We start from the raw sequence: 214288 nt of genomic DNA on the forward strand, positions 1-214288 counted from the left end.
TTCAAAATTTAATTTCAGGAAAATGAAATGCCCATCTTTCTAGATTCTTACTAAATATTCTAATGTTTGGTTTGGGACAGGACCAACTGATTTGTATAATAGTATTGATGTACATACCTCTAGCTTAAATGTTTGGGGTTGTTTTTCCATACATTTTCAGGTCATTGTTCGTTTTTTATCTATGGCAGATATATAAAGATCCTACATTTCCTGTGTGTGGTTCTTGGGAAGGGCAGCCCTGGATATCGATCAAGAACAGGTACAACCATCAAAACCCCCAACCAAACCAAGGAGGGGGGATAGTTTTGACTTAAATGTGTCCAAGAGGCTCACTGACTTCAGTGCAACTACAAAGCAAACCCATATTTTCAGAAAATACATTTCTGGTACTAGTAAAGCTAGAAAGTAAATCCCTATGTAATATGAGGAGTGGGTTGAGGAGGACTCTGGAGCTAACATGATTTCCTGGTGACTCACTGTAAATTCTGAAGTTAACTGTACAATTAGCTTGCACTGTTGTCATGTGCCCAGGTAATTGATGAAGTATATTCTCTCAGCTTTGTTGCTGGCTAGAATACAGTGACTTATTATTTGTGTATTTTTATGGCATATGTTTTTCCTTACTTGATTGTTTTGGTTTCACGTAAACCAGATTTGGTCAGACATAAAATCTTTGCACAATGTCTCATCAGAAGTTCTTTCATGCGTGTTGCTTTCTGTAACTGCAGTAACACTCAGCAGCTCACAGTGACAATGAGGCCAGGTAGAAGGGTGTACATATGACTGCACACTGAAATAGTTCAGTTCAGACTAAATATAAACCAGGATAATTCTCCAGAAAACACTTCCTTCTGTTTTTACTTCTGTTTGAAATAAGAAACATGGATTGGCCATTCAGCACTCACTCCCTTCTAAAAACAAATTACAGAAAGGTTAGAAATTTCTACAAGATAACTTCAAATGAAGAATAGTTAAGGAATTTTATTCTAAACACACAAAAAAAATGTAATTTTTGGAACTAATTTATAAGCTACCCAGTTGTGATTGAGAAATGCCACTTCTTGAAGATTAAAATTAAAACTAACACTCATGTGACTCCATAAATTAATGTTTATACTGACCTCTGTATTCTGAGGATTGCTCTCAAGCTGAATTGTAGTAGTGGGATGGAGCAGTAGGATTGAAAAGTTCCTAAACTTTTGCTACAGTTTGGGAAAAGATGACCTGTGAATATGTTTGATGATCAGTCCCAAAACACAGAAAGCCCAAAAGACTACTGTTACCATGTTCCTTAAAATAAGTATGTAACTCTACCAGTTGACCAATATCCAGATTATTGAACCATGGGTTTTTTCCTTCTTTATAGTCAGCCGGCTACTCTTATAATCAGGTGAATTCTGACATAAGTTATATATTATGCAACCAGTTGATAGTATGTTTAGATGTCATCATGTATGTATTTTAAAACTTAACAGATCATGCAGGAGACAGTTTTGCATTCAGAGGCTTATTATCACTTTATTCCTGGTATTAATATAATTTTATATTGCTCATACATGTTCATTAAAGTTTTGGATATATAATTCTAAATGGAGTAAAAATAAACACAGGTAAAATGGTATGAAAACCTAAACCTGAAGAGTTACATTTTGAGCACACAGATGAAAAAGCATGCATCATGTGCTATTATGGCACATGGTGTTCTGAGCCAGTGATGTCACCTCCCCAAGAATCTACTCCCATCACATGCTAGAGATGTTGACAATGAAAAGAGATTAACATTTCAATATCCTAATCTCATCATTTTTAATCCATGCTATTTTTTTAAGAACCGTGTTGGAGCATTTAGTTGTTACTGGGTCTGTTTTTAAGCTCTGGCAATGTAGAAATTACCATAGTAGGTCTGTCTAACAATCCACTACCTAATATTGTGACTCCAGCAAGGGTCAATGCTTTCTGTCCTGGAATATGGAATACGGAATGCTAGAGGATCTGTTCATGATAAATTACATTTGGCCAAGTCTTTTTTTTTTGGTCAGTTAATTTTAGGATACAACCTCTAAATATGCCTACATCTTCCTATAGTCATTCACTTTATTTTAATCTAGCTCATCTTCCTTTTTTATCCATATTTTGCAATCAAATTGATAAATGCTGAAACAGTCATTATTAGTGAGGAGGAAGCCAGTGCATTTTAAAAATAACAAAGAAAAAGTCAGGCACTCTGTTAAGTTTAGCTTGTTGCAGTAACTGAACAGTACTTACTGTGGATTTTAGATTTTAGTTTGGGGTTTTTTAATTATTAAAAAAAGGGGGAGGGGAGCAGGCTCTATTCAGGAATGTTCTTTTTTGTCTCATTTGACTCTTGAGACCTTAACCAAACCCATCAGTGATAATGAACCTTTATCATTGATGATAGCTTTTTTAGCTGTACCTATAAACTCTTGCAAGCATCTGGCTTTCTCTTAATTTTTTTTGGTTTTGTCTACTTAAGTAGAACAAATCCTTGGGGGGGGTGGGAAACCCAAAACAACAAAAATGAAATTAGTAACTTCTGCAAACTACCTGCTGCTCTGAGAATCATGATGTTCTGAGTAGATGGGTTGAGAAGCCATGAGGATTCCAAGTGATTTAAAATGCTGCTCTCCTCAATCTGGCACGAGTTTTCTTGTAAACCTAACTGAAATTGTTTAGTTTGCCAGATGTTCCCTGAGATATTTCTTTCCATGTTCCTGAATGTCTTTCTGCCTGTACCACTTGGCGAAGCAGTTTTCAACCAGTTTTCCTGCCATGCTCATTTACCCAGGTAACAAATGTTAAAAATCTATTACTTGATCCCTTCATATTCTTACAGTTTATGCTTAATGCGTTCCTTTTCCCAGCAAGCATGCAGGAAACAATTCACCTAGGCACAGATGCAACTTCACGATAACGGGAGTGGTTTCATCATAAATCCTCCAGCAGTCTATTTTTACCTTCCTTTAAGGGTGCAGGATGACATGGTAAAGTCTGATAAGACGATTACTTTAAAGAGTCTTAGGCTGGTTTGGCACTTAGATGTGAGGTCTCCAGGGAAACTACAACTCCATAAGTTATTTTGCTGGCACAGTTCCTGTGACATAGTGTTGGGAGAGCTGTCATCATTTTTAGCTTGCCTATGACTTTCAGAGCTCTGTAAATTGCTTCTGGATAGCCTGTAGAAGTAACCTCCCTTTCAAAGTGTGTTATTTATGGTATCCATACTCCTTCCTTACAGACTGAAGTATATTAGTCACAGTGAGCTAGGTAGAAATTCTGGTACAGACAGTTAACAGTTTTCCTCACTCAGGTCGAAGTTTGCTGTCTAGCTGGAGGATGCTCTGGTAGCCAAACGGAGGAGGCTGCAGCTCTGTGATTCACTTCTGGTGTGAAGCCAGCCAGGTGCAGATACACCTGCTGCTGTGCGGTCTGATGAGGGGCACCAGAGCAGTTTTGAGCTCCTCTGTTACCTCCTAATCGACCGAACAGAAGGAGCCCGCATTTGGGTTTGCTCGTGTGAAAGCCGGGAGGTTTCCTCAGCGCTCCCTCTCTCAGGACATGGTTTATACCTCGTAAGACTTCACGTCTTGGTCTGTCGGTTTTCTGGCCTGTCTTCACAGAAATAAAGCTCCAGCACCACACTGCTTTCTGGTCTCTGAAAGCTAATTTCTAAGCAAGCTGAAACACCCCTTTGAGAGCTGTGTTTTGTGCGGGGCTGCTGAGGCGCCCGGTCCTCGGTGCTCCACAGGGGTAACCGCGCTTTCTCATACTCTTTGCAACGCCGTCCGTCCGCCCGCAACTACTAAAGCACCCTCCGTGCCCGCCGGCACCGCTCCCTCCTCCCGCCGAGCCCGGCCCAGGCCCGCCCCGCCCCGCCTCCTGTCAGCGCCGGGCGGCTGCGGGGCAGCGGCTCCCCCTGGCGGGCGGCGGGGCTGAGGCGGCGCCGCGCTTCCTGGCGGCTGGGCTTCCGGTGCGGCGGAGGCGATGGCGGCGGGCGGCAGCGACCCGCGAGCGGCGGACGTGGAGGAGGACGCCTCGCAGCTCGTCTTCCCCAAAGGTGCGCGCCGCGGGGCGGCCGAGCAGGACCGGCGAGGGGCGGCGGGCGCCAGGGCGGGCGGTGGCCGCTGCTGGGCAGCGTGCGGAGCCCGCGCTTCGCCTCTCTGAGGGGAGGAGCGCTCCCCTCCCCTCTGCGCCGGCCTTAGAGCAGCGTCCAGCGCCTAAAGGGGCTACAAGAAACCTGGAGAGGGGCTTTGGACAGGGCATGTACTGACAGGACAAGGGGGAATGGCTTTAAGCTAAAAGAGGGAAGATTTAGATGAGACATTAGGAAGAAGTTCCTCCCTGTGAGGGTGCTGAGGCGCTGGCACAGGGTGCCCAGAGAAGCTGTGGCTGCCCCATCCCTGGCAGTGTTCAAGGCCAGGTTGGACAGAGGGGCTTGGAGCAACCTGCTCTAGTGGAAGGTGTCCCTGCCCGTGGCAGGGGGTTGGAACTGAGTGAGCTTTAAGGTCCCCTCCAACCCAAAACATTCTAGGATTAAGAAGTACCCCATGATCTAAGATACAGCTGTTCTTATGTGGACTGCTGTGTGCACATACAGGAATTAAAAATAAAATAAAAAAAAAAAAATAGTGTCAGGCTGTAGCAAAAAGATTTTTGGGGCTTTTTATATAACCATTGCTTTTGTTGATGTTTCTTGACATCAAAATAGTGCATTTTGGGAAACCAGCTGTCCAGATCCTGAGTTTTAACTAGGGGCACTAATAGTCTGTGTATGCTTTTCAAAAAACTATGTAGTGTAAATTCCAGAGCTGTATTTACACCTCAGAGTGGTCTTGGAGGAGGAGGAGGAAAAAGAAAGTGGCATCGTGCTGTAATTTTTTAGTTATGAACAAAAGCATAGTCCTGAAACGCAGGTTTTCTGGATGTTTTACATTAAAATCTATAGCTTATCCATGTTCAGCCCAAGTTACTTTACCACTCCATGCAAAATAAAGTTGTCAGTCCCTTTCTAGCCCTGCCATGTATCTGGCTGCTTTTATAAAACAGTGCTGAAGGGCTCCCCGGGATGCAGCCTGTCATCCCGATGCTTTGAGCAGCTCATACTGCTGGTGTTGAAATTGTTATTGGAATAAGTACAGCAATAATGAACAAAACCAAAGAGAGTTGGCTAAAAAGAGGGGATAGAGGGAATCTATTAGGATTGGTTACAACTTTTTTTCTGATAATAAAATTTCAGCAGGTCAATTAACCTTTGATGTAAATTAAGCCTTTTTTATAAACATTCAGCAGCATCCACATTTACTTTAAGAATTCAGAGGCTTCTGTAGGCCACAGGCATCACTTCTGAATTTTTTGAGTCTTACAGTTATAAATATTTTTCTCTAAAACAAGTAATACATTGTTTAAGTTCTGCCAAAAGTAGGTGAAAAAAAAAACATTGCAAAAACGTGACAAATCAGAAGGTTAGGGCTGCAAATGTAAAATGTGTGGTCAAGAAGACAAACACATCGGATTGTCACTCAAAGTGGTGTCATTTTTACCATCATTTTCTGTATGAAATGCTGCCCAATCACTAGTGAAAGGACTCGCACAATTGCTGTGAAACACACTGTTCATTTCCTTATTGTCCAAAGCTAAACTTACACATAAAACCTCTGTAAATGCACTTTTTCACCCATGCTTTGCCCTTTTTTTCCTGCTGGTGTTCACTCATTTGAATGTAGAATTTGAAACTGCGGAAACTCTTCTAAATTCAGAAGTACATATGCTGCTTGAGCATCGTAAGCAACAGAATGAGAGTGCAGAAGACGAGCAGGAGCTTTCAGAGGTCTTCATGAAGACCTTGAACTACACAGCGCGCTTCAGCCGCTTCAAAAACCGGGAAACCATTGCCAGTGTCCGAAGGTGAGTGGAAAAGTCAGGGTGTAAGAGTATACTGGAGAATTTGCTGTATATTATTGATGCAGCTTTATGAAAGAACAGTTCAATGGTGTTTCCTGATTTGAGCTACAATTCTGAATCTTGTCTTTCTGAAGAGGGCAGAAATTTGATCATAGTTCTTCATGGAGGGCTGTACTTTGTTTAGGCCAAGCCTCCTGAACGGCTTTTGTTTCCAGTGTTTATATGACAGCTGGTTGCATTAAACAGGAGGATTTTCTGGGCTTTGTAGAGTGATACAGGAGAAGTGAACAGATGTGCCTGTTTTTTTTCTCTACGCAATTATATAATGAGTCTTTCCTCCTGAAAAAATCATTGGCTTCAGTGCCAAAAGCAGAATGAAAAAAATAGATCTATTTGGTTTAGTTTATGCCCTTTTATATTTCTTTCTTTCTTTTAATTTCACCAAGGTGTTGTCTTTCCTTACAGTTTGCTGCTCCAGAAAAAGCTCCATAAATTTGAATTGGCATGTTTGGCTAACTTGTGTCCAGAGACAGCTGAGGAGGCAAAAGCATTGATTCCTAGGTGAGCATTTATGTGTCATAAAAAGACTGATTTGTACTTTTTCCATGATCTAAAGCCAGCTATGGGCAGATGCCCTCTCTTCAGTCCAGCTCTGTTGGAGCAAACATTTCTGGTCTTGGTCTTTCTTCACTTACCCATTGATATGACAGTGAAGCACTGTTTGTAAGTGTCCCTAGTGCACCTCAGACAATATTTACTGGATTAAGTGTAAAGAGCTTAAATTGGGGGTCTTAGCCGACCCATTTGTGGTTGTGTTTGTTGATTGTTTTGTTTTGTGTTTTGGTTTTTTTATTTCCATTGGAGCAAATGACAGTGCTCCTATGAACTTTGTGGATAATGTACAAGCAGTAACTTCTTCCTATTTTGATTTGTTGCTTCATGGCCTGAGATAGAGGAGGGAACAGAACATTCATCTGAATTGCAGTTTCTTCCTTGTATGCTAAAGATTTCATAGCGAGACTGGACTGGCTTATGAGCATGTGGCTACATGGGCTTCATTTAGAGTCTGTTTAAACCTGCACCTTGCCTTTTTGATAAAACGTTTTGAAATTACTCAGCAGAAGGTTCTGGGCAGGATGGAGTTCTGTCACTTAGAGAGGAGGCATTGCATAGGGGTTAGCGTGGTATTTGTACAGTAACGTTGTAGGTGGTTCCTGGTGGTAGCATACATGTGGATGATGATGGTGTTGAGACTGATGGGAGAGAATGGAATTAATCTAGGGGACGAGATTACTTCTAAAAGCTTTAATGTATCCTCACTGTTCTTATCTTGCAGCCTGGAGGGCCGGTTTGAAGATGAGGAGTTACAGCAGATTCTTGATGACATTCAGACTAAACGCAGCTTCCAGTATTAAGGTTAACACTCAACTCTTTTATCTGAATAGAAAAACCTGGGAACTTGGACTGTGCCTTAGCCCTCTGGACCAGTCCAGCTCCAGGCTGAGTAAGGGAAGTTGTGGATACAGGGTATTCCAGTACTGTGTCATCCATAGGTGCATTCAGTCTGGAGATCGATGTCATCCTTTTGGTTTGTTTCACATGTGTGTTGGCAAGGGTGCCTGTATCGTGAAAGCCAAAGAACCTGAAAAGCCTTTTCCCAGTGGCTCAAGTATTTGTTTCTTCCAAATCCCTCTTCCTGATTTGGAAATTTTCAGTGTGTTTCTGTTTTTTTTAGCAGAAATGTAGATGTCAATGCTTTTTTTGGTGAACTTCTAAAGGAAACGGAGAAACTTGTCCTCGATCTCAGGAGGCTTGTTGATGGGTGGCATCAATTTCTGTGGTGTTTTCTTTTTTTATTGTTTGATCAGTGCAGTGGATTTTTACAGCTTCAATAATTTCCTGTTATTGTTTAGTGTAAATTAAAAGATATTTCTAATTAAGGCCATGTGGTTCATAAACACTGGGTGCATATTATGATTTTATTAATGAGGACCTTTTCATTAAACAGATCCTGTGATTATTAATCTGTGTTGGAGATCTGGGGACTCCAAGTGCGTAAGAGGCATTATTAACTGTGAACATAGTGAGAGAACATTTGGGCAGCATCTCCCTCTTTGCTTCCCTGTTCTCTATACACAAGGTATATTGTTTCAGAAAAGGTGAGGAAAACCAGTAATTTTGATGTTAGGAAAGCCAGGTATCCATCCTGGGAGGGCTGGGCTCCTTCAGTAGCTTGCTGATGGCCACAGTCCTAAGAATCAAACAGTGAATGACATGACACTGTGGAGTGATGGTTTCTGGTGGTGGAGCCTGTGGGAGTGGCACTTAGCTCAGAAGTGGGAGTTGGCAACCATCACAGACTGTTAGCTTTTAGTTGGGGTAAACTTCTTAGTCAGCCCTCTCAAATCTTTAATACTAATAATTGTACCACCACACCTGGAAGAAGGACAATTTTGCAGGAGAGCTGGGACAGAAAGGAAGACAGGTGTGTTAAGGCACTACTTATGATATTAAGCAAGAGTTTCCCTGTTATTGCAAAAGGGAGAGAAATAAGGTATTATTTCAGCTCTTGCTGGAAACTTTATGTTGCTGCTATGTTGGAAGGCCAAGCTAGTTCATTCATTTCATGACAGCTGGATGGGTTACTTCAGCTGAAGCACTTTACCTCAAAATAGCATTTATTTCTGTGCTTTAGTGACATTACATCTCCTGCAAGCCAATAAACCAGGCATGCTTTTCTAATTAACCACAGTAACTTTAAGTGGATCAGAATAATTATAACTAAAGAACAAAGATTTAATTAAATACAAAAGCAAGGTGGCATGGTGAATCTTTATTTTATGAACTTCAGTGGCCCCTTTTGATACACCTTCCAGTAGCTGCTCCCATTGTAACTCAGTTTGTCCTGTAAAATGTTTCTGTTCAAGAAGCCTTGAGACATTTTCATCTTTTAAATACACAGGCTATCTTAATGACAAGTCATTTTTATTCAGCACAACACGCCCCTACTAGTAGAACTAGTAGGAAGTTCCTCCCTGTGAGGGTGCTGAGGCACTGGCACAGGGTGCCCAGAGAAGCTGTGGCTGCCCCATCCCTGGCAGTGTTCAAGGCCAGGTTGGACAGAGGGGCTTGGAGCAACCTGCTCTAGTGGAAGGTGTCCCTGCCCGTGGCAGGGGGTTGGAACTGGATGAGCTTTAAGGTCCCTTCCAACACAAACCAGTCTGTGATTCTGTGATTCTGCACCTCTAGCTACAATTCTGGGTAAAGGGATGTAAGAGATGCAATTGGCAGGTATTACTACTCATTGGTACCTCTGTAAGCTAACACGAATCTCCCAAGGATGAGCATAACAGACTTAGTGATCCAAAAGTGAACTCAGGAGATTTGCACCATCCTCTTCAAGTAGGTAATTATGAGCCTTGAGATTAGTTGTTCTTGATCGTTGTGCTTTGAAACCCGGTAATCGGGAGGGGTTAGAAGAAGGTAATTCATCCAAGGGAGCTGCAGCTCTGCGTAGCGCCTGGTGAACCTGCGGACTACGAACATGAAGCAGTACCGGAACACAGACCTATGTGGTTAAACGCGCGACCCGATGCACTCTGGAGGCCGTTTGCCCGGCTGCCGGTGCTACCGCTTTTGGAGCGGCTGAAGCCCGCAGGCAGGCAGGCCGGGCGGCAGTGGCCCCGCTGCTCACCGCTGCGGGAGGACGCCTCCCGTGCGGCGGCGCCTCACGGCTTCAGCCTCGGCCACAGACCGCGGGAGCGCACCCCCAACCGGCGCCCCTGTGCGCATGCGCGCACCCTTTCGCGCCTCCACCTGCCGGGGGGGGGGGGGCGGTACAAGGGCCGGGCTTCCGGCGGCGGGAGGCGCGCGGATAGACAGCGGAGCCTTGAGGGGCCGCCTCTCGCGGCCGCCGAGCGTGGTGACGTAAGGGCGCGTGCGCCGCCCGGCCGCTGGTGGGGGAAGGAAGATGGCGGCGGGCCGCGGTGGGGGCTCGTGAGGCGGCGGCTTCCGGGGCCCGGAGGGACGAGGCGAGTGGCGAGGCGGCGGGGCGCGGAGTCGGGGAACGAGAGACCGGCTGGACGGTGAGTGCGGCTCGGTGCTGCGCCGCCGGCAGAGCGGCCGCGGCGGGGAGCGGTATGGGAAGCGCGGCTGCCTCCGCCATTTTTAGGCCGCGGCCCAGAAGCGGGGCGGCCAGGCCCGGGAAGAGGCCGAGCCCCGATGCGGCCCGCCAGCGGCGGGGCATTGGTACAGTAGGGAGGGCCCGGGGGCTGCCCGCGTTGGGGCACCCCTGGGAGTGCGGGGCCAAGGCCTTGTCTGCGCAGGGCCCAGCTCCGCGGCGCCAGGCCCATGGGGTGGGGTGTGCGGGAGGGCTGAGGTGGCGGCGAACGCTGGGGCTGGGAGCAGGTCTCCTGCCTGCCTGCTGTGTGGCTGTCTGGTTGTGACCTCGCCCGAGTCTCTCAATCCTGCCTTTTTCTGTTTTTTAAATTATTATTTTATATATGTATTGCTTTTCTTCTCTCCGCCTTGGATTTGAGTGGAGATCGGGTTAGGACTGCTTGAAGATCTGGTTTGGGAAGTCCTGGCCATGTGCAGCAAGCACTTGCTTATTCTGGAAGGGTGGATGGTTTTAATGATGGTATGGTGGCACATTCCACTGGCTGAGACTCACCAGTCTGTAATTATCATATGGGTAGAAAACCTGGGTGATTTGTTAAATTAAGAAAAAAAAACATGGCAAAACCAGAAAACCAAAACAAACCAGCATTTTTCTGTGAGGAGAGCTCATTAAACCTTGTGCTTTCTTGAAGATGGATGTTACTTCTCTCTTGCTGTTAGCTTCTTTGTTATGAGTAGATAGGTGTATAGCTTCAAGTATAGTATTTTGAAATATTGGTACTCATTTGAGCACATCTGTTTGTCTTACAGAAGTTGTCATAGGTAAGTCGTTCTGTTCTTCATTATATCCTTAATTGCAATTTGTGAGTAGTGTTTGGGACTCTGTTTTCCTATGTAGACGTTTGTCCCTCAACTTCCTCCTTGCAACAGATGTTTGGTTTTTTTTTTTCTTAACTCAAAAGTGTTCTTCCTTTAGGAAAGGCAGCACTACGTACATATTTGTTGGAGAGTTTATAGCACACAAACAATATTGTGTCAAAGTAGTTTGGCGATCCCTCCTGCTGAATTCTTTATCAGCTAGATTGACTTTTACTTCTCAACAGTTTGCTGCCGTGTTCTGCCATAATCTTTAATGTAAGAATATGTAGTCATAAAACATATCTCAGAGTCTGGTTCATCACATCTCGTTCAGTTCTGCCATGATATTTCTAATAGGAAGATCTGAAAATGTAGTTAAATTCGCATTGGTTTTGAATTCTCTGCCCAACTGCTCTACAGTTTAGAAGGTAACCTTTACAAAGCTTTCCTGCACTTCACTGTTTCAGAAGTGGATGGAACTACCAGATTTTATTAAGAGTGTCAATTCTGAGAAATAAATGTTGAGAGATGAGTTAAAAACCAAATCCCTGAGCTGCTAAGTGCTAGTAACTAGTATATGTTTAACTTAGTACTCTGCTCCTACAGCTGCTAAAACATTTTAACTTGAAAGTCAGTCACTAAAAAGAGTTAAAACCTTTCTCAGTTTCCCTGAAGTGTTGGTCATCCATTGAATCCTTGCAGCAGCAAACATTAGACTGTGTGGACCATTGGCATTGAAAATTCCTAATCTGTTTCATATTCCTGCTATCAGCAGGGGTTAGCACAATTAATAACATAGTGTTCCTAGATAGCTCTTGAGATAGAGATACTAGAAATGCCTTCTTTTGCTGCAGCAAATAGAGGACTTGGTCTGAGGAGGGTATGAGATATCTTCTATTTTGTTCCCATCCCTAGCAGATGTACTAATCTTCTTACTCACCAGAACAAAAATATTGCAGGGAAGACTTCTGGTTGAGTAGGAATATAGGAGGAATACAGTTTAGGAGGAATACAGTTTAACTTTTGATTGACAAGATTCCACGCAAAATATTTCGCTTTTTGCATCTGCTCGCCACAGGGTTAATATCCAGGGAATTTCTGTGGTTGTCTCACTAACACTGTAAAGGAAAATAATTTCAGCTTTGCCCAGATGTTGCTCTAGCTTACAATTCAGAAAACTGCTCATATCTATGCAGGGAAGTTGTAAGAAGAATCCCAAAACTTTTATTTGTAGCGTGTTTGTGAATTTTACAAGATTTGTTCTTTCCTGATATATAATTTTTGTTACTGAAAGTTCTGTACAAAGTAAAAATACAGAAATGCAGGTTTGGCTCGTATAGTTAACAAATAAATGTCATTAATAAGTATACCTCAGTCAAACTGAACACTATTAGAGCTTAGTGGTGGGGAGGGGATGTAGTAAAGATCTTTCAAAAGATTAAAACCTTAAAAGAACCTTAGTTTTTGTCTCTTATCACAGAGAATCTCTGAAAGTAAGAGCAGAGAAGTAGACTTTCTGATAGCTAAATAGTTCTTTGTTTGTATTTTGTTGTTACTAATATCGTTTCAGTTTAGAGCATCCATGATCCCATATTTTTTAAATGGTGCTAAACTTAACTAGTATTTATAAAAACTACTTAGCACGTAATAGAATGTCATTTATGGTTCAACCAGCTTTCCACATTTGGGCTGGGTGTACTGATCATTCTGTTGTGAAACTTGAAATGTGATAGGAAGTATATATTTACCAGGAAAGCAAGTAAGCTATTTTCTCTTTTGTTGTGCAGTATTACTTTTGATCAATCTTTAGTATAAAGACAGTTCATGCACAGCAATACGAAATACTGGTTAAAATTGTTCTTCAGTTTCTGATAATGCAGATTAAAGTTGGTGGTAGGAAAAGGGGTAAGGCCTGAATGTGTTACAGCACATTAGAAGCCTGCATTTTTGTGAAGGTTGTAATTAGAAAGTGGCTAAGTATTCCAGCCCTTCATTGTTTGCTTGTTTTAAAGGATTTTATTTCAAGTTTCTTTCCCTGTTCTAAAGGGGACTTGATAAAAAAATAAAAATAAATCCAAACCAACAAAGCTAAAACCAAACAAAAAACTAACACAGAAACTGTAGTACTTCTTAAATAACTTAAGTACAAGTCAGAACATAAGTGTTTAAATCTATTAGTGACTTGATACTGTCCTTTGAGCCTTTATACTTTTTTGGCACAGTTCTTTATTTGCTTTGAGTGATCACCGTTATGATTTGTAAGGCATTCTGTGGCTGTGGAGGGATACTGGAGACCGAAATATTTTATCCTTTGAAACTAAGCTAACTGATATTGTTCCTGTTTTACCTCTGCACGAAATTATAAAATGGAAGTATGGTTCTGTGTAGTAAGAATGGCCATGGAAAGCAAATCCCTGTTTATCTAGGCAGCTATGTACCTGTTTTTCACTTGAGAGAAAACAAACAAACCCTGGTCATTAAGATACCTTGTTGAACAAGAAGAATAAGTGCCAACTTCCATATTATGGGATAATCTTTAATGCTGAAAATCCATGTAAATAAAAAGGACTAATGATTTTCAATCCTTAAAGGAAATCCATTTACTTTAAGGACTGAAAAATGTATCAAGTCTAATAACAATGGATTGTGCTGAGTAAGTTGCTATAAAGTCTTATCAGGAATTGGAGGTTCTGTTCTATGCAATTTCACTGGTCATTGCTGTTATCACAATTTCTCTCAGTTGTAAGGAGGAAAGACTTGCTCTACAGTATTAAACTTTGCATTGACTAACCCTGATAAAACTTCTGTGTTGTACCTGAGTGGTGTTTCAAACAATTACATGGAAGTGTTCTTGCATATATATAGAATGTAAAAAGTATGAGCAATTTTCATCTTCAGACACAAATGAAAACATCTCTTTGTCATCTTACATCATCTTTCTCTGAGCAGAGGTGGGATGTTTGGTTGGTTTTAATCTGGCTCAGTTTTTTGTATTAGCCTGTGTTTTACTGGTTCCAGGACTGGTGAGGTGATAAGAGAAAGAGGAGGTGATGGAACTATCCATTTCTGCCATAGCCTTGTCTTATGCTGCAGTCATGAGTGACTGTAACCATATGTTGAGAGGCCATACGCACTGTTCTTAGTTAATATGGCAGCTATATCAGCTCTTTATAAAATACATCTCTGAATGTTTAACATCATGTCTGCTTAGTACTGAGTTGTAATGAAATGTAGTTGGTCATGAAGCTTGGAATTAGTTGCTCACTTGTAACTGTACCCAAAGTGAGTACCCTGAGTTGAACAGGGCAGGATAGGCCAAGAGCAGTTTTGCAACTAAAAGTACAGATACATTGACACTGATCAGTTCTCTGTATTAGTGTTTTATACACTTCAAGGTGAGCACACAGATCCTTGAAATAATCTGTGTTTAAACATTGGAGGGTTCCTTTAAATAATTTTCCCAAATCCAAAAGAAACATGATATAAAAGAATAGGTTAATGTGTCCTTTAAGGGGAGGCCAGAAGCTGGATAACAAGGAGTCTGTAGTGTTTTATGGGTCTGATGTAGTTTTTGTGTTCACTCTGAAGTTTTGGCAATACAGTGGTTTGTATTTTACTGTGGATGTATGTAAATCTGCGAATTTGAGTCTAGTAGGAGCTGCACTTTGAATTGGATAAGTAGTGCCACAACTCCAGCTGAAGCAAGTGCTTGACTTGCAGCCTGAGGACTGCATAATGGTGCAGCTCTGCTGTGTCCAATGTACAATTTGCAGTAGTGCCATTGCAACCCAAAGGGGTAACTTCATCTGCTTCTGGTCAGTTGGCTGAGAAGGGGCTCTAGGTTTTGTCTAACATTAGAAAAAATGGTCTCAACACAGAACTGTTTCTTAGGGGCATGGTCAGTACGGTCACCAGATGTTCATGCCAGCTCTAAAGAGGGGTCATGTAGGACAGGAACACACAATTTGGGTCAAGGCAGGACTTTTTTTGGTGTCAGCAGTTTTAGGTTGGGTTCAGGTCATTACGGAACTTGACTTCAGCAATCCTCTATGCTCTAAGCACAATGCTGAAGCTCATTCAGTAACTATTGCCACAGTTACATTGTGTGATCACAGTGAGCAGTCATACTTCCTACCATTGTCCTCCTTACCCCTACCCCAGTAAAAATTGCCACTTTGAAAATGTCATTCTTCCTAAGGGGGTATGCTTGTAAAGAAATCATGACACTTTGCGGAGACTAGTGAAATTTGATGATTATATCACTCACAAGAAAAATTGTAGATTGCCCAAACTTGCAAGTAGGAGGACTGCAGACTGAGCAAGTATTAATATAGTATGTTCATTCTGCAGTATTTGCTCTGTTCCTAAATTACAGAGTTTGGACTTAAATTCATTCTTGAGTCAGTCATCAAACCATGTTTTGCAATAATCTACTGCTGGGTGCAAATATTGGTCTTCTCAGCAAATTTAAGCCTAAGAAACAAACTATTGCTAATAATATCTTTTGTAGACTCTTGACTAATGTAATAAGCCACAGCTGCCAAGCTTTCTGTACAGTAAGATGAAATATTGACCTATAAGTGTTGACTGAAGTGCTGCTTTTGCCAGAAGAGCGTGCTGATATTCTCAAGGCAGGCAATACAAAGTAGGAAAGAAATGCAAAGGGATTTTAGGCCTTTGGGGAACTCTGGCTTTCAAAACGGAAGCTCTCTTGTGACATGCATTTCTACTGACTTGTCATTCTCATGGGGAGCTTGACTCTTCCTGTAATTGCAGAAAATTTTACACTGAACCCTGCTCTTTGAAAGGCTTTTTGTGGGATTGGGGTATGTGTACTTGAATTTCCTTCACTGAGAAATGTACTGATAGAGAAGATGAACGCATGCTTTTATTGAGCAGCACTAAATGGTAAATGCAAAGGCAATTTACTAAGGAAGTTTAAATGTGGTCATTGAGTGGTGTATGCATATATAGGTATATCTTCATAATTGTACACAGGCATTTGCATGGCTTGTAAATTGGCAAAGACCATAAAACATATTTTTTGAGGAGCTGGCTGTGTGATTCCAGTTAAAAGCAAGTGTATTTCTTACGTTCAGTTATGTGAGCAAGTGGTATATATATCAGCCATAATTTTAGAAAGTATTCTAGTATTAGAAGTTCCTTAATATAGAAGAATCTCTACGTTGACTATTTTAAAATAGGCGTGTTTCTGACAAAACTTTTAGAACTGCTTAAATTATATTATGTAGATGCTGAGAGCTGAAAATTACAATAGCTATTTTTTCCTATTGTAAATTTGTTCCTCATTGGATTAACCCATTTCTAGCCTAACCACTAGCAAACAGGGATTATATATTGATCTTCCACACCAAACAGTCTCAAAAGAGTAGTTTACATATACACTAGACTTTCAAATCTTAACTGAATACTGTGGAGTTACACTTTTGAAACTGTCTTTAGCCACATGAATAATCTACAGTCAGAACTTTACTTGACAAAGTAATTTAGAAGTGCTGTTTTCTTTCACTATCTCAAGAATTTAGAGGGGTGTGTGTTTGATGGGATTTGTTGGGTTTTTTTAAACTTCTCTGATCAGTAAGTCTATAATGGGGAGCATTGTTAATTTCAGTATGGTTTGCATTTCCCTAGCAGGGTTCATAAGGCTTGTTTAGCAGCATTGTGTGATTTGATAAAGTTTGAATTGTTCTCTCCAATTCTACTTCTCTTGCTTAGGGGTGTCTGTATGAGCTATGTCTGCACATAGCAGCTGTAGGTATTAATTTGCATATTTTGCTGTAAACATAGCTGCTAATTTAACTGCTTGAAAACCTTAAGTTTTGGTTCGAGGGGAGATAACAAATCTGTCTTGGGTAAATCTTGCAGTGTGAATCTGCTACATCTTTTTATTGAAAAAATCAAAAACCCTTAGCAGAGGGAAACCATCGCCTTGGATATTGCTAGGAAAATACTGCGGGGTAGTATGTTATAAGGCATTTATTTTGTAGTGTGTCTGTAAAAGTGTTTAGTATCTTCTTATATTGACTACATAAAGTATGTAAATGACCCAGAAGATGGAGGGGCTTTGTCACACAAAGCCTCCATTTCTGCATGTGAGTTAGGCTGTAGACATGGGTGGTGAATGGCTTTTACCATTAAAATATGCAATTAAATAAATATGTCCTTTTTGAAATGTTCTACTGAAGTATAAAATCTCTTTTTAGAGTGAGAAGTAGAAAACGAATCTTCAAAACATGGTTAGTAACTACTGAAAAACATTGCTTTTAGTTGTGGGGTTTGTGTTTTACCTTCTTAACGCTTCTCACCATATAAAGGCACGTTTTTTCACATGATCACACATGATAGCACTTTCCCTTCCTCCTCCTCCCCTTTCTGGTCTGCAGTTTCTTAGTTATGGAAACTTAAGACACTATTCTTCTACCTTTATTTAACCCCAAACTTGGTATGGCAAAGCATTGCTTTGTCAGAAACCTGTCCTAAGTGACACTTAAGGGGCTGGGAGGCAAACAACCAACTGAAACAAAATACATTCCCCCCCCCATTCTTTGGGTCTCAAAGTAGAAATTTTCTTAATTCTTCTGATGCTTTCAACATTTGCTTTTATATAAAAGTTGTAAGAGTTCTGGATATGTTTGCTAAGCATTCAGTAAATAAAGGTTATGAAAGGTGAGTTCTTTATAAAAAATTACAACTCTTAATAATTCCTGAGTCTTACTGAAAAGGGCTTTGATATCTTCTTGGCAGCATTGAATTTGCAACTCTTAGGGACTCAGATACTCAATATATTAAATTTATGTATTAAAGTGTATGTTTCTGTTCTATAGTGTGAACAGAATCATACTGTCCTTAGATTCTGTGGACTTTGTTCTCTTTATCATCCTAATTTCAGTAGGTTGTTTCTGAAACAGAGGTACTTCTTGCATTTCCCTGCTTAAGTTGTCCTGCTGGCTCCTGTAGTCCTTCTAGTCCTTTTTCCTTCCACTGATAATAAAATTCTCTAAGCATGTTTGGGATTGGTTTTTTTGTTGGTTTTTTTTTTTGTATGATTTCTTGCCACTCTTTTTCCTCCTCTCCCCTTTGTCCCTTCTCTGCTGTTGGTGTGTTTTATACAAATGAGAACTTGGGTCTTATAAGGTGTTATCTCCTGTGAGGAGCCAAGTATAGACAAATGAAAACAACATGTCTGTATTTCATCCATGTGGTACCTAAATAATTGTCTCTAGAATCCAGTAAAGTTCAAGTTCAATCTTATGTAAGATCAGGAGGAAAGATGATAGTCTGTACTTAAACAGTAGCACTTGAGTCAAGAGGGACCTAGATACACTTGAGGAATGGCTCAGCAGAAATATTCTGAGGATTGGCAAGGAGACGTGCAGTTTTCCATGTGCAGGCATAGCCTTACGGATTTGTGCAAGCTGCAGAGTGACTGGTTGAATAGCAATTAAGAGGACCTGACAGTTCCAGTGAATGCAAAGTTGAATATGAACCAACAATATGTTCTCCTTTTAAATCAGGAGGAGCATTGCAAGCAGATTCAGCTGTGGGTTTGGTGTCCCCCCCCAAGATTAGTGCTAGTTCATCAGGTCTTGATACAATAACCAGCTGAAGAATATCTTGATATTCGGATCAGGAAAGATGGGAGGCCTTTTTTGCCTTTAATCTGCTTTTCTTTTGTTGTTTTCTAGTATTTGTCATGCTACGTTATGTGATTTAAAGTTAGCCTTAAAGTTTTGTTTCCAAACAGGTAGCTCCAAGGCAAGGCAGCATAATTAATCACTTCAGCATGAAAACCAAGCTGGATATATTTCAGGCAGTTAAGGTGAATTGCTATCATCATAGATATTAACAGTAATAAAAGACAGTCTGGATTATAATCTAAATGCAGGTTTTAACAAATCCTAACAGGAGTCAAGATAAATATATTGGCAGTTTACGCAGAGGAAGAATATTATTATTAAAATATTGTGAGTAAATTTTAACTTGAAGCAAAACTATCAAATTTGTAATACTGAAATCATGACAGCAGACTAAATCCGGTGCATCTAATATAACAACTAAGGTTTAGTTGTTGTCTGCCAAACATCCTCATAATGCAATTGATTGCTTCTGTGCATGTTTTGAAGTACGCCTCAAGTAACTTGCTGTACAGGTTGCGTTTGTGAGGTGCAGAAAGGGAATCATTCTAGACTATACTGTAGCCATAGTGGTAAAGCCGGGTGTGTTTTGAGTCCTGTGGACTAAAGTATTTTGACTTTTTTATGATGTACATAAGCACCTTGTATCCATAAATTTCTACTTTGAAATGAGTCAAGGGTTTAGTTTGGGCATAAAATGGGGAATGTTTGAGATTTGATTATTAGCTATTTGTTTAGCACTAGAAATTCAAAATCGGAAACTGTAAAATGTGTGTGTAGCCTATGTGCCTGCAGCTAAGCAGACTGAGCTGTTCAGGATTATTCTGTAACCTGAGACTCTCAGACTGGCTGTTAGAAGTTTCCCCCAATAGCCCATTCTTCCTTGGGCTTTTAGATGTCTTCACTTGTCTGTATGCTTTCTCCAGTATTTCAGAGGTTCTTGGGCATAGTGTGTTTGTATGTGAAACTTCAAAGTTTCTTCCTGCGGATAATAAACCATTTGAATCAAAGACTGCATCAAAATAATGACATTTTGTCAGGTCTTGCTCACTGAAAGATTGTTTTCTTGATAGATATGTTAGATCTGTTATACGTTCTATCCTTTCAGACTCTGTATTCCGCGTATATGAAATTAAAGGAGGGAAAAATACTACTGCATTTTTAGGTCCTTGATCATGCTTGTGTAGTAGGTTCTGGGCTGGCTGTGAAACAAAAATCTTTGTAGTGTCTCCAAATAAGAAGAGGTCACTGAACATTTTGGGCAGAGTAGTTTACTTTGGCTTAGCCAACGATTAACTTAAGTATCTTTCAGTGTTTTTGATGAAGACATAGGAGATGTTAAGTTTATTTTTTACATTTCCTATTGGAATAGAACAACTGGAATGGAGAAAGCTGCCAAATCCTTTCCTCCCCTCTTTACATGGTCAGAATGTAAACCCTATTTCTAGGAAAATTTTATTCACAACTAAAACACAATGGAGAATGGATACTAATGTATATTTGGACTACAGGGTAGAACTCTGGGGAAATCTGCTTGCTGCAGAGACCAGTAATATTGCTTAATGGCAGTCTTGTGTAATATAGTTCTGTATTTTTGTCCTGAGTTTTGTGGTTCAGTGTGTTATGGACCTCCAGCACTTGTGGATAATTAAAGAGTATTCTCAGATTGTAAGAATGGTCTTATGTTTCTTAGGCTTAAACTTACTATACTCATGTCTGCATGTTTTCTAGAAAATCTTGAGATCTACATATAAAAAAGCAGAAAAGTACATGCTGTTGCCATGCCTTCTGTAATTCAAAAGTGGGAATGGTATTTTTAAACACTTAAAAGGACGAGAACCTTATCCAGTCTTCTTCTACTGTTATAAATTGGGGTGATTTTTTTTCCTGCTTTTGACAAAAGTAGATCATTTCATCACTACAGGGCAGCTTGGCACTTCATTGTTGCATCTCATTGTCTGATGCAAATGGTCCTTCCTGCTGGAGTGTATGCTGTTTTTACAGAAAGTGATGTTCTTTTAGTGAGTGAAGATAGGTCACAGAGTACCTTTGAAGATGAGAATGTATGGGTTTTGGTTTGGGTCTTTTTTTGGGTTTTTTTTTTTTAAACGCTTTTATTTTCCTGCTTAATACAGCCATTATCTTTCATAACTAAGATACCGTGCAGTTACAGAACTGTAAATCAGTAAAGGTCCATAGCATTCTCTCTGGACTCTCTGGACTTTGTTCTATGTTACAAAAGAAGACTTTATAAAAAGTACTCCTGAAATTGAGACTTTTGAGTGCCTCACAGATATACAATTTTCATACATTAGGTGATCTGATTAAATGTTTCTCAAATACCATAGGAAACTGAAATAAAGCAATTCAAGGAATTGGTCAAATTAATATATTCTTCACAAGATCTGCAAATTGGCATAATTTTTCCTTTTCCATAATACTGCTGTTTTTTCAGAGTGGAATTATCTAATGTGCTGTGAAGGAAACTTATGATTAATGTTTTCTTCAGAAAAATGATGACATCTGGACACAACAGAAGCAAAGTCACCTCTGTTGTGAGAGACTAATTCATTGGCATACACACAAATTAGTTTCAGCAGATTTCAAGTGTACCTTCAGAAAAACGTGGAAGCTTGCTGCTGCTACTGCTGTTGTTACAATGTTGTTAGTAATGTGAGTTTCTGATCATTCTAGATTGTAAGGGCATCTGTTTCAGTGAATAAAGCAAAGGAGATGCAGAAACACTGTTTCAAAGCCAATCTTTTGCTCAGGTTCATTTCCTAAGAGAGGAATTATTTTGGAAATACCTAATTTAGGCAGTTTAAAATACTTGGAAGACCATTTCCGTAAGATTACATGGTTTGCAAAAATGAAGAATCCTTTCTCTATGTAACCTCCTACTTGATGATTTTATACTTTCAAGAAGTGCCTGAGTCTTAACAGCCGGTCACTCTCTTCAGCCCTTAACCAGGATGGCTGGCTCTATTCCTGTGTAATCGAGAAATGATGCATGTACATGCATGTGGTTTGTTGTTGTTCAGTTGTTTTTCCAAAGATGGCAAAAATAGAACATTTATGTCTGGAATACATCCTTCCATGTAATTCTCTTGCACTGGGAAGAGATATGAGTCTCAGGTAAGCAAAAAGACTGGGTGATGAGACCAAAGAAGAGCTTTCCTGAAAGTACTGAGAATGTTTCAGGATGGAGAAGCCATGGAAGGATCCACTGCTGGTCTCAAGAGCAGAGATGCACATTCTTCCCAAGGGTGAAACAAAGGAGAATTTTTTGGAACTCGGTGTTGATACTCTGTAAAAGAGGGAAGGGAATATATTTAATTTGTGTTTGATCTGATGGTTGGGTTTTTTTCAGATGTGCTTATAGATTCCTTAATTACAAATTAAAAAATGCAGAGGTGCAGTTTTCCAGATATTACTATTTACAGTAAGATTTTTGAATTTAGAGAAATATTATTAAAGTAAGTGGTATCTATACCTTGTAGTAGATGTAAAGGTGCTCGTCCAATCAAAGAAAGATAGTGTTTTCTACTGACGTATTGAACAATAAACATGTTATACTAACTTTGCATTGTGGTGTTCTTATCTTATGCTTCCGCCTCAGAAAGCTGAGGCGGTGGTTTTCTCTTAATTGTGTTGTAGTTTTTTACTGAATGTCTGAACCATGTTTTGGACTTCTCTGTGCTATTCAATGTAAATAATTGCTATTAATTTTATACTGTAAAAGTGCTTGCTTTAAAGCCTACATGTACTTTAACTGTCTGATAATATTTACAAAAGTTGTATACAGATTCAGGAAACTTTTAGCACTTGGTTGGTTGTTTTTTTGTGTTTTTGGGTTTTTTTGGTGTTTTTGGTTTTTCCCCTTACTGCTTTAACCACTCCAGGGAAATGTCTTCTAAGCTGCAGCATGTTCTGTTTAGAGGGCAGCATAGGGTTTGCAAAGTAGCGGGATGCCTGCACTCCCCAGGAGAACAGCCTTCTGCTCTACCATTTGGAAACATAGTTTTCTTTTGATGTATTCAGGTTGTTACAGAGTTGCAGCCAAGTCACTTCACCTCAGTGAAAAGTACCTGTTAAATAGGCAAGCATGTTTTGGTTATCTGTTAGTGCACATTGTTAATGGTTATCGTTACTTTTTGGATAAACCATATAAAATTTGTCCGTATTATACATAAATCAGAATTGGTTTATTTTTCTTTTAGTATTGAACTGTCTGTAAGAAGTGACACATTTACTATCAGTCATGACACTCTCTTTCTCCAAGCTTTACCTGATTAAACCAGTGTAGAAAGATACTTTGGTGGTTTTATTTTGGTTTGAGTAGCCTAATTTGTTTTATTTTGGTTTAGTGAAGTTATGTGTGAATTGCTTTGGTTGCATGGTTTTGGGCAACAAAGCCCAAATCTGTCAATTTTCAAAACTTACTGAGAGGTTCATTTTGATATTAAAGAAACAGCTATACCCAAATAAGGTGATAAAATAATAATGTTACTAAATGCATTATCCCATTCATTTTCTCCCCACAAATCCACCTGTTTTGTGATACTGTGCTGCCCTTGGGTATAAGGTCATCCTCAGTTGTTTTTAACTTCAGTTGCCAATGTTCCTCTGATTACCTGATAGCATTAGTAAACCTGCCATCCTTATGGCACTGTTAGAAATGAATAAAAGGCTCTGTTGCAAGTGTGTGTGTGTTTGATTGTTAAGGAACAGCAGTGGACGTCTTGGGTACTATCACAAGCTCCTTGACTTCTGTTGTGTAGTTTCTTCTGTCCTATTCTCTCTCAACTAAATTCTTCTTAATTTGTCTTGTTTTTTAACTGTCTATTTTTCAGATTTCTCATTCACTCTCTTTCTTGACTGACCTTGCTTCTCAGTGGTTTTGCTTCTGTCATTACTCCCACTCTCACTGCATTTTTTCTAACTTGTCTTTGGGATTTTTTTGTCCATCTGGTCCTAATCCTGCCTTCAGTTTCCCATCAGCTGTGCCTTCATTTACTCCCCAATTGGATTGCATTTCTCAGTCTGTCTTTTGTGATCTGAGTTGAAAACTAGGCCCAGTTACTTATATTCTAGTGTTACTGGATGGCTCTGTCTTTGCTCTGTGAATTAATTATATATTCTCTGTATATCCCAAATACATTTATTCACTCCCCAAATGTATGAAAGCTAGTCAGTTTTGAAGGGGTATTTGTGGAGACAGAAAGGGGGAAACTGGCAGATCTGACCTGTACCTGATGTTGGAAAAGTCTTGCTGTTGCTTCTCATTGTGTGTTAAGGAAAAAATAGTCTTCCATTTGAACCCTTGCTGATGGACTCCAAAATAAATTCCAAGTTTGGTACTTTGCTTAAAAAAAGAAATTGGATGTTAGTACTCTGGATTATACATTGTCCTCTAATTCTTATTTGCATGTTTTTACTCATGCTCCCAATACAATGAGAACTTTAGCTGTAGCCGCACTGAATCAGGTACTTTTTTAAGTCGGTACAAAGTGTATCAGGAGAGCCTGTTGAGGCACTGGTTTGTCCCAACAAAACATGAAGTAGGATACTAGTAACTGAAACGTTAAATTGGTATATTTGTCTGACTGGAGTAGAGGCCTTTGGAAATAAATGTTCCAGTTTCATCTGATAAATGAATCTGTACAAAAAAAAAAACAACCCCAAACCTTCTATTTCTAAAGCTTCTTTGTTTGAAAACTTCATTCTCTGTGTATATATTCTTTTTATGTATTTGTTCATATATGTGTGTAGGATGTATGCAAATTGACTTGGGCATTTATAACTGCAGGTAGGAGACGACTTGTGATAGAGGCAGTGATCTAAAAAGTTGGAGAAACAGTTTAGCACATAAACCCTTCATTTTCCTAATCTGGTGTCATCTCCCTTGTCATGTTGTCGAAGCTGTGATGTTACATATTGTCCTATCGTAATCATGAGCTTGGAAGGGTCTGGAGGCACGAAGAGATGTAATTAATATGTTTATGCCTTTGGTCACCTTTTAAACAACAGATTTAGCTGATGTTGATTGCATGTAAAGTGAATGTTGTTTATGGGATTCAAAGATAGACACTGCTTGTGATAGTTTTAGGTATGCCCAATCTAAATTTGTCCATATCATAGCTAATGCTTTATTCGCCAAAGTTAGTAATTGAAAAATGTTCTTCAGGAGACTTCATTTTCTGAAAAAATGAGAATAAATTAACTTGTTGCTTTGAAGTATTTCTCTAAAAAGGCATTTTTATGTTTGTTTTTGGTTTGGTTTGGTTTTTTTCTTACAAATATAGCTGATCAAAGTGGTTTTGGAGCCTCCAGCATGTATCTTTGTCTGCATTCTTGGTGTTGGTTCTTGAAATTTATTTGCATTGCCTGTAAGAGAGTACAGATGTGTGGCTTTGAAAATACATCTTTTTCTCTCTGGTTTAAAGTGCGGGTTGGTACAGGAGTGTGTATCTTTAGACTTGAGAGAGAGTAGGAATGGAAATTCCACCACCACCCCCTCACCCCACCACCACGCCACCCCGTTTTTTTTTAACCCTGAGTAATGAATAAGCTTTTAAACTACATTAAAAAGGCCATTAATGGGCTTGCGTGTTTGATGCCAGCTTGCTTTGCTCGTTTGAAGAAGCTGCTTTATCTTTTGATATAAAAGCACTACTATTCTTTTAATTTTACCTTTTGAGATTTAACACCTGAAACTTCCTGTACAAGTTAGCTACCTTCTGACAAGTTATAAGAGAGTCTGATAATAGTGTTAGGGGTACTTGACATACATCCGTATGAAAGTTTTGATGCCTTTTTCTTGTTTCAGATAGCTTAATGTTGTAGTAATTGTGTTGTTACTGTGGTATAATGGATGTGGTGGTATTGGGAGGAAGACATGGTGTCTTAATAGACCACCTGGTATTGGGCAGCTTTCAGGCAAGCGAGCCTTTCAGCCCCAAGGTGCAGGTTTGTTTATTTGAAAGCTGGTCTCTTTCCAGTTACCAAGAATTTGTCTAATAAAAGATGAAACTCCTGCCAAAGGTCTTAAATTTCCTTACCTTGTTTAAGGAAGCATGCTATTTTAGTTTGGAATTGTTTTTCTTGAATGGAGAATAGTTGTAATGGCTTTAGCTTGGTTTTTCCGTTGTACATTAGAGTTGTTTGTGTAACTAACAGCTAGGTGTCATAGCTTGTTTTTGTAGCTGGCCTGCCACACTTTCAGTTGCCAGTGGAAAGGAGTGTGTGACTTCCAAACTTGAAAAACCTACGAAGGTTAATCCTTTCCCTGTGCCAGAAATCTGACTGATATTTAAAGGGCAACCTACTCCTTGTAGTTACAAAGAACCTCTTAGTAAAAATCAAACTATGCATTACTTTCAAAACCTCTTTTATGTCTAGCACTTCTATCTTAGCTTTATTTTGCTGTTTAAAACATAGAAATGTTTTTCAGTTATTTGGATCAAAAAAATGAGATAAAATTTAAGATTGGCAGTTGAACCAACTTCCCAACTCTTTCAAATTGAGGCTAGGAGTATTTTACCTAAATAGCAAAGTGCATTAATGAATTTACAAACAGATTATTTCAACTTTAAAAACAATTTCTACCAGTTCTAGTTCTACCCTTTTTATTAAATGCACTTTGACTCTGTATGAACACTTTAGCCTTCATGCAAAGGAGGGTTTCTCAGATTTTGTGTTCCCTTAATGACAGGTTTTAGTTGAAAATTGTTTCCAAAATAGGAGGCTGGGAGGAGGATAGGGGGTACAAGTTGAAAATAAAGTTTGAGCTTTTCATTGGTTCAGAGTGTACCACTGCTTAGTATGAAGTTAGTATGTACTTCAAAGTGTATATTGTAGTTTTCAGTTGTGAAGAGGTGGTTATGGTCTCGTTTAAGGATTTTATAGGCTGAAAAATTAATGTAGCCTGATTTCCTTCTGTCAGAAAAAAACCATATCTGATTATTAAATCCCCCCCCGCATATTTGCTTCACGTTCTCAGTGGGTTTTGTTGAGAGAAAGTGGCTTTTGATTATGTTTACCAAACCTTGATAAATATGTAATCCATTTATTTTGCAGTAATGGAATTGAAAGTATACCTAGAGGTAGAATGTGATCTGTGGTATACTTACTATAAATTATGTGAAGGGAATGTAATTTTATTTTCAGGTCCTAGAATAAGGTTTTGAGGCAGCCATTTACAACTTTTTTCCTTGTTAATATTTAAATTAATTTGTAAATAATGTGGTGTTTCCTGTTGTATACTGAATGTGAAATATCATCTTCTGTTGAATGATCTTACAATTTCTTGCATTTACTTGTGCTTGGTTTTATTGAGAACGGTTCTCTTCCTGCACAGTGGTGATACAAACTTTATAGTGATCTGTTTCAATACAAAATTCTTCTTGCTAGAGAATAAAGTACTTAACCACTTCAGTGTCAGTGTTATATGGCACAGGGGAAGAATAATAATTGTTTAGAGGAACCTGCAGATATTTCTTCCCAATAAACAGTTCTTTATGAAGTTGTTAGTCATTCGTGTAAACGTAGTGGAGATACTAATGTGGGATTTTTGTCACTGTCATTTAGTAACCTAGTGTGTTACTTTTTGCAGACTTCCAGAAATAAGACAGCCATGGCCACAGAAATTGGCTCCCCGCCACGATTTTTCCACATGCCGAGGTTCCAGCACCAGGCGCCTCGGCAGTTGTTCTACAAAAGACCTGATTTTGCACAGCAGCAAGCAATGCAACAGCTTACTTTTGATGGAAAGCGGATGAGAAAAGCTGTGAACCGAAAAACCATAGACTACAATCCCTCTGTAATTAAATATTTGGAGGTTAGTTAATCTTCTGGTTTTGTTTGAAAAGCTTTTCTTGCCTGAAATTAGTAATTGTGCTTTTCAGTGTCCAAAGAGCAGTCTAGAATCCTGGAAGATTTCCTGCTGCATTTTCAAACTAAATGACAAATGCTTGTAAATTTGCTATAGTATGAATAAAAAGGGGTTTGGTCCTTGGTAATAAAACTGCACATGTACACAACTGAATTTGTTGTTTGTATATCCACCAATTTTTGTGTTCTGTCTTAGAATTTCAACTTGGAGTGCGGTTGAGTGTTTTGTGTGATGTTCCGAGTTTTCAGTGAACACAAAAACTCCTTCTGTAATGTAATTGTTCTTATTTTTATTTTGAAATAGAAGTTTCCTAAAATGGGAAATAAACCATTACCCCCTTCCCCTCCAAAACCAGGGCACCATAAAAATGTTTTCTCATCCTTTTACTAAATAGCATTGCAACTTGCACTGTGGTCTCTGGAAGTCCCTTTCTGTAGAGTTACTAGATAAAGAACAACTACAAATGAAGTTTCGTTGAATAAACATTTCTGTAAAAATGCTTATTTAATGTTCTTGATGGGGTAGTATTAATTTTTTTAAATGTAATTATATGATCAATATTTGCTGTTCAGTTACACGATCAAGATTTTCTGGATGTTAGCTTAGAAGAAATAGAATCAACTCTGTACATACAAGGATTGTTGGAATCTCAACAGCAACATTGCAAGAACATGATGAAATCAATTTGCTTTTATGTGGCCTATGCATGATTATAGCTTGTAGGTGTTAACAATTGGAAGGTTTTCTTAATAATAAATTTAAATTATCTTCTAAGATCTGTTTAGGCACTAAACATTTAAAACATACTCTTATATTTTAGAAATGTTCCCAAAAAGATCTGCTGGTAGTGGAATAAATAACTGAAATTTAGTAGTTCAGGACCTTTTTTCTATTGTGGCAGAAATAAGCACCCTCAAACTTCTATTTATTGAAAACAAACAAAAATGAGATCTGTATGTTTTGACTTGGACAAAATTAGGATACACCAGAATGCCGTTTTGGTCCCAACTTCAGTTTGGCTGATTTAATTTGATGTGGTACTATTAAAAATGTAATTTGCTTTTGGTTTAAGAAATTCTATCAAACTGTACTAGTGTATGCTGGAAGTATTTTACCTAGAATTTTAGCTTACGTTTCTAATAGGTACACAAATCCAAATTGGTAAAATGTACAGCACAAAGCTGAAATAATTTCATGCTTAATTCATATAAAGTGGTTTTGAAGATGTTTGACAGCTTTTTAGAGTACCTATTAGCCTGGGCAGCAAAGAACCAGTCATCTTTGTTACAATTATGTGCCTTATTACATAGGACTGCTCTTTTCAAATTGTTAAGCTGCAATTTTAAAAGAGCTGCTTTAGTCTGATAAAGTGAAGACTTTGAACATTCTTGAATCTTTTGTTTATGCTGTACAAATTCTACAGGTTTCCTGAGACCAAAGTCTTTTAGCCAAATTTATTCTAAAATCCTTGGAGGGCTTTGGAATTTCCAAAATAAGCAGGCAGTATGTTCCCTTATTTTCTGTTGTTTAACAATGACGTGTAGTGGTGGTATGAACTAGGAATTTTTTTTCCTCTTCCAGAATAGAGTATGGCAGAGAGACCAGCGAGATATGCGAGCAATCCAGCCTGATGCAGGGTATTATAATGATGTAAGTAAAATGTTTCTATTTCATGATGGTCTGTGCATAAAATTTTTCCAGGAAATTGGAAGGATTCTGTCTGTCAGCTGCGGTTATCTTTTTTGTTCACAAGAGGCCCTAAAGATTTGAAGGCTATCTTGATTCTATGTTATCTCGTTCTGTTGTTATTCATGTCCATAAAGATGTTGCCTGGCTGGGAACTAAGTGCCATTGAGCTGTTTGCTCAGTTCTCCCACCCTGCCCTCGTGGTATGGGGAGGAGAATCAGAAAAAGGTAGAACAATGGGTTGAGGTAAAAACAGCTTAATTACTGGAGAAAAAAGTAAAATATAATAATAACCGTAATAATAATAGTAGTTTTAGTGAAAAGGAGAAGGAGGTATATAACACAAGGAAAAAAAAGAAGTGATGCATGATACAATCACTCACCACCTGCTGACTGATGCCCAGCTCATTCCCAAGCAGCGATTGGTGCCTCCTGGCTAATTCCCCCCCCCCGGTTTCTACACCAAGCATGATGTGCTGTGGTATGGAATATCCCTTTGGCTAGTTTGGGTCAGGTGTCCTTCTCTGCTTCCTCCTGGCTTCTTGTGCCCCTCCTCACTGGCATAGCATGAGACACTGATAAGTCCTTGATATCAGGCTAAGTGCTGCTGAGCAACAACTAAAACGTTGGTGTGTTATCAACATTGTCCTCAGACTAAAGCCAAAACACAGCACTGCACCAGCTACTAGGAAGAAAACTAACTGTATCCCAGCTGAATCCAGTACAGAAGAGAACCTGAAATTGGATAGGCTTTTAATTTTTGGAGAAAAGATCTCTCATCATGCACTAAGCTTGCAAAGCTGCTCTTGAAGATGCTAGTTCTGGATGTTTGAGATGGTAAATCATGAAGACTTTTGAACACTTCTGTTAATATCCTTGCAAATGAAAAACTTGCTTTTCCAGAAATGGGTGTTCAGAATGTATGCTTTTCTTGCAGTTTCTGTTTAGAAATGTCATTACTAAATCTTTTGTTGGTTCTCTCACAGTTGGTCCCTCCTATAGGAATGCTGAACAACCCTATGAATGCTGTCACAACAAAATTTGTTCGGACATCTACTAATAAAGTAAAATGCCCAGTGTTTGTTGTTAGGGTGAGTATAGTGTTGGATTCACTTAGTTGTATTGTCTTAATTTACATTACAGTGATATTTGTAACTGAAGCAAGGAAGAAGATAACAGATAAGGCATTTCCAAATAAAACTAGCATGTGGAATGTATTAACTACTTCTGTGTCTAGTCTTTCTGTGGATGATTTTAGGAAATTGGAAGGTCTGAGTACAAGATAATTATTTTGCTTGAGTTTGAGGTGCACTTCCTACTTAGTTTTGTGTCTCCCCATTTTGGGGGGCTAATATATCTTGATTCTCAGAAAAAAAGGCAGTTCGGTCTCTGCTGTTTGACTCTTATGGCATCTTTTAACAACTTTTCCATGATGTCAGCAATATTGTTTAGTATGGATATTGTACTGGAAATGTATTGGTGCCCATAAGCTGTTACTTCTCTACAACTACATTTTTTTTCATTGCTTTTACAGTGGGCTTTGTCCTGTTGTTATAAAAGTCAAAAGCCCTCTGGCACAGTTCTGCATTTTTGTCTGTCTTACATCCTCTAGAAAGTCATTTAGTAAATTCCAGTTCTGCAGTTTCCCTGAAAGAAGCTTATGATTGATTTGGAGGATTGTGAAGAAATCTTTGAATGTTATATTTGCACAGTTTAGTTATATTTTTCTTTTACAGTGGACTCCTGAGGGGAGACGTTTGGTCACTGGTGCATCTAGTGGAGAGTTCACTTTATGGAATGGACTGACTTTCAATTTTGAAACGATATTGCAGGTAAATTCATCTGTCAAGATTTCTGTGTATTTCCCTGAGGTGTCGGGAGCATGTTTTAGGAAAACATCTTCACCCTGCTCATCACGAGTCTCTGGTCTAAGTGTGGTAATTGGAGCCTTATAGGTCTTTTATGTTTTTATTCTGCTCTGATTCCATGTTAGACCGTGGCTAAAGGCAATTCATTTAATGCTTCTCATTCCGTCTTCATATGCTATGCTAACTGTTCTCAAAAGCGTACTCTGAGTATTTGTAATAAAAAAAAACCATTTTGGAAACACAATGCAAATACTCTTAATTTATTATTTAAGAGACCATTGTATACAGAGTAAGGGTTTTTTTTTTTTGCTGCAATAACATCATGAATCTAATTAGATCATCATTGTGTTCATTTCTTTGTTGCAGCTTTTAAGTAGGAACTTTACTAACTTTTGTGTTTGTGTGGGTCAGATAGTATTTGAACATGTTTGCTAGAAGTTTTGTTTCTGAATTTACAGGCTCACGACAGCCCTGTAAGGGCTATGACTTGGTCACACAATGATATGTGGATGCTGACAGCAGACCACGGGGGATATGTGAAATACTGGCAGTCCAACATGAACAACGTCAAGATGTTCCAGGCACATAAGGAGGCGATTAGAGAGGCCAGGTTTATACACAATATACCATTTTCTGTAGTACCTATTGCCATGATTAGACTGTTCTCTAAGTGTATTCTGGGTGCAGAAATGCATGGGTTCTGTCAGATTCTGGGAAGCTTCCTGCACCACATAAACACAATATTTTCTTTTGTTTCCACATTCTCACCGTTTTGCTGGCACCTTTCTGACTTAGTATTGTCCCAGTATCCGCCTCTGCAATATGTTAGAGATGTATTTGTCTGCCGCATTTTACACTGGTATTCTTTTCATTTTAATATGGTGACGATGTGTATCAGTTATTCCTTTTTATACGCACTGTGTAAGACAACAATTTCATTCCAAATAAAGAATTCAGTCTTTAATAATCTAACTGAATAAAATATAAAGCCTTCAGAAATAAAACACCTGCATAGTTCTCACAAAATAATAAAACACTAAATAAAGTGAAGAACTGCTTGGCTTGGTGAAGCCAAGACTTCCAGTAATACTAAATACCCACGCAGACTGCCACATACAGAAGTCTAATGTTAATACTGAATGGGTTCTTCAAGCTTGAAACTGTAAGCAAGCCATTGAAAAGAAGACTATAGGGTATTCTCTTGGTTCAGTGTTGATGCCTCAGTTGTGCAAATGTCTATTTATATAAAAAAATGGAATCTAAAGTGATACTATCAGTAAGGTGTCAAAGAAGGATGTTTCTAAAGCAAACCTGCACATAATCTTTAGTAAAATATGGAAATGTTTCTAAAGTAAGCCAGAAGAGAAGCTGCAGATCCAAAATGAAGTTAAAGCAGTGTTTCTTCGGGTTCAGGTGCTGGCCCTTGGTCGTAAAGGTTCACTGCCACAAACCCACTTCCATTAAAGTCACCATTTTTCTTTAGGGTGCAGCATTTTCTGCCAGAGTTTGGTTTTGAGAAGTGCTTACACTGGATTCAGTTACTGTCTGACTATCATGGCCCATACACTGAATTTCTGTACTATTTTAAGCCCTTTCCTGATTATAAAGATATAGGATTTTGCAAGGGCTCCATCATGGTCTTTCACACACCAGAAAGGAAGTGAGTGCCTCAGTTGCTGGAGATGTTCTGGCCCTAATCACATGGCTAAATAACCTCTTGCTTTTCCAGTGACTTTCATCAAGCAATATTGACTGTTCAATCTGGAAGCTGCTTCTATGTCTGTAGGATTCTTTTCATGGTGTTGATGGGGTGTAATGAGAGGGATTTTTTCCAAATTACTTTTACAATAAGTGGTACACTTGTTTTATATACATTTTTTCCCAACAGTTAATCCAACTAGCATTTTCCTGCAACCAGCTTTCCCTTATTTTTGCTTCTCTGCTGCAAAGCACCTGTGGATGAAGAGGAGTTTTTTCCTAAGAACTGTTCTCTTGTGCTTCTACGCAGTGTCACTTTCTTATGGTATTACCAAACATGAAAATCTAGGGTGGCAGTTACCAAATCATACTGATGTTGCTTCTCATCCTGCAGAGAAGGTGCTACTGTGTGCAGTCGTAGATAGGAAGGTGCTAAGAATAAATTGTGGAATTTTTTTTCCTCTTTTGACGGGACTGCAATGCAATAGTAATCCTATGCTAAATTCATGTCTTGCGATGAAGTGTCATTTGGCAGGCACTGTATTCACTTTAAAGCCCCTATGTTCAAATGCATCCTTCGGTGTGTAACACATTAAGTATAATTTTGCCCTGTCTGAGAAGCATAGATAATCTGTTAAATGCTGACTTCTTTCCCCTGCTGTGTGTCTTCATGTAACAGTTTCTCACCCACGGATAATAAATTTGCTACATGCTCTGACGACGGCACTGTTAGAATCTGGGACTTTCTACGTTGCCATGAGGAGAGAATTCTTCGAGGTATGTGTACCAAAAGTACTGATTGGGGTATTTCAAGAGGGGTAAAACCTTTTTTTAACTAGGTGTTCACAATACAGAAGTACCAGCTTGTCTACAATTTTTGTATTACATCCTTGTCTTAAATCCTCCAAACAAGTTTTTGTTTGGCTGCTGCTATAGGTGCCTTATAATATTTTATAGGCTACAGTTCACAATGGCTTTACTCTGTTTACTGTCCGCTTAGGCTCTAAAGGTGGATATAAAGACATTTTTCTACTGCTAATGTTAGTAGAAACAGCTGTTTCTGCATCAGGTATACATTTATCTTTCTCCAAAGCTTAATCTTTCTGAGCACTTCTACTTCAGAATACACATCTTCATGCAGGGGATTCCATTCTTTTCATGGGAGTGCCTTCCATTTTAATTTCTTCAGAGGCAAGATAGTTACTTCTTCTCAGTCCTTAAGAGGAGGAGAGCAGTTAGATAGAGAAAACAAGTGACTTTAGTCACATCATGCATAGCACATGCAAATGATCCTAGCTTCAGTTCAGTAGTTCTTTGTCCAGTATCTGTGTATGCTAGCTTCTGGTGCCTTTTCACTGGCCTTGAGTTTTCTCCTTCTCTTGTCGCAGTCTTGCTGAGTGATAACAACAGGTTCTGACCACTATTCCTTTCTTGCAGAAGATGTCAAAGGTACATAATAGGAGAAGGGCTGTAGACGTGCAGGTAAACTGCAAAGAAGGTATTCAGTAAAACTGTGGATTTTCAGTTTTAGGTGGGAGCGTCTTAAGTGCTTTCCTAAACTAAGGTGGATTTATTTATTTACTTATTTATTTTCTTAAATTGTGCTTCCAACTTGGACCTGCATTATGTATTTTCTGAACTAGAGCTCACCCTATTTCTCTTGACTCTTAAGCTCTCTTGTGTTACTAATGCATTACTTTTAAACACCACTACTTTGCAAAGACACTGGGTTCCAGTGATCTTGCAGTGATGATATTCTAACAATCTGTGCATAGGCATGATGGTAGAAGTGTTCTTTGCAGGAGCTGGCAAGCAAGTTTCTAGGCTATATCATTTACACCTGTTATTCTGGAAGGACCCAAACAGATTTGGGACTGTTTTGCTTGATGCTTTACAAGAGAAATCACTCTGCACTAAACACATTCTATACCCTCCTCCAGGTTTGTACAAACTATTCATTTAAACCGTGTAGAGGAAACGGAGATTTCCTCCATGCAGAGCCTTCAAGATTATAAAAATCCCTCCAATTCTTCTATATTCTTTTCACCTTCTGCAGAAAGTAGGAGTAAAACGTTTAACTTGGGCCGTAGAGAACAGAACTTGTCATACATTTCCTTCTGTTACCTTGCTTACTTAAATGTTACTATTATGACTAGATGTTGAATTATGCTTTATTTTCTTAGTTTATACATCTCAGTATGTAATTTTTAGTTTACAAAATAGCTCTATAAAGAATATATTTGCTTCTGTTTTTTTACCCACAATACATTTCAAAATATTTCAAACTTATATAGAAGATAAAAAGTTTGTCTCTAGATAAAAGTGGGCAGGACAGATTATTCCTTGTTTCTGCTGTCAGATAAGGAAAAAAATCAAAAAAGCAAACCAACCCAAACACCACCACCAAAAAAATCCCCACAAGAGAACAAAAATAATACCCAAACCCCTGAGTATTGGGAGCGGGAGGATGTCCTTGCAAAACATGCAAGTTTGATTTAATTTTGGTCCCTAAGCACTACTATGTAATAGGATCAGAAGACTTATTTGAAAGAACTGTAAGGGTAACACTTCGGTAGCTTTCTTGGTGGAAAAATACAAGTTTTCGGTTTCTTGTTTGGAATTTTAGGAAGCTCACCTTCAGCTTTTTGCTTCTCCACATCCATCCTGCTTTTACATGTTTAGGAGTATGACCTGTAATGCTTTTGCTTAGTACAGCCTTCAGATTATGTAAATACACATGCCATTGCTGTTCCAATGCTGGTGATCTCCAAATTAAAATGCTGGTGGCGTTTCATTAAAAATACATTTCATTATGTACAAAAAATGTTTACATCAAATACCATGTTAAGGAATGTTCTTATTTCCTGCTTTCACAATTCGTGCTCTTCAGCTGTTCTGATTATTATTGGTGCTGTGAAGTTGAAGACGTTTTACAGTGTAGTTTAGATCCAAAGGTTCACTTGATATGTTAAGGGATTCTTCAGGTTATCACACAATTATAAAAATAAAATGAAATTATCAATTTATGGCACATGTATTCATAACAAAGATAATAATTCAGGGATGCAGTATCAGTATATAGTTATTCTTAGAGATATTTTCAGTAACAAGTTAAGGAACACATTTAAAAACAAAACAGATTTGAAGACTTTAATGCTAAGGAATGCTTTTAAAGTAAATTATAAAGAGCATTAAAGATACTGGGATAAATTGCTGATATATGGAAATGACAGAATTCTGTAGACTTGTTACAGGTGCTTATGTTTACACTGAATTGAACTAATGTAATTTATTTGATTAAATATTTCCCTTAAAACTGGTCAGAAACAACAATTCTAGTCTTACCTTCCAAAGAGAATTAGAAAAACAAATTGGAACCCGTAACTTACATAGGGCTCACTAAGGTTTTGGTGGAGTTCTTCCAGCTGTCTATATTAGGCGACACCTTTTTTTGGGTAGTTGAACCCATGAATACATGGTGAATACATGAGCTTCTTGGGGAACCATCTTTGAGTAATTCATCTTAAAGTGAATTATCTTGGAAGAACTTGAAGATGGGGGAAATGGCATTGAGTGTCCTAGTTACTTACCTGCTTGCTTACCCTCAACCCAATTACTGTCTGGTTTTTCTCTTGAAGTAAAGGTGCTTTACTCTTAATTCTGCACCAGTATTTTTTGCCTGTGTTTATTTCTGGCATGTTATCATCTTGATGGTCGAAGCAAGTACAGTTTGCACTTGCTAAAGCACACTGGTAGAAAACTAACTGATGTTAAAATAAAAATGGTTTTGTTAAAAGAACAAGACATAGAAAACAGGCTATAGTATAACAATATGTTGTTTTCATGTCGATAATCTGTTACTCTACAAGGCATTTCCAGTAATGGCACTTAGAACAAAACACTATCAGGTCTTTAGTCTACAGTTGCACTAAAGTTAATGCCAAGACTCATGTAAACAGTCCCCATTTCTGTAAGAACATACACACTGATGGCTTTTAATAATGCTAAAAACCTCTGTGGAAAAAAACGTATGCAGTAAAAGCTTGATGTCCCTTTATTTCTATTCAGAAATTAATGTTATTGCTGATTTGACTGGTGGCTGTGAATCTCTGGCTATTTGGTCTGTGCTCATGTATCCCTGAGAACATTTTGGGCAGATCACTAGTAAACACATGAGTTCTTAATTACTCTCAGCATGACATGATGGGTTAGGAGGCTACAAACACATTTCAACGTTGTTGGTTCCCTGGTCTGTCCGTCCTTCCTTCTTCCTTTCACAGTGACATGCGCAAAATCCAGTAGAAAAATGTGCTTGGGAGGACTGTAAGGTTTTCAATCTGAAGTCTAGATGAGCATTGTGTGCCCAGGATTTCAAAAGTTGTCTGCCCTAAATAGGTCTTTTGGTGAGGATGACTCTACCCAGCTCTCTGAAGGATGCTAACCCAAGATTTGATACTTTGTAGATAAGTTTTTCCTATTTTTTGGATGTAAAATACAGTAATAGACTAAATGATCCTCCAGCCAACACGGTAGATTTGGCAAAAGGTTTTTCTTATCCTAGCTTGAAAAATGAAAAGCAGTCATGATTCCTTTACATTCTATCTGGATTTAGTATTTGCCGTTTGTAACAACATGTAATTTCTAACTAGTATGTGATTTACTCTAAGGAAAGTCTTTTGTCTGTCTTTAATTACATTGTTCTGCCTGAAACTTTCCATTTGGGCATACCACCAGTGCAAAACTGCATCATCTACAAAATGACATGTATGTGTATATATGCATGCAGAAGTCAAAGCAGTTACGATAAACTTAGTTTTCATCTGCTCACAAGTTCTGAAAAAGCATCTCCACAGCTAGTCATACTGAAATAACTACAGTATTTTTTATTTATTCCTTTCTTCCTTCATCCCTTATGTTTCTGGATCTTCATTAGCAAATAAAATACCATAAAATGTCTTGTGGTTTAAATCTATTGCATGGTTTCAATACTCTGCACTTCCTGCCTGAAAGTGGAGGGTCTCTTCAGAGTTTTCAGAGTTTTTGGCATCCACTTCCTCAGTCAAATAGCAAATCCTCTACTTAAAATTTAGAGATGATGTGTTCAGTAGTTAAAAAGAATCTGAGAGCCAGAACTAACCAAAATTACATCTTTAGTTTGGTCTTTCACTTTTAAGCACAAATTAGTAGCTAGCTCTTAGCCTTTGAAGCAGGTAGCTTTTAAAACTTACCTTTTCCTGGAATGTAATTGAACTCTACATTGGATAATTCAAAATGAAAAAAAAAATTAATCCTGACGTTGGTGTTTCCATCTTTCTTATCTTTTCGTGAGGTTTTTCTTTTGTTTTCCTAGTCTCAGTAGGGAGGGTAAACTGAGCAAATTCAAGATATATGTGTGTGTGTATTGACACTGTTACTTATAAGGAGACTTAGTGTTTAAACCTTCAGGTTTGTTTGGGGGGGCTTGTTGGTTTGTACTGTTAGGATTTCAAATCTGTCTGATATGCTTTTAGTCTACTAAAACATCCCTACATGTATAAATATTAGAAGGATTTCTTTCCTCAGAACAAAAGCCCAAGGTGAGATGAGGCCTGGCTGATATTGGCACCAACCATATCAATCTAGAGAAGGAAAGTCCTTGAATTTTTGAATTTAAAAAACATGAGCTGTCTTGAGATGCTAGTATTGAATCAGTTCAATCTCCTCTTTGTTGGTAGGCTTTAGTATGCCAGCTTATCTTGCAGGTCTCTGATCTCCATGAATCTTCATTGCCACAGCTAAGTTTGGGGTGGGAGAAAGTGATAAGTTGCAGCTAAGTCTTTTGAGGTACAGTTGCACTCTTAAGTTGCTGTGCATTAAGATTTTCATGTGTTTTAGGTGGAAGAAATGGTAGGGAACTCACTCAATGAGATGTTTATAGTGACTGTGAGGATTTTTTTTTTTTTTCTGTACAAACAGTTCAGATCACCTACACAATCAGTGATACAGGAGCCTTTTTCTGCTGTATGTGTTGTGCCAGCTCTGACTTGCTGCTTTTGGGTTGCATAGAGGGCTCTCTACACATTCATTCACTTTTTCATCTCGTTAGGAAACCTCTCCATTGCGTTTAGGAGACAGAGAAATATTGTATACAACTTACAGCTTCATAAATGGAAGTTATCATGCAAAATACATTTTCCTAGCATCTTTTGCTACACTTTTCTACACTTTGCTACACTACAAAGTTAAGTAACACCAAGGACTTAGGGTGTGAATACACGTACACCTTCCTGAGCTCATAAAATAAACTCACTGCTGCTTGTTAGAGTGGTGGGTGTAACCTACATTAGATTAGAAGAATCCAGTATCTTCTTGCTTGAGGCTACAAAAAATGTTCAGGTGTCATCTTGCAGCTCAGTTTTATCTCTGAATATGACTTTGAAGGCTACAGCATCTTAATTTTCTCTGTATAGGAAACTTTATTAGAGGTAGACTTTGTTAAAATATCTAATTTGTGTGGAATGTAAAATCCATCTGAAAGTTGAGATACTTCCTGCTATCTTGACTTATCTCGGGTTCCTATTTGTGGAATGTGCTGGATTGGACGAATTTTATTTTGATCAACTAGAATTGAGGTCCTTGATTTCTGTCATTGAAAGTGGTGATTCGGAGGTAGTTTCATGATACCTTTGCTCTGCTCCCTAAAATAATGCCACAAGAATTAGAGGGGTATTGATGACTGCTTCTGTAGGTGATTACATCTGATATGCATTAAGGTTTATATTAAAGTTCAGTTCTGAGCAACATTAAAATACAGCATAATAAGTGTGAGTTCTGTTTTTCAACTAGAATCTAGTGTTTTAAAACTCCTGAAGAGTTAATAAGTAATATATAGAATTCTGAAAGAAGGAGTAAAAGAAATTGAGATGAGCCACAACACCATGCTGTAAGAAAGTTATACCAGACTCTTCTTTCAACACTTTTCATGAGACAAGAATGAAGAGACACTGTGCAAGAGTGAGATTATTTTAGATTCAGTTCTGAAATCTTCTCTGAAAATTGTCCTGATGCTTAATTATATAATCTCTCATGTTGACTCCAAGGGCAAATTTTACACTAAAAAAAATCTTCATGCAAGTTACATTTGTAATTCATCATCTTTGATAAAATCTTATGTGGACAGAATCAGACACTTTAATTATTTGTTTTTTATGGAATCTTTCATCTGACATACTCTTTCCTAACAGAGTGCAACTACAGAAATAAGCTATTTCAGAATAAATGGTAGGAGTCCTCAAAAAATAAAACTCTCAATTCCCTGGTGAAAATAATCCATGTCAGTCCTTAGAAACTTACCTTGCGAGCTGTTGACTCCATTTTTGTTTTGTGTGTGGATTAAATGGACCACTTCTCTCCCTGGCCCCCTGCTCCCTTTTTTTTTTATATCCTCTATTTACCATGCTAAAAGTTTTTGTGCATCTAAGTAAGCATAGAGTTTGTGAAGCATTTGATATTTTCTTTTGCATCATTTCAACTTCACATACTCAAATTATTTCCTATTACAGTACATTTAGCTCATGAGTGGTATTCTCGTTTTAGTAGTGAGAAACTACTTTGCATCATTTTATCATATGAATAACAGTGCAGTTCTCATACTTAAAATAACCCGGAATAGGGAGATGGGGAGATAGCTTGCAAATGTCTTCCCTAAAATAGTGGGGCTTTTTTTCTGTGCTTCTGTACCTGCCTGGCCTTACATTCTCATGAGAAATCTAGTCCTGCTCATCACATGTGTTTGTAGGAAGACACAGAGTCAAAATTGAAACTGGGGAATGTGCTGAAATAGGATTATATAGCAAACCAGGTGAAAGGGATAAATAAGAATCCTGGTAAAAAAAACCAACTGGGTGAATAGTGGCTGAAAGAAGGATAGCAAATGGATGGAAAATGTGCAGGCTGTGTCAGTATGAAAAAACCCCCAACTTAATAAACAGCTTGTACAAGGATTGAGAAAAGATAGTGGCAGCGTGAACAAGATGAGAATGAGTGGTAGAAACCAGCAAAAGTTACGCCCTGGCATTGTGGGGATTAATCAAGGCAAACTCAGTTGCTGGAGCGATACGTGATAGTTGCTTTTCACACCTAATCCTAGCTCTGAGCTGCTTCAGTTGAGAATATAATCAAGGCATATAACATGCTGTATGCCTCTGGAAAAAGTGGTTGATCATGTTAAGCGTGCAAACATGTTCTCAAAGTACAGCACCAGAACTTTCCAAGTGACTGATACTCATTTCACAGTGAAAATACAAACTGACATTTAATTTTGCTACTTACAGATAAAGGCTTTTTGTTGAAAACAAAACACTTTTCAAGGGAAGACATTTTGATTTTTACTGCCAAAAGTACGTGTGCATTGTAGGTAAAGGAACTGTCTTGGAAGTTTTATAAATTAAAAAGCCTGTAAAATGACTGGGCTGTTAAGTGTCTTAGCATCAAAGAAGTACAGCTGTAAGCATCAGAAGTACAGGTAGATAGGCGAAAACTATGATGACTTTTCAAAATACTTTTATCTTAAAAAATTTTCACAGACTCAGTTTAACATTTCTTCCATTGCAGACAGTTTGGATTACTATTTGTCATTATCAGTGGAAGCATCTGATATCTCTAGTTACACAAAACATTCGTTTGAGACATTGCTCTGTCCATTAAGTTCTGGCTTTTACTGAACAATTTAAAACACGGGTTAGTTATGTATCTTTTCTTAATTTCCAATATTTGCATATTGTATATAAATTGATTTTGCTCCAGCTAAGATATGTAGGTAGGTAGCACTATTCCAGATATAACTACAGCCACAAAAAGAAGTGCTTGTGACACTTCAGTATCATTTTCTGGTATAGACAAGGCAAGGATTGCAAGTATCTTGCATATATTGTCTTTGAAGACAAAGTTAGTTATAACTGATTTTGACCATTAATAGAAATTGTGTGTAGACCTTTTAGCTCATCAGAATAAGCTTTTAAAGGAACTTATAATGGCTATTTAGATACGAGCCTTACCTGAGAAACTGAAAGTTCATTGTAACAGGACTGGAATAGGTGCTTCTACCAAGTCCCCAAGATCTCAGAGGGTAAACTTAAAATTTCCATTCAAAAAAGCTGAGGAATGTGTTCCATTGGCTGCTTAAAACTTTGAGGAATAAGATCTTTTAGTAAAAAGCAAACCCAGCTTCCTAGTGTGTGCTGGGAGATGCATATTCTACCGTATGTGTAACAGCTTTTTTTTTCTTTGCCTTTTTATTTAGAATGATGGAGCATGAAAATATTTTAAATGTTATCTTAAAATCTTACTTTTTAAAATTCCATCACTTTAAAAATACTTTCAAAGAGTCATAACACCTGATAAATTAGTAGCTTATCTGTAGCTATTCTAACTCTTAAACAACAGGTAGAATTACTTGATGAAAATATGTAGCTCAAAGTCCACCCTATTATTACTATTATTATATATACGTTAGAGAAAATAAAGTCTAACTATTTATACATACTTCTACATTTTAACTTCTCTATTGCTGAGTTCTTTCTCTCTTCTCCAAGATCATCCTATGCTGCTTTATTTTTCTCTGTGTGTTAAGATTTAAGGAAGGAGTAGCTCTGATAAATGTTTACTATCTCGACACTGAGAATTTGCATAGGAAGACTAACATCCTTCCTTGCTTAAAACAAGGCCTAATGCTCCCTGAGAACTATTCTTCATCAGTGGTTGAGGTTCTTCCTGGCTTTATAAATAATCAGTATACTTGAGGTTTTAAAAAAAATCTGAGTATCTTCTTTCAGTTCAGTGAAGAACTGATTCCCCCTCACCCACCCTCAACTTTCCATGGGAGAAACTTGTCCTGGGATGGAGCAGAGAGTTTCAGATGGAAGTAAAACCTTTGACAAGAGAATTTTCATTATTTTATTTTTTTTTTTTTTACATTTGGAGATACATAGCACAAATCGATCTAAATGGTACTCACAGGTAAGTAATTTCACACTTAAGTACAAGTCTAATGGGAATCCCCAGAAGTTTGAGTTCAAACTCAGTTAATGTTCCAGGTATGTTGCCAGTAGAACTCTAAGTATTATAGTAAATATAATACTTATAGTAAATAAAATATTAACAGTTCTAAAATGGAAAATATCTTTGTTTAGGAACAAAACACATTTGTAGGAAACACATTTAAAATGCCATTTTTAGTGGGGAAGGTGTTTGGGGTTTGGTTTGGTTTTCATTTGGGTTTTGGTGTTCGTTTAGCTTTTTTTTTTTTTGCTTGGTTTTGGGTTTTGTTTCTAAGCTGTTCTCTTACTAGTGCAGTAGAAGAACGTGAGTTTTGCTTAATTTTAGATATTGTGCAGTCTCTGGCCTTGGAGGCTTTCAAAATAAAACTGGTTAAACTCATGAGAAACCTGCTTTGACCCAAGAACTTTGAGCAGGAGGTTAAACTTCCGTTTGAGAGGGCTTCTGAGGTTCTTTCCAACCTCACTCGTCCTGTGTTCTTATGATACTGAATTTCCCTGTTTTGCCAAAGGGGAAACAAAGGAACAAAAAATCCTAGTAATTTAATGTTTAGTTACCTTTAGTTTTACACCAGCAAGTATGACATAAGGAATTGACTCTTCAAAAGACTATAGAAAATGGGTTTTTTAGTTTGTATTTCTTCCAGCTTTTAACATGCTGGAGGTAATGCACACTATCTATTTGGATTAGAAAGTATCTATTTGGATTAGAAAGATTTCTTAATGTTTAGTAGAACTTTTTCTAGACATAAATGTTTGGCCATTCCATAGTGACTAATAGTTTGTTCAATTTAATCATCACTGAAGTTTAAATACTTGCTTGGAATCCTCCTACAAGCAGTGAAAATTTGTTATAAATAAGATGGAAGATGATAGCATGCTGTCAGTGTCTTCGAACCTCCTGATTGTGTGGTGAGGTAAAAAGGTATCTCTATATATAGAGATATATGCATTTGTTACATATGCATATATAATTTCAGTCAATGTCTGTAAGTATACAGCATTTATAGCGTTACCCAGTGGCACATTTTATGGACTTCATATTAGCTTGCTGCTTTCTTATTTGTTTCAAAATTAATGCAGTCCTGAAATAGATTGTGCAGGTAGTGTTGCAAAGCTTTAAAGCACGTACGCAATTAAAGTAGATTGAAAGTGTTTGCTTTAAGAGAAAAAAGTAATTTAGGTAACTGCTAATTAGGAAACTGCTGCTTCCTTAAACTGAAGCAGCCTAGTTTTGTCCATCTGCTTTCTCATTACTGTTCTTGAAGGTGCATTTCCCTAGATCATGTCTCTTAAATTCTCCAAAAGAGCCGTAACTAGGCTTGATGTGTTTGCAAACATCAGCCTTTATGTCTAAATGAAATGGCTGTTAGAGAATACTTTTTCTATTTCAAGCAAAAGCTGGTCTACATAGTCTATTTCATTGTTCATGCCTGCACCTATCCCAAGTCTTGACTGACCATTATGTCAAAACCCTAATTATTTACATAATTTTTAAGTTAAAGCATATTAACAGAAGACTGCACAATATTAAATATAATTTTGAGACTAAAATTATTATTAAAAAAGAGAGTTGCTTTGTCTTGAAACATGCTATCTTTCAAGCACTTTCAAGCACCAAGCCAGATTTGTTGTGGTGTTTCTACTGCAGATAAATTTAGGGAAGAATTACATTACGTTTCTAAATCTGTAGATAAAAGTCCCCCTTCTGAATTGTAACTAATCAGTAGCAAGGAACTATTGCACATGGAAAATGCTATGGACAGAGTCAAGCACACTTGTATGTAGCATAGTTACAAGATCTAAAAATTGTTAGCAAGGTGTCCCTTTTTCTACAGGTTGGCCAGGAGTGCAGCTTGATATGGTGCAGTGTGTTACTGCTTGCTGTTTGTGCCTGGTCAGGAAAAATCTTGCCTTTTCTTTACGTCTGCCTTCTGCTTTTTCTTGGCTATGCATAGTTTGTAGGCAGAAATGAAGTTTTAAATTGGACCAGCTGATATAGTTAGACAAAAAGGTTAGGTTTGTTTTGTTTGCTTTGGGTGGGTTGGTTTGTTTGTTTGGGGGGTTTTTGTGTGTGTGTTTGTTTCGTTATTTATTTTATTGGGTTTTTCTTTGTTTTTTAAAGGCCACACAAACCTGCCTTAAGGACACACAAGCTTGCTTATTTTAGGTCAGCTAATATAGTTGGATAATGTCTTTTCCCTAGACATCTCGCTTTATGCTCTTACATCCTCAAACAGCAGTGACTCTTTGTTGCTTCCCTAGTAGGAACACCACCTACTTAATGAATATATATGGTGTTCTCTCTTTGGCAATACATATATTCTCAAAATAATTATTCTCTTGGCTAGTTTGCCAAATCCAGTGATTAGGAATATTGATAATGTTGATGAATGTGGATTTCTGTGGATTGCCATTCTCCTTTTGGAAGTCCCTGTTCTCCAGAGACTTACAAGTAAGCATATGGTGTTAAGACTAGGAACATAAAAAGCTAAATTCACTCAAGACAATTCTTTTATTAAATTGGTTTATACTCTGCAGTTGTATTCTGGAGATCTTTGGGCAAAGGTAGGTTCTGTCTCACATTATTCCCAGCCTACCAGGAATATCCTTTGCTTCCAAAGGAAGGGAGAAAAAACCTCATCCTTCTAATCACCTACACAAGCGTGTTAGATTTGTCGTTTCTCTAGTATGTGTTGCATTTGCAATTTCAAACAGGGCTCTTATGCAATGAGGAATTGTACTGCTAGGATTAAACTTCAGAATTTCAGTGTTCATGTTATAAAACTGGAACGGTGGAGGCTTTAAATAGCAGGTGCAATCCTGCCAGCCTTTTTTTATAGAGATGCAACTGCTGCTTCCTGTCTGAAAAAAACCATCTTGCTTGCTCAGAGGGTTCTTCACATGCTGCCTGCTTCTCTCCCTCTTTGCCATTTTCTTTTCCCTGTGTCACGGAATTCTTCAAGAAATATAGTCTTTCTGCCTCAGAGTACTTACTATGTATGTTTCAGTCTACAATTTCACCATGAGGATGTCTGTTCCTATAAAGTCTGGATGGAAATAACTGGCAATTAAGTCTGTCTGTGTTTTGCACAATGATTGAGGCTGCATTTGTTTCTGCAGAAGTCTGTCCTATCAGGTACAATCTCTGCAACATCTGTATCAAGCCATAGCACTTTACTGAAATTCAGAGAAGGTTATAAATGGTGGTTTATTTACTAGAAACACCAGAAGTTATTTTTAACCCATTGCACAATATTTTATTGACCAAATTAATAACTTTTGTTCCGATACAATGTTGGTAGTTGAGTAAGGTTTTTTGCAAGATGTCAAAATGCAAGTAAGGAATAGGTATGAGACAAGCTTTCCTGAAAAATACTTAGAAGCAGCAATTATCACAAATTATCTAACAAACAGTTTAGCAGCGGTATTTGAAAATGAACAATATGGGTAACTTTAATTAGCATTTAACTTGACTTAATTTGAAGCGTCATATTAAAAATCTTAGAAAGTAATGTTGCATTTACTAGACCTGAAGAGTATCAGAATATTTTTCCTGAAGGGTCTACTCTGCAATCCTTGCACAGAAAGGAGCACTTGAGCTCAGGAGTGAAAAGTGAATTAATTTTTCAGTTTCTTACCGTCCATAGCTCTTATGCCATAACTGGTTGATGCCAGTTACTGTGAATCGAACATCTGCATGGTAGCAACTGGTAACCCTGCTAATTTAGGTAACGTGTTCTACTAACCAGATGTTGTGTGATAATTCTAATTCCCATCAGTCTAAATAAATTATCTGCTAGTGAAAGGTGGAAAATGGCACCAATCTTCTAGAAAATCTATCCCTTGCAAAAATAAAGTTGTTCTTCATTCACGTAGTTTCAGAAAAGATTTCATAAAACTGTATGATAGATAAATCAGGCTTGTATTTAAAAACTGCTATAACTTTTGTAAAAGTCCACTTGTTTGTACTTGATAGCAGGAATAATGGGTTTTGCTGCTTATTTTGCCATAGAATGTATGTCATGCATACTGCATTCACTGTAGACATCATGTAAAAGAACTTAAAACCCCTAGTGTTCTCTGTGAAACATGCATTGATACGAAGGCACAACCAGCCTCATTGATGAGCAGTCTTGAAGAGATTAGGATATTGCTGGTGGAGTACAAATGACTAATTAATGCCCAGTGTCTAGATAAAGAATCTGTTATTCTTAAAGCCAGGTGGTTCTCAGCCTGCTGTACCTTTTTCTCCAATGTAGTGCTTGTGTTGCAGTTGATAACATTCATGACACGTTGATGCTTGTAAAACTGCATCTTGTAGCAACAGAAAATTCACAAGGGGATATGTATTCCAAAAATAGACTAGTCTAATGAAGGTGTATTCTTTGTACTAAATCAATAACTGTATTTTAACTTGCACTGAAAATAAACTGTTGACATGGGATTATACCTGTTAAAGCTTCCTTTTTTTTTTTTTTTTTTTTTTTGTTAAATTTTAAGGTTAAAAATGAACTTTGTTCCCTGATATAAGGTTGTGGTATTAACGAAAATCTTAAAAATCAGAATGTAAGTTTGGCAGAACTGGTATCTTGCACCATTTTGCCAACAAATATGTTTTTGTTTTTTCAGTTTCTTCAGCCAATTACTTCAGTAGCAGTGGCATGCTCTTATATAGCCTTTTCTGAAACAGAAATGTTGCCACCTCCTTTCATGAAAGTCATCTTTTTTTGGTCTCTGCTCCTGCTAGTATTTGAATGAGACTATGTATGGAGGTTTATCTGTGCAAGTGAAGAGGAGACTTCACTACCCCTTTTCTCCCCAATCACTGATTCAATTTATCAGTTATTTTATTTTACAGATTTCTAAGGTCCAACCAACTTCCTAGAAGAGAAATACTGCAGTTTTCCATTCCTCAGCTTAGCTATTTCTGCACAACGCAAACAGCACTGTAACAGGTGTTTTATTTGAAGAGCACTGAACAGTTCCACTCAGGGATCAGGATATTAATCTCTTACTGGTGATGACTTCTATTTGTGCATAACCTACTTACTTTGTTCTTCCTGTTACTTTGTGAACATACGCCATTTTCCCAAAAGCACTGCTTTAGCTTCTGTCTCCTGTCTCTGTAGTTTCATATATGGACCAAGTTCATTGTTCTTATATGAACTGGCTTGTAGATTTCTGAGACTGGAAAGATATTTTATATTTCCTTTTCTTTTTTGGTGTAAGATTTAAAGCTTTAAAAGCTGCTACAGAAAGCACCAAGAGAAATGTAAAGATTCCTGAGAAAAGAGCTGCTGTCTGAACCACATCTGCCCAGTAAACACTTGTTTTCTTTTGCCTTTTATTTTAAATTGATTACCTAGTGGGATTTTTTTCTTAGTGGTTTGAGGCCAATATTTTTACGCAGCTGTAGATGTTTGAAATGCATGATTGAGATTTAGCAGGTATCTTTTGTGGTGGTGTTTTCATACAACAAATGCTCCAAAACCCATAAAAAAAAAAAGTCCCATAGATAATTTGTTTATATTTTCAACTTTTATTTCCGGAATGCTAATAATGAAAATCTGTAGGCATTCTCTGTCTTGGATTCTTTGTCCATGTTATTTTGCTTTTTATGCATTTTCTAGATTTTTTTTTTGTATAAACTTTTGAAAAAGCTTTTTTAAAAGTTTATTGTAGAGTTCATAAAGTATTTTAAACTCCCCTCTCTCCCTCCCCCCCCCCGAGTGTCCTGTAATTGGAAAATTGAAAAAGTTTCATTTTGAAATATTAGCCAGTGTTTCTGATACTAACATGGAGGGGTATGTAATAACATCTGGGAGTTATTACTCCAGGGGTAGATGTGGCATGTGAATTGAATATTTTTCTGCTTCAGGAAGAAAAATTTCCTGTTCTAATCAACGTTTTTTCCATGAAAGGTCCAGTTAATTAATGAGAACATACACTGCTGTTAGATTTGCAGTGTGCTCTTAGGATACTTTCCTGCAAACCTCCACATGGTTACTTTATGCTGCTTTTGGAAATTTGTAACATGCTACTGAGTGCAATTACCTATAGATTCAAATACAAATTCCGTCATAGACTGCATTACAGAGGTAAACACCACATTTAAATGCCAGGACAGTATTCATATCTTGTCTGATTTTTTTATTCCTTTCAAGTCAGCAGTGAAAATATGTAACTGGTAGTCATTTCAAGGAGCACAGGGGTCAAAGAAGTGTTCAGTCTACCCGAAGTATGATGTGGTCTGTTTAATTCTTGTACCGTCTATTATCATCTCGAAAGAACAGTCCCATAATACATTGTCAAAGGAAACCCCTCTGCCTTTCTTCTTCTCATAACAATGTATGTCATCTTTTATGTGTTCTCCATATTTTCCCCCCCTGGTTTTGATATATCTGAGTTATTTAAGTGTTCTTTGGATTGTTTTATCCCATTTCTCCTTGTTGACATCTCTCCCTTTCTTTGTTAGGTTTTATCGCACAAAATCCCTGGTAAGTTTTCAACACCATCTTTTTACCTGTCTCTCTGTTGGATCAGATGTGAAGAGCTTTACTATTTCTTCCATTCATATACTTGTGGAATTTAAAATGATACGTGGGGATGCCTAGTATTTTAGAGAGCTGCATAGATATTTATACAGCCACGCTCTACAAAACTTAATAGGGACCTATTTTTAGAATTGAAACAGAAATAAAAAGTATTTGGGTTCCCCTACTTAAATAGGGACTTCAGTATTAGCTTTAAATCTGAAAGAAGAAAAAAATTTCTTAGTAGGTAGCAGTAAAGTGAACTGAGTTCACAGATGTGGTGGTGCTGATATAGGAAAGCACAGGAAAATAAGAGGAAATAAGAGCACCGATGATGCAGAAATTTGAAATAAGGCTGTCATAAAACATTCCTCGTTTCTGTCTCTCACCTGAGCTCATCTTTTCTTTGCTGCTTGATGGAAATGTCAATGGAACATGTTATCTCTATTGTATTTCTTTAACACTATTCAAATCATTGTTTTGCTCCTGCATTTTAATTACATTTTTGCACTGTTTTTTGTTTGGTTTTTGGTTGGTTGGTTTGTTTTTAATTCTGGTGTGTTTCTTCTCATTAGCCCAGAGATCACCACTAGATTAGACACATTTGTAAGTCACCATATGATAATTACATGCTGAGTTTTGGGGTTTCTTTGTTCTGTTTTAGTTCATGGTACTCTGCTCATTGTGTGTGTTTCTGTCCTCATAATTTACAGACCTTTCATGTTTCAGTGGCTTAAAAATTGATTCTTTGTGCTTGAGATGAAAGTTCTCCTGTCTGTTTCACTTCACCTCTGTATAGAAACAGTAGTGCTTTGTAGTTTAGGTCAATATTATGTACTCTGCTTTCTGCCAGCAGTTTACTTCAGTAGACCTTCTGCTTCCTAGTGTGCTCAAACTTGGTGGTATTGTAAAATGCAGAGTACATTTTAAATGGCCTCTGCATTTAAAATGCAGACTATTTTGTAAAATGGCAATTGTAAAATGCAGAGTACATTTAAAAAGGCAAGTTAAATGGCTTCAATCTGCATATCCCTTCTTGTATCTCTTATACTTGCTAATTGTCTGGATTATTGGCTGACACAAATATTTTCCTAGAGTCTATACAAAGTTTGATAATCTCTCTGTTGTTCCCTCGCCCCACCCCTGCACCCAACTGCTGTTCAGTTATTTCTGAGAGCAGGTGCTTATGCAGTATTTGCCCTAGAACCAAAGAAAATAGTTTTGCTAACTTCAGTGTACCTAAACTCATTATTTCCTCGCTTAAAATGATGGTGGGCTCATACTATGGGGTGTTCTGTATTGGTAAACTGGCCATCAAAAGTTGCTTAAATGGCTTTTTTGGTTGGCAAGAAGGAAAACAGTTTTCCTGCAACCTTGCTGCCCTTTGAAGCGAGAAGCTGGCAGGACAAGTGTTCTGCGACTGGCCGGATGAACAGATGTCTGTCTTTAAAAGTAATTTACTTGTCCGGTAGAGAAGAGAGTTGATAGTACTTCAACCTCTCAATGGGATGTAAAAAAATGTAAAGATGGGATGTAAAAATGTAGGATCCTGCTCTGTAGCCTCAACTATAAGAACATACTGAAACCAGTTCTTTCAGTAAAGGAAGATTAGATTGACAGAAAGATCTTGGTAGTCCTTCTGTGTTAGGTATCTTTATTAAAAGATTCTGGGTTCACCTGGGAGCAAGGGTATATCAAATTATATAAAAGCAAAAGACTTCTTGTAACTTTTTTTGCTGGAATCCACACTTTTTTTTTTCCTCGGGTTTTAGTAGCTTGCTAAGAGTGATGTCTGCTCATGTGGCCAGAAAGTGTTTTGAAACTTGGGTTAACCTCTAAACTAGGTATTTGGACTGTGCTTTCCTCTTGCAACAGCCATAATCGCCAGCAGAACTTTAATGAACATCCAGTAGGATGTTAAAGGAAATAAGTGCTGAAAATTATTAATGATGGTTACTCTTACCTTTTTTAGAAGTATTTGTTCTCTTTCTGAGTTGGGAACTAAGTATTCCACTTACAACCTTGACTGAAATTATGATCAGAACACAGAGCTGGTAGTAAGTTCTGTCCACTGGTTTCCTTCCTTTTCCGTTCTTTCACTAAATTGTCATGCTGAAGTTTAGGATGCACCACAGTTTTTTTATTAGCTTGAAGTTAATTTAAAAATATGTCTAAATAAATACTGTAGTTTTGACAGTTTTGATGGTACAGGCTGTGAGCAGACTCAAAACATTTGTAAAGGTTCTGTTCGGAGGACTTGACTGGGAACACTATGATGTGAAAGCTCACACTTTTCCGGGGTACTTTCTGTTTGTTTTCACAAAATAACATGCTGCCCAGCAAACTCATTCTGTACCCAGATATAAAGCTACAAATCTGTGGGAACTGCAGACTAATGATTGAGAAAACCATTCAATTTCTCATCTTTAAAGTTCATGCCTTTTCTTCCCTTGAAGGACCACCAGTTGTTCTATTCCTGGACACAGCTATACTGTCCCCTTTTCTGTATGGCATTATGTAGTACTTGCCATGCACGTTAGACTAGAGGTCAGTCTTGTCTGGTGGCTTAAGACAGTAAACACTCATTAGAGGCACTGCAGGCTCTTTCAGATCCAGTGACTAGTGTTAAATACTTGAAAGGAAGGTGCCAGAAAACAAACAATAGTAAATTGTGTGATATTTTCTCTCCGAGAGTGGGGTTTTGGCTCTTTTTCAGCTGTTTGTTATAAAGAATGAGAATTTTTCTTACAATTCCTGTTCATTTTTAATGTTTCTTGTACAACATTTATTTTTAATACAATTAAATGTAAATACCATTGTAAATAAATATTTTCTATCAATGAAAAGCAAGTGTGTTGCTGCTTTCAAAGTAGGTTGGCTAATTTTTGAACAGAAAAGAACATCTAGTCCCAGCTACTTGACAAATAATGTAACCAGCAAAAAAAAAAAAAAAAAAAAAGATGATGTTCTATCGTTTGCAATTTAAAAAAGCCCTCTTAATTCTCTGATGAATACCTGTAAAGGAGTTTTAAGTAATAGGGCATGAGAATTTTAATAGATAACCAAGTCTAAGGGCAAAGTAGAATCCCTTCTCCTTTTCATAAATAATTTAACTCCAACTGTGATGGAAACCTGCCTTTGTTCTTCAATTCAGCTGCCATTATTGCTAAGCACTAACATATATATATTGAATAAGATGTTAGACAGTTTTTAATGTGGTGTGTCTTCTCCTTTTACACTTCCTGCCCTATTTTTTCCTGTTGTTTCTCTTCAGCTAGCTCTGAGCTTCCTGATGGCTTTCTGTTTTAGATGAATAATGACTTCTTAATTAGTAATGATGCACTAAGCATTATGCTGCATTTTAAAGCATTGCCACTGCATAGGTGGAATGGGTGACAGATGCACTTAATGTTATCCATAGGGGGGTTTCTTTTAAGTGCATGAAAATGCACTTAAAATTAGTAAATCTGGATGCTGGTTAATGTAATATTTTTACAGACTAAAATAACTTCCATAATTATCTGTGATCAATCGAGGTAATGATTTAACTGTGTCTTATGATTAGAAATTGTGAAACATGCATACCTAATTGATTTTCCTATAGTTCTCACTTCTAAGAGAATGCTAAACAGCTCCTTGCTTGCTACAGATGCTGGTCCCATTACTGTGCTGTTGCACAACCTGCTGTCAAACTCGTTTTGTCTCTAGATGTTTTAAGCATATACAGGAAATAACCTGATTGGGTGTAGGTGGTGATAATGCTCAAAAATACATTCAGGAGTTAGGGACGAGCAAATCTGTCTAAAAGGAAATGTATCTCTATAGCATTTGTAGACTCTAGCATGAGCATATGCGTAATGATTTAAAACAAAAAAGACCTGGCACCACAAACCTAAAGCAGTAGCCATTTTCAGGTGTGTAATTTTTCTTTCTGTTCAAAGCATTTCAGCTTTGGAAGTTGCTCAGCATTCTACCTTCAATTCATTGGAGAATTTAAACATTCACTTTAACATATGAGTAGTCCCATTAGTTACAAACTGAACCCTGCATGACCCAGGTACCACATACACTTGGGATCCAGCTGGATTTCTTCCCCTTGCTATAAACCCGTATAGAAGATATTGTCATTGAATTTCAACAGATATAAAGAATTCAGACCACTATATGCCATTGCTGGTAATTACATGTAATATAACAACATTTTTGTCATAATTCTTTGCACTGCATTTGCTGTTACGCAAGCTGTGCAAGCCCACAACTAGCATTAAGTTTAAACTTGAGTTTTTTCTAGTGTTATAGGATTTTGTAGAATTCAGACTATTCACTGAGTGGTGTAAGCTCAGTTAGGACTAGCACATACAAATTCTAAACTGATTTATGGGAACATTTTGGGGGTTGATTACCTGTTACAGGTAATGTTGAGAAAACTCATTTCCCCACAGCTGTAATTTTGAAACTATTTTCATTAGTGTTTACTGGTTATTATGGTTTTTTTAACCTTCTGATTTCAAAGATGGTAAAAAAAATCCCTGTCCTGATAGAAGAGCTTTTGTCTGGGAAGAAAACTTCTTATAGAACTGTAATAAAAAAAAAAAATCCCTGTACATAGATTAAAACTCTAGCAGACTCTCTAGATACCGTGTTTAATAAACTAGCAAAGAGCTATAGAAAGACTGTGGGCAAATAAAGGAAAATAAAACATGAGTTTACAGGACAGAGGTCTGAAAGCATGGTAGGAGGCATTGTTCTTAATCCACTGAAGACTGAAGGGGCCTTTTCCCTTAATTTCTTATTCGACAATCTCCCACATTATGCTCAAAAGAAAAAGCATACTGTGTATCTGTAGGTGGAGGATTTTTGTGGTATTCATTCTTGGAGTAGAGAATAGGAAGTGAATAGGACAGCTTTCAAGAGGAGTACAGTTCACATACTATACTGCATAGGGCAAAGAACACTAAATTAATGGAATTAAAATATATTCTTATCCTTATTGCTAGCCTGATTGGTATTATCAAAATGGTACCTCGTTTCTTGTAGGTATGAGGTATTCAGTTCCTAAGTGAGCTTTACGTAGAAGCAAAGAATTGCTAGGAGAATGGTAACTGTCAGATGACATTTTGAAAGCTTTCCATAAAAACAGAATAGGCAGATTAATCCAATTTGCCCAGTAGGCTGGAAGCAACTAACAAAGTCTAAGAGAATTATGTAGAAGACTTGAGTATCTTTCTGCTAACATGGTTGTTTTCCATTATCTTTGACTTGCAGATGTCTGTGTCCCCCCACTCCACCTTCTTTTTGGGGGCGGAAAGCCTTAGCTTGAACAGTAGTAGGACCTGATGTCTCTTTGCAGCTCCCTTGGAAATAGTCCGCTACAAAGGGCCTGCTCTTCTGAGAGGTGTTCTGTAATTTTGGAGATACAGATTATAGGAAGGTGAACATTACTGTGTGCTGATGAACAGGCTTCAAGTCTGACCAATTCAAGTAGAGGATATGCTGTTCTATTTACTCCCACTTAAAATAGAATAAGAGAACCATGTGTCTTTAAAAACAGACCAAAATCAAACCAAGCAAGTAGAATAGCCTTCAGGGCTCATTCCTAGGGGAAAGGATATAATAGGAAAAAGCTATAGCAGTAAACCTGATGTATCTATAATTGATAGTTTAGACACAGTTGCATTATAAAATATAAATATATATAGATGGAAAATATATAGATATACAGTCTAGATATATTCTAGACTGTAATAAAAAGACAATGATCCAAAACAACTTTTTTACACCATCTTCTACATTCACCAAGTCATATGTGCAGAAATTGGAGGAGAGAAGGGGGGGAAATCAAGTCCTTAATTTATGTGTACTTTTCCAGACTTGTGACATGCTGGATTTGATCTAATACTATTACACATAATCTTATTATAGCTTGTTATGCTTTTCACCAGGCAGTATTTCTGTTCAGTGTCTTTTAAAGCACAACCCTTCAAGTAAGTCAGCTAGAAGTATTAACGATCAGTGTTTTAATTAATGGGGTTGTGACTACAGTCACAAAATGTATTATGACATTTTGACTACAGTTCAAAAATGTATTATGCATATGAAAAGTATTATTAGACAACTACTTTTGTGTCTGAACTTTTAAAAGAACCTACATATGCTTGCTTTTATTTTCTGTGTTTTTTTTAAAGATTATAAAAAGTTGTAGTAAGTAAAACTGTGAAGTGTTAGTATATTGTTTTGTGCTCAGACGTTAACTCATGATTTTAAACAAGTTCAGTTTGTCAAAAATCTTTACCTTCAGTCTTTCATTTCAATTTATTTATAGGCCTTTCTTTGCCATGAATTCTAAACAATTCCCTCATTTCAATTTATCCATAAAACCAGGAGATGATACAGTGTCTATTCTTTTTTACAGACAGGGGCTCAGGGGCAGAAAGGGGGGAAGCATTGTTCAGAGAGGAATCCCCATTCTGGCTGTCCTAGGTCAGAGAGACATATGTGTAACTGTTGAAGTTACTGAGCAAAACCTGTTTAGAATCAGCAAATAAAGAAAAAGGAGGGAAAAAGAAATTTGAAAAGGTCTGATGAGATGATGCTGTTCAGTTATCTTCTGAGTTAGTTTGTCCCTTGGGAATAGTTTATTTGAAGCATATATGTTGTAGGAAATAATTTGTTTTCTCTTGAGAAAGCTTCATTGCATTAAGAACCTATAGGTAAGTATATATGATGATCCCATTTAGTGCAGAACTTTGAGATGCCTATCTTGAGGGCAAGATAGATCCATTGTGATTAGATTACAAAGGAGGGTCCCAGTTTTCCCCCACTATTGCCATAGTCTAAAGCATACTGGTTGAAAGATTGGTCTCTGCAGGCAATGCCACTTATCTATCTTTATAATGGTTATGATTTTAAATATGTTAAGCTGCTTCTGATTCCTCTGGTCAATTTTAATGTGCTTATGATGGTCAGAAGTCTGCTGACAGGTACTTAATGATTTATCTGCTCTGGTTACAAGTTCTGAGTGTCCTGGCATCATTTATGACCTTTCAGCTTTGTGTTCTGGGGCTAGTGGGTAGTGACTAACAAACCTGGCTTCTGACAAGCCAATCAGTCCAGTGCTGTCCCATCACTGTCGCTCCCTTCTGAAGACTTTTACAGGGTAGGTGCTTTGGTTGCTCTGTTTAAGAGTATGGCTCTGAACTTGAACTGGATTGCCCACTCTGAGCCTTTTTTCCCTCAGGGTACATATTTAGGCTGGTTTAACTCAGCTCTTGAAAGAAAAGCCTAAATCAGGCCTTGCTTAGGTTGAACTGTGATTCAGATATAGCCTTTCGCCAGCATAACTCATTTTCCAGATGCAATCTTACTGAGTAGGCCTTTATCTCTCAGGCTCTTCCATTACTAGTTGTCTTTATTTTGGGAGCAGCAAGGCCAATGTAATTCCAGTCCATGTGGGTAAGGGTTTTTTGTGGTTTTGCTGAGGTTTGGTTTTTTTGTGTTAATGATAGTACTCAAGTATTCCATTCTGAACACATTTTCACAGGGTTCAACTGGTTATTAACTGTAACGGAATGTTTCTTTGTAAGGGCCTATTGTTGCCCTTGAATTAAAATCCCCTGTCTTTCCCTCGGGACTGCAGGATAGCAAGTACCTACAGAATATCATCAGCTGAAAATCTGCAACTGTGAATTGCCTTTGACTATGGAGGAAAAGCACTCTTACTGCAGGCTGAATTGTTCTTCCCAAATTAACACTTGGAAGCAAGGTTTGCTTAGCTGTCAGCTTCATGTTTTAGTTCAGCAAGAGGGATTAATCAGAGCAAATCCAGACAGACAGTACCTTTCATTTCTTTCCACATCAGAAGAGCCAGAGAGAAGGGAAACGGTGCATCTCCAAGTGCCCCTCTGTTGGTAGGACAGACCGCCAGAGTGGTCACTTGTGAGCAGATTTGTAGTCTCTGCAACTTGAGGATCCTGCTCTTCCCTGAGACCCCATATATTCCAAGGGCAATTCTGCCTGCTATGGCTGGGGGAAGAGAGTTGTGTTCCTTCATCCGTATTGTCAATCAGTCTTTAAAGTCATTCCTCATATACTTATCAAAGCTGTATTCATTTCTTCTTGGGTCAAGAATCTCTTCCCTGCCTGTCCTTTCTCCAGAGAGAGGAAAGTTGCACTCCCTTGATGGGGAGCGTGCTCTCTGTGTTAACATTTTGCTTTTATTTTAAGATAAAATATTGCTTATTACAAGTTAATGTTTCTGTGGCCTCAGGGAAGTTTCAACTGATATTAATTTTTAATATCTTGTTGGATTGAGGCCTATATTAAGGCAGCTTGTGCTGCTCGAAGTTGTGTTTCACAATGTAGCAAAGCAGTACTTGTGGGAGTTGTCTTACTTTGATGGGAAATGTTTGTCTTTCATGGAACATTCTACCATTCTTCCATACCGTTTTATAACTTCAGTGCCTTTACGCTGCAGACAGCCCTTCCTTTTCCATCTTGCTTTTTTGTTTAGTTACTGCATGCTGCCTCATTTTCTGGTATTGACTATTACTGTTGTCTTTCCCTTGAAGTGGGCTGGCATGTGGAGAGATCAGAGAGAAATTATTGCTTGTTATTTCTTCTCTAAATTCCTATAGTTCAGCTCAGAAACCTTGTTTGGTTGTGTAGCGGGAACAGGCATTTCTTCTTGGCAGATTTAACGTCATCTGAGCAGCAGTGATTCTCTGTCAAGGTCAGTCAGTCTGTTTAAAATGAAGTGATATCACAAGGGTGTTTCCTAACTATTGAGCATTAGAAAAACCTGAATCCCTCTGTCCTGAAAAGAGGTTATATTTCTTATCTTTTCATCATATGCTAATTTAGTTTTCAGATCCATAATTTAATTTCTTTATTTTCTGACAGGACAGCAGAAGGGTACTGATGGGACAGGAATAAATATGTGTTTGCTTTTCATTTCTACAGCATTTCACAGAAAGTGTCACAGTGTTACTTTCCTTTACCACTTCCATACAAACTCTTTGTCAGGGCTATGTTTAAAATACTGTTTAGGGCCAAAGCCTAAAGAAAAGTACCAGTTTGAGCAGAAACTTCTTAGAGAACTACTATGTTGGTGAAGTGAGCTTGGTTTGAGGGTGTAATCCGAGGAGTAGGTGGTCCCAGTGATTAGTGGGAAGAAAGGCACCTAAATCACTCAGTTTTTATTTAGTTTGATTTTGTTTTGTGACCTGTGCTCTGTGATGTTCTTCATTCAGTTTTACATTACAGTTATAAAGTGTGTACCCTTTAATTTTTCAGCATCTGAAATCTCAAAATGAACAATTTTTATCTCCTTAATAGGACATGGAGCAGATGTGAAATGTGTTGACTGGCATCCTACAAAGGGATTAGTTGTATCAGGAAGTAAAGATAGCCAACAGCCCATTAAGTTCTGGGACCCAAAGACTGGCCAGAGCCTTGCCACACTGTAAGTTCTTGCCCACAGACTTTGATTGCTCAAATACAAGCTAATTTCATAAAACTTTTTAATTCCTTTTTTAGCTTTTTGTCTTGCGTCTTTTCAGCCATACCCAATTGTTTCAAATATAAAGCTTGTGCTTTAGCTCTGCCAGAAAATCTAGAGGTTAGGTGAAGACAAGTCTATTCTTGGAAAATTGTGACTTTAATATTGAATATGAATTTCATTTTACTTTGTCCTTCTCTATAGACCTCCTACTCACACAGTTCTCATTTGGAAAGCAGAATCGAGATATGGAAACACAAATGAGATGTTTCATCTGGCTGATAAAAATTTCTTAGGCTGCATGAGAAACACGCACAGTAACTGAACGCTGTTTCAATGAGCACTACCAGTTGCTCTGAAGTATGCAAGAACAGGATTAAAGCATAGGGCCTTTGCACAGAAAGCCACAGTTTTCTGGTTTAGTAGCCTGAACTACTTAGTTATTGACCTTAGTATTTGGGACTGGTAAGTTATCGAGGTTTTAGTGTATCTGAGAAATCAGTATTTGGACAAACAGCCTATCTCTGCTTGCAGACATGCTCATAAAAACACAGTGATGGAGGTGAAACTGAATCTGAATGGCAACTGGCTGCTAACAGCTTCTCGTGATCATCTCTGTAAGCTCTTTGATATTCGTAATCTGAAAGAAGAACTTCAGGTCTTCAGGGGTCATAAAAAGGAGGCCACAGGTCAGAATTTGTTACATTATGTGGATTTTTATTAATAAGCTTGGGTTAAAAATTAAAGTTTTTGAGATCCTGATTTCCATTCATTAGAAATCCTGTGTTACGCTTTCTGATTGTGGCTTATTTGTATTTCAGCTGTGGCCTGGCATCCTGTTCATGAAGGGCTGTTTGCCAGTGGAGGGTCTGATGGCTCTTTGTTATTCTGGCATGTTGGGTATGTGGCATTTTCATCAGCATGTTGGATAGGTATTGGTCAGATGTGCTTCATTTATGAAGACGTTTTCCTGTGCAGATGTGTTTTTAAAGGATGCAATTACTTGTGCAGAAAATAGCTTTTTGCCGAGAGGGTGACGAATGGTTGAAAATCCTGGTTTCTTAGAGCTTGTTCCGAGATGTTGTAATTATTTTGTTTCTAAAGGTACAGTTGAAAATCTTTACGTTACTGAATTCCTTATTGAGAACAACTGAGAACATTCAATTCACCAAGTAGAAAAATAACAGAGGCTTAAGTTTAGCAAAATATGGGATAGAGGAACAACTGAATGGCAGAAAGTTTGTATTGTAGCAGATATTCCCCAGTGTCATGACTGATTTTTACATTAATATGCTTCAGGGTTGAGAAGGAGGTTGGTGGAATGGAAATGGCCCATGAGGGAATGATCTGGAGTCTGGCGTGGCATCCCCTTGGACACATTCTCTGTTCGGGCTCAAATGATCATACCAGGTATTCTCAAGTATTTAAAGAAAGTATCTAAGGAATGTATGGACACTAGAAAGGTGCAGGGCATCAGTGAACAAAGAATAGATTGGGATGATTCTGATACACAACCAGTGTGCAAAGCAGAAGCACAGACTTATCTAAATGGGAAGGCATTGACTCTTTACATTAAAAGGAGTGTCTAACCTCTTGTCTTACATCTAAAGGAGTTTTAAAAATACTAGGAGTTGGGTTTATGAGAGCTTTGAAATCTCCCGAAGAATTTCTTGAGAAAGAATTGTTGTAGTTTCTTGCTAAAGAAATATTGTTATCTCCACAGCATTATTTTCCTGCAGATCATCTGCTGGTCATGTCTGTCTTTGCACATTGCAAGCATGTTTGGAGACACAAACTATGTGCATTTATGTTGAACATGCTGTAAACATGGAGTATTCTATAAATGGAGTAAATTTTTCTGTGTGGATGTGTGTATTGACAAGTTTAGTTGTGTATAAGGATACATTTGAATTGAGTGAGAAGTTTTTTCAATAGACTAGAAATATATCTGTCTCTTCAGAATCCGATGTTGATGCGTTGTACTTACGCCCATTACTCTTTGAAGTATCTTCTGAATTGTAACTAGATAAATGAATATGATAATTGCTGGGGTTTTATTTTTGGTTTGAACCTCACACCTAATGTTCAGATCTAGCACTGAACTTGATCCAGTAAGAGCTGAATCCTTATATAATCAAGAGAGCACGCTACAAAGATTAAAGAACTAATTAGATGAATCAGACCCTTTTTTGAGATCATGTAACATCCTTTTGACAGCAAGTTCTGGACTAGAAATCGGCCTGGAGATAAAATGCGAGATCGTTACAACTTGAATCTGCTGCCCGGGATGTCAGAGGATGGCGTGGAATATGGTAAGGCCATTTCCCTCAGTATGGAAGAAGGAGGATTGGGATCAGGAACAAGCCTAGGTTGTTAGCTGACACTAGAGTGAAGGCTCTGGGTGAGAGGGTGAAACAGTGTTACAGCATTGGTGACTACCTAGACAAAGATACTTTTTATTAAGATGACCATGATTTTACTGTCCTTGTTATCAGTGATCACCGTTCCAACAGTGAGTTTTCTTTCATTTCTGCAGCTCCAGGAGGTAAGACCTGCTCTGTCAATCACAGGAACGAGGTTTGGCTCTCCCTCTGGCAGTATCTCCACTATACTTCCTGAAAACTTCATGTGACTTCAAGACTTCCCACAGTCCTGAACTACAGCAGGAAAATCTTTCAAATTACTGAACTTGACTAAAATCTTCAAACTTACTTAAGGATTTATCTTGGTAATTTTAGGCTGTTCTGGGCCTAAAATTACTAAGATAATGGTACTTTGCTCTATGGCATGCCTCAGCAACCTTTTCATCTCTGGGGTTGCATCCGTTACTTCAGATTTTTGATTATTTGCTTTTTGTGTTTGGGAATGTTAATTGAAATGCAGCACTTTAATACAATTTAAGTTTTAAAATATGTAGATTTGTTATAACAAGAATGGATATGGGTTATTATTTACTTTTCTGAGCTTCTACCATACATGTAACTTTCCTGAAAGGATATACTTTCTGATCTTTTGGGGCATATTTATCAATCTGAATTTGCAGTTCTTTTAATATGCTTTAGTTCATGTATGGAATTAAAGTGACCCACCAGTTGTGCGAAATGTAATGACACCAATAGTAAAATCATGTGAGAATCTAAAGGGATAAAATGATAATGTAAAGAAAGATGTTCCAAGGATAAATATTTATTGTTTTTCTGTAGATGATCTAGAACCAAACAGCCTAGCAGTTATTCCTGGGATGGGAATACCTGAACAGTTGAAAATAGCCATGGAGCAAGAGCAGATGGGTAAGTAGGAGCTATGGGGAAGCATTTTCTTGAGCCATCCAAATACTGTGACTTCTTTGATTCTTTTCATATAATTTTGTAACACAGATGTTTTTTTCTGAAGTTCTCATTGTGCATATTTCCCATGTAAAGGAGGAAGAGTTGAAAACCTCTCGGTCTCTTGCTACATAAGCTGTAAAGGGAGTAACAGTATTTCTCTGTAAACCTGCATTGCTCTGACTGTTTGTCTCTCTTGTGGTAAAGGGAAAGATGAGTCCAATGACATTGAAATGACAATCCCAGGACTGGATTGGGGAATGGAGGAAGTAATGCAAAAGGACCAAAAGAAGGTGCCACAGAAAAAAGTGCCCTATGCAAAACCAATACCAGCACAGTTTCAGCAGGTAAGCACCTGATACATAGCGAACAGGAGAACAACTTGTTATTCTCCCAACTTCAGAAAGTGTGTGGCTGTTGAATTGTTTTGGATTTCCAGTATCAGCTCTTTTATATAAAAACCCAGTGCAAAATAATTTACCACACTAGTTAGTTTAATTACTACTTAAGCACAAAATATTTGTTTAAATCCTTTATATATTGTATCTGTCCTTGGAAAATAGTATGTTATAAGATATGGAAGTTTTATTCAGTATTGTTTTTAGCTTCTGGATATCCACCCTACAGAGCATTCCAGCATATCCTGGAATATGCTGGAATATACATGATATACAATATCATGTATATTGCATACACATGGATCCACAGAAATCATCTTGTGTTTACTATTCTTTATAGGCATGGATGCAGAATAAAGTTCCTCTGCCTCCCCCACCTGAGCCATTGAATGATAGAAAGGAAGATATTAAGCTGGAGGAGAAAAAGAAGACACAGGCAGAGATTGAACAGGAAATGGCAGCACTTCAGTACACAAACCCACAACTTTTGGAGGTATGAATGTAAAGACAGTTATTAGCAGATTTGAGTGCTCTGTGTGATATATTTGGACCTCAACACTAAAATTAGTAACTTGTTTTTGCAGTACTGTTTTCACCTTAAAAAAAAAAAAAAAACCAAAATCCAAAAAAAAAAAAAAAACCAAAACCAAAAGCCCACAAACCAACCAACCAAGCATCTAATTGAACAAGATCTCAGACTTAATGCATGATGCTATGACACCTTCAGTGAGGCTCCCACATGCCAGTTAACTAGTGTTGATGTGCGAATCTCTGCAGTTATACTGCTGTTAATTAAGAGAAAAGCACTAAACCTTTTTAAACTCCTGAGAAATCAGTTTGCTTCTGATTTTTACTTGTTATGTATACTTGTGTGCTTGGCTGATTTTCTGAGTCTCTCTTTTTCGAACAGCAATTGAAGATTGAGAGACTCGCACAGAAGCAAGCTGAGCAAGTGCAGCCACCACCTCCAGGAGGCTCTCTTCACGGACCCCAGCCTTTTCCAGGACAAGGCCCAATGTCACAGATGCCTCAAGGATTTCAGCAGCCTCTTCCTCAGCAGATGCCAATGAATATGCCTCAGATGGGACCTCCTGGTCCACAAGGACAGTTCAGACCTCCGGGACCCCAAGGGCAAATGGGACCTCAGGGTCCTCCATTACACCAAGGAGCTGCAGGTCCACAAGGGTTCATGGGACCACAAGGACCTCCAGGGCCCCAAGGGCCTCCGCAAGGAATGCCACGGCCTCAGGATTTACATGGACATCAAGGAATGCAGAGACATCCAGGCCCTCATGGACCAATGGGGCCTCCAGGCCCACAGGGTAATTCTGGCCCACAAGGCCACTTAGGACCACAGGGTCTACCTGGGTCTCAGACTCATTTAGGACCACAGGGTCCACCTGGCCCACAAGGTCACATGGGTCCTCAAGGTCCCCCTGGTGGTCAAGGAATGCAAGGGCCACCTGGTCCCCGTGGAATGCAAGGACCTCTTCCTCATGGCATGCAAGGAGCTCCGGGATCTCAAGGGATGCAAGGCCCTATATCTCAAGGGCCTTTGATGGGACTTAATCCAAGAGGGATGCAGGGTCCACCAGGACCCAGAGATAACCAGGGACCTACTCCACAAGGGATGATGATGGGTCATCCGCAAGAAATGAGAGGTCCTCATATGCAAAGTGGTTTACTAGGACATGGTCCCCAGGAGATGAGAGGTCTCCAGGGACCCCCGCCTCAAGGTACAATGTTAGGACCACCACAAGAATTGCGTGGGCCACAGGGCCAGCAGGGACCTCCACAAGGCTCTTTAGTAGGGCCTCAAGGAAACATGCAAGGACCTCAGGGACAACCAAACCCTTCAAGGGGGCCGCATCCTTCCCAGGGCCCTCTGCCTTTCCAGCAGCAGAAAACACCTCTGTTGGGTGACGGGCCTCGTCCCCCATTTAATCAGGTATGTATAACAAGGTCTGTATAACAAGAGTGTTAAGAATGTAGGAATGATAATGTCACACAGTCGAAATGCAAAGCAAGAGCTGAGAGGCTGAAGCTTTGGTATACTTGCAAGACTGAGGCCTCAGGAAAACCTAAATGATATTGGAAAGAGTTATGTAGTTTGGAAGCAGCAGAGGTAACTGTAGAAAAGGGATTATAGGAAATACTGGTATCAAAATCAGTCTGCTATGAAAATATGTAACCTTACGAGTAACTCTAGTTGTTTTAATTTGAAGACACTGAACTATCTTAAATGGGGAATTTCCTGGGGACTAGGTAAGCACTCATAAAAGTTGAATATAAGCAAACTGAAACTTGTATGTATTAGTTAAAGTGAGTTACTGTCAACTCACAGTTGTACCAGAGTAGATAATCCAAACCATGGGATGAATTTACCATAGATGCTGACACATCTGGAATCAGCTTATGTCTGCTTGAATTTATGAGTTCAAACTAAGTGCACAGGAACACAGCTACCCTGCTTCCTACCTTGGTATAGAAATAATTCACCCACCTTTGTACTTTCTGGAGCACAAGTTAAGAGGTTGGTTTTGTACACTGTGAACTCATTACTGCACCAGTTGCCAAGAAGCATGAGAGGGAGGACAGGTATTAGACAGGTTTGTCTGATGTCCCTGTACTGTGCTGCCTTGGCATTCAGCTCCAGGAGGATTCACTGGCTCAGGTAAGCAATATACTTGTGCTCAGCTGACCTGGAATACTGGAGACTGATGCTTACAGACTTGCCAATTAATTCTGCAGGAATCAAGTCATGTTTTGATTAAGTCTGGTTCAGTACCAGGTGAACCTGCTCTGCTGCCTTCAGCGTCTTTCATAACGGGCTTTTCCATCTTTTGATCTACCACAGATAACGCAGAGCTTTATGTATTTATTAGCTCTTACAAGTTCTTGTTTGTATGGCACTGATCCTGTACTTAAAATTTCTCTTGTCTTCAGCTTTAAGGTTAATTTTGAATGGAATGTTTGGGAAAAAAAACGTCTACTTACTCAATTTTTAAAAATGTGGATTTTTTTTAAACCAAATGAACTCTCTTAGACTTGCAGTCAGTAGTTTGTAGTTAAAGCTTTAGACAGGTATGCACGTAGTCCTCAGTGTGTCCTCTGGTACCAGTCACAGTGAGTGATGACATACTGAAGTGAGCTTTAACTCAGTGATACCATTTCAGATTGAAGTGGACTAGCCTGCATATTGTGATTTTATTTGACTGGTTTTTTCCATATGAAAATGAGCAGTAATTCCCTCCAGAAATCTGTTAATGTGATGCTGTTGCTGAGATTTCAAAAGCATCAAAGATAAGCAAATGAGAGTTGCTTCCCCAACTGTCTAACTTAAATCAGCATAATGTTATTCATTGCTATCCCAGGGAGACTAACTTTTCTGCACTGAGAATAATTACCAAGCTTGTGTGTATATAAATGTTTGGGTATGTTTACATGTATATGGGGCTGGCCTCATCTGACCCTGCTGTTAACGCTGGTCAGGATTCAGTAAGCTGCTTTTGACAGGTGGCTGCTTATTTTCAATGAATACTGCTATCTTGAGGTCTTTCACAGGTACTAAAAAAAGACAAAGCAAGGTATTTTTGACCATTTTTCCTTCCTTGTGCAGTGTTAGTATGATAATGTCTTTTACCAAGGAACAGATTTTAAAATTCGCAATGTCAACTTTTGCTCCGGCTTGCTTCTTTGTAATATGAATATAAGAGAAATTCTTATTTAAAAAGGCCCTGTGATTTTTTAAATAATAGGCTTCAGTTTGGGTTTTGTTCTGAATTTCACATTTATCTTCTGTAAACTTGTACAAACCACTTGCCTTCCTTTTCAGTAGCAGAAGCATATGAATATATATCTGCTTTATCAATGGCTTATACCTTTATATGGATTTGTAAAGGTTAATCTCCATGTAAGATACCAGTATTGCCTGCATCTGCTGTACTTGGGAAAGCAGAAATTTACTGCAGAGTGTGTGGGCAAGATGTACATCTCTTCCTGAACATGAGATATGCCTTCTGCAAATGCGAAATGGGGTAGAGAACTGTTTATGAGAAGGAAATTGACTGAGATATGATTGTCAAAGTCTTATTCTGGAGATAGGCATGTTGATACTAAAATGCAGGTAGATAAATAGAATATTCCCGAGTTAGCAGTAGTACTTTGGAGCACTTCTGCTATTGTTAATTTAGATTTCACATTCCTTTTAGATAGATGTGCAGAATTTCTTCTCATTTACCGCTTCAGTGAAGTACAGGTACTTCAGGCCAAGTCTCTTGTCCACATAGAGACAAACTTGAGAAGCTTGTGCAGTATTTCAGGAGAAATGCAATTTTTTCTTAAGGGTGTATACAAAGAATTCTTTCCCCTTTCACTGCATAGCTTGAATTAATACAGATGGCTGTCATAAACCAGATCTATAGGGCAGATATGCTGGCAATGTGGAGCAGGTGCATTCTGCAGCAGCTTATCTGACTTGTGCAGAACATGAAAGGCTTGTGGAAATGCAGTGGTACAGCTCTGTCTTCCTGTCTTGTCGAAGCATGATTTGTTGATTTGTTTGGAATAGAGGTTTTTGCTAAATGACTGAGGATACTCATTTAGCGAGTGCCAGAAACTGCTGCTTTGGTTAAACGCTAGTGGCATAAATTTAAGAAGTTCAATAAAGTTTATTGTAAGTAAGTGTGTGCTAAATATATGAGAAATCATGGAACTCCAGCAAGGCTTTGGTCAAGAATGGCAGAAGCATTGTGATCGCTGGATCTTACCTGGTCAGGGAATTTGTTTGTTCTGGACTCAAGTCAACATTCAGTCATTAGGAAAGTGGTTTTGGTGGTTGTGTTGGGTTGTTGGTTTTTTAATAGGCATTGGAACAGTCCTTTTATTTTGATGGGGTGTTTTTTCCCAAGTCCTTACAAAATGACTCAATGCAAATATACTACAAAACTCTGATGTTTGTAGTATATATTTATGTGCTTTTTTGTGTTTAGCACCTCTATTGCAGTTGAATATGTTTTATTTAAAACCCGTATTTCAAAATATGATGGGAAAAATACACAAATCAACTAATTACTTCTTTGTAACCAGAAAGAAAAAGGTAGTGTTTATCAAAAATAAATGTAGAGCATGAAAATGATTTAATTTTGGTTCATGGAGAGATTAAACAGTGTAATTACGAGTACAATGACAGTGATGGAGTATAGGGTTTTAAGTATTTACAAGCTACCTGAAGTCTGGAGGGGTTTTTAAAAGCCAATATGAAGGCCAAGTGTAAATCTTGCATGTTAAACATGCATTGGGAAAAAATATTACATGTTCAGGGTTTTCTGGTATGGGTTTGTGGGGATTTTACTGGTTTTGGTGATGCCAACATAAAAAGGTTTTTTATCGCCATCTTGCAAGTCTCAAGTCTGTCTTGTTCACAGTGATACATTTTTATTGTTGGATCTCATTGCTACAGTGTAAATTACAGAGTTCCAGTCAAGTACAAACCCCAAAAGATAACTTTTTGTCTGGCCTTTGCTATTTAAAGGCAGAATCAGACAGTTCAACCACATTATTTCCTGGCCAATGTTATAGTGGGCCCAGTATAAATGTGGTACCTGTAGAAATCTTTCATGAGTTCGTGACAGTGAATTTAAAAATTACAACTTTATTCTTTAAAATTCACAAAATAAGAGAGAAAATAACAAAATATTTATACATACTTTATTTTTCCTTTGGGATCATATTACTTGCACAAACCTCTGCTCGCTCCACTCTTTCTGCTTGAGAAAAGCTTTTACACTGTCTGCCTTTAGCCCTGTCATTGCTTACTAACCCATTAACAACGTGTCTTTTGGTGCTTAGCCAAGTATTAGTACTTTCTTTTGATCCTAGAATTAGAATTAAGAAAAACAAACTTTGCCAGCATGTTAAAAATGAAACTCGTGTTATTTCCATGTTAAAAGTTTAGAAAGGTTTACAGGAGAGATGCTGTTAAGCCCTGTTGTTTTCTCCCTTGTCCTGACATTCTTGGGTTTTTTTCTTTGGCATTGTTTTATTTTCTTCATTTCCAAAGGAAGTCTTTGGTCTGTGCAGCTCTTTAACTGCATATAAATCAGTACCTGATATTTCTCAAACAAAAACACACAGTTTCGTCATCTGCTCTAACAGACAGCTAGATTATGAGCTTTATTATCTTTGGTTGTTACGGGTGAAATTCTAGTCCCTGAAAAGCTGAGTTTGCTATAAAATGATGTGTTCCTCAGACAGTGACTGAAAAGCATTACTGATGTGAATGTCTGAAAAATTAGGCTGAAACCCTTGGAAAAGCAGCTGTTTCTTTCATAAGACCTGTGCAGGTGCAGTCTTTATGTAAAGAAAATTGTTTTGCCCCCTTAGAAAATGCTTAAAAGCAAAAATACTCACACATGGCAATCACATGGCTTTCTTATTATATGCTCATAGGATGGACAGAACCCAGGTCCTCCACCACTGATACCAGGACTGGGGCAGCAGGGAGGACAAGGTCGTCTTGGCCCTCACAACCAAGGACCTGGTCTTAATAAAGGTAATTAACTATGTTATCTGTTCTTCTGTGAGTAATTCTCCTAAAGAGGCTGTTCCAGTGCAGTGCCTCTAGACAGAAAAAGCTACAGCAGAGGACAGGGCCTTGGCTGAGAGGAAACTTCTGTAGACTTGGGCTGGAATATAGAGGAAACGTTGTGCCACAAAAAAAATGATTGAATGTGAAATGTATAGCATGTACTTTGTAGAACTGTACGAACTAGAGCATCCTAAAGCCTTTTTAGAAAACATTACAGAAATCTGCTATGATTTTTTCCCTCAAGGTGACTCCCGTGGTCCACCAAACCATCACATGGGCCCTCTCTCAGATAGAAGGCACGACCAGAACAGTGGTGGTCCTGATCATGGGCCTGAGAGAGGGTTGTTTCGAGGTGGCCAGGAGTGGGGTGATGGTAGAGACAGCAGGGGCATGCCAGATAGACGAGGACCTCACCCAGATTTCCATGATGACTTTGATCGACCAGATGACTTCCGTGACGACTTCCATCCAGATAAGAGATTTGGCCATCGATTACGGGAATTTGAGGGGAGAGGAGGCCCACCATTGCAAGATGAGAAATGGAGACGAGGTGGACCTGGGCCTCCCTTTCCTCCTGATCACAGGGAATTTGAAGGAGGGGGTTCAAACCGTGGGCCTCCTGGTGCTTGGGAAGGACGCAGACCTTCAGATGATAGATATCCACGGGATCCTGAGGATGCACGGTTCCGAGGAAGACGAGATGAGAGGTAAGAATTAATCTACTCATTTTGTGGGGGGGTTAAAGGGTAAATGGAGGGAACTCTTTCTTCCTGGTTTCCTTTTCATTAAGGAGTCTATCTGTTTCAGATTTATAAACTGGAAACCAATAAGGAAATGAAAACTCTAATATACCTGAGTATAGAGTCCATAAAAATCATTCAGTAATAGAAGAAAACTTGAAAAATGGTCATTGTACACAGCAGCTTCCGTGTCTTTAAACAGTAAGTAAAGAGAAGGGAGGAAATTTTTAGAGAAGATCCAGTGACACAGGATGAAGATTTGAGACCGTTTTGATGAAAATTGAGAGGAAACTTGAAGGTTAAAGTGACAAACTTTTTGAACACTAGAAGTGGATTTTGAGACTTTGTCTCCAGTCACAAACTACAGCATGACTGTAGAGACTGTAGAATGAGATGTAAGATACTTGTAAGGAGCAGAACAGTGATCCTCCTATCAAATATAAGGGACAGAGCTACAGCATCTGTTGGACTGTTGAGACTATTTTCTCATGGTTTTGCTTGTAGAGATTTTATTTCTCTTTCTGACTTTTATTTCTTAATGCCAAGCGAAGAACTCAAAAATAATCCAACTTACGGCAATGTCCACGTCATTGCTCACAATTTCCAAATAAATTAAAGGGATGAATTTGTGTCTAGATACAAATGTAAATATGGAGGAATTATGCTAAGTCAGCAAGATTAACTGTCACCAAAATTGCTCCACATTTATGCTAGTTTAACTGAGTTAAATTTGGCCTCCAAGGTCTAAGCCTCTCACTGACCACCAACTCTATATGTATAAGAACATGTACTTGTACAAATATATTGTGGTCTCCACATAATGTGAATTTTGTGTGTTTTAGTTGCCTTTTTAATCATTTTCTTACATTCCTTTTACTTTGCATCTATACAGCTCTTCTTTTAGCTATTTTCTACCTAGCTCTGTAAAGATGTACCTTCCTTTTGTGTGAAGAGTATGAAAAGAAATGAACAATAACTAAAAGAAGGTAACAAAGCCATTTTTAAAAAGTAAAAATAGAGAGAATCCAAGCTGAATGGTCTGCATTATAGAATTCTAGAAGATGCAGCAGACAACAGTTTTAGAAGCTCAGTAGAGATTTTCAGATCTTACATTGGAAATGCTATGGGACTGAAAGATATTTTATGATGATTCCGATTTTTAGAAAGGTTTCAGGAAGAGTCTAAGAACCTTGTGACCCGTAAATCTAACTTCTGAACTAAGAAGAGTCTATTTAGAGTACAAGTGTTTGTACAGCTTGGTTTAAAAGGAGTCAGCACAGAGCTATAGAAGGCTTATTGTGCTTGCAAACTTCATGAATTCCTTTGAATGAAGGTGAATTAGGTGCCATTTACTGCAGATGCTGAGGTGAACTCAAGAATCCCAACCACTCATTTAGCTGACTTGGTTTGGAATTTAGACTGTAACTGGTTTGATGAAGCATGAGAGGGAAGTGTGTGTATGTGTGTTTCTCTCTAATTTCCCGTCCTTTTCATCCCTGTCCTGTTCTTACTTACCTATGCATATCAACATGATGCTTCTACTGCAGAGGAGACCTGCCTCTTCCTGCCTGCTAATCTGCACAGTGTGTAGTTCTGTACATTAAGGTCCTAGGCCTCAAGGAAGAAGATCCAAGAGCAGTCAAACAGAAACTGAGCCCTATGCAAGGCAGGGTTTTACATGTGACTGATATGAAATAGAATATACATAACACAATATTAGGAGCTGTGGCTATGTCAGGCATAGGTATGATAGATTTCAGAACTAAACTGTGTCCATAACGTTGCCTGGAAACAAAAGGAAAGGCCCTATTCCTGCTAGCCATAAGACTTTGTGTTTCAAATCTTGGTAATTTACACGCTAAGCAGAATCACACCATGTCAGTATTAAAATGGGAGGCCCTCTAAAGAACGTCTAGAGGACTGTGCTGTTTCAAGGCTAAACAATATTGCTATGTGATCATCTGAACCATTTGTACCTGAAACTGTTCAGTTTGTTTTCCCAGATCATCCAGGTTAATGTAAAATGGTTCATTGTCCACACACAGCACTCCCTCCATCCACTGTTGTACCTATACAGGCACAGCAGCCTCCTCTCTGTATTGTGTTTGTTTTCTGGGAGGTGGAGACAGACCTATTGTTTTTAATGAAAAAGAAAAAAAGAAATGTAAAAGTTTAAAAATATTGTATTGTGTTATGACTACTGTTAAAATATTTAAATTTGTAATTAAAAGGTTAATGTTGTTAAAATTCTAAATAAAAGTATCTAAAGTTTTGCTTGTAATAGGATGCACTGTGTCGTTAATGAGCTGGGGAAGGGGATGTTGCACAAAGCCAACACCATCCGAGTATTATGGTGGTTACAATCTGGCCAGTGTGAAACTGGGAAGAGAGGGGAGGTGGGGGGACATCAGTGGGAATGGGCAAAGAATGCCCTGCATTATGTGTGCTGCTGCTGAGGGGTGGGCAGGAGCAGCGTGGGGTCACACTGACCGTGAGGACTCCTGAACCAGTGTGCCTGCACTGCCTAAAGCTCTCTGCTTGCACAGAAACTGGGCTGTAAACTAAAGCAATCCTAACAACCGGTGCTAGTTAGGATGCACTTCTGGAGTTGCAGTAATATACAGAACACATATGTGCTTTTACAGGCACTCCGAGTGTTTAAACTGGCAATGTGAAAACCAAAACTACTAGTATTCATGCAGCCACCTACAGGCTTACCTGAAATGGCACTGACAGTTCATTAAGAACCATTCGTCTCTCTGAACATCTATATTAAAACCCCAGCGTGATACTGGAGGAGCTATGCTCATTTCAGATGAGATGCAGAACCCAGCCATAGCAAATTACTGCCATGGGACTTACTAGAAGGAAATTTTAAGCTTCAGTGTCAAAACTATGTTTTGCAAAACAAAATCCTTCATTATTGCATTTGAATAAACCGCTCTTCAGGTCGTAGAATGCCACTGTGCATGCTGTTCAACAGTCAGCCTCATCCCTACAGAGCCAAGGGCAGTCCAGATTCATCTAGACTTAGAAGAATGGAACAGAAACGAGAATGTTCTAGCATAGCAAAAATCAATGGAATGAGATGCTGATACGTTTTGTTATAGCCATGACTCTCATTGCTTGTATTCTTCCAGTTTGTTTTTATCACTACAATGGAAGGGGCAAAAATGGAAGGGGAAAATAAGACCACCACATTAAGGGAAATTCACTTATACTTTACCTTCTATTTGTCAACACTCACTGATTTTTCTCTCCCCCTTTTCATTAAATGAACACAGTATATTTGAAAGTATTTCTTGTATGAGAAAACAACACAATCAACAGAAGGAAATGAGGGGAAATTACAAAAATTAATAAATGAAGTGCTCAAAGGCAGAAAATGAGCACTTTTCCACCTACAAATCCTATTCTAGTAACTGTATGTGCTATAGTATTAAGTAAAACAGTTCAGAAATGAGTTGATTATTAAGCTGAAGCTGACTGAAGTTTTCTCAATCTAAATTCTGCCTAAAAACCACATTTGTACCATGTTCTTTCTTGTAGCTTCAGAAGAGGAGGCCCCTCAAGACATGAGGGCCGGGGACCCAGGGGGAGAGATGGCTTTCCTGGCCCTGAAGATTTTGGGCCAGATGATGCTTTTGACTCTCCAGATGAAAACTCAAGAGGAAGGGACCATGGTGTTCGGGGGCGAGGTCGTGGTGCTGTTAGAGGTGAGGGGAACATTCTTCCACACTGAAATGCAAGGATAAGGAAGCAAAGACACTTCTTGGGCAAATTACAGTATTGTCACGAATCCAATGTCTCTTCTTACTCCTGTCCCCTGCATCTCTTACTGCGCAGGAGGCCGGAAGGGTTTACTTCCTACTCCAGATGAATTTCCACGCTTTGAAGGAGGGCGGAAACCAGAATCCTGGGATGGAAACAGAGAACCAGGTAAAAACTGGTGAGGTTTGTTTTAGATAACTGTAGTCTTCCACAATACAACTAATTACCAAAACATACATTTTAAAAAATCACCTCTTCTTCCTGTACCTCATATGCTCGTTATCAGTCTTTTACTATAAGAAAACCAAAATGTAGTTCTTTGGACTTCTAAATTTAGGAAAAAAATTAACTATACATAATTTAACTGGCTCCAAATGCAACTGTCTCGACAAACAAACTTATTGTGGCCTCAAAGCCTTGATTTTAAGTTGAATTCCTGTAAGGCCCAGAGCTACTTGTTGTCATGTGCAGATGACTGAAGCACATATCCTGGGGATTTTTTTGAAGTCTATATTAAAGCCAGTAGTGATCTTTCTCTTGGGTGGCATCTTCTCTATTGTTGCAAAAATAATGTTTTCAGCTGCGGTGTCTGACAGCGTATTCACATTTGCATTTGTGTTACCAATGGCAACCCCACATGGGGGAAAACTGAGTTTTCAAATGTCATGGAAAAAATGAACACAAATGACAAATCAATAATGAAGATATGATCATCTCTAAAATATATGAAAATACACTGAAAAGAACACTTTAGATTTGTCACTTTCTTTCCCATCATCTTTGAGAGACCAGTTTTACCTTTAGCTTTCTTAAAACTTAATCATCTAATGTTTGCTTGTTTTCCTGTTGGGATGGGGAGCGGGGGAAGCTTTATGTAATTTTAACTTGTATGCGAAGTACAATGGAAAGTGTGTAAATTCATGTGACTTTCTCCAAAAGTGAGGAATAATGATCAGATCCACATTACTATCCTGTTTTTTCTCTTTATGCTCAGGTCCTCGTCCAGATCACCCTCCTCATGACAGGCATTCTCCAGCTAACAGAGAACGCGCTTCTTCGCTCCAGGGCATGGATATGGCCTCACTGCCACCACGTAAACGTCCCTGGCATGATGGACCAGGGACCTCTGACCACAGAGAAATGGATGCTCCAGGTGGACCTCCAGAAGAGAGGGGCAAAGGTAAAAAGCCCCTTGTATTGAAAACCTTATCTAACACTGGCACATTTTTCAACAGTAAACTTATCCAGAATTCCTTATCTGTTCAGATCAGAGGGGATAAAGCTGAACTGGTAAATATCTGATATTACCAGCTGTGAGGCTGAACACCAGTCTTACAGGAACATAAGAATGGAGGGGTTTTCTGGGACATCAAATCCAAATCTTCTCTCCAGCTTCATGTAATCCTCTTTACTGCCCTGATCAAAACCAGTTAGGTTTTGGCTCCCTGTTATTCCAACTGGAAAACTGTTAAAAGCTTTCCCCCCGCCTCTAATTTTCAGTATAGTTGTTATTTAAGCTTGTGCTAGCATCCTTTATCTGAAATATCTTTCCTGTCTCAGCCTTCACTCTGTTGGGCTTAATGAACCCAAACATTTTAAGTCTTTGCTCATGAGCAACCTGTTGTAGTGGAAGGTCAGGGACGTTGGAACTAGATGATCTTTAAGGTCCCTTCCAACCCAAACCAGTCTGTGAATTGTCTGCTTGTAAGAGTGTAAGCATGGCCATCCATGATCAGACCAGAAGTCCATAAAGCTCAGTAGCTTGTCTTCAACAATCGCCAATAGCAGATACTGAGGGAAGCGTTACACTGTTCTTAACAGTGTAAGTCTGTAGTGGTATGTCCTGAAACGCTCTCTCAACCTATGAAGATCCGTAGTTCAGTGACTTACTACAGTATTTTTATATATAATGGCTTTTGACTTACCTTTTGTGTGTTTCTCTAATTGCTTTAAGAATCATATAAACTTTTGGCATCTGCAAGATCTGTGGAGAGCTCTAAAACTTAACTGCAGTAGACTATGCTTAAAAAAAAAGAGAATGTTTTCCTCTTGTTTTAAGCCTTTTGCTCACTAATTTCATTCAATGATGTCTTGTGTTTTAATTGCAAGTTGGAAGATGATGCCTCTTATTTCTGAATGCCATCTCTGATTGCATCAGTCTACCATTTCCAACCTGAACTAGTTCTTCTCCAAGCCAGAGCTCTGATCTGTATCTTTTACTACCCTTATTACTCTGTATATATTATTTTCATTTTTAATTTATCCTTTCGTAAATTAAATAGCGTAACTAGCAGTTGCACACACTATTTAAGATGTGGTTTAACCATGGATTTCTGTAGTTCACTTGGTTTTGTTCTCCTTTGTTTCCTAATAGCTCCTGATGTCCTATTTATTTCCCTTTTTAACTAATTACTGAACAGTCACATGGCACTGTCATGCAACTAGTTACTGTAACCCACAAAATACATTCTTTTGGAGTTAGTAGCTGGTTCAGAGCCTAATACTGTGTATACCATTTCCACAATCATCCCATTAGTCTTGTACCAGTTTTTGATCCTTTTTCTTATAAATCTTGGGATTGATGTTGTCTTTTGTTAATGTTGTCTTTGGGGTTTTTTTATGTCCTCATATTGACTACCCACTATTAGGTAGTGGTCAGTGACAAAGATTCTTCTCAGTTGCTTCCAAATGCTGAGCTGCCAGCCTATTGTTTTCTGTTGTTAGACCTCTAGTGCACAGCTTTGTCTTTTATGCCACCAAATTTCATTCCACTTCTCTTACTGTTGTCCTGAAGCTCATTTAGTTTTAAGCGTAGGCCAGTCCTCCTCTGCATGGATTGTATTTCCAGTGTTGTATTGACAGCAGGTTTTGTTATTCATTCACAGAGGTTTTTAATGAAACTTTGCTGGTGAACTCCCTCTGTATCAATGTTTTTCCTTTCAAAACTGTTGTGTTTCTCATTTAGCCAGCTTCTTATCAAATCCATGAGGATTCCTTCTCCAGCTTCAATAATAATTTGCGATAACTCTATCAGATTCTTTATTGAAGTCAAAACCACACTTCTGGTGCCTAGACAACTCATTAATGTACCAAAGAAAGTTCAGAACAATGCCAGAAAGCCTGGTAAACAAAGCACTGACAATACTTTTTCATGTATGGGCTGTGTCACTTTCAGTTGATTGGTAAAGTCATGTGAAGATTAAAACTTCATGAATTATAACCCCTGTGGAACAATTCGGTCTCTATTTTACACAGAACCAAGCAGTCAACAAAAAAATCCCCCTTGCTAAAGTGAGGAAAAATGTCCTAATTTAGCTGTAGCACTTTGTTGTGTCCACAAAGCACTGTTACCATTACTACTTTGGGGGTTTTTTTCCCCAAAATACTGCTTGTTATTTTGAACTATTGACTTTGGGGTTTTTAATGTTAATTTAAGTCTCGGTACTAAGAAGATCTGTGAGAAGTAGAAAATCCCATTTCTGGCAGTAAGAGCTGATGTAGTTTATGTTCTGATTAGTGATTAAAATAAGAGCATTTTTCCATTATTTCTAGAAAAAAATGGAACAAACCCAGTAAAGTTACTCATTGTCTTCACCACCAACCTCAACTGATCCATCAGTACAACGTCTTTGTTTAGGGGAAAAAAGTGTTTTGCAATAAGAATATATAGAGAACCACAGATGGTGTTAAAGCACAAGCATCAGGTACACCTGGGCAGTTCTGAGAACACCATGACTGTCACTGTTCTAATTTACTTAAGTGATTGCTGACTGTATCAGCTATAAACTCCTTTAATTCCAAAGGAATTGTCTGATTGCTGTCCATCTTCTGGACTGTAATGGAGACACTAAATCTATGTAAGAAAGATCTTACAGAGGGGGAGAAGGCATAAAATTACAGGTCTCAACTATGTTTGGTCTGCAAATGAGTACCCCATAGTTCCTTCCACAAAGGAACTAGCTAAATAAATGGTATGTCTGAGAAAGTCATGGCTTAGACTTCAACATCAGTAACTGACTGTGCTTCATTTTTAGGACGAGGAAATTCACAGAGAGCGTCAAAATCTGGGAGATCCAGTTCTTTAGATGGAGACCATCACGATGGATTCCACAGAGATGAAGCTTTTGGTGGAGGCCCTGCAGGAGGCAATAACCCTTCTCGAGGAGGAAGGAGTGGAAGTAACTGGGGAAGAGGAAATAACATGAACTCTGGTCAATCAAGAAGAGGATCATCTAGGGGTGGTGGAAGGGGCCGATAGAAGAGGCTTTGACTGGGTCACACCCAGTCCTTCCTGGACAATATTTAAATGGATTGCTACTCTGGACTCAAAGTAACCTGCAACACCACAAACCTGGATTCTTTAACTGGGATAACTGAATGTGCATTAGTTCCTAACAAGACAAGGGTCTTTTCCTAGATCAGTCAACTTCTGCTAGCTGCAGCGCTGTAGCTAGCTCTCTGTTTTGTCCTCTCCACCCATGTTTTCCCCACCTTCTTTTACCTGCTTTGTTTTGTGAAGAGCTGTAATTTTTTTTAAGTGATATGAGACATGGAGCACCTCCAGAGATTTCAGTTCACCTCCAGACAGAAACTTGTTTCTATATGTACAGTTTGTGAGAAGAGTTACGTTGTTTTTGTATGAATACAGAATGTAATTTGCGCAAAAATTAACATAAAATCAACACTGTGTGTGATTCTTTACTCACCTATTACTATAAAGAGGGTTGTCTTTGGGCAAACTTCTGTATCAGATGGAGCAACAGAATTACCTCCTGAAATCTCAACTGTTTAAAATACTCATAGCTGGATGATTCCTAGGTTTTTGGTTTATGATGCATAGAGAACTTTCATTTTCACCTTTAGCCACAGCTGTCTACAGATTACAAGTGGTGCTGTCGTTAACATTCCAAAACACGGGAAATCACCGCTGCTTGCTAGTCTACCATCCTGCAAGAGAAAAACGTGGAACACCATTTAGAAAAAGTCATCATACACATAGTGTGAGTTACAACCTGGACTACTACCAAGACAGACATCATGACAGATATTGCCATTCTACGCTTCACCTGGGCGAGTCAAGTATCTCTGTTCAAAACAGCATCTGGTTATAGAAAGTGAGGAAGAAAGTTTAGCAGATTGATTAATATGGATGCATATGCTTTACAATGGCTGTAGGATGCACTGCTTAAAGACAGCTGTTTTCAGTAGGGCCCGGTGCATTCAAATGCTGAAGTGCAAACCTCAACAGCTGATCACTTTCTAATCCCTTTTTAAGTATAGTTTTCTTTAGGATATAGTTTCCCAGTTTTACTAGGAGAGGGAAATGATGAGGAAGAGTTATTCCCATTTCCCACATTTCATAATAAAGCTGCTTACCACCCGTGGATTTGTTTTCCCCATAAATCATTCATATTAATCATCTCCAGTCACCAGGTTATCAAAAGGCTCCTTTAATACCTAAAGCCTCAATGAAAATTTTATCACAGAAGTACATATTCTAAAGCCAGCTGTCAGGAAGGTCCCACATTAAAAGTATAGGATATAATGTATAATGAAAAGTATTACCAGGCTTCCATCCCCCCTGCCCCGAATTTCATGTTTTAATATTCAGGATAATATGGTATTGTACTTCTATAGCTGTCAAGGGTACTGCAACAACATAGTGAAACACGGCAGCTATTTTATCTGACTTCTCATACAGTCAGATTTACTAGAGACTTGCTTAAGTCCTGATGACCTATCTTGTACAAAGAGATCAAAACATAGATACTTAACTGCTCTTCTCTTGGTTCAGTCAGTCACAAATAGCATTTTCTTTCTTAGTTTTTCATTTGTAGTGTATAAAATGGCATTTGAAAATTACAGTATTTAACTGATCATTAGCCTATAAAATCCTTCTCATGGGGCTCTAGAGACAGAATGATCTTAAAGGAATTAACTGGGAAGCAGCTGAGATGCATCTGATATAACACAGTTTCTCCTTTGAGGCCTAAAAAAAGAAATTGCTTTTTACCTGTACTTGAAGAATGGCTTTGGTCACTTTTGGTATACACCAGTGAGTTGGGATCTATTCTGAAGTTTTAGTGATGAGAGTGCACCCAATAGGAAACCCAGCTGTTTCTATCTAGACAAAACGGAGTATGCTTGGTTTTCCTCTGATGTTTCCTTAACTCCTTAAACCACTATGGTACTTGGTGTTAAGTATAATTCCTTATCAAGGGGCAGCTTTTTTAATTAAGTTTTGAAATACCCCACAATCACGGAATATACACAAAATGTTTAAGAAAAATGGAAAATGAGCTAGCTTTTGTGTAAAATCTTAAAAGGTGACAGCATAGCAGGAGAGACAGAAGATGTGTCCCAGTCTGTGGTACCATGACCCACCACTGCTGGGAAATGGGTAAGATTACTTAATGGGAATATACTGCTGTACTCTTTGGGTCAAGTTCTTTTACCAGAATGTGGAATCCTTATCCTCTACCTGCTAGTTTACAGCTCCACCTTGTCTAAGATTTGTTTAGTTTGTTACTGCTGTTAGGAATAAAATTGATTGTATATACAATAGCTTAGAAGTTGTAAAAATAAGAGAACTAATTTAATGCTATTCGGATAGCTCTGATCTACATTTTTATGGGAAAAGAGTGACCATTAGTGGAATGTCTGTATTGAAATATGGTATACACAAGTAGTTTTATTAAAGTAATCTCTGTACATTTGGGTACCCCCATTTAACAATTTCAGTTTAATTCAGAGTAGTAGGTGAATACACTAAACTTTAAGTACTGATATCAGATAAATATTGCAGTGTTTAGCTTTATTTTGTATATGAGGCACATATACTTAATGAGATACTCAGGCTCTCAGCCAGTTGGGCTTGGTACTCCCCTTTACCTGCAGGAGTGCAGTACACAGCCCAAACTGAAGCACCAAGCTCCCGGTAGGGACTGTCAGCCTGAATTCAGCACATTCCTAAGGCTGCTGAGCTTCTGCATTGAAACTGAGCTGTGCTGGCTGAAACAAGCTCTAATTACTAGCAAATCTTATATTTGAATGTCATGCTGTGACAAGTAAGCAATTCCTGCCTAACCTGAGAAAGCAAAATATATCTATATACAAAAAATAAGTTCTAAGAGCTGAAGCTACCCTTTTCAAGCCCAAGTATTTGCTACCTTACAGCAGCTGTAAGGCAGCACCACTACCTTCAAAGACTAAGGCTCTTACCTAAGATTAGCACCTTTCATCCTATCACTGTCATGCAACGAGACTACCCTTACAGTTATGGGTAGTCTTTGTGACCCTCAGCCCCAGGAACGTTTGTTTCACTTACTGGATGGTATTTTAAAGATGTTTTTTAGAGAGGAGTGCAGTTCAGTGGACACAGTATTCATATTCACCACTGGTCTGAGGTGGCCGATGACTGCACTACTCAGCAATTGAAGTGTGTTCAGAGTGTAGGGGTCAGCACAAAAATTAGTTAATAGCAGTTAACTATTTTTGAACGTTGACCCCGACACTTGACCAGATTTCACTGAGTTGTCCACACGTTTCAACATCAGCCAGCCCTGTGCACCTCAGCTGTACGACACTTGCTTTTCATGTCATGGGTAAGTCAATCATTACGTTTCATTGGCTCCGCAATCTCACTCACGTTTTGAAGTAGGCTGCAGCAGCCACATGGTCCTATACTGGAGGTAGGGAAGTGGGATGCTGCCAGCTCCCACCAGAGCCGGAGAGACTCCAGACCATGGCTATCGAGCTGACTTTGCAATAAGGCAAAATCCTGTGCTCAGTTGGCACCAACCCCGTCACACCTGAGCACAGCACAACGCGTTTAGAGTCACCGGTGCCGGTCGCGGGTGCCAGCCGCTGTTCTGGTTCAAGAACTGGCGAGGAAAGCCCAGCAGCAACGCCAAGGAGGTGAAGAGAAGCGGCGTAAGACGGCGCCATCCTCATCCCCGTCTCGGAGACGCGTCTTCGTGCTCTGCCGAGCGCGAGTCTTTCAGTCCCTCGGTCCGAGTCCCGCCGGGCTGCGGCCGGTCCTTCCCCCGCGGCGGCGGCGCGGGGCTCATACCGGCAGCGCTTTGCCGCCGCGGCGCACGGCAGCGCAGAGGAGGCCGCCGAGGCGGCGGAGGCCGGCGGCGCCCCCGGGCAGCGCGGCCAGGAGCGCGGCGGCGGCGGTGCCCAGCTGAACGGCGGCGCCCAGCGCCGTCAGGAGGGTGCTGCGCAGCCCCAGCGCCGCGTACAGGGTGCCGCCGAGGGCGCCGAAGTAGAGGAGGGAGCCGCGGCTGGGCTCCCGCAGGAGGCGGGCGGGCCCGCGCAGCAGGGCGGCGGCGCTCAGGGCGCACAGCGAGCCGAGCGACCAGAGCAGCGCGAACTTGCGGGCGCGGAGCAGCAGCAGCGGCACGTACAGCGCGGCCAGCCCGAAGCAGAGGGCGGCCAGCAGCAGGCACAGCCCGCTCCCCGCCAGCCGCTGCCAGCGCGACAGACCCGGCAGGCAGGGGTCCGCCTCGGCGGCCCATGGCCACCCCGAGCCTGAGCCTGAGCCTGAGCCCGGCCCGGCCGCCGCAGGGGGGGCGCCGCGGCCCGGTGGGAAGGGGTTCAGCGGGCCCAGCCAGGCCCCCAGGCCGCCACTCCCCGCCGCCTCCTCCTGCGAGCAGCCGGCGGGCGGCGGCGCGGGGGCCGCACTGGAGGCGGCGGCGGTAGTGGCCTTCGACTGCGCGAGGTACTCCTGCAGCTGCCGGCCCAGGTCCGCCATGGCGGGGCCGGACACCCCTCGCCGGCGTTACAGCGTGTCCCCCGCCCGCCCCGCCGCCATCTTGCGGAGTAGCTGCATCCGGGTTAGCGGCGCGGCGCGCGTGCGCGGGGGGCTGAGGCGGCGGCGGGGGCGCTGCTCTCGGGTCCCTCAGAGCGGGCGGTGAGGGGCCGGTGGCTGTTTCGTTGCCGCAGCTCATTGTGTTAAGGAAAAGGCAGATATGTCCGGCGAAAGGAGCCGCGAAGCCTGCCAGGCAGAGGGTGCTGGGCTGGGGGGACGGGGAGAGCCCTCAGCCGCTCCTCATGGAGCAACTGGAAGGGCTTGGCAGCTGCGAGCAGTGAGAGCTCACGGTTTCCTCAGCTGGGAGGAAGATGGTGTCACGTTCAAAATGTAGATTGGTAAGAGGAGGACGATGTTTGAGGTTTATGTAGCTCACAGTTAGCCCTATGGGATGTAGCAGCTCTGGTGGCTGGAGGCCGATCGCTGACTGGCGCCATGTTCCCCCAAGGTTGGCACCTGGAGTCTCCTCACACATCTAATGCAAGGTCTCTGCCTCTCTTTGGAGGAGAGCTTCAAGAGTAGAGACATTACTTATTGGCACCCAGGAACCATCACAGCAGGACTAGAGATGTAGAGAATGCCTAAGAGCTTGTCTTGGTACCTGTTATTGATAAGGTTAACTATTATTCTTTCCTCAACCAACCGTTACACCAAAATAAAAATGTTTAATTAAATTCTTCACCCTAGTTTAAAGAAGTAATAAAAATATCAAATGCTAATTTAACCCTTATGATTCTAAATGTTTACTGCAGGGCTGAAAAAATGAGATGTTTGGACAGCAGGAAACACAGCCAGCACAGTTTCCATCATCAATCTGCAGCAATATCCATAGCAATGGTGAGTCACAGTGTATTAGGTTACCTCACAAGATACAGATAAAGTTTGAAATTGCTTTTGGGCAGCAGCTGCCTGCCCCATTTGGTGGATCACTTTAGCATTGATACATCCTACATTGATAGAAGTCAGAGAATATAACACTCTGTAAGTGCTTAATTGTTGGCAAGAAGGGATTGGATCATAGAATGGTTTGGGTTGGAAGGGACTTTAAAGCTCACTCAGTTCCAACCCCCTGCCGCGGGCAGGGACACCTTCCACTAGAGCAGGTTGCTCCAAGCCCCGTCCAGCCTGGCCTTGAACACTGCCAGGGATGGAGCATCCACAGCTTCTCTGGGCAACCCGTGCCAGATGTTATCAAAAACATCGCACTTGGAGGGGTCTTTGCTTGGGAGCGGGATCCCTCTTTGCCGGCAAAGGATGCCGTCTAGCTGCTTTCTAGAATATAGCCTTCCAGGCATGTCTTCTGCTTCCCTGAGGGTAAAACACGCTGCAAAGATGTTTTCCCCTTGCATTGAGGATGTGCCATGAGTGTAACAGCCTGTACTGGCTGGCAGGAAGCGCGGCTTCTTTGTTCACAGGAAAAAATATGCCATGTCAATCAGATATAACTGTACACCAGGTAACGGCTCTGTGACAAAACCGTACCACCAGCGTTTACCTTCTCCCTCCCGGGCTCACAGTAGCAGCCGAGGGGGTTACTATGGGGTAGGGCAGCGCCGTGCCCCGGGGCCGCCGGCTCCCCGCCGCTCCCGAACTTTCCCTTTATAGGAAAAGTATGCGGTGGGCCGGGGGGGCTGCCCTGAGTCACCGGCGGCCGCGGCTCCCGCCCACACGCAGGGGCCCGGGCGGCCGCCGCCGGGCCGGGGCGGAGTTTGCGCTGCCCGCCGGGGCTCGCTGGGACTGGTGCCGCCGCGCAGAGCCGCGTGTCCCGCCGCGCACCCGCTCCGCCACGGCCCGGCGCCGGCCGGGGGCGCGCCGCCATGACGGGCAGGTAAGGGCGGGGAGCGGGGAGCCCGGCCGGCCGGCGGGGGTCGGTCGGTCCCGCGGTGGGGTGTCCCGGCCCTGTGGCAGGCGGTGAAGGGTCGGGAAGAGCCGCTGTGTGCCCGGGAGGAAGCGGTCGGGAGAAGAGGACGTTTTCCTCCTGTGAGGTTCAGGCGGAGCGGGTCAGCTCTCACACCGCTCCGTGGGATGGTAGAGTCGGAAACGACCTCTTGGAAGAGCAGAGCAAGGGCTGCTCCGATGCGCCTTCCCTTGCGTGGGGGCACGGCGAAGGGTGGTGGGAAGACCAGAAACAGCTGGGAAAGAGCAGCCGTGGATCTGAGCAGCGTTCGCCCAGCAGCCGGGCTCCCTGCAGCCTGTTCCCGCTGTGCCCCGCAGTTCGGGGTCTTTCCGACTGGTCTGCACGTTGCCCCTCTGCCCACACGTTCAGTCTGCTCCTCTTCTGGCTGTAGCCTTATTGTTACACGTTCCAAGAGCTGTTTAAATCTGGAGATTGATTCTCCTCCCACGCTGACACTGGAGAACTCAGTAAAGTCACCTAATAGATAGCTGTTAATGAGAAAAGCGGTGGGGAAAGGGATTTACTGGCATCTTCCAAGGGTCTGCACAAATGTTTAGTGTCTTTGATCACTTTGTTCTCTCATCTGTAAAATAAAACCCAGACGTTATAAAGCAGTTTGTGAAAATAAGCTTGCTTTTGAAAAATATCTTGAACATGAAAAGCGTGAGAAAGTGAAGTAATATTAGTATTAGCAGGGTGCCTTTTCTAGGATAGCCATCCTCCAGAATCCTGCTGTCATCGTTGTAATCCTGAAGCATTGCTCTTCATGACCAGGAATGCTGAAATAGATCTGGAGTAGTTTGTGTATAGTACTCATTTTCCCTTTATATAAAGGGTTGATGTTTGTATTACACAGCTTATGATTATTCGATGTAGATCATGTTTGGTGGGTTGTTAGGTATGAGAACATGCTGAATAATTGTTATATCCTTATCTATGATTTGGGTGAGTGTTATTTTTGCTCTCCATGATGACAGATTGATGTTCACTGGTGGCTAAAACACTTTTGGTTTTTGCCTCCTGTCTGTAGATTACTTTGTCTTTTTTGTCTTAATGGTCCCTTTTTTGTTCTTTGACATGTGGAATAGGTGTGTTTTTATAAGTTTACACTGATTTCCTTACAAATAGAGGAAGACTCAAGAGTCTTAAATATTCATAGGTCATGGGTACCCATGCAGCTCCTAAATGGGGACAAAGTGGGGAAGACCTGGGAAGACTTGTGGCTGTACGAACCCAGCTGGTTCTATTTTTATGGAACTGTGATGTAGTACTGTTCAGAATGACATGTTTATCTCATGTCAGCTGTAGAGTGCAGTGGGAAATGCCTGTGGACAGTAATCCTTGTTGTTTTCTCTTGGTGCTTCCTTAGAAACCTGCCTGTTAACACTGTATTCAGTGAAAAGCTCTAATGTTCCAAGGTAATTGAGACACTGCAGAGTGTGCAGTTCTTCAAAAGTAATGCAGGATTTCTGTCTCCTTTTCCTCAGATGTACTTTAGAGGGTTGTGAAAATAAGCAGGCCTTGCCTTTAACTTTTGGAGAAGGAATGCAGCTGTTATTTAATGTTTTCAGAAATGTTTGTCCTAGAAAGTTTGTCAGCTATGAAAATGTTTAAATTTCTGTCTGCTGTCATTTGTAGAACAGAATGATAAACTGTTCTAGCAGAGACGTTTATCGTAGCTGTAATTCAGCAGACCTTTTCCTCGGTAATTGTATAATCCACGTAGGATAGCAGTTTCCCACCAAAACAAAACCCGTACTTTTCAGTGTCTGTGAAACATTGCACTGCTCAGCACCTTGCATGACCAATGACAATAGAGCAGCACTGCGTTTAGTGTTGTTTTCAGGCTGTGACAGACCCCTAAGTCATTAGAAAGACTTCGTCATGGAGAATGTACTTCCTTAGATGCACCCGGAGGTCACTCGACTGAACTGTGTCCAGACGTTGGTCGATGTTAATTACATGGTAGTTCTTAAAATCCATCGACACTGTGTAACCAAATGTTCTCCAGCTTTTGAGAGTCAGCGTTTTTGGGGTGCTGGAAGGAGATGAACTGTTTCATAGCTGAAGCATCCTCACAATATCCATCAGGGGGGAACTTTCCAGAGCCAGGAAAATGATATAAATGTGCCTCTGGTCTTGAAACTGTCAACACAGGGAAGGGAATGATTTTCGTGTTCCAGTGTGTTAAAGCAAGGAAGACTGGAGAACGTGAAGTGCTGACACATTATTCTTTTTCACTTCACCTTTCTTGTCAAATAGAAACATAAAAGGTCTCTCTTCTAGTTACTGCTTCGTTCTTAGTCATTGAGATCAGTGGTAAATAACTCCATTTTCATTTTTTAAGGGTTCTGTCCCATCTAGCTGTGGAGAGTGTCTCCTGAATTTAAGTAGCTGCAGTCATTCAATTTACTGATTTTTATCATTAGGGAAGACTGTAATTCCAGAAAAATGCAAAGAAAGATGTGCACTTGTATGTATTCATAGTAGAAAATTATTAAAAATAGGTGACTGTTTAGCAAATGGAAACTGGAACATGACATGCATCACAAGTTACGTTGTAACAATGTGAGGAAAACTGATAAGCAGATCACTGGAATTTGCAAATAGTAATTCTGACTGCCACGTCTTGGCTGAGCTGTTTTATTTCTCTGTGTTTTGACTAAAGTGGCCGTCATAGCCCTTAATTTCAAGAGCAGTCAGTGGTTTAAAGGGATGCTGTTAACTTAAAAAAATAAGATAAAATCATACTTTATTTGAATAGGTCTGTTTGAACTAACATCCAAAGATGACAGAAAGAAATTAAAGAGATATATGTATTTTAGTTTGAGTTACATGTTGTTTAATTACGTTTGGAAATAAACTCTGTATGAGAGGTAATGTGTTAGATATAAAAATAGTATGGTTCTAAGCAGCCTTTCTATATTTTGCAGTGTTGAGAAGTAAAATTTATGTGGGTTTTGGTGCCTTTAGAAGTGTACTATGGTGCTTCCTTACCAAGGAATAAGCGAAGACTGTTTCTCTAATTTGTATTTGACGTGTTTCGTCCATCTGTCCAGTTTGATTTTGGCTTTTTGAGGATTGTTGGATAGGTAGGTTGTTTTAGGAGGTTTTTTGGGGGGGGGGACATGGTGTTTGGTTTGTTTGGGGTTTTTTTGTGGCTGTGCTTTACCTGCGCTCTTTGTTGTTTGTGATGGACTTACTCCTAAGAAAGAATGTCAGTTAATGACCAGTGAACCAAACATTGTCAAATGCCCAAAGTACAAAATAAACCAAAATTGAAGATAATGTCTTTTAAGACTTTGCTGCTGTGGTGTTGATTAGAAAACAAAAAGGTAAAAAAAGCCTGTGCTGGGTATTTGCTTTTAGAAATTAATCTAATACAAAGCCCAAGGAAAAATGTTTTCAAAGTACATGTTTCAGGGCATAATTATTTTTGTAAGAAATTTCTGTTATCACTATATTTGGTCTAATTGGGATCTGGATACGCCTATGTACTTCCTGCAGTCAACAAAAGAAGAACAGCTGCATTTACAGATACGCTTATTGATTGTTCCTAATCCACTTGAGGTAAGAAACAAGAGTATATTATTTTTGATTAGGCTGGCGTTTGACTAGGTGCTTTTTAATTCAGTAGAGAGCTGCTGCTGTGCAAATACACCATTTTATGAAGTAATTGCAAGGAAAATGGTTTGGAGGAGGAGGAGGGAGTGTAGAGGTCAATAATACTGAGAAAGGTTGTTAGCACTGACTAGAAAGTTATCAAACTAATAGATGTCTCATCTCAGAGTTATAAGCAGCCATTTCTACTCTTCTGGGTTGAAAATGTGTTTTTAATCTTGTTATCTTTCCATCCAAATCTGCTCTCTGAGGCTCTCTAGATAATTTTAACTTTTAAAGTCTTAAGTAGTCTGTTCTGGGGGACATAATGATGGTTCTCTGAGGAGATCTACTTGTTAATGCCTAAAAGAAGTCTAGCTGCTTTGTTCTCTGCTTTGGCCCAGAAAGTCACCAGCTGTAAGATTTTGGCATTGATTCTGTCTTTTAAAAGCTATCTGTCAAAAGAGAAAGAAAAACAAAATCATGTACTTTGACTCTTTATATGTGAAGAGTGAATAAGCAAGTGAGCTTGTGTTGAGGGATGGGAAGACAGGATGGTTATTGTTTTGATGTGGTTTTTTTTCTTCAATCCCCTCATCTTCTCTTTTGAAGAAGAAAATCATACTTTGCTGTGGAAGGGTGGGTATTTGAAAACCAATAAATCATGTTGTATGAGTCAGAAGGGTAAAAGCTTAGGTGTTTGAGAGAGGAGATGTTTAGCCAGATTGCTTAAGGTTAAAGGAGATTAATGATAGAATGTCTCAAGTTGGAAGGGACCCATGCAGATCATCAAGTCCAACTCCCTGCTCCTTGCAGGACTACTTAAAACTAAACCATATGACTTAAGAGTGTTGTCCAGATGCTCCTTGAGCTCTGGCAGGTTTGGTACCATTAATATTTTGCTTTGTGATTTAATATTACGATTTAAAGCAAGTGGTTTATTGCTCTAAAATGTAAGAGGTCAGTAAAAGCACCCAGTATGAAGGACATTTTTCTTCTTATGTTCCATTTACATCATAAAGTAGAAATGGGTAAAGCACACATGCAAACTGAAAGAATGATAGTGGCAGATGGCTGTCAGAGGTCAGGAGTCCAAAACTCCCAACAAAACATGGAGTGAATTGTAGATTTTGAGGTTACCAATTTCTGGCTTTGAATGTATGGTGTTCTTTATTTGTGCCTGTTCTGCTGGGTCCTAGTAAACCCTTCTGGTTTTCTTGAAAGGATAGACGAGTTCTCTGCTGGTTAGTACTCATTTAGTACTTAGGAAGTCATCACTTCTCTCTTTTTTTCCCCCTCTGTAGCTTGCCAGGCTGTAGTCATAGAATATATTTCATGCAACAAAATCCTCATTTTTATATAATTTACTAAAAAATAATTTGTTACTGATGACTCTTGAGATGTTTTTCGTGGTGTTGCTGATCAAATGACACTGACTCAGATGCTCCCATCCTCTAATCCTTTCCCTTTGTTCTCTTAGATCTGACTTCTATATTCTCAAAATCCTTCCCTTTCTACCCCCCTACACTGGGCTGAGCCATTTGCAGTGTGAGCCTCTTTATCTCTTGCAGGGGTGGGTGAAGAGGGGGAGTGGTGGTAGAAAGGGCAAACTCCTGCTCGAAGGCCCTGTTCAGTTCCCAGCAAAGCACTCTGGAGGCTGGAATGCCAAGTATGTTCCTTTTCCCTGCTTCCTGACCCTCTGCTGCATGCCACTTCTGCAGGCTGGAGTGCGTCTGGAAAGCAAAAATCCTTATGGTTTTGTTTCTTCGAATATCCTGTATCCCAGTGGAAGGAACAGTTCTGTTGTTTGCGGTATCCTTAAGACATTTTGTGATGCAGCAGCCTGCAGGGACCCACTTTAGAGATGCCAGGGTCAGATACTACTCTGCAGTAAACTAATCTGTTCATTCTCAAGAGATCTAATAATCCATTTTGGTTTTCTGTATTTCTGTGTTGCTGTGATCAAAAAGTCTTCTTAACTGAATTGATTTTGTGAAAGCTCGGGATTTCTTGTTTTAATCTCAGTCATGAAATTTATATAGATACGTTGTAGACGTCTAACACAGAATGAGTTCCTGATATAGACTTCTGGTGTGCTGGCTTAAATAGGTAATTACTAGTGGAATACAGGAAAGAGGTTGTCTGATCTTTAAGACTGCAGGAGAATGGCAGATGAATTGGAAGAAACAATGCTCGAGCAGGGGTCTATGCATCCTGCTTTAGCTCTTCTAAAATGTAAAGGCAACTCCCAAAAGGAAGGTGACTCATTGAATATCAGTGTTGCCAGTGTTCGCTCCAGTTGTCTCTCTGCCTTCCCCTTCACAGTGGCATTGGGTGCCATGGCTGGCCTGAGACTTCGGGGGCTGGCATCTTCCAAACTTTATCAACGCCGGCAGGATCGGCTAAGTGGCACAGGGTCACTCCTGAGCAACAGGACAGATACAGCAGCTGGGATACGTGGGTATGTCTCCGAGATGAAAGGAATGGCGTTGTTGAAGCATTTTCCAGGATTTGATAGATGTTTGGTTTTGGTGGTGTGTCTTTTTTGTTTAAAGCGGGAATTGTCTGCACACAGCCAGAGGGGATGAGGTCTGTTTATTTTCATTTCCAAGTAGATTACGAAGGAAAAGACTTTCCTGATGAGAAAGCTTTCTGTTTTTAACAATAACAGGAAAGCAACAATGGAGAACCTTTCCCGTGTTGAAGCACTGTACAAGATTGTTCAGAACCAACATTAGTGCTAGTGTCGTTAGTGGTGAAGTATTTGGGTACTATGGGAATAAAGAAATGGTGAAATGTAGTAATTTTTCAAAATGTTGATGAAATTCTACCGTTCCTTTGTTTGTAGGGTGCAGTAGTCCATTTCTTCACCTATACCCTTAATAGTAAGCTAGTTCATTTCAGTTTTTGTAAGCTCCAGTCCAGCAGAAGTTGAAGCTTTGTGTGTAGCTGCTGCTTGAGATTATTTAGAACACATCAAGCAAAGCTTCTTAAATCTTCCCAGGCAATTCCATTGCTTGATTTGATAATTACTGTTGCTGTGCTTCAGATTAAAATTTTACTTCTCAATTTTCATCGAAGTTAATTTTGGGCAGGAGAGAAATGAACAAGAATTAACTAAACCAAGTGTCTTACGTTTTGGGAGAACTGTGAGCTGCAGCAGCAATATGGGGTCTGAAATCTGTGTCACTGGGGAGAGTAGTGAGCATGTGGGAGAGGGGGTTTCTTACAGCAGTCAGAAGTTTTGAATTTCAGTCTTTTCATAGCAGGAGATAGACCTGATGCTTACTTGTAATTGAGCTGGTTTGTTTCTCGGTTTGGATTGTGGATCCCTGACTAGAACCCTGCTTTTCCCACTATTTTCCTTTTAGCCTAAAGCTGTTAGTTGGTTGGTAGATTTTCAACTTTCCCTACACAAAGTTATGGGTGTGAATGTGTGAGAATTTAGTGAGGATGGGAGTAAGAAGGTAGTGAAAGAAATGGTGATGCCAGTGAACGGAGAGGATGCTGTTCAGGAAAAGTGAGAAGCATAGAAGGGGCCCGTGGGAGAAAAGAAAGCGTTGAGGAAGCAACAGTGGAACACAAACAGCAGAGTGTGAGCTGGAGATAGGAAGGATGAGGAGATAAATGCTCATAGTCACCTTGCATTGTCAAAATGTAGTTTGCTTCCAGCTATTTAACTGTGTTTCACTGTAACCTGTAACAGCATTTTTATAATACTTTGCACTACATTAGTGTGGCTTTTGCAAAAGAAGGTTCATTCTCGTTTGCTTTCTGTGTCAGCTCCACTTTAGGAGCTGGAAGAAAAGTAAACACAGATTCACGTATTTTGGTTGTACTCAGCAGATGACAGTGCTGAAGATGATAATCTGGGAATTTTGTCTCCTGAATTATTTGTATTTTATCCACAGTTTTTGAGCCACTGATATTTTTTGCTTCTCCTTCCTTATAAGTCCTGATAATTTATGTCCTTTCTTTAGGCAAATGAGAGTAATCCAAAAGTAGAGTTGCTGCTAGTTGGATGATAATTGATGAATGCATTTCGGAATGATCTGTCTTATCAGTGCTGGTAAACAAACATCATATTTTAACTCCTTTGAGATAATAGAAGTGAAGAAGAGAAACATTGTGTGTGTAAGGAGTTATTTATCAAATAGATGTGGTAGGTGAAGTGGTATATGCTTAAGAATAAAAGCGTGTTTTTCCTGTGTAAGATGTATAATCTGTTTAAAACCTGTACCTTTCTTTACATTGGGCTGAGCGAACACTGCTAAATGTGTGTCTTTTTAAGTCATTGGTCATGGTTCACTGAAAATAAATATTGCATTGTATTGAGAGGGACTACAAAGTACGTGTGGCATAGGGCTTTTTTCTGTGTGAATACCCATAGACTTCAATTGCTGCTGCTGGTCTCAAAGGTCTCTCTGATTGTGGCTTCACCTGCAGGCCAACGATATGGACATTGTTTTCAGCTGAAATGTGTGGCAGTTGGCTCCTACTAACAGCAAATTGCTGTTGCTGGTGGGCCAAGGAGAGATGAGGAGCCATAAAGATTTTTTTTTCCCCACATATTGTGACCATAAGTTTCATTTGTATGTTTTTCTTGACTTTGGTTATCCCTCTGTAGAAAATAAGAACCAAAAGTGTTTATTTTGTTGAGAGATTGGGGGCTGTATGGTCAAGGAAGCTATGCTGAAACACTATACATTTCTTATTTAGCCAGCTGGAAAAATATTTAAATAGGGAATGAGCTGAAAATTCAATGCAAGCAGAAGGAGACATGCTGAAAATGTTAAGCTATGCGCATAGTTTTATCAAGTGCACAACAAATCATACATGGAACAAATGGGATTTTTTTTTTTCTCCAACATTTTTATGACAAGTTCAGGAATAACCTTAAAGAAGTTAAATCACTTTGTGAAAGTTGTCCAGATAAAAGTCAATTGCAGCAAAAAGATTTTGGAAGAACAATAAGGTAGTTGAGGGCTATTTTTCAGCAGAAGTTCATGAACTGATAACCTTCCTCTTTCTTTTTACTTTGTATTAGTCATTGTCTGTGAAATGAATCATAAAGTCTGGTATTGTCTGGCAATTTTTTTTGATGTTGTCGTTGTCAACATTAAGGACTTAAAGCCACAAATCCTCAACCATGCCATGGGGATAGAAAGAAGCCCCTCCCCTGGAGTGTTCTGATTTTTCTCTTAGCTACTGGCATCTATGATATACACAGGTGGTGATAGCTTTCTAGGTGTTTGACTTTATCCTAGGCATCTCTGTGGGTACACATACTAGAAATGACTATGTAAATGTTATAATATTGTGATACCTTCTGTGTCCACCAGCTTCTACTGGTAGACCAGAATGAGTGGAGAATACCTCTCTAGGATTCCCTAGAATAGGTGCAGTGCCTGTCTGCTGAGATTTGGACAATGCCCTGGGCATTCTTTTTGTAGTATCTTTAAGGTTGTTGGTCATCTCTGTATTAAAAGTAATTTTTCATTCAGCCTTGTGATGGAGAACTCTCTGAATCTAAAAATCAAAAGGTTTTGAGACAATTTAAAGCACTCTTTGCACCTTCAGTTCCTTTCTTGGACCTGATAGACTCTGAGACTGTTCATCTGTTCTCCTCTCTGTCTAGTTGTCTGGTTCATCCATATTTAAGATACTGAATTCTACTAATGCAAAGGCTGGAGCTTCTCTTCTACTCTCTTTGAAGTGCAAGTATTAGATTTGCCTTTTTTTCCCCAACCTGTCATTAGTGCTGGACCCCTGTGGACAAGTGTTTTTAAAAAAAGGGTGTAAAAGTACAGAAGCTGCATCATTTTAGCCAGCTTTCTTGGTATTTAAGTCCAACTCTTTTATTTGACATCCCTCCCCCCCATAGTAATACAGGCCCAATTTCCTGAACCTGTATGAGAGTATGATGTGAAGATATGACATTTGCCAGCCCAAATATATATGAAACCAATTTTTGGAAGATAGATCCATATTGACTTTAGTGAAATAAGGTGGCAAAATGCTTTCAAACCTGTAGCAGTGGCACAGAATGGGTCTCCCAATTAACTTTGACTTCTTATAAAAAAGGATTTTTTCTCTTTATATACCTTACATTAATACTTTATATTAAATACTTCTGAGAAGTCAAAGCATGAGAAACCCACACCTAATTGTAATGGTAGATAACTAATTTCTCTAAATTAGGTACTTTGGTAAAGATAATTTGTTAAAGATACGGCACGTAACGGCAGAAGGTTGGAAAAAGCATTGTTTGAGCACTGGTATTTTTGGGGTTTGCACAGGACAGGATAACTTCAGGATGTTGAGCTGGTCATGTTTTAATAGCCTTTCCTGTCTTTGTGTCACCAGCTTATTGTTAAAACAGAGGAAGATTCTGTATTTTACCTAATTGCAAAAAGATCAGCAAACAGAATACAAGCAGCACTCCGTACTGGGGAGTGTCTTTTGTGGGGAAGATTCAGATCTAAATATCTTATGGTGGACACAGCAAGTCAAACTTCTATGGTCACTCTTGACACCACCATCGAAAGAACGGCTTTGGTGTTGCTCTTCCTCTCCCAGTGCTGCTGGCAGAAGGGTTTTGCAGCAGTGTAGTAAACTGAATCATAAAACTCCTCTGAAATAGAACATCCTACCGCACACCCGCTTCCAGCCCTGGTTAATTTACCTTTGAGCTACTTGAATAAATGCTTGGTTTTGCCTTTAGGGAAATTTTGTCAGCATCAACCAACTTCTTCTAGTTCAAACGTTAATTTTATTGTTTAGGGTTTCCATTCCAAAGTCTTTGAAGTGCTTGTTCTATTGTGCTTAGCAAAATCATAAGTGGTTTTTCCCTGTGTATAATATTGTGTTGTTAAAAAAGTATTGGAATATCTTGAGCAAAATTCCATAGCGAGGAGTTGGACCTTTTGTGTCATCATGCATCAGCAGAACAGTAAATAAACCCTTGGGGCTCTTCATAGTCTCTTCCTTTTGCAAATGAATGAGGTAAATTAATTTTTTGAGAGTTAAAAAATTAATCCAAGATTGTCCTCCATGCCAAGGGAAGACAGAACAGCAAATAGTAGTGCCTTTGGCTTTCATTAGGAATTTCAATTTCCCAATAGATTTTATATTGCTTAGAAGTTAGGCTTTACTGTGAGGTTACTCTGTCTTGACACCTCTCAAATGCTGGTTTCGGAAAGGAGACTCCTGAAATCCTTATTCTCATGAGTGAGTCCCTACCTCTTCATTATCTTTCTTGCCACACAGCCATGGGACTTATGTGGGAATCTCTCCCAGGATAAGTATACTCAGTAGTGTTTGATGTGAACTATCACACTCATGAACTTGCCCTGTGTTTCATACAGGAACACAGCTGCAGTTGTTGCACACTGCCATTGAAATGGTAGCAGCTCTGTTCTGGCAGAGTTCAGCCAGCAGGTAGTTGGTAGTGGCAGTGATGGGTAGTGCTCCTTCCATAGAGTGCTGTTAAAGTCCACTTGGAGAAAGAAAAAAACCCATGGGAGTTAAAAAATGTTTGGTTTATGTTACTAAAGCACAAAAACCCCAACAAACACAACCTCAGATCATGCTTTGTTGTTAGTGTGTAGGGTGTAATACTTGGTGCTCTGTAGGAAACTATGAGACTGTCGGGAACATTGTTCTGCCTCGTTTTCTGCTATAACCCAAAGGAGCTTTTTCACTGATGTTGACATGAGGTTTTCATAATCACGGTGGTTGTCTAGCTCACATCTTGGGATTCAGGCACCAAATTTTTAAAGAGAGATAAAATGCTTGGTGGGGAGGGAGATTGTATTTTCAAGTCCTGGTACACATTTGCATGGTGTAACTGAAAGAGTAGTGATTGAAAACTAAGCCTATTAGGTCTGTTGGCTTTGCTGCAAACACTGATGGTTTTGTGTTTAACCTATGATCTCTAGTTTATGAAATTATAGGATTTCCTGCTTGTCCATAATTCCGGTCCATTTCTGTTTGTGGTTTTTTTCAAAGCTCCTTGGTACTACAATAAGGAAACAAGTTGTAACAAATTTTTGCTTAATCGGTACTCCCTTCTTGCAATTATTAGGAGCCCCCTCGGTCTTTGCCACTCTTGGAATTGCAGTGGCAGAAAGAAACTATATTTTTACTGAGCGGTCACTCCAGGTCACAGTGTGGGATGTTTGTACAGGCTGCAGATGCGATCCGTTTGGCTCAGCTGAGCCAGCTGAAGTACAGGGCTGGTTTTGTTGCCTCAGGGGCATGAGGCTGCTGCCTGCACTGTCGCCTGCTTCTTCTAGCTGTGCTCAGAGCACAAAGCCCTGGGGTACAAATAGTGATGTGTTTTTGCAAGGGTGTCTCTGAGCAGAGGAAAGAGAATCTTCTGCTACTGGAACATGCTTATTATATTAGTGTTCTCTATGAAGGGGTGTGGAAAGTAGCATGTCAGGTTGTAGAATAGCACGAACAATGGAAATTCAGTTCAAAGTAGCTTTTACATGAACAAAAAGCAAAACCGCTTTTAAACCAAGCCATCTTCCATTCTATGTATACGTTATATGATTCAGGAAAACTATTACACAAATATTTCTGAGATTTTTAACATGCTGGAAATTATACTCCCAGTTATAAAACTGCTGTCTTTCCAATCAGAGAATCCAGAAGGTGCCCAGAAGGCATAGTTTATTATTTTTTTCCTATGTCTTAAAGTGTAACAATAGTGAATTTTTATATTATTGGATAGTCTGGTGGTTAAAAGAAAGATAGCATTGCAACAAGAAACTGACTCCTTATAATTTTTCTCTCCCCGTTTGGACATGCTATATGTGATTTTAAAGCTGCATTCTGCTGGTATACAGAGAGCTTGGATTGCCATGATGACAAGCATGAAAATTTTGTGAAAGAGGTTAGGGTCATTCCACATTTTAGGGTAAATAGAGGAAATGATGTGATCTGCAAGTGTGGCTTGGGTATTCTCTAGCCTCACTTTGTGAGGAAATGAAGCTGATGCATTTGCCGAGCCAGCCAGAGTGACTTCTCTCTTTCCATACCTTTTTAATACTTTGACAGTTTCAACTAATTTGTCAGGAAGACAGAGGCACTGTAAGCAGTTAGTTTTGTAATGAATCTTGTGCACATAAACTGCTGGGTAGAGGGGGAAATGCCCTCTTAATTCCTTCAGTGAAAGGGAGACTGCAGTGGGGTATCAGTATTTATTACACATCGGAGAATCCTTGGAGGTGTACATCCTGAGACTAGAAATTCCAAGAAGTCAGGATCATTGTGTTTGCTGCTCTTGGAACTCCTGGTTTATTTAAAATGGTGGATATTTGCTAGGAGCTACTAGCAGGATGACATAATGGAGTGAAAGACTGGGGAAGCAGCCAAAAGCGTGCAATAGGTAGGTCTGCTACTTGAGCTCATCCTGCCACGTGTGAGTAGCAAGGACATTATTTAGAACTAATGTCAGTGCTGAATTGACTCATTGGTCCTTTTTTCATGTAAAAGGGAGTTAAAAGCAGTGGAAAAATCGTGTTCATAGTTGTTGGGGAAACTTGGATGATATCATTATACTCATGTGATTGGCTGTGACATTGCTCATGTTCTTACTCTTGTCTTTATTCCAGTAATATGTCCGATGCTCTTGCAAATGCAGTCTGTGAACGCTGCCAGGCTCGATTTGATCCTGCAGAGAAGATTGTCAACAGCAATGGGGAGCTCTATCATGAAAACTGCTTTGTCTGTGCTCAGTGTTTTCGTCAGTTCCCAGATGGACTTTTTTATGAGGTGAGGTCGCATACTGTGTGTAAGGGAAGAGAAATAGCTCCATTAAAATACAAGGAATTAGGGAAAATTCTGTCAGAGCTATGAATTTGCATCTGTCTTGCATGTTTAATTTCTTAGCCCTAAACCTTCGTTGCTATTTTTGGAGGGGCTTCGGACCTAATTTCCTTTCTTCTCACATATTCCTTCCTGTACATCAGTAACGACAAAAACTGTGTGTTTGCTCTTTGGGTAAGAGGCATTTCCAAAAGAAAATAGAAAATATTTCTTAATATTTCATACGACAAAAGTGATTTTTTTTGTCTTAGTTTTAGACATTTTGCACCAAAGCTTTCCAATTAGGCAACCAAAATTGGTGGACCCATTGAAAAACAAGTTTGAAATATTTTTACAGACTATGTGCAAGCTCATATTTTGAATAACACATTGTTTTAAATGTGCTGCATTCTTAATTTGCTTTAAGTTTTAGCCTCATGTAGAAGTAGTTCTGAATTACATGAGTAATAATAAATAAAGCAATAATGAAATTAAAGCCAACTATAGGAAAAGGGCTTTGGGCACTTCAAGATTTTTACTGTCTTGCAGTAGCATTGCTATTAATTTAACAAATTCATCATGAGGCTGAAGACATATCTGGATGTTTCTTTATGGAAAATCCTTAGGAGTTTAAAAACAGGTGGGGGAGGGCTAGAACTGTAAAACTTGACTGACCTTGACTTGGTCATTTCAGTGGAAAGTCATGCTGAACTGTCAAGACATAAGAGTAGTTCAGTTATTCATGAGGGCTCCTTCTCTCTTGTTTTGTTCCCAGTTTGAAGGTCGGAAGTACTGTGAACATGACTTTCAGATGCTGTTTGCTCCTTGCTGTGGGGAATGTGGTAAGATGTGGTGCATGTCAACACCGTGGGGTAACAGCTACAGGGCTGTGCAAACCTCCCACCATTGCAGAGGTCATTTTAGGGAGCAGGAGCGCTGGGGGGAAACAAAGTGAGATACCAGCAGTGGTTTGGGTATCCTGGTTGTGGGAACAGTTGGTTGGTTTGGGTGGTTGTGGGTTTTTTGTTTTGTGTTGGTTTTTTTCAAAGTTAGACTGTAATAGTTCTTGTGAAATTAAAGTGGAATGATTATAAAGGGCAGTAGACTTTCAATAAGATTGTTTTCTGCGTATGTCTCAAGGTGTTGCATTCCTTTTGCAGGTGAGTTTATTATTGGGCGTGTTATCAAGGCAATGAACAACAACTGGCACCCAGAATGTTTCCGCTGTGAGCTCTGCGATGTAGCACTTGCAGACCTGGGTTTTGTGAGGAATGCTGGCAGGTAAGACAGAGCAGGAGCTCTGAAAGCTTTATCAGTTTGTTATTGATACAGTGGTGAGATGTTGAGGGTGGTCATTTAGTTGTACACCGAGAGGTAAAGCTTGAAAAGGTACAGATGAAGCTTGAAGGAATAGTCTCTTAGGAGATGGGAAATGGAGTGAAGAATAGTATTCTTCATCCAATGAAACATGTAGAAAGCAAAAACTCAAATTTGATTAGATAGTGTGTGGGTTCTGGAAAAGAAAGGAATTTCAAGCAAAAGGCCAAATAGCAAGTGAGAAAAAGGGATTATGTGATCCTGGGCAGGCTATTTATCAAGTAAGCTGCTGAACAGGAAATCAAGGTATAGCAAAAGACTGAGAGAGTAACACAAGGATTACAGCAAAGCCTGTTCCCCTGATTTTCTGAAATCATTCAGTTTATATATGGAAATACAAAAATGAGTACTAAAGCTTGATTAATGCATTTAATTAAGAAGTAAGAAATAAAAACCTAAAAGGGCACTTGTACAAAAGCATACCATTGTAAGAAAATAAAGCAATCCAGCAGTTAGCAGACACTGTTGCTCAATTCATAGTTAATTTCGGGCTTTCATACGTCTTGAGCAAAATCTAGTAGTTTCTTAGAGATTATATTGACGCTAACTGAATGGTGAAGAAGGGAAAGAAAGGTTATATACATGTACCCTGTCCAGCAGGGAGTCCTCAATTCCCTTTTCTCTTCCATCCATCCTGCAACTTCTTTGCATTAGTTTCTGGAGTTGGGCATAACTGATTTTCTTTTGACACCTAAGCTTGTTAGAATGGTCTGTTGTGATAGCACTGAGGGTGTTTTGGGAAGGCAGCCAGGATTGAAGCAGTTCAAACAAGATAAAGAATATTTGATTTCATAGTTTGTGGACCAAATCTAAACCAGTAAGTTGTTCATTCCCAAAAGCATTGGAAAGAGATATGTGAATGTATGTATCTGCACATAAAAAATATAAATTGCCTGTCACATGATTTCCTATACTATTTATCTCCATAGCATAGAAGCTGTCTTGTAGGAAATATTTTTGGAAACTCTGAGGTTCTTTTTCCTGCTTCAAATTGTACCTGGTCTTCCCTAGCGTGCCTGTCATTTCCAGGCATATTCCACTGAATACAATTTGTATCAGTGAGGATAGTTAAGATAATCCCTACTTTATCTGTAGTGAAAGAATAGCCTGGCTAGAGAAGTCACCAAAAATAAGTGTAAAACACCTCAAAGATACAAATCTCTTCTGGGCAAAGTAGACTTCGTATGCTTACTATTCACTTTTTCCATTTGGTTTCACATTGTTATGATTCAGTATGTAGTTAAGATGAATGCTGTATTCCTCAGCAGCCCTTTTCAGTTCTTTACTTTGAGGGTTACCAGGATATCTGATGTTTTGCCGGGAGCTACTTAAAAGAGGCAGAATGCTAAATGTTGTCCAACCTCTGCCTGCAGCTTTTAGGCAATGCCAGAGGGCAAATAGAAAAGGTAAATGTGAAGTTTAGTGCTCAACTCCAGCTCCGAATGCTGGGAAGAAGTAAAAAATTCTAAGTCTTAATTGCAGTCCAGGTTGGGTGCATTGCAGCATTTTGATCTTTTTTTTTCTTTGCACCATTTAGCATCAATCTTCTTCATACGATATATAAACACTTTGAATTCAGAGACTTAAACATAATGTGCAGGCATCCTGTCCTTTCATCAGGCAGGTCTGTCTCAGGAGTGGATCTCTACTGCTGGCACAGTATAAAATTTTAAAGTAGGCTGTATGCATTGTGCAGAGGAAGAGTTGTTACTGAATGCTTTGGAAGTTAAGTTTAGTTTGTTTTGTTTTTAAATATATCAGTTTAATAGCCTCTTTGCTCCCTTTCCTGTTCCTAAGTATTCAGCCCTAGGTTTCACATCTCGGAAATCAGTAGAGCTGTACTTGTGTTTGCAGTTTCAGTAAGACAGGAACACATGATCTCTGTTGTCAGAGTGGTTCTTGTTAATTGCGGTCCCATAAAAACAACAGAACTTCCTTTCTCAGGACAAGTTTGACTCTGGGTGTACTATCTCACTGCATATTTGTGCTCTCAGCTGGTTTTGGTGGAATAGAGCATTCTTAACTTGAAGCAGTGACAAGAGTCATGTTCACAGTTCAGATTTAGCACTTAGTGAGCTTTCATTTGTTTTACCCTCATACGTTTGAGGCAACATTACAGTCTTTTTAACACAAAACAGATTGCACAAAGCCTCACGGAATTTCTCAGCAACAAAAAAATACATGACTGGGTCAAAGGCACCATTTAGACTTGTGAGACAGGAAGTGATGCGGTTACTGAGGGCTAGAATACGCTGCGTTTCACAGGAAGTTTTGGTTCCGTTGTAATGGAGAATGTAAATGTAACGATTGACATGATAAGGTACAAAGCAAATCAGAAAGATAAGCAGGACCATGATGATCATTTTGATAGCTTTTTCCTTCAGGTGTTTCTCCACTCTGTTCCCACTCTTCAGGCTTCGGATGATTAATAAGTAGCAAGTCACTGTAGTAACAAACGGGAAGGTGAATGCCACTGCTAAGGACACAAGGGCATGACGTGATGCCTTTTCTCTGTAGAGCTGTAGGCAGACAGTTGTGTTTTTCATCTCGACTGTCTGCACACTGAGCAGCAGAGGTGCCATTGCAACCCCAACTATAACCCATAGAAAGGCACATGCCAAATGGGCATAAAGGGACCTGCGCAGCTTGATGGACTTCACAGGGTGCACAATGGCTAGGAAGCGGTCAACGCTGATACACATCAGGAAGTAGATACTGGCATACATGTTGAGGTAAAAAAGGAAGCCAATGAGTCTGCATGGGATCTCACCAAATGGCCAATGATTACCAGAGAAATGGTACACCAGCCGGGTAGGAAGTACCAGCACAAAGGACAGGTCAGCCACAGCAAGATGCATCAGGAAGATGTTGGCAGGTGTGCCTGACTTCTGGTCCCGGATGAAGAGCCAAAGAGCGAGGGCATTGCCAGCAAAAGCCAGGATGAAGTCCAGGAAGTAGAAAGTGGCAAAAAGGATGTTCTCAAGGTGTGTCTCTTTGCCACATTGCTCTGAGGTTTCCAAAGAGAAATTGGATGGATTTGAGCAATTGAAGAGTAAGTTTGAGGGATCTGCTGGGCCATTCATTTTCACAACAGTTTTGAAGGAAAAAAACAAACCCTGAAAGAGTTGAGACAGTATATTACAAAAGAGCCTGATTTTGTGAAGAAAAACAAAAACAAGCCCTCAAAACACACCCCAAAAAGCCACACATGGAAATAAGTGATGTCTATTGTTTGCTAATATAGGTATTTCATATGACAGGTCAGTCTGAGTTTAAAACCTTATATTAAAATTCTGAATACCTCCTGCTTAGATGGGTTTTCCAGACCCTCAATTCCTGTTGAAGGAACTACTACAGATCACCACTGTCTGATCATGAGCTTGTCTCCAACTTGTGCTGAGATGAGCTCAATAACAAAGTAGAGCAATGCTTATATGTCTGGTTAATGGAAGACTGGAAGTGGGTTCTGTATATCTAGCTAGAAAGTATTTGCTATGTCTAATTTGAAAGCCTAATTCAGGACTGAAGAGCTCCTAATGAGTCAGCTTTTCTGAGGCTAGGTATCTGCTGTAAGGTGGCCTAGCTTAGAATATCTGTCTTGCTCCTAGAAGAGCTGGAAGACAGGTCAGATATTGCTGTTATTAAAAAAAAAGCCTGCAGGGTTCCTGAAAAATCTTTGGTAATTATTTGGTCTGAAGACCTGTGTTTAAGGCAATGCATCTAGTTCTAATATAGGAAAAAACTTTTCAGATGAGTAGTAGCATCTCATTTGAACAGCAAAAAGCACTGAATTGACTCAGGAAAGATTATTAGTAACGCTCATGCTGTCAGTTACTTGTCAAAGTATCATTCTTCCCTGCAGCTGCTTCTTCTCCCAGCATAACTCCTCTCTTCCTCCCTCAAAAGCCTGAACTCCACTGTAGCTTATTCAGGGCCTTTTCCAAGTAGCAGCTCAGTAAAACTGTGCTCATCTTGGATAGTCTCTCTGTTGTCTGCAGGGTCCTGAATAGCATTAACAAAAAGTGATAAGATTTTCTGGGCATCTACCCATGGCTTTTTATACACTTCTCATCTGTATGTGTAGGTGGTGGGGAAATGCAGGCAGTCTGAGTTTCCAGCATTGTCTCTGTTTCTTGGGTTCCTCAGAGGTGTTAAAATATGTAACACCTCTGTGAGGGTGCTCAGTATGGTGAGCACACTTCAGTTGTGCTCACCATTGCATTTTGTACTGGTTGACCCTTTCTCCATAATATTCAATACATCTTTAAATACATTCATTTTCCTCTACTGAGATAAAATTTTAAGATTATTCCTGACATTGTTAGGTAAAATTATCAGTCTTGGACAGAAGCTGTGCTATATGCTGAAATCTTACATCATTAGACAGTTGATCCAAGGCATTACACAATGCATCCAGCTTCCCAACAGAACTGATTATTCAGATGTCTAGAAATATTGGTGGCTAATTGAGAAACCAAAATGGGATTAAGAACAAACCCATATACTGGATAATGTAAACAAAATTCCAAGGTAATTGCCATCTTTTGTTTGGCTGCTGTCGCTTTCAGGTGGACAGAAAACTACAATAGCTAGAGATTAATCTGCTGCACCACTTCTGTTTAGTTCACGGTTGAAGAGACAAAAGTCAAGAGAAGGGAGACTGAATGAAATTCAGAAACTGAAATGTCTTCATATGGCCACAGAGGGTCCTTCTGACACCACACGTTGCCTGGGTACTCTGCATGTTTATGGCACATAAAGACTCTAGGTTTGAGTGTATGGGTACTCACTGCCTCCTGCCAGCTGCATGCTTCTTTGTAATCCTAGAGATGGCAACAAATTATTACCTTACAATTACTAGAAGTGCATGTGCAAGGAAACCTTGCACAGCCCTTCATTCCAAGGAACGTTTTATCTGTAAAATATACATGTGAAATCTTGCTTTCACGTCCAAAAGGAAAATGCCCTGCTGCAGTTTTCCATGTGAATTTCCTTGGTTTGCAGAGGAGCCTGCATTTTTTTTTCTAGTGTTTATTTGTCCCTTATAAAGTAAAACATGCAAGTGTTTTTGAACACAAGACTTTGAAGTTTGTATGTGATAGTAATACACAAATAAGTATATGATAGTATGTGTATCGCATACTCAAATACTTGTTCTCCCTGGATGGAATTGCTTTAAATATGTATTTTTGTCTTGCATACGGAAGGAGAAATACAAAGAGACCATGCCTTTTTACTGGCTGTTAATTTGCAGTGGTACCTCTCACCTGATGTTCTGGCTGTGTAGCCTTCCTTTTGTGTCAGGCACTTCGTTTAAATATGCTTTTCATCTGTGAAAAATGCAATCAGGTGACACATATACACTTGTCAGTGCTCGGTGGTCTGATGGCTAAGCAATACTCTATACATGATTGTGACACCACTGAGAAAGCAGTAAATGCTGGCTTGGACCAGCTGAAAAGGCAGAAGCAAGGGTCACCTAATGGAACAAATAGGGATGTGTCTTGTCTTAAGGATAATGATTTAAATCCATTCAGAAAGTGAAGCAGTAAGCAGACTTCTTCCCTGTTTACAAGCTAAATACTAGGGGTTAGCAGCATGATACATTGAACTGATTCTGATTTCATAAGGAGGATCTTTGGGATTCAGATTCAGCTGAGTGTCAGTGCCAGACTTGGAATAGCCAAGACTTAAAAGCTGAGAGTTCTGTCCCCATGGATGACAACGTTGAGTCTGTGATTGATATCTATCTGGACATGGTTCCACTGCAAAATACTGTGGGGTGGAGTAGAATGGATAACGTTGGAGCTATGTAAGAGCCCAGTATGTCAGTGTCAGGAAGGGAAAGGCTTTATCATTCTAAAATTGAAATAGATTCAGTCTTTTCAATATATAATCTTTCCTCTCATAGGAGAGCTGCTGTTACCTGTTTGACTTTTTAAGACCAAGGTGAAGGGAGGTATTTTTAATTGCCTGGTCAGAAATCATAGAAAAGGGAAGTGGCCTTCTCTTTAATTTTGCTTAGGTTTTAAATGAGAAGGGAATTTTAATCAAGGGGGTTTGGTTTTGTTTTTTATTTACAATTCTGTTTGTTAACATGAAAATTGTGGTGTAGCACTCGAGTAGGTTGGGATAAAAGCTGACATGTCACAGGGTTTATTTTTAGAATTGGTATGTTTTCAACAAAATGCTACAACTTTACAAAAAGTGGTAGTTCTTCAGCTGTGTTCTGTAGGCAGTGTGGAAAGACCTTTGCTGTTATTTACAGTTCCATTTCTGGTTTGCCTGGTTTTATCCTATCAATTTAAAATACATGTGTTTAATGTTTAGGTTTTTTCTTTTTCTGGTTTGTTATGCTTATAAAAAAGCACTCAAAGTCTTAGAAAGCTTGTTGTACTGAATAAATGCTAAGAGCAAACTAGAAACCTTCCCAAATGACCTAGAATGTGTAGTTTTTGCAAAGCTATATGGTGCGAGAGGCTTTGACTCCACAGACAGAAAACTCCTTTAGGGGTCTGGCTCACTGTCCAATAATTTCCACTTGGATTGCTCTCTTGGTGTTCTGTGAATATGTAGTGATTTACGTGTTGCTAAACAGAGCACTGTTCTGGAATGAGCCATTATCCCAGGCCTCCCAGGGCTGAGCTGTAACGGGGATGTTGCTGCTCATTTGAAATGACCATATTTTATGCCCTGTTTCTCTTCTGCTCAGAAACCATCAAGATGACAAACCACAAGGCTGTCAGTACAGACACAGTCTGATTACTCTTTCAGCAGATGCTCTATTATTAATGACACAATTAATAAGGCAGAATAAATATTTAGCTCATCATAAGTTAGTTACCTGGCTAGTTTGGAGTTTTTGGTATAATGCCCACTGCAGATAAATTTGAACTGTATGTTACGGTTTGTAGTGGATAGCAGAAATTCCCGTACTTGCTCTCAGCCCGAGCAGTTTCTGGCTTGGGATTATGCTAGTTTGTGGGGGTTTATTATTATTTTGCATTATTCTATGATTATGGTTATAGTGTCTTTGTCAAATGTCTTTCACTGGAAGTACTCGTTAGAAATAGTCGAATTCTGACCAAAATTATTCTCCTGAAAAATCACTCCCTGCTGAGCCTCCCACCCTTCAGCTGAAATGTTTGTTTCTTGTGAGCATCAAAGCAATGTCAGAGAGCACTGGACATACCATAAAACTGTTAGCTTTCCTGGCACAAATGGATGTACTTTAGGTACAGAAGTACCTAAAAAAAAAAAGTACCTTTTATATTTTGGAGCAGTTATGTAAAGAAGAGTGAGGAAATTATTCTGTGAAGTTCAAAAAATGTTGCCAGTTCTTAGTTTCAAATATTTCCAATATAGCACCTCTGTGTGTGGCTTTCCATCTCACTGATACCAGCTAAAACTAATGCTATTAGGAAAACTCTTTCATTATTCTGCTAACAGAAGTTTGTCTCTTACCTCTTTACACTGCAGTCCTATGGGTGAAGTATAGGGTCCTTTTGGGGAAAATCTGGAGGAACTCCTGATGACAGCAAACCAAATAGAAGCAGCAACAGTGAAACAAGATGATCCCAAATGAGCACACAGTTGCAGAGTTGCTGAGGGTGGAGGGGGGAGCCCCTCTATATAGCGACCTTCTAGCTCTGATAGTGCATTATCAGCTCAGTCACACAACGGAATAGGGGAGAGGATGCCCCAGCACTGAAGAGCAGTCTTCATCCCAGCTGAGTTCTTGGCGCTGGGGTTGCTGCTGCTGTTATAGATATGAATATACTGTATGAATATTCCAGTGTTCATGGTGCTACTGAAGGCTGCTACTGAACTCCCAGCCGTGAACACAGACTTCTTGGAGTCCCCTGATTATTTTAGGAGGGTGGAGAGTAGCATTGTTTGGGAGAAGTCTGGTATTAATAGACACAACAGGACATTTCAGAATGGGATAATTCCATCATGGTGGGAGTGGGGAGGGGGAGAGGGAGAGGGGCGGCTGCTATGGTAACAGATTAGCCTGTCCAACGCTTCCCTTTGCTTGCAATAGAGGAGGGTCTATGGGACAGCAGAGAGGGTTTGTGTGCGGGGAGGGGTTGATAATGGTTTATCAGTGTAAATGGCTGAAGGCATCTTATTGAGCTGAATGAGAGGGGTCTCTTTCAGGACGCTTGCTTCAGGGTCCCTATGTCCTGCCCTGTATAATTACTGTGCATTTGACAGTGCCGAATAAAATTGATGCCTTTATGCTGAGATGAGCACAGCTGCATGTTTCCTTATAATGGGGTGCTGTCTGCTTTTGCTGGACTCCGTCTGGGCAGACAGTAGTTCCAGCCCTGGAGAGAGACTCTTGCTGACAGGAGGACTCAGATTTGTAGAGAATAATAATGATACTTAGCACTTAGACGGGCGCCTGCCAGCTGAGGGTCATAAATGTTTGAGGTCTCACAACAACATCTGTGTTGTATTCGTATCCCCATTTTACGGATCTAAGGGTATGTGATTCATCACAGCAGAATTTTGGAAGGGGCCCTGCAAAGATCCCACTACTTCAGCCATAAATCTACCCTTTCCATTTGAACTTTCCCTTTTGTCTGGTGTCTTTTGAGAATGACCTGTAAATCTCTGTGAGTGTTTCACATAGTGATACACTGAAAGGAATTAAGCAGGCTCGTCTGTTATGTGACAAAGAACCCCACAGAAGTCGTTCCTCTGTCATTTTCATTTTATCATAAATTCTTCCCAGCCTGCAGCATTGCAGCTACAGGGGAAGGTAATAGGCAAGTGAACTGAACAGCTTCTCCTCAGAGCTCCTAAATATTGGGATAAAACTGGTGGATTCCATTAGCCTGTACAGAAGTTTTTTTAATGCTTTGCCCAGGCTTTTCTACCAGAAATTTGGCTTATCTATCTGTTCAAGATTGCATTTGTAATATGTTCTAGAACATGTGATAGGAACACAGTTACATTTACTGCATAAAATTGCAAAACTTCATAGTTCCTTATATTCTTTAACTTAGGAATAAAAGGAATTTGTAGGCAGAAGAGCTCATATTCAGTGGTCTCTTACTTGTCCTAGCTATTGAAGACTAAGGAATCCAGCCATGATAAAGGCATTCAAGCAATGTGTTTTGCTTTAATATTTTTTATTCTCTCTCCTCAACTCTCTCCCAGTGTTGTAATGGCTCTGTTATGGCTGGATCCCATAGTTAGTAGTAGAGAGAGGGTGTTGCCAGCTTTCCTTGCCCACCTCTCAAAAAAGTTGTAGAAGAACTGGAAAGGATACCTAGAAGAATGATGGCCTGATGTTCCCGATGGGATATAAATCAGAGAATGTTGGAAGACTATTCTAAGGAAATGCAACTCTGTGACTGCTCCATCCACATACTCTTTTCTGTGCAACTGGTGTAAATGACAGGATACTAAACTAAACTATGTTTAGTCTGACCTAAGAAGACACTCCTTCTGTTACATAAAGTACATCCTGCAGCATGCACTGTATGTTGTTTCAAGAAAAAGTATTTTCCTTTCTTTCAACCAGGCATCTGTGCAGGCCATGCCATAACCGTGAAAAAGCTAAGGGACTGGGCAAGTACATCTGTCAGAAGTGCCACCTGATAATTGAGGAGCAGCCTCTGATGTTCAGGAATGATTCCTACCATCCGGATCACTTCAACTGCACCCACTGTGGGTATGTTCTCATATTCTAAACTCTGACTAAAAAGGAAAGAGATAAACAGTACGGTCAAACAGTGCAGTCCTTTCCAGGTCCTAAACTTAGCTGCTTCACATTGTTGAACAAACAGAAATTCTGTGAGGAGAAATCAAAAGAAATTTGGAAAGCCTACGGAGACTTCAGTTTTATTTTGCCATTCAGTGTTCTTTTATCCTAAACTTGAATGACACTGTTTTATACTGAAAATGGAAATAGTTCCTTGGTATGAACTTACCAAGGCTGTGTGCAGATGGCAATGATAATAATGTTGTCCAGAGACAGCTGTTGCCAGGCTATTCAAAATAGTTTAATTTTGCATTCCTGGGTAGAAAAAAAAAGATGACTTAGTGACCTGTGTCAGTCTTCTGGCAGAGTCCATTACCATGCTGATACCTGTCTGACCTGAATTACTTACCATGAAGGCAGTATAACTGGAGCACAGCACTGCCCTTACTGGTTAACAGTGCTGAAGAATAAAGTAAATGGCTCAGTGCTGAGCATGACGAGGATGGTCCTTGTACCTGAGCTATCCCATTCACTTGAGTCTTTGCATGACACATGATTGTTCCATGTGAGTGCACCTCATATTTCTGCCAGAGCGTCTGTCTGAAGACATGATATTCCATGCATATTCTTGTCTGGCAAACTGAGCAAACAATTTTAGAAAGATGAATTGACAATAACTGTGTTTCAGTGGCTTAATTTACTGTGTCTACATTTGTAGCATGAATATTTCCATGGGTTAGGGTTAGCTTTCAAGTTTAGTCTTCCAAAACTTCATATTGCACGTTAAAGAGCTTCACTTGGTGTTCTTACTTCAGTGCCATGTTTGTGTTTTTAGGAAGGAGCTGACTGCTGAGGCCCGGGAACTGAAGGGAGAACTGTATTGCCTGCCCTGCCATGACAAGATGGGAATCCCCATATGTGGAGCCTGCCGCAGGCCCATTGAGGGACGGGTGGTCAATGCCCTGGGAAAGCAATGGCATGTTGAGGTGAGGCCCCTCTGAATATGAAATTTCCTTCAGGAGACATTTTGGAAGAGAAGCCACCTCTGTGGCCCCCCCCACTACCAAAACCTGGCCATGCAAACCCAATACACCAACCTTCACTTACTGATAAATTTACCTATTTACTACGATGTACTTGGATATATCCTCTCCAACCTCAGTTAACAGGTTCATAACAGTGTTAAAATTTGTAGTGTAGGCAAAGCCAGTGGAATTCTTGCTTTTAAGCCTTTTCAGCTTATTCTTTCTGTAACTTTCAGCTGAGTTGTCATAGCTTGTTCTGAAGTTTTTTAGTGATTTAAGCCTCCTAGGGCTTGAACTGAGATGCTGCTGATTTAAAGTACATTCATACCAGCCATGTTTTATGTTCCTATTTCTCCTCTCTGAAACAAACAAGATAATGGTCTGCAAGTCTGTTAGTAAAGACACAAAATGATTGCCCTTTCAGCAGGTCTTCTACCTATCTTTACTACAGTTCTTAATTGCCATAGTAGACTAAATATTTCCTCTTTCCTTTTGCTTCTATAAAGATTTTCTTGTCTGAGCATTAAGTGTTAATAGTTTTAAACTGAAACAGTGTAGATTTAGATGAGCTGTTAGATATTCTTTATTATGAGTGTGGTGAAACACTGGCACAGGTTGCCCAGAGAAGCTGTGGCTGCCCCATCCCTGGCAGTGTTCAAGACCAGGTTGGACGGGGCTTGGAGCAACCTGCTCTAGTGGAAGGTGTCGCTGCCCATAGCAGGGGGTTGGAACTAGATGAGCTTAAAGGTCCCTTCTACCCCAAACCAGTCTGTGATTCTGTGATTTAAGTGCCTCATATTGAGCCATGATTTGTAACCATCCAATTTCTTCCCTGGTGATGGAATAGTTGCTTTGCCTGCTGCTGAATGTCTTTTTTTATATTACAGCATTTTGTTTGTGCCAAGTGTGAGAAGCCATTCTTGGGTCACCGACACTATGAGAAAAAAGGACTGGCTTATTGTGAAACTCACTATAACCAGGTGAGTCTGCCATCTATCCCGTAGGTACTTGCTCTGTCTTGTAAATGCTTTTTTGCATTTTACATTTGCAAAGCTCTGCAGATTTTGCATAATCTGAATGTGTAGAGGCAATACAATATTAAGCAGTTGATATTTAACAGAAAAAATAGTTTTTCTTTATGTGAAAAGTGATGCTGAGAACAGAATAAAAATGTCTTGGGGATGTTAATTTTTCTTTGTGCAATTGACAGAATATAAAAACTGGCCATGGTTTGTGATTAAAATCCCTGCAATTCTACTCCAAAACTATCTGTGTGGTCTTTGATAATTACTTGCTTCCATGGACCTCAGATAAATGTTGTGCTGTCTAAACCATAAGAATAGTGTTTCCAAAGCCAATCAAATCCTAGTTTTTCTGTATGACTCTACTGAACAGCTATGAGTTTGGTGTTTTCTTCTGTCAGATAAATTAGTCTCATATAAGTGTTACTGTTTTCAAAGTAGCTCAAGGTTTTACTTTGATGATTGTAGTTGAGCAACAGGAGATGTTTGTCTACAGTAAGTATCATACTCTACTGATCCTTTTTTCTCCAAATTGCCACATGTACAGGAATTTAAGATAACATAACAGTGGTAGAGTGTGAGGCATCAACAAAAAAGGTTTTGTAGTATTTAGTGGTATGAGATCCAAAGGAACATAAACTGTTTGGCAAGTGTATGAGAAGTTATTCAGAAGATTTAAATTGATGTATCTGGGTGCTGCTGCGACTGGGAATTCTTTGATTGTTAGGATTTAATGTTCACACCAGCTGTGTAATTTGGGGACCATGAGTAGTCAGTAACATGAGTTCCTGTTCTTATTTCTTTTGCTGTGCAGCTCTTTGGAGATGTCTGCTACAACTGCAGCCACGTGATAGAGGGAGATGGTAAGATTTGTTCTCTCCTTGGTTTGGGTTGCTGTGCTTGTTCCATTTGTTAGTGCAGCTGTTGCAGTCCCACAGTTGCAAGGCACCAGTGTTTCTTTTCACGTCTGGCCTCATTTGAATTTGGATACAAATCTAAATTCAAATAATTCAGCAATTTCCTCTTATTCTGTGCTTTTTGCAGTGGTATCAGCTCTTAACAAGGCCTGGTGTGTGAACTGCTTCTCCTGCTCCACCTGCAACATCAAGCTTACACTGAAGTAAGTCAGTGTTTACATTTTGGACCATATGAAACATTTGCTTCTAAGGCAGGGTATCGGCTTGGGGGAGCCATGAGCCAGTGCATCTGTGAGGGGCAATATACCTTTGCTATGGGGGAGTGGGTGCTTGCAATTCCACTGATTTCAGAACTCAAAAGAAGCTGGGACTCAGCATCCTCTCTGAATTATTTTCCTTTATTAATCTTTCCTGTAAGAAGATTGTGTAAGAGAACTCATTCACCAATACAGAAAGAAGGCTCTGAACTTCAAGTAACTGCTTGTCCTGAAATACGTGCAGCCTCCATGTCTCCTTAGTCTGGATGCTCCCCTCAATGACATTATTTGCAATTACATAAATTACTTTGAAAGATAATATGATGGTAGTTACTTCAAATATGTAGAATAGGAACAGAAAACAAAGCAGTCCTACATTTTTCCTTTCTCAGGTTCAAACCCTCAGCCTACTTTGCTGGGTTGACCCCACTGCCTTGTATATGAAGGAGCTCTAATTCATCACAAAGAGGACCTTTGAAGTGATGCTTCCATGCTGTGATAACAAAATTACTATTCTAGACTGTTACATACAAATATATAGCAAAATCTCGCTCCTTATTTAACTAGCAATACTGAAGATGCTAGTTCCCTGATAAGAACCCAATCTCTGTACTTACATGACCAGATGAGGAAGTGAGTTGTTTCATACATGCAGTAGAACGAAAGCAACAGCATTTACAGAGATGCATGGAGACTTGATTTAGTGAAGCATGCAGTTTGCAAATAGCATTTTAATAGCCTGTTGTTCTTTGTGTCAAAGGAACAAGTTTGTGGAGTTTGACATGAAGCCTGTGTGCAAGAAGTGCTATGAGAAATTCCCTCTGGAGCTGAAGAAACGCCTGAAGAAGTTGTCAGAGCTGACATCCAAGAAGGCACAACCCAAAGCTCTGGATTTAAACTCTGCTTAAACAGGTCTGTCAGTCTATTGACTGCACTCTTACAGTCATAAGCTGCTGCTCAGAGCAGCTGTTGATTACAGAGGCAATTACTAACAAGTGAAACCAAAGATTAGTACCTTCCCCTTCTCCTGGTAATGTAGCTTTCATCTTGACTATCACTTTTCTCAAGCAGTTGTCTATTAACACTGGCAGAAAGAGAAATATGATTTCTGCTTGAGCAGCTTACAGGCTGGTTATTAATTTGCTAATAACAACTTACTCTGCCTTGTGAATTGTACACAGTCTTGCGTTCCTCAACTGAACTGTAGATCTCTCTCCAATCCGCCACAGTCTAAGGAATTTGGAAACAGCGGTTAAGTGTAGGGGTGGAAGAAATTTATGATTTGCTATTTTTCAGTTAAAGTATAAAAATTTCTTAGAAATTTAGAAAACTCTGGGTGAAGACATTTAAAATTTTTTAATATCTAGGCAAATATTCTGAAAGCTGCTATTCTTTGCTACATGCAAAATGTTCTCATCTTTCTCCAGATTCCTACTGAGCGTATATGAATGCTGTACAGTCCTTCTGGTTTGCAGGTTTACTGGGAAAGCCCAGGAACCAGTAGTTACGGCATCTGCACTGCTCACTTGTTTGACTTAGGTCCAGTATTAAGACAGCTGAAGAACTTTGCTTTGCTGCTTCTCTGTTCAGTACTAAGAAGATCTCAATTGTCAAGGCCATGTCAGCCTCTTCCGAATAGTTGGGCTCTCCTTAACAAGGAGGTTGCTATGGGAAAGGAAAGATTTTGTTAGAAACTGACACTATAAATTTTCTCCATTTGTTCTCTACTACTATGTGGGAACTTCTAGTGGTCAACACAAAGTATGTCCTATCCACTGGCATAGCTGGCATTTCTTGAGGCAATGTGGCTGGAGCCTTGGTTGTTCATTTGCATGATGCAATCAAATTGATAATATGGTGCCAACTGAAGTGCTTCAGTTTCCCTGTCCTTCTCACTTTATTTGGAAGATGAGCGTAAACTTGTTGGTCCTGACTGTACTTGAAGAGAGGACCTCACACATGAATCTGTACATCTTAAGCATATAGTTCTGCTCTGTAGGTTTGCCTGTCACTGGTGAAGTTTCACTCGTCCTACAGTTTCTGCTAGAACAACCCAAGGTGCTGAGAAATTTACTGGGTTTGAAGATCCTTGATGTTTCTTCAGGGGTGAGCCATCAGCAGTGCTGCTCCTGAGTCCACTTGTACAATCATAGTGTTGTATAATCATGGGGAGCTTCTGAGACCTCTATGTGTCCTCTGTAGTTTCTTGTGCTGAACTAAGCTGAGCAGCCTGAATAGTTGGAGGCTCTGCCTGCCCTTTTACAGGGTGGACAGGATGACAGGCACTGGAGGACTGCTGTCCCTTGCATGATTTAAATCTTCCCAAAAGTGGCTAGTTTAGTAGGTTAGATTAACACAACAGTTGGCCCTAGGCACCACCCTGCAGTCCCAAGTGAATTAGCTAGCAAGAAGTTAGAGCTTCCTCACTTCTTACGTGTGTGAGAAGCAACTGGATTGGGGCAATAATGTACCTTAAAATTGCCCTCACTGCCATCACACTTTGCTCAGAATAGATCTAAACTAGATAATAGCTAAAGCGTTGATAGCTGTTCACACACTTGCTGTAGCTACTACCCGTGAAACTGCACCAGTGATATCACAGCAGTGGTGGGAAATCCTGGTTAACTGTGTGCAGGTAAGAATCCCGCATGAGACCATCTCTTAGATACTTAATGGCTTTGCTAATTCAAATTCCTTCAGGTGCTTTGCTTTTTAGTGCCATAAGCTAACATAAACTTCTAACTGAGATATATTGCATCTGCTATAACACTGATGAGGGGACAGGTAAAATCCTAACAGTAGAACTCTTCCATCCTCTTCTGAACAATATGCACTGTAGCTTACAGTAATAGTAGCTGGTTTTGTCACTGCTTTAGGAGAACATGTGGCTAGTCACTTTTCTCGCACCGGCCTTTAAATGGCCTTCAGTTAAGGGCACAAAGAGCAGCATGTCTTTTGGTGCAGTAGTATGTGGCCACTGCAAGAGTCTAAGTGCAGTTCATTATGCTGTGCAGAGTCTTCTCAGCATGAAGCATTCAGGTCTCTTCCTATAACTTTAGTCACAGGCTGTGTCTAATGCTAAATCTGAGCAGCTGTGTATCTTCAGCCTCCTGGGAAGATGGTGGAGGAACACACAGCCGCAAAGCTGCTGGTAAATATGGAAAGACTATGTGACTAGCAGGCAATAGGTGATAATTCTTTCAGTGGCCATTCTCAAGTTCAGCAATGGAAAATGCATGTATGTAGAGGTGAATGGAATGACTTTTGCGCTACAAGTAGAGATACAGTGTGTGCTCTCACTTTGTCTTGTGTTTGCAACTCAGACCTTCAGTGTTCAAAGGATAGCTGATACTGTCTTTGGTAAGCTATTCAGTTATCTAGGATTTGGATTATGTCCTTAAGAGCATTTCCCAAATTAGTGGGTGAAAAAAATCATCATAATCCTTCATCTCTGTATTAGCAGAGGGTGATGTTCTCTTAGTATCTCTTAAATTAGTAATCTTTCGCAATTATTTTTCTTACACTTCTGCTGCCCATAGCCTACAATGTACAGAGTTACAGAAGTGAGTATTACTGACATGCCTTTTATGGGACAGTGGAATTGAAGGAGTAGGAAAAGTAACTATAAATAGTTTAAATAAACTTACCTTCCCCGACTTCAAATCCACTTTTTAAAAACTAAGTAGAATTTCGTGCAGACTTACAAATTCTCCTTAAAGTGTTGCTAGGGAAACAGGTTATTTGTTTGTTAGTTTGTTGTTTGGTTGGTTTTGTTGTTTTGGGATTTTTTTTTTAAAATCAAGGTCTTGGTCAGAAACAAGCTGCATGCTTTTTTCCATTGCTGTGAATAGACATGCTGGCCAAATTCATCCTAGGTATCACACCACTGGAGAGTGTAGATTTATATCAAGGTTGAACTTGGCTCAGAAGTCTACACTTACCAAAAGCTGTTGTCTCATTATATACATTTATAGTTTACATTCATATTTATACATACTGAATTAAAATCACTAATATTCACTGAGTACACTTGAAAATGGTTTTGCTTTTAGAAACCACGCTACGTGAAGCTTGTTTGTATTCAAAGGGTATGTTAATCACAGTCTCTCTTTATGGCAACCGAATCTATTCTGTAGGGTTTGCATCCTAGTGTTTATTTTTACAACAGTCTGTGCAATGTAGGCAAATACTGTTCAACCTTCTGTACAGAGAGTTTCTAGATGTTGTGTGTTTTGTATCATGATGTGACTGACACCTTGTTAAAAAGTGATGGTGAAGGAGTAGATTGCAGGCGGACGTAATAAATGTAGTTGTACTAGTCTGTAAAGCACTATTAAGTGCTGAGGATGGTATAGAGTGAGTAAAGAATTAGCAGCTACTTGGCTTGGTTCAGGCCTTGATGAGCAGTGTGGATTCTGCACTGTGTGGAGCTCTCATTTTGTCACACATTGCCTGTGCTAACCAAAACGTGATCGTGGATTGAAATGTTGTAATACTGTCCCTTTTTATGTTTCTGTAATAAAGTTAACTGTAATACATTTTAAATCTTCACACCAAAAAAGTTGCATATTGTACAGTAAAAAAAAAAATCACATTTGCAGTGCTGAGAGCACTACACACCCTGAGGAATTCTGGGATTGCCTAAATCTGGTGCACTGTGGTGGCGAATTCACGGTTTGGATCTTTGCTGCTTTTATGGTGATGTGTTGGTTGATGGGGTTTTAGTTTTTAGAGGCTGTGCTGTACAAATTGTGTTGTGTATATGATGAGGGATGGTTCCATCGTTTACAGACTGTAGTGGATGTTTGGTAGGTTTAGGATATAGAGCAAATATTCACTTTCCTTGTTAAAAAAGACATTGTGGTTGATTTTCCACAGTGTTTATTTAAAAACCAGGAACAATACAGTTTGGCTGCAAAATTTCTTTTTGTACAGGTGAAGTATTGAATGCTTCTCACACAGGATGACAAAACAAATCATTAGTCTCAAACATTTCCATTGCCAGCAATGGTCACAACAGCAGGAATATCTAATTGCATGCAAAAGGATCAGCTATTCTGACAAATGTGGCACTCATTTATATGCACAAAGAGAGTGGGGCTCTTCCCTGCCACCCATGTACAAAACTCCCATTACTGTTTGAATTTCACACGCACACATCAGAGGGAACAAGAGAACCATTGTGCATACCTTGGCAAATTTGAGAGATCTAGCAGAGCTGCTTTTCCAGCCCTGCCAGATCGTGTCTCAAGGAACTTGGTGTAAATGCTTTAAGACATGTCCATGTTTCACTGTGAGCAAAGGGAGGGCTTGTCATTGAGGAAGGAATACTTGTTCTCTGATGGGGTAAGCGTCTAAGCTTAGAACCACCACAGTGCGTATTATATATGCTTCACATACTCCGAGCATGCTCTGGTTCCTATAGGACCAAAGTTGTGTGTTTTCAAAAGTCTGAGATATGAACAAGTTTTACCACTCAAAGTGCCTGCTAAACAGGAAATAGAAAAGATTAGGAGAAATTAAAGCTATTAATTCTTGTCTCATGAAGGAATGTCTGCATGACTCCAAGCTGAGAACATTTTTGTAGAGCAGAAAAGTCTCTTTTCAGCAGATGTCTGTTAGACTGCATTCTTCAATTCTGACTTGCACTGAATAGCACATCTGTAACTTGAAGTAGGAGCAACTGAGTTAAAGTAGCGACCCAAAATCCAGACTTAATTTCAGAGTTTGTTTATGCTTACTAGAAGCTGCATAGTAGAAAGCAGTTGTTTCCAAGTGCATTGTAAAATGTAGAAGGAAGAAAGAAGACTTTAATTTAACCGAGGCAATGGTAAACCAGTGGACAGTCTGCTAATTTAGCATCACACAGGAATGACAGATTCTGACAGTAACTAGCTGTCATAGTCTACTGTAGCTTGCAGCACATAACTTAGTGATAAAAGGATGAAAACCAGCATCTTCCCTTTCAAGGTGTCCAGTTATCCTACTACTAAAGGGCATTTCTCCACACTTAGAATTTCCAGTAGGAGGAAAAAAATATCATTACCTTTGTTTGCAAAGACTCAAGGAGTTTATACATTTGGTAAAAGCATATATACAACAAGCAGGCATTTTCTTTCCAAAGGAAGACAACTGTTAATGTTTGTCTCTCTTTAAGAATGGAGGCGATTTAGGGTATCAGAAGAGGCTCTCATATTAGGGTTCCTCCATCATCCTGCCCCCCTGTTACATTAAAATCCAGCTGAACTTTCTCTAAATCCAAACTCTGAATGGAATTCTTATACTACACCTAAGATAGACAAGCATTACAGATATTTGAAAGCACATGCTCACTCGAGCTTCTCTTGTAGTATTTCAGCAGCACAGTTCATTCAGTGTGTGATCACAAGACCAGTCATCAAGATCAATATTTTTTTTTTAAATGGCATTTCTTCTAGGAGATGAAATTACAGGTAGTTTGGCACAGACATGGGTCATGGGTTCTATTTCTGCTCTCAGGCTGAGGTGTTCTTCTGCTTGTTTACAGCATTCATTAGCAGGTGAACATAGGATGTTAACAGGTCATCCATTTTGTAACCCTGTCAGAAAAGAAAAAAAGTCTTATGTCTCTCAGAGAGCTCCAGAAGCAGAAATAACTATAATTTCCTCCCTGTTTTATCCTCTTCTTTGGTTCTTCCCTGTCTCCTTGTCATTCATTCTATAGATTGACATCTTATACTTAGGAATCCAAGCTTTTTTGTGAGAGAAGTTAGCCCTTAAATGTTTTTGTGTTATCTTTACAAATTTACCTTTAAATATGAATACAGTGATGCTTGTCTGAGAGTGTGGACAATTTGAAACCTTAAAAACCTTAAAAAGGTGATACCACTCAAGTGTAAAATCTTACAAAGATGGCATTACTGCATAGATGGATCAAACCACACATGACAAAAAGCCTCCTACATAGTTTTGTGGGTAAGTACAGTATTTTCTTAATGTCTTGGATGGATAGAATTTGGATGTATGGAAAGAATTTAGGAAATTACTATTTTCATTTGTCTCTGTGGCTTGTCTTACAGCCTTATATCAGATGGCATTATATAGCACTGAACCAGTTCTAAGCTTCAGTTTTATTGATGTAGCAGTGAATGCTTTTTGTACCTGCATTGGTTTTAATGTCTGTTTTGACACCATTGTTTTGTAGCAATTCTGGATGTAAAGGAAAACATACGAGTTTCTTGTGTGTAAGTTGACAAAACTCTTCTTACCAGAGATGTCTCACATAAGATCCGGCTTCCTCGTACCAGGTTCCCTATTGTCATGTGAAAGTATGTGCTCCCACTGCTCCAATTGGAGATTTTATTGAAGGGGTAGACTGTTAAAATGTCCTGTAAGGGGAAACAAACTGAACTATAGAATATTTCTCACATGAAAACAGGCTGTTACGTAAGAAAATCTGTAGAGCTAGAGCATTCTTTTTCTTTCCTACTTCGTTTGTAAACATGGTGTATCCAGACTAGTGGTATATTGTATTTTCACCAAGTTAAGTGAGTCTTAATCATTCTAATGAAACTTCATTTCATCATATATTGATCTTTGCCTTAGCACACTGCTATTGTATTTACAATGATCTAAAACTCTCTGGCTATTTTTTTCCTATTAAAAGCAAATAGTAATATTCATGAACACTTTTGCCTGGGAACTTGGTAGGATCAGGCTGTTTGGGTTAGAGAGCTGGTAAACACTGTCTTTAGACCTGATCTTTTAGACAGCTTGGGTTTCCTGCAAAGCATTTTTCTGAAGCAGGTTCCCTAGTGCACTGTCCATCCATCTGCCTTTGCCCATGTCCATCATGATTACACTTCTTTTTTCAGAGATGTTCTACACTGTTTCCTTTCCAGGGTAGAAACTGCAAAGAAGTGTGATGTGAGGCAGTAACATTTTCTTCAGTTTCACATAGAAAATGAATAGAGGGACTCTTATTGTCTACTGCCATTCAGGGAGAAGGTCCTTGTTGCTGTCCCTAAATTAGCATGGTCAATTAAATCCTTCCTTAGATAGACTCTTAAGAAGCAACTCTTACCTTTGTCTTCTGATGTATCAGTGAGACTCCTTGCTTGTTGATTGCAATCAGCACAATCTCTGGGAAATTTGGCTCTGAGGTTTGCTATAAACAATTAAAAGAGCAAATTAAGTAGAAAATGAAGAAATGATCCATATCAGGTGCACAGTGACCTTCACCAGTGTCCAGTGCTTCTTGTTCTCTTTATCAAGTAAACACCGAGAGATAAAGCTCTCCAATATTATGTAACTATTGCTAAGAATGACTTTTTTTGCCATATATTGATGACTTGAGCTGCTGCTACATAAAAGCAGAATCAGATCCATTATTTCCTAAGCAATCTGATAATAGGATTAATAGTTGGTTGCAAACCAGTTAAGAGCCAAGCAAGGACAATTAAACGTAGCAAGTGGGAAATGATTCCTGGAGGTATCCACTGCAGAATGAGAAGATTAGCACAGTTCTGTTTTGAGGGAAGAGTCCCCAGAGACACAAGATTTGCAGCATTTTGTTGTGGAGAACAATGACGGGGCAATTAAGTATCTATGTAACTAAAACCTCCCTACAACTACTGCATAGTTGTAATATTAGGTATTATGACTGGAACAACAACATAGCCAGTAAAAAACAGGCGTAGTTCAGAATGGATAAAAATCTCCTCACTTTCAAGTAACTGAGTTTTCCTCAGTAGATTATGGGAATTCAGCTTTATAATGTATTCTCACTTACACAAATACGGAATTATAGTCAGTCTATATGCCCCAGTGCTGGTCTACTACCAAAGCCATTCATACAGGCCTTTAAACCTACCTTCACCTCAAAGAAGGCTGATCCAAATGTTGGCCACCGGTATACCATTTTCAAGAAGGCAATCTTGGCCTCATCCACAGTTTTTCCTTCATGTTTACTATACGCTGCAGCAATGCTCTGTTTAGAAAAAAGAATACAAAGCCCATTCAATTGGAAACAGGCAGGTTTCCAGTGTCCAGCATTAGCACTAAAGACAGCATCAGATCATCACCAAGATCAGTCTTTTACCCACAGCAACAGTCACAAGACCGTGAAAATGAAAGTAGCCTTGCCATGGGGCAAGGTAGAGTCAGACTCTCCCCAGTTTCCCTTACTAATGAGTTGGGTGAAGGAAGGCCAGGAGCCCAAGAGGATAGACTTCAGGGAGGAGGGCAATATGGGATGGAACAAAATCAGTGTTCAACACCCACAGACATGTATCACATTTTCTGCTGAAACATGTAGAGTGAATTTTCCCTCTGTTTGAAATTGTGTTCTCTGTCTTCCTCAGTGGACTAAGTGGTAAGTACCTGCTGAAACCTTCTTGCCTTCTGGTGGATAAAAGAGCCTTTTGCTGTGAGTAGCATACACATTGTACATGGTGACTGATGTGCTGGCCAAACTATGAAAAAATTAGGATACATCTTACTTTTTCTCTACAAGATCTTCAGATCTGCAGTCACATCAATGACTCTCCTATCTCTAACTCCTCTTTTGGGCACTGGTAATAGATTAGTATCTCCAAGAAAGATGCACATTTCAAACCAGTTGTCCAGGGCTGCAGCTATCTTTCAGAGCTTTGGTAGAGAGGATGCAAAATCTGGATTCTAAGAGGCAAAATAGCAACATCCAATAGTGTCCCTCCATAGTGCTTTCAAAGACTGTCAGATGTAGTGTGGATTGATTTCTCTCATAAAGCTCTGTGCAAGTAGTGTAATTAATGAAAGCTCATGTTCTTACCTTCTTCCACTCATCTGGTGAGATTACTCGGAGCAGATTGTCTGGCACCAGCTCCTTCAGGATTTTGGGGATGACTGCCAGCTGTGTGCGGTCATTGTTGAAGCGCACTTTATAAATCAGCCCTGCAAGCTGGACAGCTTCATCCTTGGAACACTTGTGGTAGCCTCTGAGGTACTTTGGCAGCTCCTGGAAGAGACCAGCTCTGAATCCAGACAGAATGGGCTGAAGCAAACATTAGCTTACACATTCTAAATCTGTGAGGTCAGGATGTGAGTCTTGCCAAACACAGTCCAAAGACATCCCAAGAACTTTTGACTCCTGGAGGTTCTCTGGATTATCTCTAAAGGGTCCTTTCCAACCCAAACCCTTCTATGATTCTCCATACAATTACAGAGCAAGATTAGCGCCTCCAGAGAACAATTAGATAAGGGAGCTGTGCTCCTAATATAAGCAATATAGCTAAGGTATGAACACTGTGAGAAACAAACCTTCTGGGGCTGAGTTGTGCTTTCCAGAGGCATTCCTCTGGAGGCTCTATAATGCAGGCCTCAGTGAAGGAGACTTAACTTTCTCAGGATTATTTCTTGGATCACATTGCCTGTTATATTTATGCTTTAGGGAGCTGGTTACCTGGTGGTAATGAAAAATTGAATCAGCTTTCAGGTCCTTCCCAGGAGTTACATTCAGCCACAGCTTTCTCATGAAGTACACCTGGTAAGCCACAGACATAGTAGCCCCTAAGGAAACAATATCTTGTTAGTATTCTCTGTACACTTTAGAGTTCTGCAGTTTTTAAACGGCTTATGAGTTTCTTCAGAAATCTGATTTTAATAGTAACAAACAAAATTACTACCAGAAAAGTATGAAAGGCCATTTTGGATGACCAAGAAAGTAATTAGTTGTAGTCCCTGGGCACTGATCATGCAGTGATCAGTGCAGGCTCTTCAGAGATGGAGGAAGAAATTGAGGATGCCTGCAATATGAGTGTTTGTTATTTCTTGGTGCTCATGACAGCTGCCTGCTGATGTGCAGCACATCCGAATTCTGTTTACTGATGCAGGTACGTTCCCTATGGCCGTGTTTATACAAATGAATTGTGATTTAGTGCACCCACATCTTTATGCTGTGATTTTCAGAGCTCCTAGCAGCTGCATCAGCTATGGGAAGAAGAGGGAAGTCTTTGATACGTAGATAGTGCTTCAGGAGATGAACCTTGGCTTTAATGAAATAAGAAAAGGTCAGGATAAATGAATATGAAATTTGAGAGGAATTTGACTTTGATGGAGATCTCAAAAGGTATGTTGTACATGGAGGTAAGGTGCAAAGAATTGCTGTCTTTAGCGTTATATTGTTTGATTTATTGGCAATACAATTTGTGCTTTGGTATCAGCAGCTAATAATCTAGACAACAATTTTGTAACAGCCCAAGGAGTGGGAGTGACACTGTGTAACAAACCTGTTTACACGTGTTGGCTGATACCTGATCTGGCAACGCATGAGCCTTGGGTTGTAAAGAGGATCAACCTATCAAACTTGTGTGTTTTGGATGCAACAGGTAAAAAAATCTTTGGTGCTAATTTAAAATCTCTGGAGAGATCCCCCCCAAAAGATGTTCTGGTGTTTCTGATAGCCAGTGCTTGGCTGCATCAGGTCACTGGATCTTACTGCTGGTGCAGGCAGTAGCCATACATGTACAAACAAAAAAGATGATATAATAAGGCTCTGCCACACTCTTCCCAAGATGGAGTAAATCCTAGCTAAATTTGCTGCTTCCCCAGTTCAATACAGCATCTCATGCTGGCTGGCATTCTCCTTACCATCTTTCCCTGGTTTGTTCCTCCTGTGCCAGTCTGTCACCTGCCTTAGTGAGTCAAAGAAGTAGTCTGCTTCATTTTGGCTGATCACCTGGAAGAGGCCAAGCAATGAAGGGCAGAAAGGAGAGATTAGCAGATCATACAATGGTTCTGCCTGTGCCAACATACCCAAGCATCAGGCTGATTTTTTTCCCCCCGTCTAGAGTGAGAGAGCACAATTATGGCAGGAAAGACAGGCAAGGGGAAAGAAATAGAGAAATAGGAAGACAATGGCTTAAATTGTTTACATTTCAAATGGGGATTTTAATTGCATTTTTTGTTGCTTTTTAATTTCCAAGCTGCTTATTGAAGTCAAGCTGAAGATGACTACCTTATTCTTAGCCATCTCTTGTTTGTAAAATACTGGTACATACTGGGTTCCTCTTTTCATGAACCTAGCACGTGAGAAACTCCTTTTGCTTAGACCCAGCTTTTGCTTTGATCACATTTCCAGAGAAGGGACCTCTTCAGCAAGGCAGCCAACCCAAGCTTCAGCTCGGGCAACTCAAGCTTCTGAGAAACTAGAGAGCAATTGACTGGTCTGTTTTCTCTGGTTTTAGTACTACCTTTGTACTGGTAGACTAATAGAAACTCTGCATCTTCATCCAGCCCCTTCAAGAGACTCAAAGTAATTGTCAGGTGCTAAAAGTTTCAGTCTAGATTGTATTCTCTCAGTAAGACAGAAGCAGTAATGAACCAGCTCTGTTGCTTGCCTTCATATATGGTTGCTTAGGTGGTCTGGTAAGTAAGAGAGGAGGGGGCAGTCTGGCTACCCTGCCATAGTCAAAAAGAGTTACCTTGTCTGCAATCTTCACAAAGAGGCTGAAACCTTCCCAGGAGCTCAGCTGCAATCTGGAAGCGATGTTCTGACACAGAGTCCGGATTTTGGTGTTTGTTCCCACATTAAATGTCTATGAGATAACAAGACTTGTTACACAGAGAAGAGGAAGAAACAGGAACACTGAATGTCTTGAAACATGCTCCTGCATGAACACATCATGGCTGGTAAAATGGTCAAGGCTGGAAAACCAAGTAAGTTCTCACCTCTTCTGTTTCATTGGGGAAGCAGATCTTGTGTGAGATCTTAGTGTTGTTCTGTAAGATGGCCTCAACCTCCACAGGATGCGGTGCCCACTTCCTGGAGCCATTCCTGGAAAATGCCACCACAAGAGAGATCAGTGTTGGGTGTTTAAGCTTTGAGGAGCTGAACAACAGTATTCCACTCAAACAACAGACTCCATCCAAAATGCTAGTACTATGTGATGGGGCAGGCTCCAATGGACCTTCACCCCAATGCATATTCACTGTATTAACAGCAAAAAAACTGAGGGTCTATTAGCATGTATATTAAAAGTCTGTTCTACTCTTCAAGGAGGTTGCATTAACAGGTTGCACCTTCCTAGCCAGTACCATTACCCCTTTTATGTATTCAGCAGCATTTTGCTGGCCACAAGGAGAAATACATTTTATTTAATTCTTGCAAAAAGATGCATTCAGATACAAAATGAGTTACGGCTCAGGAGACAAGTACCATAAAAGTTTGGAGGGCTGCTAGAAGCATTACATTTTATATAAGAGCTGGCATGTAATCACTGACTCAAGGACTTTAAGCTGTACAATCCCAGTTCTTTGAAATGATACCTCAGGGCAGAGCAAAGCAAAGGAAGTGGCTCTGAAGTCTGAGTCATGCAAAAACCTTGATACAGTTAAAATGAGGACAAATCTAGCACATTACCTTCTTTTTTCCTGCCCTCAGTGGCACAGAGCAGGCTGTTTGGAGATTTTATACACCTCAGCTTATGGGCCAAACTCCTCCCTTACACTGGGCCAGTCTCTCCAGAAGAGAGCTTGGTCTGGCATCCAGCTTTAGTTGTGTGGATTTGAAAGCTAATTTTTTTCCATTAAATAAAGTAGCAGTTCCTTTTGGAGAAGGAAAGCCTGACTGTAACCAAGTTAAACAGCATGTGCTTTGGTTCTGTGCAGGCACTGTAAGGAGTGTGGATCTACCCTACTCGGTCATCTGTTCCTGGACTTGCAGCAGAGAGAGGCCATAGGAGACCAAGGAAGTGCAGCAGCTTGGCCATCTCTCCTTGCAGCCTCAGCTAGGAACTCATTGCCAAGGCAAGTTCTGCTTAACACTCATCAGGGTGCTCACTGGTTCCCTGGCCAGGAGTCTGGGGATGAAGCTGTAAAGCTGGTTATGGAGGAAAAGGTGTACCCCAGGGCTCAGTTGGCTTCTACTCTACGTATTATAGGTCAGTCCTTTGAGCTGCCTGTTCTCCCCTTTCCAAAGAGAGTAGGATACTTATAGGGAGAAATTGGTCTAGATGATTACTGCAGGTCACATCCAACTGCAATATTCTATTCAGAGCAGGTTTAATCATAGGATAACAACAGTTGTCTGTTCCTCTTCCCATCCCCCAGACTCCAAATCTGGGGCAGTTTAGCAGATAGAATTCTCCTCCCAGACAGCCCATTCTGCTTTTCCTTCTCTGTTTCCCCACTCTAAAGAAGCTCTATACAGCTCAACGGGGTTTAAAGCATGAATAGCACATGATATAGGGAGGCAGGAAATTTTCAGTCATCTCCATAGAAAAAAAACAATGAATAGCATTCCTCGCCATGCATTTTTCAGGCACTTCAAAGGTGAATTCAATGTGCAGTGACATTTTCCCATCAGTGCCAAAACCCATCCACTGAAAGGGAGACAGCCACTGTGTTAGCATTCCTCTTGAGCCTGGCCCACAGGGCTCACAGACCAGAAGCAGGACCCAGCCTAAGAGAAAGGGGAGGATGGAGGAGCAGAAGGGAGGAATCATTGGGCAGCTTCTTTACTGAAGAGGTCTGTGGCAGGCACATGGTAACTCACAGCAGCACCAAAAGGAGGAAGGCTGGGGTTAAGCTCATTCTTGGAGTGTCAAGCCAGGTGATTCCAGTGCCTGGAGGAATCCAGGGAAACCTTCCCCCTACAGTTCAGTTGAAGCCTCCTGAAATCCTGGTAGCCCTTCCACTCTCTCTGGTTGTGTCACGTTCATTATACCAACAAGTCATTCAGAAGCTCAGGAAGCACTGGTTTGGAGGACTTGTTGCTTCAACCCTCACCAGGACTGGGGTAATGCATAGTGGACTGAGAAGTGCATTGCTGTGAGCAGCCATGTAAGTGTCAGGGCTTTGCTCATGTGGGTTTCTTCAAAGAATAGGAATTGTGTTGATCCTCTCTTCTCAGCATGGATGTGCTTTGCTTCACCATCAGAAAACCAAGAGAGAGCCATGTTAGCGCTCTGCAGATGTCAGTGACTTCAGTGGTGGCACCCCACTATGAGTCAAACTTAGCTGCATGTGCTGAATCTCAGTAGCACAGCTCTGTGTACTGAGATTCAACAAACTCAAGACTAATTGTCAGGCACGTGTAAGGGGGACGAGGACATAATGCCTCACCAAAGGAAAGAAAGGTCAGGACCACATCAGAACCAACACAGGATTTCATTTCAGCACCTTTAGGATGTTGAAATACCCAGCTCTGGGAGTCAAGTGATTATGTGTGATGCTGAACTTTTTAAAATGTTGCTAACTCTGTGAAAGAAAAAGGTGAAACTGTGACACAGACCCCTTTTACTGGTTCAAAGTTTGTAAGAGAATGCGTAGATGCATTTAAGTTGCCCCATGGATCTGGACTCCAATAGTGGCATGCTACCCCCTGGCTCATTTCTAGCGAGCCTGGTGTTATCCCCTTCCTCTTCAAATCTAGTTTAAAGCCCTGTTTATAAGCCCTGCTAGCTCCTGGGCTAGAATCCTTTTCCTCCTTTGGGACAGGCATACCCCATCTGCTGCCAGCAGGCCTGGTGCCATGTAAACTGACCCATGGTCAAAATCCCCAAAATTCTGATGCTGACACCAGTCACGGAGCCAGGAATTAATTACTGAGATTTTTCTGATGTAACCATTGTCACTGATTGTGACTGGCAGGAGGGACAGGACTTGGGCTCCTGAACCAGTCACCACAAGGCTCTGAAGTTCTTCTTGAGTTCCCTCAGGCTTCTTGAAGAGATTTCCTCATTGCCCACATGGAAGACTTATAAAGGATAGTAGTGGCAGGGCTGTACCAGACAAGTGAGTTTTCTGGTGAAGTCCCTCACCCTGGCCCTAGGGAGGCAGCAGACTTCGCTTTGAGTCTGGTCAGGTCGACATATGGGGCACTCTGTTCCCCTTAGGGTGAGGAATGCCAGATCCTTTACCTCATCACTGTCTGAATCCTTCGACTGCACTCCAGGGCCAGTGTTTCTTTCTGACGTGTCTCCATGAACTTCTGGGCATGTTTCAGCAGTGACTTGCTGGGTGGGAACAGGCCAGTGCAGAGCCAAAGGAGCTGCCAGCCCTTGGTCACGCTGTACCTGAGAACACAAAGCAAACGGTTCTGCTCTAGCCACATATAATTCTTTGTTTGACCACACACCAGCTACAGGGAAGAGAAACAAACACTCTCCCATAATGGTACGTACTGCTATTCAGCAGAGAGCTGCTAATCAACAGCGCTTTCCCACAGGATCTGGCAGTGATTTTCTGTGCAACAGCCACAGCCCATATGTGAAGACAATGCTACATCCTGGTTGATAAATATTCATGACAGTTGCAAAGCTCATGAATAAATATAAGCTCCAGTTTAACAGTCACTTTGGCAGCAGTGGCCCCAGTGCCATCCTCTTGGAAAGCTACTCTCAATATGCTGTTCAAGCTCACACGTATTTGGATTGTGCCTTATCAGCTGTTCATATTCACCTGCCCTCTGTGCTAGCCAGCTTTGCTCAGGGCACAAGCACTTTGCTTGCAATTGACTTTCCCTCAAGTATGCTCCTCCTCTGAAAAAAAAGCATGTAGATGGTATTGCATAATGAGGTAGTTACAGTTCTTAAACACACTAGATCAAGTTTTTACAATTTTCAGGCAGAAAGCCAGTTCTTCCAGGTTCTTCTGGACCTGTGAAATCTGCCAGTCAAAGTTCTTCTGGCATCTCACCAGTAAGAAAGGCTCTGCAACCCAGGAGGTGGTTGGCCATTCTCCTTCAAAACCAGGAGCAGAACACACGCTGTGTCCCACAGATTGCTCTGAAACGTTTAATGATGTGAAATGGTTTTGGCTTGGAAAGTCAGCAGGTCTGCCTCTGAATGGGCACTAGACTCTGCTGAGTAAAGAGGTCCTAGCTTCCTTACTCCCATTTATTTCTCTAATTTTGCTGATGAAAACACACTATTTTAATCCCATTTATAGATCTGTGGTGTTTGTGTCTGTGTGAGAGCAGGACATGGTCCACAGTGCAGTAGCCTGGAAAGGATGAAAGATATGTTGCTCTGGCTGTTCTAATGAAAATACATGGAAATAGCTGCCTTTCAAGCATTGTTTTTTCCACACCAGTGACCCCTCTCAAAACAGTGACTAAATTGGTAGAGTGCATCAGGCATGGCACTGGCACCATGGTTACAGACTAGGCATTAAATAGCCTGTAAGATTTACTGCACACAAGGAAATTTACCATTTAATAGTTACACACATAATGAATGTTCCACTAAGTTTAATATTTGTGGAACAGTAAGAAAGAAAAACAAATAGAAGCTCCTTCTCTAAGTTTTGCAGTGACACAATGCAGCTAGAAACACACAATTTTGTTAATAATTGGTACTATTTTAAGCTGCTTTTTGCAATTCAGTTTCCCTCAAAGTAGGTCAAATTATCATTTTATGAGTGGGGAAAGAAAATACCAGCCTGTTTCAGAGACTTATGCATAGGCAGGGCCCATGTAACCAATCTGTTCTGCAAGGCAGTTGTATAAGCTAATTAACATAACTACTCAAAAGTATTTAGTGGTGATAAAAGATCCAGTGTGAACTATGTGCTTATAGGGGGAAAATACTGCCATTGGGAAAATTTAAAACAAATGGAGGGCTGGCAGAGCAGTCACTGAAAGCATGTAAGGACTTTATGTGGTGCATTATTTACTCCACAGACTGCCTTGGGAGTAAGAAGGCTTTAGTAACACCTTGCCTGCCTCACATCGTACTGCACAGAGATGAGCATTGGATGCTGACGGGAGCAAAGCATCAGCTCAAGGGAGAAGAGTGACAGTCATGCTCTGTGACCTCTCACTGGCTGTCAGTGGTCCAAAGTGCTCTGCAAAGGTGAGCCCCACAGCACTGCCCAGAAAAAGGAGGAAGGGAAGGTGTCACTCCAACATTTGGCCATACTTCCTCTCTGCCTCCACCCCACCACAGGTATAGCTGAGGTTCCTCATCACCACCTGCATTTGAGCCTGGCTCTGCAGAAGCAGGGTGCTTGCACCCAGGTGAGTACCTGTTTCTGTTCTCAGTCAGTTGCTTCATAATCTGACAGTAAATTTCATCCCGCAGGATCTCTTCCTGGATAGCTGCTACAAATATTTGGTCAGTGACTTCCACAGAGGAGTGCACCTGTTTTGAGGGATAGTCTCCCATGAATTTCATGATGGGTGAATGTGCTGTTAAGAACAAAAGCAGGCCAATTTTGGAAGGTGAATGGGAAGTCTCATCTGGATCCTAACATGTTTGTGATTCTTTTGATGTCTAAGTGGCAAATACTGGGAGGAGGGTCTGGAATATACTCCCTGCCTGTCCACTGCCCCCTTTCCCTGTGCAGCAGCCACTGCTTGGCTGTGATTTGTACTGTATTAGCTGCTTGCTCTGGGCATATTAGCTACTGCTCTGGACAGTAGATCTCACTGACTCCTAAAGCCACATACTCAGTTCAGTGAGTCATCAAGAATTGAGGAGCATTGGTAGGGAATAGGAACCTTTCCTCTGCAGATAACGGAGACAGAGTTGATACCCCCCACCTTGATGTACATGTCTCCCCTGTTATGTGGTTGCAGTATTATTTCAATGGAGGTGAGTTTAGTGGAGGTAGCTAGCTTCTCCTCCTCCCGAATGCTCTCAGGTCCCAAAGAGAAGAGTGAAAGGATATCAGTGAAGGCCTGACAAGCCAAATCACAAAGATCAGGGTCTGTGCATGCTCTCTTCAGCAGGGGTTGTTTCAAGGGCTCCTTAGAGTGTGCCCACAGTTGACTGCGCCCGCGGGATTTTTGGAGAACAGCTTTGCTGATGGATTCCTTCTCAGGAGTCCTGAATGAAGACAGAGACAAGTGCAGGCAACACAAAATTACTGGATCAATATTGCTATGAATACAGGAGGTCACTATCACAAAGACGTCTCTCTAGTCATGTTCTTTCTCAAAACAGTGATGTCCTATCTTCTTTGATTATTCACATCAACAAGGAGAATGTAATTTCTTGTAGATCCAGAAGGGAGAAGGCTTGAAAAAAGAACATAGGTTTTAGAAGACTAATTTTTCCCTTACTGTCAAGACCTGAGATGTTGTGTATCCTCACTAGCTGGTAAGTGCTGAAGAAGGGGTGAGCAGCAGCAATAGAGCCTGCTGGAAAGAAATAAGTCCAGCTGGGGTTCTTCTACCCTTCCCATTTCTGCAGATAAAAGGTAAAAGTAGGCCATGTGCCAGGAACTCTACACATCCAAACTCACTCTTAATTACACGGGACAATCGGCACCACAATCAGAAAAGGGAGATGCCATTACATCCTAGGCTTTAAATATCACTGAAGAGCAGTAAGAACTTTCCTAGGGTGCACACTACACAGAGCTTCACCTGAAGTGTTCGTAGGAGAACTCCTCTAGGGTGTAAGGCTTCACTTTGAGATCTTCTTCATCAGGTTCCTCCATGTAGGAGTTCTGTGAAGCTGTCCTCCTCTGGTCTGGAGACATCATCAGCAAACTCTGGAATGACACAGCCACTTAGAGATGTCATATGGACACAGGTCTCTGCACAGATTGCCAGGTGTTACCCAGCGTATATGCACCAACAGTGTTCACTAAATTGGGTACTCTGTGCCAGAGGAGACTTTCTGTCCCCTAAGCAGCATCTTCAGAGACTCAAGAAAGACTTAGGAATAGTTGACTCAAAGAAGTAATTTCCATAGACCAAATAGTAGTGGATGTGTATGTGATTATCCAAAGCACAACACTTGTGAAAAACACCTGCCTATTACTAGTGTGTTTTCCCGCCACTTTTCAGCTTTTTACTTGTTAATACTGTATCCAATATAATGAATCTCCAAAACTGAAGACAAAATTGTTATCGGAGTGATCGATGCGAAACCTTGACTCCCTCAGAAAGCATATTCTTTCAAAGTAATTTGGTGCACTTAGAGCTTCCCTTGAGATGTATGATCACCAATTGAGCCTGGTGTGAATGCAGGAAAATTCAACTGTACACTCATTTCCAGTAATTGCTACAAATTCCAGGCACTGAGATCCCTAATGGTGAACAGACTGGTTTTTTGAGTCATTGCTTTTGGGCAAGTGCAGTCTTCTCTTTAGAGTTTTGGCTAGATTTAGTTTTATTTTCCGATAGGACAGAATGAAATGCTTTGCTTCAATGGGAGGTACAGAACTTGTCTGACTTTGGAGGAACAACTGACTTCCAGTTATAAATTTAATCATATTTAACACTGCTATAATTTATCTTCTAGTCTCTTCAAAGAAAGTGCTCAGCTTGTCTTACCAGCACTTGATTAGAGGGTTTTGTCAGAGAAGGAATGATGTAGATATCTTCCAAAAATACATTCCCTGTTTTGCCTGTCCTTTCATTCTGGGCACAGATCCAGCCAGAGTTTGCATCCAGCCTTTTGTCTTCGGTGAAGATTAGCAAGTCCCCCTTCTTGAAGGACAGGATGGCAGGGTCTTCTGGAAAACAGAATAAGGGAGTACTGTTCAGGCTTGACAGTCAAAGAACATGAAAAGGGATTGCAATGTGAAAGACAAGGGAATTGTGTTTTGAAGGCCTGACTTCAATTAGCAATAGTAAGTGATTTGGGTAAATACAGCTAATTATCCAGTAACATTTCAGAAAAATCACATTTCCTCTGACAGCCTGATTTTGATGCACTGAGGGCAATGACAAAACTATTTGATTCAAATGGATGTTGACTTTGTGTCTAGAACTGGCAGCAAAGCATATAAAGAAACTCAGTAGCTGTAAGTAGGTGAAGTTAATGTTTACATTTTAATTCTCTCTTGTCTGTTCCGGCCAACTATATTCCACAGAAAATTCCAGTTTACCACCTTTCTGAAATTCTTCTGGAAAGTATTTCCAGGGAGCCTAGATCCAGTTTCCTTCTATAAGCAGGCTGAGTTGTTGGACACTACTATCTAAATAAAATATGCAAAGAAGTAGAAGGAGGAAGGAAAAGTAATCTGTATGCAAAAATATTGCTGTGCTGATCACTAAGCATCCCTCCTGGAGCAAAGGGACCCTTGCTGAAGTTCTTCCTCTTCTCTTTGAGCTCTTTCAAATCAGTGTTGTGTGTTCTCTCAGGATTTCTTCCCTACTCTGTAGAAAAGTTATAAGACTTACCTTGGGATTTTTTCTCCTGCATTGCCACAGCAAATCGCGATCTCTTCTTCAGTCCTTCCAGGAACATGACCACCAGTTCAGCAATGACAACGCTGTTTACAGATGTCAGGACAAACTCCTCGGCACGAAGTGTGATGAGAGTACAACTCTGTCCAAATGTCTTCACTGCCCTATGTATTATTGAACAGTTTGTTACCAGAGCATCTGAGAAACCTGCAGACCCACCTGCAATTACAGCCAAGGCACCTATACCTCCTTGCAGACAACTCCCTTACAGTGAGTATTGGTAGTTCTTTATTTGCCTTCTCATGAGTTGGTAGGTATGAAGGACTGAAGTGGTTCAGGTTCACTCTGGACTCCATCATGTTTGTACAAAAGTGCTTCATTATAGAATGAGTAACTGGGCAACTGATTAAATCTATGACAGTCCTCACAGAGGTATTTTTTGTGTGTATGTAAGACCCTAATCACTGAGTGATCTGATGCAAGGATGTATGCCCTGAGCAAGCCAATGGTTACCCTCTCTCCCTCAGTTATCATGTTCAGGTCCATCACACCTGAGAAGTATATAAACTCCCAACATGCATAACAGATGATGGCTTAACTGCCTTAGTTATTTGGGTCATTCTTGTCTTGATGCATGTCTGTGCTTCCTTGCACCTTTCTGACTGAGCAGGATCAGCTGGGAAGATTCAGCCATTTCAGTGTTTCCTTTGCAGGCTGCTCAGAACTTCTCCGTTTCTGTTTCCCAGACTGAGGCTAAACCACACTTCCAGGCTCAGATCAAATCGCCTAGGGGGGCAGCAGAGAACGTACACCTCCCCCCTACATGGAATACCCTTTCTGAGTATGGGCAGAGAAGCCCTTTTTAGGTCTTGTCTTTCTGGGGCACTCACCTGTTGGTGTGGATGCCAGTTATCTCTGGGAAGGTCAGCTCAAGGAGCCGCTTTTCTGACTCATCCAAGAAGCAGATACCTTTCCAATTTACAGCAACAATGAAGTGGTTCTTGGGCAAGCTGGGACCTGAATATGCAGAAAAACCCTCCTTATCAATGCTATACAAGTCCTTCTCTATAGATCATATAGCTGTCCTCTACTCCCAGGCTCCAGGTATTACCTGAAAACTTAGTGACTTCAAAGAACCGGGAAAAAAGCAAAGGCCACTGAAAGCGAGCAAAATCTACAAGTTGTTCCTTCACTGTCTGACGGGAGAGACGGTCCTGTGTGTATGGGGCCTGTGGTGTAAAAAGATACCTAAGGTTTTCTCAGTAAAATCTGGTTTGCATGATCTGCAGACAATAAAGAGCAAGCCTGATCCCAGAGATTCCCAACAGCCCTCAAGGCTACCTGGAGAAAGTCAAATCAGGAACAGCCTCCAGGGGCCTAAGCCACATGAAACTGCGGCTGCCCACAGGCATGTAGCTTCCATATTTCCCTCAACTCCCCACTGACTGATCTGTTCAGAGTCTAACACTCCTTGGGTGCTGTAATTCAGGTAATCTGTTTCCAGATGAAAACCAACATTCCATCCCATGCTCATCCTGACTCAACTGTCAGACGGGAGATAGAGAGCCTGAAAAGATACTCTATTCAGAGATTTAAATATACTTTTTTCATTCTGCCCCCCTGTTGGCCCCATATGGAAGAGTGAGTGGAAAGGTTCTCTGCTCCCCTAATTAACTATTTGGGCAATATAAACTGAGATGCTTTTCCTTCTTCACCCAACAGACTATTCATAAATGGAAATAGTGAAAAAAGCAGAAGCTGGTGTTCGAGAGCGGTTACCCAGCAGTGCCAGACAAACCTCTTACCTTAGCATGTGCATAGGTTATAAGGCTCACCCACTTTTCCAGGGGCTTGGACTTCAGCTGTTTTGCTGGAATACAGTCATGGAGCACCTTCTGCACAAGTTCATTGTGGATGGAATCTCCAAATTGAATGTAACAATATTTTGCACCGATCTCCACCAAATCCTCCTCCTGAAACAATCAATCCATTAAACAAGACCTAGAAAAATGTCACAAAGTCCAGATAGCCTCGTTCAATCTTGAATCCATTTTAGGAATGGGATTTGCTCCATTTTTGTCTGGATAACTCTTGAGAATCATCCAGCATAAGGAGAGATGATCTTCACACAATCATAGCATCAAAGAGATTATTAGCAAAGATATTTTAGAAGGACCTCCATTGCCCTTTTGGACATGCCTCCAGGTGCCACATGAACTGAAAGTTGCAGAAATAAACCCAAATGAATTGCAGCTGCCAGTCTGGCCGCTGGCACAACCACCTGGACAGGATTTGTTCATTAAGAAGGGAAGGGTTGTTCACAGCTGCTTAAAAACTGCATTCACCTTCCTGCTCTTTTATGTGGAAAATGTTAATATAGTTTTGTCTCTCCAGGAGGATGAATAAGGAGACCCACCTTCTCACAGCGGTACTCTCCAAACCGGATGCCGCGAATGACTTGGTGGTAAATGAGATCGGTGCTGATAGGATCCTCGTGGGAGTTGTGCCAGGGAGTGAAGATTTCCTTGCGGAAGTAGAGCCGCCAGGGTGCATTGCGTTCGTGTATGCCCCGCTCTTTCACCAGCTGCTCACACTGAGAGATGGCATCTAGGACGTGATCTCGTCCTCCACCCAGTGACCAGACCTAGGACAAAGGGACACTGCGCTTTATGGCATGCCTGCTTTGGATCTGAGGGAAGGACAACAAAACCCAAACCTCCTGGTCTCTGGACAGCAAGAAAAACTCTGAAAAGGTAAGCAGATGGATGTGCATGTTGTACTTTGGCGAATGTATTTTTATGTACAAGGGATGGTATTGGGAAAAATAAGCTGGGAGTTAAAGCAGCTCTGGTTTGCAATTTTCTATTTGTCACTGTGTACTTTGCTTATTGCCTGTATATTCCCTTAAGCACACATGCAAGTGTTGCTGTAATCCAAACAAAAATGCCATCTCTGAATTAATTTCTTTGCTGTTGATTCCAAACTCTGAGAACCAAGATGTGATCCTGGTGTGTATGTCTGTTTTACAGCATTACTGTAGAAAAAAATGAAGGGAAGGAGAGGTTAAAATGCCAGTATGTGAGCTAACAGCAGCAGCCCTGGCAAGGACCTTAGCTTTCAATGCCACATGGTAGGGGCTGCATCAGCAGCACTGTAACACAGAACAAGAAAGTAATGTGCAGCAATGCAGATGGGAAATATGTCTTTGAGCAGAGATCTCTAGTGTGTGAAACCTGCTAGTTTCCCCCTGCTCTAGCAGTTCTGCAGTGCTGCATGCATGATGAGCAGGTGGGATCTCAGAACATGGGGGGAGACCACAGTGCTCCTCTGCCCAAGCATGATAGTAGGGGCACTGGTTGGTTATGTGACCTGGCAAAGGAAACCTTACAGGCCTGTAGCAGGAATTGCTAAGTGGCTAGCCATAGAAAGGCAGAATAGGATTATCAGGTCCTGAGATTCAGCTGGGATTCAGAACTGATTTGGTTTGAGCTCAGGAGTGGGATGGGGGTGCTTCCAGAAGAGAGGGAGTCCTCAGTGCGGCTGAGTGGACAGCAGCAACTCCACAGAAAGAAAAGGGAGTTTTCATTCTACTTTTCTACACTTCACCTTATCAAACACAGCAATGTAGAGCGAAAAACCAAACACATCCTTCATCGTGGTCTTATCTGCTATGAACTGACAGATCTCTTTGGCGGTGGAAGCAGAGTCTGCAGGGACAGTGATGCTTTGGCCATTCATCAGGGTGACATTAAACATAATGGGCTTCTTCTGCTTTGTTGCCTGTAAGTCAGAGTTAAATGAGAGAAATAAATTATGGGTAAACCTTAGTTTTCTGTGAAGAATGAAGAAAGCATTTAGATTTAAGAGCTCCACACACTATACACCCTAGTCAACTATCCGTAAGTGAATTTCCAATGCCCACACAGCTTCTTCAATGCATCGCAAGTCTTAAATATAAATTATATCCCTGGAGCAGCACTAGCCTCAAGTTCTCTCCTCCCCATTGCTCAGGGGAGGTGATTATCACACAACAGTGTAGACTGATAGACTTCTGAACCTTGTTTGGCTTGGCTGGGTACAGTTTTACGTGTATCAGTGGAAAGATGGCCTGCAGCAAGTAGTTTGTCCAAGGAGATTGTTACGCAATTGGGTCACTCAGATTTAGGAAGAAATTGAACTGAGGCCTTCACTTGAAGGGGGAGGGGGGGTGTGACTTCTAATTACTAGGGTGACATTTAAAAGAAGGGGAAGGATAATATAGCCCTACCATACACATTCCTCTTTCCTTTTTAAAAGCATAAACCCTGCTCAGTTATTTCTACAAATGATCATCAGAGCTTCCCTCAGGATGTGGTTCTGGCCTGTTGCCCCTGGGTGGATGGAGATATCTCCCTGCAAATCATGTGTTGCAGCTTTAACTTATATTTTCCACTGGATTTAGGTTAACTGAATAGCTAGACGAGGTGTATCTAAGAAGCTGCCCTGACCAAGGCAACTGGTCTGCAATCCACTTGTGCATTTGATTTCCATTATTTAACTTAGGAAGATCTATTAGCATAGGTTTGTAAACAAAATCCTGTATAAAATAGCACAGGTCAATGTAATTAAGCAAAAAGGGAGCTGCTACCTGAAGTTCCAGCCAGCTTGGAGGTTCAGTCCGTGCTCCATTGACATAGGTCCGTCTCAGACGTTCAGCACAGTATGGTGCATAGCCTGTGGGCCCATGGTGGATGAAATTCAACAGGTACTATTGTGCACAGAGCATAAGAAAGAGTTAGAAAACACTAATCCTCATAAAACGTAAGAAACTGTCTGCAGCTGGTATACTAGAGTCATCAGCGAGCTTACAGTGCATTGGAAAGTATTAAAGGTTAGGCTTGGAATTAATGTTTTGAAAAAGGAAGTTTGAGACACCAAGTTTTCCCTCATTCTGCAGAGCCTTCAGTCTAAAGAGGAAGACTTGTGTCAGTCTATTCACTATGTTTAACAACGTGATAAATATTAGACAGTGGAGACTTTATTCTTATGATTAGATTAGAGCAAGGGTTAGTGTTTGCAATTGAAAAGCCTGAAGTCTTTTTACATTTATATGAACAAAGGTACTGGGAAGATGGCTAACTGCAGGTTAGAGCTGATGATGGTGGTTACTTTTAGTTTTACTAAGTTCTCGGGCAATATCAATAGTTGAAGTCCACGATTAAGATTGGGCATTGGATGAGAATGATTGGATAAACGGAGTTTTTGGAGTTCATGTGGCTCTTAATATCTTGGATGACACTGTGTAAGCATGGACATGCACTTAGTGCGAGCATGGGTTGGTCACCTGGTTATGTTAATGATTAAGAATATTCCCAGAGATAGGGTATGGATATGTCTTTAATGAATTCTGCATGGTTTGCAGGTTTGTTCCAGCTAGTGTCCATTTAGCAGCATTTATGATTAGATTAATCCTAGATTAATCATTAGATTAATCATTTGAGCTAGGGTGTCAATAAAGCAAGGCTGAAGATTCAGGCGTGTCTATGGATTCTGTTTGCCTCTAAGATTGAGGAGGAAGGCTGATGTCAAATTGGAGCCATGGATTGTTGGTGGTGGTTTTGTTTTTTTTTTTCCTGTGATAAAGTGGATTTATCATCCATTTAAATTTGGAAATTAATGAATGATGAAAAAGACGAAATCTCTATTGGATTTTGTAGGGCTTGGAGATGTAGGGTAAGAACTGGTAAAATAAGGGGGGTGATTTTATACAGGCCTCCTGAGTATATTAATCACTAGGATTGTAACTGGAGACACCTTTTAAATGTTGGAAAGGCAGAACTGGAAAGGTTAAAATTTGCCAGATTCTTTGCAGGCTACAGATGTAAAATGAGGAGGGTGATCAATAATAGAATCCAACTTGTATGGATTAAATGTGAGTACAGCAATCATTAATTTAAATTCCCAGATAAGCATATGAGATGAGATGGTTTCTGCTAAAATCACAGCACCAGCTGCTATGGCAGTTATATGGCTATCTGTATCAAAAGATCAAAATACACAAGAAACCAGATCAGCTAAGGCATTTAAGCTTCTCTAGGAGAGGGTAATATTGTACCTTCACAAATGTATCTGAAGGAGGAAAGCAACCAAGGCAAAGTGACAGAAGGATCCAGCCTCGAGCATAGCTGCTCCTGTTGCTGTTTTCAGTGAGTTGTTTGCAAATCTGGCAATAAATTTCATCTCTGTAATAAAACATGTGAAAGCAACAGATAATGATTCACTGCCTGAACTGTCTTTGGCTACATTTCCACTGCATGCTTGGCATGACTGCAGCATGATGAAGTAGGCCTGAGCTAGGATACCACTTGTAATGTACCACAGGAAATAACCATGTCTTTGGCCTTTGTAAGAAAAGGCTCAAGGTATATACTTGGTGCCCTTTGCCACCCCTTGTTGCTCAAGCAGTTCAAATGTGATTCCCATGCTGGATTACCTCCTGTGACAAGCAGGGGGAACCGTGCAGGGGTAACAACTGCTGGGTCATCCAGCTGTGAAATGGCATTGCTGACCCTCCGCATGTGAAACTTGCTCTAAGCTCTCTACAAAATGTGGCTTGTACCTTGTGGCTCTTATCTGTCTGCTCATATGTTGATTTTGATAAGGGTAGGGGGACACTTGCTTAAATCTATATTTTTAGTAAACTTGGAGTGAGTCCTTGGACAGGAATGGAGGAAAGGGTGCTTCAGACTGAGCTTCTGAAAATGAAGTTGCCTGCAGCAGGGACATATGGGAAACAGATGCAAAATCTGCATATAAATGAAGCTGCTATTTAAAAATAATCTTAAATTTTCTGGACTTTTGGAACACACATTTGGCAGGTCTGATGTGGGAGGACACAAGGCGGATGAGGTTTTTGTTTCCAGATAGGACGTATGATGAAACAAAGACCAAGGGAATAAATACTTAGCCTGTGTGATACATTGATTGAGGGCAATTTTTGTCAGATGACGATCTGCTTTGGGGAGCATCTTGACCAAAACAAAGCAACGATGTAGAGAGGAATGCAGCTTATGACTGAGGTCAAGGCAAGGTCTGTCTGTATGGGCTTTGTTACAGAAAAGTGTGGCATGGGCTAAAATGGAGGAGAGAATTCACAGGGTCAGGTCAGAACCAACCACCTTCTGTCTTATCCTCACACCATGCTTAGCCTAAGGCCCAGCCTCACACCACTTGTAAGCAGGATTTCTTCTCCTCGTGGCTGATGTACTCAGCAAGCCAGTCCTTAAACTGTCTCTGATCTGGGGACGTTGCTTGAGGGCAGAGCAACAGGCTGTTGAGAAACTGAGGTTATGAACACCTTTCATACACCTAGTGTATAAGAACTCCCTATTTCTTACTCTTCTGAATGTTTCTTCTCCCTCATAAGAGGGCTCTTCCACTTTCAGATGGTTTTGGGTTCCAGCCCTGAGCTCTGCCCCCATTGCATATCTGTGGGGTATTCAGAAAGCCGTACATGGAGGCAGCTGACCTAAACTGCAACATGAAGATACCAGAAAAGGCAGTAAGGGAGTTATCTGTCCCCTCTTATAAAGCTGAACCATCCCCCAAAGAGGTGTGTGACCTTGCAGTCTCAGTTCTATGTGACTAGCTTGGGCTTTCAGTCAGGAATCCCCAGAGATAAATGTGAGACATTACAGCATTTGGAAAATGCCCCGGGACTGTGGAAAGGGGATGCTGGATTTCACTGATGTAATGGGTGCCTGGTCCCAGAAAGGAGGTACAGATTTCCTACCTGATGGCAGGACGCAGGATTGCATTGCCAATAATGAAGTGCACTTTTTCTAGGTTGGACATAGGCCTCTCAGAGATTGAGTCCTCTTGGAAAGCCTCTTCTCCACCTCTCAGCTGCTCTGTCACCTGAAAGAAACCAAGCAGAACCCCAGAGTGCCCTAGAAACCTCCCCTCTTACCAGGCAGCTCTCTCAGAAATGAGGGACATTCCTTCTCTATTGTTCTGGATAAAACTTTCTACTCAGTGGAGGAGCAGCTTGGAATAGGTCATATTTCCCCTTCCCTTCTCAAGCTAACTTATAAAATGAAGTGTTACAGCACTATTACTGGCTAGGAGAACTTTCTTGTACTGTCCTGTATAGCTCTTAGCACATGGTGTTCTCGATCTGCTCAGGGCTTTGGGCAAAGTGTTCTGTAATACCAACAATTCTCAGTAATAAATTGTGCCCTGTGTTCTGGGGTCACTCTCCAGCAGGAAGGGATGGAGTTAATCTGCCAGAGAACGAATGACAGCAGCGCACATGGGGATAGTTTCAGAAGAACAGTGTACCAGGTATCCTGTACACAGGGCTGAGCTGGCTTGGCAGGGGAACAAGTTCCCAGCATGGAGGCTGCTGTCATATAACATCTGGTGAAGACAGGGTTCCAGGCAAGATGACTTAGGGGAAGCAATTTATCTCCATCTCTTACCTTCCCTGTCAACTTGGATGTCCGTTTCAGCTTCAGGGAAGAGAGCCCCTTTGAAATCTTATCCTTTCTGCTTTCTCTCTACAACATTACCATTATAGGAAGTTAGTTTAATGTACAGCAAAAATGATTCATTAAGGACAGAAACATGCTTAAATTGGAAATGTTTTTGTTTTGTCTCCTCCTGCTGTAGTGTCCTTCCAGGACTGACAGGGCCCTTTTATACTTCTAGCATTTCAAGTACAGTAGCACGAAAAGGTTTCTTTGCTTTTCTCACTCTTGGTAGAACAGCACAGAAACTAAAGCAAGGAAATGAACATACAAACATAGGCTGCTCCTCTCACCGTATCTGGGCTGTCACTCCTGAACTGGACCTGGTTTTTCCTGCCAAGTGTATCATATATTTGTGTCATCACGGAGCCGCTCTTGGTGGTGGCATTCTTGGCAAACAGTACTGGCTCTGGCAGGTCCCCCATGAATCTCAAGATGATAGTCCACACAACCAGAGAAGCCTGTAGTGGCAGAAAGCACAGTCAAACACTGCCAAGAGAACCGATGGCCTCATGCCATTTCTGCCTATTTAGATAAGAGCATTTTCTACCTTTACCCAGTGCAAGTTGTTAAAATTCCCATCGCCTTCCACCATTTGCAGCAGGAGTTTACTTTCAAGTCAAACAACATGAGAGCAACATTCACAACACTCTATGCTGAAGGAAGAGGCTGCAGTTCTAGTGGGAATGTCAAATTTGCCCTGTGATTGCTGAGCCCTCAGCATTCCCTTTACTGGCACCTTGCAGGTGTTCTGTGGTTGAAGTGGAGAAACCTTGGCTGAACTGCACTCTGCATTTACCTCCCTGGACAGATAAGCAGTGCAGTGAACTCTTCCAGGAGCTCTCATGCCCAGAACTAGAAAGCCAAATAATAGTGAAGTTTTGCAGCATGGGATCCTCCATTTTGCAAGGCTGCTTAGCATCAAGAACTCACCTCCTCAACCCCCTGTGGTTCAATGGGAATACTGGAGGCCTGGGCCTCCCCCTTTTGCCTTAACTCACAGACCAGCAACCTTAATAAGAGCAGAGAGATGGCTGAGCTCTGATGCTGCTTCTGTCCAGTCCAGTTTTGCCCCCAAAGGCTATCTGGAGAAACCAAAACAAATCCCAGAGTTCCCTCTTTAGCCAGACTAAAGGTGATAAGAGATCTTGGGTTGGGCAGGTATCTGTGCAAGGTACCTGCCTGCAAAGTGCCAAAAAATGCTGATGGGAACTACTACTTCCATACAAATGCTTAGGACTATCTGCTTGGCTCTAAAGTCTCTGGTTCCCAGGGCTGTGCCAGAAGCAGGGGACCCAAGGATGAGGGGAGCTATAGAAGCCAAGGCTGTGGAGAGAGCAGGTTCAACAACAAGAAGGAGCAAGATACCAGGACATTGTCCCTGTCATCGTGGTAGAGTAGTGGGTGCCGCAGCTGTCTCCGGATATGTGTATGTGTAGAAGACCCCTGGAAATAAGTAGCTGCAAACTTTGGGAAGGTGTACTCTTCCAAGCCATCGGCCTCCTCTTCTAGCTCCACACTCATGGGAACCATGTCCAGGTCCACCTCATCCAGCTTGTTACGTTCTGTTTCCAAGTCCTGTGCAGAACATGAGGAAGAAACAAGTTTTCTTTTCCTGTACTCTGATATTCTTATTTTACAGTCTTGTCTTTTTTTTCTTTTTGTCCTCCCTTTTTTTTTTTCTTTCCCTTTTCTTTTCTTGGCCATAGGTCCTACAGAATTTGGCTTTCCAGCTAACTCCAAAGACCCCAAAGCCATTTTCAGCTGCTACCAACAGATCATGTGGGCTCAGAACTTGTCCTTCTGAGATGCATCCATTCTATATGACCTTCCTGTCTTGGTCTTCAGCAAGAACATTGCTGATGGAAAATCCAGGTGCTGTCTCATTGCTCACATCCTGCACTAACCCAGACCATTCTGTTCTGCCTACCTCTCCCTACCCGGTTCCATCCTCTACAGCTGTCGGGACCAGTATATCTCAAAAGAACAGGGGATAAGTTGGGTCATGAATTTCCAGCTTGTTTCAGCTGGAAAAGCACTGAAAGCGCCATCAGCAGAACATGTGCTTGGTGCCAAAATGCACTATTTGATGAGGGTCTGCTGGGCCAAAGAAACAAACATGCAGTAGTTTTTGAAGACACATAGTCCTCAAACTGCACGTGACCAAAAACTTTTGGGAACTGACCTCTGAAAGCAGATCCCAAAAAGACTGTCTGGATGACTAATTTGGGTGATTCTTTCACTGGACGGAAGTTCATTAAATGAAATTGACCTCTGATGGAATTCTAGCAATGAATAGACTTACACAAGGGATGAACATGACCCATTACCAGTCTGCAGCTCTGTACCTCAAAGCCCAGAGGAGCCTGTCCTTCTTGGCCTCCGATCACAGAAGGTAAAAACCCAAAAATTTTGTCCACCATTTCTTGGTCACTGATAACATCATCATTTGTTGATCTATTGGCAAGAGCATTCCTCCTTTGTATTTCTTCTGCCTGCTCTCTCTCCAGAGCAGCCAGGTGTTCCTTTAAACATAGAAGGTGGTTAGGCATTCTGCTAGAATGAATGGGTGAGAGGATAAAACACTATTACAAAGGTGTTATGCAGTAAGATTCAGCTCTGCTAGTGCTGTGTTTGAATGTGAAGGCAAACGTTGCTTGTGCTAAGCAGTCGCAAAGAACTAGCACATCAGCAGCAGGGCTTTGCTCTTATAGCTGTCTTCATAGACTGCTGGCCTATTGGTAATGATGTGCAATTTTTCAAGAACTTTATCAACAAGAGATAATACAGGAAAACCACAGAATCCCTAACAGCAGAAACCCCAACATTATCTAAAGTTTAAAAATGTTTTATGTCAGGGGGCTGTAATAGCACTGTGCATGTTTGGCTGAGTGGCAGCTCATACTGCAAACAGAAAAGTGCATGTGTTTGCCTTGTTCCATTTCTAAAGCATCATTACAAATACATTTACAGCTGTGTCTGCTTTTTCTTAAAATATAGAAGTGCAAGTCCTCAGGAGTGAGCTGGGCAGGCTCTTCTCAGCCAAGGAAGACAGCATCCAGCGTCCCTCTGCCAACATACCTACCTTTTCTGATCTCATAGCTTCTTCCGTTGCTTTCACTGGTCCAAGGACTTGGATGAGATGTTTCTCTTCTTCCAAGTTGATATTCCTGGCTTCCACCTTGCCTATGTTCTGTGAACAACAGGACCAGTCTGTGACTGTTACCACAACTGCTGAGCCAGCGCCCTTCTCCCATTAACAAGCTGTTTGCACCAGGACTTTATCACAGCAGGGACTCAGTTCTAGATTTAGCATTTTAGGGAACAGGCCACAGGCAGAAATCTGCAAACTGGCTTTCTTCTTCAAACTGGCATTAATACAGAAAGAAAACCACAGAAAGTTCTCCCATGTGCTGTGGACCACCAAGGTAGTAAATATAGGATTTTCTCTGGCAGCACATACCAAGACACATTAGGATTCCCCTTTGAATCAATCCCTAAGGAACATTATCAGGCTTTGCTGTAGAAATTGATCTTCCCTTGCAGGAGTGACTGAAATGCATGCACATCTTTTTCCTCCCTTTTGTCAAAAACATTTCAGCTCTGTCAGTGAAGTTTTGATATGTGATAACAAACATAGAAAGCAAATGTAAACAAGATCAGTCTGCTTAAAAGTCTGCTTTCATACTTGACAAGAGCTCAAAATAAAACATCCCAAAATAAATATCCACAGTCTTATGCTATGGCAACACTTGCTGTTCATGAAATCTCTACCAGGACTGCACAGAAACACATTCACAAGGTATCTGTGAGAATACCTCCTTCTTCATCCCCTGGTAGATTCGTCGAGCAAGCATGCCCCTTGCATATCCCTGTATAACACATACAGCTTTCTTCTGCTCTGCTACCTTTTGACGCATTAGATAACCACGGCACACGGCTTGAAGCCTGATGATATGAGCCCGAGTTGCTTCATACTGTTTAGCAAGCTGCCGGCTCCTGTAGAGAGCCTGCAGGCGCCCAAAACCCAGCATAACCTGTAGGAGGTGGAGAAGAAAGAAGTGGTTATGGTTCAAAACCATTGAGACTGAAAGTAAGTTGAGATGAGTAGAAGATAACAAAATTCAGTAATTAGATAAAGTCTCTGGAGGGCACTGATGCAATACTGCCCTTTATGCTTTATTCTCTGCCAGCAATAGGCTTTAGATCTAGTATATAGAGTTCTTTTGGGGACTTGTTCTAGGGAGTGGCTCCGAGAAGTGACAAAGATAGTCTGGGGTTATAACAAGGGAAGGAAGAGAGCAGAAATGAAGCCAAGTGAATGGGTTGGGGTGGGGGTGGTGGTGGAAAAGGCACGTCCTTGGAGAGATGGGTGTGTCAATCCCAAGAGCATGGGGCAGAGTGCAGGACAGCAGCCTGGCTCTTCAGACAGGAATTGCATCACACTGATGCACAAATGCTAGCCTTGGACTCCTGACTAGAAGTGTGAGATCACTCGTATGTCAAGTTGCCAGAGCCAGGCCTGCCAGAGGTTAGTTTGGTTATTATTTCACCAGAAAGGTCACAGGTTCAGCAAGCCCTGAGAGGTCCCAGAGCCCTCCGTGGGCTTACGTCCTTCTTTACATCCTGCCATCATGCCTTCAGCTCTATTCATCCTCCCTTCAGTTGTGAATATCTTCATTCCTAATACTCCACTCACTCTGGCAGGGCATAGTATATAAACACACACAAATACATATATATACACTTGCATCTTACCATTCTGAAATCCTTCCGGCAGCAGTAGCCTCGCCAAGCTGACTGAATGGCTACAGCAGACTTCCTTTGTTTCAGAAATTGCTTCCTAAGCAGGGAGACAGGTGAGGTGACAATAATAGGTTATTTCTGCTGCTTCTTATGATAAGAACAAAGAACAAGGTGGTGGGGGTTTTTTTCCTTTTATGAGATGTCTACAGTCTGATCTCAGCCTTGTCTCCTGTCTAGGAACACTAGAGCCAGGAAAACTACTGTTAAACTAACTAGCTCAATTATTAGTAGACATCTTGCCAGGGCAAGTTTGATGCTCAGCAAGGGCTCTTCTTCCTGCTTGTGAGTAGCCAAAAAAAAGTATTATGTTGCAGCAGAAAGATTAGTCTGGTAAGATACTTTTACACCACATAGACAAAATTATACTCACTCATTTTGTCTGCTTACATGTTCTCCATGCTGATAGAAAGGCCAGAATAGGCTGTTTTGCCTGACCTTTTCTGTAAATAAAGGCCTTAGGAGATTTCACCTAGGCTCAGCTCATTCTGCAAGTGAAGCAGCACCATGAATCAGTTGAGCTCACAAAGTGTTTTCCTATTCGCTTTGTTATCCATTTGCTAGTAGAAAGGATGAAATAGAAGTATTACTAACCCACCTTGATACACCTGAGCTGACTTTGCCCTTAATGTTGCAAAAGTACTCATAGCGACTGCAGACCAAAATCACTGCTGTGGTTGGATTGCTCTTAAAAAGCCCCCATATCAAGCCTGGATAAGTTAACTCTCCCATCTGATGGCCACTTGCTCCCCTGTGTCATAACTGCCCATGAACTTCCCATGGTAAAAGCTGTCAATCACACTGTGGCTGTCAGAAATGGCACATAGCTCTGATGGTTTAAAAATAAAAACCAGGTGAGGCTTTTAGGGAGGGGTGGTTCTCTGTTAGATAGCAGGCAGAGTTTGGGAAAAAGGGGGTTTTGGAGCATTTACGTCATGTTTTTTAGCTCTTGCTTCTCTACTGTCAGGAATATTTCTAAACCAAACCAAGATTCAGTCCTGTATCATGGTTCTGGTTGGGAGACGCAAGATTACTATGTACAAATCATGATGTAAATCATTTAATGAGGACATTTACTTGACAGTGACTAAATCTCACTTCTGAATATATTTCAAACAAAACCAGACAATTGTGCATCTTTGCTAAAGAGGACTAGCTAGTTTCTATCTGATTCTTTTCTATGTCTTGTATCAAAGAAGCATCCTGCATAAGAGAGTTCTTGTTACTCTGAGAAGGACACAGATTCCATGGGGATTTCTTTCTTTCCAGATGCCTACTGTTTACTAGAAATATTAAGTGCAAATCCTCCGTCCAGCCTTTCCTTTTCATGTCATGTCACAGCCCTGCATTTTGAAAAGCATAATGAAAATAAAGAAACTGAGCCAGCACAAATGTTTGTTCAAAGTCTGCATAGATGCACTGTTAACATGACAGGCACTGAATTTAGGGCTAGTGGAAGATATAGATTCATACTCAAAATGCTTCATAGAGTGTGTTAAACAAAGATTACTGCTTCAAACCAAAGCAAATTCCCTTCTGTAAGATCACTGACCTGTCCTTCAATCCTCTCATCACCTTCTGGATAAGAAGAACCTTATCTGTGAGTATCTTTTGGCGTTGCAGCTCCAATACTGTATCATGATGATCCTATTAAAAAGAAAGTGTGGATATGCCAGCTGAGCAGACACCCCCACAACTTCTGAAAACTGGACACATTGTCTGAAAGAGGCCCAAAATCATCAAGCAAGCTGTGATTAAAGTGTATTTATGGAACTGCAGCAGGAAGAGTTCACACCATCTGACCACACCGTTTCTGGCTATAGCCATAAACAAGTAGAGAATCTGCCTGAAGTAAGACGGTTTTTACCCCTGGGGGTATGCTATGGGCAAGGAGGTCCCCTGCAACAGTGTGCTGGTACCTAGTTCTTTTTTATGCTCAAGGCCTGAGCAGAGACCAATACATTGCATTGTGCTGTTTCAGCTGCAGCACTGTAAAACAGGAACAGGATCAACCTTTCCTACACCAAGCTGTGTCCATTAAATTACTTGGCCTTCAGAAACAAAGATCCAGCCTCAGATGATTCAAGGGAGAGTTTATAAAAGAACCCAGGCCTGCTGGGTCACCACTCTTGCGCAAGCAGGTCAAGCTATACTGTGAAGCACCCAGTTTTTCAGGAGAAGAGACAATAAACTGTCCTTTTTACTTACTTTTAGGAACATCTTGGTCTTTCCAGCTTGCCAGCTTTTATCCTTGCCCAGCACTGCTTCAGAGATGCTGATACAGCTCTGTCGAGCATCATTCTTCAGCTGATGTGCAAAAGCATCATCATGTTAGGGCTTGGTTGTGAAACACAGTAGCTGTACTATTGTAAGTGTGTATTGCCCTGCATTTCAAAGGGCAAAGAACAGAAAGAGATGAGGTCTTACAGACCTCTGGGCTGACAGTATAATGAACAAAAGTGGTTCAGCTCAAATGGGCAAGAAAAGGAGGAACATGAATGCATGGCCAAACATTCAGGAGTTCAGGTGTGAGGAAGAGTGTGTCATTACAGAAAAGAAACATCCGAGGGCAGTGGGGATGCCACCCTGCCTGGGATGTCAGTGTGGAGCAGGTCAAGGATAGCTGGACCTAAAAGCACCTCTACTATTTCAGCAAGGGTCCAAGTGAGTATGTAGGTATTTAGCTACAGTTCATGTGATGACAGCTGTCTCAACTGTGCCAGCAGTAATCCAAGAACCTTCCACTGTGGGAAGGACTCAAGCTCCATCAGGAAAAGTTAAATTAATTTTAAACCAAGTTTTTCCTTACACACCTGCTGTCGAAGAGACCATGGCAGGAGAACTCCGTATCTGTCAAAGAACTCCTCAAAGCTGTAGCGAACTGGGAAGCCAGCTTTCCTGATCTGAATAGTCTCCATCATCCCTGAATATCGCAGCTGTTTGATACACAGCTCCCGGTCGAACAACTGAAAGGGAAAGCAGACAAAGAGGACACTTAACACTGAAAGAAGCTACATATGCAGCATATCTCAGAACATATGTATTAACCTGCCTGAAAAATGCTTATGTTAATTGCGCTTCTTATTTCTTTAGTGCACTAAATTAATTCATTGCAGGCATAAACAAGTCACCCCAAAGGGTTTTCAAATTCATGTTTATCAGCAGTAGAAACAGTCCATTAACCTCAGTCTGACTTTAGCAACCATTTCAATTTCTGGAACTGCAATTTCAGATGAACTTTAAATTGTTTATGTCATTTTGCAGGTATGAATAACTGCAGTAGCAACTTAGGCCCTTTGGGCATAGGCATACAAAGCACAGTATGCATGGTCCTAGTTTCTTGTAATGCGGATTAAAAATTGGCTCACTAAGCCACATGCAGTACTTCAAAAATTATTAACTCACTTGGCCAGGCAAGGTTTTAGTGTAGGACTGGGTCATGATCTCCTGAGTTGCAGCGAAAACTCTTAATGACAAAGTCACTCCTCTTCTCCTGTAGTGTCAAATTAAGCCACATCACCCCTCTCTTAAACACCAACAGCTCTCCTATTCTCTCTCAGGTTATTTCATCATATGATCATTGTTGCATCCTAGTGTTTTCCATTTATAACCTTGTTGAAGGACTAGAAGCTCTCTAGTTTTGTTTTTATCTTTACAGGAAAGGCTTCTACAACTCGGGAATACACACGTGCTTTTTTGCCATCTATTACTCTATGATGTTTCTTAGAGTTGCTTTTGTAACTTAGCAATGCTATGTCCTACCACTCATTTTATTGTAGTAATAGCCTGTACTGCAGCTCTTCTTGGCTGAAGGACAGATATAAAATGCTGCACAGAAACTGGCAGCTTCTCATTGAAAAGTTTACTGAAGACAAGATCTCATGTTGTTAAAACATTACCAGTGGTTTCTTGTAGTCATTTGGCTTGATGCAGCGGATGAAGTATGGCTGGCACTGCTCAAGGATTTTCATCAGTTTTTCCAGGGATTGCTTGAACTGCCCTCCCAGAGTTGAGAGCCGTTTGGTGGTATCCAAGCCCTGAAGAGTAAGCACATGCTGACTGCTACATCATTCACCTTTAGAGGCCCAAGTAATAGATCTCTGTATTTCTGTACAATGTAACAGGACTGCCCGAAAAAGAATTATTTACCTACATGGGAGCTAAATGGGCCATCTCCATCTTACTAATTTGGGTTTATTTTTGCACAGAAAGCCGACTGAGCTCTTTCACCTATTGGGCACCAAGTTCTGTCAGTGGGGGTGGCTGTGGTGGAAGAAATTCCTCCCATATGAGCTCACATTGGCCTGTCTCTTCCAACCAAGGTTGCACTTAGTGTAGCGCCTGGGTGCCAAGCTATTATTCATGGGTGCCTGAAAGCTTGGTGAAAAACAGGTACTCCCAAAGCAATAATAACCCCCAGGCAAGGCATTTTGCTGCCAGCTCATAGCTAACTAGGAATGCTAAAGATCCAGAGCAGCTCATTCCTTAGTGATTAGTATTGCCTTGCTTGTTAATACTACAGTAAGCAGTGAAAAGGAAAACTTTTACTGAAGAATAAGGTAAGAGCTACTCTATTTATGGCTGCATATAAAATGCTTTATGTCTCACTGCTCCTAGGTTGACTATTGCTCCCAGTTGCAATAGTGTAACCTCAGAGGGATTGCATTTGGCTGCAGTTAGCTCCTGCCTTCCCCAGCTTCTCTGAAAGCACAGCTCCACCTATGTCTTTTTCACACGGATCATCACAGTAGACCTAAGCTTCTACCTCCTAGTGCGTTTTAAGGGCACGTTAAATTATGGTGAGAACAGTGCAGATTCCAAGTAACAAAAGGACGCCACTGGCCTTCTACATACAAGCATGAAGCTAATCATTGCAGCACAATACAGCTGGCTGCTTTGTTTGTTTGGGGGCTTTGGTGGGTTGTGGTTTATTTTGTTTGGGTTGGGGTTTTTTTTTTACAAGTAAATAATTAAAAGTCCAGTGGCTTCCCTCGCTTCCATTTGAGGCAGTTTACAGTACCTCATTCTGCTGGTTCTAACGTTTCGCGTCCTTTTTAACACTCAAGTGCCCACCTTCCGCCTTAACTACGGGGCAATGCTGCCCTCCGGCGACTGAACGCTTATGCCTTTGTTAAGCAGTTCTTCGGAAAGTCTCGTAGCAGCTCTGATGCATCTTAGGGCTAGCAATCATCTGTTTGAAGTAGCTATGGTAACAGCATATACATGGTTAAGCTGTATAACAGTTAAAAGCAATTTGCACTCGCAGATCTTAGAGGCCTTTCTGCTGTACTTGTAAATCAGTGGGATGGCCACAGAAGTCTGAAGCCCAGGCGCTCATGATCTCACACCTATAACGTTAAAGCTGAACTTGTTGAGCTGGTGGTGACTTTTCTCCCCTGGTGTGTCAGAACAGCATCTCTGAGACCTCAGGACAGCAAAGTTTCTTCTGGCACTTCGTTCACTATTCTTTTCTGTAGCCTGTTTTTTAGGCTTCCCAATGGTGGCCCAGACCATTTGAAATTAATAGGGGTATTTCAGCTAAGTTCTGGGCATTTTGAAATGGGCAGCTGCCCACATTTAGCATCTCATTTCTTGGCATGCTACTGTACTTTCTAAATGTAAGGAAAGGTTGTTTTGTTGTTGTGTTTGTTTGTTTTTTCCCAAAACGGCAACCTTATTTATAGAGACAAAAACCATTAGAGCATTAGAGCAATGCAGATAGACCTGATATTTAATCTGAAAGTATTCACAGCATCTAAGAGATGCTAAGCCAGTTCTCTGTTGCTGCTTGTACCACTTCTGATATTCTTTGCCCCCAGGATGTTTACCTGTCCGTGGCCAGATGTTCTGGACAGCAGAAAGCCATATTGGGAAAAAGACTGAGGAAGAAAGGACAGGATCAGAAAACAATGCCAGGAGATAGACAGACAACAGGTAAGATTGCAAGCTAATTGTTCTGTATCCTGACAGGAAAACTCAGAGATGTAAATGTTAAAAGCAAAAGTATCTTCACGCAACGATGACACTGCATACTTAAATGCTCAGAAATTAAGGTATGTGAAAGTTGCAGCAGAACAGAGAACTTGAACTCTGCTCCATGCTGTTTCCAGTCCACTGTGCTTTACAACCTCATTTTCACTATGCACAGGACAAGACCCCTTACACCACTAGGCACAGATGATTCTGTGATAATTACCCATCATGAACTTTGTAACAAAGCCTCCGGGCCAGGAGGAAGAGCTAAAATTGCAGCAATATGCAGGGCAGTGAGACTGTGTCTACAGGTGTCATTGGGAGCAGGAGACAGTATCTTTCTGTGACAGCACAGCTTTTGCTCCTTTGTACTATCCTGTCAGTCCTCTGCAAGAAGGAAAAGGCCAGGGCCCACCTGCCAGTTCCCCAGTCAGACCTCTTGGTGTTATGGTCCCAGCAGACTGTCTACATGTACAGTATAGCAGCAGTTTAGCTGCTGGCTTCTGGACAGGTACTGGCTTTGCAGAGGGGTCTCTGGTTGGTGCCTTGTTCCATTCCAATGAACCTTTGAACTACAGTTTCTTTTTACGAATTTACATCCCTCCTGGAGATGTGGATGCAGTATGGATGCCCAGGCAAACACAGAGCAAACCCGTTCAGCTGATGATAACGTGGGGAGGTAGCACAACTCATGCTTCTGTGTCCACACAGATGTCCAGGGATGCAGTCCTGGGAGATGGGACTGACATTACACTTGTTTACAGCATGATCAGACCCTGGCTTTTCCATCAGACACCTCTGCAGAAACGAGTTGAATGAAAGGGATGGGGATTTGCAGAGACAGTGCAAAAGAAAGAGGAAGTCAAGAAAAATCAGAGCCTTATAGAAGAGAGGAGAAATAATTTCTGCAACCCACTGCCAGTAAGCCAACCTTGTAGGCCTGGTCAGCTCCAAGATGCCGGATGGTCCCACGTCCCAGACTAGGTGGGGTCGTTTCCACCTGGAAAATCTCTCTCAGGAATTTGTTTTTGGAGGAATGAACCACTTGCATTACATTAGCACTCAGTGTGTCCCGATTTTTCTCCAGGAAGTCTATAGGATGGAAACAAAATCAGCTTGTCACGTCTGCAGCCTGCTGGCTCTAGTGCCAGTCTCTCTAGCTAAAATCCACTTCATTTACAGTAACTTGCAGATTAGTTTACTCTAATCCTCCTGACCTCCTGATCTGACTTCAGATCAACACTACCCTGGAGTGATATGCATCCAGTGCAGGTCATGCCCTTCTCTTCACCCTCCATATCCAGCAGAGATAGGCTCACCTTTTGATTCATAAAATACGACCCCAGCAAAGTGGTTGACGCCAAACTTGGTGTCATGAACACTCTTAGGTGGGATGTAGACTTTACTTTTGCCATGGAGGGAATTGATTTTTACGAGCATGGTGGCATCTGTGCCCTAGAAACAAATACAGGCAAAAAAGGACAGTTAAGCAGATTCCCCCCAACACTGGCCTATACTCAGCAAATAAACAGCAGTAGTGATCCTTCCTTCTCTGTCTAGGACAGCTGTAAGAGTTTCAACAGTGAGGTATGAGGAAGAGCACATTCCAGCAGAGAGTGAAGCATTTGTATAGTGAGCTAATTTAAAAGAAACATCTGTGGGGAGAAGACATTGCCGCTCATACTGTACCCAAAAGCCATTTTCGCACTTTTCTGTGTGCAAAGCCAAGTGTTACCAGTGAGCTGTGTGCAAAGCCAGGCAGTACAAGTGAAACCAGAAATTTACCTTTGGGAACTTGCTCTCTTCATCAATGAGGGAGATGATATTCATAGGCTTGAGTGCAATGACTTCCAAAGCCTGGCGGTTATCAGTGAAGTCAATGTTACTCCAGGTAATGTTCTCTGCGTGGTATTCCTCTTGCTCCAGCTTGAAGACATGGTGCACGAAGAACTGCTGAAGGTGCTCATTGGCAATGTTAATGCAGAGCTGCTCAAAGCTTTTGGGGGACAAGATGGGAACCCACAGTTATCCTTGGCCAGTGCTGCACTGATTTACGGTATTTATTTATTATCTCTATTAAATGCATATCCAGATATACTACTGCTGTATTCCAGAGTGTTAATGATCACCATCAATGCATGTTGCCAATCTTAGCAATATAAGGAATGCATCTTCTGCTGTGATAAAGATAACCAGAAATAAAACAACTGACGATTGAGTATTGCTGAATAAGCAAGGAAAGATCTTGTATGTGTTTCAAGAAACTCTAGAGATAAAAGGGAACATATAACTGTGGAAATAGCTTAACTGAGTGTGTGGCATGTTTTTACTTGCACTGGCACTACCACTTCTTTTGTTAATTACTCCTTTATGCTGCCCCTGAATTTCATGACCTGGCAATTGCTGTGCCTGTGCAGTGCTCACCACAGTAAGGCCACATGTGGATTGCGGCCATTGGGAATAGCATAACATAATAGGAGAGAACACAAAAGGGAGAAGATGAGCTGAACAGATCCTTGACCATGTTCCAAAAGTCAGTGAGGAATGTTATCTTGTTGAAAACAAGCAAGATGCATCAGTTGAAATTGATTAAGACTGCAGAATATGTGCTGATGGTTTGTGGAGTACTGATGATATGGTAACACAACTGGGAGAATTGCTGCCCCTTTAGAGAAGAACAAGCAGAACTGGTGCTTTGGGACTAAAACCACCAGCAGGAGAGGCAGCAGTGGGACAATGGCATGCTGACCCATTATTTTGCTGACTTGTCTTCAAAAGTAGAGAAATGAAGGAGCCCCAAAAAAGGCACAGGAGAACATTAAGCAAGAGGGAAGCATGAGCTGAAATGGGAAACACAACATGGCCTCCTTTGTACTACCTGCAAAATGTATCCCAAGAGACATTGTAAAAATGCTATGGAACAAGAAACTTTACTGTAGGGACATGGGGATATACTACATCCTCACACAGTGGCTGCCTGCTCATAGCAGCTTCATAGCCTTTTTGCTCTGAAAAAAGTCATGAGGTTTTGGAACAGACGTGTGCAATGACTACACCAAAATGGTTGAGGGAGGAGGCAGAAATATGACCAAGACTGAAGAAAAATGGAATCTATGCATGATCATAATTGGGAAAATTCAGTGATGGAAATTTCATTGCTTTTCTGAGAATCAAGATGATAATGAAAGACCATGTGTCTGTTTTTTGCATTCTTTCCATTCACATCAACTGCTTTTCAGCCTCCTGGTGGAAATGAAGCGAGAGCTTCCTACCTGTTGTTGCCAAAGTTTTCAAACCCAAAAATGTCTAGCAGCCCAATGGAGTGACGACTGCCTTTAGCCTTCTGAGAAGTTGGGCTGAAAATGGCTGAGTTGATCTTGTTCACTATCCACAGGAAAATACGTCCATATATACCCTGAGAGAAAAATTAAAGAGGAATTAGAGCTCATCATTCCAGTCTTTGGACATAACTTACTGCTTGATGTTGTGCTGCTACAATGCTGTCAAACTATGCCTGAAACCTATGAGGGACCAGAGCCCTCTAGGTGAATGTTTGCCATGTAAGGCTCCTCAATGAGTAAGAGACAGCTCTGATAGCATTCCTAGGCTTTAAGCAGGGAAGATTTAAGCACCAGTACCTTCACAAAGGCATCCCTCCCATCTGCAGCTTGAACAATGTTCAGAGGCCTGGACACACTTTCTCCTCGAACAATGATGGAGAGATTTGTGAGGCTGTTCTGCAGTTCAGTGGAGTCCACCTGGAGGAACAGTCATCGCAACCTGGTCATTCCAGGTGGATAAAGGAGATCCAGCGAAATCTGTCTCAGGAGGAAGAGGGCCATGACAAACTGCCTGTCCAGCAGCATTCACTGGTGGCCTGCTGTCCCAGTTAAAGATCTCCTAGCTCACAGAGACATCTGCAACAAGCATCACTTGAGTGTCAGCAGGAAGAAGGGGACATGCCCATTGTATGTGCATCCGTATATACTCCACAGGAGTTATGCTGTGTTACTATGCTCAGGGAACAAGGGTGAAGGGGAGAATTAGCAGGAGAAGATGAGAGTCCATTACCTCAAGCAGTTTGGTTGCAATTGAAAAGTGTGGTGAGTCCATCACATCAGAGCAGTCCAAGTTGTCGAATACAGCCGCTGCAATGAGGAAACAGTCAATCTCAGGGTGAATAATGTCTGTTATGGTGAGGGGCTATGCTGTCATTGCAGCTGTATTTCTGTAACCCTGTAGCTCTGGGAATGTGGTAAGGCAGTAAGTTCTCTTTTGAAACTCCCAGGTTGGATGCTTTTACTAAAGAAGGTCCTGATTTCACCCAGGGATCCTGGGATGTATAGGGCCCTCACAATTCCAGAACATCAGGCCAAAAAAGCAGGAAAACTGAGAGGTTATTAATTTTAAATAGTAGGTATTTGGGATCTGGGGAAGTGGTATCTTACTTCTGAAAATATTTTTTTCCATGTATCTGGCTTGTGGGAAATTTAGACAATGAAGGGGAATAAGGGAAATCCCTCATTTTAGCAACCAGCATTACTCCAAAGAATCCAGTTGGCATCACTGTATTGGGCCCTCTATATCACAGAGTAAGAAGGCATCCTTTTCTTAAACATGATAGCTTCTGGCATCCTGCTGGTGGGTGTCTCACATTGTGCCTCTGCCATACTAGCAATGCACTTGTGCAGATGAGTGTTCACCAAACTTAGCCAGGAGAATGACTGCTATCATCTCCACAGCAAACATCACTCAGCTGCTCCTGTGTCCTCTGGCTTGTGTAGCACAACAATCAACAAATGTAACATGGCATTATATTATCTGCTGTTTCAGTTTGTGCGATAAGGGCCTATTTATAACCATGGAAACCTGATAGCATGACAAAATACTAATAAGATGATGTCTTTCAAAACACTAGGCAGTGGAGTCATAAGTCAGAATTTCCTGGTGCTTATCTGCCTGCCCTTCCAACCCTGTTCACCTGTTCACACAGGGAAAAGCAACACATGTGTCCTGGGTTCAGCTGTGAGTTATTTTTCTCCTTCCTAGAAGCTGGTGCAGTGCTGTGTTTTGGCTTTAGTCTGAGAACAGTGCTGGTGACACAGCGATGTTTTAGTTGTTGCTCAGTAGTGCTTACTCTGATCAAGGACTTTTCAGTCTCTCATGCTCTGCCAGTGAGGAGGGGCACAAGAAGCTGGGAGGAAGCAGAGACAGGACACCTGACCCAAACTGGCCAAAAGGGTATTCCATACCACAGCACATCATGCCCAGTATATAAACTGGGGGGAGTCGCCTGGAAGGCCCAGATGGCTGCTCAGGTCGGGCTGGGTATCGGTTGGTGGGTGGTGAGCAATCGTATTGTGCATATACTGTGTTTATTGTTGGGGTTGTTCCCCTTCCCTTTTTAGTTTTATATTCTCTCTTCTTGTTACTTCCCTTTTCGTTATGATTAGTAATAGTTGTTGTAGTTTTATATTGTACTTTGATTATTGGATTGCTCTTATCTGAGCCCATGGGGTTTACATGCTTTCGATTCTCCTTTCCATTCTGCCCAGAGCAGGGGGAAGTGAGCAAGTGGCTGCATGGTGCTGAGTTACTGGCTGGGCTTAAATCACGACAACATGTAACCTAATCTGTACCTAATCTGTACAGATGGAAGAAGGCAGCACCGTTAGGCCTTTACCATTGAGTCCAATGAAGGACCAAGCACAGACAATGGTGAGTTTACCTTCAAACTCTACATTCCCTAGGTGCAGGATTGCAGCCAGCAGTTTGCTGATGTCCCAGTGCTCAGAATCTGAGAACGTGAGGATCTTCATAGCCGAGCGGATGTGGGCATAATCCTTTGCATCATTCCGGCCGTCACAGAATGTGCAGTTGCCCTGCAAGACACCACACGTGCAGGTAAGGAAAATCCTCCTGGCACCCATACAAGGAAGAAAGGATCTGCAGGCGGACAAACCCTTGTACACAATGTGGATACCCTGTGAGCCACTTTCCACAGGATGCAAGATAAAAACCTGTGTAGGCATTTTATATGTTTTTCCTATGGCTGTTTCTTCCCTCACCTCTACTCTCAAGAAGAACCCACTAGCAGAGTGCTAAATAATGCTTTTCTCCAGGGCTAGACTGAATACTAGGGAAGCCAGAAGGAAAAGATGAGGGGAAGGCTGCTCTGGAGTAAAGAAGGGCAGGAAACTTTAATAAGGTTATGTACACTTACAAGGCCATGTTTCTTCCATTTCCTTCTCTGCCTTGTTAATGGACAATTAAGAGCCCTAATCCCAAATCAAAGCAAGTAGGATTGGATCAGTATTAGAAGGCAAATCTCAAAATAAGGATGTTAGGTTCTAGCAGAAGGCAGATGGAAGCATCTAAAGCAGCATCAACAGAACCTTCAACAAAGCCTGCAAAGTGGGTCCTAGGATGCTGTTCCTGAGAGAAACTATTTTCAGCCCTGAGGGAGATGGGAAAATGCCTTTTTTTATCCCTACTATTTCTGACAATATATCGTGATGATTACAAAAGTGAAGTATTCTTAGACATTTCAATTTATAGTATGCAAACATGCCAGCTTGTGCCAACAGCTGACCTGAACAAAAGCACAGATATGTTCTCCTTTAATCTAATCCTCCTGTCTCTGTATAATACTGATCAGGAACTTCAGCCCTTTTTATGGAATGGATAATGTGTGAATTGCAATCATCAGCTCTCGCTGCAAGATCACTGCTAGTTTGAAAATGTGTTTGAAAAAAATCTCCAGCAACTTTAATGGTTTTGCTTTTGAGACTACAGCAACAGCTTTATAGTCCTGTTTTAATTTCCTCTGAAACTAGATGCCTAGCTCCCGTTAACTTCAGCAGAGGCAGGACTTAGCTCCATTTTTTTTCATGGCTGAGAACAGCCATGGTTTGAGAACAGCTCAAACCAAACCAGCTGACGTATTTAATATGAGGTATCTGCAGAGGCTAAAGAACAGGATTTGCACCATGGCTTTCATGCCCTAAACCAATTAGCTATTTTAAAAAATCTCACCTATGAACATCCCACTGCTGCCCCTATGGCAACATAAACCCAGACAGGGACATTAGCATCAGCTAATGAATGTAAGCTTCCTGCATTATGTATATAAGATTTTATAAGATATAAGGACTAGGATTCTTGGCACTGATTCTGCTTACTCATTTTCCCTTAAGGTATACATACCTATTAGTATTCTTCCTGGCATAAGATCCCTTGCATTCATCTGAAATCTGAGTGCCTGTGAAAGTGGGGAATATTTCACACCTGCTTTAAGATGTCCTTTATGTTTCTTAAGTCTGACTTTGATAGTAAGCTTTGAACTGCCACAAGCTGCCTCCCACTGGTGGACATTATATTAGATCTCTGAAACAGAGGCTCGCGCTTTTAGCATTACTGCTTCTGGTACTTAGAGGAAAGGACTGTTCATATTTGGTAACTACCCGTCTGCAGCTCCCATTGTAATTGCTTGCTGGGAGAAGCAAATGGCTGAGGGATAGTGAGAAGAAAGCAGAGACTATTACCATAGTGAGATAAGTGTACTCTGAAGCAGTGCCCAGATTTAGCATCTTTTTCTGCTCTGTATTCATCCCCATTAGCATGCAGTAGAAGATGTGATAGTTTCTCTCCTCTGGAGCCTAAGAGAAAGAAATAGGCCAATGGTCAGCCTTGTCAGTGTAAGCTTGGAATGGAGGAGCAGGCAGAATGTACATCTGCCCTAACCCTTACCTGCCGGCAAACCCTGGACTTCTCCAGAAGGAACTGTTCTATCCGGGCTCCTTCTATCACACCGTTACGGTTGAAGTGAATATCAATGTATTTCCCAAACCGGCTTGAATTGTCATTTCGAATTGTCTTGGCATTTCCAAAAGCTGATGGGCAAGGGACAGAGATAGTATCTGGATTATTGCAGTTAATGCACATCAAGTCTATTTTTTATGCCCTGCTTTTTTCTGCTGGTATTTTACACGTTGTGTTTGAAATGACAGTGCTGACAAGCACTGCAGAATGTCTGGTCTCAGGCTGCCTCCTAAAGAGAGAGGTAGGCATACTGTGCATACAGGTAACTCTGTTCTGAAAGATGTATTCAAATGCTCCAAATGCAGCCAGCCAATCTGGCCAGCCAAGAGAGCTGGGCAGGTTTGAAGGCCTCCAGAAGGACTTACTGGGAACAGATTTGAGCCTTCTACAGAGAAAGATGGATATGTCAGGAGCTTCTCCTATAGATATATCCATGACTGGCCAGTCACTTTGTCACTATCTAGTGCAAATGCTAAACCAGGGGTCTTTACCTTGGGCTCTGCATTTCCAGGGACTCTTGTGCTCCCAGCAATTCCAGGTTACCTCGTGGGAGCTGCTGTGGACTTCATAAGGACATGGCAGAAAAGTATACAGAACTTCTACCCTGCATCACCAGTGTTTCAGGATTTTAGCAGTTATACAAATACAGTGGTTTAAAGATCTGTTTCTGATTTTTTTTATCCTTATACAAAATCCTGAGATAAAGGTGATAAATCAGGCATGTTTGCTAAATAACTTACCTTCCAGAATGGGGTTGGCCTCTAGGATTTGCTGCTCTATCCAGGAATGCTGGCCACTGATAGCTGCCAAAAACTGTAGTATTAGCTTTGTGCTTTCAGTCTTCCCAGCTCCAGATTCTCCACTGCAGTAAGAAATAAAATCATTAAAGGTTTCCTCTCTTCTTTTTTTGGCTAGGGTGGCAAAACGGCAGACCAAAATGAAAGTAAAATAAAGCTCACTTAGATTTAACCTGTTAATGGCAGATCAGACAGTCTTTCATGGAAGGCTGGAGAATTTTAGTCTTTCATTATCTTATCTGCTAAAATTTAAGTTGTTTTTTAGACTTGGGCTGAGGACTAAATTCTCTCACTAATTAAAACCAAGCAAATCCAAGGAAGACATTCTGTACCAGTGCAAATTAAATGACCATTTCCTTTTCTCCTTTAATGCATTACCAGATTTCCAATGCTAGTTTTAGCACATCAACTGAGTTGCCTCAGCTATAATCAGACATTATTACAATGAGATTATCTGGTTCTTCACACTGATGATTAAAAGAAAGTGGATACGTGTTTTGTCTTTATAGAATGAAGAAAATTTCCCTCCATCTTCAGGTTAGCAGAGGTTGTTTCTCTCCAGGAAATCTCTGTTCTCAGAAAATACTTGTAACATAAGTATCATGTCCCCAAGGTAAAAGGTAGCCTTACATCACACAGGCTCATATTTTGTGTTTCCATATGTAGCGACCATGTGCAGAATGTATAACCACATTCAAAGATTCTGGGGGAAAACAATGGACTTCAGAAATCCCTTGCTTATGCTCTACCTTTTGTAGCCCTAACTGAAGATGAAGGGGAGAAAATATTTCCTTCCTGTTGTCTCTAGTCTTATCTGTGCCCTTCCCTTTGGAAGGTCTCCTATGTCCACGAAGATGCCCCCCAAACATGCCAGACTTAGTTTCTGCTACTCATGCTCTCTAAGTCCAGTCACCTGATGACACAGCACTGGTCTCTCTTATTCCTCTTCATATTGAAGTAACAGTTGTCTGCAATGGCGAAGACATGAGGTGGTAGCTCTCCAATCCTCTTGTTACAGTACAGTCTGATCTGATCGACTGTGTAGAGCGGCAGCAGCTCGTATGGATTCACTGCTACCAAGATTGATCCTGTGTATGTCTGGAAAACAGTTATGAGTGTTACCTCTGACAGCAAACCTGCAAATAAGAATACAACCAAAGCCACTTGCAGTATAAGTCTAAACAGAGGCAGGAGGGAAGCCTAGGAGATCCACAGCAGCACTTAGGTGAACCTCTGAGAACCTGATTCCTCACTGCCTTTACATATCCCAGAATATGGAGGTTTTTGCAAAAGGAAGAATCCTAGCTATAATCTCCTTGCCAAATCACAGCTTAGGTCGCTGTCTCAAGCACAGAAGCATGATAAAGTCCAATTTGACCTGGGATTTTTGTGTGTTATCATAAGCTCTTCTGTATTGTTTTCTTAAGCTGCTTTTGTGTTCTAGTGCAGATGTAGCTGAACTTTGCTAATGGGCAAAGTTATGGTTTGCATTATTCATATATCCATTTAGTAATTTAGTAATTAGTAATTATATTCATATCTCCATTTAGTCATTTAGTAACATTTATAAACAACAGCACCACTGAATGAAGGAGGCTGTTGAAGGCTGTGGAAATGCAAGGCAATAATATTGTTCAAGAACTTCTACATAAGACAACTGCAGACTGAGTCTAATATAACAGGCCTTTACACACATGTTGGTAGTTACAACTGTGGCATCTATAAAATCAGTCCTTATTTACACTAAACATCACCACATTTGTGTTGTAAGAGGCAGCTCCTCTCCTCTAGTCTATGCAACATTGGAAGCAAAGCATGGAAAAACCTGAATATTATTGTCATAGTAGAAACTGTGAAGTAAGGAACAAAGAAACTAAAAACGCCAAATTGCTCAGTCACAGATAAAACCTGTAATAGACATGAAATTAAATGAGGTGTCCTAAATATCCAGATTTATTCTTTATCTATTTTATTACTGACGTAATAAATCAAGTAAACATTGACTTGGACTGGAAGACATCCAAATCATGTTAGTGTGTACTAGTTGGATTGATCCTGCGTCACAGCTGAAGGTAATAGCAGCAATAAGGTGTAACATGGGCTGGATTTAGCTAACTGTCAGTCACTGGTGAAAATTATCACCTTAGGAGAAAGTAAGCAGGGCCACTACGTACACATATCTGTGATTTCAGAAACTGCTATTAGCTCTCTTCTTCACAGCCAAAGTTCTTGAATGAAATAAGAGAAAAACTATGTTGTGTCTCCTTGGCACCCTCAATCTGTAAAGGAAGCAGAGGGCCCCATGTATGAAAGGCTTGCAGGCTGCTCAGGTCACTCTGCTGTGTAGTAGAGGCTGTTCCTGAAAGTACTATGCCTGGTGGCCTTGGCACTCACATAGATTTTGTGTTCCTGGTGGCGGATGAGGAGGTTGTGCACCATGCCTGCTTCATGGAGGTCCCCAAGGCGAATCATGTCTTCTACCCCCTGGACAGAGGAGGGGTGCATCAAGCGCACCATGTGCATGTTCCGAGCTGTGATCCAGTGTTCCTGAACAAGGCAAGGCATATGCTTTAATGTGTCATGCTGTTGCTCAGAAGCAAACAAAGGAGAACCATGAAGCTTCAGTATAATCCATGCTCAAACAAGCATAATCTAACAAACAGTTCACTGGTTTGCTGCTCTCCAGGACCAGATGGCTGATACATTCACTGGCTGAAGCCATTCAAGTGGGTTCTGGACATCACCACATTTAGCACTATTCAGGGTGCAGCTCTGTCAGGGCATCACAGTCACAACACTGTATGAGATAGGGAGATGAAACCCCAACTGATTTTAGTGGGACCATGATTTCACCTAAAGCTCCACCAGATTTAGGGATTGGAGCCTGTCCATTTTCTTTTCATAACTACATAGACGTAACCTCTAGCTCAGGAAGCTCTAAATCATCATAGTGCTGGGACCTGGGGATACGAGGATGTCAGCCTATGCTTGCCTCATTTTTATATTCTTTCTTTCAGTATATCCTACCAGACTTTCCCTAAGTCAGATCATTTGGCTAGATGGAAATATGGCCATTTTTCTGTACTTTGTACTTCACAAAGTACTTTGTACATTTAAACTTTCAGTACATTTATACTAAATGTATAAATGTACATTTATACACTTCTACATTGTACATTTACATGTACATTTATACATTTTTAGTACATTTATACTAAATGTACTAAAAGAATTTAATGTTTTAAATGTTCATCTTTTACAGAAATTTATAGAGTAGCCCACCTTGCCTTCATCATCCTCCAGCAAAATCCGTCCTGAGTCAGAGTCCTTCACAACTGCCCCGATAGGGACATTGAATTCACTGTTTGGTTGAGTGTCCAGCCACACATGATCACCCTGGTGAGAAGAAAAGCAACCATCAATACAGTGATATGCTTGATGCCATATAGCTCACAGGCTCTTGGTCTTATTTTTTTAGTGATTGGATTCCTTTAGCAGTGTTTAACTGAGTAAGTTCTTGCTGCTCCCAGGCAGTACAGTCTAACAGTTATAGTATCAGGATCTCTGAGTTCTACTCCCAGCTCCATAGCTGACCTGGAACATGACTTTGGACAAGCCATCAAACCAAACCCAGCTGTCTCACAAGAGGAAATGAGGCAACACATTTTACAAGGATAACAGGTACTCAGCTCCACTACCTCCCAGAAATTGGAGGGGGGCAGAGTGAATGCTGCTAAAGTGTCTTGGCAGCCTCATATTAGCTATGGTATTCTAACAGAAGGGATATTTGAAAACATAGACATTACCAGGAAAAACAAACATGTACAGACTAGATGCCTGGAAATGTAGAGGGCTCTGTTGCAAGAGTTTTTAGATGTAGCTGAAATCCCTTAGAAATGTGGGTGCTTCCCACATTTTCCATCTTTCTTTAGAAAAAACCCAACCCATTCTTTATTCAGCCCAGTTCATCTCTTCACATTTGTAGAGGCAACATCCTGCCTCTCTGCAGAGCAAGCTACCAAGAACTGCTCTGCTGTCACTGAGGAAGGTGTGAGCTACAGCTGCCCTTTCCTAGGAATGAACAGCATCTTTGTGTTGCTGCACTACTGTCCTTATTATACTCCTCAACTCCAAGCCCCCAGGATACCTTCTCTTGCTCCAGGCACTAATACAGCTTCAAATAGAAAGCTTTACTGTAATTGGCTGGAATGAAAACTGAACAAAGCTGATCTTCAATCGGTATGAAGTGGCTTTCTAGCTGAGTGTGTTCTTGTATACAACTTTTGTTACATACTGTAGTATTTACTGTCAAAGTTTCAGGGTTTTTACTGAAATAATATTTTTTTTTTCCTCTCAAAATACTTTATGGGCTTATATTTAAAAGCAAACGACTGTAGTGTAAAGCATCTATAAACGCGGCACAAGAAGAAGAAATGTTATGCCACGACGAATAGTACAGACTAACAGCTCTCAGTTGCATTGAATAAAACTCCAGAGGTAATTTATGCACTTTCAGTGCCACACCTTGTGACAGAGGTCACCAGCTCATCATGAATACAGCCAGGCTAGGCAAGACACCTCTTCAACTCTAGTCTAGATATTAGTTTATACCTGTCAATAGTCGGTTATTTTATTTTTTACTTGAACCATGGTTTTCTCCTCTGTGGGCCTCAGGCTAAACAGTAAATCACAGCAAAGAACAGGACTTACCTTTCTGAAAACCACCATTATGTTTCAGATCACTGTATGTAACCTGCAGTGTCAAGAAGAACATAACATTATGCCAGAAAAAGGCTCAGGCTTTGATCAGAACAGACGGTTGGGGTTTCCTTGAGATGTCTCCTTGTAAAAAATAATAACAAAATGCCTTAAAATAATTATGTTTATGAATTTTGTTAAAGAAGAAGAGATCATAATAAGCTACACCCAATGCAGAAACAATGAAACCATCTACACAAAGCAAAGAGGGTGGTGGTCTACTCTGAGTTCTGCCACGTAACACAGGAGATGCTTTCAACCCTGAAGAGGTCACTGTACACATTTTCATACCGAGTAGTTCCCAATAATAATCATCAATAATTTCACTGAAATCCTTGAGATTTCTTCTCTCATGGGTCAGGGCTTTAAAATCTTATGTTTAAAATTTCTGATAACCATTTACAAGTCTGTGTAATATGGATGGTATATATTTTGAGAGATACCCAGATTTCATTACTTTTCTGATTGAATAAATAATTTTATGATTTATCTTCATTCTGTGGTGGCGTTATACAAGTTTCTGAGGTTTAGATCTCAGCAACTAAATTATCAGAAAAGTGTTTCAAGTCACCACTTTCTTTTTTGGAAACCCATGCTCTTGAAAAATGAAGATTACCATTAAAAAATCATGGTGCAGTTCAGGGTTAATATCGGTTTTCCCTCATGTTGTAATAACCTTCAATGTTAAAAGAAAACATGGCAGTGAGAGAATTAGGGCTCATTTTGTCACTTGCTTTCCTATAGATGGCCACTTCTTTATCTATGTTATTTAGGAAGATATGAGTTGCTTCCATAAATCATGGTCTTATTTAAAATCAATTGGTGCATAAACAAACTTTTCTTCAGACTGAATAGAAGGAGCAAATATACTCCTGTATGCAAGATTCTGCCACTTCTTGTGGGTTATACCAGTATCTTAACGATAAGGAGGGCTATTAGGGTAGCAAAATGGAATGTAGGAAGTGCTTGACAAGGTACATGATCTTTGTGCTCCATTTGTGGCTATAAAGGGCTGTACAGTAGCGTGGATTGAACAGGGTTTCTAAGCAAGCCCAGAATGATGTACCACTTTAAAGTCATCATAAGATAATGCTGAAAATCACAAATGATCAAAATTACAAAATGTACTGTGATCCCAAAGTGAAAAATAAATAGAAGCTTCTAGAGATGACAGACTATTGATGTAGAAGTCCAATCTAACACACATTTTAAAGCAGGAACTTAAAATGTAATTTTCACATAGGTGACCCAATTGCAAAAAAAGGAGTGAAATGTCACACTTAATAACCAAAGCTGGCACATGGAGAAACTGCCAGGGCTGTGACCCCAGCACAACACCTGCTGACTATATTAAGAATTGATTTTCCCTGTGAGACTAGGTCAACATCCAGAGCTCATCTGTAACTAAGCCAATTCTCAAGCACAACATCTACAAACATTTACCAATGCAACACGAATATGTTCTTTCTGGCTGCTTGGGTTTTTTCTGTTGTTTTGGTTTTTTCTTACACTCTCTCAAGAAGGAACTTTTGTCTTTGATAATCAGTTATTCTTACGGTGACGCCCTCATATTCTTATTCAGGACTCAGGAACCGGATCTGCATATTAACTTCAACAAAGTGATGCCCTGTTACTATGAGTGATGTAGGGTGGTACAGAAGCACGGTACTTAGCAAAAATAGGCCAAAGATGGGCCGTGGTCAGCCCCTGTGACTCACAACTGACAGATACTTTTCCACCTGTGCCAGAAACCAGGATACAGGAACAGAGCAGAAATGTCTGCCCAGAACAAAGAGGGAGTGGTATGCACAGACACGAAGCACAGCCATACTGTGTTGCATCAAAGGCATAGCTAGCTCCGGATTCAGTCTCTGATAGCAGCTGGGAACGGGCATGTAGGAAGGAGATCCCACACAATCCCGGGATATACAGTTTCAACATTTAAAATGCTTATTCCCAGTTAAGTCATAAATGGCCAACCACCCCACCCCCCAACCACCTGCTTGAATGGTCACTTTCTGACAACGCCTGGCGCTCTCTGTTGCTTTTCTTTCCAAAGTAATGCAGCACTGTAAAATAATGGCACCCCACAGGGTGGGAAATTACCTCTCCAGAAGAAATCTTCACTGTCTGGCTTCTGCAGCTTAGTTCTTTCTTTTTCATAAGCACCAGAGTAAGAAGGAAAAGGAAGGTGAAACTGGTACTGGTGCCATTAAGGGGTCCCTCACCCAGTGCCAGTTCTCTGCCACACAAAGGCGGAAATGACTGAACCATGGTTATTTATTGCAGGACTTTGCTCCCAGTTCAGCATATGTCATTTCCAATCAGGCATTCCAGTAAGTAGGAAGGCTAATTCTTGCCTGACTGAACCTTAAACTTCAGTCTCTCCACTGTGCCTGAATTTTTTTCAGACTTCTGGAAAGCACTCCCTGAAGAAAACCCTTTAGCATCTGGTTTACACTGCTCCAACACCACTGACTTCCCTGAGGTTTACTTGGAGCCACCCTGTTAGATAAGAGGAAAGCTGGGCCCTCATCTCTCATCTCTCCCCTTGGTTCTGCACAGCACTTTTTGCAAGAAAATGCCCATCAGTCTGTGTACAGGGTAGTTTGTGTTTCACAGTACGTAGAGCTCAAACGAAATGAACTCATGACACTTAAATTGATACATACACACACATATAAACTTCCTGGGTTTGCTGTCATTAACTTATCTCCCAACAAACAGTCCCTGTGTTCCAGCATCTAGGTGCGTGTGTTATCATCCTATCTGTCCACTTCTCTCTTTCCAACTTAGGATGGGATGATGAAGAGCTTCCCTCTTTCTGGTTGTTCCACATGTACTCTCAGAAATACTGTGTCCTTGCATATCCTACTATATTCCAGCACTGGATGTGATGTGTGGGAAAGAAACAGAAGTGTAGTATATCTGTAGAGGCAAATACAGGGTTTCTCCATCCAGAGCAAGGACCGAGGAGTCAGGCACTCCTAACGGCAAGCCCAAACAGTGAGGAGTGGATTTTTTCCATCTATCTTAAGCCACTGTATAACCTTCCTCCAGGGCACTGCACACAAGAGGTGGCTTGCCTCACTGTGCACTATTCTGTATGCCCTTTAGTAAACATGCAAATGAAAATGTGCAATAACTGTGAACACGTACTAGTATGCTTCGTACCTTAATTCTTGTTATCTTGGTCACTAGGTTCAATGTAACTGCACTCTATGATGGGAAAGACAACAAAAAGCCTCCATGTCAGAGACAGATTCCTGGGCCTCCTGCTGTGGTTCCATATCCGAATCAGAGGTAAGTCATGGCAATAAATAGCTAAGGTAATGCGTGTTTATCCACATTACATATATGTGTTTTAATATTAGCCTCCTTACCTGAGGATTTTGTTAAGTTTTATAGCAGAAATGAAGATACAGATGCAGAAATAGAGCATAGGCCCTTCAGGGCTCGGAGACTTTTAGAGGGAGGCAAGAAAGCAAGGCAGAGAAGAGAGCTTTCTTAAAGTTTCTATCTGTGCAAATCATTCTTACTCAAGGATTTTGCCTCAAAGTAATTCTTTAGCAAACTTATTTCTGATACAATAGGTTTTAGAAGTCTATATGCTGTATGTGATTAACTAAATTTCAAGTACTGATTTTATTAGATGGTCAAATATTGGCAAATAAATCAAAGTACATACTTTTATATTATCAAGGTAGATATCTAAACCCAGAGCATTTTGTGTAATTAGACTGCAGGGAAAAAAGTGCCATGCGTGTTTCTTCAGCAAATGAAACATACCTGCTGAAGTTCCAAATGGAGCGTGTTTTGAGGCAGAGAATCTCATTCTGAAAATATAGACATTTTTAACATTTATGACCCAAGATGTGGTGGGGGTGCTGTTTCAGAGAGAAGTACAGTATTTCTGTCCAAGTACAGTATATGAATTGTATGAGATGGAAACATAGGGAACCCAAGGTAGTCTGAAAGAAAAGCACAACTCATTTGTGGCTGATAAAACATATTGGAAGGGAGATGGATTTCCACAGTTAAGTCTAGACACACACAAGAGCCAGAAAACATAAGCTGAAGGAGTAGAGACTTGATATTCCAAGGAGGAGCAGCCTAGATGCTTTGTAAAGCACATGTACCTAATGAGACATGAGCAGGCGGCTTGCTAAAGGCTTGTTTAGAAAAGTACCTGTGAGGAAACAGGGGTAGCTCAGGTTTGGGAAGTCACTGAGCTGTGTGAACAGGGAAACAACAGGAGCTTGCCCAGGAGTCAGTAACGCACTTTACTGCTGAAGACAGGGTTTGGTGAGGGACTGTGCAGGGCACAGATGCACTTGTAGTTGTAATTAGGGGTAATTTGTAGTGTGGTCTATGCTGATGAATGATGCACTAAGAAAGGCAACAAATTAAAATTTGATAATCCCTGGTGAATTTAATCCTGCTGCTGTTCAGAGCGATGGGTCTGTCTGGATAGACATGTGTTAACAAAACTGCCTCTTCCTGACAGCTTCCTAATTAAGAGATTGATCAGGATCAAAGGGTTTAATTTGCACATGGCACTACCTCTCATATTTCCTCTCCAGCTAAATAAAAGTGGCTTTGTCAGTTCTGCATCACCAAGTCCTAGATGCCAAGCATAGTTTTATGTTAAACTAGGGTTTTTTTTATCTGAGGTTTCTGGAGGAAGGTGTCTGATAGGAGAGAACAATTTGCAATTTACACTGTTCATTCAGAAGCCCTCCTGTCTACACTAACCTCCTTCCCTTCCTCTAAGCAGATTTGTAGCTTTAAGTCACTGATGTCTCTTCACTCTGAAACGCACACTGCAGGGAACAAAGCAAACTAAATAAGAAGTACATACCAGTAAAGGATTTCCAAGTGCATCCCTTGGTTGTCTGAAGCATTCTGTCCCTCAGGGAAAGGCTTATTTCATTCCAGCCAGTCCATGATGTTGTTGTACAGAGAGGCAGACTGATGGGGCTCTGGGATTGTGTGTCATTACACTCCTTCACACACGCCAAGTGGGCGCTGCTTACTCTGCTTGGTAGAAGGCAGGTCATTCTCCCCTACTGTGCAATCCCATTATGGTCTGAGTGTTACTCCATCCTTCCTTTTGGGATGCAGCCAAGATGGTATTACAAGAGCATATTACAGGCCAGTATGTGCCAAGTTCTGGCTCATGAGGGACAAAGACATGTGCACACAAGCATGCGCACTAGTGCGCACACCTGCAGAATAGCTGTCAGAATTAACGCCCAATTATTCAGCACTGCTGAGGTGAGGTTTCTTAAGACACAGGTGCACCCTACCCTCTGTGGTGCACATGGTACGTCACAGGACTAGGCTCACGGTTAGGAAGTTTATCTTTAGAAAGATGGGAATTCGTATCTTAGGAAGGAACCTCTGTGCCTCCTTCCATGTCCAGTAAATGCAGAAATTCTCTGTTCTCTTATCAATGCAGCCTCAGTGGAAATTGTGGGCAGTGGCTTGCCATCACTGCAGAGCATGACACACATTTATAAATGACTGATTTCCAAGGAAGGTTACCATCATACTCTGATCCTGCTCAGAACCTTATTATGTGATAGATTTCTGTGTTTTCTAGGCACCTTGGTAAAATTTCCAGATGCTTTGGTACATATTCTTCAATATTATTTTGTTAGTTTCCAGTTGTGTTTCCCCTTGTCCATTATTTTCTGTTACATCATCCCCCACTTGTAATTTCCTACCTTCGTGCTTTGTCTGCAGAGAACTTTATTTGTTGTGTTGTAATGAGTGACACTAAAGTTGTCATACTGCCTTCTATTTAGTCAGTTGTACAAAACCATTAAATTTCTTGATGAAGTCAGATAAATGAAAGAATGGGAGCCTCCCATCACATACTGGCACGTGTCCTGCTCCTCCCAGAAAAGATCTAAGTGAAACCATGCAGTGCAAAGAGCTAAAAGCGGTAAAAGTCATATAGAAGCAGGAAAAAAGGGCATGATACCATTAAGAGAGTCATCCTGAGGATCACTAAGAGACCTTTGGGGCTATATGGAAAAGTCCTATAGAGCTGTAAACAGAGACATTCTCTATATGTTTTATGTATGCTGCTTTTTTTGGGGGGGGGGGAGGAGAGGGAGGAAAAGTTTTCTGCATTTTTACTAAGAATATAGGATTGTATCCAAGAAACATCTGACTCCACTGCCAATTTCTCCAAGTGGAACACTGTAGAAGATGTTGAGTAATGACTCAACTCAGAGAGTTCAGCTGTATTTAACATGGTACACTGAACTCCCTGCATTATAGCTGTGCTTGCTGCTGGAGTGTGTTAATAATGGCTTAACCTCTGCCATCCATTCTAAAGTGCCTCTAGCACAGAAGAAATAATGACTCACTTTGCCCAGAGTTCTCAACTTACTAAATTTTGATGCCCCTGAACAAGAGCGTAGCATGTAGGTTTATAAAAATCACTGCTGTTTACAGATGCCCCAAATGACACTGCCTCAACAGTTTTCTACTTGTCACACATTAACCTCTATCTATTTAGAAAATGAAGATGTTTTATTTGGCATAGAACAAGAAGAGAGTCAGGAGACCAGCACTGTATGCATTTATTAGGCTTTCCATTTCAAAACAACACGTCAATGACAGAAGTAATTTCTAGTAATCCTCTACTGACATAACGTAGGCGTGCCAAATAATTGAATAATGCAACTGCTCAGAGGATAGAGGTTACTAAAACAGAACACAACAATTCCTGAGAAAGACACAGGTTGTTCTACCCCTGTGTTTTCCCTGGAAGTCAGCAATTGGCCGGGAGTTTGAGGTTAACTTTCAGTTGATTCTGAAGGCTAAATGTGGAGGAGCCACTCACACATGAACTAGGTTGAACCACAGCTTCAGCTAGGGCAGTCTAAATTTGGTGAGACAACTAGCCCTCAGTTTCCACGGCTGGCCATGGTTCCCTCTTTGGCCAGCAGCAACATAAATCTGTTGACCCCCATTGTGGCATCCAGAGCCCACATGTGTAGCTGTGCCTGCACTCTTGTTTTTACTCTGCTGCGTACTTGTAGAGACTCTCATTCTTTCTAACTTGATTTGTAGGGAGCAGATATAATCTCTGCTATTACTTAAATGGTAAAATCTTTTCTATCCACGCCAGTAGATGCAACTCTTGATCTCACATCCTTTATCAGCACAGGAAGCAGTGTTACCAGATGTGCCTCTGACTGGCCAAAGGGAGATGTTGGGTCACTCTCGTGTGGTTCAGGGCTGTGGGTTTAAGCAGTCACCTAACGTTTTGGGGGTTTTAGTCTTTTGAAACTTCCCACATGGCTCACACAAGAGAACATCCTTATTAAAATAACAACCATTTTCACTCCTGTACATTGCTCATCTCCCATGTCCATGCAAGGGCTCAAAATAGCCTTTTGTTTTTGGTCAAAGGCTCCTTCCATTCCTCCAGCACTTCAGTTACCAAGCTAAAATCATAGTTTTCTAGAAAACAATGCAAAAACATGTTTAGGGGGTGGAAAACCCCATCTTTCTAGTTTGCTGCAGTTAAATCACGCCCTGTATAAAGCAGTTAATAGTCCCCACAGTTTTCCATCACTACAATCTCAGCTTGGTTACCCCGAACATTAGAGCTGTAGGAAACCACCTCAACCGGCCCCCCCCCCCGCCGCCGCGCAGCGCCCCCGGGCGGCCGCTCTCTCCTGAAGCCTCGCGAGATCCTCCCCTCCCACCCCAGGGTCGCGCGGGGAAGGGGACGGCCGTTCTTCGCGCATGCGCAGCGGCGGTTGCCAGCCGTTCGGCGGTGAGGCGCCATCTTGGGCCTGTGCTCGGCGGGCGGCTGAAGGCGGCTGAAGGCGGCGGCGGGCCCTAGCGGCGAGCGCTGCGCTGGGGGCTTCGCCCCGCCGCCAGCCCGCAGGGCCGAGGCGGGGAGGCGGGGCCGGCGGCCCGCCATGGAGAGCGAGTACTACGGCGGGGATCAGTCAGGTAGCGGCGCGGGAGCGTCCGCCGCGGGAGGGACGCCCGGGTCGCTGGGGCCTGTGAGGGAGGGTGCTGGGCACGGCGAGCACCGCGGGGATCGCCCTGCCCTGTCCGACGCGCGGACGCTGTCCCCTCCGGCGGCCCTTGCGCTCACCGTGGTGTGGCGGAGAGGCGGCGGAGTCGCGCCCGGCACCCCGGCTCGGCGGCCGCTCCACGGAGGGTGCGCCGGTCTGGGCCGCCCCCGCCCCGGCGGTAGTGTGCAGCCGGCTTCGGAGGGGCCGGGGTGACATCGGGGGGCCGGGCCCGGCCCGCTGCCGTGGTCGCAGCACAGCCTTGGTGTTAGTTCGGTGTTTTAACCATTAACTGCTGGCGTGCGTGTTCTGAGTAGTTTTGTGATCTTTTTGGGGGGTACCTGCGGTGGGTTTGTGCCAAACCTTCCCAGTAGATAGCCTCCGTTTCCCTGTGTTAGAGAACGAGAGACTGCTAGAACGAGTCTGACTGTAGCGCTGCCTGTTCACCATCACTGTGAGTGCTCTTTTAAACACTGGGAGATGTCACTGAATTTTATTTTCCTTTTCTTAACTTCGGAGTAGATGATGGTGGAGCTACTCCAGTGCAAGACGAACGAGATTCAGGATCTGATGTGGAAGATGAAGCAAATGAGCAGCATTCTGGATCTGAGAATGGAAGTGTAGGGCACCATTCAGAGGTACTACTGGAACTTTATCTAGATAAAGATTACGCTTGTATAAATTAGTTTTTTTGCTGTTGTTTAAAGAGGCATTTTCTCCTCATTGAGACTTATGTGTTCATTCAGTTGTTCTTAAGGGTCCCATCTGTCAAAAGTTAACCTCCAGAAAGAATCTGTCAGATGGTCTCTTGACCAATATGTAGAATAGGGTCTTTTATTTTTCTTTTTAATTGCTATAATAGCATTCACTGTTTCGTGAATGTTATACTCAATTGCAAGAAGATAAACGTTTTGGGTTTGAAATTCTAAGCAGTGGTTTATGAGGAATTTGGAATTTTATCTCAAATTCTGCACAGTACTGTAAACCCACACATTATGGAGACATAGATTTCCTTACCAAAGAATAAATGCTCTCCTATCTTCCATCTTTCCTCTCAGATTTGAGCACAGACTCTCAAGTGTGTTACATGCTATGTTTTTTAACCACATTCATGCTATGTTTTTTAATCCTCATTCACAAAAGAGCAGGTCTGCGTGTGGAGCAGAAGTAGGTTGAGGTTCCTAAATGGGATCTGCTCTTCCTCTGAAGAGCTTCTTGCTTCAGGAAGGCTACACCAGGCTGTAATGCTTTGATCCAGTATTGCGTCTGGGGGAGAGTCACTTAACTTGTGGATTGACACTTTTGGTCAAAAAGAGATTCTGATCAAAGTGAAGGTTCCCGTTAGCTTTCTCGGACAGTTTTGGAGTTAATCTTGAGGATTTTTTTGTGACTTGAAATAGAATTACATCAGGTCTTATTAAGAAGGAATAATTTTGGACTATGAACTCCAAACTGAACTGTGAACTCAGGTCTTCTGACAGCAGAGTTATTGAGAACTTTCTGATGCTCACAAAAACTGTAATCAGAGCCATTTTGTTCTGTTCTGCATATTTTGTGGCATTTTACATAAAGATCAGGATTGACTCGGTTTTCAGTGTTATACATTTTATAAATTGCTTAAAATGCATGATGTGATGCACTGGAGCAGGCTGATGTTCAACTCTGCAATCTTTTTTTTCTTCACCCATTCCTACTTCCCTCAGAGTTAGAAGTAGATGAAGATCTATATTGTACAAAATGGAATTTCTTTCTATGTATTTGTGCTTGAGCATAAAGCAGATTTGGAAGTATTTTTTTTTAAAGATGGAAGAAACTGATTTGGTGTGAGGCAGCATCGCTTACTGTGACAATCAGATTTCAGTGTGGGAGAAAATGTTTTTCAGCATGGGAGGAACAACTGTCTTTCAAATGGATTTAGTATTTCTGTTTTAATGAAAAAAAGATGAGTGCACAGAGAGTCATGTTGCTGCTTCAGTAATATTAAGCTTTTTCTGCTGTGTGTGAAAACTTGGTCATTGTTCTTACTTTACTCCTGTGGGATTTTAGTTTTACTTACTGTGGCAGAGTAGCTGGAAATCTGATCTTCAGCATGCCTTTTTCAGATTTAAATAACCAGAAAGTACTATGACCTGTTACCATTTTTAACTGATCCTCTTCATGTGCCTGCATTATTTTAAGGGCTTCATTCTATGCTGGCTGTTGAATATTTCTATGTAGATAAAATACTCCAGAAATGCAATAAAAAAAATTGTATGTAATCAGAGTAAAACCCCAAACTAAAATACCTTTCTGTCCAATAGTAAATGTGAACCTTCAAACCTTAGCGCTTTATTTCATTCAGTTCAAATCATAAACATTTGAGTATTTAGGTTTGTTATGAAGTCTTACATACTTAGTTTTCCCTACATCGAATTCAAAATGCAGTAATGTGGAGCGGCTGTCACTGAAATGAGTAGCTTTCAGTGACTTATCATACTATTTACCCTAAATATTCTCTCATCCTCTTATTTCCTTCATCTTCAGGAATATGTGGGAGGAATGACACTCAAAGCTAGTAAAACCTTTGAGACAGCCTAATCAGTTAAGTCTATTTAATTACTATTTCGTCTCTAATTTTGAACTCAGATGTAAAGAACTGAAGTTTTAAACTTTCAAACTTTTTTTTCAGGTTCTTAACTTTAAAGAAAAGGGGAATCCTGAGGAATTACTTATGTAGGTCTCAGGTATGTGGGTTTTTCTTTTCCACAATTCTTTTCTGGCTTTCCTTCCCCCAATCCCACTTTATCTATAAATGTTCTTCTTGATGTCCTTACCAATTCTGCTTTAGACAAATAGAATTAGATAACACGTAGGTTTAGTACAGTAATGAATATGAAATCATGTTTACAGTGTTTCTACAAGTCAGGCTCATATGGAAATCTTTAATGACTTAGATTCTTACACTTTTACCAAGTCGTTGCTGTCTTCATGAATTAAGTTATGGTTTGACTGTGACTGTTAAGAAGCCTACATTTCTGAAAACAAGATAAACTCGCTGATCTGCCTGTGATGGTTATGTATATCTTAGTTTAACAATTATCATTCATGAGGTTGTAATGGATGGGTCAATTTTGTTCAACTTCCTCAAGTATCAAAGTAGTACCTCTTAAAAGTGGCTGCATGTTGATCCTATAAACTACTTGCTAACTGAAATTTTTGTGTAGAAGAATAACACTGTAAATTTGATTTTTATGTTCTTGATTTTATACTGTACTAAAGCCTCATGTTATAGAATTCTTTCAGTTAAAAAAAGGACATCTCAATTAAAATGTTTATAGATAAAGAGGAGGAAGAAAAGAAAGCAAAGGAATTAGAGAAAAATGCAGTAGCAATTACCTGAGACCTACTTGTTTTTGGGGATGTCTGATCTTTAATTAACTATTTGGAAAAGTAGAAAACTCCAAAATTACATACTTGACTTCTTTGAAAATATCTTTTTAGAGACGAACTAGTAAAAAAATAAGGGGTGTGAGACTATCCTACAGAATTAAAGTCTTCTTACTCTAAAGTTGCATGCACTTTCTATATCAAGTATATTCCAAACATTCAGAGATTCATTAATTGCATTCAGAAGACCTTTGCACTGATGGCTTTGTCCAGGGCCTGTCTGTTCTCTACAGGCTTTGAGCGAGTCAGCTCTGCTTTAGAAGGTGCTCAGTTATGTTAATGTGCCAAGTCTGAGGCAGTGTGTGTGACCTCTCTGCAGGGCTTACTGACTTGGCCAATATAACTGCTTTTTGGGTTAGCTCTGGTTGAGCTTTCCATACTCAGGACTAGAGTAGATGGTGCTGTCTGCCAGGTCTGTGTAGGTGCACCTGTATCATCTAAGTGGATTTTCTGTAGGTGATTGTGTCACAGCAGAGTTCAGCTGCTGTAACCACTGGGATTCTGTGGTGCAGAGCAGTGTGTAATCATAGTGTGAGCTATTAGGATGCATGATTGCATTCTGTCCCCAGACATCTTAATTCTCAGGAGTGGTTGTCAGTTTGCAGTAACAGATTAGAGATTCATTATATTGTAAACTGCTTCAGTAATAATGTCGTATAATTGTAATGACTTCTTTATGAAGCATTTTGCATTGGAATTTCCTAATTTAGTAATACATTCTGCATAGGTGGATATATAACCTGCAGCCACTCTTTTGACCTTAAATGCTTCTAAGAATCATTATGAGTTCCAGTTATTTTTTTAGTTTTGTTTACCTGTTCTTTGAAGACTTTCTGGACTGGCAATCTGGAAGGTGATGAGCCTTATAGTTTAAACAAGAGTATTTGTAGTGTTTTCCCTGGTTTTGTTTAGTAAAATCCCTCAGTACTGCTGACATAATTGTGAGTACCTATTCAGCATTAGCCATCTGAAATCAAGACATGACAGACTAACCCACCAAAAATTATGTGGTAGGAGAATAAGGATTAGAGAATTTATATTAGTATAAACATAATTTTCAGTGTAGACTTCTTCATTTCAGTACTTCTCAATGACCTTACCTGTAACACTGCTGTAAAATCTGTTCCCTGTTCTCTTTGCAACTGCAGTTTTCTTTAATCCAGATGATACAGTCAGAGAGAATACACCACATGCACATTGTTAGTTTACACGAGAGGGACTGGGCAGCAGAGGGTGATAGAATTAATATTTTGGTAAGGAAAAAAATGTAAATCTCATAACAAGCTGAGAGTAGTTGAGTGTGTGTATGGTCATCCTCAATTCTGTAACTTCTTAATCTTCATATTCAATTCTTTAAAATTTCAAATTCAGGTTTTAACAGAACCATGTTTCCTTTCTGTAAGAAGTGAGAAATACTGAATAATAGCACCAGCATGATTTAAAGGACTAGCATTGCTGTAGAGACAGGGACAAGCAGTAGAGAGAAAAGTACTCGCTCATAGTCACAGCAGCTGTTTTGTAGCCAGCATTAAGTAACATGGATATAGTGAAGTTGTATTTGAAGTGCATGTTTTAAAATTCTGTAGTTCTGATTTTTTTCCATTGTGCAGTAACTTTCTGTTAGTGATGCTGCACTGATTTAGAAGTTATTACTTTACTGAGTGCCAGCCAAGGGAATAAATGCTTAAGGTCCAGAATGTTAAAAAGCCATGTTATTTAACACTTAGTATAATTCTGGAGGGAGCACTTCCTAAAAGCCATTGAAATTTATTTTATTTAAAATTCCTTCTTAATCATACATTTTAAAATAGTATTGTTTGTTGTAGGTGTAGGATAGATACACCTGCATTATTTTGTATGTCTCTGACAGTAGAAAATATAAGTCAGTCTGTCTTTCCAAGGAAATTAAATTGCTGACAAAAAAGATTGAGAAGCTCCAGGACATAGAGGTGTTGAAGTATCTCCTAGGACAATAAATACTCAGTTTGCAAATATGCTAGTGGAAGGAGTCTATATATAGACTATATATATGTATAGTCTATATATATATATATATAGTCTATATAGCTGAGACAAAATCACCCCTGAGAAAAGCCTGGTTGAAGAGTGGAGTTGAGCATGTAGGAAGGAAGTTTCTTTCACAGTATTGTTCTTTTCAGTTGCAAATGGGATTATTGTAACAGTGACTGTGAGAGGTGTACTCAGTTAATGAAACAGGTGTTCGAGAGTCAAGTTCTGTTTTCTCAGGTAGATGCAATTGAGATTTTATTTTTTCTTCCCCAAGTAGTAATTAGATGTTATAGGAGAGATAAAAGAAGATGTTCTCAGTAATGATACTGACAGGTGGCTTGTGGAAGGTTTTTCTAGAATGGGACCCTGCGGCTTAGTATTTTTTGCTGTGTAGAAAAAGACTTAAAGGATTGTGTTTAAATTCTTAAGTTTTAAGAAGACTAGAGTGTTTGTGCATGAGTTATCTCAGGTATCTGAACAGGCACAGGAGCTATCAGCTTAAGGGAAAGAAGAACTGAATCTGTTCTTTCATTCTGTGAAAACAACATTGAAACACAAAACTTGTTAACAGTAATACTCTGGAAGATCTGACTAGAACTATTCCTCTTTTTTGGTAGGCTTTTGGTCCTGACATGTTCTTAAATAAGTTTCCTTGGCAAAGAAGGAAAGCGCACAAGCTCTTTTGAGCTTCGCTTGGAAAGCAATGCATGTGCAGTTTCAGTAATGTATTTTGTACAAAAAACATATGTTTTGAGATCTTAAAAGAAAATGACAAGTGGGAGATCCTGTTTCTTGCCTTATTACTGGGGATTTGGACTGAAAAACAACTTTGAAGACCTGCCTTTTTAAAATAAAAGCACTAGGCATTTACCCTCAAGGAACTGGACCCTTTTTAGACATGTTTACTTGAGTGTTTTTTTAATTCTGTTAACCATTCTCAACATATGATCGAGCTGAAGAGTGGACAGCCTAAAGTGATCTTTCTTGATCTGAAGTATTTGATAATGCTTTGGTGCAAATTATCTAATGATTATTTCTGTGTAGGAAGTATTTTACTTTGCAGTACCTTGGGTAATGAAATTGGAGGAAGGACAAGCAAAAATTCAGAATGTTTTTTTGTATACTTAAGGGGTTTTTTTGCTTAGTTGCCTGAGATTATTTTTCTCTTTCAGAATGAACACAGTGATGGAGAAGACGATGGGCGGATCGGAGAGCCCCATATGACAGACTCTGAAAATGAAGATATCCCAAGGCAAAAAGACAGTGACTCAGATAATGAGGAGCCTCCAAATCACAATGTAAGTGATTCGGACAATGAAGCAGCTCATGGAGGGAAAGACAGTGATTCTGATACTGAGGACCGTCCAAATCGGCATATAAGTGACTCTGAAAATGAAGATGCCTTAAATCATCGAGCAAGTGACTCTGAAAATGGAGAGCCTCACAGGGATCACAGTAGTGATTTTGAAAATGAGGAATCACACAAGCAGCCGGCCAGCGACTCGGACAGCGAGGAGCTGCACAAGCAGCCAGCCAGTGACTCAGAGAGCGAGGAGCTCCACAAGCAGCCAGGCAGTGATTCGGAGAGTGAGGAGCTCCGCAAACAGCCGGCTAGTGACTCGGAGAGCGAGGATGTTTCCAGACACAAACAAGAAATAGAGTCTGAGGATAGTGATGGGGAGGACAGGAAGGAGGAGGTGCAGAATGATTCTCATCATTCAGATAACGATCACATAAGGGAAGGATTTCAGGGCTCCGACAGTGAAGAGGAAGCTCCTAAGAGACGAAAAATATCAGACAGTGATGAAGAAGAGAAAGAGGAGGAGAAGACGGTGAAGAGGAAAACAGCTATCCTTTCTGACAGTGAGGACGACGAGAAAACACGTAAGGAACTATAGTGTGAAAATAGAAATGTGATGTGACAGGTAGCAGTGTTAGAGTTAAATGCTTTCTTCACATAAACCCAATGATTTAACATGAAACCAAAAAGGAAGCTTGCGGTTAGAGCACAACTTCATTTGTAGAGGCTGTTGTTCTAACTGCATTTCTGTGTGAATACTTTTGAGTAGTAAGTAGGTCTGATAGAAGTAAGACTGCAATGATCTTGCTCTATACTGGCATCTGTTGTTATGTTGATTATTCCTGTTAGTCGTTTCTCTGCTTTATTAGAGACTTTACTCTTTCTCTAGTAATTTTTTCCTGGTTTTTTGTTTTGGGTAGGTTTGTTTTGGTTTTTTTTTCCATTCAGATACTGGGGATGAGAGTCAGTTTTGAAATTACAAGTTTTTGTGGATAGATGTGGTTTATGGAAACTGCAGTTACTGATGAAGTAAAACAGATTTTAGAATGGATATGTTTGTTAAGAGATGGCAATGTTTTTGTGTGGGAATGCTAATCAGCTTCCCTCTTTTCCAAATCAAATTTGAGAGAATAGTTTTTGGAGAGTAGCAGTTGTCGCCTCTGTTACAAGGACATGTAGTAATGCTCCTTTCTGTTGGCAGCTGCAAAAAAAGTACGAATCCTTTCTGATGTCGAAGAATCAGATAGTGATGCTGCTTCAGAGAAATCTGACAAAAGGAAGAAAAATATTGTATCAGATAGTGAGGAAGAAGAAGAAAGAAAAGAGAATGCTGGGAAGAAAAAAGAGGAGAAAGATCTGTTTGGCAGTGACAGCGAATCTGGAAATGAACAAGAGTAAGTGCTTCTGGGGATATGAATTCCTTCAGGGTTGCAGATAGTAAGACTGATCGTGAATGGAGAACGGATGAATCCCACCCAGAGAATGATTGTCTGCCTTCACTGGTGGTGTCAAGAGGAATGTCAGTAGTAGGTGGCAGAACGAAAGGTGGATCTCCACACAGTCATCAGGAATTTTGCAGAAAATGCACATCTAATGTTGCAGTTTAAATAGATAAATGTTGCTGTTACCTTCACAGGAACCTGATTGCAGATATTTTTGGAGAATCTGGTGATGAGGAAGAAGAGGAATTTACAGTAAGTGTTACTGTGGCTGTCTGTTGTTTACTTGCTAGATGTAATCTTCATGAGAATGTGTACGCTGTATCACAAGAGAAGCTTTCTATCTGCTGGACTCAGTGAGGTAGTCTTTGGGTTAAATAACTTTTACAACTGTTCTGTTGGGAGAGTTATTGTTGTGAAAGTCACAGGTGGAATTAGGAAGCCTGTGTTCCTCTTCTAGATCTTCTGCATGCTTATCTGAAGGTTTTTGGGTAGTGGTGTCAGGGTGCCTGAGTAGATGCTCAGTCTTAATCCATATGCTGATTTTCACTGTCTTTGCCCATCAGGGTTTTAACCAGGAAGATTTGGAGGAAGAGAAAGGTGATGCAGATATGAAGGAGACAGCAGATGAATCGGACTCTGATGATAACATCAAAAGAGGGAAGCAGTAAGTCAATATGTTACGTACTCCTTTGCTAATAACAAATGCAAGATTTTAGTGAAAGGTCTCTTTCAAAGACTGGCTAGACTTCATAGTTTAGAAAGGCCTGGGACTATGTTGCTATATAAAGTGTGTTCTCATAAACTATGTCAGAAGGTCCTCTCTCAACTAGCAGTTTGGTCACTTGACAGTCCAATCAGATTACCTATGCTGCTGCTTCAGAGAACAGTATTTCATGGTTCACATCAAAACCTGAGTGAAATTAATGTCTAATCAAACAAGCATTTAATTCTACTTCTAGCAGTACAGCATTGGAGTCAAGTGTGTTTCTGTGCTGGTGTAGGGGATAAGGTATGGCAAGACTTGCCATCAGCATGTCGCCTGTTTTCCTTTCTTTCTGTTCCAGTAGCGTCAGAGCAGTGTATTGCAGGTGTAGGAAAGCTAAACCTTTGCCAGCTTCAGTGACAGCTTTGGCACATTTTGAACCCTGGATATTACATGTGTGCATGTCATTAGCTATTTCAGCCTGAGGGCATCTTGGAGCCACTGAAGCCCTTTGCTAGTTTCCCAGTTTATATACTAGGATAACTAATTATCTTTCAGGGACATTGGGACATGATGCTTGTAGATTTATTGGAGAAGTTTTGAAAAGTTAGCTATAGAAATACAACATTATTTCCTACAAAGACAATAAGATCAACCCTTTTCTGACCATCAGCAAATTCTGTTCTTGCATTGCAGTATGGACTTCATGTCAGATTTTGACATGATGTTGCAACGAAAGAAGAGTATGAGTGGCAAGCGTAGACGAAACCGTGATGGTGGAACTTTCATTAGCGATGCAGATGATGTGGTCAGTGCTATGATTGTGAAGATGAATGAAGCTGCTGAGGTGAGTTTCCTAGACTCCAAAGACACCTTAAAAATCCAGTTCCATTTCTACAGGAAGTCTTTTGATTGTAATGGGTCTCTGATAGGGGAGCCCAAGTACTGAACAGATAGTGACATTATGTCCTTGGATGATAGTCACTTTGAAACCCAGACTTTGTTTTAGCGTGTGATGCCCACTTATGTGGTCTCATGTTGCGTGCACTGTGCTTCATGGTGAACCTCTAGGTTATCCAGTTACATTCTTAGCTGAAGTGAGTATTTGTTTTCTCACATCCTGTTGTTTTGGTTAGCTGTTTTTCTGTTGTTCAGGTGAGATCTTACTAACAAAGTTTTCAGGTTATGTGTGCATAGCTAGCATGGGGGACTTGCCCAGTTTACTGCAATAAACCTAAATCATGAACTAGAAAAAAAAAGAGGAATTTTAGGGGGAATCTCCAAATGGTGATGCTTTTAAGGAAAATTTTGACTAAGCTGAGGACCCTTTTTTAAGAGAAGTCATAATATAATGTGTTTGGGGCTGTAGGGATTTGGAGCGGGGCACAAAGTTAGTGCAATCCTGCCAAAGTTGTACTTCTCATTTAATAGGGTAATCTTTTTCCTGTAAATATTTGTAAACTATGAGAGTTGCTGATTTCTTCTTTTGATTAACTTGTGCTGATTCTTCAACTCCCTACAGGAGGACCGGCAGCTGAATACACAAAAGAAACCAGCACTAAAGAAATTAACTTTGCTACCAACTGTAGTTATGCATCTTAAAAAGTGAGTTGTCATTCTCCCAGTTAATTATCATCTTGGGAAATATTGGGAATTTGGTAGAATTCATGGAATGACGCTACAGTTGTACTGAGCGTGCAGTGCAACACTTTTTTTTCCCAAGTAAATGCTGGAGCTAGGTGGCCTCAAAAACCTAAAATTCTATGTAATTTTACCTGTTAATTTAACATGAAACAAACTCAGGTGCACAGTTGTGCTGAAGGAACATCACATCTTAAGATTTTGATGTGTTACATGACTGTGGCTTCTCTTTACTTGAAACTTTCTAGGCAGGACCTTAAAGAAACTTTTATCGATAGTGGTGTTATGTCTGCCATCAAGGAGTGGCTTTCTCCCCTTCCAGACCGAAGTCTGCCAGCACTAAAGATACGAGAGGAGCTGCTGAAGATCCTGCAAGAGGTTTGAAACTGACTTTTGACCATATTTCATTTGTGGCTTCTCCATGGTGTTACAATCGTGTGCTTTAGGAAAATATTTGCTGATCTTAAAGGTCTTTTCCAACCTAGTCGGTTCTATGATTCTGTGATAAAGGTACTGTAGCTGCTACCAATGGATTGTGCAGGGAAATACATAAGGAAGCAAACTGCAAAATAGATGTTTTTTTATAAGTTGCATCATTTTTAATGGGTGTTACGTTGTAGATGTGCTGTCTAGCACAAAACAAGATTTGACTAGGCCCAACAAAAATTTGACCACGCAACTTCAGGCGTCTTAATTGTTGTTATGAAAGTGTTCCCCATGTTCACAGCAAAGCAAATAGCTCTGCTGCCAGCAGGCCAGAAGACATTTCTGAGAGTATCAGGTGAACTATAGACATGAAGTTCTCTGCCCTCTCTCAGGGACTTATGTGCCATGGCATTTCTAGTTTCTTGATGAAGTGCCAGTTACTCACTTTTAACTTCCTTTGTTCTCAGTGCTCATTCATTATGATTGGTCACTTTAATTTGTCTTTTCTGCATTCATAAAATAAGCGTGGCATAGTCTTGATAGTGAAGTAGAAACAAAATGTTCCTTGAAGCACCACTAGCTGGCTTTATTCAACTGATGCTCTAGAAATACATTTCTCCTTGCTAGGAATTTGCAGGAGTTCTGCCTGAGTTCAGTTTATTTGGCCCGGCCTGTCTGTTTCAGGTTTATGTGTAAAGTTTAGTGAACAGTCATTTGGTGTTTTTCTCTCTTATGTTTTCCTCTCTTATGGTCTGTTCTCTTTTTTGGCCTCTTAAAGTGTGCAGTGCACTAGAAAGCACATCATGCTCAGTGTAGACTTAAGCTAATTACTTGAATGATTTTTCCATGTAAGTTTTTATCTTTGTAAAATGCTCTATCTTTATAAAACTGCTTTGAAGGCGGTAGCTGCATTCTTGGGTAATATAAGCAAAAGAGCTTATATTGGAGCAAATAGTTCTGGAAACCTACTTGATTTTATGTATAAAGCCCAGTAACGTTAAAGCAAATTTCTCAGTTTTGGTGTTTGGTTCTTTAACCCTTTCCTAGTGGGACAATGAAAAAAGCTAATTTTTCCAAGCTTATTGTGAAGGTGGGTTTTGGTCTGTGTTTGCAGAGTTCAGTGGCAGCATTAATGTTCAGACATAATTTCTTGCTGTTTTCTGACTTTTCCTTTATCTCGTAGCTGCCCAGCGTGAGCCAAGAGACCCTGAAGCACAGTGGCATTGGACGAGCTGTGATGTACCTCTACAAACACCCCAAAGAGTCAAGACCTAACAAGGATATGGCAGGGAAGCTAATCAGTATGTAAAGCTCCCTTTGCCTTGCGTCAGTGAGATTTCACTGACCATTTAATTTCTGCATTGGTCTTTCTGTTGCATGTTTTCTGCTGTCATCTGTAGTAGAATTAATTCTGCAATACAGGAATCTCACTAATCTGGTTCATTGCTTAGTTTGTAGGGCTCTTAACAAACACTGTTACATTTACTTTACGTGTTACTTTACTTTCCTGTTTCTTTCATTCTTGTTCTAGACCAGAGGATGGCATTTATTTTGTCCAGGCTCTCTCTTGGCTAATTGTCCAAGCCTCCTGTAGACACTACAAAAATAGGAAGGTGCTGCCAGAAGACTTTTTATTCTATGGACTTCAGAGAGATCTTGGAACAGCTGTAGTGCATGTGTAGTGTATCCCATCCTGAAGGACTACAAACTGATTATAAGCTTGTTGTGTTCTTTAGGAACTGTTTTGCCTATTTCTAAAATAGCATTCACTGTGGCGTGCAGGAGTTCCTGACACTCCAGGATTCTAAGAGCTCAGATATGTTCTAAAAGAGCAGGTAGCAGCAGGAGACTTTATAGATGAAAGCTTTTTCTTACTGTCCACATGGCTGAAATATTAAGTGCTCAGAAATCACTGGTTGAAAGGAAGCATAAATACTTGCCATAAACTTTGAAAGCTGTCCTTGGGCACCAGGGTGGTTTGGAGGTAAACTTCGGAGGCCTAGTGTTTAACCAGTTTTATTCTTTTTAATAGATGAATGGTCTCGACCCATCTTTGGCCTTACCTCAAACTACAAAGGCATGACAAGAGAAGAGAGGGAACAGAGAGATTTGGAGCAGATGCCTCAGCGAAGGAGGTTGAGCAGGTAGGGGTAGCAGGCAGAAACATGAAATCCTTTGTGCCTAACACTTCATCCAGAAAATCCAAGCGGTGTGTAAATACTGGGGAAATAAAAGGCTAAGAAGTTATGACCTCTCTCTTTTCTTTTACCATACTTGACTGTCTTTTAAAATCACTGTTTTTCTCTGTGTATAAATGCCTATAAAATGTTGTTTTTCTTGCAGCTCTGGTGGTCAGACTCCCCGGAGGGACCTGGAGAAAGTGCTCACTGGAGAGGAAAAGTAGGTTGGATTTATTTATTTATTTAAATTTTGGTTAGAAAAGAAGCATTTTGGCGCTACCAATAATCTGCAATTTGTTTTGAGGCTTTAGAGGCACTAGTTACATGTCGTGTTTCAGAGGTAGAACATGCTATATCACTTGTAATTCTTTCTGTGTAAGATTTGCCTCTTTAACACTCACATCTTTTTCTACAGGGCTCTTAGACCTGGCGACCCTGGGTTCTGTGCCCGTGCAAGGGTGCCGATGCCCTCCAACAAGGACTATGTAGTCAGGCCAAAGTGGAATGTGGAGATGGAGTCCTCCAGGGTAAGCACTGGCGCTCTCCTTGTGGCTGTGCCTAAGCTGTCTCTGATTAAGCCTGGGAATCTGTCACCTTATTGCCATGGTTACTCTACAGTTCTTTTAAGCGCCTCTTCTAATTTGAGTAGACAGTAAGTCCTGCTCTCAAGTGGGCTGTTTTGAGCTCACCAAATACTTTCACTCGGGTATCTTTGATTCTCTAACCAAAACTAGATTTTCATGTTAACACTTCTAGAGTTTCTCTTTAGGGTGAGAATCTGATTACAGGCCTCTTGTTTTAGAGCATTTTGAACTAAAGCTTCAATTTTATAAGAAGTGTGTCACTGATATTTTGATACCCCTCCCAGTTTTTGTATCATGTTCTTCTGATGATATTTCCATTTGGGAAAACTTTGAGGTTTTGCTAAACGTTAACAGCTTCAGTAGAGGCCTTTGCTTTGCTTTATTTGGTTCATCCATCTACCGTGTACAGTTTAATTTCAAAGCGGAGTACATGGTAGAACACACATAAATGGAAGTAATAATTACTGTGCTTTCTGCTGTTCTCTCTCCTTTTGTGCATTAATTGAGATATTGTTTCTAGCCCGGGACTATTAAGAGAGGTATTAGTCGCTTGGAAAAACACAAGAGACGGTTTGCTGAACAGAAACGACTCAGCAAAGTGCATCGGGCCATCAAGTTCAGCATTGAAGGCAACAGGATGCCCCTGTAGCCATGACATTCTGCCTTCCCCAAGCTTGAGAGGTATCCCTCAAGGGAGGTGTGAACAGTGCATGTGCTTCAGCTGTCGGCAGTTTGCACATACAGGAAAGGAGTGTGTACACCCTAACTGATTAAACTTGGAAACTCTCCTCATATTCTCTCATATCTGTACAGTGACCTAAAAGGCAACTTGTACAGGAAAAAATAGGCTGTAGCACATAACATCTGCTATGATACCTGCCTCGACAGCTTCAGGGTGCCCAAATGACAGGTGTTCAAAGAAAATACCTGTACTCAAAAAAAGCTTTGCACCACCTGTGGTTTTGAGTGCTGCTGTGACGTAATTAGGTTTTCCAGATTCATCTGAACTGACACAGAGGAATTCTTAGCCTTTAGCGGAGTACGTCATGTCACTGTGTACCAGCATCTGTGGCTGATGTTCATGGGCCCAAACTAAGGTATTTTTACATCTGCTCTTTGAAGGAAGTTGAGTGATGTGAGACTTTAGGGGAGTTTGGCAGGAGGCAGAGTGACACCTCTGCAGACCAGGGGAAGAACCATCCCTACTGTGAATGCAGTATGGAGGGAGATGGATCAATGACGTGCATCAATGTGGGAATTGTTTTGCCAGTTTCTAGTCCACATTTCAGTTCTGTGAGCAGGGCTGCCACAAACTAATAGTGACAGGAAGAGGCTAGCACAAAGTTCATATTTAGTTGTTTAAAAAGATAGATAATTTCTTTAAAATCACTGTGACATTCCAGGTATAATTTCAATGAATAGTGAACAGTTTTAGGAATACAGTTTATTTAAAATCAGTATGTCAGGAGCACACCTTCCTCAGTGATGGGAACAAGAGGTTCAGTTTCTAATAGATGTTATTTGTCGGGTATTAAGTAGCATGTTCTGGATAGCTCTGTTTCTCACAAATTTAAAAGGTGTGTGAAGTTTTCATCATTTATTGTTGTCTAGTTAGGGGAAATTGCTTTCTAGGAAGTAATGGCTCTGGTTTGGAAGGTCCTTTGCTGTCTTCAGTGGCATTTCTTTATAGAATCACTGTATTTAATGTGTGACACATAACTGCTGCCTCATCTCAGTTTCTCATTTGCAGTTAAAATACAGGGATGAAATGCAATAACTCTTCTAATAGCTTGTATGGTCAGCTTAGGCATTTCTTTTGCTTCCTCCAAACCCTGTTTTTCCCAAGAATCTCTTGCTTTATAAATACTAATCAGTGACCTTTAAAATAAATTGCAGTTTGGAATTGATAGGTCAAATCAGTTTGCTTTAATTACAGTGTATTCATGCCTAAAAGTCTCCCTCCCACCCTCAGAAGCCTGTATGTGTGACACTGTGGTGCAGCCTGTTTCTGACACTGAGCTCCAGCTGATAGAGCTACAGAACTATTCCAAACTGTAAATTCACCTGGCATGTGAACAACTAACATGTTAGTTATTAATCCCTGTAGTGTATGTGAAAGCTTTCCTGTGTGATGTTTGTGGCGGGGGTGGGGGTGGAATGAGATGGTCTTTAGGCTCCCTTCCAACCCAAACCAGTCTGTGTTCTATGATACATGCAGTGTGTAAATTGGGGGAACATTTTCTCCACTTTCTGGGGAGGACACGTGTGCACGCACGCACACAGTTGGAACCAGTGGCCTCATCCACTCCCTCCTGCAGGTTTAACCTCGCATGCATCACTTCTCTTGAATCTCTGGGACGTCTGCTTTTTTTCAGTGGTAATTACTAGTTTTTATTATTTAATGATATATTTTTTAAGTTCCAGGGGACCTCTAAGAAAGGGGTGAGTCGACTGGACAAACAGATGCGGAAATTCACTGATATCAGGAAAAAAAGCAGATCGGCCCATGCAGTGAAAATCAGCATTGAGGGCAATAAGATGCCATTGTGACCCTTCACAGAATACCCCATGACCTCTGCTGTAAGACAGTACACCCACAGACTCTTTGGAGACCTTTACATTTTTTAACAGCTTGTTTGGGGTTTTTTTTTTTTTTTTGGTGGGTTTTTTTTTTTTTTTTTTTTTTTAGTGAATCTTTAAATTGTTGGTTCAGGTTCTGGTATAAGATGATGTCTGAGGACTGTGAATATGAGACTTCTTTCTCCTGATTTTATTTAAACTTGCTCTGTTGTGTCCTTTGTACAGATCATGTATTTGTTGTATTGCAACAATAAAACATCTTCTGTTTTTTTTGGGGGGGGGGGCCTCTTTGTTGATTGCTCAAGAGAATGTATTTGCAGACCACCTGCGCTGTGGAAAAGCTGGTAACTGTTAGTTTGCTGTTTACCACTGTCTGTCCCCTCTTCATTCAGAGCTTTATTAATCAGTTGGTCTGTCTTTGGAGATCCCTGTGTGGTGTTTTTGATAAGAAATAATGACCATCTTCCACTCAGAGGGTTTCATTGTTCATGAAAGCATGATGGAAGGCTCAAGAGAAGACGAGCAGAGCTGGAAGACAACTGCACCTGCTCTTTCCAGGTATGCTTATGACACAGGAACTGACCTCAGGTGTGTGTTTTTTAGCATGCCAAGAGTTTCAAGGGTTTGGTTTTGGTGTCATGTTGCTGCACCCTCCCCCCAGACTTTATTTTTGGTAGTTCTGGGGTTGTGGGCTACTCTTAAATCCAAAGAGCTGTTTCCTTGAAGTATTGGCCCTGGTGGTCATGTGAGCTCTTTAATTACAGTTTGTTGCCACAAAATTAATAGCTTAGCATCACCTGTTCTCTGGAGGCAAACAAAAAAGGCTTCTTGTGCAATGGTGGTGGTAATGGCCTTTGACAAGGCTTTGATCAAAGCTGAGGAGGAAAACCACTCATCACTGCGAGTGCTGGGTTGTTTTACATTAAAACTTTAGAGAATTATAAGAAAGGTCACAAAATCAAAAGTTCTTTTGACATGGGTCACAAAGAGCACCTGTTAGTTGCAGCAGAAAGCAGCAACAGTGTAGGTAGTCAAAGGGGTGATTAGCTGAAGGATATTAGTCTGGCTCACCAGTATTTTATTTCACTTACATTTTTGGCATTAAGCGCTGCTTTTGATGTGTGGGGGAATTAGCCTCTTGGAGGGCTGGCTGGGTGCACACCATCAACCTGCATTTTAGTTTAGGATGATGGAAAAGCTGTTTATTGCTTTGGTGGTGTGTTGTCTTTTCCCCATAAAGTGTGTTCACAAGTATTTCATTCCATATAGTCCTGCAGCAGGGGGATTCCCTCCTGGGCGGTTTTTCCAGTGCCGTTTGTAATACAGGATTCCATACAGAGTTTGGGTTTGTATCAGAAAACATTTGTACACTGAATTGTACCCGAGGTAACTGGTGTAGTTGGTGACAAAACGTCACAGATCCCTGAGTGCTGTGTTCAGCACAGTGCTTCAGAACTGGAGGCCAGCCAGCACTACCAGAAATGCACAGGTAATTCACATAGAGGACTGTTTGCCTGTTTCTTTGAGATGTACGTAGGCTGGGAAATGGAAGGCACTTTTTCTCTCTAAAACAAAAAACATTTCTGGTTGGAACTTACATTAAGAAAGGGTGTAGTCACCTCCTTTGTTGTTTGCAGAATAGTTCTTTATTATACACAAGTATTTTGGTACTAGTCAAATGAACAATTTAACCATTTATGGTAAACAAACAGACTCAAAATTTCTTTGAAGATAATCTTGGTTTTACACCATTAAGGCCAGGAACTGCACAGTGTCTTAGACTGAAACACTGTACTAAGAGAATTGTTCCTGATTTCAAAGGCACTAAGAAAAGTTAATGGAGAAGTTTTCAGAATCTGCTACGCTCTCGACAATCTCTTTAATCCAGGGGATGTAGTTGGACACCCTGGTGTACACACCGTATTTCCCTTTTTCAGCACAGCCCTCTCCCCAGCTCACAATCCCCAAGAGAAACCAGGTGTTGTGGTGAGACACGGTGAAAGGGCCACCGCTGTCCCCTTTGCAGGCGTCTGCCACTTCGGTGTGGTGCCCTGCACAGAACATGTTATCAGTGACCAGCCTGTCCATTGAGCGCTGGCAGGTCTCCATGTTCACAATGGGCAGACGGACTTTCATGAGGAAGCGCAGAGTCGAACCCCTGTCGTGAGTGGCACCCCAGCCACTTACCATCCCTATTCTTCCTTCTTCGGATAGCAGGGTGGCCAGGCTGGGGCTCGGGAGGCAGATGGGAATTGCATACTCGTTAAAAACAACGGCACTGCTCAGGTACAACAAGGCAATGTCGCTGTTGTAGTCATTTGAATCATAATGTGGATGTGTCCAGCTCCGTTCCACAGAAATCTTCTGTTCTTTAAATTCTCTTTGATACTTGTCAAAGTCTCCTGTAGTCACAAGAAGTTAAAATGTTAAGCAAACTGTAAACAGCCTCTGTGCTATAGCAGGAAGGGGAGTGAATTAGTGCTTTGACCTCTTGTCCCAAGGCAGGACAGACCAAACCAAATCATGCTCTGGGACAGTAATTTCTTAGGCTGCACATGTGATTGGACAAATAGAGCTTCCCAGTTTGTCCTTTAAGAGCAAAACAAAGTTACTGACTGGAGGAATAGGCACACCCAGAGAACGTGGCTTCTGGGGTAGGGATTTTGCCATAAATAACAATGGTTTTTAGTAAGCACTGTTTTTTGAACAGTGTGTCTAAGCTGCAAGGGGTTCCAATCCCTGCCACTGTAACTAGTGCTGCAGGAGCAGTTAACAGCAGGAAACTAATCATAAGGCTGATTAAAAACCAAACCTGACTGGAGAGCAGACCATCAACTATAGGAATCCCCCTTCCTTCTAAGGTGCACCCTGAGGTGTGCTCAGTCTCCTGGCATGATGAGTTTGCCAAAATGAGTGACAGAAAAAGACAGATCTGCCTTGTGGTCCCAGGGTCGCCATGAGAGCAAAAGGGAGCAGCTGGAGCCCCTTCACGCTTAGAGGTCGCCAGTAAAAGGAAGTGGTCTGTACATCCACGTTGGGTAGGATGCGATGTCTGTTTCTTAACCATATCTTATTCTGTTCAAGTCCAATGCAAAGTGCATCTTACATCAGAGATTCCCCCGTGTTCCTACCATACACAAACTGTACTCACCTACGGTGACATGGTGTGGCCTGACGAGATCGAGGCAGTGAGCAGCAGTGACCACCCAGCGGCTGCCGATTAAACTCCCTCCACAGAAACCAATGTCTTTGCTATTCCGGATTAAAACCTGTAGGAGGAAGAACAGCATGTCACCAGGGATCTGCTGCGTTTGTGTGCACACCATCAGTCTCACGCAGGATGGGTTCAAACTCTGTATCTTGAAAACACCACTTCTGGCAATGCCTGTGGTGCAGCAAATATAGCGAGGCTGTTAAAGCAGTCATAAAATAAAACGGTTGCACATCTGTGACAATGGAGCAGAATGTGACGATGAACCAGGCTTGCCAAATCCAACAGAATTAGAGCTATGCTGACTGGCATTCCTTTAAGGAAATGAGTGTGATTTATCATGTGGCTTCACATTTTCTGGGGGGTGGGGGAGAAGGGTAACACAAGGTGTATTTCACTGGTACTCTGGTTAAAAAAGAAGAGAGCAGCATTTGTCTACATGAAGAAGGGCTAGAAAACAGTTTTTCATTCTCCCAGCTGTCAAATGAAAGTGCAAGTAAGTGCAGACTGAGAAACTTTGTTGGTTTTCATTTATTGGTAATAAAATCTGGCATTTTCTACACAGTAGAAAATGGAGAAGTAAAAACGTGCTGCTCCTGTCAGTCAGATGTTTTTGTCTTGTCTATTCAGAATTATAAGTTCCAGTAATGCCTCCACCTCTCTTCAATTAAACTCCTCCCTGAAGCTGTTATTTCATGTTAACCTGCAGGGAAAGCTTAAATTTTGGTACTCTGCAGTTTCTGTGAAGTTAATCATGAAAAAATCACAAAAAGGCACAACACGAGTTCTGGTGCAGTGTCACATTTTACACCGTAATATGGCATATGGTTTTACACCAGAAGCCATTTTGACTTAAACTCTGCACAATTTCCTAGGAAGTAACATAACTGCAGGGTTGCACAGGGGCCGCGGGGTCCACACAGGTCAAGCCTCCTGTTCCTCCCTGTAAAATACCTCCTGATGGGTGCAAGAGGGAAGTCATCTTGTGTGACAGCACTAAAACACCGGCAGTAACCACAGCTGCTTTAGATCAGTCTGTTAACAAGCCCCTACATAACAGTGCACTGATGAGATGGAGACAATAAGTGAAAAATTAATAACAAAAGAGACACAAAAAGCCCCAAACCAAGATTAAAAAAAAAAACCCCAAAAAGCAAAACACACACACACAAAACACCAACAAGAAACAAACAAGCAAAACAAAAAACCAAAGAAAAAAGAACCAAAAACCAAAAAAACCAGGTAAAAAACCCACAAACACACACAAAAAACACCCAAACAAAAAAGACCCTCACAAACAAAAAAGCAAAACAACAACCCTCCTTCCGCCCCCCCCCCCCCAAAAAAAAAAAACCAAAACCAAACCAAAATCCCAAACAAAGAAGGTGGAAATAAAAGAAACACTTCAGGGGGACTCCTGAAGGGGGATTCCCACCTTCCTATCTGAGTGCTCTCAATTTTACCTTCCTTACTGTCAGCAAGTTGGAAAAGCTGAGCAGTCTAATGGAGAATCTCACCTGGTGATAGGAAAATGTTTGTGAAAAATAGCAGCAGCCATTCCAAAGGGAAGGACAGCTTTTCACCAACAACACTGAGAAACAACCTGAATGACAGAGCAGGAGACCCGACTGACAGAATTAAGACAGAAAGCATTAAGCTGAGACAATAAAAGCACCTGCATCTAGGATAGGATAGGGGGAGCAATGATAAAAAAAGGCAACTAAGGTGTGTTATCATCAAAAAGACCTGCAGAAGTTTGAGGAATACGTGTGTCTAGATGTCTCTCGCCCTGAAAAACCTTGGCTTGATGAACTCTGCTCCAGCTGCAACCAGTGATGACAAAGTAAGAAAGCATTCAAAGTATACAAATGTGGTATTTATGGCCAGACAAGTATTACCTGCCAGGGGCAGTGTCCACGATGACACAAAGTTCCTCCCGTTATCCTGGAGCCATTGTGCTGTAAAGTAGAGCTGACATTTATCTGGACAAACTGAGGCATGTCTGAAACACGTCCCCGGTCACTGCTCCAATGAAGCCCGGCCCGCGCTGTTGGGATGGCATTTTCCAGCACTTCTTCCTGCCTGGCAGCAGGCTCTGTGGTCTCCTCCTGCCACACAGGGCCCTGGGTGGGCTCATGCCATGGAGCCGGGCCTCTCCCAGGCTCTCCAGGCCTGGGGGTGCCCCCCACTGCCCCACCATGCACAGGGACACCCGCCCCCAGTGGCATCTGTGTCACAGAATCCACCAGGGTTTTGTTCCCTGTCACCTCCGCTTGTCCCGTGTCACCCTCTGTGTGCGTGCTCTGCCCAAAGCCATCCTTTAAGGTCTCATTTTCCCCAGCAGCGCTTTGGTTCAGCTCCATTTGCCTAACTGTGCCCTCTGTGCTCTCATTCCTCTTGGCCTCATCGTCCCCATGCTCACGCAGTCCCCTCGGGAGTCTTTCCAGCCCCAGCCGCTCTTCCTCCAGAGCCTGCCTGGCTTTAATCAGGCCACAAGGAAACGGTGCTGGAGGGAAGGCAGACACAAATAAAGATGTGAGTTTAGGTCATGTCAAACTCCCAACACAAAGGAACAGGATTCAACGCTCCTGTAAGAGCTCAGGAATAACTCTGACCCAAACCATTCTATGGTTCCAGGATCCTAACTCCAAGCGGACCACGCGTTACCTGCTTGCACGCATCTCTTCCCATCCTCGTGCAGGGTGTAATCTTTGGCACAGGAACACACCACGTGAAAGGCGCTGCTGTCCCTGCAGTACTGCCAGCACCCGCCGTTCTTGTACCAGCACTCAAACTTCTCTGCCATGGAAACACACAGGTTATTGCTATGCATGGACCCCTGAGCAGCTTCTTGCACCACTGTTATACGGAAAGAAAGCAGGAAAAAAACCCTGCTGAAATTTCACAGGGGAATGGAGGGAACTACCTCATAGCTCCAGAAAACCTCACTGATTTGTAACAAACCAAACCATGGCCTTTTGTCTGTTGCTTGCCTGTTTCTACCATTTCTCCTTTGCCAGTTTTGTCCTGAGGCCTTTCTGCCCGTAAAGCAGGGGCAAGAAAATACCTGGAAGAGCAAGCGCTTCTAAATGCATCCATTTTTCATCTGCCTGCAGATCAAACTTGGTCTATCATGACAGATGGAAAGTACTGGGCATTTTGGTGGAGGCCAAGTCTATGAGAAATTGACTGAGTGTTTTTCTACATTGCTCCATTAAACAAACATGTTTCATTGCTTCACTGTAAAAAGGAAAGGTCGAGAAAAGTATTTTGGGGAAAAAAACTACTTATGTTAGTTTGGCTTTCACTGTATTTCATGCCTCAGTCATTTTCAAATCTGATACACTAAATCAGAGGACCAAAAATCTGATAAAAGGGAGGCAGTTTTTCCAATTCATTTTTCATTACTGGTATATTACAACATAATACAGTTTTAGATTTGTTTTTGTTTTACACTAAGCTTTGGCTTGATGCATCTACTCAAAAAAGTTATAAAAAGAAGAGGGCCTCGCCAGGAACCACCTCCAGTGCAGGTGTCTGTGGCCTTAGTCACTAGACTTTTCACTCTGAAGTGATAACAAGAGGTAATTCCCTATCCTTTCTTGGGAGAAGATGGGAGGCGGCCACCCTTCCTCAGGGCTTGCACCGATGAGTGGAGGACCAGGACTGCCACAGCTGTATGACAGGAGGTGGTGTTACCCTCTTCTTCCACACAGCAGAGCCAGAAGCAGCTACAGCTGCTGTCACACCATAATTCCCTCCCAGGGTGGTGGTTCCCCAATTTGTCATGTAAGAAAACACTGTTCTAATGTATGAATCTTTAACAGCTGACCAGCTCTGGATCAGACAGATAAAGTCACCACTGAAAACCTCAATGAGAAGCCCATGCAAAGATTCAGCTCAAGTATCCAATGAACAAATGCCAGCCTTAATTCTTCAGAGTGAATGTCAGTGTGCCCTGTACTCACCTTTTTCACAGTTGTCTCCTCCAAATTTTGGGGGGCAGATGCAAAAGTAATTGTAGTGTCTTATTTTGCAGACTCCACCGTTGTTACAGGGATTTGTATTACATGGATTTAAACCTAAGAAGAAGAAATAAGAAACAATATAATTAAGAGAAGCCTGGCTTTAAACTGCCACATAATTCTTTGTACCCAGAAGGGACACAAGAAATTATTCTTTTTTGGTTTTAATTCCTTTATTTGCCTACCTCTGTAATTGAACCAAAACTCCATCTGCAACAAATCACAAATGAAGAAAGCAGTCAGTAAGTGCTCATACTGGTTACTGAGGATATAATTTAGGAAATTATATTGTGGGGTTTTAGGGTGCATGTAAATTAACATTTTGATTAGAACCATAAAACATTCTCAGAGCCGATCTGATCATCACCATGCAGCTCACTTTTGTTTGTGCCATGGACCAGCTGCAGAGTGCATGAACTGGGTTGTGCTGGAATGAGAATTAAACTGAAAGCTTAGATCCATAAACGCTCCAGCCAGGGGAAGGTCTGTGACACCCCACCTCGCCCCCAGAATGTGCTGCTGCAAGATCCTCAGCACCAGCCACTGTTGCCTTTCCTCTGTTTTGCCTAAAGTAAAGTTCCTCACCGTTTTCTCCTGTGAGTGGAAGATCTCCTTGGCCTCCTCAAAGGAACACTTCTCCTCGTTGCATTCTCTCTCCAGGTTCCCTGGACGAATCTCTTCTAGAAAATAGTTGGCGCGTTTATGGACTTTGAGCACCTCGTGTGCTTCGTCCTTCCTCATGAACACTAGAAAACAAAATAGAACAGGTGACACTGGAAGACAGCAAACTGGCACCACTGCAGTCACAGTCATGCATGCTCCAGTTGAGTAAATAACACAGAGAAAGGGAGTGGGAATCTATATGAACAGCCCAAAAGAAAATAAAACGAGCCTGTGTTCCAACAAAAGACATGAGCAGTTTAAGCTTTCTTTTAGCGGATCAACAGACTTACAGTTAAGTGCACAAATCATGTTTTACTCCACAAGACTCTTTGAGTATGGCAGAGAGGCTGGTTATATTTTTCTGCCTAACCGCCCTGATCCACAACAACTGTTAGTTGCCTGTGTGTGCATGCAGAAATAAAGCTGAAGGGAGAGGTCTGGTTTGTATTTGGTGTCAGCTTTGTTAGATATTCAGTAATATCTGTGCTTTCCAGGTAGCTACAGGGCACAACAGGACAGACACCGCCCCTTCATTAAATGAAATATATGAACTGTCAGGTTTGTAGTTACATTTAGTTCATCACAACTTCATTCCACTAAGCTATCTGCCCTCCTGCAATGCCAATAAATTGAGGGACGAGCGGCTAGAAGAGGAATATGGCAGTAAGGTCCTCCCCACATACCCCCCGCTGCTCCACATGGCACCTCTAGCTGAAGCACAGTGCTCCCAGGATGTTCCAGTCAGGATGCTCTGAAGGAAAATGAGGGCTCACAGCCCCTGTGGATGTACTGATACCATGTGCCACCACTATTTAGAGAAGATGGAGGTTTTTGCCTTTCTATTAAATCTCCAGAAGTGTGTCCCTATATCCAAACCCACCCACCTGATAGATTGAAAAACTGCTGTTAAGAGTTTAAAGAGTTTCAATAAAGCTCACTTTGCAATCCTGACAAAGCCTAATAAAACTTAACAGCACTCTCTTTCCCTAGTCATTGTTTAGAGTCCTAGACAAGTGAAAACCTGACAAAGAACCCAGCTTTGGAGATGGCCCACAAAGACACACGTTTCCTTGTGGTTGCAGGATCAGCATCTACAGCAATGACTGAAATTCTAGAATAATATGAAATTGCTTCATTTCTAGGCAATTAGAAGCAGCCCACAAAAACTCTTGCTGAGAAAAACTTTGAACATATCCTGCTGCCTGGTAATGGGGAAAATGTCTTTCGCTTACATCAGTGAAACTGCCCTTCACCCCTCCTCGAGTTATGGGGTCATCTTTAACTGATTTGTCTATTGTAAGCAGGTTTCCCACATAGAGGATATGCCTGTGTAAAGCCTTCTGGTTTGCAGATACCACTTCTACTTCTGCTCTTCCTCCTCTGCAAGGACAGCCATAATGATTCCTGAGGTCCTGCACAGTCTCACTCTTGTTCTAAAGCTCTCTGAAGCCATCTCCTAACCTTGTGTAGTTGTAGTAAAATCAACACGAGGTCCAGGAACACACGTTGGAAGTGACTAATTTTAGCTTCCCAAATTGGAAAACTTTGCCATACAAAAATAGTTCAGATATTGGGTTCAGTGTCACATAGAGAATGCTCTGCAACAGCAAAGTTCTTAGTGGTCTAAGTAGGAAGTTAAAAAAGGCTGATTTCCCTTGGAAATAAATATATGAATATTCATTTTTTCATGTGTATTTCTGGAAGTAGCTTCTGCAACGCACAGGACTTCGCGTGCAGAAAAGGGAGGTGGTTTCAGTTTAAATGTAAGATTGTCACAATAAGACAACAAAGTTAAAAACGTAATTCAGAAGTACCTACCTGAATGTGCAAATGGACAGCTGCTGTTGAGGGAGCACATCAGCAGGAGAAACATCACAATTGAGGAACGGCTCTCCATTTTAGTGTGCATTCAGAATGCTCTGACTTCCTGCTGAGTCCCTTCAGAGGGAAAAGAAACATGAAATTGGTGTATTTTGGAATATAATACAATATTATGTAATATAATAAATATAAATATAATATAATATAATACAATATAAATCTAAGTGGTGTCACAAAACCAAGGGTGAATTAACCTGCAATACAGAAGTTAGAAGCAAGAAGGCAAGAGAAGGGACAAAGAAAGCAAATTCTACGCAGTTCCTTTTGATCTGATGCCCACTGTTCCTTCAAGCCACACCGATACTGCACACAACAACAGGAACCCCAACAGTATGCAAGGCAATGTGCAGAGATTGACCTAGCCCAGGATGTGGGGCAGGGCCTGATCTGAAGCCCAAAGAAGGAATAAAACCCCTATAGTGAACACGGGAGGTGTGGATGAGGCCCAAACTGAGCAGAAGCCAGTTCCAGTTACAGCCTTGTTTAAACTGCAAAGGATCCCAGGCTGAGGGCTGAGCTGCACTCTGCAGCTTCTCATGGCCTTGTCAAGTCAGCCCATGTACGCACACCCCAGTGAGGAAACCATCACCACATACCTGGAGGTAAAAGTTACAAGACAGAAGTTTCTGTTTCTTCGCATTCCCTTCCCAGGCCAAACAATTTACCAGGATTTGACAGCACATTCCTTTTTGCTACCTGGATCATTCTGCCAAACCCACAGGATCCAGAATGCATTCACTTTATACAGAACCATGCAATTATACTCACTTTTTTTCTTTATTTTTTTTAGGGAAAGACAGGACAGAGATTTGGATGTACACCAGGAACAGCCAGGAGGTCAAGGGGTTGATCATTAACCAGTCACAAATATTGACAGAGAAGAGACAACCTTCTGGATTCTATGAAACACATTTAAAATCCAAAATCTGAAGAAAACTGTGTATGTGTTTCCACACACATACATGTGTGCATTAAAAAAAAAAATAAATTAAAAGTCCTTAAAAACATCCTCTAACAATGAAAGCCACATCTTTGCAACAAATTTCTTTAGGAAAATCTAGATTTTTTAAGAGATTTCTGACGCTCCATCATCTTTTAGTAGGTAAGACCAACTGATCTGGAAAATACACAAACTGCTCTGTAAGCATCTGTTAAAACACGCAGAGCTGGGAGCATGTAGAAGAATTCATAGCAGTCACCTGCAGCGAGGCAAATATTGCCCTGTAATAGTCACAGCTATTCATGGACATTACGTTTCTGCCTTTAATTAGACCCATATTTTACTGGCTTTGAACACAATAACATTTTTCCTTGTAACTCAATGACTAACAACGCTGGCCCTCTCAGAAGCATGCATTCTTGCTGCAGGCCCTGGCTGGAAGGCTGCTGTTCAAAGCATTATTCTTTAAGGTCCATTTATCCTTAAATGCAGTCCCAAAGGAAAGAGGGGAGGGGAAAAAAGAAAAAGAGAGACAGAGGCTGCTGACTGTGTTGTTCTTCTCCGCTTACCTCCAACACGAAGCCCTTAGCCTGACTGCTACTTCTTTAATGCATGAATCAACTTCAGCACTTATTAAACATGTAAGCAGCTTGTAAGTCAACAAGACTAAGTCCACAAGTTCAAGAGGTATTAAACCTCTTTGCTGTCATCATATTAAATTTCTTACAAAGCCTAATACAATGTTATTATACCTGAAGTTTGTTTCGTTTAACAATCTCATCACCATAGCAGACTGAAGTTCTCCACTGATCCAAAAATGGGTCCAAATCCTGACTGAGATCTGGAAACATACATCACTACAGCAGAGTTAGTTTCGCTTTTTGTTTCTACAAGATTAATTATATTTAGCAAGCTTAAGTGCTAAGACTAAAAGCAAGTATAAATTGTGATTTAAACTTAAATTTTGACTATTGCTACTTCCCGTGAACTTACTGGTGCTATGTGTGTTCATTTTAGTTACTGACAGACACACAGATATACAGGCACAGACGCAAACACAGGCACACATATCAGTAAGCATCAGGAATGCTAAAATAGCCTGCAGCCGACTGCATTCACTAGAATAGGAACAAACACAAGCATTTGCTTAGCTTGCTAATTAGAAGAGATTTACAGACTTCAAGATAACTAGAGCATGCAAAAGCTTGGAGTTAAACCTCTCTTTTTGTAATAACAAAGAATTCCCATTGAGTTCTAAGGAAGCCTTTGGGGGGGGTAAAATCAGGCACTGAGTGTGCAAAGAATAGAACAGGAAAAACAGAGCTGAATCAGCTTAATCTGTGAGCACTGGAGCAAGATGCAAATGAGTGGAAGCAATGATGATGTTGTTATAATTTTACCGTGTTCAAAGAAAAACTATCCAAATACAGAGCAAACCAAAACAGGCACTGTGAATATGCTGCAGTAAAGCTGAAATGACAGAACTGTATCACTACAATGATTGTTAAAACACCTTTTTCTGTCCCCTCCCACCCCTCACCCCAACCAACTCAGTCATTTTACAGTTCAAAGATAAGAGTTATCTGACCTTGGTCCATCTGACCGTGGACCATTTTATTTTCTACAAGGCTGTAAAGCATCTCAGCGTAACAGAATATTATTTCTTGCCTATAAGGCCTAGTATAGGACCATGCTACAAATAAACCACATAACCTGTAAACAAACCAGTATAAACTAAGTAAAAAAGGAAAAAAAAAAAGGCATAAAACAGGTACCAAGGAAAACAGTACACCAGGTTAACATATACTCCGTATTTAATACTGAAGATCTGACAGTACATTACACTGCACACTGTCAATAGCGCATAGCCACAACATTCCAGACTCTCAGTATCAGAATCAACCCTGCCAAGAAGCTGACATCTTATCTATGTGGTGCTGGATCCACTCAAGATACTGACTAACTTTGGTGTAGACTCCAAACTTCTCCTTTCTCCCACAGCCTTCGCCCCAGCTCACCAGTCCTACCAAAAACCAAGTATCCTTATACTTAGTGATCATAGGGCCGCCACTGTCCCCACTGCAGGAATCTTTTCTGTCTCCTAAGCTCCCAGCACACAGCATGTTGTCAGAGATAGCAAATCTCATCGCCTGGGCACACTCGTTCCGGGGAACCATGGGGATTTGGATATAACTGAGGAAAGTAGAGTAATTGGTTTTAACATCACTTGTGCTGCCCCAGCCAGTTACCACCATCTGCTTCCCACTTGTCGTCAGCTCCTGCTCTGCCAGGTCGCGGGTGGGAAGGCAGATAGGGAGCGCGTATTTGTTATACATCACGGGCTCAGCCAAGTGCAGCATGGCTATGTCATTATCAGAGGTCTCCTTGGTGTAGTTCTCGTGGTTCACGTACTTATCAACCCAAATGGTTTGCTCATCTGCCTCAACACGGAGACGGTGGAATTTACCTGGAAGAGCAGAAGAGCAAACAAGAAGATGACAGATGCTACTGAACCTTCCTTCACCTTGAACACCAAAGCATCTGGATTACACTGGGCTTTAGGACTGTACTTCACATTTTTACTTCCCCTGCAATATAGACACTTGTTCATTTCTGTTACAGGTTAACAGTGTTTGTATTAGATGGACAAATCTGTGAACTTCCAATATTTACCTAAATCATGAATACATATGGTACTAATTGAATTTTAGTACCCTAGAGCTATGGTTATCAGTTGAGAAACTGAAGTGCCCTGTTGCATTCATATCACAGTACATTTATGCCACTTGAGAGATCTTCTTCAGGAGGAAAACAGTCTTGTTGGAGTCAGTATTAACAGCTGGGAGAACAAGCATACAGCAAAGCAAGACATTTCAGCAGTACACGAGCTTTATGCTGTATAACCAGTGCCTGAATGATTGAACTTCAGGGTTTATAAAGATGACTGACTGGTAAGGCTATTCCTTTCTGAAATCTTGCCTCTGTTGGCAAGATTTAGTAATTTTTGACTAATTAAGACTTCTCAGTTGTTATTTGTGCTACATGATCATGGCTACTTTGTGGGCCAAGCAGTTATGGAACACTAAGCAGGAAACTAAGCTGAAAAGGGCCAGAAAGGCACAAACAAGTCATTTGTGGTACACTGCAAAAGACAGAGACAGACCTCTTCAACATGCTGTGAAGAGACAGCCTCAAAAATAATTATCAGTGGCTGTCACATTTCTGAACTGTGCTGTTGGTTAATTTAAGCTTCATATTGAGGCCTACTTCAGTATGTACTAGATAAAAACACTTCTTCAGAGAAGTGTCCATAATGCACATCTGAGCTGCAGGCAGGCACACATCCAAGCACGAGGTGGCAGGACATTGAGGCTGACACCTTACCTCTGCCCAGGCTGCATGTGTGTGACAGAAGTGTGCTTTCCCCCTCGGTCTCACTATAGGTGAGTTGGAAGTTGCTCTTTATCATCACCTTTTCAAAGGTGTCGCTTCACAATACTAACCCTTAAATTTGGTCCCTCAGTCCCTCATTAACCCTTGCCTTCTTTCAGTCTTACTTGAATCCCTCTAGATACAAACTCTACAGCCAAGTTGCTCTGACTTTTGTGAACAGACTACTGCATGCTCTTAAGCTGGAGATTCAGGAACAAGAGACATGAACAGGGAAATAGGGTTGTTCTCAAATCCATCTTCCAGAACTTCAGCTATTTGGAGAGCTAACTTTTAATTTCAGAAACTAAAAAGCCACATAATTGTCTGCAAGAATATTGCTTGAGTGCAAAGCCAGCTGTGAGCTTCCTCTCCAGTTTTGCTCTTATGGATGGCAAGCAGAGTGCTACAACGGGCCGAGTCCAGAACAGTGCTGGGTATCCCACCCTGACAGAGGCAGGTTGAGCATCACCTCAGCAGGCTCAGTATGAACTGAACATTCATTACTGTCATGGAGCTCATACCTGCCCCCCTCAGACATGGCAGGGTCTTCATTACAAACTCTGTTCCATGTACCTCACTAGATGTCTCCAGGTTTTAGAACACACATTTTTCTGATGAGAACTGCTTTTTTTGGTGGCAATAAAATTCCCAGAAGATATATTTAAAAGGACAACCATGTGGGTCTTAAAAAGGTTCCCTTCTGCTTGACCTGGAGTATCATCTGGAGGAGAATCTCTTCTCTTTGGTGAAGCCTCAGCCTGTGGTCATCTCAGTCCTGCACACACCTACCCCAATACCCCAGTGAAGGGCCCTTCTGTGATTTCCATCCCACCACAGTAATATTGCTCAAGAATGAATGAGAGGGGTTCTCCTCTCATACATCCCAACTCTCACTCCATGGCCACACACTTGCTCTTCCCCTACTGATAAGGAAGGTCTTTTGGGCAGCTAGGAGAGTGAAATTCAAGCCCCTACTGCTGATCACCCTTACACTATAAATTACTCTGTAAACTCACTCCAGATTTATGTGAGAGATGTCTCTTGACTTTTATTTAAGCCAATAAAAAAATATCTTCTCAAATTAGGGCTCTCAAGTGCTGACACTTTTCTTCACTCACTGACAATCACTTTGCATTTGGCTAGCACAGGACTCTCCTGACAGATCCCACCTTTCTTTCTTTTCTGCAGAGATCTCTGGGCATGGCTATCCCAGCTGAAAGCTTGTCAGACCCCACAGATCTCTACCAAGACCTGCAGTATGGGGCCAGGTTGGAATAATTTAAGTGCAGTCTCAATATTTTCCCTAGTTACCGTTCTCCTGCTGACTTCTCCTTTCAAGTTACACTCAAAGCTACATCTAGCACTGCAGAGCATTCAAACATGACATCTGACAGTAGCTTTTCCCCTAAAACATTCCAAGATCCTTTACCGAGTAAATTGCACAGGATTCTTCTTCTTGGGTCTCACTAAAACTAAACATACATATTGGCAATCGCTTAGAACGGAAAAAATTTACTTGCTAGTAACTGGAAGTGCTTGGAGATGTGTAGTCTGTATGCACATCTCCAGACTACCACATGCATTTCTGCTTTCATGTCCCTCTGTGAAAAAGGTGGATATTTTGGCACTAAGAGGACCCAAGGCTATATTGCATGCTTTTCCATTCATCCTTTAACAACAGAGGATGTCCATAAACACATCCATCCGTCTGTGCCTTATTGTCTTTGTTCTCAAACATCTGCACATCCAGTCTATACAGAACATGCACACAGACAATGTCTATCCAAGACTACATATAGAGACAATATAATTGCAAGATTTTCCACAATTACTGGGAACAACCTATCTTTTCACTAACAGAGAAAGAACACAGTTGAGCTGTTATGCCTGTCACCAATGCTAGATAGAAAACAGTAATAAAAAAATCTACTTAGGTGTGACTAGAACAATAAACCAATACTGAACAGAGCAATACTGTACTTGACATAGATCTTCTCACGCTTAAAAGCAGCACTGCCAGTAAAGGCAGTGCTGCCATTCTGCAGCACTTCGCTACTGAAACTCTCTTAATGATGTTCAAATGTATGAAAAGGCAGCAAGAGGCACTGTGACATTCTCTTCCTGGGATCAGGACTTTTCTTTTTTGCTATTGGGATGACCTTGAATACTTTTATCACCAGAAAAACACGAGCAGAAGAGACCAAGTTTTTCTACTTTACAGACAAGCAGCCATGCTCAGGAGACATCAGCTCACTTCCACAGTAAGGCTGATAGTGGCTCAAATGAAATGAGATTTTTACTAAGCTTTTTTATTTTGTGCTAAGGGGCACACTAAGTACTTCCCAGACAACCTACTCCTATAGCCAAGAAGGATTTTTGTCTTCACAACCTGCTAATCTTTCTCCTGAGTTGATAAACCATGGGAATGAAACAATTATAGTTAAAAAACCACAGTGACAGACTTTTTTTCCATACCAAGTCTTACTTTGAGCCCATCTTCTGTCTCAGTGCAGTGTGCTGCTGTCAGGACCCAGGATGGATGGATAAGAACACCTCCACACAGGAAATTCCCTTTGCTATTTTGCAGCATAATCTGAAATGAAAGAAAAAGGGAGTTCTGACACTGCATGGAGCATGGCTCACAACATATTGTACACATTCTTCTTTGTGGCTGCAAAATACCCAGATGCATCAAGCACCAATGTCACATTCATTGCAGCCAAAGCTCTACAGTGGGACAAAAGCACAATAAGGACTCTGTGGAACACCTACAATAAAATTCTGAACATTCTTCCTGAATGAGGACTGGCTTCATCCCAATCAGCATGAATGATGCTGGACACTGCAAAGAAACATTTTGGTACTTCCAAGCTTTGAAACACAGAGCTCAAATGAGGAGATTACTCTTGGGTCCATAGCACATGTCAGAGACAGTGTGACATCTCAGGCTCCAACATGCATGCTGTGGTGTAAAAGGGCCTTTAATGTCGAAGAGAGCCAGGCCCTGATTATATGCATTCACTTAGTTTCACGATAAGCTCTGCAAGGTTTCTCCTTTCTCTGTAATGTCCAACCCGCTCTGTAAAGCTATGGGCATATTTTGCTGATTAAATCTGCTAACTTGAATTTATTTCAGATGAAGCTTATAAAAACAGATCAATGCAGAAAGGGGAGAAGGCTACCTCACACGCCTGCTGTAAGGTTGTAACAGTAGCAGGAGCTGCAGTGATTAAGTGGCCTTTGCCAGGATGGAGCCACAGAGTAGTTAAGTGTCATCACTATCTTCTCTCCTGACATTGTTGGCAAGGCAAGGTTAAAAAAAAACGTCAAGAGTCCAAGATAACTTTTCCTGTTACTCCCACTTACAGGTTGCTTTTGAAAGAGCTAAACTAAGGGAATCTTAGCTTCATGTGACACTACCACTAGTAATGTAGGAGGCTTTCTGAAGCAGCTAGGCAGGCAAAGCTGTTTGGGAAGAGCCCGAGCCACTTGTGGTAAAAACTCCTTTCTCCTTACCTGCCAAGGGCTGTCTCCCCTTCTTCCTATTCTTCCCTCAATGAGACGAATATTGAATCCTCCTTTGGCTTCAATGTAGTCCGTTTTCACTCTTCCACAGGGGAACTCCACTACAGGAGATGCAGAGAAGTTAACTAGCAAAGACCAGATCACCCAATACAAAACTTCTAAAGCATTCTCTGACCTAGGCAATACTGTTCAGTGGCTCCACAGAATTCCCTAAATGCTTTGCAAAGGAGGCAGTTTCCTGATTCCCCTGTATGTCTCCATGAGGCAAACACAGATTAAAGGCCATAAAGTGGGTATGGAGTTGGGAAATGCAGGCACAGAGTTGCTTTGCATGGAATGGATGTTTTGAAAACTAGTACAAAGTGCACTGCAGACAATTCTCTCATAAAACCCTCTTTATTTCTTGTTTGAATAATCCTCTGTCAAATCTGGACTACAAACATCCTCCTCTTACCTACAGGCTTGCACATGGTATGGTCATTCATCAACTGATACCCAGAGGCACAACTGCAAGTGCGGTACTGGTTGGCAGGGTCATCCGTACAGAAATGCTCACATCCTCCATTGTTGACAGAACAGTTGGTGTACTTGACTTCTGCAGAAGAAATGGAGACCAAGAGAGAGATGAGAAGTTGGAAAGCCAAAGAGTCACAGGAGGGTAAAGTAGCAAAACGACATCACGATTCAAGTGAGCAACAGCTGACATTGGACTTGGGATGACAGCTGTGGGCTTTAACGGCACTGAGACAGCAAAGAGACCATGGTCCAGAAGGCAGCAGTGGGGAGATGGAGAAAACAGATTGCTGTCGGGGCAGGTAAATTGGAGAACAGGCAATTCATTGTCACTGAGTGCAAGTCAGACGGGGCAAAGTGTTGATACATGACACACACACTCATCACTGAATACACTACCCAGCTTTTGTGCAAGGAAGAAACTGTCACAGTAATGACAGTCAAATATTTGCAGTGGATTGGTTTCTCCCTGTATTATAATAACCTCCACCATCATCCTTGGGCTGACAGTTCTAAAGTAACTGAAAACCCTACTTTATAGAACTACTTCCAGTATTTTTGTGAAATTTAGGTATCTCAGATCTCCAAACCTCTCCCATGGCAACACAAAGTTCATTTTGTTTTAGATAAGAATAGATAATCCTTTTGCCACATCAGGAAGCAAAAAGGAAACCACAATTAGAAAAGAAAGCAAGTACACTGTGTGATAATGAAAATCAATCCCTATTACACAGAGATCCCTGCCACAAAGAATGTTATTTTATAGAGGATTAAAGGCAGCATTACCATAATTGCACAAAACGCCCTCCCAGCCTTTGTTACAGATGCAGGAAAATTTTCCAATATTGTCCTTGCAAATCCCATTGGAACAAGGCTGTGGGTCACACTGATCTCCATCTGAAACAGAGGCAGGAAAACTCAAGTCCCTGAATCACAGAGAGCTCACAGATCAAGCATTAACATGAACAGACACCCCCAAGATTCCCAAGCATCACCCATGGTTCCTCACACTGTGCTACCTCTATGGCTCTAGCCCAGAGACAAGGGTGTTTGTTTGGGTTCTGAATTACAGCTTCAGGGTGAGTGGAGTGCACTGACCATGCCTTAGCTCCAGGGACTGATGATGGGCACCTCAAGTTTTTTAGGAAGGTTGCTTGTATGATAGAACAGGAAAACATTCTTTGCACACCCCATATAAAAGAGAATGAGAGTTGGAATCAGTGTGTGATACATGGAAGCAGGAAGGCTGAGTACCAGTTACTATTGAGGAAACATGGAGAAGTGATTAGGAATGTCTTTTACTTACCTACGTACTTGCTCCAAAAATCTCTCTGTGGAGAAACAAAACTGACATTAAAGCTAGAAGCAGACTTTAAACAAGCAATGGATTTAAAGTGTATCATGGTCTTGGCCAACAGAGCACAGCACCCCAGTCAACAGCATTGGTCTCATTCTTCGTGACTGGCACTACGAACTGAACTGGCCCACCCAGTCATTCATGTATTGCCTGTATTCAGCACAGATGCAAGCTGGTGGTGCTTGCAGACCCACCAGCACCACAACCCCTCAATATCCCCAGAGATTCCCTGTTTTCCTGCCACTTACTGCCAGTCACTTGCACTGTTGAATGCACAATTCATTTATGCCCAGTTAGACAAAACATGGGCATCGTGAAGACAGACCCTACTTCACTCTAAGGTCTGAGGGACAGCAAGGACTGATTCATCCTATGTCGTGAGCCTACTCTGCTTAGTAAGAAAAGTAAGAAAAAGTCCAAGCCAACACAACAATTATGTGTGGAAAGGGGCAGGAATCAGCAATGCTGACAATAAAGATAGTGTCCAATTGAAAATATGAGGTTTGGAGAAGGAGGGAGAACCTAGTGATAACAGAAATGTTTGTGAGGCACAGGTGGGAGACTTTGGAGATACAGTGAAAGGCAGCCAGGAATGGCTAATTGACTACAGAGGGAAAAGGACTGGGAAAAAGTCAGTGGCAGCAAGAACAGCCAACTAGGTCAAACAGGGATTGGGTTTACCTGGCTAGGACCTAAACCTCACAACTGGGTCAGGTGGGACATGCATGAGCAGCCAAGTTTTGTAGGCCATACAGGTGGTAACGTGACAATTACTGTAATACAACAACATTCAAATCATGCCTACATCTTAAAAGTCAGGAGCCATGCATGTTCAGTGCTGACAGCAAGATCTCCTGTGCCCTGCACTGAAATACTTGAGTAAACAATTGATTGGTTAAATCCCACATTCATCCTTAAAAAAACCCCAAAACTTACTGTTGCTTCCTTGGTTTCAAATATCTCACTGGCCTCCTCAAAGTCACACCGCTCCTCAATGCACTCACGCTCCACAGAGCCCGGTTTGAGCTCCTCCAGAAAAGAGTTTGCACGCTTCTGGATTTTCAGGACCTGGTTTGCATCTCTAGTGCTGTAAAATACTGGCAGCAAATGTGTGAAAGCACAAAGCAAAGAGATGGCTGAAAACTGGAACTGGTCCTTCCCAAGGGACATTTACCAGCGCAATAGCCCCTCCCAAGCGTAGCAGGAGAGCCTGCCCTAGAAAACACAGGCTGTCAGTTTTGTGTTGCAGAAGCAAGCTTCAGCCTCTGCTCTGTGGTACTCAGCTAGCAGGGCTCATGAGGGCTGTGACTAGGCAGCCCACATGGCGCAGCACTGGGTCTGTCAACCTTTGCCAGAGGAATTCAACCCCCCACAATGGAAATGATTCCAGCCACTCTCTGGGACTGACAGAAGAGCAGGAAATGCACTTGCAGCACCTGGAAAAGGGTGAAGGGTATCTCTAAAATGAAAACTTACTTGAGGTACTACATACTCGTGAAGAGAGGGCAGCCAGCAGCACCCCTATGGTGACAAACTTCCACATACTGCAGCAGGAGTCACCTAAAGAAAAGGAGGTAGGTGTGAAGGGGAACTCACTGCTGAGCTGCAGCATGACCCCCATGCTGCAGTTAGTTTCTAGTCAGAGCGCTCAGCTACCTCACCTCACTTAGTGCTGTGTTCTGCTGTGACTTTCTGTGATTCCAGCTCTAAAGCAGCCATTCACTGGAGGCCCTCCAGACTGGTTTGTTAGAGCCTTTTAACCCATCAGCAGCTCTCCCAGAACACTTCTTGTATGCCCCGACATCCTCCCCTTGTCACATTTTGACAAGCTTTACACTTCATTAAAGCAAGCGGTACTGTGAAATCCCAAAGGATACAATACTTTTGAAGCACTTACTGCTTTATTCTGTGCGAATCAGCGAGATCTATTCTTCCGCCATGAGCTCTGCTGGAACTTAGTTAATCCATAACTTTAGATATTTACCCTTTGGAGTGACATGAAGTGCTTTCTTTTTAGTCATTAAACAAACAGCGCTCAGGGGGAGCTTGACGACTTACCTGCGCGCAGGAGAAAAATGAAACAGCTGAGGGATCCACTTTGCCTTTTGCAAATCTGCTTTGTTTCTTTTTCCTTTTGATTCTCTGGCAAGCAGAAATGATTATAGTTAGTTTGTAAGTGCAACCATCCGGTGCTGAGGTCGCCTGAGAGATCCAACCACCTTCTCACAGCGTGCAATCACCCAAAAGGGACACATACTGCTATTTCAAAAGTCCTCCCACTTTACTTTCTCAGTAAGGTTCCACTGCGAAACAGCCAAGGTAACTAACCCCCCTTACAGCCATGAGCAGGCAGTACCTGCCCATCACAGCTGCCTGCTGTGGGGAGGCAAGGCAAGAAGCTTGTACCAGCATCCTGCATCTTTAGGTGACCTGGACCAGCTTTCATCAGCACAGAGCCTCCGACTGAACTTCGAATATTCAACAGTTTAGAGAAAAAACACAATCCTTTCAGAAGTTTTCTTGCATCGGAGACAGAATGAACCAGTGAGTCCCCTTCTCTGGGAGCAGCCTGTGCAGCGGCACCTCTGCAGGCCGTACAGAGCATGACATCTCCATGCAAATTACCTGTGCAGCCATGAGTCCTTCGTCGAGAAAGTGCCACCAGGTGTCAGGAAAAGGTGGGCTTCCCCAGGACCTCAGCTCCCACCCAGTGACACCGTTTACGAGAGCTCCGACTGTCTGTAAAATGTTTTTTCCCTTTTCCCTTACAAACCTGGCCATGGAGTTTCTTGAAAACAAACTCTCTCTAAACAAAGGTTTCAAAATTCATCCACTCGGGACTTGCACAGCATCCAAAATCACACTGGGGAGGATGCGGGCACTGTGAAGCTCTACTGATTCATTCTTTATCCTCAACTTACCCTTCAAACTGATGGGAAAGAGTACACCAGACTGTACACTTTGTTCTTCTTGTTTCCCCATGCATAAAAAACCCGAATGCGTTGGTTTTGCCTCTTCCACAGAAAAGCTTCTGGAAAACTCTTACATGTGTTCTCAGCCTTTACCTCCCAAGCCAGGAGTGCTGAATCACTCCTCTCAAATTTTTCCAAATTGCAATTTAAAATGTAAATTTCTATAAATTATTTATAGGCAGATGTAAATTCTGACAGACAGGGGAACCGAGGCAGTAAAGCTACAAGGCCTCAAATCACAGCTCTTCAGCAATCAGTCTTGTGTTGCATCCATCAGTTCTTCCTACTTCACCATAGAAGTTTTTAATTTGTAACAAATCAGAACAATTCACTGAGCAATAAAAGCACTAAGCCTATTTCCTATATGCACACTGGAGCCTCTCCCTGCCAGAGCACTACCAAGATCTCCCTCTCATCCTGGGTACTGATTTCTTGCAAGATTTGCAGAAACATAATGTTCTATGAGCCATCTGTCCCCTCTGAATCATCTGAAATGAGACAGAAAGTTCCCAACAGGCATTAAAGGGCGAAAGACACGCTGTGACAGACAAACCAGCCTGCTCTTGCTTCCCTACAAAACCAAGCTGAAATATTAAGTCTCCTTAGGCTGCTCTTCTTAAAACAAAAGGTCAAGGTTTTGCACAGCTGACACACAAGCACAGGGACACACTACCAGGACAGCAGAAAACACCTCTCTGTGGAGAGCCTATGCGTAGGGAGGCAGCTCAGAGCACATCCCCAGCAGGCAGCTGGGAAGTGCTGCTGTGAATCCAGTCTGCAGCCTGAGAGCAAGAGGAATTTGACAGACCCCAGCTGCTCCCATGACAGTCCTCCCTAGCCTGTTACTTCCCTGGTTGATATCTGCTTGCACCCACCCAAGGCTGCAGTCTGAAGTCAACAGAAGTTGTGTGTCTTTTAGCTCACTTCTTCCTTTCTTGTGAAGACCAAGACTTACTACCTTCCAGGTCATTTGGTAAGCCAGCAAAATGCTGGAACTCTTCAGACAGAAGTTGCTACAGAACTGCCATGTACCTTTTAGCTGTTATTAGAGCAAAATGACACTTTCCATGGTCTGAGAACCTTTCCATTCTTCACACATGAGAATTAAACGTTTCAAGCTGCTCAAGGCCCAGCCGGTGGGTGCACAGATATTCATCCCAACTAGGCCCACAGGAATGAGGAATTTACCTTATGACGGAAGCTGTTTTACAGGTAAGCAATGACATGGCTTCTCAACCTGTTCATTTGCAGTGCTGCCCCTGTTCAGTGGGAGCAGATCTCCTCAACCTCTCCTCAACTCTCCTGATGCTTTACACTGTGTTAAAAGAATCAAACACATAAACCCACCAACCCAACAATTAGGACAAGGGAAACACCAGCAGAACACATTGTTTAAAAAACCCCTCATTGGTACTTCAAGATGCTTACAGCACACCTCCCTCCTAACCCACTGCACCCTCCCAAGATCCACTAAGTAGTTACCAATCAGACCAAGAGGATGGCAGCCCTGAGCAGGAGCTCTGATATCCCAGTAATGATACACTGAGTGCACTGAGTAGGACCGAGAGTTTCTTGCTGTTGGTTTCTGCCACATAAATAAATAAAAGACCAAAATGAATTACCTGTATCAGAGGAGTAAGTGT

The 214288-nt window shown here is 41.0% G+C and overlaps 9 protein-coding genes across 29 annotated transcripts; 4 read left to right on the forward strand and 5 right to left on the reverse strand.

The window, feature by feature from the left end:
* The first annotated feature begins 3934 nt into the window (after nt 1-3934).
* On the forward strand, nt 3935-7943 carry POLR2D (RNA polymerase II subunit D). The gene is made up of 4 exons (XM_030495922.1): nt 3935-4075; nt 5742-5922; nt 6385-6480; nt 7256-7943. Exons 1-4 carry the CDS (start codon nt 4003-4005, stop codon nt 7332-7334), a joined length of 429 nt encoding a protein of 142 aa, XP_030351782.1. The 5' UTR covers nt 3935-4002; the 3' UTR covers nt 7335-7943.
* A 1848-nt stretch (nt 7944-9791) lies between these two features.
* On the forward strand, nt 9792-78268 carry WDR33 (WD repeat domain 33). Of its 4 annotated transcripts, XM_030495941.1 has the most exons (23): nt 9792-10004; nt 27166-27390; nt 29026-29094; nt 30117-30221; nt 30867-30962; nt 31457-31608; nt 33376-33473; nt 58600-58726; nt 59297-59451; nt 59584-59662; nt 60062-60172; nt 60980-61074; nt 61299-61307; nt 61966-62052; nt 62296-62435; nt 62827-62979; nt 63397-64434; nt 68937-69039; nt 69320-69782; nt 73365-73531; nt 73662-73754; nt 74581-74766; nt 77621-78268. In XM_030495941.1, the coding sequence occupies exons 2-23, from the start codon at nt 27187-27189 to the stop codon at nt 77842-77844; spliced, it is 3954 nt and encodes a 1317-aa protein (XP_030351801.1). In that variant the 5' UTR covers nt 9792-10004; nt 27166-27186; the 3' UTR covers nt 77845-78268. The 4 variants fall into 4 exon arrangements, with proteins under 4 accessions (XP_030351801.1, XP_030351802.1, XP_030351805.1 ...); XM_030495942.1 differs by lacking the exons at nt 73365-73531; nt 73662-73754; nt 74581-74766; nt 77621-78268 and adding an exon at nt 69883-72096; XM_030495945.1 differs by lacking the exons at nt 58600-58726; nt 59297-59451; nt 59584-59662; ... (11 more) ...; nt 74581-74766; nt 77621-78268 and adding an exon at nt 47592-51383.
* Nucleotides 68006-82425, reverse strand: SFT2D3 (SFT2 domain containing 3). Of its 5 annotated transcripts, none has more exons than XM_030496003.1 (4): nt 81235-82425; nt 78293-78533; nt 73655-73731; nt 72915-73553 (listed from the first exon to the last, which is right to left on the reverse strand). In XM_030496003.1, exon 1 carries the CDS (start codon nt 82339-82341, stop codon nt 81652-81654), a length of 690 nt encoding a protein of 229 aa, XP_030351863.1. In that variant the 5' UTR covers nt 82342-82425; the 3' UTR covers nt 72915-73553; nt 73655-73731; nt 78293-78533; nt 81235-81651. The 5 variants fall into 5 exon arrangements, with proteins under 5 accessions (XP_030351859.1, XP_030351863.1, XP_030351864.1 ...); XM_030496004.1 differs by lacking the exon at nt 73655-73731 and adding an exon at nt 75512-75608; XM_030496001.1 differs by adding an exon at nt 75512-75608 and having other exon boundaries at nt 72915-73731.
* A 1699-nt stretch (nt 82426-84124) lies between these two features.
* On the forward strand, nt 84125-116575 carry LIMS2 (LIM zinc finger domain containing 2). 2 transcript variants are annotated; one of them, XM_030495996.1, is made up of 10 exons: nt 84125-84226; nt 97519-97678; nt 98487-98553; nt 98872-98992; nt 108624-108773; nt 109639-109789; nt 110716-110808; nt 111665-111713; nt 111895-111970; nt 112785-116575. In XM_030495996.1, the coding sequence occupies exons 1-10, from the start codon at nt 84216-84218 to the stop codon at nt 112930-112932; spliced, it is 1026 nt and encodes a 341-aa protein (XP_030351856.1). In that variant the 5' UTR covers nt 84125-84215; the 3' UTR covers nt 112933-116575. The 2 variants fall into 2 exon arrangements, with proteins under 2 accessions (XP_030351856.1, XP_030351857.1); XM_030495997.1 differs by lacking the exon at nt 84125-84226 and adding an exon at nt 89746-89767.
* GPR17 (G protein-coupled receptor 17) lies at nt 99445-106949 on the reverse strand. The gene is made up of 2 exons (XM_030495995.1): nt 106553-106949; nt 99445-102204 (listed from the first exon to the last, which is right to left on the reverse strand). The coding sequence occupies exon 2, from the start codon at nt 102169-102171 to the stop codon at nt 101137-101139; it is 1035 nt and encodes a 344-aa protein (XP_030351855.1). The 5' UTR covers nt 102172-102204; nt 106553-106949; the 3' UTR covers nt 99445-101136.
* A 313-nt stretch (nt 116576-116888) lies between the features above and the next one.
* Nucleotides 116889-170723, reverse strand: MYO7B (myosin VIIB). Its single transcript, XM_030496009.1, has 49 exons — nt 170648-170723; nt 165739-165781; nt 164311-164424; nt 163423-163575; nt 161942-162126; nt 160972-161093; nt 160160-160302; nt 159955-160068; nt 158139-158292; nt 156482-156558; nt 156049-156168; nt 155683-155825; nt 154196-154406; nt 153730-153865; nt 153342-153502; nt 150337-150474; nt 149251-149403; nt 148646-148744; nt 147990-148084; nt 146393-146477; nt 145453-145671; nt 144720-144827; nt 143983-144159; nt 143003-143212; nt 141928-142095; nt 141587-141664; nt 140899-141023; nt 139222-139348; nt 137755-137874; nt 136734-136907; nt 135544-135771; nt 134933-135100; nt 134239-134356; nt 134018-134144; nt 133122-133291; nt 132270-132451; nt 131355-131482; nt 130655-130812; nt 130010-130163; nt 127903-128058; nt 124712-124817; nt 124465-124578; nt 123632-123719; nt 122445-122551; nt 121815-122000; nt 120876-120992; nt 120087-120170; nt 119272-119391; nt 116889-118602 (listed from the first exon to the last, which is right to left on the reverse strand). Exons 2-49 carry the CDS (start codon nt 165754-165756, stop codon nt 118519-118521), a joined length of 6522 nt encoding a protein of 2173 aa, XP_030351869.1. The 5' UTR covers nt 165757-165781; nt 170648-170723; the 3' UTR covers nt 116889-118518.
* Nucleotides 168996-190549, forward strand: IWS1 (interacts with SUPT6H, CTD assembly factor 1). Of its 8 annotated transcripts, XM_030495970.1 has the most exons (16): nt 173722-173769; nt 174357-174472; nt 176358-176414; nt 176503-176557; nt 180443-181154; nt 181772-181964; nt 182207-182264; nt 182576-182676; nt 183412-183562; nt 184238-184320; nt 184605-184734; nt 185966-186083; nt 186815-186926; nt 187126-187182; nt 187378-187489; nt 189965-190492. In XM_030495970.1, exons 5-16 carry the CDS (start codon nt 180491-180493, stop codon nt 190094-190096), a joined length of 1911 nt encoding a protein of 636 aa, XP_030351830.1. In that variant the 5' UTR covers nt 173722-173769; nt 174357-174472; nt 176358-176414; nt 176503-176557; nt 180443-180490; the 3' UTR covers nt 190097-190492. The 8 variants fall into 8 exon arrangements, with proteins under 8 accessions (XP_030351826.1, XP_030351825.1, XP_030351823.1 ...); XM_030495966.2 differs by lacking the exons at nt 173722-173769; nt 176358-176414; nt 176503-176557 and adding exons at nt 168996-169089; nt 188067-188227 and having other exon boundaries at nt 189971-190549; XM_030495965.1 differs by lacking the exons at nt 173722-173769; nt 176358-176414; nt 176503-176557 and adding exons at nt 168996-169089; nt 188067-188227.
* Nucleotides 178695-202380, reverse strand: LOC115612094 (coagulation factor IX-like). Of its 6 annotated transcripts, XM_030495983.1 has the most exons (11): nt 200675-202380; nt 199844-199963; nt 197948-198108; nt 197548-197572; nt 197306-197419; nt 196005-196136; nt 195236-195843; nt 193278-193395; nt 191952-192528; nt 188607-188612; nt 178695-178706 (listed from the first exon to the last, which is right to left on the reverse strand). In XM_030495983.1, coding segments are annotated over exons 2-10 (1827 nt in total). In that variant the 5' UTR covers nt 199935-199963; nt 200675-202380; the 3' UTR covers nt 178695-178706; nt 188607-188611. The 6 variants fall into 6 exon arrangements, with proteins under 6 accessions (XP_030351843.1, XP_032776040.1, XP_030351840.1 ...); XM_030495980.1 differs by lacking the exons at nt 178695-178706; nt 188607-188612 and having other exon boundaries at nt 191750-192528; nt 200675-200805; nt 201599-202379; XM_032920149.1 differs by lacking the exons at nt 178695-178706; nt 188607-188612 and having other exon boundaries at nt 190213-192528; nt 200675-202379.
* A 262-nt stretch (nt 202381-202642) lies between these two features.
* Nucleotides 202643-212249, reverse strand: PROC (protein C, inactivator of coagulation factors Va and VIIIa). Its single transcript, XM_030495984.1, has 9 exons — nt 211571-212249; nt 211150-211233; nt 210610-210770; nt 209623-209647; nt 209103-209213; nt 208258-208398; nt 207795-207904; nt 206754-206871; nt 202643-203313 (listed from the first exon to the last, which is right to left on the reverse strand). Exons 2-9 carry the CDS (start codon nt 211214-211216, stop codon nt 202745-202747), a joined length of 1302 nt encoding a protein of 433 aa, XP_030351844.1. The 5' UTR covers nt 211217-211233; nt 211571-212249; the 3' UTR covers nt 202643-202744.
* Nucleotides 212250-214288: the final 2039 nt, after the last annotated feature.

Source organism: Strigops habroptila, chromosome 8 (genome assembly GCF_004027225.2).
Source record: "Strigops habroptila isolate Jane chromosome 8, bStrHab1.2.pri, whole genome shotgun sequence".
Lineage (NCBI taxonomy): Eukaryota > Metazoa > Chordata > Aves > Psittaciformes > Psittacidae > Strigops > Strigops habroptila.

Coding starts and splice junctions, on each gene's coding strand:
- POLR2D (XM_030495922.1), top strand. CDS start 4,003: ATGGCGGCGGGCGGCAGCGACCCGCGAGCGGCGGACGTGGAGGAGGAC. Junction 4,076..5,741: donor GCAGCTCGTCTTCCCCAAAG/GTGCGCGCCGCG, acceptor ATTTGAATGTAG/AATTTGAAACTGCGGAAACT. Junction 6,481..7,255: donor GCAAAAGCATTGATTCCTAG/GTGAGCATTTAT, acceptor CTTATCTTGCAG/CCTGGAGGGCCGGTTTGAAG.
- WDR33 (XM_030495941.1), top strand. CDS start 27,187: ATGGCCACAGAAATTGGCTCCCCGCCACGATTTTTCCACATGCCGAGG. Junction 30,963..31,456: donor ATTTTGAAACGATATTGCAG/GTAAATTCATCT, acceptor CTGAATTTACAG/GCTCACGACAGCCCTGTAAG. Junction 69,040..69,319: donor AGGACCTGGTCTTAATAAAG/GTAATTAACTAT, acceptor TTTTCCCTCAAG/GTGACTCCCGTGGTCCACCA.
- SFT2D3 (XM_030495999.1), bottom strand. CDS start 82,341: ATGGCGGACCTGGGCCGGCAGCTGCAGGAGTACCTCGCGCAGTCGAAG.
- LIMS2 (XM_030495996.1), top strand. Junction 98,993..108,623: donor TTTGTGAGGAATGCTGGCAG/GTAAGACAGAGC, acceptor TCTTTCAACCAG/GCATCTGTGCAGGCCATGCC. Junction 109,790..110,715: donor GAAAGCAATGGCATGTTGAG/GTGAGGCCCCTC, acceptor TTTATATTACAG/CATTTTGTTTGTGCCAAGTG.
- GPR17 (XM_030495995.1), bottom strand. CDS start 102,171: ATGAATGGCCCAGCAGATCCCTCAAACTTACTCTTCAATTGCTCAAAT.
- MYO7B (XM_030496009.1), bottom strand. Junction 153,866..154,195: donor AAGAGAGCAAGTTCCCAAAG/GTAAATTTCTGG, acceptor ATTTGTTTCTAG/GGCACAGATGCCACCATGCT. Junction 131,483..132,269: donor AACCCTCTAATCAAGTGCTG/GTAAGACAAGCT, acceptor GTGTCATTCCAG/AGTTTGCTGATGATGTCTCC.
- IWS1 (XM_030495963.2), top strand. CDS start 169,008: ATGATGGGAAAGACAACAAAAAGCCTCCATGTCAGAGACAGATTCCTG. Junction 182,677..183,411: donor AACATCAAAAGAGGGAAGCA/GTAAGTCAATAT, acceptor CTTGCATTGCAG/TATGGACTTCATGTCAGATT. Junction 183,563..184,237: donor AGATGAATGAAGCTGCTGAG/GTGAGTTTCCTA, acceptor AACTCCCTACAG/GAGGACCGGCAGCTGAATAC.
- LOC115612094 (XM_030495983.1), bottom strand. CDS start 199,934: ATGCACACTAAAATGGAGAGCCGTTCCTCAATTGTGATGTTTCTCCTG. Junction 196,137..197,305: donor AGGAGACAACTGTGAAAAAG/GTGAGTACAGGG, acceptor TTTCCATGGCAG/AGAAGTTTGAGTGCTGGTAC. Junction 195,844..196,004: donor GAAGAGATGCGTGCAAGCAG/GTAACGCGTGGT, acceptor CCTTCCCTCCAG/CACCGTTTCCTTGTGGCCTG.
- PROC (XM_030495984.1), bottom strand. CDS start 211,216: ATGTGGAAGTTTGTCACCATAGGGGTGCTGCTGGCTGCCCTCTCTTCA. Junction 210,771..211,149: donor ACGAGTATGTAGTACCTCAA/GTAAGTTTTCAT, acceptor ATTTGCTGCCAG/TATTTTACAGCACTAGAGAT. Junction 209,214..209,622: donor TTTTTGGAGCAAGTACGTAG/GTAAGTAAAAGA, acceptor CCTCTGTTTCAG/ATGGAGATCAGTGTGACCCA.